At 41.0% G+C, this 288,358-nt stretch overlaps 1 protein-coding gene across 1 annotated transcript; it reads left to right on the top strand.

Annotated features, from left to right (window-relative positions):
- Positions 1–95,423: 95,423 nt before the first annotated feature.
- On the top strand, positions 95,424–258,446 carry LRFN2 (leucine rich repeat and fibronectin type III domain containing 2). The gene is made up of 3 exons (XM_075146823.1): positions 95,424–96,370; positions 213,459–214,851; positions 256,541–258,446. Exons 2-3 carry the CDS (start codon positions 213,479–213,481, stop codon positions 257,457–257,459), a joined length of 2,292 nt encoding a protein of 763 aa, XP_075002924.1. The 5' UTR covers positions 95,424–96,370; positions 213,459–213,478; the 3' UTR covers positions 257,460–258,446.
- The last annotated feature ends 29,912 nt before the right edge of the window (positions 258,447–288,358 follow it).

The following is a 288,358-nucleotide window of genomic DNA, read 5'->3' as shown; positions in this document are numbered from 1 at the left end:
CCACTGTAATGGAATATTAAAACCCAGGGAAAAAGCTGACGACTCCTGGCTTGGAGACTGCATTGTGGACTCTGTTTTGTCCCCTTACGCCTGCTGCTCTGCAGCCTCTGCCAACCTTATGCAGCTCCCTACCATTGCCTGCACCTCCATGGTGAAACACCTCGAGCGCCAAGCGCTCCTCTCCCACGGGCAGCCCTGTCTCCTTCCCCCCACACCCCGTCCCCTGCAAGCCCGTGACCTTCTCAACACAAAACTTGCCTGAGTGCTCCACCTTATTCCTTTTCCTGAGCTTTGCAAAGAGCTTTGAATTTGCACACTGTTGGTTAATAATGTATGAATGTATATATTTACCACTCACAGTGTTTAACTTGGTGTGTTTGTTTTATGTATAATGAGATACAGCTAATGTGTTTACATTCATGGTTCAGCATCTCGAATAGGTCATCAAAATGTCCACCTCTACTGCACTGATTTATTAAATGGCTCATGGAAATGGCCTCTCTTAGTCCATTTTCTCCTGTATGGTAATAAAATCAAAGCATACAAATGTCAAAGTACATACAGGTATACTAAAATCCAAACATAAACCAAAATAAAGTCGTCTTGTGTGTATGCCTGAGCATAAGCACAGAAAACTCAGTAATCCTGCTTAAAATCACCAGTACACTTCAAAAAAATGCCCCAAACGCCTTAAATAATACCTCAGCACATCATTGACCTTGTGCCTTGGTGTATTTGATGTATTTCTTTGAACATTTTCTCCGGCTGTTCAGGAAAAGTCTTTCTCCCTGCCTCTCACCCATACACTGAAGCTGTGTAAAACAATTAGTGATGAGCACCAGGGACAGGTATTTCCCATCAGTGTCCAACTTCAGCAGCTTCCTCCGGTTTTCTCCCTGTAATTTTCTGGGCCATTGTACTCTCACTATGCAGCCACTTCGATATCCTAATATCACACACTTTTCCTACCAGGTGCTGTCAAAATAGTCTGCTAAAAGAGAGAAAGAAACAGGTGAGCTAAGTATTGCAGATGGACTAAAGAAATCGCAATGCCATTTTCATTTATAAAGACCATGAAATTAGATTACCATAGGTGAAAAAGAAGGCAAGGCTGGCATCATTGTAACAGGCTGAAATCCTGATCACTTGGTGAACTTCAGGGTTTTGTGTAGAGGACAAATTACCAGTAATCAAGTCACACTTATGGCCCCATCCAATATACTTGGGAGCTCTAACCGTACTTACCCATAAATAAAATTTTATACATTGTCTGGTCTTTTGGCTCAATAAGACTGCACATTTCTGTAGGCAGCACAGGATTTTTTTTGCAAGTGTTGCCAGCGATTGAATGAACACCACAGAGCTGATTAGCTATAGATAGCAGTGAGCAGATGAGCTTTCAGACTGCAGTAGCTATAGATGTGTCCTTATAGAGGGAAAAGGATTATTATGTAAAGCTTTCACCAGCGCAACTCCAGATGAGGCCTTCTCTTACATCTGGGTAAGAGCCAGAGGACATCTCAATACTCTGCTGTCATTTCTAGTCACACCAGATATGTAGCACAGATTTGGTCCACTGATCAGTGATAGTTGGCTGAGTTTTCCAAAAGCAAGGCTGACTGAATGAACATGCTCTGGAAAAAAAAATACATCTAGGAGAACATCTGTGAGCTTTTAACCTCCTCATCCTCTCCAAATACAAATATTACTCCAGAACTGAAGTCATGGCATGACAATATATGATTGCAATAGTCCAGTCATATATACCTATGAAGAATACAGGGTTCTTTGTCTGTCAGAAAATGCTGCGAAAATTGTTCAGGTTTGCAAAAAGCATCAAAGATGACGGAACAAAAGAAACCCTAACAATACTGTCATGGTTTAACCCCAGCCGGCCACTAAGCCCCACACAGCTACTCGCTTACTCCGGTGGGATGGGGGAGAGAATCAGAAGAGTAAAAGTGAGAAAACTTGTGGGTTGAGATACAGATAGTTTAATAGGCAAAGCAAAAGCCGTGCACAAGCAAAGCAAAACAAGGAATTCATTCACCACTTCCCATCGGCAGGCAGGTGTTCTGCCATCCCCAGGAAAGCAGGGCTCCATCACGTGTAACCGTTACTTGGGAAGATAAAATGCCGTAACTCCGAACGTCCCCCCCTTCCTTCTTCTTCCCCCAGCTTTATATGCTGAGCATGACGTCATATGGTATGGAATATCCCTTTGGTCAGCTGGGGTCAGCTGTCCCAGCTGTGTCCCCTCCCAACTTCTTGTGCACCCCCAGCCCACTCGCTGGTGGGGTGGGGTGAGGAGCAGCAAAGGCCTTGACTCTGTGTCAGCACTGCTCAGCAGGAACGAAAACATCTCTGTGTTATCAACACTGCTTTCAGCACAAATCCAAAACATAGCCCCATACCAGCTACTGTGAAGAAGATTAACTCTATCCCAGCCAAAACCAGCAAAAATACATATTTTTATTTACTTATTGTTTATTTTTATTTATTTTTCAGTGAATTTCTATGTTTTGAGGTTAGTGGCTCAGAACACGCTGCAAGAAAATTCAGCATCTCTTAGGACAAGTTTATGCGATTTAATTCTCAGGATTTCTATTTCAGCCCCTTAGGATGTTGGCCAAGAAAGCAGTTGCTCAGCCATGGGGTTGATAGTCACCAATTTAGATTGTGCCAAATCTGTAGCAAATTTCAAGACTAGGCAAAGGAATGGAGTGTGCCAGTATTTGGCTGTGGATAAGATAAAGATTCATGAGGATCCTCAGCAGTAATGTTGTCCTTTTTGCCTTCTCCTCCTGAGAAATCAGGACTCATCCTCTTTTGTTTTGCTATTTATCATGCGACCTATAACTGAAGTCATTCACTTTCTCTGGAATAGGAAGTCTCTAAGTGAGGCAGAATAATATTTTACTTGCCAGCTATGGCTTTGTTTTATATGTTTGATTGTAAACAAGCAAACATTTACTTTGGAGAAAGACATTGAAGTTCAATGAGTTAGTGAAGGAAAGAAGTTTAGAATGCATTATGCACTGGTCTTGTTTCTTGCCAGGGACACACATACAGAAAATGTGAACTAAGCGGTTCATGGCCAGAAGTGTACCCTTATACCTATTGACGTCTGCAAATTTTTTTCCTCCTTATAAGCTAAAAATTCACTCCAACATAAATATTAGATCCAGGGATTTCAGACTGGTCACAACAAGTCTCAGGTGATGCTGGTGCTGGCTGTTTCCATGTCATAAGCCATGTCGCAGACTGACTGTACCTGAGAGGTCAGCTCTGCTGTGACACTTACACAGATGCAGTTGCCATCGTGTGGGACTCAAAAGGAAGGCAGACTAAGTCAGGTCCCTCAAGGTATTTTGACATCTACCTGACACTGACTCTGAAGCTCTGGGCAGCTGCAATGGGAGCAGAGATGGCCGTACCATTTCCATCAGGAAATCCTACTACACAACCCAGAGGTTTGCAGCTTGTAGCCTCCTTTGCTGCCACTCCCACCCCCGACTGCAATTCATTAAGTCTCCTGATACATCTGAGACATCTATAAATATTTATGGTTGCAGGCTGACACGGCTTTCTCAAAGTCACAGAGGACTTGCATCATGGAGCAGAAAGCTCATTTTGCTTTAATCACAGGGGCATCCTTCCTTGTTAAACAGGGATGCCCGTACCCCGCTCTGCCCAGCAGTGCAGACCCCTGGGGGAGTACGGCTCTGCAGCAGCCCCTCCACAGCCAGCCCTGCCCCTGCTGTGAGGGTACCTGTCCCCACCGCTGAACTGGTGCCCGCCTGCTGCTGCCCCTCAAACCTTGGCTTTGAGAATGGAGGCTGAGCACCGAGCCCCTGCCAGGGCTGCTCTTCAGGCTGCCTAGCTCAGGCAGAGGAGCAATAAAGAATTGCAAATGCTTTTAAGGCACATTGACTTTCAGAACTGGTAGATGCAGTCATTTTTCATTTGTTTATTTATTTGTTGGACATAGCGTCTTGTGTGTATGGAATGTTTTCTCTTCTCCCTTTTCTGGCAAGAGATTGCAGGGTAAATTAGCAATATATTATTAATAGAAGACTTTTTTATAGTTAAATAAAATAAACAAAACAAACCCCCAAAATCAAAAGAGTGCATGAAAGTGAATTAGGAAATATAGAAATTGAAGGGATGATCTTCGTCCTGGCAGAAAATGATAGCTGAAGTGGGAGTGATGACAAAGACATGTCGCTGAGATACCTTGCTTGCGCAGGGGGCTGGAAAATGCCTTCCACAGCACTTCTCATCCTTCCTGTAGAAAGGAGTGATGTGCTCTTACTGTCGGTCTCAATATGGAGGGAAGTTGACTCAGATAAGTTACAGCTGAGCATTCAAGGGGGTGTCTGATTGTTGGTACCTTCTTGCTTATGTAGCTACTCCAAAATAGAAGAGGTCTCCATGCAAACATTTTCTCTACAAGGACTGCCACAGATTTAGACAGGGACAAGGCACAGGATTGAATAAAACTAACTTCAAGGCAAGTTTTGAAAATCCAACATAAAAAAAGAGAGCCTGTCTATTCACCCTATAGTTGAGCAGCCTTTGATAGTCTCTCTTTTTTTTTTTTAAAGTCTTTATTTTAATATCTTTAGAGAAATATCTTCTTTGGCAGTGAAAATTAAAATGAAATTTAAGAAAAAAAAATCTAAGGCTACAGAGCTGAGCATTGTGTGTGGATAGATTAGAGTTAAGGCTCATTTGCAGGAGAAAAGCCAGCACAATATTTGCAGTGAAAAGAATAGAAACGATGTTGCCCCCACTCTTTCATTTAATAGTGGTAGTTTGGGGAAAATTTCTAATGAATCCTATCCAACCATAAAATCATGTAGAAAATGAATCGTATCTGACAATAAAATAAAAGTGAACAAATTACAAGGTTCCTATATTCACAGGACAAATTAATTTCATGTTTGGAATACTAATTGTTCACTGTAGAGTCTGCAACTATTTATTGTCAATGCTTCGTTTGTCTCCAGAATAACTTTCTCACACACAGGATGGTATGATTTTGGCTGTAGCATCAAAGGGAAGGGAACAAAGTCTCTTGGAGCAGAAGGGGGAGCTTCCCATTTGCCACCCCGTCTGCTCCGCAGGACAGTTTGTGGAAAGGCTTTTGAAGGGTGGGTGATTTCTCCTTTGAAGTTGAAGGTAGAAGGAAAGCAAACCTTGATGGGGCTTGTAATTCACCCTCAAGGACACCATCTGACACATGTTCCCCAAACTCCTCACGAAAGGCAGAGGGAGCAGATACGACCAGTGAGCCCTGCGCCTCGGAGGAGCCTGGATGTCTCCCCGCAGATGGCGTACCCTTAAGGTCTAAGAGGCAGCTATCATTCGACACAGCTTCAAGGACCAACTGGTGTTTGGTGCCTGGAGGAAAGAGGTGCCTGCAAAGAGACTCAGGTAGTTCAAAGGAGGCACCATGAGAGAAAAAATGTGTTTGTACCACAGTGAATTATAGTAAAAAAATACAAATAAATAGAACACCTTCCCCAAAACCAAGAATATTTAAAAAAATACACAGTAAAAATTTGTTTAACTATGTGAAGGCTGTGTGTACACGTAGTTAAAAAATGTTTTTGATTAAAAAAAAAATTAAACTTATAAAGCTGCTTACAGAAGTGATAATTCAGTGGGGAAGGTTGAATGCTCAATTCTGTGATGAGTTACATTAATATGACTGTTTCTAGGAGAGACAAATTAGAAGTTATTGCAATAGGGAGCTTAGGGCAATCATTTTTCGTGAAGAGAGTTTATTTTGAAATGTAAGGCTTCTCCTGAGCTGCCAATGACTCCCTCTATCCCCTAAAGTTTCAGGTATGTTACTGACTGACAGGTCTAATGGACTGTTTTTGTGTGACATCAAAGCCACCTGATATTTGAATTTAGTTCAGAGTTGCATCACTATCTCCATCCTGCCTAGGACCTTCTAGCTGTATTCTCCACTCTTGATGAATTTCCCTCTGAGGCAAAGTTAACCAAAAGAAAAGATTGGGCTCCAGTGACCAAGATTATTTTGGGCACCTCTAAAATTTTTGAAGAGCCTGGGCAATGCAGTGCTGAAAATAAAGCAAACTACAGGGGCTCCCCTTTGTCCAGCATCTCTGTCCTAGCACCAACTTCTCCTCCACTGAAGCAAAGGTAAAAATGCTGGGGAATTTCTCAGGTAGGGTCTGAAAGGCCTAAAAGAGCTGAAGCAGAGTGCTGGATCGAGGATCCCTGCAGGATGGGAGATGTGCTTAGCCATTTGCATGCTCTGCAAAAAAAGAGGGGCCAAATATGAGAAGTGATGGTCGTCTGGGGAAGGCTGAGTGCTGCAGCTGTTGTCCATCAGTGTTCTGGTGGGATGATTCAGTGCTCCTGCTTCTGAGGGGGAGAAATGAGATGTTATGGCACCCATAAGGGTGCCTTAAAGACAGAATTATTAGAAAAGACCTGAATTATTCGACAGCAGAAGCTCAATGTTTGCCTCTAAGGCTTCTCCCCCATTGTTGGATAGAGGGGGGGCCTTCGGCAGGCCAGAGGGAATCGTTTGCACTGCACACCCTGTTTCATTTCAGTCCCTTCACACTAGTCTATCTTCTATTTTCCATCTTTTCTTTGCCCTGTTAAATTCACATTTGAGGGGGCTTGGATCAGCTCCAAAGTTGTCTTGCATCAGAGGAACTGTTCTTCCTATTGTCTGAGATGAATTTTGACTAAGAGAGTGCATATGTTTCTCCTGCTTTCCTCCTGCTTGCCTTTTGCTCAAATCCATGGCTTGTTTCATGTGATGTACCAATGTGTTATGCACTTACTTGCTCACCCCCCTGATCCCTTTCTTCTAGGTATTTAAACTGCTGATCTCATTCTATGTAAAACCAATTTTAGACACTTTGACAGGATTTCCCACAACTTACAAGGATTTGTGTTTAAAATACTTGTCTCCCAAGAAAGCTCAGGTTTATTGTGCCAAGGGCTGCAGCCTTACACTCGCCACTTGGTCCTGCTGATTCCGTATTGCCCCCCTCCAAGCATGCAGACCCGCTTGTGTGGTGTGCAAGTGGCTCCCGGGCTCCTCCAGCAGCTGAATCCACCCAGCATGTTCTTTCTTCACTTGGAGTTCAATTCGTCTGGAGGGAGATGGATGGGCTGCCTTGAGACTCCCAAGAGAGAAAAACAAATTAATTGAGTTTTCATAAGAAAGGATTTTAATCAGATGAGAGAGAGCTCCTTCTGAAATGGGAAACAGAAGGCATGCAGAAGTAATGCAAGATCACTGAGGAAAACAACTACTGAAATTTGTGGAAAGTGTTGAATGATTACAGAGAAATCATTTCAGAATGAATGGGATGAGTGGGTCAAACTTAGACTGGAAGGACCAGGGGGATGGGTAGGAGAGAGAAATGTTGCACAGAGCAGTGATGGCTTCTTGCATTTTGTTCCAATGGATTTGACCCTCTCCACCTGAAACACTTAGGCTCTGAAAATTTTCTTAGAGTAAGAAAAAGGAAAATCCACCTTCACCTTCACAGAGCAGGAAAACAAAGTCCTTTCATACCTGCACTGAAGAAGAATACAGTGTTCTTGTTCAATTCTTCTGTCCTTGCAGGACTAGCACACTCTAAGGGGTTTGCCAGGCATGAAAAGAAAGATGTAGAAGTGGAGACAGGACCTTTACAGGAGAACATATTGCTGCAGATCTAGAGAAAAGAGTGGAAGATTTAGAAAGAGAAAAGAAGAGGAAGAGAAGGAGAAAGAGATCAGGACTTTGTCAGAAGAGACTTCACCTAAAATTTCAATAAGAGTGAGGAGGAATCTGTCATCCAAAATATTCAGACATATGTTAGAGAGTTACCTGTGCTCTTACATTACCACTGAAGCCTAATAATTCCTTTTGAACGTTCATTTCTGTTTTTTTTTTCTGAGAGGAGATGCTGTTAGACAGCTCAGCAAAATAACAGCTGATAGCTGAAAATATGATTTTTTTAATAGACAAGTTTACTATCATTATAATTATCAAATAATGTTCTCGATAATAGTGTTCTGCTCTCTTCACCCAGCCACCAGAAATCCAATAAAATGTGAGTAAGATGCTCTGGGAAGTATGAATGTGAGACTCTTCCTACCAAAGACCATCCATAAACACAGACAACTTCTTGTGGATATGGTCAATACTGTGGACTTGCAGCCTGGGATAGTTGGAGCTGTGGGCTACCAAATGAGCAGACCTCCTGCTGTCATCTCCAGAGGCCTGGCATGGCGACTGGTTGAGAGCCTCCACTGGATTCCTGCTGATCCTGCACAACATGCAGGAATGGGAACTATTGCCTCTCTTGGAAACAGAAAAATTTGCCTTTACAACAGACAGACCAGCTGCCCAATCCAGCTGAGCCTAGAACTCAGCAGCAACCAGGATCAAGTACTTCCACACACAGAAAAGATACCTCTAATTAGCAATTTCTTGGCCCTGGGCAAGCCAGCAGTTCATGCCATCAGGCACCCAGCAGCAGCTCCTCCATAGAGGCAATATACCATTGGTTTGTTCATCACTGATCTCTGGTTTCTGCATGAGAGCAAAGTCCAGAACTGTATTGGCAGCCCAAGTCTGAATGTGTTGGTGATGTGAACATCTCCCCTGCACAGCCATGCTGATCAGAGGTGGCAGCTCATTGACTCTCATCTGACCATGGAAGGGGTGCAGCAGCAGTGAAAGCTACACGCTAACCTTTTCACTGTGCTGCAGGGATATTATCATTATTGAGCACCAGGTCATTAAGTCAACAGGAACCAATTTTTCTGTGGCTGTGACATGAGTGCTAAGGGCATGTGTAGTGTGAGTTGGTTTCAGTGGTGTGGACACATGTTTTGGGTGGTGTGAACTGAGACCAAAAAATCATAGCACACCCTCTGGCAGCTTCTTGTGAGTAAAGAGAGGAATAAGCTTTACACCTATAACGGGAAAGGAAAAAGCTGCATGATCTCTTATTCAGCCAGTTTGCCAGTAAACAAATATTTATGGAGCAAGACCCACAAGAAAACATACTGTAAGTATTCAAGAAGATGAACTCAAGACCTTTAGAGAAAATGAAGGAATAGGAAAATTTTCTTTTTGTGACACTCAAAACTCCTTTTTACTGTGATAATAATAATCATCATTAAAAAATATGCCCTGTACGCTTGAGGTTACAAAGCAGGAAAAATATCAGATGTATCATGAAACATTGCATCTTGAAACGCAGTGCAAATAAAAAGGAGTTTTATAACATAATTACATTCCCATTAATATGTTAATCTCTTATATACAGACATAGAGAAGCAAATACATTACTTTAAATAATTAACTCTGTAGTGAGGTTTTATTGCTGTGGGAAAGAAGATTTCTCTATGGAAGGGTATTTAACATTTTAATTAAACTGTTTTTGATAGATGTTTACTGTTGCTTCTATTTCTGCTTAAAACAAAACCATACGATTAGGAGAAAATGTAATTTTGTCATGAGAAAGGAATGATTTCCTTTTGAAGGAAGGACTAAGGTTCCCTCTTATTTGCTGTCTAATCAGTGTACAGCAATGTTATAGTGTGTTTTAAGAGACATGCATTTGTTATGGAAAAGTTCCATTTTGCTTTCTTTTTTCTTTTCAATAATTTCTTTCTTTTTGCGCCACTGAAGATTGCCATCGTATTTGACCTTCCACTAGAAGGTTGCTTATGTTTTGGTGAGAGAAGAGAACTCAAGAAGGATGTGAAAAAAAAATCAGATGCTTCTCAGATAAAAGCTGCTAGAGGGACCAATAGCATGGGAAAAGTATCCTTAAGGAATTGCAGAATCACAGGATCTAGACAGGAGAAATGAAAAAATGGACAAAAAAAGTACAGGGCTGAAAGACATAAAGAAATGAAAGGTCTAGTAAGGATTGCCAGGCAGAGAATCTGGACAAGGTACAGCTGTGAAAAGAAGTCAGCAAACTTAATGCATGAACTGGCACTTGAGCTTGATACATAAACTGATAATTGAAAGGCTTTGCAGATGGACACCTGCTTTCCAGACCTGAAAAGGTGGATGCAGATAAGCTAACCCTGCACTGACTTTCTCTGGTGAACTTGTGCGTGATGCTAGGAAAAAAATATTCTGAGTGAGAAAAAAGCTTATGGTCTCCATGGTTCATAGAGAGTGTCTAAAGCTGCCAGCTGGAAGGGTCAGATCTGACAATGGCTTGTGTCAGCATGGCACTCGGACCCACTAGAAACAGTCATGCAAACCCCCACTTCATTTCATATAGGTTTCTGGATAGCCAAGGTATGGGGGACAGGCTGCTCAAAAACCAGGCAGCATGTGAGACAAACAACAGATCAGCGTTTCTTCTCTGGTTCCCTGAGCAAACCAATAGCACCCTCTCATTTTGGTCCTCTCACCTGAAAAGATTTAGAAGCCATGCCAATGATTTCAGAACAAATCTATAGACATACGTTTTGAAGAAGTGTGAAAAGTCCCACAGATGACAAACATAAGACTCCCTCTCTGTGACCCATCTACACACCACATGCACAAGATCTGTGTTGAATTATTTACATGAGAAAATGCCTTTCAGGCACTTGTAACAGCTCTGGATTCTATTCAGCAACAAGGAGACATGAACACTGAGACTATTTGCCTTAAAAGGAATTAAATAAATACAGTAAAGCTCTGTTACAGTAGCATTTGAAGTGCTTTATTGAAAAAAGTAAATGAAGCCACAAGTCTAGGCCACTCTGCCCACTCACTGATAGTGATTCTAGGTGCTGAAAAATACACAGACACTAAAGCAAACATCCCAGCCTCAGCAGAGTTGTCCTGTGAAAAGCCACAGGGCTCTGGAGCCTGTCTCTGATTCTGAGACCTCTCAGGTTATGGTGTGGGCCAGCTCGTTTAGCTCCAGGAGATAAGCTTTCATTGAACATGTAAACTCTGTGGCATTGGCAAATATGGCAGCTATCACTCATGCACTACAGATCCACCTCCTGGGGGATGGCTGGACAAGCACGAGTGGCATGACTCAAACTGACACAAGAGCAGGGCATTTCTAGATTTACTTCTAATGAACATGCTGATGAGTTGAATGGATGGGGAGAGAGAGGAGGGGAAATTACGGAGGGTACGTTTCTTTATCCTAAAAGAAACAACAAAATGGGCCCACACTGGAGACTGCAGGACAGCACTGCTTAGGAGTCTTCCACACCACCTGCCCGTGAGCATCTTGATGAACTACCCTGCTGAGCTCCACATGCATGTCAGGAGCATTATCCACATTAGCCTAGAGACAGTGAGGAGGATGAGGCCTCATAAAATATTTTTTTGAGTCCACCACTAAGGGAGGAGGAGATGGGAGGAGGTGGTCACTTTGGGCAGGACCGCAGTGGGGAAGGTCATTGCTGATTCAATCTGATGAAGTGGCAAGGTGGAGCAAGGAGTGTAAACAGCATTGTCCTTGCACCTGCATGTCAGGCTGCAGCTTTCAGCTCATCTTTGAAAGAGGCAGCGGGCGGCATGTCTCAGGAGATACAGGCTTCAGGTTTGATTCGTATTCTCCTGAGATACTTATTCCTTTCTGATCTGGAAGTCACACAGAGATTGGTGAGCTCTGTACTACATGCTTGTGTCATCATGTCTCTTCCTGAGGCAGAGCAGACATGATCCCAAGGCTACCAAAACACAGCCACAAGCTAAAGTTAAAATCATGGGAAAATGATAACAAAGAATTCACTGTGTGACCAGGTAGTCCTTTTCTTGACACATCAGACAGGAGCTATATCTGAAAATGGAAGCTTTGACCACCAATACTGACCACTCATAGCAAGACAGTCTAGGCTAAAATCACTTATTGTGACAAGAAGTCCAACGATGCCTTTTCTATCCGTGGGTCCATTTCACAGATACGACCCATTGATCAACTCCAGACGACTCTGTCTCTTGACTCTCTGTACCCTTCCACCACTCATTCAAGGCAGATTTCCCTAGCCTTACTCCTATTGAGTAGTACCTTGCTGCAACTTCAGTGGGATTACTTGTGGATGTAGGATGCTAATCGATATTGTAACCATGCGTTTACCTTCTCTGTTTACTTATTTTCTCTTCTTCAGACATCACCATGAGGAATTCTGATACCTGTGAGTAGTATGAAACTTCAAATCCCTGTCCTAATTTTACAGGGTGGTCTGTATCTTTATATTAGTAAGTGTAACACACAAAACTGCAAACACTTTGTCTGAAGAAAGCTAAGGAAAACAAAGCTGTATTTCACTGCCAGGATGCTTTTAACCAATTCCTGAAGAATTTCCTCTGCCTGTAATAAGATCCTCAATAAGGAAAGAATAAGGTGGTTATTTAAGAATAAGACAGGCTTTTACTTTTGATTTGGAGAGCACAAAAGCCAAGAACAAACAAAAGCTAAGTCACCACAAAAGAGCAACGTGTCTTCTCTGTGAGGTACAGAGGAGGAAATGGCTGCCAGCAGCTACTTCAGTGATCTCAGGGTACAACACAAAGAAAAAAAAACCCGTGAGACAGACATCACAGCAGTTAAACCCATCATTTGTGCCTTCACATCCTCCCCTTGAGGACTGGCTGTTCAGCGGGCACTGCACTAGCCCTCTTGTTTGTAAAGGTCGGTGGCCATGCGTGCTGAGGTGCTACTGCCTCTGCTGCAGATCCCCCTGTGTTCCCCAAAGCTGGCTGTAAGTGGTACCACTGGCAAACTAAGAAAAAGTGTCTTGTGCTGGGCTAGAAGCTAGAAGAGGATGTGACAGTTATGCCCCTGGGGCAGCATGGAGGGAGGACACTAGGCTTGCTTTCCTCATAGCAAGAGCTGTGGTCCTACAGGTCTCCCCCTCCTCTGCCTCTTCCTCTGCCTCTTCCTTTCTGAAGGACAATTAAAGCTCTTGCTCGGGCATTATGTAAATACAACAGCTGCACCCCATGCTGTGAAAATATAATGAAAGAAAGTACAAAAGGCTCTGTGGCCTTGTGAATTGCTGAAGAGAAGGAGACATTTTGGCAGTGTAATATCATCACTCCCCTCCTCAGCTCTGTTTGTGAGGGCAACACTATGTGAGCCCTTTGGCATTACAGAGGAATGCCATAACACTCATTTTAAATAAATTCTAGCATGTCTTTATGATGGGCAAAAGCAGAAATGGAATCCTGCTGGTGTGATGAACTCTAATTTTTCACTGATAACAACAGGCAATTTTCAAGGAAGGCCAAGTGGCTTTATTCTTATTCAATAGATGAAGGGAAATGGGCAAAGAGGTGCAGTTCCCTGACACCACCTGGACAAATATGATAGAAGGAGAATTATTCTGTTCCCTAAAGTGAATAGTCTTATTCACAAGCTGTATTGAAAAAAAAAGTATTCAACCGCAATGAGTCTGAAGAACAATAACCAATTAGCAATATATCCCTGGGTACCTTAGTAGTGCTCCTAGGCTCCTGCAACCTTGGTCACATCACATCCGTTGTGTCACAACTCTCCTACCTCCGAAGTGAGGATGAACTGGTAGCAGCATCACTACCAGACATGAATGACCGTTCTTGAAGCCCTGCAAGAACCTTGGATGCAAGAGTGGACTGAAGTGCAGACTTGCTAATTATTTTAAAGCCCCTTCTTGTTCATAATAATCACAGTGTCAAGCTGATTCTCTCTAATCTAACTAAAGAAGACAGAGCTTTCGCAGTGGGAAATGCTTTAAAGTTCACCATGCTTGCATGGCAAATTTACTGTATGCTTCCTTCTTGCTGGCTCTGTGTGTGCCTGGGTGAATTTCTTTTGCAGTTTCTACTAATTGTCAGAACTACTTCCAGTGGCTTTAAACAAATGTTGACTCAATCCTGCTGTGACATCTCAAAGCTGAACGTTTGATATCACAGTTTGCTAGGAGACACAGATATAGGAATAAATCGCTACTCAAGGTCCTACCTGATTGGTGCAGAGTGGGGCTACGAAGACACAGCCTGACCCAGAAAATGTGTTTAATAGACCAAAAAGGAAGCTTTTAAAAAATGCATAAATACATGTGTAAGTGAATCTAAAATATGCATTTGCAGGAGCCAAAACAAGATATTCCTAGAGAGAATGGGCTATCTCCTGGGAAAACATTGCATGTTTCATAACCTTCCATGGACGGTTTGATTTTGCTTTAGGAACCAGTAATAAATTCAGCACAAAAATAGATAAATCTACATTTAATTTAAACATTGCCAGTGAAACAAAAGATTTGATGCAAACTGACAAAAGCCAGGAGATTCCAAACGCCATGTCCCTACTCTTGCCTCTGAGTTCATGTCTCTAATGACAGTATGCATTTGTGTGGCAGCAGGCAGTATGCGGAGTGTCAGCCGTAACACATTTCCTAGGCATTTTGTCATTTTGATCATGTCTCTCATTGCTGGGAACTGTTTGAACCAAAACAGTAGACCCAGACAGCCAAGCACAGAGCCATTCCCCCTTTCCTCTCTGTCAGTGCATCCTGTCACTGGTTGTGCTGGTTCCCAGAAGGGACCAAGGCTTTGTTGAGCAAGGGGCTGCCCAAAGAAGAAAATGGATGAGGTAATTGCAAAGTATGGGCATCATCGTACTGCAGCAGTGATCGAGATATTAAAAATCAATGGTCATAACTTATTGTTAGCCTCAGTGAGGACAAGACGGGTGGTGGTAAGGGGATTCGTTCTCTCTAACAAGATCCCCATTTATTCTTGTCTGCATGATGAAGAGTATCATGCAGATGATGACCCTTGGTACGCAGGGTAGTAAGAGCTGTACATAATTCCCTTTGCTTACCTGAAGCTATAGCTATTTTCACCAGTACTAGCTGAAGCAACATCCAGTGAGGGGATCTGATTTCTATGTTCTGTGCCAATCTCTAAAACAATGTTTCTATCTTTTTTATTTTTTTTCTCTTGAAGAACCTCAGTCTTGTTTAGGAGAAAAAGCCATAGGCCACCAAACACTGTGGGTGGAAGAGCTGTCATTTGCAATGATAAAATGTTATTAATTTAAAAAACAGCCTGTTGTTTTTATTCACTCCTCACTCCCACTCACTGCCATTTTGGGGGGTGGGATTCTAAAATTATTTGCTTGTTTCTCACAGCCATGTCAAACTTTGACATCCTACTGGTCCATAGGATGAGGTTTTTAAAGCTGGTTAGGGAATATAGCCACAAGCATCCCTATGAAATCCACTGGAGGCTGGATACAGACAAAATTTTATATCAAAATGACTATGGTCTTTGTTTTAAACAAAACAGAGAACAACAGCAAACCCAGGCAAGTGGGTCCACAAAAAAGAAGTTTTGTGAGTGTAAGAATTTTTCTTGTTAGTTGCTTCCCTCCCAGCCCCCCATGCAATCACAACAGCTACGCTTTGCAGTTGTAAAGGGACACTTGGGGGGGCAGGCGGTCAGTCAGTGGTACCTGTCGTTCAGCTCACGGTGCTCTGGAAGCTCCCGACTTTCCAGATTTCACCTGTCGGTGCAGAGCAGGGGGGAGGCTCTGGGAGGAAAGTCCTGCTGGTGGTCATCCAGCTGCAGAGGATGCTTTGCTTTCCAGGATGGCAGGCTCATTGCACTACCACTGATTTAGAGAAAAAGAAGCAACAACAACAACAAAAGATGTGGGGTTTGTTATGAGCCGAGTCCTGTCTCTGATGTAAGACTTCATAAAAAAAAAATGCCAGGCTCCTTAGGTGAAGCTGAGAACTAGCTGACATTCGCTTCTGGCAGTGCACCAGTGACATTTTGGGGATAAAATCAAGACATGGATAACATGAAAGCTTGGCAGTCAGGCCAAGAGAACAAATAAGGCTGAGGAAGTGATTTAAGTTGCCTGAAAAGGGTTTTGAACCTCTTAAGAACCAACAGTAGAAATGAACTGATTTATTTCAGAAAAAGACAATTTGTGGATTTCCATCCAGCAGACAGTGTGTGTTTCTTCATCGCGTGATGGAGCCTGGAGGCTAGCCTGCACCTGCCTCTCTGTAACCTTTGAAGGAGGATGAGAAAGGTGGTACTGCTGCAGGGTGAAGGGTGCTGGTTGTGAGGGGTGCCAGTGAGGGCTGCTAGAGTGAGGAACATGCACCTCATCTGGCTCTGCTGACACCTTTTTTCTAGCAGAGCTCACAGAGATGGGAACTCTTCTTTAAAGAAAAGAAAATAATGTATTCCTGAAAAATAAATGTTTTATTGAATTATTTTTCCTCTCTTCTTTCCACACACACATGTGCACACACACACACACATATCAGAAAGTCAAGCATTTCCTGCTGGAGTTTCTACTGATGGAAGAATGCTGATATTTTGTGAAAGTGTATGAAGTTATGTGATTCAAATAGCTCTGCTCTTTCCATAACTGGGTTTGGCCTGGAAATTTCTTTTACATTCACTTGTTATTCTAGTTATTTTTCTATTTCCATTGTTATTGTTGCAAAGAGAAAATGTGTTCCCTGAGAGAAAAAAAACCCTAACCTATGGCAGAGCTAGGGATGGTGCAGAGAGGTTTAAGGACAGTACTGAAACCAGTCATCTCTGATGACTTCCTGTTCTGTTTCATAGTATGGGTTGTAGGCTGTATTTTTTCCTGTATTTTTGTACTGCTACAAAGCTGGGTAGTTCACCCCAGCTTCTCCCAACCCATTCACTTAGTTCATGGCTAAGTCTGGTCCAGATACCTGTCTCTGGTTCCCCAGCAGTCTCTCTTGTTTATCTCTGCTCTTTGATGGAGTGCCAGTCTACAAAAGGCTGCTGACAAAGTCATATTCATTGGTCTGGGCTTCTCTATGAAATAAATGGAGCACATCCCCATTACTGCAGGTCAAAGGATTACAAATTATAATTTGAGATATGAAAGAAAAAACAACTGCTTTTTTTTTTCTTGTCTAATATTATCCCTGTACTTACCCTGCCCACTGCGATACCTACTTTACCAAGAGCATCTAAACAAAGCCGAAAGTTCAGCTCAGATGTTTGCTATTGGAATCAGTAATCATCAAAAATCTCCACTAAGACATGACTTTTGATCTACAGTTTGAAATAGCCACAGGTTAAACTGAGACCTTGGATCAGATCATGCCTGGGATGCAGGCTTTCCAGAAACTGAATTCAGCCTTACAAGTACAGAATATCACTAATGGATTTCTACAAAGGCAGAAAGAAAAAAAACCCACTAAACTCAGGAGTTAGGACCCAACATGCTGTCCTGGTTTCAGCTGGGATAGAGTTAAATTTCTTCCTAGTGCTGTGTTTTGGATTTAATATGAAAAGAATGTTGATACACATTGACGTTTTTAGTTGTGGTTAAGTACCCTGCTAGGTAAGCACATCTACCTTCCATGCTCTGGAAGAGACTGGGAGGGAGCATAGCCAGGACAGCTGGCCCAGCTGGCCAACGGGGTATTCCATACCATGTGACATCATGCTCAGTATATGAATGATAGGCGTGTTCCAGGAAGCAGCGATCGCTACTTGGTTATGGGTCAGCGGGTGGTGAGCAATTGCATTGTGCATCACTCACTTTGTATAGTCTATTATTATTATTATTATTATTATTATTATTATTATTATTATTATTATTATCAGTATTAGTAGTAGTAGTAGTAGTAGTAGTAGTAGTAGTATTTCTTTTTCTGTTCTATTAAACTGTCTTTATCTCAATCCACGAATTTTACTTTTTTTTTTCCTCTCGATTCTGCCCCCCATCCCACTGTGGGGGGAGGAGTGAGCGAGCGGCTGTGTGGTGTTTGGCTACCTGCCGGGTTAAACCACAACATGTGCTTTCATTTACTAACGAAATGCCAGCCTCTGGATGCTGGGCAGGAGACCAGGGATTAGATCTCTTGTGCAGCTTCCCTGGAGACGAGACGGAGAGGCTGGTTTACACCAGACAGGGCTCTGCTTTTCCGTTTTCATTTCCAGCAACATTTTCCTCTAAAAGTACAAACCTGTTCCTGCCTCCTGGTATAAAACAAAAACACCATTGCGCTTTATAACTCCAGCAAAGAGTAAATATGTGTCTACTCAGTTAATGCTTAGCGTTGAGTGGAGACAATGTATGAGCAGATGCTTCTACTATCTGGATTTATATAGTCTATGGAAATCCGGCAGCACTTTGTAAATACTGTCAAATTAATTGTCCTTCCTTGATACTCATACTAGCGACAATAATCACGGTGAACTCTTTATTGATGTTTGCATGGACGTCGTAGGCAGCCGTGTGGGAAGCCCATCAGGCACTAGTGTTCAAAGCCCAGAGCCATCCACGGACAGTCCAGAGCCACCTCTGGTGCAAATGGTTGCCAATCACACACAGAGCTTAGGTGGCAAGAGTGGATGTGACTGGCTATGACATGCTAAGTTTAGTAAAAGCAACCTGTCTCTGTTGTGTAGGCTTGGGAGGAAGATTCTCACTGCATGACATTCTACAGATTAAGGGAGACACTCTCTTTAAAGGATGTTTATTTTAGTGGGGAAATTCCCCAGACTATCCAATGCTTAATATAGAAATCAATTCAAGGAAATCCTGCTTCGAGGGGATGCATGTGCATGTCTCATCTGAAAGGGCTTTGTAATTTGTAATCATGCCAGATTAAAAATGATAATCAGTATATTCATCATGCTGATCCGAAACCCTGAGGACACTTACCTAGGCCATAAGAGAAACCAAAAGCTTGCTCTGTCTCCTTATTTTGAAAGAGCTAATACCGTGTAAACTGGAGGTGAGATAATGGATAGGTGGACTCAGGAATGTGTTGGGAAAGAATAAACTCAATTTGATATTGCTAGTCAGATATACATGACATCTGCTGATGCTGATCTCTTCATTCACTCTGGGTGAAATTCACACCTCTTTAGACTATCAGCTCAAAGTCTTTGGATTACTTATAGTATCAGAGATAAGGCTTAACTGAGTATTTGAATAATTTGTAAATCTTATGCTTGTGCTGTGCACAACAGTGAATTACCTTTCAAGGGCTAACTTGCCTATCTATGGATGTTCAGTTCTGGCCCCTACTGTAGTAGGAGGCTCTCTTGTCAGCTCTCTTCCCAAAAAGTAGGAAGGCACTACTCCTCACTACGTGCTCTTCATTAGCACATTTTTTCAAGCATCTAATATCAACCCTGTGTGAAAAAATATGGCTAGAGCATGGTTTTAAATTGTCTCTCCCCTGTTTTGCAGAGACTCCTGCGGAGGCTTTTGAAATGGCAGGATGGAGCTTGTTGGAAACTCAAAGCAGCTCATCAGTACAATTCTTCAGAAAGTCACAAACATACCATTCTGCAGTCATAACGGGAAAGGCTTTGTAATCTCAGCTATTATCTTTTTTGTCATAAAGCTGCACAACCTGGTTTACTGTCAATTCCAAAAGAGAATTTAAAAGTGTTTCTTTGGCCTCAAATGAAACATCTGTTCAAATCTCAAGCATTTATAAACACATTTAAATAAAAAATAAGAAAAATATAAACCAGAAAGTTATTTTTAATGAGTAAACCTAAATTTAAACTCTTCAGAAAATGTCAAATTTATAATATTTTTCCCCCTGCATTATTTTCTTCCTCTCCCCATTCGATAAATAAAGAATTTGATATAACAGACTGAATCAAAGATTAATATCAATATCCTCAGATCTTTCCCAAAAAGCACTTATGCTGAAGAGGTTTGGCAAGTTTTGCTGTCATATAAATTTTATGAAAAAAAAAAAACCAAATCCAAACACATGCAGACTGATGGTAGTTAACAGTGATTCACACAAATAATATTATGTGCTTTATTGATGCTAAAGCTATGTGAATAACGTAGTTCCCTTACATGGAGGGTTCTTAGTCCAACCTAGTGTTATCCTTTATACAGAATTTGGTAATTCCCTGTGAGGCTCTTATACACAGAGAGACAGACTAACAACCCAGCCCTTTTTGGGGTGGACAGTAGCTTGCCTTCATGAATAATATACTGTTTAGGTGGGAAGGAAATTTTTTATTGTGGGAGATACCTTCCTGCATTACATGTCTTAAGTTCTTTAATGCTAGTAAATGGAGTTGACATATCTCAATGAATTTATGCGGGTGTTAATTATTAACTAAAACTAATAATCAACAGCAAAATTGGTGCCATTTTTTTTCCTACTTCCTAATCTCAGACCACTTCAAAAATCTTTGGAGTAATAAGTCTCACAATACCTCTAATAGGTATGTTAGGAATTTGTTACTCTCTTTTAATATTAGAAAGGAAAACAATGGCACAAGGGCATTTAATGATTCACCCAAGGTCATAGAACAAGATCTTGTCAGACCTAGATTAGTACCTGTGTCTTTTTAGTCACAGTTTCTGTTCTCACCATTAAACTGGACAGTTTCCCCAAAGCAGCATGCTGTCTGGTAAGGGTACATCAAAACGACAAGGCAAATACAAGCGGTAGAGAGTACAGGAAAGCAACCAGGTGGGAAAGCATTAAATGAGGCTTGCAAGTCCAGAAAGGAATTGACCCGGGGACCTTTTCATCTCAGAGCAGCAGGGCTACCTATCGTGCAAAAGAAGCGGCTCTTTAGGTGAAATCATTAAGAGCAAGCACAGAGAAGCAACAAAATGGAGACTACCAGCTATTCACAGCGGTCACTCATCCAAACCCCTGAGAGGCCTAAATCAGCTTAGCTTCTACACAGAGACGAAATCAGGCACCAGCAGGCTGTTTACTCTCTGTCAGCCAAGTGGGTTTCTGTTTGTCACTCCCGACAAACGCTGGCTGCTCACACATTGGATGTTTGTCACACCGAGGGGCGAATCAATCAGAGCACAAGGCCAGAGAGTTGGTGTCTGTCTCCCCCAGCCAAAGGCCACCTCCACACCTGGCAGAGGATGCTGCAGTCCTGGCTGCAGCCCTAGCTAACACCTAGCTGATGGGGCTTGCTTGTAGTACTGTGGCCCAAAAAAAATAGCAGACTTATCAGGACCCAAGGAGTACTCCTGAGTCCTAGGCTGCTGGGAGACCATGCAGTGTCGGTGTACACACTCTAGCACACTAACAGTAATGGGGACAGGAAAGGACTTGACATCCAACATTTCTTTTCCTACCAGCTTTCCAGGTGTGTATAACTGGATCATCTCTGAACTTTTTCCAGGCTGCCTGGTTAAAGTTTCCTGTGACAATTTCAGCCCAAGCTGGGCAAGGATGATACCTTGTTGAGCTCACATATAAACTGAGTGAAGACAAAAGGTGCAAGATTAATTCTGACTCTTCATGATTTTGAAGTTATTAATTATGCTGTCTTAATATTGCTTAAGAGTGCAATTAAATTCTGTAAGTATTTTATGGCTGTTACTGTGTTAGTACTAATAGACAACATCCCAATAAAAACTTTTTGTTCAGCACCTGTGAACATGTCTTTTCCTAGTCTATATTGTGCAAATAAACAAGGTCCACTTCAAAAAAAAAATCAAAAAAGAAGCTGACTCTTTTAATATGGGGACTTCTCAGCATTAAAGCAAGACTATTGTCCACAGTCTAACAAAAAGATTTGCCTTACACAATATCTTAAGGGGTTACAACCTCATCCTTCTTTTTTTTTTTCCAAAAGGCAGAGCCGTTAGCAGCATGGTGCTGACAATATTGCCCTGAAACAGTGGTTTGGCACTAATTCACAGGGAGGATTGCCACCCACTGAGTCCCCAAAGCTACCACCCCCAGTGTTTTCAGATTTCTCCCAAGTGAGCATCTATCCAGTTCAATTTAAGAGTGCTGACAAAAAATCACAGGCTGAGGTGTGGGGGAACTACAAGAAAACAGCTGCATTTAGCCATAGCTAAATCATCTTCCTGGTTATGTCCTAAATAAATGAACAAATGAATAAATAAATGTAAATAATCCTGTAGGAAGCAGTGCTGTAGAGAGCTACAGAAATAAATAGAAATGAGTTAAAAGTGTCGTCTGAGGAGTAAAATGAAATACCAGAAGTCAAATTGCAGGGCTGATTTAAAGTAATCATACTGGAGTTTTCAAATATATTTGCAGTTGAGAGCTATGGAATGCAAGAGAAAAAATTGGACCACTTAGAAATAATAATAGCAGTGGACTGGGAATTGGATGCGGAAACAGCAGACCTGTGTAAAAAGGTTCTTTCTTCTTTGCTTCTATCTCTGCTCATCATGAGGAGGCATTTAGCCATGACCGGGGTCAGATCCCACTGCCTGATAGAAGACGCTTTAGAAAGTGTGTGGAGAATTAATGCCGAGGGGAAAATGAAGTCTGAGAGTCCTTAGTCTTGCATACCAATGCTTTATGTCAAAATTCACAATGTGAAAATGACAGGATGTGCCTAATGTTGAATCTCTTTGTCATTTAAGATGATAGCATAGCCCTTTCCCGCAGCCCACTTCAGCTGGCTGTGATGAATGCCAAAATCTTCAGAGAATGGACCAAGCCATTTTGAGAGAGGTGGATTCATCCCTCCTTCTTTGTACCTGAACAGAAACAGCAGCACAGGTAACTGACCTAGTGCTTATGTACATGTACATCTATGGGAGCTGCAGAGGACCAGTTGGAAATAACCCTGAGGGAGGCCACACTCGTACTTAGACATGAAAGACTCATGTGTTGCCACATGTATGTCTGGTGCGGAGCTGAACTGGTTGCAGGAAAGACTATGGTTAGCTCGAGTCCTCGAGTTACATGCTCTATCCTCCATTAAGAGCCTCAAAAAACAGTTTATATCCAGATCTAAAGGACAGGTAGACATCCCAGTCATGGGACCCAGTCATCCTGCATCTCATATCCTGGCCTTTGCCTTCCCCTTGCCTCCAGCGCACCAGGAGCAGCCATGCTTGCTGTGCAGAGTCCCAAAGCTGGAGAGGCAGCAGCTCTTTGCTTACGATTGCAGAATGTGCTGCTAGAAGCAATATGGGGATTTTAGTAATTTGGCATCTGTAAGAAAGTTTAAGAATATAAGAGCAGACATAACTGGGACAGGGCAAAAATCAGCCTAACACAGTGTCTGTGCTCCAATGTTGGCCAAAAGCAGAAGCCTGGGGAAAAATAAGAACAGGAATAAGAAAGTATGTAAACCTCTCCCCCTCTCTACTCTCTTACTCTCAAACTTTTTCAGGTCAGGGACTTCCTGACCTAAGACAAATGTGGCTTCTGCATATTTATGAAGCGTCGGTAGGTTTCTTTTCCAAACACTGTCCAGTTTCCCCTTGAGGCCACATGACCATCCTCTGGCAAAAAGTGCCAGAAGTCCGCTATATATTATATGAAACCTTTTGCTCGTTTTGAACCTGACATTAGCACCATTGGGTGCCTCCAGCTTTTGCTTTGGCGGAGACAGCAAACATTCATCTCTTTTTCTGCTCTCTGGGCCACTCCTAATAGATTGCTAGGAATCCCCCTTTCGATATCTCTTTTTCAGAGTAAAAAGTCCCAGCATAGTCAGGTATTCCTCATGAGGTAGCTGTCCAATGCCTTTGATGATATCGCTACAGTGCTCCTATGAGACAAAATAACTTGAATTGCAAATGATACTCAACATGTGGCTAAACCATGGATTCACATTCTGGCAAAACAAGGTTCTCTGTTTTGCTCCCCAATGTTTTCCTAGTATTTTATGTGCTTTTTGACTGCTACAATACCCTGAGCTTGGGTTTTCTTTGAAGTATCTGTTGTAACCCTCAAGTCCTGAGATACAACTATATCAGCATCATGCCCATCATTTTACACGTGAAGTTCAGAGTGTTCTTCCCTGGATGTGGATGATGACATTTGTCTGCACTGAATTTCACGTGTCATTTTATTGCTCAGTCATTCACCCTTGTAAGGTTGCTCAGCAAGACTGAGTGGCTTGCAATATAAAGGTAGATGAAGTTACCAACAAAACAGGAGTGAAAGGCAAGAGAGATTCCCCATATGAGAGAGTGCTTTTGGATTTTTGCTCTGCTAACTCTGCGAGTTAATGCGGGTGGAGTTTGGCCCTCTCTCTCTGGAGTTTAAATATTAAATAGGAGGTTCTAGCTCCGAAGAGTAAACTAGAGTCCTCCTTTCAAGCATCAAATACAGGGAAAGGAAGCAAGGTGAGTGTTTTCTTTCCATCATTTTCTGGTCTCATTTTCTTTCCATCAGTCACAGAAGAAAACTGACACTCCTATGCAGGGTGAGGAGGGTGCCAACACTTAATACTGTGCCCTGTGATGGCCACTGCCATGTGTTTCCATCAGGCCTGTCAAATCCCCTTCTACTGCTCCTATCTCATAGTCCCCTTTCTTACTCCTGACAAGTCCCAGATCAAGGGCAAAGCCTCAGGCAGCTCAGCACCGTGGGGTATGCCTCCTGCCAGGGCCCTGGGGACCCAAATGAGGCCACTGCAAGGCACGCTGTCTCAGCCACAAACCAAGCACAACTCTCCTTATGGTGTGAGGATGGACCCACCGGCATCCTTCATTCATCTGACCTACTTGGTTCAGTGGTAGGGGCCAGCAGCCTGAGCACTGTGGCTGGTGGGGACCTTTGCTGCCTGAAATGAAGACAATTCCTTGCAACCGTGGTGAGCTTTGGCTTTGCACCTTTCCTGGCATGCAGTGTGATAGTTACCACTGAGGGAAAAGCAGTGTTTCATCCTCACAGGAAATCACATTTGTTCAGTGCCAGTGGAGACCTGTTTCTATATCTGAGATTTCATTGGGTGTGCATGGATGGCTTTGCATCTCTGGGCATTGCATCCAGGGCTCATTGATGATAATTCAGCACGCAGGCACTCTACCCCAGCAAGGAGCATAGAAACTACTCTACCTGGTCTCCTGTCTCATAGGAAGAAGATTTCCAGGTGCCCTTCCCCCCCTTCACTTTCAAAGAAGGTAATTAAAAGTATCAAAGGGAAGTATCACTCTCTCATTACATTCCTCATTTATATGAATACAATATGCCAGGAAATTATTTCAAGCGTGAAAGAAATAGGAAAAGCAGCCTAGCAGTGGTCCAGTCCAATGCTGCAATTTTGTAGATAAGAGAATGGAGACCTAACTCTTAATAAATTTTAAAAAATATAACACTTTAACATAAGAAAAGAATTAAAATAATGGATACACTACATATATTTCTATGATTAATTTGGCTGTGCAACTAATTTTTTCAGTAGGTATAAATTAAGGTCCCTAATAGTATAAGCATTTATAACTGTTTATAGTTTGCAGTACCTCAAATCAGAGTCTTGTCCTAATAATTGCTCATTTTTCAGCGTTGAAGTGAAGTAATTTAATAACACTTTTGTCAAATTAGGAGTTTAACGTAGAAAGAGGCTTATTATCAACATGCCAGCACTTGTTTCCCCAAAACGTGTGCTCGTGTACTTTACTGAGGCAACACTAGAAGAGCTAATGGGAAAGAGAAAGAGATGGAATGAAAAAATTGCATGTAATTGGACAGCGTGTCTGGGAGTGAAACTCAGGTCTCCTGCTGGGTTTTTGTAGCTCTGTTGCCAGCTTCCTGTTGGATGCAAGACTTCCCATTTGTAAAATAGGGATATCATTGCTGAAACACTTGCAATGAAAAGGACTGTTTGTAGGACTGGCATGTGCTTAATGCTCGTGATCAGTTCCATTGACATCAGCGTGACACCACAAGTGGTGAGCTAAACATAAGATCATTTCAAGGACTTAAATATATAGATTTTTGTCAGTACTCTTTTAAATATATTAAATGCTTTAAATCTGCATGTTTATTGACAAGAATCAGTTTTCCCATTAAAGTGTAGCAGTGAAATGTTCATACACCTTCACAGAAAAGTGACACAGTGAAGAAAACCAAGGCTAGATATTTAACTAATACACACTGTCCTAAGCAAAGCAACAAAAGCAACAGTTCATTGCAGAAGCCTTATGCTGGGAAGTAGCATGAAATAACAAAAAAATTGTCAATTTTTACAGCCCTCTTCATTCACTTCTGTCAAAGATGGAAAGAAGTCAACAAATTTAAAGAAAACTTTAAGTTTGGCTCTAAAAATATTTTATTATTTTTATTGTAATATCACCTAAAAAACCCAATGAAACAACAGGCCAGCCTGTACCCAGAGTGCTTGCAGTCCAACTAATGTTTTGCCAATATTAATTGCAAAGCTTTCCATGCTCTATTTTGAAGATGCCTTGATAGGATTTAAATGTCACAATCCCAATAAGGCAAAACCATGCTGGAGCAGGAAAAGCAGACAGTCAAGCCTCTTGGCCTTCTTTCATTGCTTGAGAATACAGCTGGAGGAAAAGAGATGACAGAAGAAATGGCAAAAAATAAATTAGACTTTTAAAATCCTATTTCAGGTTTAATGATCGAGGGTGTTAACTCAAGTAAGGATTTATACATGTAATTTTGAAACTGATGTCTGTAATTAACTAATGATTTTGCAGAGCTTATATATTCTCTGAGGAAAGTGTAAACTCTGCAAGTTTCATGGTTGCAAGAAGCTGCACAACAGCAGCTTCCAGGATTTAATTGCAAGGGCAAAGGCAAGACTTGGACTGTCCTTCTCCTGACAAAGCACTGACCGGCACCGCTTGAGCTCAAAGGCAATTATTTATAGCCACTGGCAATAGGGTCTGGGTAACTTTCCTCCAATGGGTAGATTTTTAGGTTGTAGATTAATTATACCACAGATACAAAGATACCTGTGATGGTTATATGCAAAGCCAACTCAACTTGAGTAGGCTTCATGCTCAGGCAGAGCACTACAGGAATAAAGCTGTATTATTTTGGGGTCATCTCATGTCCAAATGCTCTTTCTTTGCATCAATTTGTGCAGGCTCCCCTGCTGGACCCAAGCTGGTCCCTTGCAGAGCCAGCATCTACAGCAAAGCTTGCTAACACCAGTTGATCTCTTGCTTTGGCTTGACATCACACAAACTCCCCAAGGCTTCATCTATGCTAGTAAGCTAAATGGGGAAGGTCATAGGCATATGTATGGTCTCATGATCACTGCTGCTGTACAACCATTGGCATGCTTCTTAATGCACCCAGGCCAATGAAGATTTTCCCGCATAATGCTTATTACAATGTAGCGGTTATTATGGATGAGTAAACAGTTCTAACAGGCATTTTGGAGTTGATCACCCTGTGTTTGGGATGAGGTACGCTCTATGGAGGCCAGTATTACTGTGTCATTTGGCCTCAGTTCCCAAGAACAGCATTACTGTGTAATTTGGCCTCTATATTTCCCAGTATAGATGTTGCATAAATGGTTAGACCCTCCACTCTTCAGAGCTCCTCTGCTTGGAAGGGTGTATCACTCAGGTGCAGTGCTGCGTAAATGCCGAGGAGTGCAGGGTCCATCACTGTGCTTGACACAAGCCCTTCCAGAATGGGGAACATTGGGAGTTGAGATGCAGAAATAGGCCAGCTCCTGGAAAGCTGCTTAAATCTGGAAGGGAAAGCATGAAGACAGAGTTAGAAAGTCCTGCAGGACCGCAGGTAACTGTACACAGGTGTTTTCACATCACGCTGCAGTGGTCCCATAGTATTTCTTGATCTGTCATGACAGAGACAGGTGTGGCAGGACCTTGTTAAGTGAAACCAAATATGGTGGACTTAAGATCTGGGGGATTTGTCCTCCCGGGTCTTGTTTGCTGCTGTTCCCCTTGGCAGATCCAACCAGTAGCACTCCAAAGTGAACTCCAAAAATGAAAAAAGCCACTACACAATACACGCACTGCCAACCACACACACCAATGTAGACAGAGAGTAGATGCCTTTATCAGCACCCACACGAGCATGCACAGCATGCGCAACAACACCAGCAGCACAGGTGCCTGATCCTGCTTCTCGCCAGCTCACCAGGACTGCACTTTCCAAATGGTGTGCAGACACTCCCACCCTCTTCATTTAAAGACACACAAACTCTCGATCAGACATTAAGTCCATCCACAATCCCACTGTTTATCCCAGCTCCAGCCTTGGGTTTTTCAGTTTCTGGTCTCCAACTCACTGGCTAATTCAGCTTGAAGTTTGGTAGCAAATCACATACATACTGCCCTATGCATATCCAGAACAGAGAGCAAAGTCAAGAAAATAGAAATAGGATTTAAGGACATAGCAGGACAGACTGCTGTGATCAGGCAAGTGCACTGACAGGTATCTCAGTTACACATACCTGGTCACTTTTGTCCCCCTTCCTCTCCTTTTTCCCCACACTTGTTCTTTCCCAGCTCATCTTGATGCTTCCCTTTCCAGCATTTGTCTCTCCCCTAAGCATCCCAGACTAAGCTTTGCACAATCCCACTAACCCCTCAAATATCCATAATAATTTTTGTCTTTCCCCTGTGATCCCTGATGATTTTGTTTCCCTTCTTACCAGCTACAAAGTTCTGGTTGACTCTCTCCAAGGTTACACCTGCACAACCACTAACGAGGTATCCTCACAGCCCAGGTGTCCTTGCTGTCCACACACGCTTGCAGACCTCACTTCCCAGGGGTGGAACATGGTCCCAGGACATGAAAGCCCCGTTATACCTGGTAGCTGCAGTGATTTGCATACTGATCATAGAGATCTGCCATTTTGGAGATGAGTTTACTGTGACAAAGACAAAATTCATTAAGAAGCTGCTCAATAGTTTTTGTGTGCCATGGTGTATTACTGAGGAAAAATGGACATGCTATTATATGCAGTTCAGTAGAAATTATTGCTGCCTGAACTAATCTAGAATGGACAGTCCTAGACAATGCTGTGTTAAATAGAGAGATTATTATTTTTTTCTGACATGTATTGCTAAACAGAGCCATTAATTAAAGGAATACAGGGCATGTGTGGAACCATTTGCATATTCTTTTGAAAAGTGAAATAAGTCTACATTGAATTTCCACCATCGGGCAAACCAGAAAACTGTCAATATTAACAGCACTGCCAAGCCACCATGGAAGGAATTACAGAGATAAAGATGATGGAGGCAGCACCATTATCACTTGCTGGGAAGCTTTACTTTTGAGCAGAAAAAAAGGAGATGGTTTGCCCATAGCAGGAACTCGTGTGGCAGGGACTCTAAGACAGCAGTATCAGTCTAAAACAGAAGAGTGATAATTCATTGTCTTGTTGAGACGTATTTGTTGTTCCTTTTGTTGGACACAGAAGACAATATTGCAAAGATGCCCAAAGGAATTCAGAAGAGGTAGAAGATTTTCTGACCTTTCATCAGCTTCATTATAGAGGATCAGGGAACTTTTTGCCATAGGTGCTTCCTCCTCTTCTCTTATCATAAAACACTTCTTGGAACCACACAAGAACATGAATGATCATATTGCAAAAGACATAATACTGCCAATATTTTTATCACTTTACTTGTGTTAGAAGAATATCAGGCATACTAATTAAGACATTCTACAGAGAAGCTATAAAACAACCCAATGCACTTACAGCCTGCAGTTTTACTGCAGTATATAGTGGGTCAACCAGATAATAAACAAGGAAAGATCAATTGTAGCTGTTGGGAGCATTGGATAAGAATTATGTTCAGGCTTGGATAAAGTTCTTGGGCAATGATACTTTTCCAGGAATTTATTAGGCTAAGTTCTATGCCAGAGTGAGTTGAGCAGCTTTACTGCAATCAGCTGAGTTGTATCAGTAGCAGCCAATGGAGAACTGAAGCCAGGGAATATAATGAACCTTCAGCTCAGGTGTGTTTCTAACCACTGGGTCTGGGAGTGCAGCAACTGGATGGTGCCACAGGAAAGCAGGGTGTCAGTAAGTAGTGCTTTTAATAACAATTTTTCTGGGCAATCAGCTGGTCAGAAGGGGTGCAGTGATGTTTCTGTGTTTATGTCTTGTGTTATAGGTATGGCTAAGGACATGTGGCAGGGGGTCATAAAACAGTTGGTATTGTATGCCTATACCTAGGCACTGTGTTTAGCTAGAGAAGTGCTACAGGCTCCCAGCAAGGCAGGAATGCTATTGTGTTCTCTAGGAATTTGTAGAAAAATTATCAGGTAGATTAATCAACTTACTAACAGCAGGTGAAGAATATCACAGTTGAACATGTGATGCTGACTTGTAAATTGCAAGTTTTGCTTTTTTAAGGAAACAAGAATCAATGTACTCCTACTAAATGTGAGCTCAGTTCCCTTATGCGACTTAAATTCACTGTGGAATGGTGAGTCAATGTAGCGGGGAGTAGGTCAAGGCCCTAAAGTGATTTTAACATAAAATAAAAATTTTTTGGAGCTTTCTCAGCTCCAAAAGCCAGGTGGAAGGGACCTCACTGATGCTGCTGTTTCCTGTAGTGTGTCACACCCACAAACACATATACAGAGCGTGGGCAAAACTCCCAACAGAGCTGGCACCAAGCATACCAGAATCCTGCACAGGGCAGCAGTCTGAACAAGCCAAGCCTTTGCCTCGGGCTCCTGGGATGACTTATGTGCCTGTTCAGTGAACAAACAATTGTTGGAAACTGAAATGGAATAACTTTGGGTTTTCTGATGGGGCAGGGTAGGGAGCCATTTTTTGCAGGTCAGCTCATACTGAAACTTTCTATTTTGGCATTTTCTTAGAGCTTTAGTTTTGCCTAATAAAGATGAATGCAGGGAGAAGGGCAGCGGTTAGCTCACTAACCTCTTTCCTTTATCAATCAAACACGCAGTTTTCCCTACTCCTCTTCCCACCCAAAGTAGGCTAGCCAGAGGCCAAATTATTCCTAAAATAGCTACACCTTTGGAAATTGACCCTTTCTCTAAGTTATAAGAGAGGGTGGAGAATTAATGCCTTTGACGAAGAATCATAGAATCATTAAGGTTGGAAAAGACCTCTAAGATCATTGAGTCCAACCATCAACCCAACACCACCATGCCCACTACACCATGTCCCTAAGTGCCTCATCTACACATCTTTTAAATACTTCCAGGGATGGTGACTCAACCACTTCCCTGGGCAGCCTGTTCCAAGGCCTGACCACTCTTTCAGTAAAGAAATTTCTCCTAATGTTCAATCTAAACCTCCCTTGGCGCAACTTGAGGCCATTTCCTCTCATCCTATCGCTAGTTACTTGGGAGAAGAGACCAACACCCACCTCGCTACAACCTCCTTTCAGGTAGTTGTAGAGCGCGATGAGGTCTCCCCTCAGCCTCCTCTTCTCCAGACTAAACAGTCCCAGTTCCCTCAGCCGCTCCTCATAAGACTTGTGCTCCAGGCCCTTCACCAGCTTCGTTGCCCTTCTCTGGACATGCTCCAGCACCTCAATGTCCTTCTTGTAGTGAGGGGCCCAAAACTGAACACAGGATTCGAGGTGCGGCCTCACCAGTGCCGAGTACAGGGGCACGATCACCTCCCTGCTCCTGTGGGCCACACTATTTCTGATACAGGCCAGGATGCCATTGGCCTTCTTCGCTCCCTGGGCACACTGCCGGCTCATGTTCAGCCGGCTGTCAATCAGCACCCCCAGGTCCTTTTCCTCTGGGCAGCTTTCCAGCCACTCTTCCCCAAGCCTGTAACGTTGCATGGGGTTGTGGTGGCCAAAGTGCAGGACCCGGCACTTGGCCTTGTTTGAACCTCATACAGTTGGCCTCAGCCCATTGATCCAGCCTGTCCAGATCCCTCTGCAGAGCCTTCCTACCCTCGAGCAGATCAACACTCCCGCCCAGCTTGGTGTCGTCTGCAATCTTACTGAGGGAGCACTCAATCCCCTCATCCAGATCGTTGATGAAATTATTGAGCAGGACCGGCCCCAGTACTGAGCCCTGGGGAACACCGCTCGTGACCGGCCGCCAACTGGATTTAACTCCGTTCATCACAACTCTCTGGGCCCGGCCGTCCAGCCAGTTTTTACCCAGCGAAGAGTGCACCTGTCTAAGCTATGAGCCGCCAGCTTCTCTAGGAGAATGCTGTGGGAGACAGTGTCAAAAGTAGTAGAGGAGTGGAAAACTCTGCTTTCATCCAGGAGGTTATTTGAGTAATCAATTACTCAATCACTCTGTCCCTCGCTCTCCTACATCCAAGCGCAGTTTCTTTATGCCTTCCCCACCAGGCTGCTAAAGATTTGCAGTAAATCTTCAATGGATAGCTTGCAGTTGTGACCATTTATTATATGAAAATGTTATTTCAAAATGAAATGTGTTTCAAAGTGTTGGGTTACAACATTAGAGTTCTTCAGTCTTTTCTTCCTCCTCCCTGCTCAAACACCTTGTAGAATGTAATTGTAAGCAATTTCAGCTGTATCTTATTCCAGCTACCAGCAAATAATCTGTTCACTCTCTCCACTTGCCCAGTTCTGTTAATATTGTTTCTGGTTACCAGTTTTTCTCCCCCACTATGTTTAAGGAGAGCAGCACCAGTAAAGGAAGAAGAAAGGTGGAAGAAGTATGCTGTATACTTGAAATGAGATGATTTCTGGTTCCAGTCAAGAGGAGACAGAATGATCTGTGCATGTTTAAAGACAAATATTTTAAGAACAATTTTGAACAGGGGTTATTCTTGCAGCAAGTTACAGTAATGGGTGAGGATATCCCCTCTGGGCCGATACTAATCAGGAGGAATGCCAGCCTCTGGCTTTACAGATAAGTGTAACTTGAGGAGGGAAGAGACTTGGGTCTGGAGTTACTCGCTCTGACAGCAGCGGTATGCAGTGTCCTGGGCAGGAGCTGGTACCAAGACCAGCGGCCACAGGGCAAAGGGAAGACTGAAAGCTAAAGAAGTAAATTATGACTCTGCTTTGAAGTATGGTTGTGAAAACCAGCACTTTTTGACCCAACATTTTGCCACTTGTTGATATTTCGCAGAGTGGTTGGGGTTGGAAGGGACCTCTGGAGGTCATCTGGTCCAGCCCCTCCCTGTTCAAGCAGAGCCACCTACAGCAGGCTGCCCAAGACCATGTCCAGATGGCTTTTGAACATCTCCAGGGATGCTAGTACTTGGTCACCATCACAGTGAAAAAGTATTTTCTGATGTTCAGATAGAGCCTCCTGTGTTTCAGTTTGTGCTCATTTCCTCTTGTCCTGTTCCTGGGCACCACTGAAAAGAGCCTGGCTCTTTTATTTAGTCTGCTCTGACTTAAATAGGAAAAATTGAGCAAGATGCCCCAGAAAGTAAATTATCTGAGACATAAGATTATCGAGGAGCTCAGTGGGACTTGTCTTAAAATCCCTTGTCCAAGACAAGACACTTCCTCCACATGGTAAGGAGTCCAGAGGGAAGGCTTCACCGTGTTACTCCAGTACTTTTCACTTATACTAGCAATAAGGCATAGGAGTTATAATCTCTTCAAAAAACCACTATTAAGAAATGCAATATTATTGTCTGGGTTCTTGAAGATGTCTTTCCTAATGAGCTTCTAATTCTCACTCATACTCAAAATGAAAAGCTCAGTAAACAATCTAAACTTACCCAGTGCTGCCTGTCCACAGCAACCACTGGATGTCAAAGCTTTTTTGAAAAGGTTTTTTGCCTGCTCTCACAGTGAGTTTATTACATTGCCTTGCATTCTAAATACGCACCCTGAGGTTTGAAGAACTTCTTGCTTTGCAAGAATTGGCCAGAGACTGGGCCCTGCTTGGCTTTTGCTTCTGCTGTGATATTCAGCCTCAGTTCTGCCCACTCCTTATCCTGAGTGGCTTGGACCTGGCATCTCTCATCACTGGCCTCTGCTTGGTGTTTGTTTCAGGCAAGATCTGTTTTCTAACAAATTCATTGTGCACCATTAGCCATGGTGAAATGCCAAGGTCTAACCTCCTCTTCCCATATATTTCATCTATAATGTAATCCCTCTTTTGAGAAAACCCTATTGCACTGATTAAGGGGTTATACAATGCTCATAAATCTTCACTTCTTAGCTTGCACTTGATAAATTGGGCTTGGCCACAGTTGGAGAGGCAGATGACTGCCAAGTGCAAAATACCCATCCTGAAGGCAGCATCTAGAGCATGGAGTCGAAGGTGGCCAAAATCATAATTCATGCAAAATAATCTTGGATGCCACAGCTCTTGTAGCCAACTCCTACAATACTGCCAGTTTGTTTAACTGTAAGTAGCAATGCAAATCTCACTAAATCAAGCTCCAGACAAGGCAACCTACTGGGGACTGGAGGAAAACTCTAATGTATCTCTTTCTCTGGCAGTCCTGTGAGCAACCCAGCCAGGCTGACAATAGACTTGCTTACTGTTGTATGTGTACACAACAAATAAAATATGTTCTGGTAGTCCTGCAAGAGGACAATCTGGTTTGTATATCCTTCCCCTTTTTGACCCTAGTGAGCATGGCCCCAGGCATAGCAAAAAAAGGTCAATGTTTTTCTCAAAGGCAGCAAATTAGAAGATCACAGTATATTGGTAGTGATATGAAAAGTTTTTTTTTAATGACCCTTTCTCATGAATTACAAGGCTCCTGATTATTTAGCAAGTAAAAGAAATCTAACCTTATTCCTAATCTGCTTCTGGGACTCACTAATTTCTTTAAGTGAAAGTGACTTTTTTCATGAAGCAGTGAAAGAAGATCCTTCCTCTTTCTTTCCTTTTGCAATAGTATATGTGGGAGGCCAGCCCTTCCACAAAATATCTCAGGCCAATGAAATGTTTCTCTTGTATCTAGTGACTAGCCTTCTCCAAGCCTTTGTATGCTGTCTCTAGCACTAGGATTTGGACATAGTGAAAACTTTTTAAAGAGAATTCTCAGTTCTTTTCCCTTGTGTTTTCTGCTAAGCCTCAGTATCATTCCTCTCCGCACACTATGGGCTACAAGGTTAACAGTATCTCATGTTCCCTTTGTCATGGAAACAAATACTCTGGGTTTTTCTGTCAGTTGTGCCTGGTCAGAGTGGTATCAATGGCTATTGCAACAGATGACTTTCTAGCTTCACTTGCATAGTTTCGTGCATGAGGCACCTCTATTGCCTCTTGCAAGCATTCAAATTCTCAGTGTAATATAAAAAGCACAGCAATAGAAAAACAAAGTTACCCTTTCTGGCCAATTTGGATATCTGAACTAGGTTCCAGCGGCTGGGCTGTTTGTTCATGTGCATGTCCATTGTGGGGGGAAAAAACCCAAATTATATGACTCATGGCAGGACAAAGTGATATTAAGAATGCATATCCAGTATGCTCAGTACAGTTGCAGCAAGAATTATCTCTTCAGTAATGTGCTTGGGAGGAGATTTTTGATTTCACAATTCAAACATGAGAATCTGGCTTTTTGAAACAGAATTTCAGACTTCCCTATGAACAGCCATCAGTTGCACCCAGCTCTGCAGTTAGTCCTAGTTTTGCCCAAAACAGCAGTATGTCATACATGTTATTTGGTTCCTTGCTGAACACTTCTGTTTTTTCACATGAAGTTGCTTTCAGCACAATCTCATGTCTTATTTTGGTGCCTATTAAGAGCTGTACTAGTACAGAATCTCCTTGCAATCTCATGGAATCTTTAGGTGAAATCTTGTTCGTGAGAACAGGTTTTAAGTGAAGCTGAAAATTCAGTGGATTGAGTTTGAGTGCAGATTTTAGCATCAAAAGACAGGCTAAATCATTGTTATAGCTTACTACACCTGAATATTTATTAGTAGGTTGCTAGACTATACCACTGTATATGAAGATGGTGTATGGAGACACTGTGTATATTCCAGAAGTGTATATAAACAGGTAATGTCATGATAGTTCACTATTCCAGTCTATGCTAAACCACGTTGTCTTCCTGTTCCTTCTACATAGGCAGTTGATTCAGTATTTCAGCTACAAATGTATACTTCTATCGCAATCTTTCCTCAGCTTACACAGTACTCTAAAGAGGGATATCAATAATCTAAACTTTGCAGATGTCCTTTAGTTTTTATTGGTTTAAGTGGAAAAAATAAGAGGCAGACCTGAGTGATTGTGTGCAGTGTTCCCTCTGGTGGTCCACTTTTATTTCTTTAACCCTGTAAGACCACTGATGTGTTATTCCCCAAAGAGGTAATTTCTAAGAGACTTGCAGAATTTCTGGATTTACTTGTCCAAATTCTTCCCTTGTACAAATCTTAAATTGTCAGTGGGCTGTACCTCATGAGGGATCCTCCTAACAGTTTAGTGGAGCTCTACAGCCCTGTATTCTCACCTCCAGAGTCCTGCTGAGCCCTGCAGGTTGCCATTAACAAAGTCAGAAATGGAAGAGCTGAGTGATACTTGAAAAGCAGAAAATCCTGGAGACACTGACTTGGGTGCTATAATAGCTAAGAGGCGGTCAATGTCTTTAAGCAGTGAAAGGATCATGCACACTTACGTTCTGCTAAGCTCCTTTGATAAACCAAAATGCAGTGTACAAAACTACACCTTGAGGTGAAAGCAGCATCATTCTTCCCAAAGAGAACCTGAGAACAAAGCACAAACCTGTCCCAAGGGAAATACTGTGCTTCTAGCCTTTGTTTAGGCTTGCTTATTGACAGGCGTTTACACTGAAAACATAGGAAGAATCAGTGCATGCAGTTCTGGGTCGGCTTGCTGTGTTAATATCTACAGCAGTGACTAATGTCTGTTGTCGCATATTCCCACAAGGAATAACATCCCAGCCAGTGAACTCTGAGAATATACCAGGAAGCCTTTGGCACTCTTCTTGTCCAAACAGTTTGGCATTTCTGTACTAGCAGTGAATGCAACACCCCTAAATCTCACTTCTCCCCAGTCTGAAAAAAGTGAGATGAGCCCAGAATGGCTGACTGTTTCCAGGCTTGTATTTCTTTGTCCCTAAGTGCTATCAGTCTACTGAGATTTGAATTTCTTTTAACACATCTGTCATCATGTTCAGCTGATATGAATGTTAACTGGATCTATTCAAGGCAGTATTACCGATCTGTTTTATTGCAGAGTACATCCAAACTCCAAAGGTTATATAGAATAACCAACATTTTCCCCTCAGTCCACATAGTCTGCTGTGTAAATTGTCAGGTAGAAAATTTCTACACTTTCCTCCCCAGAAATTTAAACCCCATGTTATACAATTGTCAAATTTTCCCTTCATTAGCATTGGTTATATGTGTCATAGTGTCTTCTAATTCAAGCATGTGGCCTGCCTCCACCCCATGCTTCATTTTTAAAAAGGGTTCAGGAGCCCTTGGTTCCTCCTGTCATTGCTAGCAACTTCACTGTACCAAACGCTGTTGCCTCAGGCTTTGGGCACTGGTCAGATACTGGGGATGCTGAACAGGTGATTGGACTTGTTCTCCCTCATTTTAGCTCTGTGGTTCCTGGTGAAGCTAGCTGAGCCACAGAACAGCACGTGCTCAGAAAGGTGTGCAAGGTGGATTAATTCATGGGGAGGAATATGGATGCCTCAGTGCAAGGCTTTCTCTTCTTTCATTAGAGACCCTTAAAGAGACCTCCTAAGCCTTTGAAACCTACCTATTGTATTAAGTTTAATTTATTATTATTTTAGTAGGCTATTATTCCAGATTATTAAAATACTTTGTTATTTCAGGATACTTTTTTAAAAAGTCAAGGAGGCTTGTTTGTAAGCTCAGCATGAGGGTAGGGCAGTTCCTCGTCTTTGTTTTTGAAACAAAATTACCTTGCAGCACTGTTTTCTGATGCTTACGTCTTACCACGACAAACCTTAAGTGAGCCCATGGTTGTGCTCAGGTCTGCTGTGATGGATACGGAACAGAGGTGGATGATTCTTCTGTCAAAAAGAGTGAAATCATGGTGATCCACTGTTATTGTACTCCTTTGTAGGAATGAGAGTGCTGGGAATAAATTTAGGATATAATATTAGGATATAATTTTAAACAAATTCATCTCATCTTGTTTGCAAGATCATTTTATTAAATTCATCTGGAGGAGAATTTTCCTCTTCTTTCCCCCAAAGGAGTTAGTTCAAAACGTTTATATAGCACTGTAATATTTACACAGTGCTCTATGCTGCTGACATGCTTCTTACCTGGGTGAGCGAAGACAAGAGAAATATATGGATGATGAGCCATTACTGATGAAAAGGAAGGAGAGAAATGAAGCAAAAGGATTAAGGAGGAGCAGAGGAGCACTGGGCTATGAGCAAACTGGGGCTGAACCTGGACTTAAGTTATTGCAGAACATAGGAGAGGAAAGTTAAATTATTTGTGTGTGCCAATACTTTGAGAAAGAATGAGAAAGCAGATCAATAAAACAGTGTAAACAGGGGGAAGAGCAGATGCCCAATTAACCTAATATTTTTTTAGAGCAAAGTCATTCTTAAATGTCCCTGCAGAAGTGTGAGCCATTTGCTAGGAAGCACTGCTAGTTAAATTAATGTAGCAATGACACTATATTTAGAGACAATAGAGGCCCAGTTACCCTCTCACATACACCCACCTAAATCAGCTGAAATCAGAATTACATGCTATGGTAAAAACTATGCAAGGAAGGAAAGCAAGCCCTAGGAATGTGCTGCTTAGGACTTACTTCCACCATGCAAGGATAAAGAGTGTGGCTGTATACAGACCCAGAGCGCAGGAGGAAGATCTCTCTCATCTTGTACCCTATCTGCTGTTACACCTGAAACTACAACAAAAGTATTTTAAGCCTAAACTTGATCAGAACCCCTGTTTTATCGCAAGTGAGGTTATAGCTCATAGAGTAAGGAATTACTACAGAGTGTTTTTTATATATGACTTCACATTTCCAATATATAGTGTAATTTGGAAATTATAATGTAGGTTCTCTGGCCATTTTCATGCAGAAAATTCAAACTAAACCCTAAACGCTCACTTCCATTACAGGCTGCCTAAGTATCAGATAATACTGCCAACTTACACAGGCTGAGGATATAGTAAAATATTTTCTGCTAAAGGTAGATTGCAAAAGATGAGATACTGGTGCCACAGGTCTGTGTGAACAGCATTTAATAAGTTGGTTGCGTGCATGCAGTTGGCTGCCTGCCATTTGTGAATTGGATTTTGTTGGATTGAGTTCCTTGAACATGATTGTTTCTGGCATCAAACCTCTTCAGCTCTATGGACTTCTTTGCCACTGAAGTCAGTGAGGTTAGCAAAGCCTAGGGAATGAGAATGCCTGAAATCTTCATGGTACTCCAGATGGAAATTTAATTTCCCTTTTCCACAGAGAGGCAATCTGTATGTGTTGACACATCAGGATATCTGGAAAGTTGGCCAAAGCATTCAATTTTTGCCCCCTTTAAGGTGGTTGTCTCCAAGGGCTACTTTCTCATGTTTTGAGAGCTTCCAAAAACATTAGAAGTCCTTTGGATTTTTTTCACCTTGGCTCAGACATGCTACTTGGAGAAATTAGAAACAAATTGGTTAAATTATTGAGGTGGATGTGTCTATTGGGTTGAGACTGGGGAAAAATAAACAATTTGTATACATAACTTCAATCATGCCCCCCATAAGAATAGCTATAATATAAAACCAGAAAGCTATTTTTTGAGGACCTGGGACAAATTTACTATTGAAGTCAGTGGAGTAGTCCTAGGTGTATTTAAGATTCCTGATTCTAGTGTAGTAAACACTTGTATTGGAGAACATACCTTTAATAAAACTCTAGTTCCCTAAAGCCCTATAGAGCCAGACTCGAGTTTCAAAGCACCACATTACCTGCATGAAGAGGTCATCTTTCATAACCTGAAGGTGGGATTAAGTATATATTACTGCTTTGTCTTAAAAACACTTAAATTCAAAAATCCATCATTTATTTGAAACGGTTTATTCTTTCCTAGAAAGGATCTTGAAATGTCCAGCATCACAAAGAGGTCATTAAAAGAACAAAATAAACCCCATAACAGTTCTTTCCTTGATCTTTTTCTTCAGCTAGTCAAGAAGGAAAGAAAATAAATCACTAAATGAAGACAAAGTTGCAAGTTACTCAAAACAGTGTATCGAGTGATGCGGATACTTAAAGATTATAGGTTTTTAGATCTTAACAGCATAGCCTTTTCCCCTCATCTTCATTACAGCGAGAATGTTCTAGTTGTACTGAAATCATGGGAAAAAAATTTTACAGATTTGGTCTCTTCTTTGTAGAAGACCAGAATAAGCACACGATGAACTTCCCTATGATGGAATAAATTCTGTCTTTCCTACATGAACAAAACACTTTCACTATTGGATAAAGCACACAACAATACAGTTTGAACAAAAAACCTCAGTTTCTACCTTTCCAATAACTTTAGATGATGAAGGGTTTCCTAGCTATGTCTCTGTAGTCTCACTCTGGATATAAGGTGTTGAAGTTTTTTGTCTTTTTTTCTGTATACAGTTTCATATCTGCTAGCTTTCCTTAACCACATTCACAATATGCCTTTAAGATTTTTGTTCAGGTCAATAATTTAATTTTCTTCTGTAGTTCTCTGGAAGTAATATCTATATCCCAGAGGTCTTTAGAAGAAAAAACAAAAAGTGCTAGCAACCACCATTAGGAAACAGCTAGCTGACAATTTGGAACAATTGTTAATGTAGAATTATTGAAAGCTAAACATGTCTGGGTGGGATATTGGCTGGGTAGGATTGTTTGAGATCAGGGACAGTTGGTAGCACAGGACGGTCAAGAACAAAATTCTCCTTATAAATTTGCTTGAGACAAATCATGGCATGATGTATGTCCATAAAAGTGGCCATTCACGTACATGTATATGTGTACAGGACTTGCATTCCCTGTTTCCCTCCTGCCCTGCCTGAGAAGGTGCAGGCTTATGGGAGTTCCCATGTAGAGTACCTACTGGAGTACTACCCTTGAGAGCTGCCACCCTCCTTCACTTACTGTCATGAGGTTAAGTATATGGTACCAAATAATAACTGAAGAAGATGGACTTCTACATTTGTAAAAGGTAAACCTTGTGTGAAAGGTTTTGCTCTTTCCAACTATGAACAGTGAAGGGGATGGGAAGAAGCCATTTTTCCCTATAGAAGAAGATGGATAACACCACTCAACTCAGTTCATTGCACTTATGCTAAAGCAAGGATAGATATGACTTGGTGTTGTAATTCCTGAAAGCATAAGAGAATCCTTTGCTACCCCAGGCCACTACCACATCTTTCTTGTCCTCGTGTTGTCTGAGTCACATTGAACAAAGTATCAAATAAAATTCATGATCTGACCCAACTGCCTCCCTCTGACTACGGGGTTGCAATGAAAGACCTCCAGATCAGAATCCAAAAAGAGCTAAGGAGGGAGTGAATTTACAGAAAGAATATCTGCCTCATTAGGGATGATTAATGTGAAGGGAGAGCTCATTTATCTGGAAGGCACAGTGCTGGAGCAAACTCTGTGGGCAGGAGGGGGGAAATGTTTGGCTGGAGCAAAAGCTGTCACTGCAGAAGGAAAAAGGAGAGAAACAATTTCTTGCACTTAGCAAAGGATGCAGGAAGACCAGGGACCTTTCTGCCTTCAGCAGGAGAATTGCATTTAAAAAAAAAAAAAAGGAGAGAAAATGTCTTCATTGAAGGTCTTAGAGCCTTGGGGCTCTTCTTGCCTTCATCTCATATGGACCACCTCCCCTCTCTGCCACAGATATTAGATGAAACAGATATTCTGCAGCCGCCGCTTCCTGGTGTTACATTGCCCTCGTTTACACTGTCCAGTTTGCCAATGAGCCTGCATTATGCACGGCTAGCTGGAAGAGTTTGGCAGTCCCCTTGCTATTGAAAACAAAATACAGAAGAGGGAGTGACAGACTTCCCTGTATATCTGGGTTCACCTGATGTCACTGCTGTTTAGAAACCAATACATTTGGTGGATGTAGTTGGAAAAGAATGTTATATCCTGGCAGTTCCTCAGTTACCATTTCTAATAAATATTCTTAGGATTGTCTGGGCTAATGCTCCCCATGTATGCCGGAATATAGCAGCACAGTGGTTATTGTAACCTTTCTTTCTGGGAAGTCTCATAACTATGATGTCTGAATGCTCAGTAGTGAATGAACTATGATGGGGAATCCAAGAGCTATCTACAGGACACTTTATCTCTGGTATCTGTCTTTATATGCTTTGCTGCTGAGTTGTTAGTGGACTTTTAAAAATCAGTGCTGCTGGTGAAAATGAACTAAAGCCACTGGCTTCTTGACCAAAAACATATTAATAATCTTCTTTTATACATGGTGGCTCAAGATTGAATAGTTTAAGCAAAGGAATTGGAGTAATCCAGGGAATTTTCGAAGGAGAAAAGAACTAAACTGTATTAGTGTGACCAAAAAGGTCTTGTGTTGAGTGGTATATTACCAGAATGAGTCAAATGTCAGTGAGTGGTATCTTGGGCATCTGTAAGCCTCATCATACGTTCATTCCTTGGGAAGTTTTGACATAGGCATGGTTTTGATGAAATGCCCAGGGGACAAGCTTCCAGAGGCAATTTAGGCAGATTCAGCATAAGAGGAATCACAGCGAATCTGGTGAGACAGCTCTAGAAATTAATCTGATCTCATTTGTTCAAGCTATTTTTAGGAAAAATTTCGGGGTCATTGTGTGGGAGAAATTTGTGTTGTTGCTGCTGTGCAAATCTTTTGCTAGTATCTGCCATGTGTTACCATCTCTTATCTGGAAGAGGTCAAAAACATTAACTTGAAAAGAAAATTGAGAGAAGCATTTTGGGATGGGAGTAACATGGTTGATGAGGGTTTTTTTTTAAAAATTAGCTAATTTTTCATACATGTATTTTAAAATGAAAAATAAAAAGAAAACATTGCTAATTATTCCATAAAAACTTAAATGCAAATGTGTAAAAACACCATTCAAACACCTAAACCATAACATGTACTACTGGGAAACAAATTGTAAATTAGTCTTGACCTGCTAATTTAGGTCTTAAATGCCTGTCTTGTTCAGTTTGGGATCTCAATAACATTTCAATAAAGGTAGACCAATCCTACAGCCGACAGTGGACTGGTAGAATATAGAGGTGAGTTGAAGAGACTCGAGATTGGCAGGGTAAATGTAAATTCTGCCTGAGCAGCTCAGAGGTAGCTCTCTGGGGCCAAAGCCTTTCATGTAGTTATAAATTTGTGTCTGAATAGGTTGGGTAAATACCAAGTTTAGAGGCACTCTCCTGAACCCCAGTGTGTGACAAGTAATAGAAACAGCACAGTATAGCTACCGCTTTCAGTTTAGTCATTCCTACGCTTGTGACAGTGAGGGCTGGTTTGTGTCATGCTGGATCTTGTTGGCTGCACAATGTGGGGTCTTAGAGCTGGAGCTAGAAGCGCCCCTGCCTCTGGAGTACTTTTGCAGATCTTTGAGGCTAGGAGTATTTTATGTGTTGGGACTTAGAAGCATTCACATGCTGTGAGGAGCCATGTGGCAAGAGATGACATAAATCATATGTCCTGGTTTCGGCTGGGATAGGGTTAAATTTCTTCCTAGTGCTGTGTTTTGGATTTAGTATGAGAAGAATGTTGATAACACACTGATGTTTTCAGTTGTTGCTAAGTGCTCTCCTAGTCCAAGGACAGCTCCCGTGCCTACTGACTGAGCTAGGTACACAAGATGGGAGGGAACATAATCAGGACAGCCAGCCCAGCTGGCCAATGGGGTATTCCATACCATGTGACGTCATGCTCAGTATATGAACGGTAGGCGTGATCCAGGAAGTGCCGATCGCTACTTGGTTATCGGTCAGCGCGGGTGGTGAGCAATTGCATTGTACATCACTCATTTTGTATATTCTATCATTATTTATTATCATTATTCTCCCTTTTCTGTTCTATTAAACTGTCTTTATCTCAACCCACGAGTTTTTCTCACTCTTACCCTTCCGATTCTCTCCCCGTCCCACTGGGGGGGCGGGGGGAGTGAGTGAGCGGCTGCGTGGTATTTGGCTGCCTGCCAGGTTAAACCACGACATCATATGTAAAGGATACCAGCAGAGGGGATACACTGAAGGGCTGGTCTTTCCCTGATATTTGTCTGCCTTATGCTTAGTCTCAGGCAGCTGCTTCTGTAAGGGCATGAGCTCTCATGAGCATCTGTCGCCACTAACTAAATCCTATTCCTAATTCTGGAGAAGATATTGGAGTGAGTGGAGTGATGAGGAGCACTGGTGAATTCAGCAGACCTTTATCCAGCATCCAAGCCTGACAGTCTCCTACTGTGTGTTTTGTCCGCAGCCCCGGAGTAGAATCTTGCTGAGCCACTCTGTCTCCTGCACGCAAGACCTGACAGCTATTTTTTTTCCCCTTTGCATGTAGGCTGCTGCTTGATCTCTCTCCCTGCACTGCCTTTCCTTTGTATAGATGCCAGGGGGTCAGATGGGGAATTACCTATGGGGCAGAGGAAGCAGAGAGGCTGACAGGAAAATGCAGCATAAAGAAAATTAAAATCCTGCCATTTATACTTCAGGACAGACATAGTAGAGGCTGGTGTCTTAGTAATTGTTCAGCAAACACAGTCCCAGACCCACTGCAGGTGGTACAGGGTGGCACATGCATGTGTCTCAGCAGTTCCTAACAGGCTGTAGCTATTGGCTGGGGTCTGGCCCTGCGTGCTCCTCAGAGGATGTCTCCAGTTGTAGAGGGCTTTCCCTTTCAGGCGGATTTGGCAATGTTTGTGCCTTTGGCTGGGGAACCTTGCTGGAAAGGCTCTGCTTCCATTTCACTCACAGTTTCTAATTACTGCCTGTGATGTGACTGTTCAGTCATGGGCAGCTGTGTGCCAGGCTTTCTGGTCACATTAAGCTGCCAAACATTTTCCATGGCTGTATAAACTGTTCTACACAGGCAGCTATCAGCGTAAAGGAAAATAACACTGAGGTGCAAGCAAGTGAGGAAAGACCCTGTAGTTTAATAAAATATTGCTTATACTGCAACACTCAACAAGCTTCTAAACTCATGTTGAAAGACACTTCTTGTTTTCCCTGGCCTTTCTGTTCAGCTGCAGCATTTCAGTAAGTGGAGTGTGGCATCCAGGTGTTCCAGTGTATCCTCTCTGATGCTGGGCAACACTAGGAATTTTGGGAAAGTTTCCAGAAACCATGGAGATGTGACAAATCTTGCACTTCCTATAGTCTCCTGAACTTTCAGAAACCAACTTAAGCCTGAAAGCAACAGATTCTGTCCTTTGCAATTATCTTTCCCTTCTTCCTTCCATGTGCCTCCTTTAAAAAGCAGCTGTTATAATTCTGGATATTTTTGCTATGCATAATTTCCCCCTTTGAATCCAGTCTGAATCTTGGCACGTTGGCAACGAGTTCCCCAGCCTGATTTCACACCACATGAGTGATGTTCCTTTCTCTTTTTCCACCTTTCAGCTTCCTTTGTTCTCACCCTGTGAGACAGGGAGACTGGATGCTCCTAGTCCTTTTTCTTCAGGCTGTGCACCATTCTATAAATTCTCTCCTTTTTTCATCATTTTGTTTCCCAGTCCAGGTCTTTCCTATTTTTTTATTGGATGATAGCTTTTTTGCTAAGCAATTGCTCATTTTTATCGCTATTCTGAGTCTCTTCTAGTTAAGAGATACCTTATTTGGATGGCTTGGACATCACACACAGTACTCTAGGGAAGGCTGTGCTGTCATTTGGTGTTCTAAATTCCTCATCTAATGGAGACTTAATAGCCTATAGAAGATAAACAAAGGAGTTTAGAATTGGATGTGACCCAGAAAGCTGGATCTAAGCACCTTTAGGCTTCAGGGGAACTTGGATCCAGATCAGAGGTTTTTTGGCTTGTATTTGGAGTGTAGTCAGCAATTACTTCCATGACTGCTGAACCCAAGCAAAAATTTAGCAGAGGATTATGTATAGCTCCTTTAATCTGCTTTGGAAAACTGCCCATTCTTGTGCTAGTCAAACACTGAGGAATTGAAAAGGTGACCTAAAGCCATCTCTGTCTCCTTAGCTCTTGCAGGGGAGACAACTTGCTGCACTAGAAGAACCATCCATTTGCTTTTCTTGTGTGTACTTACCCCTTGCACTGCCTACAGTTCCTGTGTTGTGCCAGTCCTCTTGACTTCCAAGTGGTGCTGGAGGGTTAGAGACCTCCTGAGTACCTGTGCCGAGCCTCCTGTGAGGAAATATCCTCTTTCTGAATCTTTCTGTCACCATACATATGTAAGTGAAATGGTCAAGAGAAGATAACGTTCAGATCTGGAGATGCTTTGTTTTCTTCATGAATAAAATTATCTAGAAGGAACACGAAGAAACTCCCAACTGGAACTGCTAAACCTCCAGGAATAGGATATTGTAAAGGAAATGGTAAGGTTGGCTGTGTGAAATATGAGATGTTAGAGATGAAAGCTCAAACATTACTGAACAATATTTTTATTCCTTGCTAAATTTTTCAATTAAAGCCCTCAACTTGGGGATGAGGGGAGGTGGTGAGCTGACCCTGCTGGGATCTAGCAGTAACAGAACACCTACTCTTCATCTCTGACTCTGAAGTATTGACAGGAATTTGCTTTTACCTCCCCTACCCCTTTTTCTTGTCCTCTTTGAAAAACATGTCCCCTGCTGAGGAGCTGTGGTTACTTGCAGGATGTCCATTTTCTTATTGCTGTCACTTTTCATATAAGTAAGGATGTGGTGGTGCATGATACTATTGCTACTGAAACCTTGAGAGTTTTGATGGATGACATCTTGCGACCCTATAAATAGTGGTCCCAAGTGAGACCCTTTGAGCTCTCCTGGACTGCAGCGGGCTGCACCCAGCATCTCCCTCTGAGTGGAACACCACTCAGAGTTTGCAAACTCTCGAGTTTGCGATATTTGGAGGACTGTCGCTGGCTGGCAATAGTTCTCGAGGCTCAACCCTTTGCCTGTTGAGAAATGCCAAGACATTTTACATGACTGTTTCTCTGAACTCGAGGGGGATTTTTAACAGGTATATCTTTATATATTTATCTATATTTGCATCCGTGTGCGAGTGAATTGATGGAAGTACCTGCTAGGAAATATAGTCTGCTAAAATCTTATAATCTATTTTAAGATTGTGAATGAGCCTTAGACTGCTGCTAAACACATATAATCCCTTAGGCATAAACCATTGTCCAAGTCTGAGTCTAAGATTGGATCCAGCTGGATCTTCCTTGAACCTTGTGACTCAATGGGAGGGCCTCCCTTAACCTTCTTGTCCTCAGCCTCTGTATACATCAATCCAACTCAATTCTAACACGATCCCTGGTTTTGGCTGGGATAGAGTTAATTTTCTTGCTAATAGCTGGTATAGTGCTGTGTTTTGGATTTATTATGAGAATAATATTGATAACATGCTGATGTTTTAGTTGTTGCTAAGTAGTGTTTACACTAGCCAAGGACTTCTCAGCTTCCCATGCTCTTTTCCTTTGTATGCTTCATCTGTGTAGTAAATGATAGAGCGAACCTTGCCATCGAGCTCCGTTAAGTCGCGCTTTTGTATTTCTATTAAAATCACTTTCTGCTAATACCTTCGACAGTGATTCTTTGAGCGGCCTCTAAACCACTCATTCATGACAAAGGACAAAACATTGGCCTGATAGTTGAGAGACTAATTTATGCTATAGTTTTCCTCTCTACAACTTCAGTCAGAATACTGTAGTATGCATGGAAGGGCGTGGTAAACAGGCAAGGGCTGTTGGTCATTGAAACTGGAATTTTCAATGTTGCCAGAAAATGTATGTAATCTTAAGCATAGGATTATCTATAAAGGTAATGCTATTTTTCTTGTTCTGAGAAAATGTGGAACTATCATTCCTAAGGATTAAAAGCTGGGATATTAGAATAATGTAAGGAAGACATAAGACAGTAGAAGGCAAAATGTGGTAAAGGCACTACATATACAGTGCTTGGACAGAGGATTCATACTGTAACACTGCTCCACTGGCTGAAGGGTAGTTGCATTTCTGTCAGCTGCTTTAGCAGAACAGTGCTGGGTTTTTTTTCCCCTTTCAGGTTACATGAGCCTTGGAGAGGGAAAGTAGTCTCATGCCACGTTTTCTACTGCATTCTCAACAGCTGCTGCTACCAAAACAGCTTGCAGACTTTCCAGTGGCAATATTTTTCCAAAATCTTTCTGAAAACTGAAATTATTTCTAGGTAAAGCTAGTATACTAATTAATTGTTCATAGAGTATTCAGGCAGATAGAACATGGATGGATCAAGGAATAAAAGAGGTTAAAAGGGAAAGAAATTGCTGCTTCCTTTTTTATGCATTAAACCTCAGACTTAATCGAGGACAAAGTAAAGTAATAGAATTTATTACCCTCCTTAACGTTTCTTGTTCTTAGTGCCAAACTCTCCCCCTCCAACTTATTGCTTGGTAAAGATCCATTTTCCATTCCACAGAAAACACCCTCTCTAGCCATTCTTTTGCATCAGGATGTCCCCTGGACTCCTGTCCTTCACCCCAATCTTCTAAGCACTTTCTACAAGTTTACGTAATCCACAAAAATGATTTGGGCTCAGAAGATTGAATCCCCTCCCAGCTGCCCCTCCCAAGTAAACAGTTTAACTGTGTTCACTTTCTTTTGTTGTTCTTGCTTCCAAGGGATGGAGTTACCCAATCTTTTTGTTGCAAGGGAAATACTTTTTCCATGGCTTTGTTCTCAGTGGAAGCTGAGGTTGTCTGTGTAATTACAGAACTTTGTTGATTCAGCTGAAGAGATCTTTTAAGGCATGGCTAAAGGTAATGTGGAGAAGTGGTAGCACCTGGCAAGTCTATGTCCTTGTAAAATGTGAGCTGTCTCTGGTAGCTCCTGGCTGAAGCTGGACTCCAGAACAGGAAGCTGTAATGAAGGGTGTGGTCTAAACATGCCCACTGTTTCCTCAACACCCCCTACTCCATAGCCAGCAATACCTTATTTTTTCAGGCTGAGATCTTTCTTCCTTTCTACTGAATCATTGTGTAACTTAGAACCTTTTGGACTAGTTGCACTGCATTTTTTGTTGTACAAATTTGCAGTGGAACCTTTTCTACTGGAGGATCTCAAAGTCGTTTTCAAGCATCACTAAATTTATCTTTTTTTTTTTCCCTCTCTCATTGTACTCATTTTAAGGAGGAGATATAAAGTTTGCAAAGGTTAGGGAAATTGCACCAGGTCATGGAGAAAAATACAAATAGTCAGGAAGAGAACCTGGAAATCCTGCTTCCTGGTCCCTTACAGCCTTCACAGTAAGACCTTAAAATGTAATCCTGAGGGTAAATCACAGTCATGAGAAGTTTGACACTAGACACAGAATTACAATGTAATCCTTAAAGAATAGCATTTCATACATGTTAAATATAAACTTTTTCAAGTAGGTCAAAAACATAGATAAACTGTTGCGTTATCAATATGGGAAAATGTGTTTACTGTCACCTTTGGAATGGATGACCATAGGAAATTGAAGAAAAAAGGCTTAGGAGGATTAAATGGGGAGACAGGATTAGTCATTTAGTACATCTACCATTGCCCTATGGAGCACAAGTCACCAAACTATTAGTTTTAAATCATATTTGCCATAGGTGAATTCCTGTTTTTACTTAGTCAAAGTTACCAATCTGCCACTGGTTCTATGTCAATATATTGACAGATAACCTACGTGTAGATGTTTATCTGTAGAAGTCTTTGGGTGAATATTTTTGGACTCGCTTTGCCTGTTAGATATTTCACTTCACTTCTTGGATATTTGGTAGCTCTGTTGCCTGAGTGATTAACAGGAGATTGAAGTGAAAAGTAAACTGTGAATTGCAGGTAGGAATTTGAAGATGAACCAAGGGATGAGTTGAGAATTCATGAGGCAAGGGAATGAACAATTTTTTTCATAGGTATTGAAATACTTATAAATTGGTACCTTATTTATAGGATCCCATGCAATACAAAATTGTGTATTCACTGTATCCTCAACTTCATTGTGCTTAGTATTAACTATGGCAGCTAATTAAAAAAAAAAATCTTGTCTGTCATGTTTGAAGGCTCGTATTTCTTACTGTTTAAACTGAAGACTGTTTCCCATCTCTTCCCTTCTGCTCTTTACTGGTGCTTCTTCAAGAAGCATTGCACCAATGGGTTCCTTGTGAATAAATTCACCGCTGCTCTCCAGATTTAGGCATCCATGTGGCCAACATAAGCATCTGCTAGCCATGGAAGTGTAAATTAAGAGGTTTGTCTTTATTACACTTAGCATCAACCTGAAACCATGCAACTTAGTAATTAGGAACTGCTATTTGTAGATGACCTATTGTCACTTTGCTGCCTCATGTCTTTGACCTAAAGCAGATGGGCGACTGGTGCCTCCAGAACAGATGCATGGTTTTTGACAGTAATTCAGATGTGGGAGTGTTTCTTCACCTCTGGGCAAACTTCCTGAGCCCTACCGCACCTCTCCTTTGCCATTCCCCTGCGTAAAATCAATGGCTGCACACATCTTGGATTCTGCAAATGTGTTTGCATTTTCAATATTATCACTGTCTATTACAGACAACCTATAAGATATGGTTACCATACCAGGAAGAAGACCCAGGAGTGGGATGTTTATGTAACTTGGTGGCTCTTTTCACTAATCAGAGATAACTCTTTTGTAATTTATTGATGTTTAAAAGTGACAAAATGCATTAGAAATAATTTAGTTCTCCATCTCTGAATCACCCCAAAAATGGGTAGTGGTGTTTGGAGGGAAATATATGTATATCAGTAAAAACTTTTGGAGGAATACTCTCTTTCTCTGTGGGAACAGGTCCAAAAGCAGAGATGATCTACAGTCTCATTGCGGTTACGAATGTGTCCCAAAGTGTGAAATGCAGAAATGAGTGTTTCTGTTTCAGGTACCTCATTGTGGTAATAACTAAGCACATCTCAGACTTGAGATATTTCTGTTTATAATCCTGCAAGGTATGTATTATTATGCTATTTTTCTTAAGGATGGGGGACCTAAGACACCAACTATCATGACAAGAGTTGATAATGGCTTTTTTTTTTAAACAGCATTGTCAGGGTATAAACATAAGCCTCTCTCTGTTCTGAAAATATTTTCTCCAGTTCATTGTAGGGGCATGTCAAATAAATGCAGTTTTGGAGAAACTACCTCTCCTGGTGTGATACTTTTCAGTGGATAAACAGGTTTTTATTCTCCAGAGCTGAGCACTTTATGCCAAACCTATATTCTCATAGGAATTCATATTTAAATAATCTTTTTATTCTTCACTTCGTGCAGGGGAGATTGACTTCCTTGATTGTCACGTTTGTATGAATGAATTTGTTCTGAGTTAAGTTTCTTAAACTGGCCATGAATGCTATCAAGCTGGGTCCATTAACGACAAATTACACATTACTGGTATCTATGCATTTTGTCGGTTGCCACTGACACATCAGTCTCTGCCAGGTATTATGAATACTATGTAATTTACTGTTTTAGGGTTTGACTAAGTGTATTGGGATGAGGGCTGCATTGGCAGCTGAAGGGCAAAAGTAGTTGTGTGTGAACAGTAGTATAGCAGGTACTGGTGCCTCCAGCAACTAATCTTTTGTGCATGTTTTGCATATTGAGAGAGGCCATTGTTATGCAAAATGACATTACAAAATTGTTCTTTTTCAAATGAACAAACTAACTAATTTAAAAAGAGATTTGAAAGGATTCTACTTATATTTTCTTGGAGGAAGAAGGGGGAAGGAACTCGAAACTAAGTACTGACAAACACTGTAGTGTGGTTTTGGTGGTAAGGGAAGCTGGGGATGGGATAGTTAGGGCAAAAGAAGTCCGTGATTTCTGTACAGGACTGGTAGAGTACAGGCAAAAACAGCTGATGCTGCTTTAGTGTGCCTGTGTAGGAGAAGGTGTGCCAAATAAATGTAATGCTTTCACTCATCAATATTCAACAGCGTATTTTTAACCTTTCTTCTGTGAACACATACCAGTTACAGATGGACTACTTGATGCTTGGCATTTGGTTCTGAGTAAACACCTCTGCCTGTCTAAATATTTGTTCCTAGGACTTGAAAATCGCTCTGTGTACATGTTTAGTGCCTGTACTATGTGTTTTTGTAACTTAAATGGGACCAAAGATGATTGAAATGAACTCTGTTAAAAATATGTGGCTAGTTGCAATATCTCTTAGAGGAAACACAAAACTTATGAGTGTCTACCACTTTATACTCTCTGAATTGATTTTTTTCTTCCTCTGTCTAGTGGCAGTCTAAAACAAAAAACTGCTTCTACTAAACATTATGAAATGGATCAGAAAGATTATAAAAACATTACCCGTTTTTGTTTTATTCCATAGGGGCTTTCCACAGGACTTGTTCAGAACTGATTCTCAGTTATTTGGAAGACCCTCCCTTAAACAGACTTCTGGGGATTTTGTATCTTCACGGCCCATGCACCTTTGCCTTACCAGTATGATGATAAATGAGGGGTCAGATAAAGATGGAAGTTGTTATTCACTGTTACAGTTGACTTGTTTTATAACATTCTTTTCTTTAAATGTTAAGTTTTTATTCTTCGAAAATAATGGTGTGATCTCACATTTCTATATCAGGAAGTTTAGTTAAATCTTGAGGACTTTTCAATAGCTCTGATCAAAAACATATCTTTTTACTCAATGGGAAATAGCTTTATAACTAAGTGAAGAACTTGTGTAGAACTTATTTAAAAGAGAAATTCAGACTTCTCCACTCCCCTGCCCTCACATACCTAAAATTTAGATACCTTTTCGTTTTGGAGTTCTTTCAGTTATTGAGTGAAAACTCAACATACTAAAAATACTTCTTAATGCATTTTACTGGGAGGGGGGAAAAAGAAAAGCTGAGGCAGTTAGAAAATATCCTTTCCCCTAAATGAGTGGTTAGCTGATTTCCTGAGGGATGAAGCCTTCTAATCTTCCAGAATTCATGTTAACAAATATATATGTAAAAACATTTATGGATGTTATGGATCTATATATCCTAACATCCTAATATCATAACTCTATATAGACATGTGGAATTCTATATCTTAATGGAACTCTGCGGAGTTCCTTGTACATGGGACTCTACTCCTTCCCAGAAACTTGCAAGTGCAAGGCCTTCATGACATCTTGAGGTAGAGAATTTCACCTTCTAAATACATAGTGTAGCAAAAAGCATTGCTTTAGGTCTGAGTATTCCACTTTCTGGTATGACTCAGTGTCCTTTTCCTCCTGTACTGTAACAGGGTGTTATCCATTTTTCCTGCTGTGTTGACTTTCCACAAGTTATCCTGATATTTTACATTTCTCTTCAGATTAATAGGGCCTTTGCCAATATCATTCTGTTTTTGAACTTCAGATTCCCTGTCTTTGCACCCCTCTTCCCTCATACCCCCTCCCATGGGAAAAAAAAGCTGTTCAGATCTGGTTTTTTTCCCAGTGATCTAAATAAAACCTTACTGTAACCTTTCTTTTTTTCATCTCCCCTGCATCAGCTTACCCAAGTCTCTCATTTTCTCAGCCAGAACACAATAATCCAGCTCACTGGATTCTCTTCCACCTGCTCCTATGTTTCTAACTGATGTCCCATTGACTTTAATGCATTTTCTTCTGGGTAAAGTGCATCAGTCTATTTGGTCCTGGGGGCATAATAACACGCTTGTCTCTGGAGAGCAGAACTATCTGCTAGGAGCAATCAAAGACCACAGCACACGTTTTCATTCCCTCCAGCCTGACCTTCCAGTTTTATTCATTGATCATCTTTATTCCACACATCAGATGTCCATCAGACCATTCACAAAACGGTTCCCTTCAATGGTGTGGTGCTTCACCAAAGAGTTGCCTTGCCATGGGATAGACTTCAGAGCCACATCTATTGCAAGTGGGGAAAAAAGCTGTTTAGGTTATGCTGGCCAATACATGCCTTGACAAGAACATCTTTCCTGCAGGCTTAGGCATTGAATTAGGAATGAGTGAGAGAGGAAATCTCAAAGAGTTTACTGGCTGAAGGCATACAGTCCTTTTCAGTAGGAATGATGAATTTGGTCTGAGGAGAGCTCCAAGCCTCTCCTAGGGGGTTCACTTTGGGAAATGATGGCTTGTGTTAAGTTTAATACTACAGAGCATGGTATGTATTCACTATAAAATAAGTGTGACTATATTACCTGCTAAGTGGAGTTTAAATAGCTTTCCTGCAGAGCAGTCAAGGAAGATAGCAAGATGGAGCTGAGCAAGAGCACAGGGCTTATCCTTTGCAAACCAATAGCTTTTTATCTTGATGATCCCTTTAACACACTTCTACTCTCAGGCAGCTCTTGGTTCCCAAAAGCACTTTGCAGACCATGTTTGGCAAGCAGATTAAGTGAAGCTATTGGAAGCCCTGTAAGGAGCTCCCAGGAAGGTCTTGGGAGCCTTGCAGGTTTTCATACCACTACAAACAGTGCCTGGCAGCTGAGTGCCCACCAGCCAGTGCTAAGCCCTGTGGGGGTAGGGAGACGGTGAGACTGTCAGGTGCTCTGTGCCACTTCTGTCAGTGGATCAGGCAGTGTGTGAGAAGACAGATGTGACAGAACACTCACAGGTAGGAGTGTGAGGAGAGATGTGTGTAGTGGCTGCAATTAGCAAGCCCTCTCTGAGTGTCGCCAGCACCCAGGAGGGAGGCACAGAGTGTGAACTTCCCTTAGTCCCCATGGGGGTGTGGTTATGCTTAGGAAAGCTGGGTGATGGGGGAAGCTATAGGGTTCGACATTACTGGCAAATGCACAGGTCGAGTAGCTCTTTAAAAAGAAGGAAGGGAGGCTGAGGAGCACCGGAGGCAAACAGACCTGTGACCTCTTGTCAAAATGTCTAGAATTAGAAAACTCTAATTCTGCTGAGGAGGAATTAATAAAAAATGGAGCTGAAATCCTTGGGAAAGCAGATTTTACAGGAGAAGTAATGGGATTGTTGGGGGGGGGGGCGGGGTGTGGGGAAGCCAAACTCAGATTTCAAAAGAACTTATTTTTTTAAACCAGCACGGTTGGAAAAGGGCACTGGCCAGGAAGCAGCTCAGTGGAAAGGAGGGATCTGGGCTCTGCTGTAGATCATAAGCCAGACACAACTGGGCTTTGTCATGCTGTTGTGGTAAAGCAGGTATAAGGGATAAACAATATGTTGACTGAAAGACATGAGGAATAAAGTGATCAGTGCTAGCAGGCTTTCACCAGGAAGCACAGTATGTTTTAGAGGTGCCTAAGCAGGTAGTATCCTGTGTGATAAATATCCATGACAAAAGTTAAAAGCTCATGTCTCCATCTTTGTTTCTTTATGCAATTACTTTCCACTGGGCTGGAGGAAACTGCAGTTTCTATTTTCAGTATCTTCTCAGAATGCACAGTTATATATGTTGAAATTCTCCATTTTTTTGTACTTGATGTACAGGGAGAACGAGCTTAAAAAAATGTGTATGTGCACAGGTAAGAAAAGGGAATGGGCTGAAAATGGTGAGAATAGTAGAACAGGGTGGCCTTGGTATAGATTATAAAGTGATTTACTTAAGTTATCTTTCAAAATTGCTTTGTCACTGGGAAAAATAAAATTGGAGAATAATTAAAATTGCTATGAAAGTAATCCTTATTTTCTTTATGGGTATTTGTGGCTTTCTGGTAGAAGTATTCAGAATATGATAGGGTTATTTCACAGAAATGTTAATTATAAAGTTTCCAATAATAGTTCCTGTAAAAATCTTAACTATTCAATAATTTTATGATAAATTGTTCTTTCAAAAAAAGATTTTATAGGAAAAGTTACTTCTTGCCAAAAAATAACAATTAAAAATAGATAAATGATTTGTTTAAGGTGAGGAGTCATTTTACTAGAAATAAATCTAAGTCCTAAAGGAGTAAAAATACCAGGGGAATTTTGACTCTCTCCATTACCCAAACAGTACTTGCTTCTGTGCATTACTGCTGAGTAGTGGAGCATGGAGAAAAGCTGACAGTTGGAGGCGAGTGACCTTCTCTTTGAATGATGGCTAGCTGGAGCTTACCACGGTTGGTCCAGGACTTCTAGTGGTCTTGTGCTGACAAGCTCTGGAGAGAAACAGGGGCTGAATGAGCCATGTATGAACCTGGTCTGACTGGAGGTGAGTCCCCTCTGCCAGGAGGGACTACAGCACTCTGCCACTGCCCCAGCTGCACAGCACTTGTCAGGCAGGTAACTAGGCAGCTTTGGTGTCCAGCAGTGTATATCACTTGCTGCTTGGCTGAATTCAGTTAAAATTCATGCAAAAAAAATTAAACTGGGAGGGTATGGGGAGGTTGGAGTATCTGGAAAGACCAGGACAAGCAGGGGTTGGCCAGGGTCACAAGTTACACTCAACAGAACAATTTCCCGTAGAGATTGTGTAGCAGTGAAGGAAGCAACATGAAGTAGTCCGGCAAGTTAGATTAGGATCTGCCTCAAGAGGAAAACAATAACAGTAAAGGTAAGAAACAGAGTGCAGAGCCGGGATAACATCACATCTGAAGTGTGATGATGAATACCTGACCCATTCTTCCAAAAGCATTTGGGTGTGAAAGGGCATAGATGGATGGGCTGGTTAAAAGGTGTTCTACCTAAAGAATGGCTTTTGTCTCAGAAAGGTGGTTTATTTTTATTAAACCAGAAGCCCTAGCTAGGAAAAAAATCAAGACAAAAAAACTGATTACAAACCTCACCTTTTATACCATCAGAACTACAAAACCACTACTGTTAAGTGCCCATTTCTTTGTCAGCAGACAAACCCTAGGAAACACTGCTACATGAGCAGTGCAATGACCGTTGGTGGGTACATCTGTTGTATATTTACACTTCTTTCAGCAATAACTGCTTGAATGGTCCCGGTTCATGCTGTCAGACAAACGCTGCAGTAGCTTCAGAGAACTGTCTCTTAAAGAGGAAATAAATGTACATTCCAGTAGCTCTAAAATCAGTTCTGTTCCCAGCTACATTGTCATTAATAATCTGAATTATTGCATTTGTTTGTCTGAATTGCTTTATTTCAAGCTATGCCATCAGACTGACCTGATGCTTTATCCAGCAATTTATCTCCTGCTCAAGTCTGACTCGGGATGTACCAGTAGGTGCATTACCTGATTTTTTTTAAGAGGATCAGACCAGGTTTCCAGGGTTTTACATTAAAATTCTCCAATTGTTTTGTTTTTGTCCTATAGCAGGAAATTTCGCAGGTCCTTTTGAGATGCCATTCTGGCCATTTTTTTATTTTAGAAGTCCTAAGCGTTGGATCGAATGAGCCCTTCTGGGAACTCGTGTGCTGATCAGACACACTAGGTATCTTGACTGCCAATTGATGATGCGTCCTGAGCCCACAGGGGCAATAGGACCTTCTTGCCATTACTTTCTGAAAAGCTACTGTAGTTCTAGTTCCTTAGGGACTGGATGCCTGGAGTGGCATGTACGTGACTGACAACTGTGTATTAAATAAACAACCTTTCACAGAGCTGTGTTTTATTAAGTTACTGTTATCTCCCCTAGCTTTCAACAACATTGAAGGAAGCCTTTATGTGCTGAGTTAGATGCTGCATAATGAGTCATGACAGTTGGCATTCTGTAATCCTTCTTCATGTAGCACCAGAGTAATAAATTGTACAGGGTGCCTGTCGATCAGCTCAAGAGTTGGCAGATTATGGTCTTGCCAGGTTGGAAGTAACAGTCAAATTGCCTTTTCTTGTAGTAACTTGATGATTCCCATTCTGGAGAGGACTAGAGCACATGAAGGAACTAAACGAAACAGAAAAACACAATAAAGAGAAATGGTTCTTGAGCTCCTACATTTGGGTGCATGGCTGTGTCTGCCTGGCAGTTCTGTGCCTCCTGATCCCCTTGCAAACCTCACTAGAAGCCTGTGTAGCAACTGGGGCAACATGGTTACTTTTGCTTCTCCAGCGCTAATAACTTGCCTTCATAAGTGTGTTTGAAATGAGCTTAGTAGCTACTTTCAACACAGAAAAAAACCTAATGTTGAGACCTTGGGGATCATCTGTTTTGTCCGCTCCCTACAAGCTATCCCATTCCTTCCTCTGGCTACAGCAACCTGGACCCAGAGGCCACAAGGTATCCTCAGCCATTCCTGAAATCTAAAGGCTGTATTGTTTAGGGGTCTTGAACTTGGAACTAGTCAAGAAATCTTGTATTCTAGGCCTGGCTGTTCAAGCAAATTTCTTTCCTGTTTTCTGGCTTCAGTGCCTCAAACCATGTTTTAAAATTAAGTAATGTCCATATTGGAGACTATTCAAAGTATCATTATACTTTAAGTTGCATTTTGGTTACATATGCCTCTTTAACTGCTTATATGTGTCTGTATTTTGCCTTAGCCCATGTCACCATTTACAAGTTATGTCTGATTGAAACAATAACAAGTGATGGGGATTGAGCTGATCAGTTTCAGTTATGACCTGCTCATTCCTTTTCTGATTCTTTTTTCCTCTCTATCTGTACTATTTTAGTGGGATCCTACAGATGATATACAATTAGTCCCTTAATAGCTGTCTAACAGCTGGACCTTCTGCCACTCCAACTTCTGTATTGTAGCTTAAAATTGAAATCTGTATCCTTTTTCAGATGAGTAAGTAAAAATAACTTCTCTAGATGAAACTACAGGAGGAACTTGAGATGGTGAGCATAAACCTAAGGTGACTTTCAATATGACATGTCAGTACAAAACGTCATTGTGCTTACTGATAAGTATCAGCAGTGTAGGCTTGAACTGTCTCTTCTAAGATGGTGCAGATACACATGTGGATCATTTTGAATACTTCGCATTATGAACACACTATTTTTTCTTTCATGTTTCATCCTTACCTTTTATTATCTTCTTTACTGCAGAAAATGTCTTGCCAGTTGTGTTTGCTTGAGTGCTGCAGAACTTTGGGATTGAACTGAGAGAGGCTCTTGCATCGAGGCCAGAGAAAGTTGCTTCTACTGCAGTGATGTTTCTCAAAACAGAAGGGATCCACCATGCTAGGCTAGGCTTTGCTTGAAAAGAGTTGTAACCTCACAACAATTGCTAAAGGCAGAAGTCAGCATTTCATAATGGATTTCTGTCTCTTCTGTTCAGGAAATGTATTGCTTCTGCCTCTGAGTGGTTAATAGCAGCATTAGAGCCAGATATCATGTGGACAGGTGTCATGAAGGTTTTGTTAATTAACCTCAGTCCTAAGATGTAGCTAATAGTAATCCATCAACATCTGCTGTTTTGCACAGCAGATCTGAGCAGCAGTCCCCTTTGGATCCACTGTAAATTGTCAACACAGTGGTGTGAGCCCTCAGCAACATTTGCAATGTTGATCTTTTGGTCCCCAACTGATCTGCTGATGCAACCTGCAAAATCCCCTCTGCTCCTGCTGTCTCCCCTAACTGTCACACAGCTCTAGCAGATCAGCCCTGACTTGATGGCTCTCCTGTCATCATAAAGATCTAACAGACATGTCTCAAACTACTTTAAAAAAAAAAAAAATCCTGCTCATTTCACTGCCACCAGTGAACTGCTCAGTTGGGTCTCATATTGAATCCTCTTTGGATTTTCAACCTTAGCTGCAGAAATCACAATTCTCAAGGGATCTCTGCAGTAGCTAATTGTTTTTACCATACTTAGAACTTGGTTTCTTAAAACATCCCATGTTCAAATCCTGGGGCGTGCAGCTTTTGTGGACACAGGAGATTTTTCCTGGCAAAGTAAATCAGGGTGTCACTTCCTTGACTGTCTTGAGTGGCCTACAAGACTGTGGAGATCATATTTTGTTTTCTTTTTGACTATATCCTTGTACAAACAGCAATAAATCAAGAAATCATAGCCTTATAGTAAGGATGTTATCTGTAGGAGGGCTATTTATCTATCATGAGTTCACAGGTATATGATGCTTAGCATGGACATGTTTGACCAAACTCAGGTATTACCTAATCTCCTTGGCAAAAGGCAAATTCCTTTTACTCCATTCTCTATCAGATAGCTGCATTTCAATAAAAGACTGAAAAATTATCCCACTCTGGAAGTTACAATAGAGAAGATGCTGCTCAAATTTTTACAAGCCAACATGGCGCTCACAAAAAAATAGATTTGTCTGCCCCATCACCAACAATTCCTTATTTTGTTTCCACAGGGACAGATTCACACTTAAGCTGTTTGTTTATATATAGATTTCATAGGAGAAAGTGCTGATTTTGAATGCCACAAAAAAACCCCAAACTGGTCAGCCAGAATTTCAGAAATATAAAGAGGACCCCAGTTGAAGAACTTTTGATCTTGTAGCTGTTGCAGACGCATTTGGAAATTGTCTGCCCTTCTCAGGAGCATTGTGTCCTTTGGCAAAAAAATGCTGACTTCATTGCACAGGAGTAATGTCATACCTGGCTACTGTATCATGAAATTAATGCAACTGAAAGTAGAATCAAGATGCTGATTTTAAAGGTCAACACTCAAGGATTTAGAGGTCAGACAAAAATTAATGACTATGTCATGGGAGCATGCAGTATTTCTATTCAAGGTGTTAATGCTGTCAATGCAAAGAAAAATTCAAGAGGCCCAGGAGGTTCTTCTGAAAAGAAAGACTTTGATTACACACAAATTTCTACTGTTAACATAAAGTGTAGTGTTTACTGGCAGGGGTTGAATGCCAGCAAGCTGATAAATAAAAGAATATAAGATAAATATAGCTGTTTTCCTTTTAGCAAAATCCTGGTTTCCCTGTGGATTTTGTAAAATGTAACTTCATGCACGTACCTCTCAGTATCTGTTGTGTGAGTAGGGGCTGAGTATATGACAAAATTACCTTACTGCATGGCCACATGGTGGGCTGCTAAAGGCATATTGTACTAGACAGTTTCCATGCTTTCTGCATACACATCTGTCATAGTGGGCAAATGACTCTGGAGGATGACTGTAGAAAGGTATCAATATTGGGATGAGAGCTATTGATTACTTTCACTAGTTTCTTATACTTTACTCTTATCTACCCTTCACTGCACACCTGCCTCTACACCTCTCTCTTCCTTAGCTTGATTCATAAGTTGCAGCTAAACACACACTGATGCAGAACTCGCCAAACAGATCAGCGGTAGTTATAACTTGCTATCTCTGGAGGATCAACAGCAGCTAAACAGCAATGCTTGATGCAGAAGGAGAAAGACTATTTTAAAAAGTAATTGACTGACATCCAAGACGTTCTCCACCCCCTCTGCCCTGTGAGTGAATTGCTAGCATTACAATGCATGGGAATTTTGATCAGTTTTGATGGGGTCAAATTTCACTCCAATGAAGATTGAAATGGTTTAGGAAACACCATTGAAGGGATTCTGAATGTCCTTTCAAACTTCAGAAGGGTAAGCAAATGAGACGTTAACACAGCTGGATGAACAGAATCATAACGGAGCAGAAAGTTTTGTTTTGCTGCTTTGTTCCTTTCCTTGTTCACTGGGAACGGTTAGGTTGTTTCAAATCTTGGAACACAGGTTATTACACCAAGGAATCACTTAGTGATTTTTATCATACAGCCTATACTTGTATTGGTGGTAGACTATTGACTGATACAGTTAATTACACCTATAATATATATTTAAAAAGTTAATTATTCACTTGATAAATCATGGAAGGAAATGTCCTTGTCAAGCAGGTAATTAAAACTCCTAACTGTAAATATTGTAAAGATATTGACATTCTCAGCATCTAGTCTGTACTATAAGTTACTAGAAAATCCGGCTGGTTAAAATCATTTTGTGAGATGGTAAATAGTGAACTTTTTCGTTATTGCTTCTGCGCAGTTTCTGGTATAAATGGCTTAACTCTGGAAAGGCAAACCTATAGGGGGTGAGAAAAATGTAACATGGTGAAAAAGGGGATGGACATACAATGGCAATGAAAAGGAGCTATAGTTTAGCATGTAAAGATAATACTGATCATTAAGATGTGTTAGTGAAGACATCAAAGTAATTCTTGTCATACAAGAGACCACAAAATAGCAGAGCTTTTCTTGTCGGTGTTAGGCTTGGGTGGCTTTTTTCTCCACATGGCTCCATGGTTACTGGGAAGTTATAGAGAAAACAGCGCTTTGTTTATTTTTTTAAAAAGACAGGTTTCTATATAAGCTAATGCTACAGTAAAGAACTAATCATCATTTCAGGCTCTGTTACCTGCTTTGCAAACTAGAGCTTGGAAACGGTACTTGTTTTCTTCTGCAGGCTGTTTGTGTGGTTCAGTATAAAATGGCAAATACTCCTTTGTGTCAAATGGGATTTTACGACTTCTAAGAAAGTATCTCTGTCAAAGCAACGCTTCAGAGTCTGGTGCTTGTAGTTTGAAAATATGAGGATTAGATCACTAACACAGCTAGAACAGTCAATGAATACACAGATATAGAGATGGGGAAGCTGGTCAGTGCATGGAAAAAGTACGCGGGCACAAAACTTACGAGGGTTTTTTGACTGCATATAGAGACCTCCTATTTCCTGACTCCACTGCCCTTTCTCCTGAATTAATGATGCAGACAATTCAAGGAAAGATACTTCCTTATTGTTATTAAGAAAGTTGGAAAGAACTGTGGCTGAATCATATAATACAAGCAAGTATACAATACAATAAATAGACTATATGCTGGCAAGGCATTGATTTTCATAAAGCTGATGAGATTTCTGAGTCTTCTCCTGAGTCTCACATTTTTGATGTGAGTCTTTTGCACAAAGACATTTTATTTCCTTGAATTTCAGCCCTGTGAAAGAGGTAAATCAAGGTCTTAGCTGATTTATCTCTTTTTATGGACAGAAATTCAATGTGATATTTTAAAAGTGCACAGGGAAATAGAGTATCAAATCTCATTCACTTTCTATGGGAAAGAGTTGCCTAATCATCATTTATACCTTTAAAGTATATCTTTGAATGTGGGAAACATTTGGTGGTGCCCAGTGACTTCTCTGAAGCAAAGCAAGTGCCATGAGAAATTGTGGAGGCAGGGATAAGAGATCTTCATAAATTCTTCTCTTAATTGTTGGGTACTGTAAATTTACCTCTGTGGTATTGCTCTCTACCCAGGAACAGTTTCAGTAATAAACAAATTATTTTCTTTCCATATGTAAATGGAAAGACCGGACCCTGCATGAGCTTCAGTTGACACTCTTCTTCAGCAGCTCTGGTTGCTAACAGGTACAGCCAATTCACATTACTGAATAAATTAGACTCCCACCTCATCAGGTGGTAATAGACACTAGTGTCCTCACTCATGCTGTTCTCCATCCTTCACAAAACAGATATTGACAGGGATGGGGAATCAAGGTGGCTATCTTGCGATCTTCCTTTTGCTCATGCACCTCCTGGTGCTTCATGCAATCAGACCCCCTTGCTGAGATAGCACCCAAACTCATGCTCACTGTTGTTTTCGCTTCCAGTTGCTGGAATGAGTGGCTTTATTTTCCACAGAAAGAGTTTTGCAAGGCACAAAAGTTTAACTAGGGAAATGCTAAGCCTGTCTCATATAACAAAGATGTAATTTACTACCTAATCAATCTGCCAGGGCTGATGAGACCTGCAATAAGGTTGAGGTCTGATAAAAACAAGCTGACAACTCCAACCCCCCATTAAATTTCCAATTTTCATTTTGGGTCTTTTCAGATTCTTTGAATCTCTCTTCTTGCCAGTATGAGCAAGCAAGTACTGTTGACTTTGAGCATCGAACGGAAACCTCCAGTTTGATATCTTTTTCTAAAATGAAAGTCCAGGTAATAAATAGGGTTAAAGACAGAGCTCAGAAAATCACAGGAAAGTGCTTGGAGCTCCTGCTATTAAAGAGTCAAGAGCTTAAATATGGCTGGTATTGGATAGACATGAACCCTATTAAAGACAAGGTTTTGATTCTCTCGGGGTAAAGAATGCTTTATTCCATGAGTAATTTAATGGAAGTAAATGGCAGGTATGGTCAATGTAAGACTATCACAAAAAAGGTTATTAAATTTTAAGAAATGGAAACATACATTCTCAGTACAGCAGTTGTACTTAAGACTGTTCTGCATTTCTTCTGTACAGAATTTGGGCGCTATTTAGGACAGACTTTTCCTTTGGACTAGACACTCTATAATAACAACAGGCTTTCAGTTGAACCTTTTGGAGGATACCATGGGACAAAGAAATAGTGGGAGATTACTACACAACTGACAGTGATATGCACTGGAAATTGATATGCAGACACTTGGCATGCCTCATGGCATTTATTTCACTGCCCATCCTTTATTTTTTTTTACTTTCTAGTTATAACATGCTTACATAACAATACCTTGAGGAAGGTATCTCATAGAAATTGCCTGTGTGTTGTTCTTTGTCTCTTCTGTTATTTTTCTTTCCAGTGTAGTAAGTACTTCTACACTGTCAGGGAGCTGATCTCATCTGGACATTCTTCAGTTTTTAGACAAAGACTCTTTATCTGAGGTGCAATAGTCTTATATTCCCTGTCAGGCCTGAATTCATCCAGATTTTGTGCCTAATAGAGGCAGAGAAAAGCTGCAGCTCATTTCCTTATGTACATAGTTTTCTGTTTCAACGCTTCTTTGGGAGCTGTTAGATGGAAAGGCAATTTGGTCTCTTTCTTCCTTGTCTCTGTGTCTGAGGCCGAAGGGAAAACCTATTCAGGCAGAACAGCCATCAGCAGAACAATGGCTGAGTTTTTAAGAGCACATTCCAAACCCCCAAAAGTTCAACAATTTTGTATTTCATTAGTACTTTTCATCAAAATGAGCTTAAAACTTTTAGTTTGAAAGGAGCAGTACAGATTTACACCTACTGAGATTCTGCTCCTGTGGCTCTTATCTCTCCCCAAATATTCCCCCCTTTTATGCTTAACTTTGTCAGCAGGTAAGAATAGGCAGCGTGGAAGAGATGCACACTGCAGCTATTCATATGGTAGCTCCTACAGATAATTAAAAGTTTCTACTTCTTTAATTTGGTACTTTTCAGCTACACTGGATTTACCTGAAGAAAAGTTTCAACCAGCAGGACAAAACAGATGAATGTGTGGTAGCTCACATACAATCTTGTTTGGCTCCTGTGTCATAAGTACATTTATAGACCCCATAACTGTGAAGATCTGTGGTTTTATTTTTCCTTTGTTCCCTGTCCTATTTCTTGCTTTTTTGCTGCAAGTGCACAGAAGGCCCAAAGCAAAAAAACATCCTGACCAGTCTGAGCACAAAATACACTGTAAGGCCACAGTAAAAACAGAAAAATCTTTTAGATCATAAAGCATTACTAGAATATCACAGGTCAAAAGATGATTCAGCTCAACTCTTCTGCCATGTGGACCTCAATGCTAATAAACTCTTTCACTTTTACGTGGCTATTATTGTACCTCTGTAACATTCAGTCTGCAGCAATATTGGAGTGAATAGTGTCCATACTTTCCCAGGTGAGCACGAACAGGTTTTCTTTGAGGGTCCTTGCACCATGAAGGCAATGAATTCTCATCATCAATAAGGTCCTGCAGCCTGGGAGATGGGTTTTGCCAGGGAGCTGTAAGCGGAACCAGTGACAAGACTTCCGTGCCTAAAAACTGAACTCTGCAATGAATAACGATATGTGTCCTGTAGGAGACCTAGTTGCTGTGGAAGGAGAGGGGTTGAGTGAGATCTGGAAAGGCCCATTGCATGGAAGAAGGTCCTGGGTGGGGGCTAGTCAGCTCTGATGAGGAGAGAGGTCCTCTTGCTCTCCCTTGCTGCTCTGGAGGTAAGGCGCTTCTGTTCATTTGAATGTCTCCAATGTGAAAAGCCTGGAAAAGTTATTTTGGAGCATTACACTGTCCCTATCCTTCTTAAAAACACAAACACCAGACGAGGGGCCAGTGTTATCACTCACTGTTGAGGCTTTTTGCCCAGGAAGCAGGAGAGTCTGGCTCAAACTTTTGTTTGGCTTGAGACAGTTCTAACACACACTTCCTACCTCCCCTATGTCTACTAACAACTACCCTTATTCTTCAGAGACTCACTCCACTCCTCCTTGCTCATTATGCTTCATTGACTATGACAGGGCATGACGTCTAATAACTGTAGACTAGTGGGCAGTAGGGGAAGTTCAAGTTGTGGTCCAGTCCCCACTCCCAGAACTGCTTAGTTATTTTATGCTGACTTTTTGTGAGATAAAATCTAGAAACTATTCTGCACACAGGGCTCAGAACAGAGACCGTAATTGCAGCTGAATCATTTTCATAGATACTACTTTAAGAAAAGGAAAATGATCACCTACTGAAGTTGCCATCATTAACCTTTTCTGCTTTTGGGGATTGAGAGGGGAAGAAAGAATAGCTGAATCACAGTAAAGAACAGTTTCTGAAGTGGTACTTCCACAGCCAAGTAAAATTACTTTCAGATATTGTTACGGATTGGATAAAAACCCTCTGAAACTTATTATATGTTCTAGTAAATCAGTAGACCCCTTCATGAAACTGAAAATCAGAAGGAGTATTGCTCTACATAGCTAACAAAAGCAGATTTACCTTGTGGTATATAATCTTAGGTAGCCGTATTCAAAATACTGAACAACTACATTACCGAGTTTCACATTTGCAAGTGGTGGCATGATGGAAACAAGCCATCAGTTACTATTTATCATCTACTTTGTGCTATTTCTCTGGAAACTGCGTGCTCCTGTCCCATGGAGTTTGATCTGGAAGTATTCATTGGTCCTGTGGAAGTTTACTAGTGGTCGTATCAAAGGATTTTTCATTTACATTTGCATGAAGAGTGCTAATCATTGATTGAGTTGTGGGGGTTATCTGCTCAAAGGTTGTTAAATTATGTTAATTTTTTCAGAACCTGATTTTCTCTCACAAACAAATTCCTTCAGAAGTCTTGTCCAAAGCCTGAGTAGAAAGAGGGATTTTGTGTTATATACCCTAAATTTTAAGTATCCAAAAATAGACACATCATTATGAAAATGAGTTCACCTTTGGCAAGAAGAAAAAAAAAAGTAAAGGATCCAACCTTGCATTTCTTGTGACCATTGATTAAAATCTGTTACATGGCCATGGGCCTGCATGACTTATGACTGTATACCAATATGATGTTTATCAGTTTTTCTATCTGGTAAATAGACTATAATTTTGTTCCCCTCACCTCTTGCAGGTACAAGTTCAAAAGCAACAGTTTTACTCCTGGTTTATATTGCAGGCCTTGGGAATAACCAAAATCTCTCTCTGCCTTCATTCTTAAGCTTGTGTTTGTATGTCCTAGTTTTTCTTCTTGGTGTAGCTATTTCGATTGCACCCTTTTGAAACAGCAATGCTGTCATATGAGTTTCATTGCCTGGAATAGTGTGGTCAGCATAACTAGATCCTTTAATTATTCATGGAATTAAATATTGTTGTAGTCAGTTAAATATAAAATATATTTCCAATATTGGTATATATTTCATTACACAGAAATTAAAAGATATGTAGGATAGGAGCCATATTTTGCACATTCTGTTCCAACCAAAATACAGCTAATGGCTTAGTGACTGGATTTCCCTTCTGAAAACATGTATTTATCCTCAGAAATCAGGTAGCATGAGTAAAGCTGCACATGTATTTGACCTTAATTGTAAGAGGTAAGACTTCTCCATGTTGACATGTATAAGAACCTGAACCTGTCACTACTTTGAAACAAAATTTTTCTATTCTTTGAACTGTTCTTTTGACAAAAGCTCCAGCCCATTCTTCCTCATTAATATGAATTGCACATGAAAAAGTCACGTCATAGCCCTAGTGACAGTATTTGCTTTCTAAGTCACCTGGCATGCCTTGCCAAATGCTGTTCTTGGTAGAACTTTTTAACTACTTTGTTGTCAATGGTCTGAATTAGAGATGTGTTCATCCAGAACCGTACATCGCTGTGCTTAATGTGTCATTACATAAAAAGCAGTCAACAAATCACTTGGGTTCTACATTAAATAGAGAAATGTCTCAGCTTTTTGGTTTTGTTTAGCTTGGTATTGACCTGTATAGCAATTTGCTACCTTAGGAAAGCATCAGCAGTGTTCCTGAAGTGCAGTGCTGTTAGCGGGGGACTAAATACAAGAGCTCTTCTGTCATCACCTCTGCTGTACGCACCCTCCATCAGCCCCAGGGTCAGTACCTGGCAATCTAGGGGCTCAGCATGAGCGGAGCAGCAGTGCTTGGATGGGAGCCACTCTGGGTGAGTTCAGGTTTTGCTCTGGGCTCTGTCCTTGAGCTCATCCACTGGAGAGGAAACAAGTCCTGTTCTTCCCATCTTCTTTTAACACTGGACTTGAAGGAGATTTCTAAAACACAGAGAAGCCCCTATGGCAACCTGTATATCAGATCCATTTGGTGCAGTCCCTGTTTTCCACACAACATTATATTTTAATTCTGTGCCTGAAACTTTTTGACATCTTGTTATGGTAGGCTACAGTTTTTGTGGGTTACTGGTTTTACAGAGAAGATTTTCATATACATGATCATTACAAAAATGACCTATATGTTCAGTGCTCTAAATTCTGTGTTTATTTTCATGCTGGATTGAAACAGTGCCTACAGTTTCCATATTTAGTTCTCTCTATAAATATGAGTTATATCTTATACACTGTAGCTAAGTGAAGAAAATGCAGATTTTTGATATCTAGGGTTGAATGCAGAGAACAGGGCTCCAGGGTGGAGCTTGGCATTTTGAGATTATAGGGTAAAATTATCTCTCTTGATGTTTAAGTGTTCCTTCAGATCAGGAGCAATAAGTTTCATTGTCAGAAGACCATTGTAACAAACAGCTCTTAAGGGACTGAGCTATTCTGTTATTCTCAGTCATGTGTTTGGTCAGGCTGATGATACCAGGCTAATTGCAGTTAGTTCATGGGTTTAGGATGCTTGTCTTTAAACAAATAAACAAACAAATGTTATTTGAATAGTAAATGCTTTTTAATAAAATCTTAAATTATGAAAGCATGATAACCAGGGGAAGGATTACTCGGTGAATACAGTGCTTCCAGAATGCATGCTCACACTTCCAAGTTTGTATTCTTTTTTCCACCTAAAGCCAGCATAGCCATTATTGCATAATCATTAGGTACCATTATTTCCACTTACAGAAGAGATTTTAAATAAGAGATTTAATTATTTAAGACAGGCAATTTGGCTTATCTTTTCAAAATGTCCCTGAACTGCAGGTATATTGGTAAGATCTAAACAAGGCTTTCAAAGAAAGAATTTACTGTATGAACATAAGTATGCAATTCATAAAGGAAATTGTGCTTACCCTATGGCTAAACATTACAAATTATATCATAACAGTAATGTGAGTAGTTTGAGATCTATGGTTATAGGAAAAGTTGTTACTGGAGAGACAGAGAAGGTAATAAACATAATAATACAACGTTATTGCAGAGACAGTCGTCTTGTTTTTTTAAATTAAACATTTTGGAGCCCAAGGATCTAAACGTCTCTGGTTCCTTCATTTTCTGTAACAATACTGATGTTTTAATCTCTGTTTTTTAATTGAGTGCTCTGAACACCAGGGTGTTTCCATGTCTTTTGTATAGCCATAATGGGCACATGCAAAAATCTACTGCAGAGGAGACTTGTAGTGGCAAGTAAGTGGTGCATTTCAGTTTAATTAGCATTTGACTGTGTCTTTGAAACTACAGATTTCTCTAGGCAAAGGCTTGTCAGTGGTCCATAATATACTACGTAAACACATGATAAAATGTTACTTGAAATCTGTATTTGAAGCAAGGACCTTGATCCAACACTTTGTGGGTGTGCTGCAGTACCTTGGTGAACGAGCCTGTGCCTCTGCTCCTGTCTGCAGGGAAGCAGAGCCACAGCAAAAACCTCATTCTTAGGAAAAGCTGTTTATGGGGAAATATTAAATCGACCGCTGCAGCACTTGTTATGCTGACAATCAGTGAAGCATTTCTGTAAACAAATGTTCCAATCTGAGCATTTGCATAGGGAAGAACTTTTTAAAGACCTTGACCTGCATACAGTTCCTCTTCCATTTAAATCAATTATAAAATCATGCTTTCAATGAAAGCAAACTCAAATCATTACTAAGCCTTTTTGAAAATACCACCTCACATTCTCCCTGTAATTTCCATGTGCGTTATTGTCTGTTGTCTGTCTCAGAAGGTAAGACCATGCAACTGAGATCTCTTCCTAAGCAGCAAGCGAGCTGATCCTTTGTGTGCATGCAGGACAAACCAGAGTTCCTTTCTCAGGCAAAGCTGTCAGTGTGACCATAGCAAGAATTTTGGCCCGGGGACTATGGATTTGTCTCTTTGATGATATGGTTGTGAGCTTTATTTCCATTTTTTGCCCAGTTTGCAACAGAAACTTTATTAGTTTGAAAAACAAGATGAGGAAATTAAAGCTGTCATTTGGATTTTTAGGAAAAGAAACTTTAAAGTTGGCTAATGTAGGTTTCTGAAATGACATGTCCTAAGGATAGGTCTTACTGTGCATTAAATCTTTTAACCCGGAAACAGTAAAGTAGATGACAGCATTACAGGGTGAGGAAAGTTTATTTCAGTTTCTAATCTCCTTCACCCTGCTGAGTGCCACTACTGTAATTTCACTGACTTCAGGAAACCTTCCAGGTTTATATCAATGTCATGATAAGAGGAGAAGCAGACTCCTATGATATTGGATACTACCCGTGAACGATTTTGCTTGGCTGGAGTTTACCTGACTGCGATCTTTGAGGCTGGGACTGTGGAGTCTGTTAGATGGATCCAGGCCACAGATCTGTAGCAGGTGTGCAAATAGATGGACGACTGTGTAGACCAGATGTCCTGGCAAACACGGAAATGCTGGAAATGTCGAATGGGTTTGGGGGACTTGAGCCATCTTTCTTTACATCTGGAGCAAAAATAAAAAGAAGAAAATAATATGAGAGGTATCATGATGGCAACAGGTTTGATCCTGACCCCACGAGTACCAAGGGGAGTGCTACTGCTGGCTTTCTTTTTGAAGAAGCAAGTGGGTACTGAGGATTGTAACCATCCTAATTGAGGATGTCTGTCCTCCATAGGGATGTTGCAGTAAATTATTATTCACCAGCAGATCATGCAGCAGCAAATCCTAGGAAAATTTTGCTTCATATCTTTGGGGTTTTTTGGGGGTGTTTTTTTTTCTTGTTTTGTTTTGGTGTTTTGGTTTTTTTTTTAATGTTAACATTGCCATGGATCCTGACTTTGTTCTTGCAGTCTCTGTGTCGCATTAATACCAGATTCCTGTAGCATACTTGAAAAGAAGAGATATCCTTCAGGTGCGTTGTAAAGACTGTATGTTTGCCTAGGCATTTGAAAGGCTGAGGAATGGGGAGGAATGTGAGAGGTCACAATAATAGTTGTACAAGTACATTTTTCAAAATAATATTTTTTTCAAAGCAATTTTCGTGACTTCAGAACATCCATCCTAATGTGCTCCACAACACAAGTGCCTAAATACCTCTGAAAACAGCATTGACTCAGATTAAGAAAAAAACCATAGGCTTCTAAAATCAGCAGTGTGACCTAGAAAACTCCTCTTTAATGTCTAGCTGTCTGTAGGACTAAGGGTTCTAAAATGAAAAGCACTCTGTTCTTTTGCATGTTCAGATCTGCATCCGTTTTGACAGAGCTGAATCTTTCAGCATGTGTCTCCTGTTGAAGCCATTTGAGATCTTGAAACTTAAATGCTCCTCTGACCGTGTCCCTGAAAGGCCTGGTCTGCTGTACCTAAAGCACCTTCACCACACTGAACACTGCACAAATCACAGTAGTCACAACTGCTTCCACTCATTGAGCAAGGATATGAAGGTCTGAGCTGATGAAGAATATAGGATTTATGGCAAAAATGGGAATGTGAATGGGGACTGTGGAGATAAAAGAAGATTTCCTGAGGCAGGGAAGTCCTGAACTGTGGTCCCCATCCCCATATTGTGCTGAACAATGGCTAAAAATGCAAAAATAGTTCAGGGAACAGGGCTGTTACCCAGACAACTGTCTCCAAAATGAATACCGTCCTCACTGAGCACAGCACTCGTACTCTCTGTTGCTTTCTTCTAATCGCACAGCTACAACAAGAGGGATGGAGAAAGTATTGTCATAGGATTCATTAGCAAGCAAATGCGTTTAATGAACAGATTCTGACTCAAAGCGCTTGATCAATACTGGGCTGTATGTTTATCATTTTATGGCTCTTTTAGCTCGGGAACCTCTGTGCTGCTCTCTGGTCTGTTGCCTCTGACGGCTGCACCACCACAAAGGTTTATGAATGTTCAGACAGAGCAGAATTGTCTTTACCACTGACATTTTCAGAGTTTAGATCTCTATCCAACAGGCACCCTCACAGTTATCACTGTGAATTCACTGCTGAGGGAACCATTTTCTGCGTACTTGGTCTGCAGTACGTATGAACATTGCATCTTAGGAAGACAGGTAGGTCCCTACCCTGAGCAGGTCCCAGTTTGCAGAATGAGCAGCTGAATAGACAAATTGTAAGAGATGGAAAGACAGAAGGGACAGGAAAGGGGGCACGTCAGATGCAGGGCAATGGAAATGGGAGACTGTGGTAGGGGTATGTTTGTGTCAGACTGATCTGGATGCTTCATTGCTTCTGGATGGCATTAGAGTTTTTTGGGGGGAAGGATGATGAGCTCACAGGAGCTTTGATAGCTAAATAATTAAAGAAAATAAGTTACTAAAGAAACTAGTTACTAAAGAAACTACAAACTGAGTGAAGGTTTGACAGAGGGCAAGGAAATGGAGTTTACCTTATTTTCAGTTCATCAGTTCAGTCTCATGCTGGATAGTGATGGCTTTGTAGTCATTTCTGTAAATGAAACAGGCAGGTCTTTCCCACAGCTGGCTCCTAACTCTTCCTCCTCCCTGAGCACATTGGCATCTCTGTCCTCCTTCCCTGTGCAAGCTGCTGAATTCTAATTTCCTGGTTAAAACAAGTGTTCAAGGAGTGCTGGGACCTTGCCGCTTCCCAAACAGTGCTGTCGTTCAAACACCTTTCACAATCAATTGAATCAGAAAACTTCAAGAAGGCAGGCATGAGCTGAAAGTTAAATGAATTTTTGCTTTAGGCCCAAAGGACCAAATCTGAAAGTCTTTTGGACATATCTCCTTGTTCTCTACACATAGGATAAGGTTAATTCCCTGCAGATAAAGTCAAACCCTGTGTACTCACTCTTCAGACAAAGACAGTAAAAAGTTCACTGTCACTTTAAAGGGGGTTGAATCCACCTTCTCCTTTGACACCAGAAGTAATGTAGCAGAGTCATTTTCATATCTCATTCAGAAAGCAGATGAGATGTGAATCAACTTGTTTGACAGATGAACACCCTAGAGATAATTTCAGTTTGTCACAGTATGTGTGGCTTCTTTACAATTGCCGCTGAGCTACAAAAGTGCAAAAGACTGGCCCATAAATGCCAGCCATTCTGCTTTCTTTAATTGCCAGAATATAAAGCACTCTGTTTCCTAATTTTAAACATAAAAAACATAATTAGAAATTAGATCCTTCACTGGGAAAACAGACCCTCTTTCTGATGTTACTTTACAGTCAGACAGGAAAAACAGGAAAAAGAAATCACAAAATGGAAAGGAGATGAGGACTGTGGGTTTTGGTGGGTTTTTTTTTTCCTTCTTCTTTCCTCAAACTCTGAACGAGATGAGCTTGAAGGAGAGATCCCATGTGCCTGCTCCCTCCCTGTTTCAAAAGGGGATGGTTCAGTGCACTGAGCAACTCTGTACCAATGCTCTCCTTAAACAACAGGCAGGGGGGTGACTTAGGGTGTCAGAGGCACCAGATGTGTGAAATAGTGAAATACACGAGAGATGTGGCTCCTCATGTGGCATGTGTGCCCCTGTCTTCCTGCTGCAGCTCTTGAAGTGCCTGACATCTCTCTTAGTTTAACACTGGATGCAGGTTTGGCAGTAAAATTGTTGGAGGGGAACCTCCTGATTTCCTGGGCAATCAAAACAATTTTGTGCAGCAATCACAACATTTCAACTCTTTGAGAAACCTACTGGGCTCCATCTTAAAGTGCGATAGATTCTTACTCTTGTTATTTTTCCTGGAAGGCTGCCCCAGATCATCACATCTTCATTGCTTACAAAACTTCTAAATTTCTTTTGAAATAAACCTATGGCTGGCTTATGATATTCATTTGTTCTTGAACCAGCATGGTCTTTTAACTTCTAGTGTCCTTCTGTGTGTTTTCCCTCAGCCCTGTTTTTTTCTTCTCAGAGCTTTAATAGGCTTACAAAACAAAACTGCTTGTTTTCTGTCATTTAGTCCTTACAACTGCTTGTTCTTTACCTTCATTGTAAAATACAGGAGGCAAAATAAATACTGGGCAGCTTTTATGTGGAAGTCAAGATAGGGAGAATGACGGGTCATGTCTTTACACATCTACATCCTGAACATTTTATCATCCCGTTTCTTCCTTCCATACAACTAAAGATCCTCCCCGCACATTCAGTAATTTTCATGCCTGATATTATCCTCCAAACAAAGTAGAGCTAGACTAAATTTCTTTTGCCTTCAACTTCCTCTTTTCCTCCTGTCGCTGAGGAATCCTACAGGTTTTACCTAGAAATCTGGCTTTATCCAACCTCTCAGTCTCTCTCAGTGTGGTTTTGCTTTTCTGCTGTCTGTCCACCACAGACCTGGCATCAATACATTCAGTGCTGCTCTGTGTACTGTTTGTTGAAACTGCTGTGGTTGCTTTATAAACGCAGCACCCTTATTTTTTTCCTTTTTGAGGGTGACCGCTTTCCAAGTTTTAAATTGCTCGTTCTGAAGAGGCATACACGTGGGAGCTGTTGGTTGATGTTGATGTCTGTATAAACCTCCCCAACTTGTTTGTCCTACTCTTGTAGGAGTTAGTACCTTGGTGTCATAGCTCTGGTTGCTGCAAGGCTGAGGAGGGAGCGGGGTGCCAATGGGGAGCAAACCATGGCCTCAACTCTTGACATGATTTAGCCCTGATATACCTGAAGCAACTATTAGGTTACTCTAAACTGTGCCTTTGAGACTTCAGTGAATTGCCCACCAGCAGAGAACTGGCATCTGCCCTGCCTCTTTCACCTTGCAAACATCTGCTGGACCCTCCGTTCACCCTGTTCTGGGAGGTAAAGCGGTGGTGGTTCACACCACCACGTTTACAGCTACAACAGCACAGTTCCTCCTTAATGTATAGTGTTCTTGGGAATTCAATCTTAAATGCCAATGATTTTAAGTTGGATGTTTGCCTAAATATACTTTCACAGGTATCTAGTGTTTGTAAAAGGCTGCGTCTTTCTCATATTCCATCAACGTTCTTGTGTCAGCTTAGGTCTCTTTATTCTTGCCTGCCCTGAATAACTTGATAGATGTCACACACAGCAAAACCCACTGTGGCTTTTCTTCTTCAACTGACCCTGCATACGTTCAGTTTGCCACGCTGGCTTCCTGCACATCTGCAGGACCAGACCTTACAGGGAAGAGAACGTTCTTTCTGAACGTAATGGTGAACTAATAAAGATTATTCCAATACTGCCTACACCTCTAAGGTCTTCTTTTGTGTTTTATTCAAGACGCTTATTAGATAACATACATATGCAGTCTCTACAGCACAGACAGAATCCCAGGACTCCCCAGGAACTGGGTTAACTGGTAGTTCTATTCTGCCACTCTTTATTTCAGTGCACTCAATTTTCTAATGCAAAGTAGAATCATTTAATAAGAAGGGCTCAATGTCCCTACCAGATTAGCCCATAATGGAGTGCTTAGGCCACTGTCATCTCCCTGTTGCTCTGGAGAAATTTCTAATACACGCAGTATAGTCTAACAAGGGTATTCAATACAAAAGAGTACTGCTCCCTTCTCTTGAGAAGATGCTTTAAAATTAATGTAGTGCTTTAAAAAAGTGTTGGGACCCATGCCCTCTTTCTGAAAGAGATTACTTGGGAACCTAGCTTAGTAAGTAAGGCTTCAAAGTTGAATTTCTCACCGGATTTAGAAACATCCCCGTGCTTAGCCATTAGGCAACTACCTCCCATGTTTTGCCAGGGCCTCACTCACAACAGGGTTTCTATTGGTGTACTGACTCCCTTTCTGTGGAGCCTAATTTAGGATTTCAGGCTATAATTTGGCAGGTGAATGGAAGGAATGAGAGACGTGTAGGAGTTAGTCACTATAATGCCGAACACTAGGAGACCTAATTGTCCCTGTGGATGTATCCACTGCTGTGTAGTTGGAAGAAGTTCACACACAGTGAACACAGGGTTATAGCTATGTTAGCCAGTCCTAGTTTTAGAGGCTTAGTAGGCACAGAGAAATAGATGTGTCTCATCATATGTAGAATTTATTCCCGCTTTATCACTTCTTTTTGCAATATGTGTAGTAAATTCCATTGGATGGTTGATGTCACACTATCTAACCATCAGGTGTCTTCCCAGTGAGCAGAGAGAATTTTTTTGCTCTCTTCTCATAGCTTTCTAAACGTCCTGCAGGATTTGAGCATCTTCTCCTCCTCCCATCTGTTCCCTGTACTTCCCAGCAGATCTATCCCCCCACTGTCTGTGTGTCCAGATTCCCACGACATCTCGTCTCACTGGAGGACACTCTTCTCTCTCCTGCCTGCCCTCCTGCAACCATCTCTCCCCTTTGTTGAGTGATTTCCTGGATCCCTGGGCACGTTCCTTGTTCTCTGCTGTCTGCCTTCAACGTGATCCTGGAAGAAACCAGGAAAGGAAGGAGTGAGTGGAGAATGGAAATTTCAGCAGAATATTAAACATGCTGGCATTCAAACGTATCCCCAGGCTCAGGTTGTCTTGCAGTTTGTCCATCCATATTCAGCCATAGTACAGTCAATTCCAAATAAAGATAGGGTTAAACTATGAAGAAATTAAAAAAAAAATTTAAACAGTCTCAATGTTGAAGACGTTTGCATTAAAACCAGTACTGATGTAAACATGTAATTTCTGTCTTTTTAGTGCTCATTTCTTGGTGTAGTCTCATATCAGACAGACCAGAGAAATACAAATTTTACTCACGCTCCAGATACTATTTTTAGAAACCTTCTTTATAAAAAGAAAGACTGGTTAAGTAGAATAGATGCAGGTGTAGCAAAGAACCAGAAGAGTAAACATTATTTTTTCAATTGCCTTAATTCTAGCTTGAGCTGATAGAGGATACCTAGTGCTTTCTCAACTAAATCCATGTGTATCCTTGTTGTACGTTTTGTTTATTGAAGCAAACCTGTGCAATGTTGAACACTTTTGCTCATCGATTCAGAGGAGGCTGTCTGATAGTAGTGGTGAAATGTAAAAATTATTCTAGCGAAAGAGGAGAAACTTTATAGAGATCATTCTGGATGACAGTACCAGTTTTTATGATTTCCTTTAGCCTTCCAAATAATTCTGTTGTGAATTATACTTTAGAAAGAACTTGAAGAGAACTGAAACTCTCCAGTATCAAAGGAATTGAAAACAATTATTCATTTTACTTTTACTTAGAAATGTTTTGCATGGAACAAAAAAAAAAAGTTATTTAGGAAACTTTATAGCTATACTCTGTTCAATTAATGTTTAAAAACTATTGTCAAATGTGCTTGTTAGAATTGAGAACACAGACAACATTAGCCTATTACTTGTGACAATTCCATATTTTTTTAATGGGTGCCTTCGCGAAGCACTGAGTTATGCCACAGAAAGTAAGTCAGGGCTGTACAGCTTTGTAACAAAGATTGATGTGCAAAAGTTACAGGCTGGAAGAGTTTGAGTTTTGTACAGTAGATGCATATTGAATGGTATGCCCTGAATGCAAAACCTTCTTTTCCTTTATAAATCCCACCATAGTCAGTTCATTTTGAAATCCAAAGTGTTCTGCGAGTGGATTGATTTTCTTTCCAGTTTCATCTCTTGACATATTGTTTTTCTTCTTAGTGGACATTTATGTCCTATTTTCCCATTCCAAGCTTCTTGAGTCCTTTTTCCTATATTTCTCAGGTGTCGAAGCTTTTGCCACCTCACGTCATTTTCAGAATTCCGTTTTCTCTGGGTTCACCTAACTTTCATCTGAGCTTCCCCCAAAATAGCCCTGTAGTACGTATCTCACACACTCTGGTTAATTACACCAAACCTTTTCCTTACCCAGCACTATTTCCTTAGTGAGGAAGATTATTTCAAAACTTTTAAAAAGTTCATCTTTCTCACTTCAGGCCACCCTGAAGGTTTTGAATATCCATTATGAGATTTTGTGTTTGGAGAAGTTATTTAAAACAGCTGGAACCGAATGACAACAGATTTTTTTTTTTTAATAAAATTGCATATTAGTGATCTTAACCATTCTTTTTAAAGAAATCCTTTCAAAGATTTCTCACTATTTAGTGAACTTATTGGACTGGCCACTGATCTGAACAGTGGGGAAACCTTTCTTCCAGTGCTTTGCAGTTTCTGCATCATCAGTGTGAGAAAAACTCCTGCCCTTCCCCTAAAAAAAAGACTCAGAAAAACTGAAATAGCTACCCATCTCCTTGAATGGATAATGCTCCCACGTGAAGACCCACATAGGAAAGGACTTGTAAACGTGGTAGAAATGCACTAGAATAAGGTGGTTAACCAGATGTTAATGACCTAACTTTCCATTATCCTAAGACAATGAAACTCCAGTGAATTCAGGGGAAGTGTATTCATTCATGTTACCACCTGACCTACTACCTGCCAGCTGGGCAGCTGCAAGACCCTCACTGAGACCTCCTTATTTTCAGGTACCTGCTCATTTTTTCCTCTTGGTGTTCATGAAAGAATTCTGTCTCACTTTTATTTTCATGTTTATGTTTTAAAGTCTTGCTATTTTATGTTTTAATATTTTGCTTGATTTAATGTTCCTCTAAATTAACTGCTGCACAGGTGGCATAAAAGCCGACTTTGTTATGAATAAAATAAGGGAAGGTCAGATACTAACATGAAGAGGGCAGAATGAGATCAGATATTGACTGTAACTGCAAGAAATTAATGACTGTTGACAGAAAAACATAAATTGCGACTAAAGCCACTGCATAAAAGCTAAAGAGAAAAGAGTTTTTACACAGAAATCTTCTCAATTGTAGGCTAAACAGTAAAATTTGCTTAACAGAGTGCAGGTTACTTGCCAAAAATAAGAATGAGATTTATATATCAGACTCTGCAGCACAAATTAAGTGTACAAGGTAAAGTTTCTTTGCACGTGGCAGCAAGAAAGGACTGGAAATAGGGCCCTTACCAGCCTCTGTAAATAGCTCCCCTACCCACAGATAGATCCTCCAACACACATATATGTGAAGACAAGTAATCAAAATAAGGTGTTGCTCTTTTCCTGTCTTCATCAATCATTTTTCTTAATTATCTTGTTCAAGCCTCATGACTTGCATAATTTACTGCTTATGAGAGTTTGCTGCTGAACTGAGCAATGCTGTGCTGCTGAAGTGCCCTGTGGATGTGGTAGTACCAGACCCTCCACAGTCTCGCTTTGTGTCTATGGGACCTGATTCCCTGTTAGACTGTCATTCCATGAAGCATCATCAGATCTTGTGGCTGAAGAGCTTTAGTAAATCCTGGGCTCGTGGGGAGAAGACCATTGCCACATGCAAGAACAGCAAATAGCCTACAATATTGTCCCAATTCACAAAGAAGATTTATGTCAACATATATTAATTCATGTCTTGGGCCACAACTATAATTTTCTTTGATGAAGGAAGAATAATTCTTTCTAGTTTGTCCTTGACAGACTTTGAAGTGTAGGGTCCATTGCTGATGGGTTGGTTTCTTCTGTAGTATGCAGGCTGCTTTAAAGGGCAATCACTCATCTAAGTGCCCTGCGGAAGAGAGGGATAGGGGATGGCAGAGCTCAACTTCCATGATGACCTTTTGAATACTAAAGCCCATTAACGTCATGTTCAACTTCTAAGGCTATGATTCTTCTTAAAAACTTGCACATAGTAGACAAAGTCTACTCTTGATGCTGAAATCTAGACAGGCTGGCAGTTCTCATGTATGCTTCATAAATAACAGGAAAGCAAGACGAGGGACACCCTGTGATTCGGTATCACACTGGTGTCTGCCGTGACTTCTGTGAAGTGGTACCAGCTCTGCTCCTCCAAGGAAAATCCCACTCTTCCTGCAGATGGGGCACAGACACCTTGCTTCATCTGTCTCTCTCAGAATACTGAAATGTTTTTGAGGTGAGAGTAGCTGCTCAGATGACAGAAGCAAAGGACAATATTTAGGCAAACGTGACATTTGAGAAGAAACAGAGAAATATTTATTTTCAGAATGTCAGTCCTCATGGTGTACACTGTTTTTCTCAGAACTTTCAACTAGCACTCATTCTAGTTAAATGTTTAAAGAAAACATGGATCTGTTAGTTAAAAATGCATTACAAATTCATCATTGTTTAATTTCTGCAGCACTTCCTTGCTAGGGTTATCAAATCATGTTTTATACACTATTCACTTTAATCTCTCAGCAGTCCCATGGCTCATGTACAAGAAGTTTCACCTGATTTGCTATCACGCAAACTGAAGCAGAGTTGTGGTGATTCAGGTCAAATATTTAATTCTGGCTAGGGTCCTGCATCTTGAACAGATGGGTTTTGTCCGCTTATCCATTCATCTTTGCAATACATAGAGTTATTTTTCCTGCTGAGGTGCTTTTCATAATACACAGGCATATTCCAAAAAGCAGAAAAAAATAGCTTGCACACCAAATCCTTGTATGTGGCGGTGCCACGTGTGGGGAATGGTTGACTCGAGTGCCCAGAGAGGAGCAACTTCCAGTTAATGTCTTTGCTGTGATGAGGCATTTATAAAGTTTGCACTTAGTGAAGTAGCACTGCAGAAATTGCTCTCATCAAGGACAAAAATAACGGCTCCTCCTCCCAGCTGCTGCTTTTTGTGGTATTTGTAGTTCTTTGTACTTCTAAGGCCTTTGTCTGCCTGTTGGATTTAATTGACCAATTGCCTAAGTTATCTGGGGGAGAACAGGGAGCGGGAAAAGGTAGGATGGAAAGATGAGAGTATTATCTGTAAAGCTCCCTTTCCCTAAGATATTTCTTTCCCTCCATCCTTAAGATATTTTTCCTTACCCTTGAGATTTTTTTTTCAGGTTCCATGTTTCTTTCCTCTTTTGATTTTCTGCTCTACCAATATAGAACTTCTATAATTTGACGAAATATCAGCAGAGCACATGAGGTCACTGTGTTGTATTGCCAATTTTCTCTGTAAGGGATTGGGTTACTGTTTTTGATTTTCCCCTTCTTTTTGAAACATCAAGCTGCATACTGCAAACCCCAGCCTTTTCAAGCTAGAAGGAATACAGTGCAGGGCAGAGCACCTCTGGCACTGCTCGTCACTTTATAGTGGAAAGTCAATTTCTGGAGGCAGGGGTTTGGCTGCTCTTGGAAGCAAGCTTGAACTTGATCTTAATTAAACTCAGGACTTTTTTAGTGGCGGTCACAGTCCTAAACAGCTATTTAAAGCTACCCAGATGCCTTGAGCCAAACACTTGCACAACTTAATTTTACAAAGCTTTTGATCTCTCATCCTGGGCAGCCTTGTCACTGTTAAAATGAATTAAAATGGAAATTGTCAGGCACTTGACTTGATACTTTAGGTGGACTATCATGCACGATATTGCTTGTTTGGTATCAGCACATTTTGGAGAAGGATGCTGTCTCCTCTCTTCCCCTCCCATGGAAAGCCAAGTCCTGAATTGTCTCTCTCACAGAGAGGGGTTTAATCCACCATGAATCCTCCCAGCTCTAGGTAAAGCCAGGCCTGGGGAAGGAAGGGGAAGGTATGGGTGTCACTTTTGTTCTCATCACTGATCTTTGCTCCAGTGTGGCTTAGACAGGCTCCCTCATGGAGGCATATGCTCTTGGGATCATCCTGGTGCCTTGTACCCTGGGCACGGACACCCTTTGGCAGAGGGCTCCCAGCTCTGTCCTGGCTGGCGCTACGAGATGGGATGCAGGCAACATTCAGTTAATTAAGGCTTAAGCTGTGGTTTATTATAGCACATCTGTTCTTCAAGGGAGGGAAAAGGTGGGCTGAAGACTTGCTGTGAATTTTTTTTTTCTTGCTCTGACCTGAAGTTAGGCTGGCGGTAGCAGCAACATTTCTGTTTAGCACTCTTAGCTACTTCTACATATAGAACAGGCATTTAATCTACTGCGCAATGCTTGGCAATAGAGAAAGAGAGGACATATTTTTCTATCAATGTAATAGAGGTATATTGGGAATGACAACAAAAATTGAATATAGGTCTTACAAAATTCCCTAGATCCTACTAAACTCTACGGGCTCAGAAAATGTCATGAAAACAGGCTTTAACTATGGCATTCTTTGCTGCTTAAACAATATGAGAAGAGGAGGAGTAAAATGTTTGGGTTTTTTTTTTTCCTGAGGGAAAATACTTTTCAGATAAATTGTAGACCTTCCACATATAGAACATGTAAAAATAATTGTAATTCACTTTTTAAAATTGGCCAGAGCTGTTCAAGAGACAATTGCACGTTGGTAAATTCCCTGTGAGATGTACCTTTCAAGCGTGATGTGCATCCCTTTGCAAACAGCTAGCATGGGGTCACTGATTCGCTAAGCCATCAAGAATAGCCATAAGTAAGACAGAGTCAGTGTGCTGATTCTCTGTACAGAGGTGAATTGGATCTTTAGGGAATGGATGGCTATTCTTTTCATAACCCTGATGTGAGATACAGCTGCAGCTCTCTCCAGATATAGATGGGCAGACCTGTGAACAAAATCCAGATTTATCAGCCTCCTCATAATCACCTCCACAGGCAGAGGATGTACATTTGACCTGGCCTCCCCTATCCTTCCCCACCCAAGTATGTGTGCAGTTTATTTCACAAAATGAACAGGAGCAAGGAGAAGTCACTCACCACACAGTGAACACTTGCAAAGTTGTCTCACAGAACCTTCACTACCGTGGTGGCTTTACTGGGGTCTGTAGCTCACTTCTTGATAAAGGCAAGAAACCATATGATGGAGACCATGAAACCTTTACTACAACTTGTTGCATCTTTTTTAGGGCTGTTTGAGACATTTATGTAGGTGCTCTCAGGTTGGTTCATGCTCCCTAAACTAGTCTCTGCATAGGGATTGAATAGTAGAATTGTAACAGTTCTGCTGTGTCTGGTGCTTTACCACAGTTTAAGGGTACAAACTTTAGCCATTTTGAACTTACTCTTTCTTATTTGGCTGTACCTAGAAGCTGGCGGTGGAGAGAGCCTGCCTGCTCATCATATTCGATGCAGGGTTTCTCTATGGGGTATTTATCAGAGCATCATCTAGGGGAGCGCCAAATGACTACAGTGACAGAGCTGAAATTGTTTCCCTTCAGAAGTCTGCATAGAGGGCACGGCACATAGGCTGCATGCATACTCTGCATGTATTTACCCTGGCAGGTTTTACACATCTACTGCATCGAAGTGCAGCCGCTAGGTAACTGAAGTGATAAGCAACAGCAGCTTTCAAAGGGGGAGCGTGAGCTGAACAATGTCGCCTTTCTTGCCTTTGATAAAGACTTTACGTCAGGTTCTTTAGGAAATTTTGACTTGCAGCAGCCTCCTGAACCTGACAACTTGACTCTGCAATCTGGACATCCAACCTTCAGCTGAATATATCTTCCCTTTGGGACCATCTTCCCTAATATAAACAGTAAATTCAGACTCAATCTTATATGCTTTCAAATTGCATGCTTTTCTTTAAGATACCTTTGACAACGGTTTTATGAAATAGTGCCATTAGTGCAGAAGTTGTGTGACATGCATAGAGCTGGTCAAGAATAACATAGGGGAGGATTGCTAAAGGTTTTTAAAGGTTGCATGTGTATTATACCTTTTTTTCTATAAAAATGAAGCCTTCTCAAACCTACTCCTGTCACAGATCTTCGCTGAAACCTCAGTCAGAGTCTAGAGAGCACAAAAAAGGTGGCAAGATTTATATACATTCATAGCCTTGCATTGGTGATGTTACTGCTGATCAGGAACTCAGGCTGTAGCTGGAGTTAACAGCAGAAGGGATGAGCTTGAATCTTAATCATTATGCAGTTATTGGTCTTTCTGAAGTTTTTTCACCCCATTTGCTTGACAATGCATAAAAAAATGTTTCTACAGGTTGTCTTTGACTTCAATGACAATTTAATTACTTCCCGCCAAAGAAACTTCCCTCATTCATGCTCTGAACCTGGTTAATAAACACATGCACTTCTGGTTTTCTTAAATAATTTGCACAATTAAGTTTGTTTGCTGTCATCAGATAGCAGTTAGTGTGTTTGCAAAGGGCAATAGGAAACATGGCACAGCTGCCATGTATTTGAGATGAACTTCAGTACACTTGGGATCTTGACTTTGTTTTCAGTGCTATTTTGAGACTTGATTTAGCCTTTTAGATACAGCATTGAACTAGAATTGGGAATTGCACAGTTCAATGGAATTTAATTTAGCCAATTTAATTCTCACAGTTTTTCTTCTATACACCTTGTGACTTAATCCATCTTGAGAAAACAGTAGTATGGCTGGAAACATATACCAAACTGATAACTTTCATATGAAAATCAGTAGAAGCAATAATTTTAAAGGAGGTCTATTTTTAATATGAAACTCTCTCTAGGAGAAAAATAAGGCTATTTTGAATTTTCAGTGAAATTTCAGGTGCAGACAGCCTAAGTACACTTGAGAAGACCCCTGAAGTATTTTTACCCCTGATCGGCTTCTCCTCTCTGGGTGGACATAAAGAGAACTACTCTCTGAGGGACTCTGCATGTTAAGTTCATTCCTACTTGCCTCAGAGCTTGGTCTTCCTTCCATAGTTTTAAAAACCTAATCTTGACAAAACGACTGATTTCACATCAGGGTTAAAAAAAGGTGAATGAGTTAAGGCTTAGGCTTGAATTTTAGATTAGGACTATCTCTCTTTTAGGCTAGAAACCAGAAGGAAAAAGATACCAACTCATTTTAAATAAATAACTTGGGGAGAGGTAAAGAGCACAGCTGTTTCTTTTTCTAGAAAGCTTCTTACGTCTCTAGCTGGGTTAGCTTGTAGTTAACTGTCTCAGCCCTTGTACTGTACCTGAGGAAGTCTATACTCTGCGTGAGGGTAGATAAATGAGAGTCACAGCAAATGGGTTGGTTCCCTGAACTGCATCCTAGGAGTGCTGTCCTGCTGCGTAAAAAGAACATACTTAGCAGTGCATGTCCCTATTTGGCTATGTTACTAAAATGCACACTTCAAAGAGAAGGAAATTTATCAAAGAACAAAGTATATGGTCAACTTTATGTGTTCAGTAAGGTCTGATCCAAAATCCACTGAGGAAGGTGCAGTACATTTCGGTGTGATTTGAAGGGCTTTGGCCCATGTAATGTCAATGGCTTGACAACTCAGATCAAATTTCTATGGACATTTGCATGCCTGATGATGCAGATGAGTGCTTAATGGGCTCTTTTGCCTAGTCTTAGCAGGTTTGACATCTAGCTGTTACTGGCAGCAGTGGAAGTTCATCATCTTTGCATGGGTGTCCCCTTTTTGCAGGAAGAAAGGTGTTCAGTTTTCTGTCAACTAATTTTGCTCTTGGCCTGTCTCAGCAAGACTCCAAATGTGGTGTAGATTCATAAGGGTAAACACAAACACCAACAACTGAATTTCCAATTATGAGTAACTGGATAGTCCAAGAATTGAGTGGAAGTCTTAGTTAATCATGTAAAACTGAGAGACTTTCGTGTTCTGTGACCATATTTTGTGCCAAGTCATGGTGTAGCGCATACTGTTTGTTCTCTGGCCGATCTCTTTTTGGATGCCATGTGTGGCTGAGCCACAGTCCTTGTGTAAGTGAGCAGACCTTGTTCCCAGCCAGAGAGGTTACCTGAAAGTGACACAGTTGCTTTTTGGTGTCTGCCTGGGTGTCGTACTGTTGTGCAGTCAGTGACAGGACCTGGTCCTGGAGCCACCACTGAGACCCCACACAAACGCTGGAGCGGGGAGGGGAGAGCTGCACCCTCAATCCCAGCACTGGGCGCTGCCTCTCTGCTATTTTACATCTGCCTCTATTTTCGCTCTTCTGTGCTCTCTCTAAGGCAATGGCATGCTTGAGCAAAAGGAATGTGCTGCCAAAATTTAAACATACCTATATATATATATACATAAAAGCCCCTCTCTTCTGCCTGCATACATAAGAGAAAAGCACTTACACATATCACGTGAAAAGAGAAATAATTTGGTGTTTGATTGCACATCAGGCTTCCCAAAATGTATTCTCATCAGACATTCAGGAAACATTATGGTTTTATTACCAAGGGAAGGCTTTTGCTTTTATTATTTTTGTAGAGGAAATTGTTCTGGATTCTATAAAATGCGTTCTTCTAACTAAAGAGACTGTTTGTTTTGAAACCTTTGGCACGAAAGAAATTAACATTTCAGTTTCACAGCTTTTACAATTGCAGAGATTATCTCTAGTTAGCTGCTGTGAAGCAGGGAGTTCTTATTATGTTTATTTGTTTAGAAGCACCCACCTAAGGTTCAAGGCACTCATGTTAATACAAGATGATGGAAAAGCATTCAAAAATATTTGCACACTTCACTGATGCCCCACAAAATGGTTTGTCCTGCCTGGTGATGCTAATGCCGTCAGCCCATATTTAAGTTGCTGCGCAGAACAGAAAGGGAGATGATCATAAATGCCTTCAGCCCCTTTTGGCTCCCTCACCAATTCCATTTGGAGTTCCCACATCTTCTTTTCTTACCTTTATTTTTTCCTCTGCTCTAGATTCCCCTTTCTTCATTCAAATTCGCTGCTCTTATACACATGTAAGTCTCAAAATCCTTTGTGATGTTCCCGTTCATGCTCCACTTTCCTGTTTCACCCACACACCTTTGGTCCTTGTTCTTTTTCCCCATTTGGTTAGTTTGGCTCTCCCACTCCCCCTTTTATTTTTTTTAGTGTTTATTCTGCCATGACAGACAAATTCCCTATCTTTTCCTAGGAACCCCAGGAGACGTGACAGTACCTCTGTTTCCCCCTTTTCCTCCATTGCAAACCAGGAATGAAACCCTTACGGTGAGTTGCAAAGCAGTTCTGCAACATGGAAGGAGTAAACATATTAGGGCATTTGTACCCTCGCCTTCCTGCAATGCCCTTTCCTCCTACACTGCTGTTAGCATGGGAGCAGATGTGAGATCTAGAGATGGGGATGCTTTGGAGTGCATTCAGCCCTCATCTTCCTTCCTTTGTAAAGCAGGATGGTGTCAGCTTGACAGCATCTGTTTGCAGCAGGTGTAAGTGCTTCCGTAGCCAGCTCTTAGGCAGAAAAGCAACTACCATTTAGGTTAAAGCAGTACAAAGTGTAGTGACAGAGATGTAGTTTAAAGATATGCTTTGTGTGAAGTGCTCTTAACTAGAAGCCTGATCCAGCATCCGTTAATTTGATGGGCAGTCCAGGGATGGCCGGAGTAGGCCCCCTGTGGGGTTTTGGGTCAGCAGCCATCCCACAGCTCTGCAGGCTCTCTGCTGCCAGGGAGACCACTTGGACCAAAGCAATGATCAAAGGGCCCAATTCTCTTCATCAGCACACACTAGTTCATCTGTCCGACATCCTATCTATTTAATAAGCCCTCTAGATGTGGAAGGCTCTCTTTTGAATGTAGTTGGAGTATTGAGGCCTTTGAAGGACCCCAAAGTCTCTGAGGCAGCTCTCCAGCTATCACAGACTTGGTCTGCATTTCTAGGTGTGTATGTACACATCGTATCATTTCACCTTTTCTTACACTTATCAAGGCTTTTTTGCTTGACTAAATTTCATTCTATAATGCCCAGCTGTACCTGCTGTCCCAGTATCCTTTATCTTTTAAATTTTCAGCTGCCTGATTCTTGTGGAAACAATTATTGTCTCCAGTTTTTCATTCAGCTGTACAGTAATTGTCAATAGGTTCTAAATATCCTATTTTGTGCCCAATTACGGAGACAATGATTTCCAGGTACAAGAGAAATGTGGAAATATTTCAAGCTTCTGCTCTGGTGGCCTCATATTCAATCCTATGTACAAAAAAAGGGGCAGCTGTCAAAAAGAAAGCACGAATTGCTCGTTCTAGTTTGTACATTTATGTGCCTAGTTTCTTAGAGATTTCTGTACTTCTTTCAGAATAATTCCCTTTTAACATCTAGAGTGTATTTATTTGCTCTGTAGTGCACCAACTTCCAAGCCTTATTGTATGTCTGTCTTATGCCTGTAACCACAAAGGCATTTTCCATCTTGCCTATAATACAACTGTGATAAAGACACAGCGGTTGATCAGTAATCAAGTCCTACTGAAAATTGTATTTTTCCTTTATTCTGATCTGAAACTGAGCTTGCGTTGAACAACATTAATTAAAGGTTAAGTCTCCGGAGGTAGATCATATAGTAGCAGGACAGGTATCATCTGAGGAGGACCCAATGAGCTGAAAAGAATAGCAGCACAAGAAACTAATTTAATTTGACATAGCTATGAATATTTAACTTTTTATAAGGAAATACAGAAATGAAATCAGCCTTACTCACTCTGGTGCTCTAGGAAGTACAGACTGTCTTCCATGTGTTGACTCTGTGAACATGAAAGATTGAGAAGGCTGGGGAAGAGAAGCAGCAACTCATGCAAAGATTGTCTAACCTCTATAGAGCAAGCCTACTGTAAAAATTGAATTCCCAAAGTTTTTATGTTGAGTACTACAATATTGGGCTGGATCACACATGCCTTGCAATAGATGCTCAAGTTTTTAATATACGAGAAAAGTTTTCCACCATGTATGCTTATCGCTTACATGCTTTGTCTTCTCCAGTGTCTCTGAGCAGAACAGGAGTAGAGCTAAGACATGCTGAGATGCCTTGGACACCCCAGGTCCCACTGAAGAACCACAGGTCCCACTTCCCTTTGGAAGCTGAGAGCACAGACAACAGTAAAAACCATCTAAAAATATTCTGTATTGGGGTCATACGTAAAACACTAATCTATCTTCATACTACGCTTAGATAACCCAAAACTTCAGAAATTACTCTGTATCCCCTGTTGCTCCTCATAGCCAAGTAGTTCTTGCTGTGCCTCTTTCTGATCACAGCTTAAATTTAGGTACTTTGACTTAGGTCTTGCATTCACTGATGTTTTTAAAACAGCTGCCATTTTCTCTTTGATTTCTCTTAACATCAAGAAGTAAGAAAGAAAGAAGATATGGAGTAAGTAAGAAGTAGGAAGATATGGACTCATTTTCTCCTTCCTTCTTTTCCCTTGATGGAACCAAATAGGAACAGAGGCTGAGAGAGGAATCCAAATCACTTGTTATCCAAACAGTGCTACTCTGACAGTGCTACTCTGTGCAGCACCTCAACATTTCCTACTCCTCCTTTCTTTGGGTGTGGCCACCTGGGATATGAATGGGAACAGGAACCTCACTCTTGCACACCCTGCAGAGGCCACCAGGGTCTCAGGTGAGAGCCACGAAGGAACTGTTGAGCCCTCCTTCTTGCGTGCACCCACTTTATTGCTGTGAGGCTGAGGAAGAGGGAGCAGGAAGGAGCCCATCTTCACCCTGAGCTGGGACCCAGCATAGCAGGCAGAGGTCATACACTGCCTTCTAGGGGGTGACATTGCCTCTGAGGCTTTCACACCCCTTTCCATTTCCCATTCCTCTCTGCATCAGACTTTCTCATATCCCTCAGGTTCCAGGTCAGACCCCAAGTTCATGCTGCCTAGTCTGTGGGTTTTCTTCACAGATTATTGCTGCTTTTCTTCTTTTCCACCCAAGTCCTGTAAAATTTGTTTTAGGAAGACAGAAACCACTTTTTGCATCATGCTTGAGCTTCACTAAGGAAAATATCACCTTGTATTTTTTCTTTTGCCTGGTGAACTGCAAACCCTGTTATAAGATTTTAGCTCCTTTCAGAGGTCTGAGATTCTTCCTATTAAGTGCCTGCCCCCATCTTTGGCAAGCCTAATAGCCTGCAGATAATTGTGACCACAGAAGCTTTCTACGTGCTTTGTGACTGGGCAGAATGGTCCTTTCTTCCCGCAATTTACAATGCAGATTATTGAGATTATTGATGGGTTCATTTGTTTGCCACCTTCACACTATAATGTGACATCTGTTAGCAAATACTGACTTTATTTATGGTGATGGCTGTAGTTTTGATACAAAACAAGGGTCTGGCCAAACGATTCTTGCCTCCCCCCGTGTTTATTCATTTAGATACAAAATTGAACCATTCCTTTCCATGGCTGAGACACACAAACTTGAAAGCATCAGTATGGTTCGTAAACACCTTAAGCAGCCGACCTTGTCCTAGATATGGGTTCTTGTCCATTGTATGCTAGAGTACCTGTCTTCTCACATGATTAGCATAAGACTGGCTTCACAACATTATCCCTGGTTGACAAATCCTATTTAAGGGTTACCTGTCCCCAATCTTTCATGATTCCCATCTCCTTAGAGGTTAAAAAACCTCAAACAGCATTCTCTCCCTCCAAACAGTTTTTGAAGTGACAATTAGAAAGCAAACCAAGATCTATATCATATAACAGACCCATTTCAGTGCATCCAGACAAATAGGTCAGCTGGTGCAAATGTGGGATTGGTAGGGGAGTCGCTACAGCAAGCCCCAGCCAGGGCGGTGGAGAGCCTGACCTCCATTACATTGCTCCTGTTGCCTGTGGAATTGCAACAGAGGATCGCAGCCTAACAGCATCCTCTCCAAACAGGGACCCCCTGCTGCATGACAAGTCTACAAATCCTCTTTCAATAGTGAAAAACGTTAGTATCCCTTATTCTATGTGGCAAGGGTCAAAATATAAAATGAAGACTCTTATCCACACTCCTCTTCTGCCATGTCTTTATTGCACTGACTGCAGGCGGAGCATCTGCTGCCCCCCTGGATTTCGGTGGTGGCTGGCAGTGTTCTGCACACAGAAAGAATCAAAGCCAGAGGTTGCAGACCGACCAGGATGAGGTCCTGCTTCCATATGGGCAGGCAGCAGAGTACTGCTGCCTCCAGATGTACTGTGGAAGCTAATGCTGTACTTTCCATCAAATTACAAGAATTGGGAAAGCATTGCCAAAGTAGTCTCCTTATTCTGATGAACACTGTGTTGAAACAGATGGCCATTAAACAAGAAGTTTGTTTGTTTGTTTGTTGAGTAAATAGATTGCACTGGTCTCAAATAGCACTCTTTAGCCCCCAGTGGAACAAATCTACTTATCTGAGAGAAACTTCTGCTATTCCTCATTTTGAGTTTTCTGATCAGGAGATACCCAGCTATAATTCATAATTATCACTTCGGGCTTTTGATAACATACCAGAATCTCCTGACTAACAAAACAAGGTGCGGACTTTTTTTCACAATGACAGCAATTAAAGATGGGAGAGATTTATAAAGAGAGTGGGAAATGAACGCTCCATCACTTGAAATCTTTAAATCAAGAGACTGTTTTTATAAAAGATATTTTCCATATCAGCCAATAATATGAAGATAGATGCAGAAACCACAGAGAGGAATTCTATAACTGAGGTTATACGGAAGGTCAAATGAAATGGCCTTAATGATCCCTTCTGGTCTTAACCTATCAATCAAAGGGCATTAAATTTCACTCACTGAGCTGGACATGTGATTATGCAAAACAGAAGTACAAGGATTTCCCTGCTTGTAAAGGGAGAACCTGGAAAGAATAATAACCCTGGGATAAAAATATTATGCTGATCTTCTTTCTGAGCATCTACAAAGTTACAATGGATCTTCTTAAGGTTAGCATAAGTATCCTGGTTATTCCAGCTGAGATGAATGCTTAGAACGGAGAGAATGGATTATGAATGTGTAATTGATTCTATGACCTGAAACAACTGCTTCCTGGTGTTTGGAAACCCTTCTGCATTCAGCTACAAGATGGACAATAAAAGATTGTTGTGGAGTTGTTGAAGTATTTTAAAGAAGTTCATCTTCATGTTTCCTATGCGATACTGGTCTATGCTTTTTATAACAGTGCATTGCGAAAGGGAGCTTCTGTACTGCCTTTGTATCACCAATAGCCTCAAGAATCCTTTTTCTTCCATTGCACCGTGAAACAACACCTGCTCTCTGTTGGATCTCTGGGTCTAGAAATTCGACAATAGAATTTCCCCATAATAAGATGCAGGAAACGGAAAGAAAGCATATTCAGTTTGTTTGTTGGCTGGAGCTGCTTTTAAAAGCAGAGGGATGTGTGGGTGGAGGATGTGAGAAGGATATTTTGTACTGGCATATACATGTGTAAACAGCCATTCAATGATTTTTAAAGAGCTGAGCTGAACAGCACCCAAGAAATACACAATTTTCCCCCAAATCTCCAATGTTTGAAAGCTGGTGGGTTCAGCGCCTGATAACTGTTTTCATCAGTAGGGCCATAGACCAAATGTTTTTTAAACTGTCCTTCAATCAGTGTAATTGATTGGCAGCAATTGATTAAACAGTCATGTGGACCAGTGCTGACTACTTCAGTTTAGAAGGGGGTGGGCAGGAAATGGGAATTGTCAGTGTCTACATGTACATGCTAAATTGTATTGTCAATCAGATGGCCAAAGGCTTCAGTATGTTGTCTGCTAGACTTGGAAAGGAGAATTATGTTTGGGGCAGGTAAAGTTGTCCTGGAGGTTGCAAAAGCATCTCAATTTCTTTTTGTCTTGCTCTGCTACCTTACTTCAAAATTTCTTGGGTTTGGGTATCATACCTGGCGCTGTATGTCAAAGGAGAGCATCCCCATTACAAAATTTCTGTGCCAAGCTAAGTCCTTTGGGTGGTTGCCACTGTATAAGGGAACGTGTATGAATATGGTTGTAAAGCTTTATGAGATCTCTTCATATAGAAATTATGCACTCTGTTGAGGCACAGGAATTTGTGCATCACTGAAAGATTCAGCTGCTCAGCCATGCAGCAGTTTTAAAGGTTCAGTGAACATGGAGTTAGTCATCTGTAGACATGGTCTCTCATCTATTTTCTAGATCTAAGTCAGGAACAGGACATTGAACCATAACAGTTCTTTCTGGGGGAAGGTGTTGTGGGCCCATGAGATGATCACTACCTAGGCAGGACAAGATTTCTCCTGTGGTTCTTTGGGTGGCGATGGGATTTCCTTTGAGGTGGAAATGAGAGCAGATTTAGCTAAAGCAGTTGTGTTGGCTGATTATGAACTAAGGCAGGATTGGAGAGAGGGGAGGCCTGACCAAAGAGAGGAATGGAAGTGGTACCTCTCTTCCTGCCAGAATGACCAAGGAAGAAAGAGGTTGATTGACTGAGAAGCTCCTTACTTGGGAGAGAAGCAATATATATCAGGAATGGTTAGTAGAGAGAAGAAGCTATGAGGCAAACCCCAGAGAATTCTGATTTAAGTCTAAAGGGTGTCAAGGAAAGCTAGAAAGCACACTGGCCCAGCACAGTGGGAACCCACCACAACACAGCCTCATGAAAATCCTTTTTGGGTGACTTTTTGCTAGGGTTGTATCATCTTTGATTTTTCCTTGGGAATTGGCACTGTCACAACTGTAGTTGGTGAAAGACTTTTGGAAGATTTTTTGAGTGCATTGATGGATTTCATTGATTTCTGCCATTGCAAGCCATACTTTGCTTTCAAATCAGACTCTGAAACACTAGTCCCAGAGTCTATTATTAATTCCTGATGTCATTAAGAGATGTTTTCTCTGTCTGCGATGCACTGACATGATTAGAGCTTCGATTTGATTTTCTAGCCAGCATGCTTGGCCCAGGATTCCCAGGAGATATGTTTAAAGTTAGCTTCCTAAATTCATGTTTTAGTCATCTAGTAAATGAAGTATTTTTTTAAGATTCTTAATGCCTAGTTTGGCAGTTACCAGCTTCTCAACTCTTTCTTTGACCAGGCCATTTATTTCAGTGCTCAGTAAGGTTACCAACTGTTGTAACTCCTGGCCTTCCTCCCAAGAGGAGCCCTTCAGCACTGTTCCACATAAAGCCGAGGAAAGCTGGATATGCTGCAGAATAGGCAATTGCTCTATCCACAGTCCTTCCTCCTCTGTTTTACCACAGTGTAACTCCCTTATGTGCGACATCTGCAGTCTTCACCTTAGGAATATAGACAGTCACTCAGGAATGCAGCAGGCATAGATCAAAGGAGCAAGACTGGTAACAGTAAGGGATCTGAAGTTTGTAGCAGAATCTTTTTCACGACCCCCTCCAAAAAAAGCATGTGTTGCTCTATGCAGTCATGCTCAAAAATATCTTCAAAGTTTTCAGTTCAGTCTGGTTTTACTCTCTAGAGGCCAAATTTGATACCTACATATTAACCAAAAGACTTGCTTTTCCTACCTGCATTTGATGGCCTCTTGAAATATGTCTGATGTTTCCATCAGGAGTAAGGAGTAAATGAGGAGAATAACTAGGCTAGATGAGGCTATAAAAATATACTTCTCAGTCTCCAGACTGAAATACTACAGCTCTTTCTGAACTCCTGCCCTTTTTTCACACTGGGATGTTTACAAAGCATAAGAATATTTTACTCTTTAGATCTAGGGTGCCTAAAAAGAGGTGTACTTTATGCCAACTACAAAGGGCCTCAGAATCAGACCTTACATGTTTAATCTGGACGTGCAGAGGCAGACTGTACCCCTGCTCAAGCTTCAGTGCATTAACTAATCTTTAAAGAACAGGGATTAAGGAGAAGCTTTGTCCATGAACAGGTTAGCCCTGACTCTCCAGCCCTGGCTGCACAAATTCATTCAGATTCCTCAGAGGTGTGTAGTACTGATCACTGTCCAGAGGCAGGATACTGGACTAGATGGACCATAGGTGTGAGCCAGGGCCACAATTTCCAGGTAAATTCTCACTGCAAAATTATACTTCTTTCTTGTTTTTTTTATTCCCTCCATGTGCATTATAACATGTTCTATCTATTGGTGTATTGATACTGGTGTGTGGTAATTTGAATGAGTTGGGGTTTTGCCTACTCTTATTTAGTCAGTGTTCATCTTTTCCCTGGTTCTGTTTAGGAGCCTCTTCAACCAAGGGAGGCAGAAGAAAATGTGTGTGGAGGGCTGGAGAGAGGAACCCGCCAGTAAGGATGAGGAAAGGCTGATCAATCCTCCTGCGTTCTTTTATCTTAAATCAGGTTTTATTTAGACCTTCCAATACTGTTCAGTACAAAGGGAGAACTACTTCTCGCCACCAGCATTAGAAATAATAATATTTAACATAGGAAACCTTTGTACATTCTCTTCTCTTTGTCATTTAAGTTACTAAAACATAGCAAGGGAAAATTCTTCTAGTATTGAATAGCATGAATGGAGCTGACTGTTATTGTGTTTATCTATCTCTCCATATACAAATACAGATATATATGACTTCCACTATAACATTTCAGGCATCGGCACCACCTGAGAGCTCTTTGCAGCTGCAGCTGGTGCATTTTGCAGTAAAATTTCTCTCCCCTTCCCTTTTCCCTCAGCTTCCCCCGCCCCCAGGGAACAGACACGCTTTCCACTGACAAATGTTGAGTGTAGCTCCTGAGGATTTAGCATGTCAGGCTGTGTCTACACAGCTTAGGTTTCTATTATTACGCAATGGATTAGAAGGCAGTGCTTTGCCACATAATTACAGAGCCAATCTGTATTAGGACCAGGAGTTTGGATGCCTCTTTCCGTACCAACTATTCACCTCCCACCCACTCAAGCCTCCTCCCCAACTCTCTTACTTGTTTAATAGCTTCTTTTCGTACTCTTCTTTTCTCTGGTTTCTGATTTTCTTCCCTTTCCTGTGCTACATATTTGTTTACTTCAGAAGTGAGGGGTCTGACTGGGTCGTGCCTGCACGGATTCCTATGCAGCACAAAGCACTTGCTGTATGTTGCATCGTCAGAAGAGGTAAGAAGAAATTCCTGAAGCTGCCTGTAGTTCTCTTGGGTTTTTCTCTCTCTCTTTCCTTTTTTTCTTTCTTTTTTTTTTTTTTTTTGGTGTGTGCACATTGCTTGTCTTACAAGCTGTGCAAGCTCTGCCATCTAGAGCACTTTGTGAGATCACTCCAGTTTTTCCTTTTTCCATCTCTGCATGAGAGTGTGTGTGTGTGTGTATATCTCCCTGTCTCTCTTCTCCCTGCCACGATACAACTCGACCCCCCTCCCCAACACACACGCACATACACAGAAGCTGGGCTTGCTGGTATGAACCTGAAGACTTGCAGTACCAAAATGCATGTGTTACTTTGGGATGCACTAGGATCAGAATGCTTGAAAAGCCTGCAGGCTGCTTAGTCCTCCAAGACTGGGTTTTTTAAACCAAACAAGAAAAGAACAAGTTATTCACTTTTTTCCTTCTTTCTTTTTTTTTTTTTCCTTTCCCTTTTTTGTGCTCTGGATATTACTGAAAAAGGAGTCTCAGGGATTCACACACTTGGACTTTACTGAATCAGGCTATGTCTGACAGACAATCTAGTCTGCATTTTGGTTTGCTAGAGATCAACCAGGATTTTTCTGATTATATCTTCTTTTGAAAAAAGGATGCATGGCATAGGAAGAAGGTCTAAGTGCCTGTCTGAGACTATTTTACCGAACCTGGGATAAATGTTACTTCTCAAAGGTAAGTGCTAGGTTTTTTTCATCTGTATATAGAAACTATACAGCTATAATATAAACTATATATAGATATGTACACAAATCATTTATATACAGTTACCTCTGATGGCAAAAAAATCTGTTGTGCATTTTAAAAGCATTGGAGGAATGTATAACTTTATCTTCCTTTTCATGTTAGCCTAGACAAGATTGTTCATGTAGGGAAATTAATCTCAGTTTGGTTTCTGCTTCTCTCGGCATGAAAAGGCAGTTCAAAAAGAATATTTATTTTTTTAAGTGTCAATAGGGATTTTTTTCATGGCAGTTTTGAAACAGTGATGGAAAGATGTTTGAAGGAAAGGATAATACTTTTGTTTCTAATACAGGAAAACCTGAGCAATAGAGTAAGGTTGTGGAAGTGATTTCAGCTTTCTGGAGGAATTAGTAAATCCTGCAAAGCTAAGGAAGAACTTTGCTGGACAGACCAACTCTGCTGTATATAAAAACAGAGAGTAAAAGAGTGGGGACCTTGGCAAATGTCATGTGAAGAAATGGAAGGCATAGGAACAGCTAGAGAAGGGAAGGGAGTGAGGGGTGTGGAGGGGCAGTGGGCACCCACTTCAGTGTCTGCTGTCACAGAGGTTGGTGTTCTTGGTAAGGTGATGCCACTGATGATGGACATCCAGAATTGGCAAGGTGGGCATGCGGGGAATGGGGTACACAAGCATGTATATGCTATGTCATGTCTGTCTGATGTCATCAGCCATATATGCTCTCTACCAGACTAAGTGCACTGAGAATTTGGGTGGGGGGAAGCATCTAAATGGCAGCATCTAAATGACAGGACAAGATGTAGCAAAATGGAAACTGAGTCTCTCCCTGATTTGTATGGACACATGCACACTTTTGCATCACAAAACAAGTGCCAGACTGAATAAAACAAGAAAGAAACTAAAAGGGAGAGCAAAAATCAGTGATTAAGTCAACAAGTCCCAGTATGATGGGTTAGTAAACTGGAAACGTAAAGTGGTCAGTTGTGGTAATATGTGTAAGGAAGGGTTCTTGCACACAAGGGTAACTCCTTCCTACCCAAAGGATACAAATAACATTAATTTAAAACAAGAATCATTTTTTGCCAGCGCTGATCCAGTCTTTCTGGGGCAGTGCCATGGAGGTATTAAGAAGAGCAAGGTTTATTTTACCTACCCCATCTTTGGGATTAATAGGACAGAATAACTCTTCTGACGAGAAGAGACAGTCTTTGAAAGGCAAACAGTAAGCATCACTTAAGTTTATAAAGTCACAGTTAATTAAATTGACACTTCTTAACTTTATTTTACAATGCTCACTGGGGATAAGTCTAGCAGATGCCACACAATTGTCACTGGTATTTTCTGTTCCTCAGAAAAGAGGAAACATTGGCATGCAGGGTATTAATTTTCTATTGGACCTTGCTGTGTACAGAGGCTGTACTAAGGCAAATTTGAGCTTGTGGTGAGAAGGAAGAGAGACAGATAATTACTTTTACTCCTGCCGTGTTTCAGGCTGGTTACCGTTTCCTTGTTTACAGCTTGCCCTGGGTTGGTGGTTAGTTTGCATTGCCTACAGATCACCACTTGAGCACAACAGAGTGCTTTTTGTGTGTGCTCTGCTCATAGCCGTCTTGTCGCAGCAGTGCAAAGCAGAGCTTCAGACCTTCCCTGAAACTGCTACGAATCCTCAGGGAGAGAGGAGATGCAATAAAAAATAAACAGCAATGCTAGGAGGCAGGAGGAAAAAAGTAATTATGCTCAACCAAGCCATTTTAACCTATGAACCCCAGCAAAGATCTGTATCACCTCTCGGATCAGAGACACTGTCTGTCCTGCTCTCCCCAGCACAACTCTGTTTTCTTTAGGGTGATTCTGGGCCCAGTGTCCCCCAGTATCTGGCTGTGCAGGGCGCTGGCAGGCAGGCAAGCAGGCAGCCCCGGGTGCACCGTGCAGGGTGAGAAATGTGAGCCATCCTCAGAGCCTCCATTTCTCCTGCCCTCTCTGCCCCACGCCGCTCTTCACACCATTAGCGCTTCTCGTTTAAATTTACATTTGGAACATAACTGATCATTTTTCCCAACGGGAAGTACAAATGGCACATGTAGCCTTGCCCCACAGCCTCTGTTCTGCCTGCTGCTCAGGTGGATCTGAGCTGATAACTCCCTGGCAATCCCTGTCAAAGTGTTCCTGCTCCCTCTCATTGCAGAGTACTCTGGCCACTGACTGAGCCTTGCAATGTAATGTTGTTAGACCCAGCTGATCCCCTTTTTTTATTATTCTTTTTTGTCATTGTGGGCAAAAAACCAAAATGGGAAACTGATTCAAAATTATCCAGGTTTAACTGGTAGTAGGCGGGAATATACTTCAGGTGACTTAGAGTGAATCTAACTCCCTGGCAAGGGGTTGCAGACTGATAACCCTCGAGCCTGCATTTGCTATCCACCCACACAGAGGGGAGGGAGGGGGTGATGACAGTGCCTGTTCACCCCCAAACCCCTTTTTGCATTGCTAATGCATTTCAGCCTCGACCTACAGAGATCACCTGTGGGAGAAAAAGGGTAGTTTGTTCCAAGTGTGTACTCAGTCTTCTTTCTGACCTGAGTGCTCAGCCTTACTTTCTTTGGGTTTGTCGTAGTGTGTTCTCATGTGTTTGTTTCTGTGGAGAGAGTAACTGTCCTCTAGGAGCTGGACCGAAAAGCAGTAACACTACTTATGAAAGGCAGAAGGAAGACATCCATGGCTCCTTCAAGCCAGTCCTGATGACTGTGGAATCCATTGCCCAACACCAAATGGGCCATTGCTGTATCCATTATGTTTCCCCTTTGCCTTAACCACGTAGGCTTCAATTATTGTGACTAAGGAGCTCATCAAGGTGCTGGGATTCACTCTATCAGTGTCCAGAGGCCGCGTGTGCTCTCAGAGCCTGAACAGCTTCCAGTCATCAACTGAAACTTGTAGCAAAAGACAAGGTTTCATCCAAGTGCGCTGGAATAATAACAAAATCCACTAATCACCCAGTGTGATGCAGCACTTCAGTCAAGGGCCAGCTGTCACTCTCTGCCCAGCCCACCTCCACCCAGGATGCACAGGAGGGAGGGAAGCTCGTAAGCGGTACTTCTGCTTCTAGGAACTCAAATTACCTTCTGCGTGGGCGACTGCCAAACCTTGGCATGAAATTAACAGATGTAAACATGTCATTAAAAGGCCCGCAGTGATGCTGCATGGGAAAAGGGCATGTCATTTTAGAAGTATTTCTGCTTCCCAAGGAGCAGCGGTTGTCTCCATACTTCAGAATATTTGCATGACAGTGTTTCCAATTTTTCTCTCTTCCTGTCATTTGCTCTGTCCAGCTCATGATCTGGGTCTCTGATGACATCCTCATCTTCATAGGAAAACATTTGTGACAAATCCAGGATGCCAAATTCAGCATATGAAATGAGCAGTGGCAGCAAAAGTCAGAAAACATCTTTTCAGTAAAAAAAATGCTGATTTGAAAACATGGGAGAAAAGGAAGAGATGTGCTGTCAGGGTCTGGTCCTATGCAGAATCCTTATTGACCTACATAGAAGGCAAGCTGAGCAATAAATATGCTTGTTTTTCTCAGGAAAATATAGATTTATCAGAACTAAACATGATTGGGAAATGGTCAGTTTTATGAGTTTCCTGACTGACAAAACTGTAGGGAGAAAATTGCCAGAACACCCCATCTTACTTTTTTCTAGAAGATAAATTTTATTATTTCTTTTCAGTTCGTGCATTTTGTATGAAAACTGAAAATAATTCGTATGCAACTTGATCATAAAAGGGGCCATGCTCAAATCCCATTTTGCTAAATGACAAGCAAATCTCTCAGTCGAACTGGAACTAAACTTTTCTAGCTCATTAGAAGGCTTGCATACTTTCTATCTCAGTTTGGGCCAAGGAAATTGTAAGCCCTTTCATTTCAATTCATGGGACCAGAAAACTTTTGTCTGCCACGCCCTACCTGGAAGTCAATTTACTTGGCCAAGTGGGATTATTCCAGGAGCATCTTGCCAACAAGTGCTGTGAGATATCAAGGCCTCTGAGTGTCTGCTCTTGAAATCATTCTTCCAGCTATGGAAAACTTATGTGCTGAGAGGATATGCCAGCTAAATAAGAGTAGACATGAGAGGATGGCTGCAGCCATAGTACGAGCGGTACAATGGAGCATTCAGGAGGCTTCTGCTAATTGCTCTTCAGGAAGGAACTGTTCTCTAGTCCTCTGGCAGATCTGCTGTCACTGTGGTGTTATGGAAAGAGGAGAGACAAGGAGAAGGTCCTGGGAATAGCAGTAAATCCAGGGTCCCAGACCCTGGTTGGTCAGAAGATGGATGAACCAGACCCTGGTGATAGGTAGGGCTGGTGCATCCCAGTGCATACCAACATAGGTTCTGAGCAGAACAGAAAGCTGGATTAAGGATAAAATCAATAGAAAGCACATGATGGCTGAAAGCACCTTGTCTATTTGAATAGAGCTAATGTTGCACTGAAAATCCCCGGAAAACACGTGTGTGGCACTGGTGCAGAAAATTATCAGTGTGACTCCCTGAAGCCAGAGGAGGTAGGTCAGGGCTGAGCATAAATCTTTATGTGCAGCACTGAGACAAATTGCTGCAACTGTCCAGTTAAGACTATAGAGTTTGAGTTGATTTAGTTGGGAGAAGGACAGACTTTGGAAGACCTCAATATGGTCAAGCCACATGGATTGTGGGGATCAGACACGTATTTCCTCACATGCACATTGGTGAGGAAGTAAGGAATTTTTCCTCTCCTACCTTTAGAGTTGCAATTTGCTTTGGTAGGCTGAGGAGCAAGGGAGCTCAAAACGGCACCAGGTGCTGAGTCCTTAGCCATTCTCTCATCATGTCTAAGCTCCTCAGAAAAGCTTCAGTATACATGTCAGTCAGAATGAGTAATCCTTTTGTTACAGCCTAAAGATAAAAATTAAGAACAGGAAAGGATAAGAAACATACTGCATCCTCTGTTGCACCGGCAGGATGGGTGGGTTGTGATATCAGTGAAAGGGCAGCACCTGTGTGCTAGAAAGGAAAAACTGACTACACCAGAATTTATATCAGATCCCTCTGTTAACAGCCTTAAAAAAAATGTATCTGCCCTTTCAGCACAGAATGAAAACAATGAGCAGTCAATGGCAAAAGGAAAAGTCGAGAGGAAAAAAAATGCCTGTCATGGCTTGCTCAGCAGTCCCTGTCTGGTTTGAAAGCAGCCAACAACAAATGTCTGTCTCCTCAGAGATAAAAATCAAAACCTTCCCAATCATTTCAGTAGTCATTTGATCTCCTTCCCTTTGTGAATATTCCTGTGGCTAGGTAAATACATGTGATATTGAGAAAGCTCTGCATGGTTTTTATGTGAAACAAGTGTACTAAACTAAAAAAGGCCAAACTGTATTGATAGAACATAACTTATCTGGACTGAGACCATTTTGTTGGTTTCCTAAACTTATGGCTAGTTGGCATTTTGTATGAGTTATCTCCAGTGTAAGTGAACGTTGTCACTGCTGCTGGCAGATATTTACTGTATATTGGTTTTTAAATAAGGGTACAACATTGATTCCTTGCTCTCCAAATTATTGACTGCACTTTCTCCCTGTAGTCAGGTCAGATAACTTATCTCCTCTGGAAATGTTCACTAGAAAAATGTGTTAGGTCCCAGAAACTCTCATGGGGGAGAGGATCAAGGGTTTTTTTGCAGGCTGCCTATTATCAAAATATCTTGCAGTTATCCCTGAAAAATCTCAATTTGCTTGACAAACACCACTGTGAGGTATGCAAGTATTTTCTAATCCTGTTTCACATGACCAAGAAGCAAACCAAGCCATGAATGCTTCAGCTGACACCCACTTTGCAAGAACAGTGTGACCTTTCCCTATCACCACAGCTACATCTTCTGTTCACAGCTCCCCAGATGCATTTTGACGGTGATACCTTCTTGAGGTGAGGGGGAAGGTTATTGAGAGGCTTCACAACTACACAGTGTGCCCAGGAGTCTCACAGAGAGTGAGCTTTCCTCTGTCCATGGTCTTTCAGCACTCTACCCTGACTGGACCTGATGGTCCTCCAGCTGGTGGGAGGACAAGTTTCAGGTGCCTCAGTAAATGACATTTTCTTTCAGATCCAGGGGTGGGTGACAGCAGTTTCATGTGAACTGGAGAGAACTGGCCTTACCGGCAGAGGGTCAGAGCAGAGGAGTTGAAGAGCAGCTTGATGGATATTTATGAGAGCAAATGCACTGAGGGCAAAGAGGGTCACGTTTGGAGAAAGACTGGGGAAATTTTGGTAGAATGAGGGGGACGAGAGAAAGAAGAATCAGCAGTGGTACAGCTAAGAAGATGTCTCTGTCTCTTTAGATATTTGTACAACGCTTCTTGCTGCTGAGCTGGAGTGCCAGGCTAAGCTAAAGAAGGGCTTATACATGTCTTTAGTCACACTGTACATAGCTGATCTCTCCTTGAGCCACTGTGGAGTGCTTTATTTGTCACATCTAACCTGTTTTAGCCTTTTGGTGAACATGGAAAAAATTATTCTAAGCCCTTTGTGCATTTGTTTCTGTTTTCTCCATCTTTCTTTCACCTCCCTGAATCAGTGAGTGGAATGAGGATGCTATTTATTTATTTCTCCTTAGCACTGAACACAAAGAGTTTTTTATCATCAGTGAGCAGATCACTCATTAATAATTATAACACCTCCCCTCAACTCTTAGTAGAACATAGCAACAAGTTTTCAAATTAATGTGAGAGACCCTCTAAAATGTGACAGGTCCATCTTCATATGGTATCTTTTCCAGAGAGAGAGCAATTGATGGGCTGACATCTGTCTCTTCTGTGCTGGACTTGAAATGGCTGCATTTCATGCCTATCTTAGTGTTTTGTTTTCCTCTTTGACAAATTTTTCACCTAATTCCGTGAACATCATAACAAAAGTCTGTGAAGACCCTGCGGGTTTGTGGCTCAGGAAACTTCCCTGCATTTGAGATTGTCCCAAGAAAAGGAAGAAATCCATCCTCCTGCAAGAAGGCTGAGATAAGACATGGTGAATTTCTGTGCATTGGTGACTTCTACCCTACATCAGTGTCCTACCACAGAATGGAAAAATCAAAGTTACGCTACATCCTATCTCAACTATAGATTTACATTTAAAAAATAAATAATGCCCTCAGGCCAAGGAACAGCTGCTGCAGTTCCTTCCAGCACGGCTCACTGACCTTGTCCTCTCATTTGACACATCCTACTACTCCTATGTTGTTGTAGTTAGTGTTAAATCACAGACAGATTACGTAGTGACCTAACTGAAACTGAGACCTAGTTGGGGTAGACTTTACACACACATGCTATCGTATATATGGACCCTTACACCACCTTGCCAGACACTGGAAAAACACCTGAGAATTAGGTCTTTGTTAGGCTGCGCTATCTCTTTCTATTACTTACAGAGGTTTTTAAAGTTATTTTATGTTTGTCTAATCATGTTCATTTTAGGGAATTCATTTCAACTCTTTTTGTGATAGCATGTGTTGTCTTATGATGAAACTATGATGAGTTTAATGCATACATTAAAAGTACAGTTTTCCACAAAAGTCCTTCTATTATGGAAATCAAGCATCTTTTATGAAAACCTAAATAAAAAGCCTCCCAAGTTTAGTGTGTGATATAGTTGCACTCACACACTCTCACAATCATTCCCTCTTTTTTCTTTATGTTGACAAGTACATAAAGAACAAAAATGAACTCTGCAGCCAGCTGTTCTTCCTAAATATGTCTTATCTAGATGGCTTAGGTAAAAGGCAAATTGCAGCTTGCGACTCTATTTGTGCAGCCAATCTTAGTCCCCAGCAAATCAGGCCTGTTTTCAGAAGTCTATTTCTTCAGTCACAGTATTTCAAGATGGGAAACCAGGCTGTGTTCATGCCCCAAGTTGATTACGCCATGTTTGCAGAGTCTTTAGTCATAGGTGGCAAAGATATTTAAGAATGAAACAATACAGTTTTGAACCTTTGTTTCCATTCCTTCCATTCCTGATTGAATTTTCAGAGCCTTTCTGACATTTAAACAAAGCATTATTTGAGAGCGGTTTGGAGGGAATTAATATGGGATCTCAGATTGTCATTCTCAGAATAAATTCTACTTTGCTTCAAAACAATCTCTCCTCTAGCTATAAATTTATGTTATAACATGCCTTGGGGTCCTTTTATTGTTGAATTCTTTTTAAAATTTTTTTGTTTATTTCTGTAGTCTTACCAGGAACAAGATAAAACCATTTACCTTGCCAACACACAGTTCTTTTTGATCATCTTGTAATAGAGTAATAAATATTGCTAAATCTTTATAGGGCACCAGGTAGTAAAATCATGCTGATCTCGGATAAGAAAAGGACATATGAGCTTACCAGTAGGCATTTGGAAATTGATATCCAGGAGGAAGATGGCTTCTTATAATTCTGTTGATAGATGCTAAGCTTTGGGTGACATTAAGTGATTTTGGATTCTAGTGACTCCCATTAATTTTACTGAGATTTGTTTGACTAATGTGATTTTCAAATGTTCATGTTTTCAAGTGTTTTAGTCATTCAGAGAAGCAGCAGCACCTGTATCACACGTGATTAGGATGACCAACAATCTGAACACAACACGAACAGTGATTAAGCAAGTTATGAATATTAGTAGCTGGCAAATCACAGATGGCTAGAATATGAGGCATTTGTTTGCCAAATATATATGAAATAATTGGGATGAAATAAAAACAAAAAAAGTAAGGATTAAATCATAACAAATATTTTTTTAAATCTATAGTTCTAACCACCATTAAAAATTAATAAAAATAAAATGTAGACTCTATAGCAGTAAGTGTATTTTAATATTGATATCCAGTAAATCCTGACATCTCACAAGGGAAAGGAATGGCAGTACCAGCCCCTGTGACATCTATATGTATAAATATATATTCATTTATTGTAGGACAAAACCAGAAAAAAACTCAGGGAGGAAGAATAACCTTGTAATGAAGGCTTTGGTCTTAAAGTCAAAGTAGGCCTAGAAGAAATAGTCTATGCAGGACTTAGTAAAACTTGCCAAAACCACACACTTGATTGCAAATTAAAAGGGATTACAATTTGCTTAATTTTGGAAATGTTTCCTCCTTTTGTATGTTATACGTTAGGCCACTTCTGAAATGGAAATGGTAATTTGAAATGAAATGCTCTGATAATTCACAATTATGTTTCCACTTCAGAATCAATAAATATTTTCGGAAAGGTTAAATGAGTCCAACTTAAACAAAGTATCTTCCTCCTGTTTGAATAAAACATTGCAAGTCAGCTCAAAAAAAAATTTTTAATTCCTTTCTATGCCATTTAATTCCTTTTTTTCAAATCTTTATACATGTATGTTTATATACACATGCTGCATATATATGCACATATGGTTAGATCCATTCTTGGCCACAGGCATAAAATTTGCTTTTCACTTCTGCTTTTGTAGTAGGAGATAATACTAACATATGTCGGAAACCTGTCTTAAGACTAAGTGTACTGATGTTTATGAAGTGTTTATAAACTGGTAAAGATGAAGGATACACTCAGGGAAGTAACTCTGTGTTGGCAAAAGGAGAGACACAACTTAATGAGAACTGATGAAGAATTTCCAATCAATTTTTTTCATTAGGGAATAGGTTGTGTCCAAATTAGTTTACTGGATATGTGTTAGGGATTATCCTTAACAGGTGATTTATCTCTTCCATCATGGGAGAGGGGAATGAGGAGTTCCTGATGATTTAAGTCAAAATCTTCCTAGAGTGCAGAGCTTTTGGGGACTGTGTAATTAGTATGCTGACACTGCAGTAACAGCTCGGTGTACTTTTAGTGCATCTTCCACTCAGGACTCTGAGTAAATATGAATAAATTGGCCCTTGGCGCTTTCCATGTATATTGGGTTACTATTCTATAAGTAAGAAAAATAGGGCATGGATTTTGGCTTAAACTAGTCTATGATCACAAGCAATGTCTACAGCAGAGCTGTTGATCAGGTTGCCCATTAAACTGGGTGTCTATGTGATGAGGTTTAGGCAATGGTGAGGTAGTGCTAAACTGGTGGAATGGAAACCAGATCAAATCCCAGAGTTGTGCAGCAACAACAGAGTCAGCTATGCCTACACAAGTAAGCCCACTGGAGAGCTTCATTTAGGTTTTTCATTTCAGCAGCTTATGAAAACAGTACTCAAATAGCAAGCATTAGCTAAAGTAAAAGCCACCAAACCCCTTTGTACAATTGTTAACGTGCTTTAACAGAGTTGAAGAAAATAGCCATCACATGCATTATGTTGTTTATTTTTGCTGCGTTTAATAGTTATTTGGGAAGGATATGGATATACTGGCATCTGGAATTATCAAAAAAATGCAGAAATAGCTATACTTACCTTCCTATCTTTCTTGGGATGCTAGAAATCTTCCAAGTATATGTCCAGGCAAACCCAATCTTCACATATTTTCCACTTATTATTGTGAATTGTCATGCTGAATTACTGATGAAATTCATACTAGGAGAAATTCTACTGATATCATTATTTTACTCCAGTAAGACTGCTCATAAATGGTTCATATGGGAAAAACAAATGGAATTCATCCTCTACAAGATTTGTAATTACTCGCGTAAACCCAGCAAAAAAATTCTTAAGTCCCTTGATCACAGTTTTTCCTTATTGTTTTTACAGGACTGCCTTTCAGTCTGAACTGACAAACAAAAAATGCCATCAAACCCAAGAAGGTTCTGCACTGCAGCTGTCAACCACCCATTTCACATTCGGTGTCATCTGGCTGAATTGCAACTAGTCCCTCATTCTATAGACTACAGCACAGTCTCAGCTGTCCAGACCTCAGTTACCCAAAACAGGGTGATGGTCCTCCATGTCTGTTAGTTGCACTGATAATTCCCGTAATTACTCAGACATGCTCTGTCTCCCATGACATTCAGTTAAATGAAGATGCATGGCCTGTGAAAAACTGTTACTTTTAAGGTCCCACTCTAACTCCCCTCATCATGCAGTCAGCAGCAGCATGTTAACTTGTTTTTCTTGATGAGAAAGCTTCTAATATGTGACGACAGCAGAGATGAAAAGTGACAATAAATCTTCACAGTCACTGTGATTAGCACACGTAGTCCGTAAGAGGAGTAAGAACAGTAGTAGGCATTAAATATAGATGGTTTACTCACTGTTGTCATCAATAAGCTTGTGATTTGTGAATTCTTGAGATTTTTCAGGTGATGATTCATTCATTATTTTATTTACTTTTCTGTAAAATGAAATAGAATGGCAGAAAGAAGAGATTTTGGCTGAGGCCACAAACACCTCTTTATTTGCCAAAATATCTTCCTCTACTCCCTACCTCAGGATAGTCCTTGTAAAACTAGTGGACATCCCTGGAAAGTGCTGTGTGAGCTTTTCTGGTTGGGTACAAAGCGGTACTGCTTTGTGGGTAAAGTAGATGATTATCCAGTAGCAGTTAATGGGTCATTGCCTTTAGTGCTAAGCGTGAACTAAAGGGGGTCACCCAGTACAATTTCCTGTTTGTCTACAACGGCCCCATTAGGTCCAACTTGAGCTGCTAAGTGACTTCAGTGCTCTTATCAATGATGTTACACAGTCCTGGTCTTGGAAGAAGAACTGGAAAAAATGCAGAGAAGGGCAGCCTGAATGTTTGTATGGAGAAGTTTTTGCACAAAGAATGATTGAATAGCCTTTTTACTCCTCAGCTTGGAAGCGATTTATTCTGGCTTGGTATGATAGAGATATCTAAAACTATGAAAGACACTTTTGTTCCTTGTCTCTTCTAATACAAGTCTTAGAGGACAACAGATTAAACTGGCAAGTGACAGGTCCAGAACAAACAAAATAAAGCATTTCTTCACTTAGGATTGTGAAAAGCTGTGAAACCCTTTCCTGAAGGATGCAGGGGTTGCTAAGTGTTTGCATTGATTTATAGACCACTTGGAGAACTAAACAAAAGAAAGACACAGGTTTTTTATGTGCAAAGACAGTATCTTCAGCTGACAATGTTAGCTAGACCACAAGGAGCTAACAGGCCGAGAGAGAGAGTATTCTGGGAAATTATCACTATAGGCTTCCATTGCTTTTAAGTTTTTTGATTGGTTTCCCTTGTTGACTACTAGCAGAGACAAGATACTGGGCTGGATATACCATAGGCATGACACAGTTCAGATTTGTTCAGGCTGATTTGACTCAGGATACTCTGATTCCTACAGTCCTCATGGCACAGCCTCATGCAGTGTTTGGCTGAGCCCACAGCTGTATTTCAGCAGGGTGCAACGAGGTGTTAATTACTTAGTGCTTACAAGTGTGGGCAGAAACAGTGATCTTCTATGAGGATATTGAGACAGAGCTTCACTGCTGAATTTACTAAGTTATTAGCACTCGTGATTCGGAAACCATGCTGATATAATCACAGTCTCTGGCTGGAGTAATTCAGATAGCTTTTATAGTGTTTCACTCCTTGTTAGGTGAAAATTGTTCTATCTGTGCCTTGGGCTTCTCTGCAGTTGTAGTGGTTGGCGGTGTCCGAGAGAGCACCAGGAGGTTTGCTGCTGAGCTCTGGTGGCTGGAGCAGGTAGGCCTTCACCTACTTCTTGGGAACAAAAGGTTAAGTTCTATTACAGGCCTCTTTAAGCTGAAAAGAGGAGAAAGAGCATTCTGCTTTCTCTCTTGAGAAACTGTTGATCTGAAAGTCTAATAATGATAACTTCTGGATGCATAGAAGAGAGGCCTCCTGGAAGGCTGTGGCTCCTGATGGTGCAGGAGTCTGAGCTCCTGCATATAAATATAAGGCTCAATCCCTGTAACAAGTTAGAAGGTATGGCAGATAGGGAAAACTCTTTCAAGCAGACATCTGACCAATGAATGGATATGGTTTCTACAGCCTGTGCTGCTTTAATTTGGGATTTTTGGTGTGCATTTAGTCTCTGACTGACCTGAGTTTTATATGGGCTGAATAATTCACTGGCACCTGCCTTGCATCTCAAGGGGAGTTTTTGCTCATGCTGGTGGGGGATCCTTCTAGGGAGAGACTTTTCAGACAGAAAAGAATAGAGGGAAGGCTTTACACCAAGAAAAAAAAGGATAGGGAAGATAACTGCTGTCAGGACCTGGAGTTCCCTTCTTTATTGATCCTGACACATCTTGTTTTGTTAAATTTCTTTAGTGATGAGCCATAAACAGACTTCTCAAGACTCATAAGAACATCAAAGACTGGCATATGTATATAAAAGAAACGTACTAAATGTTGTAGAAGTAATATACTAAAATATGTCTTTATTTCCAGTAATTTCATGGAGGAATTTTCCACTCCATGAGTTTATAGCACTGTTTTTCAGATGTTGTTGAGCTACTCTGAAAACCTAAGGAAATCCTGAGTTATTTCATGAAATAGCTGGGTCCCAGGAGGGGATTCTTTAGCAAAAGTTCTCCAGCTTCTTCTCTGTGTTTTGAATACTGGTTAAATAAATGAATTTAAGTTAGGAGGCTGTCTGCTTGCATAGACATTGACCATCGTGTTTTGACCTGGAATATAGGAAAGACTGACTGCATTGCCTTTCTTCCTGGGATCACCACATTCATGTCTACACTACTGATCTCTTTTTTTTTTTTTTTTTTTTTTATGACCAGAATCTTTAGATTTGTGTAATGTGGTAGGATAAAGTGAAACCTGCCCCCAAGAGAAACTTGCACTGATTCTTCTTCTAATACAACCATTTATAGAAGTGTTAATGTGTCCTAGGAAATATGAAGGCTCAGTTTTGTTTTTACAAATTGTTCTACAGAGTTAACAGATAGGACTTTTTTCGTCTTGTTTTTTGCCTGCTCAATTTTTCAAGAACTAGCTTTAGGCTGAACATAAAGAAAAGATTTCCTGACAGCAAGATTCATTAGGCTGTGGAATAGTCTCCTAAGGGAGCTGACAAAAACTTTGTCACTTGGGATTTTAAAAGTAGCTTTGGGGGCGGGGGGGGAAACCAACCCAAACCTTTCAAATGTACCACATGAGGAAAAAATATGTCAGCAGAGAGAGGATGGACTAACTGGCTTGATAAGGCTATCTTTTTACGACTAGTTTCTATAGATATTTGCACAGAAACACGAGCATTGCTAATTAACTCTCATCTGCTTCATGTGCTTATGGCTTACCAGCTATAGTCAAATCCCATCTGTCACTTGAGGACAATTAAGTGGGCTGAGAAGCATCATTTTATGACTGCACCTGGTCAGGAGGAGGTATTCCAGATGGACAGCATGGGAAGCGGGAGACACCTAGAAGAGGAAGGGGGAAGGCTGCCTCTTTAGTAGGCAATTGCAAGTTGTTGTAAACGCATTCATATAAAGCAAAAAAAATTGTTCTGTTGTGGTACTGGTAGAAGCATATAAAACTCATACACGTGCTTCCAGTATCAATACAAGAGCCGTGCAGTTTTCTTCAGACTGCTAAGGTTTTTGTCTTCAGTTTTGTACGAGTTTTGTCACTGTCACTGGAGACAGGCAAAGATGTTTGGAAATTGCAAGAGCTGATCAAAAGCAAATAAATGGCACGAAGGATGTTAAAGACAAGGAAAAGATAATATGCATCCATATTATCAAGGGAGGCCCAAAGCTAGGAATTGGGTAGTGGCGCTGCAGCGTAGGTATATGGATACTGCATCTTGGGTCTGTGTGGGACGCAGTCCTGGGGGCTGCCCGACTGCATTATAAAATAATCAGGCCCACTTTTCTATGGTGCTGTCATAGCTCTCACTTTGTGCATTCTCGTTCAGGCTGCTTTCGCTGTCTGCTGCCTGTGGCTTACGATGCAAAGGCCCTTTCATTTGAGTCAGAAAATATGTGATGAATAATTAAATTTGTCCCTAAACACAAAACTCTTCAAGCGGTGTCAGTGGCTCTTTAGAGGCCATTTTCAAAGCTTACAGCAGTATCCTCTGGTAATGAGGTAATGATATTGCCTCAATTATGTGCTGCAAGGGAAGATGAAGACTTAAACTGCCATTCAGCTTTAGAATTACTGCTGTAATTTTAAAAGTATCTGCCTTCCCTTTCTCTTTAAGCAAAATCATCCCACCCCATTTGTCAAGATAATGCCATCCATGGCCAAGAAGGGCCTCTCCTTGCAATGATAGCTTCCTTCAGAGGGATGACATTAACATCCTTGTTTTGTTAGACCTGAATCCAGATAGTTTAATTCATCTGAATTCTACTTTTTGGCTGTTACTCGACATATCTGTCCATTATGCATGACCAGGAGACTGAAAAAAGAGCCATCAACCTTTGTGCTGATACTTCTCTGCAAAGATTTTATATATGTGTGTATATATATATATGCATTTTATTTATAAATAGGTGTATGTGGAAGAGAGACTTGCTTCTTAGTAGGCCAAAAAAAAAGGACTGCAACTCTTCCTGGAAGCAGATATTACAAATCCTGGCATGGTGACAAATTGCTGTGGGTCTGGGATGCCCCCCTGCAGGGCTGCACTGTCTGCAGCCCCTGGCTGGTGCTCAGGACAGGACACCAGTACTGCTCTGTGGCGCGGGTACCCTGCTTCCCCTTTATTTGTGGGAGGACAGACAAACGTCTGGCTTCTCTGCTCCTCCTTGCACATTCTCCCATGGGGAAAGGTTTCAAGTAAATCCACCTCTGTTTTGTAGAGCGGGGGGGGCTGTGAGATGGTTGTGAAGAAACAGTAGGAAATACTAAGTCTTGCTAACCATAAGCATTCAGAAATCATCACTCAAACCTCTGGACATCAAATGAGATAAGTTTATGTGGCATAATCTACCTTTTGTAGAGCTGTATATTTTTAGGCTCCCTTCTCCTCCAGTTTCTGAACTATTGTGGACCATCTTTTTAAAAAATAAAAAAAAGAGTCTTCCCTAACCACATGACTCCAGGAGCTGGCAAAGTGAAACCAAAACCCCCTCTTCTGAATCTGGCAGCAAATGCAGAAGTTAGCAACCCTGAGTCCTTACTGTCCACATTCCCTGTGTAGCTGTAATAGGGGCCATTTGATATTATTTTCTCTTTGTGCATTTCAAGACAATTTCTTAACATAGTGCTACACAGGATTTTGTGAGTTTTCTTGTTTGGTTTTTTTTAAGCTTTTGTTAAATACAGATTACATAATACAACAGCATGAGAGGTTGTTTGTCAGGGTTTTCTTTTTCTCCATAGTGTTTCAAATACAATTTTTTTTTTTTTTTAATTCCTGTTTACATATTCTGAGAGCCAGAAACTTGAACATTAGTGTACCTGTTGGTTCAGGAAAGCCAGGAAATGAAATGGGTTCTTGAAGAGAGAGGAACTGATTTGTCTAACCCTGCTGACCAAAACAAGAAAAATGAAATAAAAGCCAGCAACATAACAGGTAGAAAAAGAATTTTGAATGCTTTCATTCTTGCTTTTACAAAAGGATTAGTGTGAGGAACATAGGAGAAAATTTTAGATAGAGGTTTATTTAATTTGGGCTCTTCTCAATTTAAAAGACCTATCTGAACAGATTTTCTCAACTACAGATGTCAGATGTAAAATAAATACATAGAAATTTAGGCATGCTCCTTCTAACCTGTACATCACCTCTTTTTTAGAATTAATATCAATACCAGCTCTTGGATTTTGTAAAGGTTCAAAAGCTGTAAAAGCTCCTGAGAGTTGCTATTAAAACACTTCGGTGTTCTAACTCTCATCACTTATCTTCTCATAAGTTGCTGATGCCTCATGAAGAATTTGGTTAGAGAAGCCAGGTTTCCAAATTAAAACATTCTTTTTTTTTTTTTTTTTGTTCTTCCTTCCTTCCCCCCAGATTTGAATCAAGCTCCAAAGTCTTTCATAGTTCTGAATGAGGGACGATGAGTCATATGTTTTTTAACAATTTTTTTTTTTAATTCTGTTTTCTCCCTAATACAGAGATTCTATCAAGACAAAAATCGCACTTTGATGTCTGTATCTGGCATATGCATAGCCAACAGCCTGAGATAAAGTAGCGAATAACAGGGAAGAATATTCAGGCGTATTTTGGCAAACTAGATACCCAGTTTCAAATGACTGTGATTACACTTTTCTTCCCCCTTCCTTTTCTCACTAACATGACAGCAAGCACATTTCCTTCAAAAAACACATTTTGAGCCTGTCAGAGATAATTATTTAAGGTCAGATTTTTCAAATGTGCTCAGCATATTGAATGCAGATGGGGTGCTAAGTGCTTCAGTTTTTTGTAGGTTGTTTTTTGTGGTGTGGTGGTTTTTTGGTTTTGTTTTTTTTTTTTGAATCATCCTACAGTAGGATTTCTGGGTACAGAATAACTTTGAAAATTCAGCTTCTATGTAAATGCCTCAGGTTTGCTATATCTGGTTCTTAATAACCTTCTCTTATTCTGGAAAAAGCACCTTGGTTGTTGGATTTTCAGGCATTCTCCCAATTGGCCAAATTCTGCTCTCAGAAAATCTGAAATCGGTGAAAATACTTTTAGCTTAAATTTATGCTATCTGTTATGGATATTTTGTTCTGCTTGCCATCTTTACTGTTTATCCACAGGTATATGTTTAGGAATAAATTTCATCAGAGCTCACAGAGGACCAAACCTATGCCTCAGCACAGATCCAAGCTCTTTGCTCCTGTACTGTGGGTGGACCAGGCACATGTGGTACCAAGGGACTTATATCTTAGCCTGCCAACAGGTGTACTGACTGTGGCTTTTCCCTATACCTACAGCAGGCATTTGGGGTTTAGATGCCTGTATAGAGGTATTCTACATGCAATCCTTTAGGATTGGTGAGGAGAAATAAATTTTCATGGTGCGGTTCTGCTCGGCTATAGTAGATGAAGTGCTTACTAAGGTAGATATCTATAGTAAGCCTGATGAATCATGAGCTAGAACTGCCTAGGTCTTTTTATTCATCCACAAAGGTCACCAGATGGCTAGCTAATATCTGAATGTCTATATTATGGGCCTCAAAGCTGAAATCAAAGCCACTGCTGGACATGGTTGTCATCGTGGATGGAAAACACAATAGTCATTCAGTGTGCAAAAGCTCTTTATCTTAACTTTGCATACTCACCTTACTTTTGCCCCACTGGTTTCACTTGGGAAAAGCAATTCAATGTTAATTGCTTCTGAAATCTTTACCTACAGCTCAGATGCTGTGTAGCTGTACGCTCCACTATGGCCATTTCCTTTAAAATTGCTTGCTTTTTTCATTGTGAGACAATTTGTCCCAGGGACTGTTTTAGTACCACAGACACAGAAATGGAGCAGTGACTAACTGATTCACTCTCTAAGACATCATGTATTTCATATTGTATCCATCTGTGGTATGATGATACACTTCTTTATTTGATTATGTTCCTTGAACTCTCTAGATGTTAATTTAGGAAATCCTTTGCTTAGATTTTTTGTAAGTTTTTGTGCTGTTGGTATCACTATTATTCGTTGAGACAATGAGCAGAAGGAGGTATTTGGTCTGTTTGCTTAGTTGTTCTTTTTTTCCTATGAAACGATTTTTATTTGTAACAGATGAACCTAAAATCCTAACATATAAGTGCTTTCTGGTTCTGTTACTGTAAGTGGAATACATTTTTCCTTGACTTATCACAAACCAATATAAATCTGTATGTTTTTTCCCCTAGCGCTTCTGCCTCCTATTTTCTTAGAACATATGCTGAGGATGCCACCCATAGCAGAGGATCAGTGTAAAGCATCTGTTGCAAATTATCCAACTGAGATTGATTTGATTGATTGATTTTTCATTTTATGCATTAAACTCTCTTGGTTTGGATTTCAACTTAGACCTCAAATGAATTTCAATAATGATACATGCCAGGACTTACCTGTTACAGAGCTCCTGAAACTCAATAAATCCAACCTTGGTAATTAATTGATATTTAGCCACAGTTGACCTTACAGCTTCCTAATAAACCTCCAGGATGATAATAGGTTAACACACAAAGAACCCTTCTGACATGTCCCTTGTGGATTAGGCTTCCAGGGGTGGCTGGCGCTGAAGCTTGCAGCCTTCCTGCACTTGAAGGTGGCTTGTTCTGGAACTCCTTGTGTTTCTTAGGTTTACAGCAATCCTTAAATAGGATTTACAACCAAGCAGTAAACCAAACTAGCAGTAAAAATACTCAAATTATGGTGCTAGGCTATCTTCTAAGCTGTACTGCAAATGTAATCGCTTTCACTTATAAGTCCTGATTTATTGTTTCTGAAAGAAGCCCTGTACTCTGGTGGTATTTTAGTCAACTTATTTTGTTGTGGCAATAACTGTGATGTACCTAGTTTTCTTCCTCTATATCTCTCAGTATTTACTGCTATTAGAAGTGAATCTCATTCAGCTCAACAAAGTTAGAGAGATAAAAGTGAATAGGAAATCCACCTGCGACCATACCATTTGGAGGAAGGGATAAAGGTTGTCTGTAAGCCAAGCAGTGAAATGGATGGAGTTTTCCTCAGCTCAGTTGGAATGTGGAATACTTGACCAGCAAGATATTTTAAGAATTCAAAATCTGTTTCTGTTCCCATTGGAAATGTGAAAAAGTCATTTCTCACCACTTCTGTCAAATGTTTGTAGATGGACCAGAAAGGGAAACACTGACGTGGATAGCAAGAGGTTCTTCTTCTAGCTATACAAGGCAATCTCAGAAAGTAAAAGGTATCAGAACTCTTGGGGTTTTTTGTTTGTTGTTGTTGGTTTGGTTTTTTTTCCTATTAAAAGTTAGGAATGTGAAACTTTCTTTCTCAGCCTTTTGACTCTGTGTCTGTTTTTTTTCTCTTTCCAAAAGGGACAAGGTGACCTGAGTCTAGTGTTTTTAATGCTGTGTTATAATACTGCAAAGCCTGATGAATAGGCAGCTGCAGTTTGCTTACAGAGTCTTGGCAGAGAAAGTCACTAGGACTTTGAAACTCAGCTGAGACCCATAAATTGAATAGCAGATCTGCATAAGTACTTGTAGCATTGTTGCAAACTATAGTGTAAGGAACCAAAAGTCACATTTTCCTGAGATTATGGGTACTTCTTATATTTCTGGTTTTCTGTTAAACAAGAAACCTGCAGTTCACAGTGAAAAGAAAAACTTATTCCTTGTGAGACAGTTGAATTTAGGGAAAGTACGTGGGTTCAAACAATGTTGCAGGCAAATACACAATCTCAGTTACCTGCTGCAGAGCCAGGGCAGCAGGGGCTCTCCCAAAGCACAAAGTCAGCAAAATAAGAGCTCTCACACTGCAGGAGGTCTCAGTCTCCACCACCGTAGGAGAGAAGTGAAGGAGGTAGGCACACAGCCAGGCTTTCTCCTTCACTCTGCTCCTCAACAGGAACATGAACACAGATGGCCATCATCACCGCTGACTCACAGGGAAGGAAAGGCTTGGGGAGATGCAGTCACTAATGCAATATGCTGCTGCCTTTTGCTTCTGACCTGCCCTGCAATGGGTGCCTTGCTCTTTTTCTGGTCTTCAGTTTGTTGGTAGCTGAGCCTTCCTTGCTGCATTGCATTCCAGCAGGTGGGTTTGTTTTCTGTAACAGATATCCTCTTTTACATTGTCTTATGCTGCCCTGCCTATACCAAGGTAAAGGAAGAGTAAATCCGTTATAAGTGACTACATGACAAGCACAAGACAGACAGAAGAGACATTGCCCCTTCTATTCTTGTGACTGAGGTGGAATTTGAGTTCTGTACAATGTAACACAAAAGACTTCATACAGTGTTTGGAGTTTCATTATTTGTAGCCAAAAATGACTGTGACAGAGACAGTTAAATTCTGCCTCTGCTTTTGTCACCTGGATTCATATTTTGTGACGAGGACCAGGAAAAAAGTCAGTCTTGTTTCAATAGTGCTATATGTCAACTTTTTACAGAGACCTTCATTTGAATTGGGAAATGGTGGCAAAACAGCAAGGAAGAGATTTTCACTGAAGGGCATCTATGATTTTTTCTTTGAGAAATGAAGGAGTGCAGTGGAGGCGTTTTAGGTTAGAATTATGTCTACATCTAAAATCTTTAATCAGTAATAATTTTTTTTCTAAAACTACTTAATGTGAAGAGAGACGCATAATTCACAGCCATGACCATTTAAAATAATAAACACTTTCTAGGATAGAATGGTCCTTCTCAATGCATTACACAGTTTCCCATTAGCACCAGTATTGAAGAGGTATTACTGTAAGTACAGCAAACCTTTGCTTAACATGCATGTAGCACTGTTCCGGGAGGTTTAACACTGGAGATCCAGAAATACATTGTTCCACCAGTTTCTGCTTTAAGAACGTAATTCATTGTCTCTTAATTTGCTAATGATACATTGTTGTTTTAGCTTGGTAAGTCATGCAACAGATTGGTTTTGTCTCACAAATGAACAGGAAAAGGAGTACAGGCTCAGAGGACAGGCAAAATGTCCTGACTCTCCTCTTAAACCTTATTTGAGTAAGCCTAAACCTTCAATTATGGCTCAACAATGGTTGAATGAGTATTTCCTTTCCCGGAGTCCCAGCAGGTGTCCTGCTTGCCGACAGCAATTCCTGAATCTCACTAGAGCAGATAATTTGAGCTAAAGCATACGTTGTCCCCTCACCTCGCGTTCTGAAGGTAAGGAGGTGATAAGGATTTTCTGAAGTGTTTCTGCTATATGAGTTTCCCTGAGGCTGTGAACATTGATTACAGAAGTGAGTCAGAGTCCAGGGAAAAGAACATTTCTGCTAGATAAACCCCCACAGTGTGGTTTCACTGCAGGTCAAAGATTGCCTTCTGTCAGAAAGAAGAAACTGTATTAACTTTAAAGGAGGCCCGTGGAGTTAAGGGCCAGGGCAAAAGGGAGCAGTTTTAGTAGAGGGCTAGAAACAGTTTTACCCTGCAGAGCAAGCAACATCTTCCTGTTGCTTCCACACGGAAAGGCGGGATAACCAGCCTCGGGTGTTCATTTAGGATGTGACAGCTCACATTCAAGTCCCTGTTCCTCTCGATGTAGCCCAGGAACATGGGCTCCTATTTCCCACCTTCTGGCTAGACTCTGTAAGTTCCTGGTTGCTCTGAAGTTTGCTCTTGGTTGCTTCTGCTGCACATGAACCATTAAAAAAGGGCAGATGTCCAGGCAGGTGAAATCAAGTGAGTGAACATGACTGGCAGTGGGGGCATCCGAGATACAAGAGGTACTTTTCTGGAACAACCTCTGAGTCAGGAAGAGCAGAGACCAGGTCTCCTGCCTTAGATAAATGACAGTCTGAACTAGCAGGTAACAAAAGGGCTCCGGTTTCCTGCCCTCTCTGTGGTTTTGAGCAGAATAAGTGTCTATATCTGCTGCTCTGTTTTATGACTAGCCTCTCCCAAAGAAACAAACAACCTTTCCAGCTGGTCCCTCGTCAGGCCCAGCTATTGAGAGGGAATTTAGCTCAATCTGGATGGTATAGGCAGCTGAAAGCTGCCTATGTCCCTATGAGATGTTAGAGAAAACAGTTTCAGTGCCTGCTGTTTGAAGTGGCACCTGACGCTTAAAAAAAAGACATGTTTGCAGAGACATTTAAATGAACCCAGAAATTATGGAAAAAAAAAAAAAAAATCACATCAGGTTTAATGAAATATTCAGGGCTACCTCATCCATCTTCTTTTTCTTTTTTTCTTTTTTTTTTTTTTTCTTTTTGTTGGAATCTCTCCATCCCAAAAACTTTCAGCTTGAAAATCTCATTCCAAACCAGAAATATTTTTGGGGAAAACATAACTGAGGGGAAATTAAAATATCAAAACCAGGAACCCATTGTCTATTAAGCTGTAGCTATGCAGTCATACTGTAGATGTTTGAGTGTCATTTCCATGACCCTATAGCAAGACTCAATTTTTTCTTCTTTCCATAATTTAAAATTAAACTAATGCTATCAGAAGTTCCAGATTTCATAAATCTGGAGTTTAAAGTTCTCTTGCAGAAGAGTACTGTAGATAAGATGTAAACCGATATGTCCTTACATAAGAGAAACTTTTATCTTGGGAGTCATAACCATATCAATTTGGCTTCCTGCTGCGGTGCAGTACTACTTGCAACAAACAAGAATTTTTATGGCATGAACTTCTGTTCACCGTGAACAGTAAGGATTCATTCTGAAACCTTCTTCTTGGGTTCTGTTTCTTTAATACCTAAAACATTTTCCAGGCTTCTCTGGGTTTAGTTAGCCCACTAATAGACATTATGGAATCCTTGGCTCACCTCTCCTCCCTGATGAGCAGAGGTAAATGGATGGAGAAATGGGTTGGAATATTTTTTTTCCAAGTGCTACAAAGCACACAATGTACCCTAATTAGCTGGAAGATGTTTGTTTGCAGAAATGAAGGTGTCATATTGGGGGTAATTAATTTTGGCTGCCTAGAGCCTCCCTGGGGGGAAATGAAAGGGAAAAGGGAAAAAAAAAAAAAACCTACCCCACTTTAAAACTATAAATGTATCTTGCTCTGCTCTTGTCTTGGAAAACCATTTTGCTATTAACTAAAGCAAATGCTGCACAAACTTCCAGCGACTGGGGCTTTTATTGTTGTTCTACAGATGGATATGCTTGTTTTTAATGGTCCTGTTTTGCCTTTATTTGCCTGCGTCGTGTCATTTCTGGCTGAGCACAATGAAGCTAGTGCGTATGTTGGTACATTTCAATGTGGACTACCTGTCGGTAGGAATAAGCTTACAAACAATAACGTTACAGCTGGAGTTAGCATATTTTTTTTTTTAATGGCTCAACTGAAGCATAGCATTGCTTTCTGGGCCCTGTCAACTTACTAGTTTCTACAGTCAGCATCCTAGCAAGACAGGAGCTCCTTGCTCCTAGTGTCACACAAGTAGTGTGAGGTCTTACAATGGTTGAGTGCCAGCCTCCTGTCATTAATGGGTCCCTCCTACTTGTCACTGCCACCTGCTTAGCAAGAAGTGCTTTTTTCTTTTTTTTTTTTTTTTGCAAAGAACTGAGACCAGCCCCAGGTTTCTGGACACAGTTCCTTTGCTTAGAAATGTGGCACCTGTTTCCTGTTTATACCCACGTGCTATATTTTGTGCTGTGTTTTTTGCTGTGTTAGCCAGCAAAATTCTCAGGGCTGGCTTTAGGCACAGGCAAAGTGGGTACTTGCCAGCAAAACAGACAACTGGGGGGCAACAAAGCAGCTTGTGATTCTCCATCCTGTTTTGCCTGTGTTTAGGAACCCAGAACGCTGAGCCTGAGAGAGGGCTTGCAGATAAAAGGCAGTAGTTGCTGCTGCAGAAACATAACTACCATCCTTCTCTCTGGCAAACAGCAAATTTGACCCTTTAGATCTCTCCTCTATTTCTGTCCCTTATCTTTATCTTGTTTCTTTCCATAGCTGGAGTTATGTATCCCTGTTAGAGGCTTAACTTTTCATCCTCGGGGAAGTGAAATTTTCCCTGCATTCCTCAAAGCCTTGAGGTGGCCTCATCCGTCACTGTACATCTGGATTCCCCTACCGTACTTACATAGCTATGCAGTTCCTGAGAGTTATGGGTGCACTGGAGCAAATAATTTGCTTTCCCACATCCACTTACAGAAGAGTGAGTGCTTTTTTTCCCCTCATGCAGCACCGAGCCCCTGTGAAAGCATCCATATTTCTATGTTCCCATAACATCCAGGGACTGATGGTGCCTTTACCCTGCTCTAACTCACCTTTCTTCTCTCTGTGCTGTCTCTGAATGGCAGTACAGAAAAAGCTCTACAGCATATGGGGGAGATGTGGGCTTTGCACATACTTCACAAACACTGCCCATTGCATGCACAGTGGAGCTTTTCCATCCAAAGAAAATGAGGGAGGACTTAATGCTGTGTTAAATGTGAGTGCAGAAATAGGCACAGGTGATTCCGTGATACAATTCCCCCGCTGCAGGAGCGCAGCACGCCTGAGCAGCGTGAAGGGAGTGATGACAGCAGGCAGGACCCAAAGCACTTTTGGAGCAGTGCGGGAGCCCCTCCAGCCTGGAGCAGAGCAGCTGTTCCAGTGTGTCCAAGCAGCACTGGACCGATCAGAGGAAGGGCTGGTCTCATGGGAAACTCGAGAAAAGTTTGGCCAGCTTTCAGCATTTAACGCTGTGGCGCTCAGCAGAGAGCTGTAATTGACACACGTGACCATGTTGTCAGTTCTCTGACTGCTACCAAAGACAGTGGTGTGGATCCTCAGCAGCCCCTTTCATCGTGTTAGTGCACAGGCGATGAGAGGCCACAGCTGCTGAGCTAACCAGCCGTCAGGCCAGCCTGGCTGCTTACCACGCACGTGCAGGCTGAGCCCTGGGTGCTAGGGCTGGATTTCAGTGGGTGGTTTCCCTTCTCATCTGGGGGTATGTTAAAGTTGCATCCTGCCATACCTCTGACTGGTAGCTCTGCTGCGGTGTTTTTGTGGGGAATCTCCTCAAAACACCTCCATGTGGATGTCTCTGGGCAAATAGTCCTTCAAATGCCATTAGTGTATCTGAAAGGAGCTGTACAGTGTGTGATTATTACCATTTGTTAAAGGAGTGAGCAGTGCTAAGTCCCAGATGAGCAGGTGTCTACTTCGTGCAGTCTTTCACCACACCCAGTAGACTGGCATTTCTCCAGACAGCTCAGCATGAGGGTCAGAGATCAAATGGCTCTCCTTAGGCAGTCTCTGAAGCTAACCCTGTGGCATCCAGCATTAATTGCGTCTCTTTATGGTATTCCTTTGATGGGAATTCCAGTGCCCAACCTTCGTGTATTTGTCTTATCTTCTGTTTTTTAAAGCTCCTGTGATTGGTATTGGTGGACTATTGTTTCTTTTTCCATTGCTGGCAAGAAAAACTGAGTAAATTCCAAAGGATCGAGTCCCAAGAGCACAATATTATGCTTCACTTTCGCAGTTTCTGCTGTCGTGTGTATATACATAGACGTACAGGCAGCTGCTCTATCTAATGTAGTAGCGATCACATACATTACCAGAGCTATCAGCTGCTAGAACCCTCCTGACTTTGAGAACACATGAAAATGTAAAGGGGTAGAGAATAAGATCCCGTATCTCTGTTTAGTATGATCTCAACATGAGTTATGCTTCTAATTTGTTATTAATTAAACAGCAAGCTGATGGTATCCACTTCTGGCTACTTCTACAGTAATGCCAGGCTCTTTTCAGTGGTGCCTAGGGACAGGACAAGGGACAATGGACATAAACTGAAACACAGGAGGTTCCATCTGAACATCAGGAAACACTTTTTCACTGTGAGGGTAACCAAGCACTTGGAACAGTTTTCCCAGAGAGGTTGTGGTGTCTCCATCTTTGGATGGTTCAAAAGCCATCTGGACACAGTCATGGGCAATCGACTCTAGGTGACCATGCTTGAGCAGAGAGGTTGGACAAGATGACCTCCAGAGGTCCCTTCCAACTTCAACCATTCTATGATTCTGTGATCTCAGCTCTTATCCCTCTTCCCCTTTACATATTGAGTGATTTCTTCCAGGGCAGAGAAAATGATGGGAAGTAAAGAGAGGAATAACAAAGAATGGTAAAGGAAGCATTTAGGAACCTTGGCATGAGATAAGGAGACATGATGAAGCCCTGAAATGTTCAGGAACAAGAGGTGGTCACAAAAGAAACCTGGAAATGCAGAGCAGAGGAATGCCAAGGACTGGCCACAAATGCAGCAAGTTCAGTCCAGAGAAGCCAGCAAGCACAGAGTACTCTGTGAACATTATTTACTTGCATACAGACATAGTACTGGAAAGAACCTCTTGAGTGTTGAGTCCTGTTCCTTTTTATGACACATAGGTCTTGTATGGAGCAGTGCTGTAACACTTACAACCAAGTACCTAAGCTCCCTGACAGTTCTTGCCATTGAAGTGACTTTTTTCCCAGGTCCAGGAATGGGTCATTTGGCAGTGTGGTGGCTTGCTGCTCCAGGGAGCCTATACCATCGTGATCTTGGGGGCTACACAGAGAGTATCAGCCTCCTACATTGTCAGTCCATACACACAATGAACGCAAACAGAGGAAGAAGCTACTATTTCTTTATACCCTATAAGTATCAAAAGAAGCTGGAAGAGCACAGGAAGCATCAACTTGACATAACTAGGAAGACTGCCTTTTTTTCTTTGTTTTTCTTTTCCTCCCCTCCCCCCCCCCCCCCCCGCTAATGTCATTATATGTTTGCTTTGTGGGACTTGGGGAGAGTCACTGATGCCCTCGTTATGGGAAAAGTCCCTCCATACTGCAGAACAGATTGAGGTTGTGCCTTTTCCATTTTTTTTTTTTTTAATTGAGGAGTTCTGTTTGTTCAGTCATCCTGCCCAGTGATAAGTGACAGATGCCACTCCTCTGAAGAGGGATTATATTGAAGTGTGAGCACAAAAGTCTTTTTAGCAGGATTTTATATTAACAATAGCTAGCTGCATTAAGGCTTAATTCTCCATATTTTTTTTTTAAATCTCCATTGAATAAAAATATAAAACAGTGATATTGCTGTGGCCACTTGGAGTTTAATCAGAACATTTATTGTGTTATTTATCTGTCCTTACTAGCAGTAACTTTCTTAGTTTCCAGGCTATTTTCTGGAGACGATTTTCTTTCAAAGAAGCAATGGTGTTTATTATTGTGAATAGAGTTAGTTTTATTTTTAGTGTAAGGTTTCATTTTGGTTTAAACCTATTGCTAATTAATAGATTTTTGGTGCAAATTAGCTTCATTAGAGGAGCTCTTACCACTCAAGGTAAAAGAAGATCCTTGAGAGCCTGCTGATGTGTGTATGGGGCAGCTGGTGTTAAGGGCTGGCATAGCCTGGGCACTGCTGTGGGAAGGGGCTGTTGGAGATGTGTTCCTATGTGTGTCTCTGGGATCATCTTCATGACCATATCTCAGTGGTTCTGAGATACTGAAGCCCTCCAAAGAGTCCTCTGGAGTGGGAGCTGCAGCACTCCTGTGGGTGGGGAGTGGTGGTAGTCTGGGGACCAGAAGCTGAGGAATCTTCAAGGGTTAAATTGTGTATGGAGGCTTTTGGGGAAACTATTGTTAATTGAGCTCTGTTGATTTTTCTTGTCACATCACAGCAACCCCTCTGACAGGCACAGCAGTTTACTTATAGCAATAGGAGAAGATAGAAGCAGCTTTCACCAAGCTCTGTGCAGAATTTCAGATCATCTTCAAAAAGTCTCTCCAGAGCTGCCTACTGGGAGGGAGTGTTTCAGAGGTTCCCACATCAAACTATCATTGCCGTCAGTGGGGAGATGAGCAGGCTTAACGTATAGATTGAGAAGGATTTTCTTTGGTTTGGTTTCTCCTGTCAAAGAGCTTTCCAACATATGAACGTCTGGTGGAAAAACCACTAAGATGCCTAACGTGAATGAGTGAGTGGATTGGGTGTGCAAAGAGCTCTGACAGGAACCCCTGTCCTCTTTCATTGTGGTCTTTCTAGTGCCTCTTTTGGTCTGTGGATGACAGCTGTACCTGAATATGGGCCTAATGTACCCCAATCCTGACTGCAATCCCAACAGCTGTCTTCTCCCCATCCTGCCAGCATTTGTAATGCGTATCTTGCCTACACTGCAACAGAAACACTTTGATCTTCCCTGTTTTGGTAGCCACCTTTGTGGTCTCCGTCAGGTCACAAATTCTTGAAATTAAATCTTCTTCCCTAACTGATTCTCTGTGTCTCCTTTTCACTGCGTTTCTAATTTTAAACTTTGTCAGTACCCCTTAGTCTGAACCTGAAGTATCCCATGAGATCTACCTTCTGTTTCCTGGGAAAGTGTCCTCTGAAGTAGCCTCAGAGTGTCCACTGAAGTTTCTAAGGTAAAAGAAGTTTGTCAGGGCTCTGGAATATTCAGAGAAACTTGGTGTTTTTCCCAGAGATGCTCAAATGTTCTACACGGTATTTCCCAAACGCTGTATTGTGTTTTCCCTGTAGCATTCATATAATCTTGTTTCAGTAATTGAAAGTTACAGAAATTGGAGCTTTATCATTTAATAACCTTCCTACCTGCTGTTTGCTCAGATGACTATGATCTGGTTAAAAACATTTTGTAAATAACTTTATAAACAAAAAGTAGTCAGTCTGTCGGGAGAGGAAGGTCAGAGTGGGAATATACTCAAAATAAGAGAGAAAAATTATATTGAGAGACTTGAATTCATAAAATTCTGATCATTCCCAATTCTATGCAAAAACAGTGCATGTGCTGACTTAACAACTATAAAATTATTGCTTTCTTGTAAAGTGTTAACCCAGAGTATTTTGGTTGACATCAAATGAGAGAGGCTTAATATCTGACTAATCTCTTATTAGGGCACTTTATTCTCGCTTGTCAGAAAGATGGTCTCTTCCGTCTTTTATGTCTGTGATCTAAGATCCAGCCCTCCACTACAGATTATGGTTGGGTTTTTGAAGTGGTGAAATATAAGTCAGCAGCAGAAATGGAATAAAAGCAAATCTCGGGCTATTTCAGGGAGGAGGAGGGCAAGGGCACCTGTTTGCATCTCAGTTTGAGCATTCAGCCACTGCATATTTTGTGAGGATATAAAGTTGTACATTACTAGCAGAAGTCTCTTAGCATGAATGTTAGAGTACTTGATAAAGACCTGGTGGTTTGATCATTCTGTAAGAGAGATCAACTTTTTTTTAACTCTACTTTCATGAAGAGGAAACATAAGGCATAATTTCACCTGTTTTAGGGTAATTAGAGCTGCTATCAGTGGAAATGGGAGGTGTTGGTGGCTGGGGAAATTCAGTACCTGGAAAGAAAGTCTTAGAGGTTTCAGTCCAACATAACCCCTGAATTTTTTTGATAGAGGAACGTGATAGTAGATCAACTAACCCTGCATAAAGAAGCATATACTCTTGACCTCTGTTGACAAAGAAGGACTCCAGTTGTTTAGGAGAGGACCCAAACACACTGCTCTAAATTGCAATGCAGCAGGTGCACAAACATCCTAGCAAAACAGTTAGGGATGATTGTATTTCTCTCCCCTCCTCAGGTGATTAATTGAATGCTGGTCAGTGACCCACGAAGTCTGTATTTGCACAGGGCTGTTCCCTTGTAGCTGTTTTTCAAAAGATCCATAAATCCACGGACTTTCCCTTCCAACGCTCAGATCTAGCTGACTGTCCTGCCTTTATAGATCCCTCGAGCTTTACCTAGCTCCTGCTCAGACAATTCTCTAAATCAACAGGCAGACTTTAAAAAGGGAGAACATGATTTCTGTTCCCAGCCATCTCCTCTGTCCCAGGGCACTTGGTACAAATTTTATTGAAAATTGCTCCTGGCAGTATGTGCCACTTATTTTCCTTTAATCCTGTTTTCATCTCACCTCATAATGATTTCAGGAATGTTTTTAGTTTCCAAAGCCAAGGAAGCAGTTTCTTCTAGGCGGCAATTGCATTTGCTGTTAAATAAAAAGAAATGCGCTCTTCTGGCTAAGATCTATAAAGATGATCGTACAATCTGTACTGTACGCTTGGAAACTGCTGCGACAAGACATGTACCATATGGTGCATGTGGCATCCCCTTACCTCCACTGTTTCCTTAGTCAGGCTGTCATGGTTGGTAATGAGCTCATTTATGAAGAAGGACAAATATGGGTGATTTTTTTTTTGGGGGGGGAACGGGGGTGTCTGTATGTGCAAGAAGAATAGGGTGAAGAAATGTTATTTTTCCTCGCCTCGGCTAGTTCTCTCATCAGCTTTAAGCATATAAAAATCAGGAACTTCATTAGGAGAAAAACAGAGTCTGTTGAGCAGCAGGTTAAGTTTAAAGTGATGCCATGGCAGGAAAATAGAATTTAAGTAGGAATGGTTTTAGGTTCTCTTTCCCTCTGGCAAAAGCATAGCCCATAAATATGTTGGAAATAGGCATAATAGGGAGGAAAAATACAATGATCAGCTGGCTTTTACCAGGTGAGAAGAGAATGGGAGACCTAGTATCCTTGGGAAACACCTCTGCATATTGTATTCTTTTTGGAAGCCACATCAGAATAAAACCCTAGGAATGTGATACAGAGAAGTCAAAATTAAAATTTCCTGTACCTGTGTGCTCCTGAAAAAGAGAGGCAGACAGGGAAATCCATTTAGACCATCACTGCTCTTAGGCAAAGTGGTTTTAGCATGTCACCGTTCTTGCCTGATCTGTTCTAAATAGAAATAGTCAGCTCAGGGAAATTGCTAATCTGTATGGTCAAGCTGACGCAAAATGCCGTTCTAGGCTCCCTACTACCAGAGGTACTGGTCGTGGTGTGTACCCTGATAAAGGATGCGCTCTCTGAAATAAGCAAGGAGTAGACCAGCTGAGCCTACAAAAGCTTGAGATGGCTTTTTTTCTCTGTCTTTCACTGAGAAGTCTTATTATACATTTATTAAAGACAAATTCCATCAAAAAGACATGCTGCTGCCACTTAAGAGTGTGGAAAAAAAATCAACAAGAATCTTGTGCACTGCATTCGTAATAATGAATGATGTTGGCCATCCCTCTAAAATAAGAGGTAAACAAGCAGCTTGATATTGCTCTAGATTTTCTTCTCATAATGAGAATAACATTATATTCTATGCCTGTAGCAATATAGTAGCTTCATAGGCAGCTCTGAGTCCCTTTGGGCTATACTATCCTTTCCCATTTTCCTGATGAGCAAGCATTTTTTCCAGTCCTTTTGCAATCAGATTCTTGAAGACAAGCAAAAAGAAAACCAGGAACAAACAGAGTCTTATGCCCAAATCTTTGTCACCTTTTCCCCCTATTTATTATTGCAGTTGTCAGGTATGTAGACTGAGGCATATGCCAGCCAAGAATATTGTTCTACTACTTCTTCTTCTCAAAATGACACTTGTTTGCTATTGCCAAGTTCATTGTAAAAGTTAATATAAGGAGCCTGAATCTCCTCAAAGTGTCTGTTTTGGCTTTGGTTCTGGAAACAGATACGGGATTTATGTACTGGTAGTTGGTTTGCTAAAATATGTTGTTGGTAGAGACTCAGTTTGGAGAATCTCCAAAGGCTTGTAGATTTAATTTGGAGAAGCATCTGTTGACTTGGGTTTTTAAGGCCTGTGGTCGACAGCCACCTCAATCAGAGCACAGTCAGGCATATTAGGAATGAATGCCCATGATGCGTTGTCTCAGGCAGAACTCTAGAACCTGGGTAGAAGGTTCTTGAGCTTACATTTTCATAGTAGTCTGTTCTGATGTCCTAATACAGGATGAATCATGAGACCAAAAGGAGTATGTTGATCCTAAATAAAGGGAACATCCTTTGTCAAGAGCCAAAATATGATCTCTTCCTACAGGTTGTAAGTGCTACAAATCCTGTGTAGAATTTTCCATCAAGGACCATGACACTAACCTGAGAAGGTGGGTGGATTGTGGAAAACAAGGTATACTGGGGGCTGAAACTGCAACTGCATACAGAGTGAGCTGCACGAAAAGGGGAAACAGCAGCACCCACTTTTTCATGTAGTGAACAAAACTAGCCTGGAGTCCCCTTGTAGCTACACCATGAATATTGTCAGTGCTGTCTTCTCAAGAGCTGGCTACTGAAGGGACTCCTAGTAGAACTGCTCCTGCCACAAGAGTTGTGATGAGGTGCCTTGGAAAGCAAATAGAGCAAGGGACTTCCCTGCTGATGATTCTTGCTGCAAGGTGATTCAAAGCCCCAAGCTCCTTCCTCGAAGGAAAATGGTCCTATTACTCCCTGAACTTTAGGGATATCCTTTATGTCAAATCTTGGATTCTCACTTTTATTACTTGGGGACAAAGTATGCACAGAAAACGGAAAAAAAGACTGCATCCTTCTTGTGATCCCCTCCTATTGTTTTAGCTAAAGATGCCTCAATGAGGATTCATGCCAAAATAAATATGTATTGTATAAAAGGGCAAAGAACATAACTGCTAATTTTGAGTTTGAAGGTAGGCAATCAAGAACAGAGCATTTGACGATTAGACAAACAAAAGCTGAATTTTCTAAGCTTAAATTGAAGTTATTTTTTATGAGAAATAGATTTATATTGCAATGGCTGTTAAGAAATAGACAATTATTTGTGAGGTATCACTAACGTTATTAAAATGCAGGCAAACGTAAATTCTTTAAATTGTCTTTATCTGAAGTCTCCAAAAGTTCATGACGGTTTCTCACTACATGTTTTTTGTGGTAGACTGTGGAAGGAGAACATGCCTGAATCTATGAAATATCTTTGCGTATCATAATAGCAGAAAAAAAATAGTAATTGCATACACCTGTGTATATATATGCATGCCCAGGTTAGAAGTCAATAAACACTTGCCCATTTCTCTGTACAGAATCAGGCTTCAATTCTCCACTATTTTACTTTATCATTTATCAATCTGCAAAGCAGAATTTAAAATGCTATCATGTTGATTTGGCAACAGCCCTTTTGCATTAATTTGCACTAGTGGTGTTAAGCAAAGGAGAATCAGAATCTGAAACTTCAGTGTGTGTCAGTTCAGAAAATTGTCAGACAGGAATGTGTGTCCTTCTGCTCCCATGTGGGAGTGGATTTGAATTACAAATCCCAAATTGTATTTACACTGTGGATCACTGTCTTACTTCCTGGGATGCACAAACCCAGTTCAAGGTCAAGGATCATTTCACACTCTGAGGTGTGAATGAAAGCAATTTCACCAATAGTAAAATAGCTAGTCAGGGTCAGAGAGAGAGAGAGAGAGAGAGAGAGAGAGAGAGAGAGAGGATTCAAACCCATGTTTCCTTAAGAATACTCAGTCATGCTTTGCAGGACAGATACAAAAGACAATAATAAACCTTGGGGCGTTATGCCATGGTTTCCTTGTCCAAGAGTTTCAGAATATATTATTTTCCTGGTATATAGTATGTATTGCAACTCGTGGAGAAAGGGCTTTCAAATGGAGTATAAAATATTGGAACTAAGAGACTGATCCTAAAGACTTTTCACTATATACTGGCTTCCAGTAGGACCCTCAATGTAAATAAGACATTGATCTCATTTGAAAGCCAATACCCCATGAAACTAGATTGATGCTTTTCCTTGTAAATTTCAAGAGAGGGACAATATTCAGTTTCCACAGAGATTTTCCTTTTGGGTTTCAAACCACAGTAGCTTTGAGGGGTTTTTGTTATGAAAAATATTCAGCTGTAAGGATGGATAAAGGGGCGAAGAAAAGTGTTTGCTTTTGTACCTTTTCCCAAAATCAATTTGACTACAAGATTTGCCAAGATATATGCTTACCCGCAGTTCAATGCAGAAAGCTTTAAAGACACTTTACTACCTTGTAATTGGTCTTACACATGTAAGTCTAAATCTTCCTTGGGGTTCTGAGCTGTGGTGAGTGGAAATCTTCCCTGATACGTAGACATAGGTTTAGCTGAAAAATCATCGGATTTACTAGGAAATCTGTTTAAGATGCTGTGTTTCTCTGGACAGCCTCTTGACCTGAGCATACCCACTACTTCTCATGTTGTGTTACGTCAGGAAAGGATGAGCTTGAGAACAGTGTCTTAGTTGCTGCTTCCAAAACTGTGATTATCAGCTTATTTTTGTCACCTTGTTGCTGTTTCATCCCTCTAACACACGCTACTTGGTACACATATATTGTATTCGTTATAAATGTTTACTCTAGCGGAAAAAGCAGGTAGGTTGAAACCCACCGTAATCTGCACCTTTTAATTTTTAGTGTTGCCTGGTCAACCTGTTTGCTGACATGCTTACATCCAAAGGCTGAACTCTTTCTGGACTGTATTCCACTGTTACAAATATATATCAAACTATTTACTCTTCTCCCAGCCCCAGAAGATAATAGACTATACTCGAATCTCATTTGTCTTAAAAAAAAAAAAAGACTTTTTAATCTTTATAGTTGTGAGTGGAAGCTTAGGGATTTCATCCCTTTCCCCACAGCTCAAAAATCAGAAAGCAAATAATACAGCATCTTGGCATGATACTGGTTTTGCATTTTCTGTCTTTCTGTGGCTCAATTTATAAATTTTTTTTTCTTCTATATTTTTGGGTTGACATTCAGACCCCTGAATTACAAAGATCATATTTTAGACTTCCTGAAATAAAATTCCATAATAGCTTGTGGAGGTTTTTGTTTGAGTAAGAATTCAGGGGTCCCTTCATTAAAATTGTAGCCCCAGCATTGCATCACCACTTGGAGCAGAGATTAACTTAAGTGCTCCAAAACTAAATGTGATAACAGTTCTGTGTCTGAGTGAGGACATCAGGATCTGAGTGGAGGAAGGAATAGGGACCCACAGTATAATTCTCTTCTGGCCTCTAAGGATCAACTTACTTTATCCTGCAACCACTCAAATCCTTGTTGAAGCCAGGAAACACTGATATATTAGTGATGATCAGGAGCAGAACAAGCATAAGGATCCAAGCTGTGATAACCTAAAATCAGGTGAAAACTGAACACTATTTTTGGTTTCTCCAGCGTTCCCAGGAACTCCTATTTCTCCTTCTTGCCTGATCCCTCTTCGACCAAAAACCTCCACCACAGGTAGCTCGCCCAGTGTCTGGAGGGGGGGAATGGAGGAGGCATGCTCATCATCAACCAGGGCCTCATCCCTGGCTGCAAGCCCCAGGTGCCAACTTCACACAAATAATAGTAACAGCCACAAGACACATGTTTCCTGGGCAGAGTGGAGTCTTAACACCATATGGTTGTCAGTGTTTACAAATGAGGTGTTAATAAACTGTCAGTTACTTAAAGAAATGAAGGGGAATGGACTGGATGAGGAGGGAGGAGTGACCTTGAGTTAATGGAGAGTATTGTGACACACTATGCAATGAATAATCCCACAGTTAATAACTGGCTTGTTCTTATCCATATCCTTTTCCATATGCACCTTCTTTTATTACATCAATGATCAACTAGTCAATGCATATGGCTGGAGGCAAGGAATTAAAAGGTATAAATAACACACACTTTAATTGAAATCCAACTGTGAATGCCTGGCCTCTGTGATTAAACCTTTTATCACATGGATTGTCCCATCAAGGTGCATTCATACTACTGAGAAAACTACTTAGCTTTAAAAATAAAAAAAAACACATCTTTTTTTCAGATGTTCAGATTGAATTATCTGAGAATTTCTTTGACAGCAACAGGGCAAGTACTATGGATTTAACAAACACTGTCTTGCATGTATGCAAAATCCTCCTCTAGTCTCTTCTGCTCAGACGCTGGTGGCAAGCACCCTGAATGCACCAACAGTGCAAAGATAGAGTGAACATGAGAGCTGGCATTAACTAAGGGTCAGCTGCCTTAGGGTTTTCCATCCCTATTACAGCTCATTAATATGGTTCCTAGGATTTCTAAAAGTAAAAAAATAAAAAAAGTAAAAATCTATTGGATTGGGCTAGAGCTGACTTAGATCATAGAATCATAGAGTGGTTTGGGTTGGAAGGGACCTTAAAGATCATCTAGTTCCAGCCCCCCTGCCATGGGCAGGGACAGCTTCCACTAGACCAGGTTGCTCAAACCTCCACCCAACCTGGCCTTGAACACTTCCAGGGATGGGGCATCCACAACTTTTCTGGGCAACCTGTTCCAGTGCCTCACCACCCTCATAGTGAAGTATTTCTTCCTTATATCTAATCTAAATCTACTCTCAGTTTAAAGCCATTACCCCTTGTCCTGTCACTACATGCCCTAGTAAAAAAGTTCTCCAGCTTTCTTGTAGGCCCCCTTCAGGTACTGGAAGGCTGCTATAAGGTCTCCCCAGAGCCTTCTCTTCTCCAGGCTGAACAGCCCCAACTCTCTCAGCTTGTCTTCATAGGAGAGGTGCTCCAGCCCTCTGATCATCTTCGTGGTCCTCCTCTGGACTCGCTCCAACAGGTCCATGTCCTTCTTACATTGGGGACCCCAGAGCTGAACGCAGTACTCCACGTGGGGTCTCATGAGAGAGGAGTAGAGGGGGAGAATCACCTCCTTTGACCTGCTGGTGCCACTTCTTTTAAGGCAGCCCACGATCCGGTTGGCTTTCTGGGCTGCAAGCACACATTGCTGGGTCGTGCTGAGCTTTTCAACAAGATCACCTTGTGTCCTGCCTGCCTAGGGTTGCCTAAGTACACAGGCATGATGCTGGATTTCTCCGGGCTCTCTGCCTCCAGCAAACTTCAGTGCAGAGGCTTGATGAGCAGGCTGCTCGGCTGCAGTGTGACTCCTAGGGGGATTTAGCTGTGAGAGTAGATCAACATTTGCCTGACAATAAGGGCACTGCTGGTGTCATTCTTTACACGATGTATAGCAGAGTGGGACCTTGATTACTGTGAAACAGGAATGATAGTGGTGATGTTTATTATAGATCACTTGATGGGTAGACTGCCCACAATGACAATGAATGAATGTTTTCCAGGGCTAGGGGGGAAGACTGGTTGTTGGTAAGCCTCAAATTTAGGAGTTTCTTTTGTTTATAACTCCATCTGGAAAGGGTTTTTCAAAGCATTATCCAAGATTTACACCTCTGTGATGCGATAACCAGACTGAAAAAGCACTGTTCTTGACAACAGTATGGAAGTATTTTTCCAGTTCAGGTGGCTCACATCTGCAATGTGATGGACTTCTCTTAAAAAGTGAGCGCTGCGCTGATATGAACTAGATGCTTGGTATTCCCCAAAGAAAATTATGTGGAGGAAAATCTCTGTGTCCAAGCTACACAAAAAGCTGACTGCTGCAGAGAATGCAGGAAAACAACCTTAAACCAATCTCACAGTCCGCTGTTAGCAGTGAATAACCCTGATAATGTATTTTAAATTACTTGGTGAAAGATATTTGGCTATCTCAAGGAGATTTATCAGCTAAGACAAGCCTTTGTGGAATGTTTTTGAACCTAAACTACATAACAGAGGCCAGTAACTATCAACCCACCAAAAGGAGAGAAGGGCCCTGGGAACCATTAGAAATATAAATTATGTGGTTTTACTGCAGCATTCAGCTGGAAGGCTCTTCCTTGATTTGAACAAATGCTTTGTTTTCGCCCTTGTTGTCCACCATTTTTACACTTGTCCTGCCAAATGTCTGAAGGCAGTTAAGCAAGGTAAATCAACCGATTGGTTTGTGCTGCTCTTAACCAACCTGGTCATATTTCTAGCACTGCAGTGAATGTGCCAAATGAATATGGCACCGTGTAGAATTCTGGAGTAGAAATCTAGCTGTGACATCTTACTTGAGGACAACAAATGCTGGTAAAGGGAAAAGCTTGAAACTAGTAGTACTGGTTCTTCATGTCCAGGAGCTAACAAGCACCACAAAAGGTGTTTTATCCTCCATGCAGCACCTTGAGGTTTTGAGCCTAAACTGTTTGAGCTTTCTTAAGTCTTATAATTTTTTTACTATATTTAAGTTGACAAAAGGAGTATGTGTTCCATGAAGAATGTCCTTGGCATTTGAAAGTAGAGAATTCAATAGGCTAAATTTATAGAAAGAAATAGGTTAGGTTTTTACACCACATACTTCTTGCAGAAATGATCCCCCAAAGCCCTTTTCAGACCAACAGGTTCCATCCTAGGGGGGGACAGGATGAGGGCTCACCTCGTTGCAGCTTACACCAGGATTTTCTCTGATGTATCTCTATCAGCTTCCCTGAGACTGCTTTTACTTTGAAGCAGGGTAGGAGAAAGCAGAATCCTGCAGGGACTGTGCAGGCAAAACCAACTGCTCCGATGTACTCTACAGTGGTTCATACGCAGCTGAGGATGTATAAAAGCTATTTTATTGGCAAGGGGGATGTTGGCCAAGGGACCATGGTTATACAGTAGTGTCATGGGACCATTAGGTTCCAGAAGACCAGACACTGTGCATTTTGAATTACTGTTGCCTCTAAAGCATAACGCTGCCAGTGATGCTGTACCTCCACACAGTGGTTGTCATTCAGCACTCAGACTTTGCCAGCCATTACAAGTGTCTGATGCAGCCAAGTAAATACAGATACATCTTACAGCTATTCTGAAGTTCCACTGCAAATCACTGTCTCCTCTGTATTTCATGACATCAAATCCTAATGGTTCAATGTCATTCTGATACAAATGAGAGAAAGACTGTCTTATAAAAAGCTTGGTACATGAGAACATATACCTTGTCGGGAATGATCCTATGTTGCTGAACCTTGGACTGCTCAGGAGACTACATATGTTTGTTCTGTTTTGGGCCCCTTTCAATAACTCTGAAATAATTCAGCTTGCCTGGAACTTTCTATCTTTGTGCCCATCAGTACATACAGGGTTAAAGATAAAGCAAGGAAAAGCTATGGTACATGTTATACAGAAAAGGAAATGTTTCCATCTCATTAGACTTGTGGACACCTTATCAAATTTACTGAAGAAGGTAAAAAAAGATAAAACCCAAACCAAACAAACCCCCAAAAACCAATGCTGGGTGGTTTTATCAAACATGATATCCTACAGGCAAGAGGCTGTAGAACATCTTCAGTCTGAATGAAGATTTACTAGAAGATTTGTCATCTGTTTACATCAGTGTAAGAATAAATCAGGACAATGTACAAAGATGGGTTATGGCCCAAAGAAGTCATTGTACACTGCAGTCTTCTTGAGTCTTGCTAACCTACAGGACTTCAGTCTGTTCAGGCCCATCTGCTGTATGAGTCCAAGCTGTCTTGTCACAGGTCCTCCTGCCCTTGATTAGAAGCATAATATGCATGGGTCCTCAAAACATCCTGGAAACTCCTCATTCTCAAATGCAGTAACAAGCTGTGATGTATTAGATATTGTAAAAAAGATTCACATGAGTCTCCTGACACATGGGAAATTGTATCTTCGTAAAGGAGTGTTGTTAACAGAAAAAATGTTTTCTGCTTTGAAGATGATCCAGCTTGTTGCCTCTCCTTGTGTAGAGGTGACCAGCGTCTGGTGGCACTGTACAACTCCATTGTCATGATACTACCTCAAAATTAATTTTACATGTGTGTATAAATTGGTGCCAAACTATCTCAATTTTAGAGTCACAGTCATGTTAAGAAACAAAAGGACCAATAGAATGGGATTTCAAGCACATTTCAACAGCAGGCATTGATTATTATCATTTACTTCCTTCAAAACTGCACCCAAATTCTAGGTGAATTTTGTAATGTTAGATTTAACTTCAGTATTGTCAGTAAAAATTTGGTGCAACCTTACTTGAACTTGTTGTCTAGGGGTGAGGTCAATGGGGGAAATGGAAGAGAAAGAGTAAGTGGACTACCCATATAAATTACTGGTTTTTTTTCAGCAAAATAAATTACCTTTTTTTTTTCCTCCTCCCAGTTTCTGTTGAAAATATGGCTACCTTATGTATGTGGATTAGGTCTTGTCAACACCAGAAGATTTGCTTTTTAACTGTGCTGACATTATTAAACTGGCAAGCAACTGTACTGTGAATATAGTTATTACCAATGTAAAAGTGCTTATGTAGGTATATCTTATTCCAGTTCAGCAGGAGAAAGAAGTTACACCCCCATGAATCAGCTTATGTTATTCAGACTATAGCTGCACTAGGTCTTTTATTGCAGCACTTCACTGGCAGTCAGGCTCACGAGCTCCCTTTCTACCCTGACACTGAATCAGGATGTGGCAGTAGGCACAGCATTACACTTGCCTGTGTTTCAGTTTTCTCTGAGCAAGCAAAAGGTAATTATGAGATCTTGTCAGAAAAAAGTACGAGTTTTCTCTTCTTGGAAAATACAAAATCCTTTCGACCTCAAAAAGTAAACATGCAAAATTTCAGCTAAAAAACTTTGTGTGAAACCCAAGCATTTAAATTCAGAATTCTTCCTCTGTGCTTCTTCGGAGACATGTAAATTGTCCATGTTGCCAACCTCCTCTGCGCTCTTAACACCCTCTATGAGACTCACCTTCCAACTACCAGTCCTTCATCTCGTAGACATGTGTTAGCTCGTCACTGATGTCCTTGTCAGAGGGCAGAGGAGCCAGGTGGTGAATGCAGCTTGTAAGGGAGGATTTTTACTGCCTGAAAAGCCATGGAGGTACTTACATGTGAAAAATGGGAGAGGAGAGGTGTATGCTATTTTTAACGTTTTTACAAAACCATTGGATTCTTGTTCTTAAGAAAAGAATACTTTGGAGGAAAGAAAAAAAGAAAAAAGAAAGGGAAAAAAAAAAAAGACTTCACAATCCCCAACCACATGCATTGCTTGGTTGAAGACCTTATTTCCCTTTCTTCTTCAAAAGAAACAGATTATAGGAGAAAAAGCATCGATGAACCCGATTTCCTTCTTTTGTCAAGAAGGGTGGAACTACAAAATGAAAATCACTATTTAGGAGTTAAGTAGTGTGTCACGAGCAGTGACCGAGACCATTCCCCTCTTACAGCTGAGTATCTATGCACTTTCTTTACAGTGCTTTTTACCACAACAGCTAAGATGAACACATAAAGACCGAGCTTCAAGAATTCATTACAAGAGGTTGCTGAAGCATTTGTTTTAAAAGCAAAGCACGTTAAACATTACTTGAAATTAACACACGGCTACAAAGTATAAATCCAGATGACTGTTTGACCCATCAGATTTCCATTTCCCTTGATTCTGAGTTTTTACATGTTCAATGACAAAAACAATTGTGCTGCAAGGTGCTGACAGAAGACATAGCAGAGAGAAGGCTGTATTTCTCTGGCCACTGGTAGAAGTTCCGATTTCATGCCACACCAGAGTGTTTTTAGACTCTTTACAATGTTGTTGTTAGTATTCGGGAATCAGTGTACAGAGCCTTCTCTCTTCTGCCTTGAAATATGTTTACAGTAGTATTTTGAATGTTAAAAGGTAGTGTTCGAAGCATCCAAAACATATTGTGCACTAGATTCATTGCAATTAAAGTTCCCCAAGTCAGATTACTGCCAAGCAGTTCCTCTGAAATGTAGAAATGAGTATAAACTAGGGACCCAGACTGAAACCTTTACTGACTTTCAGAGAATTTAAATCCAGACTCAGGCATTTTATTGATGTGTTTATTTGATGTGATTTAGGAAAAAAAAAAAGAAAACAAAACAACCTATCTGTCCTTTTAGTTGTGTGTGTGGATTCTGATGCACTATTAGGAGAAAAGAAAGTATCTGTAACTTTCAAAGGGTAGAAGCAGGAAAGATTTAAAAATATTAAGAAGCCTTTTCTGGATTTGTAGGATTCTTATTTGCATTTTGTATTCCCAAGATTTTGGGACAAAAATCTGAGGTTTGCATCCTTGCATGAACAGAGCACCCACGCCTTTCGAAGTGAAGACATTCCTAGTCACAATCTCATCAAATTACAGATGGGCTGAATGCTGATTATCCAAACCTTGGTTTTTTATTTGCGTGATGGAGTGTTACCATGGTATTACCAGGCTCAATAGTTTGGAAAGTCAGGATTTGATTGCCTTCATTTTCATACAGCTCTGCTTTGGCAATCAAGCATTCACGAATGGTTTGACTGCAATCAGTCTTCTGGGAGGCTGTGCTCCCAGTTACTCCAGGTAGCAGGGCTGGCCTCTGAGCCTGAGCAGTAGGGAGCGGAATGCCACACGATGTCTTTTGTTGTACAGCCTGTGACCCTGATCTCATTTGCTACTTTCTAGCCCTGATTCGTTCTCCTGAGTGCTTCATCCTTGCCCACTTTTCATAGCATAGTCATATGTATGCCTGCCCAGTGCCAGTTCATAATGTTCCCCCTGTCCTGCTCCACCTTATTCCTAGTCCTTATCTCCAAATCTCTGCACAGCTTTGTACTTCTGAGATCATGCACTGGCCTTGCTCCAGCCCTGCAAGTTTCTTTCCCTCACTTTTACAGGGATTCCCAGGCTTCTTGTTTTTTGACCCTGTTTCCATCTTAATCTTCAAACTGTAATTTCCTTAGTTTCTTCTGCTTCCTGACCTAGAATAAATCCTGGCCACTAACCATGCTTTATGCCAAGCATGGCAGTTTGCTATGGCTTTTGGCTTCTTTATGTTCCTGGTTTGTCCTTGGTTCAACTTTAGTACATGCGTCTGCCTTGTTTTTACCCTAAGTGGTCCTGACTGAAGATTACCTTTTTCCACATCCTTTTCAAGACTAAGTCTACTGTACCAAAATAAAAGTGTTCACCTCCATTACCCTTGATCATTTGGGCCACAAGGAGCTAGCTTGCCATTTTCTCACTGCTGACCCCCATGGTCAGACTAAAGGATTTGCTCTTCCTTCTTTGGTTCAGCTACTGGCCATTCTGTTGCCCAACCCTGTACTTCACTTTTATGTTCCTATATGTCATGTAGAATGATCCTGCAGGCAGGCAATTTATGATAAAGGATCTTGCAGTGCATTTCAAATTGTTACTGTCCCCAAGATACATTTTCCAGACAGCTGGTTCAGCATGCAGAGGCTCGTAACTCAGTATGTTCCATCAATGTCTTATGCACATTAGGATTGTCAAGGGGATTTCATGAGGACCATCTGCAGAAGGAGTGGGCTAATAGAGAAATATTCGACTCAGTTTGCAAAGAATTTGCCAGGCAATGCCTATTAATAATAATGGTGATGGTGATTGTTATTGTGGGTTTCACTGGGATGCATGTCATTCAGATGTAGATTTTGGTCTGTTGTGACAGCTTTATTCGTGATCTGATTTTCCCAGGGGTGGGAATGGATTGCTGTTTATACAATGCAGCTGTGTTTTGGGTAGACTGGTACATAAGCTCTGGACATGATTCTTCTCCGAGAGGCTCTGTTTTTTTTTCACTGTGACAACACTAATAAGTGGCTTTTACAATTGGTATGAATGGTGGATTTTCTGCAAATTCATGAGAAGATTGAGAAACACAGAATTTTTAAGTGATTATAACTAGTAACAATTATGAAGCTACTGTAATTATAAAGTTACACAAAATAAAGAAATAAAAACTCAGTAAAAAATCAGGCACAAATAAAGATTTGTATCCAGATTAGTACTTCAGAACTGGGCCTTATCCTTCAAAACAGATCACTAAGTTAAATAATACAGGACAACTGGCTGCATATATGGCATTAAACTCTACACAGAGAATTCTTTGGAATACTGCCATTAGGATAAAAACAGAAAAGAAAAATGAAAAAACCTAGTAAGATGAGGTAGGTATATTTTTAAAACCGTGTAATATGTTAGATCAGGTCAAAAAGTACTCCCATCAAAGTTAGTATCACGCCTCTAGCAGCAGCTAAGATCTCCAGCTGGAAATGAGAATGAAATCCACCCTGAATATATTTAGGCAGTGGTGGCTCTCTGTTATCAGAGCACAGGGACTGAAAGATAATGTTCCTCCCTGTGTTCATTGAGGTGAGTTGATGGGATTGGACATAAAAGTTGATACTATCCCTGGAAAAACTACGGCTGTAAGCTTTCACAACTCTCTGTAATGATAGAAGGATCCACCTAGGGGACGCTGGTACTTACATCAGCTCCTCGAAGGGGAAATAGTTTAAAATCATTATCTAATGCTAATATATCCCTTAAGGGAGGATGAGGGAGAAACATTTGGGTGTGCAAGATGACAAACCAGTCAAGGATGTTGTCAGAGAGAATGCCATCTGAAAAAGAAGTAGACACCAGTTCTTCCTGCTCTTTGGTTTATGAGAGGCCAATGTATACAGAACCAGCCTCACAGTGCTTGCAGGGCATCTATAGTTGGGGCTTTTTGGAATTAAAAAAAAAAAAAAATCCACAACAAACACCTTTACCCTCTCACTCCAGCCTCCTTCCCCCCTCCCCCAAGCGCCATATTATATGCTAATTTCTGGGGCTGACAAGTATTGACCAAATTTAGATTGGCCTGTGGTCCAAGAATCTTGGACCTGATCGGGAGTCTGGATGCCTTTGCTTTGGGAACCCTCACGTTCTTTTGAGAGACCGGGTTTTAATTTCTCATCATGTATGTTTAGATACAAGTCACAAATATGCCTTAAGCTACCAGTCACTATTAAAATCCCCTGGCCTTCTGTTAGGATATTCACTCCAACCTCTGCATACACTGGAATGCATGCATCAGTTTTCCTCACACTTGTGAGCAAATACGACAACTGCTTCTGTTCTAGCTATGCACAACAGATAGGAGCCAAAACCAAAAACATTCACATAATGCCCTCAGATAGTTGTTTCTTTTGTTTGTTTCGTTGTATCTCTGAAGGTACATCGGAGGAGCTGAAGAAAAAGGGGAGGAGGGGAAAGAATCGAAGATTTGAAACAAGTCGAAGAAACAAGAAAGTAAGCATGGGAAATGGCTTGTGACTGATGTTATAGCACTGAGAGGAGTGCCATCAGGAGGTAGAATGCTGCATGGTTGCAGAGCTCTAACTCTTATCAGAATAATGGGGTCTCACCTTAAGGTAGCTATTAGTGTGCTGTCAAAACACAGATGCGTTGCCTTTTCATTTCTATTTCATTTTCTTTCTGGTTCCATTCTTTTTTCAAGGGTCCTTCACATCCCCGCACTATACAGCATTACAGCAGGGCTCTGTGTGTGCTTTCATGTGCTTGTGTTTTCAGACACACATACAATAGATGGTGTGATGCAAGAAGGATGCCTGAACTGAAATACATAAATTCAGACCTATAGAGTCATGAAGTCAGTGGAGACTCTTCCTCTAAGTAGAGAATATCTTTTTCTTATAGGAACTCAATTTATAAAGCAGATCAGACTAGATTGCCATAATCCTATAAACCTATGCGCTGACTTTGTGGATCAGGGCCTTCTCTAAGCTACAGATAGGACAGTAAGGATAGTGGGCTTGGAACGGATTGTATTACAGGTAAATCAACTGAGTTGTGGGAGTCTCTAAGAATGGCAAAAGGGACTCAGCAACAGATGTCATTTAGTCTCTAAGCAGCCATTCAGCCTAAAAATCCATAGTTGCATTCATGTTCAGGAGTGGGGAAAGGATTCTGTCAGGCCAGCCAATGTAGCAATGGCACCTTTCCATATGTACCACGTATAAAGTTACACCACTGATAAAGTTTGGATGGGATCACCCACTAGATGTTTTTTTTCCTGAGTTACAAGTTGTGATTTTTTAAAATGCCTTATTGTTGCTAGTTTTACTGCTGTACTGCACACAAGACATATTTTCATCCAGCCAGTTCCCTCACCTGGGCAGCATCTGTTGTGTCACCTACCCTGGCATTTGGCTGCGGGGGAAGCAGAGTTCTGCAGGAGGCATGGGGCTCTAGGCGCACCTTTTCTGTTGCACGTCCCTTTGCACTATCCTACCAGGCCTAATCTACAGTTGCAGACATATGAGCTTTATCCTCTGCTGCGCTGTGCTCAGCAGTTCATCTCAGACTAATCCAGTGTCAGCATAAAACCAGCTTGCTCACTTTGTAGAGGGGTTTTCAGCAGTTTCTTACTGGATCCAGACAGCAGGGACTGCGAAGAAGCAAGGCTGTGCATGGACCCTTGACTCTTGGGAAAGCAAGCAAATCAGTGATAAAGTCTTGTATGGCCTCTAGTACCTTCTATCTGTGCACTGTTTCTGGCATATGAATCAGCTCAGCCACACCATGTTGTGAGGTGAGGAAGGAAGACTTTACTGATTTTTGCTCAGGAGGCAAATAAGGCTGTGAGCCCATAAAGGCATAAGTGTGTGTGTGTATATATATATACACATATATAGATATATTAAAAAAAAAAAAAATATATAAAAAAAATTTGAAGGAATTTCAGTAACTTTATTTCTGGGCAGTTCAGGTGAGATAGAAAAGATCTATATTTTTGAGTTAAAAGTGTTCTGAGCCATCACTGATTTCAGTGAAAGCTGAAAAACCTCAGCATCTTTGAGAACTTCAACACTCCAGTATGGGTCAAGGTCAACGTTTAAACCCAGCCAAAAATCTGGGGGAAAAGTGATGCCTGTGATTTGTAGATCACGTGGCCCTCAATCCATTGAAAGAAACCAGGAATCCTGACTCCAGCTCCTAAAAAGCCATTTCAGCCAGTTTCCACTCGTATATATCGCAATGGAAAAGAGATCTCTGTGGCCAAACCACAGAAGAGGAATTGCTGAACTCATAGGACCATTGTGGTGTGTCTGTGGGCTCTCTGCTTCTGGGTCACAGGCTGCTTCATGTGGTTAACAGCCTGGCAGAGGAGTAATTGAGTAGGATGAGCAGCTCATGAATCTCAGAACGTTTTGAGTTTTCAATTTAGATAAATATCAGAAAGGTCAGATGCTTCTAAGGATCTTCTCCAGTCCTCTAACTGGAGAAATCAAATTGACAGGTGTGTCACCTGGAGAACTATACTGCAAACTGTATCAGAAGTGCCAGGAGGTGCCAACTTTTTGTATAAAATACTCTGATTATTTGAAGCTGTGACACATTTTTCTGATTTGTTGGGAGAGCTGGCAAAGCTTTGAGGGGAAAAGAAACCTAACTCTTACACCTTAAGTTACTTGGAAACGTAATAGCCCTAAACTTTGCCAGAAGTTTCCTAAATTCCTCAAATAACTGCAGAAACTGTAATAACTGCCATTTTCATAGATACACGCAACTGACACCCTAGGTCTTCCTGAAATGAAAAGACTGGTAAAGATGAAAGGTTTGTGTCCAATACCATGAAGATAAGCTTGGTGGAAAACCATGAGACTGAATTATTTTATCTTGCCCAGCCCCACCTTGTAATCCAGGGGTATCTTGTGCAGTCAAGAGCCAATGCAGCTGTTTGTGCTGCATTTCCTATGTTTTGCTCAGTCTATTACCACATACTTCAAATGACAGGTCTTACACCAAGAAGGTGCTCCACCGTCTGGTCCATCACCAGGAGACTCCTGCTCCCCCACATCCTTCTACCTAGCCATGACTGCAGTTTACATACTCCTTTGTTTTGTCTCATTAAGTAATTCTTTTGGATATTACTGTATAATTAATAATTCAGAGTAATAACCTTTGAATGAGATACTAATTGTACCTTAGCAGTTGTATCATTGCAACTGACCCTTGTTAAACTTTCCTATAAACTTATCCATTTTGGGGTTATGAAAGTTTCTGAAAAATAAATGACTCAGAGCAAAGTCATGTTAGGTACCAAAACTTTAATAACAGGAATCTCCCTGACCAGGTAAATAACATTGTTAGTGGTATTGGCTTTTAAAAGGCTTGTGAAAGGTTTTTATCTGTGTCAAAAACTCTGATACTGTAATGTGATGGTATCATGTTCTCTGGTTGCCTCATGGTCTGAAGTGTTTCTGGCTTGACCCTCCTAAAGGTCCTTCCTTCCCAAAAAAGCAGATGCTGAAATTAATCTATAACTTGACTGTTTCAGTAAAAGAGTATTTTTTTAATCTCTGCCCATCATCTTTCTTAGTTTTTAACAGTGATGGTAAATGGGGATGTCAAAAGACTACTCCAATGCCTATATACATATGAATTGCCCAACTACTTAAGTCATAGAATCGTAGAATCATTAAGGTTGGAAAAGACCTCTAAGATCATCGAGTCCAACCATCAAGTCCAAGGGGGGAAGGCAGTTCAGATAAAATTATGATAGCCAAGTTTATTTCAGCTGTTCGCAGCATCAAAGGTGTCCTGACATTGATAATCAGAGCAACTGCACCCAGCAGTTAGGAGAAGCAGATAGAATATTAGTGTGGGACAAAATAGGTAGAAATGCTGCCAAATGGTTTGTTTGTTTATTTCTTTTCAATAAGTGGTTTCAGGATGTCTCTCACATTTGATTATTGGGCTTTTGATTAAATCCAGAAGCACCTGGAAATTGATGAATTTGAGTATTTTGAGGAGAATTCATCAGGAAAGCCAGCAGAGGTGAAGATGTCCACCTGAGCAGCAGCTGTCTCTTGATCTCAGGCATTTCTCAGTATTGCTCTGTGATGTTCTTACAGTCAAGATTGCTGAAGCAACAGGCAGCACTGAGGAAAGTTTCACACCCCTGGGAAGTGATCAGAGAGGAAGCAGAAACGGACTTTGCTCCACCGGCAAGGTGACCTTTCCTCTCTGGCAGTACCTTCGAAGGGGATCTAGGGGTGAAAGGATTACTCTTTACCCTCAGTCCTGTCTGTGTGAATAAAGCCCCTCCTGTTTTTCTTCACTTCTTTGAAATGAAGTTATTGTCTAATGATAATCTCTTGTAGTTGAACACCTATTTTGCTAGTAGGAAAATAAGACCCTTATGCAAATTTACTGGAAATATGTATTCATTTCCAGAAGTGCTTAAATGGGTTTAATTGGCACCACTGTAATGAAGTTAGTAATGCAGTGGACTTCTGCTGAACTGTGAGTGTGGTTGTAGAAACAGAGAGGCAGAGGAAATGGGAATGAAAGTATTTAACAGGGTGGACTTTTTTTTTTTTTTTTTTTTGGTGAATTTGTGCTGTCTTCTGCCAAAAGACAGGAAGGAAGGAGAAGCAGTAGAAAGACTTACACTTATTCACTTTGTTCTCTATTTAGACTAAGTAACTGAATTTCATTTCTCCAGATATTCATGATGTTAGGTTGTTTTTTCAGCATTTGCTGATGATGGCTGAAAATCCCATGGGTTGATATGGAGCGGTACCGAAAACTTGTGAATGAACTGAGGTGGAGATTATTCTTTTATTTTGGGCTGTATAGCATGACATCAGAATGGTGATAGAGCCCTGGCACTGCGTGCAGGGCTTTGTGTCAGGCTGTGGGCAAGGTGGACCAAGACCTATGTTCTCTTTTTACAGATTTCGGTCTGCTGGCTCTGACATTCACGTGGTTATCAGCAGGCTGCCAAAAAAAAAAAAAGTGCAAATAGAGGAAACTTAAAAGACTGTGAATCATGTCGCAGGAGCTGCTAATGATCGCCCTTCAGCTGCTAGCACAATGCCTGTAAATGCCTATTTAGAAAAAGAGCGACATGAATTCTAATGCCAGTGATCAGCACTCTTATGGTTAGTAGTTACACGTGTGGTGTCATTTTGTGAGGTTAAATCATATCTCTTCTTTCCCAACCAAGCGTTCAGAATGATTTTGTCTTTTTTCATTGCTCATTAAAGAAATCAGAAGTGGGAAATCACTGTGGTTGATGTGTTGCCACCATCTGATGCTAGGAAAGATAGACTAGACTAGAATAGAATAGACTATTTCAGTTGGAAGGGACCTACAATGATCATCTAGTCCAACTGCCTGACCAATTCAGGGCTGACCAAAAGTTAAAAAATGTTGTTAAAGGCATTGTCCAAATGCCTCTTAAATGCTGACAGGCTTGGGGCATCGACCACCTCTCTAGGAAGCCTGCTTCAGTGTTTGACCACTCTCTTGGTAAAGAAATGCTTCCTAATGTCCAGTGTAAACCTCCCCTGATGCAGCTTTGAACCATTCCCACATGTCCTATGACTGGATACCAGGAAGAAGAGATGAGCACCTCCCTCTCCAATTCCCTTCTCAGGAGCTGTAGAGAGCAATGAGGTCACCCCTTTCTCCAAACTAGACAAGCCCTAAGTCCTTAGCTGCTCCTCATAGTACATTTCTTCCAGCCCTTTCACCAGTTTTGTTTCCTTCCTCTGGACACATTCGAGGACCTTAAAACCCTTCTTAAATAATGGGGCCTAGAACTGCAATGATGGGACCCTATTCAAGGTGAGGCTGCACCAACACTGACGTGCTTTTCCTGGGAGGAATGTTCTCTTTTGCACAGAAAGCTACAGGACTGAGAGCTGAAACACAGGATAGGGTTTACTCCAGCCTCTGTTCTGCATGGGTACATAGTCATAATAATTTCTTATGGTCCTATCTGTCAGTCCAGTAATTGTCTTCTCCAGCTCTCTACATACAGTGCAGTGTCAAATGAGTCAAGTCAAAATGGTTGCCATCATCCTTTTCTGAGATACTGCTCTGCCGTCTCTTATTCCTCAATGTCATGATACATTTTCTTCTGTTAATTATAGATTTAACTGCATTTGAATTCATACCAACCCCATAACATCACCCCTTTTTCCCACAAAATTACTTTTGCTGATGTGTTTTAAACTTTTAATCTACCTATAGGCATATTTTATGCTCTCTGTCTTATTTTCCCCTATTTCCTTTGTACAGTGGAATTCTGCAGAGAGTCCAGCCATAAGGCCTAGGCAGTCCATAAATCCCACTTAATCTCTGAAATGAAATATAATGAGAGTTGTTCTCTGGTGTTGCTCCTATGACTTGGCACTAACTGGAGAGCCTCATCCAGTCTCTAGACAATGAAATTAAATGCAGTTTTTGTGGGGGCCTTTCCTCAGAAATCAGTTTCCTTATAGTGCTTTTTCATACCTCTGTGTATTTTTAACCAAATTCATTCATGATTTTTATGAATATCAAATTAAAAAAAAAAACCACAAGACAACAAAACGCTACAAACCAGTCAGGACTTATTAAATTTAAATTAACTTGTTTCCTACTCATTCAGAATAGGAAATTCCAATCATTGTTGTTTTTCAAAGACTGAATAAGACTATTTTTTCTCCTGGGCTCAGACCTTTACATGCCAAATTTCAGCCTGGAGCACAGTTTCTCAAACCACGTATGGTATTGTTGAGTTGAGTTGATCTGTTTCAGTATGTCGGCAAGAATTAGACCTCTGGGCTCATGTTCAACCTCATCATTACTGTTTGAAAGGCTTGGTGTTTCCCCTGAAACTGGCTAGGATAGAAGACTCAAAATTGCCTGGGACACTTACATTTTTCTAATGACACAACACTGAGGGAGGAAACCTCTGTCCCTACACTCAGACCCAATAATGAGTCACTAAGAGGTCAAGGGAGATCTGAGGGGGGCAGTTTAGACTTTCTGTTGCATGATTCTTGAATGCTCTGGTAGCATAGGGCTAAAGATGCCAGGTTTCAGATGTTTATCAATTCATTGTTTGTGATTTACATTTTAAAAAATAAAAGACAAATAAGGAGTTGTTCCAGGGGCAGCAGCAAGAAAAGTATTGCTGGATGGAGTTTACAGCTGGAAATAATTCAGGAAAGGTTATGCTTCATTTTACCTGGAACTAAAGCCATATGCAGTCATTAGGTCTTCCCCTTCACCAGCTCTGCTCCTCAGTGGAGTCCCTGTCTCTCTGACTGCAATTAAATTCTCCAGAAGTGTGCTCCTAAAACTGGGCATACCCCAGTCTGTTTTCTTCTCTACTAATGTTTCTCTGGGACATTCCACTTTCACAGTGGGTGTCCCAGCAAGGTGGATCACAGGTGTGTAGTCAGAGGGAGAACTTCGCTAACCAAGTGTGTTGTTTGGAGAAAGCATATCTCCAGCAATACTGTTAGCTCACCTAGCATGTTCAATTGACAGATGTCCCATCATTATAACACACTCTTTTGCCTTAGTTTATCCCCAGTCACACTACAACTTCATTCTGCAATAAGCCCCTTAACCAGAAAAGGAACTGGAAGATAGACATACTTGCAGGTTAAATGCCATGTGCCCCAATGCCAAATATATCAAAACCAATCCAAACTACTTGCTTCTGAGTTTGTCTGACTTCCATTTCAACTGAGGAGAAGATTTCTGGGTCTGCCAGTTGTCACTGTACCAGGCAGTCAGGCAGCAAGCTCTGCAGCGTGCCACCAAATCACCTGCCTTAGGAGGTGGAATAGCAGGCAGGCAGGCAATGGGGCAACGTTGCCTTGACAATAATGTTCCAGCAGATTTCAGATACATTAAGCTGGTGTTTTTTCAGCATAAAATAATTCCGTGGACACTTCCGTGCAGCTGCTGTTCTGACAACAGTGATTGACAGAAACTGGCTGGGAAATGTGCTCGGAACTCAAAAGAAAGGCTGAGGAAGGCAAAGAGAGTGCAAGACGGAGTGGGGGGAGGAACTACGAAGAGCAGGAATCTGTGAGGAGGCTTTTCTCTATTCCTAACATTTTGCATCATGAAGAAAAACCCATTTCCAAAGCACCCTTGACCCTTATTGCTCTTGTTCCTCAGCAGAGAACACAACACTCACATATGCAACAACTACTGAATGGGACTGTATCTACTGTGCTTTTCACTATGCCAAGCGTCACTTTTTTCTTATTAATGAATTCCATTAATTTCTTCTCCTGCCCCTCCCCATTTGTTCATATTGTGTTCTCTTGATGGAATAAGCACTTTCTATTCTGAGCTCTAAAAGGCTGTGATATCTCGCTGTCAAACAGATAGGTATGGATTTTAAAAGCACATCACATATAATTTTTGTCTCAGTAGTGATATTGTCACATATAAAGAGCTATCTGTGAACATGATTGTGGACAGATAAGTGTGTACATTGTGTTTATACTTAAGGAGCTTCTTTGTAGTGCCAAGAAATCAGTGAAGGTATCTATCTGACTGTTAAGAGATGTGGTACCAAACTAACAGAGAAGTCAATGAGCATGTTAATTTTGCTCTGAACACTACTTCGACATTATTAGTTTCCTTATTAGAAAATACAAATATCCCAGCAGTATTTTGATAAGTTAGATATTTTGATGAGTCTTTTCTAAAGCCTGCTGAAGCAAATGAGAGTTTTTTTTATTGACTTGTAAAAATTGCAAAGCAGGTTGTCTGTGTTTTATGGATGGAATCCAGGATGGGTGTATATACTCATTTTCAAATTTATGTTATTTTCTCACAAAGTAAAAAAACATTATGTTTTCAAAAACTACATTCCCCAGCTTTGAGGTGGTCTCTTTCATATTCTTAACTTTTCCCTTCACAAAAGTTCTGGGTGTCCACTGACTGTGGCACATTTGCTATCTGCTGTTTGCAGAATACAGCATTGCACAGTAAGGTTCCTTGTTTTTAATGCATTATTTCCACAGCCTTATTTGGGAAGTCAGGGGCCTAGACTGGTCTCCAGTTGTGAGGGCTTCTGCCATTTGCTCACTGTGTGTCCCTTTGCATTACAGTAGGCTGAGATAAGCTAAGTACAAACTCCTTTTCCTAGGGTTTGGCCACACCCCAGTCAGGAGCCCAGGGTATGATATCAAAGGGGAGCTTTATTGGCTCTTAATATAAATAGCTTATGTAGAGCACAGCATCCTACTCTGCTGTATAGGATTGTGACAGAGCAGTATAGCTCTGGAATTTTAATGCTAGAACACAGAACTGTACAGAAGAGAGAAGTGCAAAGCTAGACTATTAGAGGTCATTCATAATCTCTTATTAAGATATGGAAAGTTTCCTCTAAACAATATAATCATCAACCATTTTATTCACATTTATATTCTGAGCCATATTTGCTTCAAATTTAGGCTTTTTCAAATTAATTTAGGTAACATTTAGCCCTATGAAGTGGGTGGTATAAGGACTGCAGAATTTTGTGGTTTAATATGGCATAGACAGTGCCTCTTTCTTGGTCCTTATTCACAGCCTAAACTTCATCACTGTCATGTTCATGACAAAATCCTGACAATTTTTTAAGATGCTGGCTCCCCAGAAGTGTTCCTTGAAAAAAAAGTCAAGGAACAACTTTCAGCTTCTGTTTTATCTGAGGCCTCTTCAGGTATTTGCAATGCTTTGTTTGTGCAAATGGTCACCAGATTTCCTCTTTTAATCAATTGAAACAGGCATATAATGACAGGTAAGCCTTAACAAATACTTAACTTCTGGTAACATTGAGGAAACTTTCATTAGGAGTGGAAAAACTGTGGACAATGAACAAGTTGCTGCAAATAACAGCTAACTTGCAGTATTTGTGAATGAGTCACAGATCTGGGGTGGGCTTGCTTGTTGCTTTTTGGTTTATTCTATTCCCAATGGAAATTATGCTTTATGGATGGTTAGACTATTGACAAGATTATTACATAACAACATAGCGGTTAGATTTTTTGGTCCAGAAAAAAAAAAAAATATTCCTTGGCATATTCAACAGCATAAACATTTTGGAGATGTATTCTGTTTATCTATATACATCTCTAAATGAGAGGGAGCCCGAGAAAGATAAAATTTCAGACAATGTGTTGAATTTTAGGAAAAAAAATCCTTCCCATCAGAAGAAAAGAAATCAACCCTCCAAAACATAAAGCGTTGCTTTTGTGGCTTATATGCCTGTGCCTCCACTGAGGAAACATCTTCTGTCTTCCCCAGTCCTGCTTCACAGTTATCCAAGGTAGGCAATCTGAACAAAGTGGGGTTCCCTTCCTGCACATTTACTCAGAATTCCTTCCAAAGGATGATGTGCACAGCTAGGGACCAGGTGCCTTGTAAATACCCTTGACATCTGTTTAGATAAAGCTTACATTTAACAGTAATCTGTGCCAAGACTCTCTCTTCCTAGTAACTGTCTGCCATAACAATTACTAGAGACTGTGTTTAAATGAATGGTGGCAGAATGGTTCACTTAGCTCCAGCTTTTTGGCTTTGTTGCTGAAGACCCAGGGTTGCATCTGTGGTACAATTTACAGCAGAATAAGGGGTTTCATTCATTTATCCCCAGGAGGCTGAGAGAGTTTACAAGCTTTATGCATTTGATAAGATCAAAGGGCTTGAGAATGAAAGAAGCTGTTCAGATTTATTAGCATTATTATTAACTCAAATGACAGTTCATGGTAAGCGGTGTTTTCCTCGATGAATGGCAGGGTGTTTCAAATACATTCACAAATGCTTCTACAAATATCTGTGGTACAGGTGATTGACAGCTCTCTGAAGGTTTTAAAAGTAAATGAGAGTCTATTACACAAGATGACCATACACCTTGACTGAAATTTGCCACCTTTTTTTCTTTTTCTCCCACGTTCCCACTTACATCCTAAAACATTTTCTTACCTGATGGTCTATCTCATCTTTTTCAACTAGAGTCAGAGCAATAATGGAGAGTTGCCTTAATTTTTAGCTCAAACGATAACCTGTCTTAGAACCTCAGTTAATGTGCTGCAAATCTCAAATTGCTCCGCTGACGGCTGGGAGTTTGGTCTGGACTGATATCTTAATATAAATTATTGCTAACCTGTTTCTGAAATTCACAGAGAATTAAAGCCTACAAAATCAACCAGTGTTTCACACCAGTATGATTTAATTATGATGAAAATTTCAAGCATGTTAACTAGCATTTTAACATCAAAGCTTTGGACTCTAATTTAGGCAAGTACTGCTATAATTATTAGTATGTACCCTAACATTCCTGAAAAACTCGCAAAGCTCTATAAGTCTCGTATGCACATGGATAACTAAGGAGGCAATACGGTTGAGAGGTCTAAAACCCACTCAGAATTAGGATATGTGTATTCAATATGCAGCAAAATTATCTTCTTGGTATGTATTATACACATGGTTTTCTTTTAAAAAAAAAATAAATCAGGAAGTGGCATAATTTCAACAATAACAAACTCAACTAAATTTGCAAAGAAAATAGGTGCATTCCTGTAGTGTTTCTTGAATCCAGTATCATAATCCTTAAGAAGTCAGACAGCACAAAAAAAGAAAAACAGTGCAGCTACAAAAGAAAATTGCTGTGATATTTGTGAATTAGAAAAGCTTTGTGCTTCACATAGTCCAAAGAATTGGAATGAGAAGTATTCAGTTTAGAGATGATTTCCTGTTTTCACAGTTTTTGCTTCTGCTATTGTTTCAACACAAACCATATTTTCTCTGTTCTGTTCTTTCTTGGATGCGAAACAATAACATTAGGTCATAAAAAATGCTTTTATTTATTGCTGCTTGACTTACTAAATCTCTCCAGACACTTTTGTTAATGGATTTATTATTAACCTTTCTCAGATAAAATCTAACAACAAATAAGCCCAAAATCTTTGGTCACTTGAACACAAAATTGAAATAACCTTGACTTATGGTATATTGTTTTCAGTTTACCGTGAGTTACCTCCTAAACACAACTTTCCCTATACAGTTAATATATTTGTGCTTAGCAGTCTTCTACAGAACTGCCATTTGACTTTATGTCAGGGTTTGTTGTAGTTATTCGTTCTCGTCTTTCTCTAACCTCAGGGAAGCACTTTTTCCTTTCTATTCCTTCCTTTTCTCAGCAATTTGAGACATTCCCATCAATTTTTACTAGGCAGCAAAGGTGAAAGCATCTCTGTAATGAAAACCTGTGTGAGGAGAGCAGAGCAATTTGCAGTGTCACAACATTATGACACTGGCATCACAACACAACGTGTGAACGTTGTGCTCCCAAGCAAGGAGCACACTACACAGCCGCTCCTGGTAGGGTGTCAGAACTGCTCCCGACTTCTCTCGACCCTGCTGCAAAAGATATAAAAACCTTCAATCCTTATAACACTGTTGGAATACAGGGCAGCAAAAGGCAAGGGGGAAGTGGTAAGATTGTCTTGATGCGTTTCAGGAAAATTAGCTGTGTCACTGAGGGTTTTCTACTTTTAGTCAAGAGCACCAAAGTAGTGCTCTTTCCGGGGCTTAACATTCATGATGGACAGTTTACTTTTCTGGATAGCAGCTCTTGAGTATTGATGATAGGGTCAAATCTGCTTTCAGCATCTCACGATCCAAATTTGGCCCAGTGAACTGGGCATGATAGCCGTGTAACAGACGGCTGCAGGGAGGACAACCCTATGAGCTGCTGAGAAACAGGCACTGAGCCCCAGGGTTTATGATGACTGCCATGTTGTGATTCATGGGTTAACCACAGAGTTTCATTCAGCCACGCATCGCTTGCTCTACTTCGACAAGCTAAGGGAGCTGCTAGCTTCAAAAGTCATTAAGTGTTGTCGGGTAAAGAATGGATGTGAGCACCTTTCCTGTCCCCAAGCTCCGCCTTTGCTTTTCTTAACAACCATGGCTGATCATACAGCCTGTTATCTTGCTAGGACAGCCCCATTCTCCTGCTAACATCAGTAAAGTGTGTGAGGAGAGTTTACCAGGGTAGCACTGCAAAACAGGCTCATCTAAGGTAGGAGCGACAGCCATGGGCCACAGAGGAGACGTCTGTAAATTATCTGATGATCATCAAGAAAAACTTCACCCTAGTCAAAGTCAGACACCTGCTGAATGACTATGGAGCCAAAAGTGTTTGAAAACAGTGCTTTGCACTTCTTATCCAAAGGACTCAGGAGGGGTTGTAGTGCACACAAGAAAGGGATCCATCCCTCAAAGAGTTGGCATGGAAAGGCTAAATGCAGGTATGTAAGCTCGGTGGAGATCAGGTCTAAGCCTGACAAGTTAGATCTTGCACTGAGGGTTGTGGAGAGCAGATGGAGTATTTTACTGGTGGATGATTAGCATTTTGTAGCAGTAGAAGTTATTTGGCATGCAAAACCTCTTTTTTGGTACCGATGTTTTTGCTTAAGCACTCAAAGCAGGAGTTGCTCACATTAGCTCCTTACCCTGTGGCTGCAGCACTATCCATGCTCTGTCAAAGAGGTGACTACCAGTGGCTGTCCAGCACAGCCGCTCCCACGCTTCCACCCTCCATGTCCCCACGCTTCAAACTTGCCACCGTGGGGAGCAGGGAAGGAGTGAAGACAGAGAAAATGGAGATGGTGTAAATCTGGCAGTGCTATAAATCAGTCCCTGTACACTGAACTCTGTGGGGCTGACTGGGGCAACTGGTGTGTGTACAGCACGGAGGAGTCCCTTCCACAAGAAGCAGTGTCAAGCAAAGAAATGCTCAGGAGTAACGATGTGAGGGGGAAGCCTTAGTTCTTGTCACTGGAAATTTTCTAGTGCTTTATAAAGTGTGGCTAGAGTGGTACTGCTTATTTAGGTGCATGTGAAGTAGAAAGAGACAATAAGGGACTTGCTTGTTTTGATCAGTGGAAAAAAGACAGAAAAAAATCCCTTCTAGTATAAACATTTTGAATCCCTGCAGCCATCATGTAAAAGATATCTGTAGAAACCGGATTCTTGTTAATCCCAGTTGCTTCCTAGTTGTTGATTGGCAAACTAATCCAGGGCTATTGAAACTCTTGCAATTAAATGACTCCACAGAAACCAAGGAGCACCCTACCTTGTTCAGCTAACAAAGGACCAGCTTGAATACCTAGGGTCCATCATCTTCTTCTCCAAAGGTGGGTCCATCAACTTCTCCGTCATTAGAGAGAGGATGGTGTTAATAGTTGAGCTTAGCTGGCCAGTTGTGGGTGTCAGGTACAATGTGTTGTTCAGAGCCAGATCTCCATAGTGTTTACTCTGCAGGGTACATTATGAATACCTACAGAGCTCCATAACCTGTTGATCTGTACAGCTGCTTACCTTCTCCAAAACAGGTAAGGGCTAAGTGCTGTGATCAAGCCCTCTGTCAGAAATAGAGACTCATTAGCAGGAGAAAGGAAAACACACTTCTGAACAGTTTGCAGTACTGTGTGTTTGTGCAGGAAATGAAAAAGCCTGTCTGCTGTTTGGAAAACTGAGGGCATAGTTCCTTTCACAGTCATTAAACCTCAGCAAGGATATTTTAAAAATAATCAATTGTTCTAGTCTGAGTGAAATAAAATGTCTTGTTGACTCTATATTGTAAGAGATTCATTTGAGATTCACCTTCTTATAGATATTTGGGCTGATTTGATTTAACAGGACATCTTTAATGTCTAGCTATGAGAAGAGAGAGAAGTGGTATGTGGCTGAGTCACACCATGTGCCAGGATGCTGAGGCTCAGCAGAGATAAGATAACCTCACAAATAAACAACAGATGGCCGATGGCCTAATGCTTTGCTTTGGGTGAACATGACAGGGATTTATTCTTTCAACCTGGAGAAGGAGCCTCGGAAAGGCTGAAACTGCAGAAATGCATTACATGTGGGCAGACACAGTTTGTTATGGGGATTCGGTCTGAGCAGATGGCATTAGAATACAGATCTATTATTAGACATCTGCTTCCCATCTCAGTTATACAATGTGTAAGATTTAGATTAAATTCCCCAAGGAATGCCTTGGGGATCACTTACTAATTTGTATGTGCACATCTCTACGTGTCTTTCTTTGAATTCAGATGATGGGCTACATCTTGAGCTATGTTACAGAGACATACATTTGTGAAGTGACAGCAATGTAACTGGAGGCAGCATCTGATCCGTGTTCTCACTGCATAGAGAACTCCTTAGTGATAAACTATTAGTTAAGGATAAATACCCAAAACAGACAGAAACCTTTGTGTGGTCTGAATAAACGTGCATGGATTCACCCACTGAGAAGGCAACAACATGTGAATGTTCTGTAAGACCTGCAATTAGGTAGAAACAACATGGATCAGGATTTCTTTCTCCTTATCTCTGTTTTACCTAGTTTTTGGGTATATCACAGGATCAGTGTTATGGATGCCTTCATGTGAGCCTCTGCTGGACTTAAGGCAGGAGCAATCCCAGGCCCTGAGCAGGGTAGGAAGGAGCGATAGCCCTCAGCACCTCCCCAGGGCAGTAACCTGCCTTGTACCAGAGAGCTGGAGCTGCTGACAGCTGCCTTGCTAAGAACAGCCCAAGTTGGGTCAAGGATCTGACTGTGTTTTACCAGCATCCCCCCACTCCCTTCCCTCACCTCTCCACTCCCTTCCCTCACCTCTCCACTCCCACTAAACTACGTTTGGGGGGAGGACTGTGAGGTGTGAATTTCCCTTAATTAACACTCCCACTCTGAAGCCTCGGTGCACGAGAGAGAAGCATTCATAACGTTGCACAGCTGTACCCCTGGCAGCTGTGTGCAAGCCCTCCCAAAGGCAAGAGGACCACAATTTCAGCTGCTTGACCTCTCTAAGGGATAGGTTGTGCGGAGACTGAGGGAAACTAGCCCACTTAATTAGAGAAAACACTCCCAACCCAGCATCTCCGTCCCTTCTCTTCTAATATTTAGTAACTGGTATGTTTTAATGGAGGAAAGATGCTGCCCTAGATATATCTCTGGGGTAGCTGAGGCTGTTGTGGTATCTACTGGTTTGCAGTGGAAGAGAGAGAAGGATACTGAACTTTAGCACTATAAAACTGACTCTGATAAATATGTATAGCAAAATTCTGATCACATCAAAGAAAATAATGTATCTGTTAAGTTGTACTTCTCTGAAGCGATTTCAGGCTAGCATAAGTTGCTCTATTAATAAATAAATATACAGATTTAACAAGCAGTTCTCTCTCCTTACACAGAGAATCTAAGGAATGAAATGTAACCACTGAGGTCATTCTTTTGCCTTTGAATTCCCACCATCTTCTGCAAAGCAAAAAAGTACATTAATTTGCTGTTCTCGTCAAGTTCTTTGCCATGTCATTTATGGTCCAAACCACCTTGTTTAGGAATGGGTGTGTGTTACAAAAGTTAGTAGCACTTAAGTGCAAATGAGCTCTTACATCTGATCCCAGATAGAGTGGGAGAAAAGGTGCCGAAATTCCAAAGTTTGCCCAAAAGTTGTGTTCTTATTCCCCTGAATGATGAGGATGAGCCTGCATCCTAGGGCTGCTAATGTAGGCGAGAGGCCTATGCTTTGTGGCTGAAGACAATGTCCAATTCATTAGTAATTCAGTTCTTCGAAGTGTACCAGGATGAGGTTACTCTACCATTGAAACCATCAAAGTATGGGACTCCTGGTAGAGTTTAGGGGTTGCATGTCTTTCATGCTGACTTTTACTGATCAACCTGAGTATGCAGTCGCTGTTGGTCCAGGATTTCCAGGTGTTCATCAGCTTTGTCAGACCTACAGTTACATAAAAGCCCATGTGCTTCTTTTTCCACTCAGACAAGTACCCCAGCTACTCCAGACAGTGCTCATGGAGTGGAAAGGAAAATTGGACACCTTTTTCCTTTTTTCTCCTGTAACTATAAATCAGTCTGGCTCAATTAAACCCAGCTCATATCATTGCATGAGAACAGCCATATCTCTTCCAGCTATAGTGTGGCTACAACCTCATTTAATTGCATTGTACTTCATTTTTGCTGACTACTGAGCCGATCTCTTGAAAGTTTAGAAGACAGATGAGGCATGATAGTAACATAGTAAGTCCTCAGAGGAAAGTTTTCTCTCTAAGGACAGAATGGAAAGGGTGGAGATCTGAGATCCCAGTAAGCCTTTGCAGGTGGGGAGGGAAGTTAATAGCTAGGGGACTAGTCAAACTATTTCAGTCCTGAAAAAATCAGTGTCAAAGGCCATTGCACTGATACAAAAAATGCTGTGGATTATTAAGTTTTGCATTTTCAGTTTCAGTACTAAAAATCATTCTAAGTGGAGAGAAAAAAATACGAAAATGGGAATGGAGAACAAAGCCCTTTTCATGAAAAGAGATGTAATGAGCAGAGAAAATTGCCTCTCTTCATTACAGCCTTAAGCTTGACCTCATGCTCTGTCTCACAAGCTGTATTTTTCATTATTATCCTCAGAAATATCTTATATTCCATGTGCTTTTTCTTCCTATTGAAGAAATTCAGACAATGACAGCGATGATGGTGATGAAGAACGCTGTTTTATGGGAGCTAACCTGTGGCTGTTGTTCATCCACTCAAGGCTTCTAAAGAACCTGAAAGTGTTTCTCTCCCAGCATTTGTAGCCAATTAACACTTTTCACAGTAAGCTGATGATATTTCAGATTGAGTAAACTTTATCTATCATTGCTAAAGAGGAGCTGTCAGATACATGAACCCCAGATTTCTTTGATTTAAAAAAAGGGAAGGGGATAAGCTTTATGGATAGATAAAGCAAGTAGGAGTCTACCCTAGCATAGTTTGCAGATGGTATAAAAATAAAATGTCAATCTTTTATTAATCACTAGCAACAATTGTTTCTTGTTAACCTTTAAGCTTGGCAAGAGCATTATATCTAATTCTCTCAGTATTTTACTGAAGAGGTAGAGGAGGTAGAAGCTGACGGGAAAGAGTGGCAAATGCATTTATACCTCCTTTAGAAAGTAAAATAAAACCAATCCTGAATACAGCATTAGACTTCACTAGAAACAGGGGCATTTTGAAGAATGAAACTCATTGATGTAGCTAAAATCTTAAATTAATGACATAATGCCATATCTAGCTAAGAAGATATAGAATGTGGAAGTGTCCAGAAATATGCAATGAAATGAGCCTGAACAAGGAGAAATGCATTTGATTTTTTAAAGTTTCGTTATTCCATCATTTTCCTTTAACAACAGGGGATCAAACCACACTACCCATTACAAGCCACTGTTTTCCAGAATATGTTTCTTTGTTTATTTGTTTGTTTGGTTTTTTTTCCCCTGTATGTATGGCCTGAGCATACTGCTGTGCATTTGGATGTGTTAAAAGAGATTCTAAAAAAAAAATTAAGATTTTATATGGCATCATATTACTGGTTCACCTCATCATCATTCATAGGCTTTCTTCAACATTTTTTCTTCATCCTTTCCTTTCATTCTCTCCTCACATGATAGAGTTTCCAGGATCTTGATGACTCAGCTTGGTTTTATGTGAAATTTTACTTAGTCTTACTTTTTCCTTTTATTGTGGAGATCTGTGTTCATAATATTTCATTATTCCAGATTAAAATAAAGTGGCTATAATCATTTGAATGAAAAACAACTTTGTCATTGGGTTGAAACTGTATTAAAAGCATTCACTGTCTTTTAAATTGTTTCAATTATCTTTCTTTTTTGTCAGAAAAGGCAGATTCAAAATACAGCCTTTTTGGACAATAAAATGATTTCTTTTCGATCCAATTTTTTGCTGAAAAAATATTAATTATTGATTAAAAAAAAAGGAAGAAAAAAAAATTTTTAGGTTTAATTTTTCTTCCCAAAAGCTGAATGTTGCAGTCATTTAATATGTAACCAGTATTTAATATGTAACTCCACAGTAATTCTGCTAGTTTGTACCATTTGGGAATCTGAAGCAATATGTCAGAGGTTAAACTTTTTTGATGCTGATCTGGTTCAGCTGTGCATTGCTCGAGTATGAACTCTCAAATCTTTTCTAAGATGAATAGATCACTTATCTGAAATTGAATACTTTAAGAATTTAAGGTGCTCCTAAGAAACACGGTTTAGAAGAGCTGACACCTCTTGGTCTTGGTTGACACCCCGCATCTTTAGCAGAAGTTGACAAGACAGAGCTCCTGCTATTCCAGGTCTCTTTATGTGGTCTCGAAAAAGCAAAATCACCTTCCCTACTCCTGCATCTGTCAGGATCAAATATTCATCATTAGACAAGATACCATATCCATTATTCTAGAGCAAAAAAAAAAGGTGGCAATAAATCCCATAAGAGATTAACACATCCAAAGAGCATAGCAAGGTTAATTCTCTGCCTGTGCGCTACCACCTCCCAATGAAAGCTTTGCAATTGAAGAGGAAAGACCTTCTCTAACAAGTGTTTTCCTTATTGACATGATCTTTTATTGTTTATTCATGCTCACTATAGCAGGGAAGACCTATTTTCCTCCAAAAAGACTATTTATACTGCTTTCTAATTTTCCATTTCAATGGCTTTATGACTTGTCCTTCAGCTTTGCAGAATTTTCTCTGCTAGAGGAGTCTTCCTCCTTGCAAGCTGAGAGGCACAACTTGAGAAAGAGTATGATGTAGATCTTTTTTCCAGTTAAATCTGGTAAAAAAACCATGAGGTGTGAACGTGCCTGCTGCATTTCCTGAAGATGTCCTGTTGGCTAGCCAACTGATTTAAGCCTCAATTTAAAAAGTTTAAATGAAGTAAGAAGGAGTAGGAATGCAAAGCCATCTTTAGAGCACAATGAATTAAATGGTTTTTGCAGCTGTTTTGCAGGTACAAGAGAGGTATGTCTGTGCTTATTTGGACTTGGCAAGAGTGAAAGACCCCAGGGACTCAGGCTCAGTGACACCATGGTTGAATAATCCAGCTCCATATCAACTGCTGACATAGCTTGTTTCACTTTTTCAGCCAAGTGGTTCCTGTAATTTGCCATGAAAGCCAAGTGATTCACAAAAGAAAAAATAGATTATTTCCTTCCCTTCAGGAACAACAGTGAGTTAGAAACACCTGAAGGAAATCTTGGGTGATTTCTGGAGCACATAATATCTGAGTAGGTCCAAAAGGATTCTGGCTGTTCAGAGTTTTGTTTTTTTGTTTTTTTTTTTTTGTTTGTTTTTTTTTTTGGATATACTACAAGGTAGGGCATTGTTCCATACAGGGAAAGTAAAGTTCTTTTCTTGAAAGCACTTTGTAAAGGTGATTAAGCTGTCTCAGAGAACACAGATATCCCCACTGCTAGCTTTCTTTGTGGAAAGTTAAGGCCAGATCCCTCTGGTACAAACTGTGCTGTCTGCAGCTTGAAGCACCAAGGACAAAAGTCACAGTCACTACCTTCATCATCACACCAGCCTTTTGTCTCTCATGTGCTGCAAAGATTTCTCAAGCTAGTTTTCATTACTCTGGCTGTTCAAAGTTTCAGGCTGCTTAAGGAGCTAGACACTTCAAAACGTAACATTGAATTTCTACTTTCCCCTGTCCTTGTTGCACGCATCACACAGAGGACTGAGAAGGGCTGGTTACTGGCTTCTCTGGTAGATCTGTATTTACTCCACATGAAACTTCAATAAGGACCACAGGTTTCTACTCTCTGAATGCCTTGTTAGGGGATGGGAACTGGTCCATAATCAATGTCTTTATCTTACAATCATAGAATAATATAGTTTGGAAGGGAACTCAGGAGGTCTCTAGACTGACCTCCTGCTCAAAATGGGGCCAGCTGTGAGGTCAGACCAGCTTGTTTGGAGCTTTATCCAGTCAGGCTTGAAAACTTTCAAGGATGGAGACCATTCCAATGCTTGTCTGTCCTCATGGTGAAAAAGTTTCCTCTTGTATATGGCCTGAACCTCTCCTGATTCAATTTATGATCATCTTTTTTTTGTTGTTCCATCCTGCTCCTCAGTAAAGAGCCTGGCGCTGTCTTCTCAATTACTTTCTTGTAGGTATTGGAAGGTTAGGTCCCCCCTAAGCTTTTACTTCTCCACCCTGAAGTTGTGTGTAGGCAATTTTCCTTCTTTAGTCAGTGGTGCAACTGTCTACTAATACCGAAGTTTTGGTTATTGTTGTTGTGTCTGTTTATTTCATAATTAGATATGTATTATAAGTAAAATAAATTCCTCTCTCATCTGTCTCATGATGATAAGCACCAGTAGAGTGACCTACAAGTCTATAGGCACTCATCAGTCTAGCCCCATTCCCCTGTTTAGTCAGACAGAATTTTTCTGTGATTCAGCCTTATCTTTTTAATATGCAAACTTTGTCTACTGAAGCTTTGGTGGCAGTGTTCCTGTGGCTCAGCAATGCACTGCAGGGCCCATTGTTTCTTTGAAAATGTGGTGGGAGCTGACACAGAATTACACATTCACTCATGGGACACATCTGTGAGGGGCTGAAGGCAATTTTCCTAGCAGGACTATATTTTTGAAGATTTTTTTTTTTTATAATTGTTTCAGGAATAATGTCATGGCTCGCTAGCTAAGAAATCTGTGTATGAATTAGATGTGGTTTCAATTCCCTATTCCACTATGTTTTTCTGTTTAGACTGCATGGGTCTAAATGACAGGGCAATTATCTAAGCTTTCTTTATAGCCAAAGAAGGAAAGCAAGCACTTCCAGCGAATGATCGATTCCCTTCTAAACCAGACACTTAGGTGCCCTAAAAGCACCTCTTCTTGTTTAATGACCCTTAAGGAAAAGCTTAGTTTCCTAGCTTAGGTGCAGACACCTACTTTTCAAACTTCTAAAGTTAGGTGAGATGGGTCCTAATCTCAGTTTCTCTGAGCCTCAGTTCTTGCCTTTAAAATTGTCAGCTGTGTCTTAGGAGGGATTAATTGGAAGAATAAGGACCTTAAGGATTTTGAGGCATCCAGGTGCTATGTAATAGAGGGAGCTAGGGACTGTGGTTTAGCAACATATATGCATCCAGTAAGATATGGATAATGTAGCTGGTTTGGGTGAAAGCAGTACAAAGAGTATGATGGAAGATCTGTAGCTGAGGTCCTCTCAGAAATAGACACAACACACCTCCCAGCTTCTTCCTCCAGATCAGGGCACGGAGAAGGTGGTACTGCTTCTCTGTGCAGGTGAATCTGCCTTTCATCAGCAGCACTGTGCTAAAAGGAGGAACCAAATTAATGAAACTCAGAAATTCACCTCAGCTTCCTCAGTTGCAAATCGTGCTTTAAATTTTTATGTGGAATGGCGTGATGGGTATAATGTACGATTCCATTTCAGGTAATTACATTCTGCCTGCTTAAAATTCTCCCTGTAGTTTCCACTGGGAAAACGATTCTTCATTTCTCCCTCCTGCACCCTGCTGGGTAGTCACTATTGTTGTCAGAGTGGCTGCTGTGTGCCACCCCCATGCTCTCCACGTACATACATACACAAATTGTGGTGATGTTAGATTGAGCCCTGCATATGCAAATTTTTCTCTTGCCTGCGACGGAAATTGGTTGGAATTGCCTGGGCGTAGTTGAGAGCAATATTTGACCTGCAGTTTTCTAACCACAGGGGATGAAAGAGGCTGTGAAAATTCAGTGTTATAGTCAGTTTTGTATCTAGAGAACAACTTTTTATCAGGGATCCAGAATCATATAACTCTTCCTCATCCCCCAGTGAAGTAGATGAATATCATCTAATGGATTATGAGACCAGGTAATCTGAAGCAGGGAGAGTTGAAGCAACTTGCTGGCTACTAGGCAATGTGAATGGGGTCAGTTGAATGCTTGCCATCTGGTCTGAGCTGCTCAAGAAGGTAACAGCCTCCCAGATGGATTACATGGTTCTACAAAAGGTGATTTAATTGGTCTGTTTTAATGGGCAAACAGCCTAGGAGCACTCATATGGTCACTGCCTGTTGAAAGAGGTAGTAACCAGAAACAGAGAGGGGATAGCTTGTCTTAAAGCTCCAACCCCAAGTGCCAGCACTTTTTAACTAGGCACTGAGTCAATGGGAAGACATGGCTAAAAGGCAAGTGGATACCAGCTTTTCCTTCTTCTGCCAAACCCATGCACAGAGCAAACCTGTGGCCCTCAAGGCTAGTCGCACAATTCATTTGGGTTTAAAGCTCCCTAGGCACACATGGGTCTTTTGTTGTTGGTTTTGGGTTTTTTTTTGAGCTGCTGTGTCTATATTCCCAGGCAGTTGCAGCACTGTGATGTGTGATAGCAGTCCTGGAGCCTGCTTCCCATGGCATGAAATGAGGCAAGAAGACCCAGGTGTTCACTCTGCAGACTGTACTGCTTCATTCTTCTCCTACATTCCTACAATTGATCAGTTTTCCCTTTTTTCCCTCTTTTTTTCTTTCTTTCTTTTTTTTTTTTTTTCAATTCCCTTGCAAATGTTTCCTTCTCAAGATATATTTACATTTTATTCATGACTCTGTCAGGATTAATTTCAGTGCTTCACGCTGCCTGTAACTCCTCATGTATAATGAATGAAGCAACAGCTGCTGCAGCTGACAGCCTGGGCACTCCAAGGGCATATACACACCAGCATCATTGGCAACTTCTTACCGGAAAGGATTTTAATACTCCTGCTGTCTGAACCACACTTCTGGCCAGGGCATGCTTTAGGAAAGAATTGGGGCAGCCCTAAGCAGAAGGTACTTTTCAAATTACTTTCTTGCTCTTTAAATACATGCATTGATAATAGCAAAGACTTTGGGTTCATCAGTGTCTAAAGACTGTAAGATGCTGAGTGCCTGGACTTGATTACCTTAGTGAAATCCTGTGGAATTACTTACCCATCTCATTACTATAGGAAACTAATCCTGGATCTGGAGTAGCACACAGACACAGCCTCCATGTTTCCTTTTTCATCACACAGAATAACTTATTTATAACATAACTCCCCAGAGGCCAAGGATGCTTTTGCACCCAATATGTTCTCAGGGAGTCAGAATGATCCCTGGCTCTGCCACTGAGTTCTTGGGTAGCCATTGGTGTGTCACTTCCTCTTGGTGTCACATGCTCTTCTCATTCAAAATGGGGGGCTAATAATATTTCTTTTTTCCTACCAGCATTTTGCCTATTTACATTAGAAGCTTCTTTAGAGGAGTGTATTAAATATGGACCCTAACACTCTGGCATCTTGATCTTCCTGGAGATTTTTAGTCCAAACCCTAATAAGAGTAATTACAGTAATAAAAAATGGTTTGGGGATCCCTAATTGAATTGTTAATCCAGCCATGTACAGCACCCATTTGCAGTCAAGCAGAAAAAGAACTGTAGAAGTTATCCTGAAAGATAGTGTTTTGTCTCCTTTTTAAATGATGGAAAAATCAATTTTGAGGTAATTTGGAAAAAGGTATTTTAGATTAACCTTTAAAGATATCAAAATATCAACATTTCTAGATGATCAAGTTTGCTTAAATAGAAAAGGTCATCATTTTAAGTTTCAATATTTCTAATTATTATGGACTTCTTTAATTTTCACTCCATAAACATTTTTAACATTTTGGCTTCTTTGCCATTTTTGGCTTGTAAAGCAACTTCCAGCATACCAGATTTTCATCTCAGACTTGAACTCTATTTTCAAACCATGTGAGTCAAAACCTCAGATGACAGAACTCTTTTCCATCTTCATGTCCTCTTGTGAATACAGCCCGCAAGGTAGGGATATAGAATCTCCTCTAGTGCCCTTGTTAACTATCATGTTTCTTCTGGTTCATAAAAGTCATGCTTCCTTAAAAACAAAACAAAACAAAAAGTCAATGTTGAGTCTTACAAGGTGGTGTTATTAAAACTTCTTCCAAAATACTGTGTAAGGATTCCAGTCTTAGAGAATAATTAAATGCCCAATTCCAGAGAAATTGGACAGATTAGCTAGGTGAAAATCTATTCATCCAGGGAGTAAGGTTTTGTGCTCTGACTCTTGCTGACTAATTTTAACACTGTCAATTTGACAAATGAAAGAGTTAGTTAATTTTTCACAGGTGGGAAAAGTGAGGCCTGTGTTGTGCAGATGGTTTGTCATAGACTCAGTCACTGGAAAAATCAGGATCATCACTCGGAGGGATTCTTAGCCTGCAGCACTGCGTACAGTCCAACACACTCAGTTGGCATCAGCAACCTGAAATAAATAGTGAGGCACCATCCAGAATAGAGCACATATCTTAATAATGGATTTTGCAGGGGAAATGGCTCTGGCCCTTCACTCTGCCCACTCCTGTAGCGGAACGGATGACCACTATTCCTTACAGTGTTGAAACAAGGGATTTTTTCCAGCTCATTTGTCCAGTACTTTGTTAAAGCAGTTACACCCAATTACTGTGACTTCCACTAATTCTCCCTTCCCACAGTTATTCTGTACTTGCATTTGCTTTTTTTTTTCTTGTGCTAGTTGAAGACAATGCAAGGTAAATTTTCCCTTTCACAAACCAGACATCTCTCCAGTCAAGTGGTTCAGATTCATTCAGATAAGCTGTCACTTAAGTAATTCTTCTTTACTCATCTGTTGCACCCTTGCAAATTTTGTAACCAAAACAGGTCTAAGAGGATTTATTAAACAGGAGAATCCAGATGCTGGCAAGTCAGAAGATGCCACTTTCCTCTTTGCAAGTGCTAATTTTTTTGATCCAGAATGGTTGGGCACTAACTGGATCTGATTCCCTGCGCACAAGCCATTCATCCTGGCGATTATCAACTGCAGGGTAACTCCTCTTTTGTGAGACTTAACATCCTGGCCGTGGTCCAGACTGTACTGTTAATACATTCAACATACACGTTCTAAAATGTACCCTGCATTTTCATCTGAGTACTGTATTCTTTATCGGCTCCCATAATGGTACGTGTTGTTGCTATGCACAGTTAAACATTGAGGGACTGCTCTGCATTCATGTGGATATCTCTATTTTCTGTACTGCATTTTCTGCTATAGAAACCTCTAGATTAGTGATTCCCAGACTTGTGAAAGCCAAGACTTTATTTCCTCTTATGGCAATAAAGCCCGTCATAAATATCCTGACTCCCACAAGATGCTGAAAAAAGACCTATTTGTGCATAATCTGCTTCTTGGACCTTCACATCCCCCAGCTCAACATACCTTTGATTTTATTGTATCTGGTATCTGTCAATAACCTGCCTTTATAGAAAGCCATGAGATCCCCAGCAGAGGTTGTAAAAATATTCTTAGAAGCTGAGAGGGCATGAGTGTAACGTAATTCTTCTAACTTTCATACTCTTACATGGAAAGGTTGTTCTAGTGCTGAGTGCCTCTGAGAAGAGGACGTTCTTTGTATTGAATGCCTCCCTTATCTTTCTTTAATTTATTCAGATGTATTTATATCATAATGCCACATGCTGTTTGATCCCAGAAGCAAGGAAATTAAATTGTTCATTTTTCTGTCATGGAAAAATAATGAAAAATCCTGGGGATTGTCATTATAATCATTAAACAAAACAACTTGTCAAGAACACAGTGGATGTCTGTGTCTGGACTCTGCTCTCAGCACCTGAACTGGGGGAGATGCGTGGCTCAACTTCTCACGGCTTGCTTCAACAGGCCCATCTGAAACACTTTCAGGACTAAGTCAAACTCAGGAGTTTGACAGAGTCCAAAAGTAGATGATATTGAGTGGATTTTAAAAGGGGTGACTATGTGTGCAGTAGGTACACTGATCTTGGACATCTTCTACTGCTGTTGGATTTGACTTCAAATGCCCCTGGGCTGGTATACGCTGTTAAGCATTGCTCTGAGTAAGGAGAAGGCAGGCAGGCATATCTACTGGTCTCAGTTCTGACTCTGCTCCCATTTGCTCAGTTTATCGAAGTGCTTAATGAAGGGCAGCTTATTGTTTTCTACCTCCGACACTGCAACTACAGAAACTTGCTCACCAGTGGCAAGACAGTCATTGTCTCAAAACTGAGCTAGAGGGACTGAGCAAGCCTTGCTTGTTGCTGGCAGGGAATCAGCTAGACTAATTTTGTATAGTTTCATAGGTTAAAAAGTTGTATATCGTGCTCCAGTTAGCAGCAGGGACATGCTCAGTGGTTTTTGAATCTAAAACCTTGGATACAAACAACTTGAAGTGCCCCCTGAGATACGGATTGATGGCTTTTTCTCAGTCTAAGTCACTGAAGAATTCACAGAAAAATACCTCGTTATTCAGTTAAATGGCCTGGTTTCATGCAGAGAAGAGTCAGAACCAGGAATCCTGGAAAAAACCAAAACTCTTCTGGTCCAAAGCCTGGTTAGGAGAAGAACCAGGCAATAGGAATGCTTCTGGATACTTTTTCTGAACTATGCAAATTGCCTCATACTGTACCAAAAAAACAATGTGATATTTGCTTTTGGCATGAATGATATCTTCATTTCAAGGTTTATCTTGTAATTTGTAAATATGAAAAACACTGTAGCAAGGACTGTTAAGCCCCCCCCCCCCAAGATAGTTCCAAGCTAGAAATGAGTTTTCAGGGACACTTTGGGAACTGTTTGCCTTGCCATCTGAGTGAGTTTGTTCTTCTCCCTCTTTCACATTAAGGAAAGAGGTAATGACTTTTTCACTGATGAAAGAAAGCATATCTTGTAGTGGTACTTGTAAGTCCATAGAAGAACAATTCCCCAGGAAGTAATCAAATTCGAGCTGGGAATTGGATGTGTGTATATGGCTATATACATATATATATTTTAAAAGTGACCTTTATTTTCAGTTTGCTAGCAATCCTTAGTCCAAAACATTATAGCTTAAGCAAATTTGGTACAGCAATGCTGAGCTTATTATAGTTCAGGATTTTAAGAAGTGCCAGAAAAGGTTCCTGGGCACCTGAATCTAATTGCTCATACTGTTACTTTGCTAGAATGGTCCCCAGAGGGAATTTGGTCCATGCAATCTCCCAGACAATCACTCAGGAGTTAGCAGGAGCCACAAGCCTCTCTCAATAGGCAGCCTGGATGCAACTACCCTGTTGGAAGGACGAGGGAATTCAGTGGTACAAATGTATGCCAGTCTGTAGCTGTTCTCCTTGGTGTTAAAGAGAGTATGGCATAATTAATTTATGAGCATGAGAGGCAAAATCAGAGCATTTCTATATCTACACAAGGAGCTTTTTTTTGCCCTTTTTTTTTTTTTCTTTTTTTCTCAGGATATATAAGGTTATTGCTGCATATATGTTTCATTTGCACTTACATACAAGAATCTAAATTCAGAATAACAAGACAGAAATCAGTGCAAGTAATCCTGATGGGCCAGTAGCAAAAGAGATCAGAGACATAAAAGAAATTTTGTTTCACTTTTCTTAACCTAGGGTCTAAACCCATAATTATTAAGGATCATCTTACATATGAAACATCTAAACATGGGACAAATCCCCTCAAATTACCCAACTTCTGTACAGTGTTTTTCTATCCAGACCTTTAGATTCAGGTACAGTCCTTACTCAATAAAAGGAGACTGCAGGCAATGTTTCTGTAGGCAGTATCTGGAGTGCACTTGATTGCATTAATACTTGTATACATGTTACATAAGCAGAAAATGATTAAGACACATTTGTTGAACTGTAACAACCGTTGTTCTTACCAATAATAACAGCCACCATTATGCATGCGAAATGCAATCAGATGCTGTGCTTTAGGATGTCAGCTGATTGCTTCTGTTGCTGAAGGTATGCAAAGGAGGGTCAGAAAGAAATTTCTTGTCCTTATATATTGCCATAATTTAAGGGTTGAAGGAAGGTGGACATGATGAACTGCTGGCCTTATAAAGAACAGCACATATTACTAAGACCCAGGTTAGGTTTGCCTTGGTCCATTTTCTGGGTGACTAGCACCTAATAAGGACTCTCTTTTCTCTTTGTTTTTGCTGTGCCATGAAGGATCTTTCAGAAAACTGGGCTTGCCTCCAAAAGGCAGCCAGACCTTTTGCGTACTACCCTGCAAAAGTCACTGGATGAGTAAGAAAGGGTAACTCTGTTTTTGGAGCAGAGTAATGGAAGAAATTGTAGCGAGATGAATGTCACTATGGCCTTCAGTAAGTAGTTTCTTTTTCCTGAGCTGTCAGAATAGTAAATGTGTCTCTGATTAATCATGCCTTCCCAGAACACCTACTGGGAATATCTTAGCTGTGTACTCTCTCTTCCTATAAGGAAAACCCTTGTAGCAACATGCAGGTCCACGTGCCCACCCTGCTACCCAGGTGAGCTGCTTCTCCAGGACTTGTCCAAGCCAGCTGCTAAGGCAGGTCGATCAGCATCTTCATTTCATTTCATTTCAAAGAAAGGCACAGAACCTACTTTCACATACACCAGCATCAAGCAAGCTTCTGCGGCCTAACTCTAGCTTTGCACCAGAAAAAGAGGGATCAGATTCAGGCCAAGCAACTGTCTGTGAGTGATTAGAGGCAAATGGGATTTGGCAAATGTCGAGTTGGCAGGAGGCATTAGAGAGAAGCTCTTCATCAGTGGGTTCCCCATGGTGCTTTGAAGGGTCATTGTGTGTACTGGCAGGATTCTCATGTTTTCTTGCTTCCTCCTTCCCAGAGGCATTTTGAGGAGGAAGATCATTCTCTGCCATATAATAATTTCCTTCCTCCCACTCCCCATAGTGCACCCTTCCTTCACATGCTTGTTTATTGTGCTGAGCTGTGATGTGGATTTTGCTCTTGTGTTTCTCCTCTGCCACCCTTTCTCTCCTTACATAAATTTTTGTTGCAGAAGCAGAGTCTCAAGAGTTTTTTGATCAGTGAAATAGCAAGGAATTGAGTGAATGCTAATAGAGCACTGGAGGAGGAGGTCCTGCTTCAGGTTTACCCTCACAGGCTTTTCAGGCAGGGACAGGAAAAGTTTTTAATTCACTACTGTGACAGAGACATCTTCCTTCCATCTTACTGAAAAAAAGGGATAGATGGTCAGGAAACTATGGAGTCTGGGGTGGTTCAGCCTTTCCTGGCCATTTTATTCACACTGTAACTGATCTAAGCAAATTTATCTTGCTGTCTAGGAAAGGAATTTTTCATATTGGGGCTGTATGGTGCATCTGGAGACTATCAGATCAGACAGGAACCAGAGATTTTAACTCCCCCTAAATTGCTGTATTCCATGTGTCTTAGGGGTTAGAAATGTCTGAAGATATAAACTCAGTCAGAGAAAAATACTAGTATGGGGACTTGGGTGAAATTTGGGTTATTTGTTTCTGGGCTTTGTTGAATTATTGATGGTTGTGGCTGTTCTGTAACATTAGCAGAGATAAGGTTTGCTGTGGAGAGTGAAATAAGGGTCAAAGAGAGGAATTATGTGTATTGGGGGGGAGAGGAACTAAAAACAACTAACAACATTCAGGCTGCAGGATGGATATTCATCAGGCTAGAGTGGAAGGGAAGAATGGGACAGCATAACATGAAGTTTGATTTCAAAAGGCTGAGAGAGCTTCAAGAAGGCAACAGGTTTTTGCTGCAATGTGGGATATAGTTCCTCCAGACAGAAAGACAGGCCACCATAGAGCTATGGGTTGAGTATTTCAGTGTCTGCAGGTCCACCACAGGGATGTGGTGCAGTCCCCATACCAATCAACAGAAAGATTTCCATGGCTGTGATGGAGCTCCCCAGATTCCTTCTCAACCCTCTGAAGCCTGGCTTTGCTGGTTGATGCTGTCCTGGGTCGGGATCTTGGAGGTGGAGTTGTGCATACCTGCCCCAGCTGCTAAATGCAATTGTATTACAGTGCCTCTGTGCTGGAAGTGGATAAGTTATCCATGGGTGTGGCTATGAATATGCACTTATCTCTGCTAACAAAATCCCAGGGTTTGTCAATCAATGTTTGAGGAGTTTATCCTGTTCATACATTAAACTGTCCGGTGATGTATCTGAGTCCGGTTTTGCATGTTTCGGCTGCAGACGGCAAACATATTGAGCAACTTCCTAATGAACTGATTACTCAGCTTAGCATTTAAACTGCCACATTTAACATCCTTCAACCCTCACAAACATATTGAACTATTAAAGGGATTATGGCTGCCAGATTTGCTGTGTCATTCCTAAAAATTAACCTAGGGATGTAATCAAAGGTATAATCAGAAACAAGAATAACAGAAGGAGGTGCTGAGATGATAAGAAGTATTTAACTCAAAGAAAAACATATTTGTACTGAGAGCTCATTTTCAAGAAGGTTTGCTGAAAGCAAGTGTAAAGGACACAGGTGCAATATTTCCCCTACATACATGTACAAAGTTATATACTGTGTTTGGCCATTTTTAGCAAACATTTTAACATTCTCAGGTGGGTTTTTTCAAATTTTCAAACACCTTCTTCCAAAGTCAGGAGTGAAGGGAAAACTGCTGGGCTCTTTGAAATCAACAGTAAAATTTGCATGGGCTCTGGGTATTTCAAACCTTAGTGATGACATTTACATGTATAGAAAAAAGACTTATCCATTTCCATCCATTGAAATCTTCAGACAATGTCTCCTGCACAAAACCAAAACTTACCTACGGCTATAGAGGCAACACTTTCCATGAGTGGCTAGGTTTTCAAAGGAATTGAGGACACACAGTCGTCCCTTTTTGATCATGAGATTTTTCCCTTCTTGAGACAGGGCATTCCTGCTTTTAAGTGTTTCCAGGATTTGACAGGACTCAGCCCTGTACAGCAAATCAGCACAAACTCTGTTTGCTGGAAGCAAGGCCCAAAATGATTAATCTGTGTTATATACAAAGATAGCTGCATAGGTGGGGCACATTTCTACTTCACAGAGTGCTGAGGACCACAAGCTAGGTCACAAGGACCAAAGAATAGCCACTGGGAGATGCAGAAAATCAGAAAAGAAAAATAATCCAAGAAGGCTACTTAGAAGATGAATTGGTTTGCTGATTTATAAAAATTGGTGCATCTCATCAAATTTACAGATGTTTCTTGGTGTCTGGGGAGGGGAAAAAGTCTCTTCATTGGGGAGGAAGACACAATTATCAGTGGAGATACATTAATCCAAATCATCTGAAAGAAGGGATGGTCCTATGAAAATGCCTTTATTTGTCAATTGTTAGGGAAGATACACTGCAGCAACTGCATATAACGCTCACTAGATAACAAGCCTTCAGCAGTGCTAGCACCTGATTCAGAGACAGCTGTAGAAAGATTTCTGTAGACCCTAGTGAACTTCAGTGAAGACTGCTGTTGTCTATTTTATGACCTCTTGACACCATGAGACCGCATTGGGAAAATTGTTGGCACAGGCATAGCTTGGACAAGGTGTCCAGAACAGTATTTAACTCTTCAAAATCAGGCAACCACCCACAATCCTTCTGAAGCTTATGCTCTTTCACAGAAGGTTAATGGGAAAGATAAGTAATTCATAATGCAGTTGTCCATCTAATCAGTAGCAATTCTGTAAGAAGATTGCATCATGGCAAATCCCACTGATAAAGTTGTTTTCCCATTAGCAAAAGGTATAATGTAGTGTTTGGTTTTTTTACATTTAGTAGCTTCTTCATTGCCTTTGCTGTCATATCTCCCTTTTTAATGTCCCTGTCTCCATGTTGTCTGTATATATCTGTGAGCAAAGGGCAAGATGCTCTTTGGAGATTAAAACTCTAGAAAGCAGCCACATAGTCCACAAGAGCTAGTGAACCGAATCTTAGCCTAGGCAACAAAGTTTCTCTCTGAAAGGTTTTATCTGTGAAAGAGTTAATTTTATAGATGAATTATATATTAATTTCTCTGTTTGTGTCAGTTAGCACTGATCTGAATGTTAATGAACATTAGAGATTTAACAGATGTTTCGTTGATATTTATTGTACCTGTTCCTTTCAATTGCTAATGTATAAATTGTAGAAAACAAATGGAAATGAATCAAAGTAGAAATGTGGCTCTGCAAAAGAAGTTGTGTTGCTTGGTAACAAGGACCCTGTGCCTGCCAGACATTGATCATGATCCCCCTGTTTTGTGCAGCATTTGAGTCAGAAGATAGCTATTATCATGGGACTGCATGAAGTTTATCATGCAGTTGCATAAACTGGCTAAATGACTAGCTACAGATGTTACTGGCTCCTACATCCACCTCTCTCGAGCCATTTCCTCTGGAAAGCTCCTTTCTGCAGAATATGATAATTTCTTATTTCTAATGTGTTACACACACCATTAATCTTCCTTCTCTTCCTAGTTTTTGCTGTCACCTCCTTTTGTAGCCGGAAGGGACTTAGCACTGCCAGAAAAAAAACCTCCTGTCCTGTAATCTGGCGACAGCACAGCATATCTGTTCCTAGCAGGGCAGCTTCAGGAGCTGTGGTCCCTCATGAACATCAACTGAGGAAGAAGATTAAGAGTAAAAAATTCCCTTCTAACTCATCAGATAAGAAGGTGCAGAAGAAACAAAAAGAATTACACAGATGGAAGTAGCTACTGTCTGTAGCTCCTTGCATGTTGAGTTGCCTAGTGCATTTTTAGCCTTGCCTCAAGGATTCAGAGATTTAGAAGTGCCTAAGGGATGTCAAGAATAGATCTAAAAGTTGTGAGAGCCTGGGGTAGGTGACAGAAGGTGGGAACTTTCACCCAACCTCCAACTATACTTTTACTTTCTCCAAATACTCCCAACAGAGAGAGAAGATTCATGAATATGCCATGAGTGAAAAGCAATAATCAACTGGGATACAGGAATAGTAATATTATGCTGTATGGCATAAAAGAACAGCTAAAAGTAGGTACTGGAGAGACCAAGGTAAAGTACTCTAAGGCTGGGCAGGAAAGAGAGCTGTTGAAGGAAGCAGAAAATGAGACACATCTTGTTTCATACAACTCAGAAAAGTGTACAGGGGTGAACACAGTCACAGCAAGCCCCTTCAAAGGGAAGCTGTCAATGTGATCTGGAGCAAAAAGTAGCATTTCAGTGTATTTAAACTGAAAGAGAATTTCTCTACTCTTGGCATACTCAGGGCATTATTTCTCTGACCAATGCCCTGTATATGTGTGTATTGATCCAACTTCTGAAATGTGCATCAGCTTCCAGGGGTTTACGTGCATCCGTAGTTACTGATAGTAGCTGCTACTGACTGATTTAGGCAGGCCTGAGTAGGTGCAATGCATCCAAGAGATTCCCAGGGTTTCAGTAGAGAAGGCACAGGAGCAAAATCAACATTTTGGTAGCTGTTATGTTGATCTATGTTTTCTTGAAGCAACACAATTTAAGCTTGCTGGCTGCTTGCTTATTGCTGACAAAATGCAACATCACAGCAACAATAACCCTGTGGTTAATTTTAGATAACATATCTGTAATTATTTTTAAAACGTTTTTCATCTCTTCCTCTATTTTTCTGGGTTTCTGTGTATGCATCATCTCTCTCCCATCCGAGAGCATAGCTAATGACAGCTCAGTGATACCTTACCGCTGTACTAGGAAGTGTCACTGTTGTCAAGGCAGAATGTATTTTTCCATGTGCTTGGTTGAAGAACACTCTGTACTGTATACATTTCCTATGCTTAATACACCTGCCTCTTGTCAAAAGCTAGCAAAAGGTAGAAATGTGCTTGCTCTCTACAAAATAGGATGTTTTGCTTGGATGAATGCTAATCAAATTATTACATTCAAGCCAGGTTTCTCTTCAGTGCTTCAGTAGAGTGTTATGGCCCAGCTACAGGAGATTACTAATCAACAGGTTTGGGATGAAAATCAGGTAGTTCAAGACCTCTTTTGACTAATGATTGTTAGGCATTATATTGCTAATTATAACCCATGGGACTGTATACTTAGAAATCCTTTCCATACTGAAGCATGCCACATAACATTATTTTGGCATTGCAATGCAGACAGGCAAACTGAGGCCTTAAAAACCTCCATGTGCTCCAGAAAAACAAGTTTTACTTTTAATCTAGATGAGAGCTTAGTTAGGCAGTGGTACATAAATCGACACACCAAAGGCCTCAGGATGGTCTTGTTGTTCCAAGAAATGCCCTACATAGATGGTCAGACTAACTCTGACCACAGGTTGGGAACAGTCCCACTGGGCTAGCACAGTGTTTTGTTTGGCCAAATACTCTTTTAAACCCAGGTGCATTAGCCTATGCAAAACACTATGTTACCTTTGTTCTTGAGCCTGAGCTTGGCTGTTTCTGAATGGCATTGCAGTGTCACGGTTGTGACACAAGCATAGCTGAAGGGCTCAAAAGACCCTGTAGGGCCAACAGACACCCTTTTTTGAAAGCCAGTTATTGAAACTAAGTTGCCTACCTTCATCTTAAGAAAATTTAAAGATCTAAAAAAATCTGATGAAAATGGCAAATGGGTCATGTATGCTCTTACTGGAGCAGAAAGATCATACATTTTTTTAAGAGTTCTCTACAGAAATGCTTGCACTTTGGGGCTTGTCAACAGGACACAGAACACTATATCTGTAGATCACTGTTTCAAATTTTGTTTCACTGAAAGTCAGCGGTACCAAGTCAGTCTGTGCCTGATAAATTGTTGGGATCACACATTTCTAGTGAATTGCTGTCCACACTGACATTGACACCAGAAAGAAGCTATGGTGGCAGAGTCAGAGAAGACAAAAAGTCAAACAGGCAGAGATACTGAATTCTTCTTATGCTACTGTAGATATCAAAGAGTTATTTGCTTTAAAAACACTGTCTATGTCAACCAATCCAAGTAGTGACATTCCCAAGCAAGGCATATGAGACAAGGCCTGTGATATTTTCCTGAATCTCTGAGGAACAGAGCCCCTTCTTTCACAGGACTGTCAGCAGTCTCTCCCAACACTAGCAGCAGCCAGAATGGACCAAACTTGCTTTTGGTGTCTATTCTTTGCATTTAACCTTGGGTGACAGAAGCCTAGAAAATGAGGAGTTTCACAGAGAGTGTGAATGGGAAATTATTCATGTTTCTTCCTATACAAGTATTATGAGGCATCAACTGCCACTTGTTTGTTTTGTGTTCAGAATAAACTACTGGAGGTCCTTCTTCAGCTTTCAGGTAAGCTGTGGCACTCCTTGCCATTGGGCTATTAAATACAAACCACATCTTTTGTCTCAGAAAGTCCCTCATCTGCAAATTTTTGGGGCTTCTGACAATATTCTAGAGAATAGAATAAATGCTTGCTCAGCTCTTCCCTAAACATTTCGTTTTGGCCACTGTCAGAGACAGAAAATGGGTCAGATGGCTCTTTCACCTGGACCTTTCATCTGAGCCAGGTCTAACTCTCATATGTCCATTAGCTCCAAAGGTATTCAGTTTGCCATTTGACTGTTCAGAGAAAATCTTTGGCTGCTCAGAACAGTCAGTCATTAAAATAATCTCTTATCATTATTGCTTTCTTATACAGGTGATGTAAACTATGCTGCTTGTGTTTTGACAAAGCTTTTAAACCATGTTCTTATATCTAGGGTAAAATAGTAGTTAGAGCATTAGACTAGGAGGTGGAAAGCTAGGTATTAGTTTCAGATATGTTACTGGTGTCTAATACAGCCCCAAGCAAAATACTTCTCTCTGCTTTTTCATCTGTAAAATGATGATGATAATGACAGAGCTCTGTGAAACCATTTGGCCATATTAAAAAGGAAAGTGCTGTTTGATAGCTTAGAGCTTATTATTATCACCATGTATAATGCAGGCCCTGCAAAATCAGAGCATCATGAAATGCCTGCTGTCCTCACTGATATAACTTACCCCATGAACTCCAGAGCATTTCCATCTGAGGATGCACATCAGATGGAAAAAAATTATGGAAAATGAACCTTCTGTATCTTTTTGGGGTTCTGGATCAAACCACCAACCGGTACAGAAAGTATAGCAAGGCTTGTTGATCTTGGTCCTGTGGGATACTAGCATAATCCAGCCAGTGTCACCCAGGGATCTGTAAGCCAATGTACCTGACCAGCCAAAAGGGGAAAGCTGATCTTCACCCCAGTCACTCCCTGGCAGCCCGACTTCCTCTGCCCAAGCGGGCAGCACTGCTGCTGCAAGTCCCCAAAGCTTTCCTTCCTCTCACTCACTGCAGCGACTGAGTTGTCTCTATTGTATTTTCTGTAACTTCCAGGCATCTCTGCTCCATTCTTTTCATAGCATCATTTCTATTTGTAGAGTGATGTTGCTATTGGGCCAATGAGGCTATTTAATGAGCAGATAATCTTGTTCCTTCATAAGGAAAAATTACTCAGCATTACAGTTTATCCACAGAGCAAACAGATTGTCAAATAAAATAGCATATTATGCCCTAAATAATTAAATAACTACAGAGATATTTGTCATTCTGCTATTCAGCACACTGGTGTCGGCTGAGAAAGCAGATATCTTATTCCAAATGGTGTTGGCTTCTCTTTTAAAGTGCAGTTACAGAAGGAAAGCAATTGTCAAAACGGCAGTGTGGGGTTCCATATTTTTTCTCTCTGTGACTTCCTGAGCAAATTTGTTCCATTTATAAGTCACACAATGATTTTTCTAACTGCCAGCGTTGCAACCTCAGACTTAGAAAATTGCACCAGGATTCCTCTGTTTCTCTTGTGCCACTACCAGAGGAGATACCACAATCACCATTTAGCTGACAAGTTTGTTTATGAACAAAGCAAAATAAGATTTTGCTCACTTCTCATAACAATAGCATAGTGATTTTTTGTTGTTGTTGTTTGTTTGTTTGTTTTGGTCATCTGTGTGTCAGCAGCGGTGGAAGATATGAGTGGTAGAAGGAATGTAGTACTTTTTCCCAATGATGCACAGTATTGCCTTACTGAATAAAAAGCAAGTTTTCAGCTGGTATGGCAGAGATATTTATTTGGCTCATTGTACAGGAAACAGATAAACTGGACAACAGTGCATGTTTTGAATTTAATGCAAGAAGATGCTGTTCCAAATATGCAGTAGTGTATCTATATATTAAAAATGCTTAGAAAGTATCTGTGGTCATAACGTAGATTTCAAAAGATCCCAAAACTATATATGTGTGTGTTTATGTTCTTCCCTACTCCTGGCGGTTTTTCCTTCCCAATCTTTCAAATCTTTCATTTACAGTAACAAGCTTCAATTCAACCCCAGGCTGTTTAGATTTGTTGCCTTGCAAGTCACCAGAGCCAGAAACACCTGCTGTGTCCCCTTGGAAGGAAGGACTGTGAGGCTGTGATATACCCAGCATGTTTTTTTTTTTAATTCATGTCAAGTTGTGAGCTATATGACCTTAAAAACCGCACTCCCCCTGATTTGTAGACACTCCAGCTTGAGTAATATTTAGAGGTATACAAAATGCATAAGTACTGACTTTCTATCACTTCCAGAACTGTGGACATAACTAAATCAACTGGCTTCACAGGCATAAGAGATACAAAAAATTGTAGCAATAAAGATTTTATTACTCTAAAGTATTTCTAAAATAACCTTTTCCCCTCTCTCTTAAATGGGGAGTAAATGGAATACATGATAGTGTGGCAAGAGTGTTTTATTGGCATGCTTGAGTAAGGCAGCCATTTCAAACTCATGCCAATAAAAGGCCAGCTACTGCTGCCATTACTCATTTGTACAGTCCTAATGACTTCGATACGATGATATGCTTGAGCAATTTAAGCAGGATTCAGTACAAAATATTCATTTCAGACTGTTTATTGGAAATTAGAAATTTTTATCTATGCTATAAATAATATTTTGGACTATGAAAAATCAATTGACATTTTAACATCTAATTCACATTGCTAAAATAATGGCAACCTTTCAGGCTACTTGTTTACTTTTGCCCTTCTGTCTGCTGGGCCTGAAAGTGGACTGCTCTGCTTCACTTAGGATTTTCAATCAATCTTTCTTTCCTGTTCTCAGTTCAATGATGGGTGCATCAAAGCCAGAGCAGTTACTTTCATCAACTTCTCTTCATGTCTTTGCTCTTCATCTTGAAACTGAACCAATTCCCAATAAACCCCAGCCATGGGACATCTGTTTCAAACAAACCTTTCACTTGGGGCCTTATCTGTTGGAGTCCTTTCTAAAAGCCTGCTGTTGGCCCCTGATTCATCTCTCTGATACCATCACCAGCAGTGTAAGGACTAGGAGGGAGCACATTGTGCGTCTCCAACTCTGAGGCTGCTGAGAGTTGATTTGGTCCCCACAGGGCATAAGCCGTCCCTGGGATCCCAGAAATACAAACCCATGGGATCACCCAGCCACCTGCGTTCTTCTCACTGGCGTGCCTCGGAGCATCTCCTGCTTAGTGCCTAGTTGTAGAGGCTCAAACAGAGCCAGCAGAGCTAGCACGGGGCATTCCAAATAACACCTCTGCTGTGTACGGGCCTCCCTGAGAATAACTGCACAGCTGCATTACTGTGGTGAAAAGGTGATTTCAGGCAGCTGAGGAACAGGCTCATTGGGCTGCTTCTCTTGTGCTTCATTCACCCAGTGAGAAGCTGGCTTGTGATTAAGGCTCAGAACAGCTACAGTGGTGCAAATGCTGATAGTAATAACAGTTGGTGCTCAGCAATTCCTGTATCCAAGCCCTTCCGACAGCTGTAAGGCTGACATTTCTCAATCGGTATGCACACACCTTTAAATGAAGAATCACATCATTGGTTTTCCTGTCTCATTCTTCTTAATCCATCAAACTCCCGCCATGCCGCCATTTCCTGTTATCAAACACTTGTCAGTCATAAGCAATCAGTTAGCTACTTGACAATTAGCAGGGAGAAAAGATACAATTTCTTTGTGTTGGTCCCAGATGTTTAAAGCCAGGAGCAGGATAAGCCAGAAAAGTGTTCCGCCCTCAGAGTGCTGCAAGTCAGTCTCCTGTAGCACGGCTTGTTTTCTTGGCTATGCCTTGTAATTTTTAGTAATAACACAAGAAGAGGATGTCCTTGATATATTTCCTTTGATGGAGTGAGGTTTAGGTACTACTGTCATTGGCTGCCTTTGCATAAACCTTGGATTATTCTGTGTATTCAGTATGCTTACAAGGATTTGGTACTGAGATGCTTCAAAAAAGCTTGTTAGAAAAACAAGAAAATAATGTGAGAAGGATTTTCTTTCACAAGGAAAAAAACACTAGTGCAAGGAAGAAAAGTTAGGCCCAGAGCTACCTGCACTGGCAACTAACCCCCTCCAAAGCAATTGTTGGACAGAGCATTTGCTGTACTTTGTCAGGCTGACACCAGGGGTTTTCTTTTGAGTAATTTTGCATCTGCACAGGTCGGTAACTGAGATTAGAATAAGTGTCTGGTCTATGTAATCGAAGCTGTACTACTTATCAGCAGTACTGAGAGCTTCCAATCGCAGCTGAAGGTCTGTTGCCTGTGTTCTGGTTCGCATGCAGAAAGAGAGCCAGCGCTGCAGAGTTTTCAGTCTAGTTACCCAAGGCAAAATAGGGCTGGGAGGAGAGAGAATGGTCCAGAGCAACCAGCTGGGCAGATGAATAGCAAAGAGGAGAAGAAACCCAAGTCTCATAAGAGTTATGATGACCTCATATTAGAGCATGTCATATTTTGTTGCTTGGTGGCATCCACCGCTGTGTCATATTTTCCACGATGAAACTCCAAACCATTGAGAACTTGGGAGCATGCATCAATTTAGCCAGATGAAGTACACTGGGAGAAATTCTGTGGAAGAGCAGAATATTAGCTTCTCCTCTTATGGCTTTCTAGGATAACATGCAGCACATTTCCAAATGTCTGGAACTGCTGCATCTTAATTCGAGAAAACCGAATGTTTCTTGAATCTCAACCAAATGCTAACCCTGCCTGGTTTAGATAGTCTCCATTGCCCTGATCATCTGATCCTTTTTTTTTTTTAAATTATGGCAATGTGGAAAGAGTGAATGGGTTAAAAATATTCACAGTTTGTTGCAGAAACTGTACATACTGGACAGTAGTAAATAACATCTTGTGCTTTGTGTGATAAATTAAACATAATTGTTTTTCTCAGGGTTGAGATGAATAATTTCTGTCCCCCCAGATGTGAAACACTTTGCCTTGATATTTAACTTTTTTCATTTTACCCCAACCTCTTTTGTAAACTTTTTCTTTTTTAAGTAATCTAGAATTCTTAAAGAGGAAAGAGAAGAAAATCTTGCCATGCTTGTGTTGGCAGGTTGCTCGTTGCTCATTTGAATGCATGCAATCAAGAGCGCAAAACTGTCTCTCAGAGCCTGGGTGAGGGAGCATCATTGTCTGAGATGAAACCTGAAGTGAAAACAGTTCCCCTGCAAGGGAACATGTACTGTAGCGTATCCCAAAGCATACATCAAACTCTAGACATATTAAGAAATGCTAGAACCAGATTAAATAAAGATGGGGAAACTCTTTGTGTTCTTTTCCCTTCAAGGAATGTTGCAAAACTTTTAGCATCTTCACATCCTGAACCTGGGTCTGATCTAAATTCCTTTGGAAGAACAATGCCACGGGTTCTTGCTAAGTGGTGTGGGTGATATGTTATTTAGTCTCCTCTGGAGCCAAAGCTGAACTTTTAGAGGGGGCCAGTGGGCTCCAGGGAATTCTTCTCTGAGAAATTAAGTTTAACATGTCAGCTATCAACTGTTGGGTAAGGTGTGTGCATACCATCACACAGCTACCTTATGCTAGTATTGGGGAAAAAAAAATGGGCAGAGAACATGGTAGAGGGGTCCTTTGCAGCTCTACCGTCTACTTATGGAAACCATGCCCAGGGGTACTTGAATGCAGGGAGATACTCACTTCTCGTTACTTCTCTGGAACAGCCAGCATATAGCATGCTGCTGTACTGCACATCTGCTGACAGCTAAGTAAAACCAACGTGAGCCCTGTTTGCTGAAGCACCCTTAGAGGCGCTACCGATATCAAGATCCACTCTCAGTTTTGATTAGCAGCCTGGGGAACCAAGCAGTGCTGTGGGAATGCCATCTCCAAAGCACAAGACAGGAGGAAGAGGTCAGAGGAAACTTGGGGAATATTAACAGCTTTAGAAAGGGCTTCTACCTGAAGTCGCACTTTTTATGGAATGGGATCTTGCTAATCTGACTCATTGGAGCTGTAACACTATTTATAGCAGTAAAAAATCATGCTGCCAAAGACCGCCGAGAATTTCTCACTAATAGACATTTTCACGCAAGGTAATAAAACATAATAATTGTACTCAACTTAAAAATTCCTGCACTGACAATGAAGGTGATAGGTTAGTGTCTTGCACAGAGTCATTCATATTCACTCATTCTGAAACAGAGGATCTCCATTTCTGCATGTGTGTTGTTTTGGTAAATGCTGCTGGTTTGATGGTTCAGCAAGAGACCTGGCTATGAGTATTTTGGAAAAGCATAGGTTTTCATCTTTACTGGGAGGAATACGCAATAAGCAAGATACAACACAATGGTGGAAACTTATCATATAATATCATATATGACTATCTTAAGCATCTGCTCGTGAACAGCACTGCAGAGGGGATGCACTATATGGACATCAGGTGTGAAGCAGTGTAGCTGTTCTTATGCTCCTAGTGGCCATAGTAGAAAGAAGCAGCTCCCCCTGCCCAGAGCACCTTTTAGTTGTAACACTCAAATTAATTTTGAAAAACTATTTTTACCATTCAGCACAAAATATGGCTATTACTGACCTATTATCTTTTGTTGTCTCTGCACACTGCAACAGTGTGTATCTGAAACCAGTGTACAAGACTATGCTCTTGGGCACTGCTGAGAGTAAGAGGCACTTAGAAATCCTGTGAAAATACTGTTCACAGGAGATGTTGAGTTTATTTTTAAAGAGCTTAGCTGTGAAAACGCAATGCAAATGATTCAGATAGATAGTGGTAAATGTTGACAAGAAAATATTTGTTTGTGTAAAGCCAGGAACTTTCCACTGAGGGAAAGATACTATGACTTTGGCATTTTTTTTCTGTCTCTCTTGGCACACTATCAGGGGTTGGCATTTTTCTTTACAGGCTTCTATTCTCTTGGTAAACATCGGTCAGCTAAAAATTATGTTGTCGCTTAAAGCTAGGTACGACAGACAGTCATCGCTTTTTTATTTTTAGAGAAAAACCAATGCAGGGGGAATTAAATTATTTCCCTAAGGTCAGAGGAAAAGGCAGGAGAGAATGGAAGAATCCCAACTAGAATTTAATTCTGGAAGAGCTTCTAGTGTTTTGAAATGAGTTTTCTCATACCCAAGCTCAAACGGTACAGGAGGTCAGGAGGTCTGTGGAGTGGGATCTTCTTCCGGAAGGCCAGTCTGTTTTTTTCCTTTTCTTTCCTCACAAGTGACCAGTGATTCCTGGAACCTCAGAAATCTGCCTGCCAACCTTTTCCCAGCGTTTCTACCAGGGATTTCAGCTGTGACGAACCAGCATGTTCTGTTGATGAGACATTTTGTCAAAACACCTCCGAAAGCCTTTAGGCCAGTCTATTTGCACTGTGCTGTAGTCATGAGGCTCAGTCATCACACTCAGAGTGAATCAAGAACTCTCTTGAAGAGTTGAGAATGCATCTTCTCCACCTCCTATTAGAAACATGTTAACAAGGCTTGACAATATCCATATAGATCAAACTCAGGGTCGGTAACAACAAGTGGGTGGTTCCTGTGGGCTGTCTTAAAGAACAGTAAAGAAGCTTTTTCCCAGATGGCATGCTGAGGAAACTGCCTCTTACAGCTTTATGGCTGGTGATATCGGCATTTTATGTCATATTGAAGTTTATGGCTCTGGACAGGAAACAGGCAGCAGCATGAATGGGCAGCCAAGTGATGCTGGTGTGCCTCAGGGGAGGAGTAACAGTGCTGCAGGTCAGATTTTCAGCATTTATGATTAATGTCATAACATTAAAGAAAGATAATTGCACTGTGAAGCTAGAAATCATCAGCTCTTTCGCTTCTTGAAGAGAATCTTAGTGCTGCTGAAAAGTAGCAGATTGTCAGCCCTTGAGTCTGGAGTCCTTTTGTTTATCAAAAAGCAGGTACTGTATGAACAGCAACAATTTGCTCTCCCTGAAAACTTCCAGGGTGATGAGAGTTCTTACTTACAATCTTTTTCATTTTCTTTATTTGCTATTGAGACTGCCTTCAGAGTAGTCAATTTTATTGGTGATCTTTGTGTGTGCACTGAGTACATAAGTTGAATTCAGGCCTGCTCCAAAACCCACTGGGATGGATGGACAACTCTTCATTGGTATAAAAGAGATTTGTCTGGAGCTCTATGAATGATGATGAGAATCCTTCAACTTATGGCCCGTAAGCTGTGAAACATCCATTTGACAGCATCATCACCTGAAAGACCCATAGCCTAAGCATCCTGATGGCCTGCTATCAGGTTCACCAGAATGATTCCCTCTTTAAATTGCAAATGATCACATCATATGCCTTCTGATCTCCCTCAAACAATTGCAACTCATAACATGTCTATACACTACTAAGTACCATGAGCAGACTCTACTAAACCAGTAATGCTAACAAATAAAAAGCTCATTCCTGAAAGTCTTGACCTTTCTGGAATTGCAGGTAATAGCTGCCAGCTTCCAAGTGCCTTGAGCATGTTCTTTGCCTTCATTTATTTCCCTGTATGTATGTAAGACACCCAGGGGATAAGGGTGTAGCTATCAAACCCAGAAATGTCCTCTTTTTCAAGTGAAATAACAAATTAATAAAAGCCATAGGTATGTATGACTTTACTAGACACTGATTTTTTTTGTTTGTTTGTTTGTTTTTTTTTTACCAGGTGGTTCGCATAAAAAGGTGAGAGGTGTATTCAAAATAACTTGCATTCTGCCTTTCCAGACTAAATAATTATTTGCTATTTATTTTGATGTTTTTCTTAACCTAGATCTTTGGTGTTTGTTACTTCATTGGCTGCTTTTGTCTTGGAAGTTATACTTAGGTGAATGAAGGCAGTGTCTCAGAGAAAAACCACGCGTTCCAGCCAGCTTTTATTGTGCCTGGATATCAACATGTTAAACATCTGCTGTAAGCTGATTGTTGCAGTTTCCTCCATACTGCAAGACAGGCACCACAAAGCCTCATCCATTCTGTCTTTTTTCCTCTAACATGAGCTGAATTATCTATTGGAAATGGCTGTTTGCTCTTTGCCTATAAAAATAGCTTAGACAATCAGCTTTAAACCAGAGGTTTTACTTTTAGGCAATTAAAATTAGACGGCATCATTCCTACCCCCAGTGTGCAATATAATCATTAATATTTGTAATAATGACATTTAGAAGCAATATTCACGTTCCTTGGCCAAAGCTGATGTAGGTTGGACAAAAGATTTGTTTTGTCTGAGGTATTCCTGCTCAAGTGACAGAAGGAGACTTCTGCTTCACAGGGGTAAATCTCACGTCTTAGTCGGGGAACAGAAAAAATTTACATAGAAAACCTAAACTGAATGAGTTGATTGATATGGATCACTTAACTTATTGCAATACATTCCTTTCTCAGCTGTTTCTTTTCACCTGCCATGAAAAAAAGTCTTGTTCTTGTCTTTGGTTAGTTTGGTGGATTTTTTACTTTAAAAAAACTTTTAACTTTATACGAAGTGCACAATTCAAAGTTTGTATTAAAATTTAAAGGGTTGTTTTGCTGCATCAGAACTATGCAGCTAATGTTCCCTTGTTTTTGGTCCCTCCTGTTTGAGTTAGAAAGCTTAGATCTTCTATACCCTGCTGAGAGTGAATGTTTAGGTATTCAGAGAAATCAAAGTTTAAAGGAGTCCCAGGGATTTCAAGAATGGACATCTCCTAAAATAAAGTCCTGAAACCATTGGTCAGAATTATGAGCTAAAAAACAAAGGAACGCTGAGCATGAAATGAAAAAGCAAAAATGAAGAATCAAAGCTTATGCACTTCTGAAAAAGCCTTTTAGTGTTAGAGGTCACAACTCATCAGTTTCTCCCATCAGCTTAGTCTTAATAATAGAAATAACTTAAAAAAGAAATCATAGCAGAAATCTTGCTACACTGATTTATAGAGTTAAGAAAGGTTTTACTCCTTAATCCACTTGGTTGTGCATGTGTACGAGCGTAACACACGCTTTGTGGGATCTCTGATGTTCAAAATCTAATCCAAGAGGTGGGAAGTGGAACCACAGAAGCAGAAGCTGAAAAATGTGTTACCTGTAAGCCATCTTCTCCACCTCTTGTTAGAGCAGAACCATTTCTGACTAGTCAGTGAAAACCTATTTTTCCTTGTTATGTATGACAGACCTCTTTCCTTTTCCTGTGAAGATTTCCATAATTTATAATTTCATTTTAGAATTTTAATGAAGTTTCTTATTCATCTCATTCTCTTCACTTCTTTGTTGGACCTCTTATTACAAGTTCTCTTACCCTTACTCTTTAAGTCCATGTAGACAGCTGTCATATTTCTTTTCACATTGATGGATTTACAAAAGACATTAAGTCTTTTTTTTGTTTGTTTTACTTAGTAGGATGACTTGTAAGGTGCCTATGGGCTAACTCTAGAAAATACAAATTGAAACAGGTTACCCAGAGATGGTAGATGCCCTGTCCCTGGAAACATTCAAGGTCAGGTGGGATGGGGCTCTGAGCTACCTGATCTAGTTGAATGTCCCTGTTCATTGCAGGGGGCTTAGACTAGGTCACCTTTAATAATCCCTTGCTACCCAAACCATTCTGTGATTCTATGATTCTATGATTCTAAGTCTTATCTTGGCTTATAGATAATAATATGAAATATGGATGTGTGGGGAGGGCAGCATGAGTTTTTTTCACATCCTAATCCCTATAGTACATTTTCTCAGCCTCCAAATTGTATTACATTTTGATGCTGCACAATGAAAAGTATGTGGAGGGAATCCGTGGTAGGAGATGACGTCCCAAATGCAATGCACAGAGCTCTGTTTAAATGCAGAGGACCCAAATACGGGTGGATACAGTGGGTTACAGCAGTAACGCAGCTTGCCTGGGGTGACAGGAGGGAGGGTGAAGGAGAGGAGCCAGCATTACAGTACCAGTAATGCTGCACATTAGATATGGTATGTTTGCAGAAAGGCAGAGGGTACTTCAGTCTCAAGCATATACTGCAACTTTAAGCGGTGACATATTGGCTGAGACAACTAGAAAAAGCTGTAACACAACAGGCTTGTTTTAACAGGATTTTTATCAGTTGTTTTGGTTTTCTACCAGGCAACTGGCTCATCACATGCTAAGGCACCAAATTCATTGGGGAAATTTTATCATGTAAACATTGCAGCACTTGCTCTTTTCCCTCATGCTTAGAAACAACAGTTGGACTTAACTTAGCTTCAGAGAAAAATAACATACCAATTTACAGCTTGATGAACAGCCCTCTTTTTCCACCTGATTGCCACAGGTGCAGCTCCACTATGATGGCAGGAAACAAAGTGAAGAAGGGTGGAAAAATGAATATATATATTTTCCTCTTTGCTTTTTCCTTAAGTACTTTAAAGCAGGATTTAATGCCAAGTTCTGATATAAAGGTCTCATAGAAAGAGCACTGGCTGTCAGCCACTCTGAAATAAATCCACCTGTTCAGCCATCATTTCAAGAAAGTGTTGACAGCACTACAGTGAATTTAAGTAACAAACGACGGTTCTGTTCACCTGACTTACTTAATTTTTAGGACTGTCCCTAAAGAGGTCCTACAGATCTTAAACTCACTGAGGAGCAACACGTTGAGCTCCTATCTACCAGGTCTTAATGCTTGAATTGAGCTCTGGGTGGCAATGCTTGTACACGAGACAATCTGTTGTTCGTTATCAGGCAGAGTGACAGATCTGAATGCAAAATAAATAATAGGGGGGTTGTCTGTTTTTTGGCGCTTTTTGGCTAACATAAAGCACTGATTCTGGTTCCCTCTAAAATTCTGCCTGGATTTTAAAAAGCTTTGGCTTAAAGTTACGGTGGAAATCAGCCTTGCACGTGTCATTATTTCAGTGTGCTGCATACAACTCTGTTTCTACAGTGCTGTTGGAGAGGAGCACAGTCATCTTGTGAAATGTAGTGTCAGGAGGGAAAAAAATGAAAATGAAATCTCTTTCGCTCTTTGTTGAGTGTTATCATTAGAGCTCTCCTGGCCTCTTTTGTTGTCTGAGTAACTATGAACAAATATAGTAATCCTTTGCATGTCTAGATTTCAACCAAAAGAGTCACAGAATTTACCTGCAATCTCTACTCCTGTATGTGTAACTCAGAACTGTGCAGTGTGACCAGAAGTGAAGAATACCCAAAATGACCAGGAAATGTATTCAGTCAACAATTCGCAAAGTTTTTATGAAATACTGTTCAGATTGTCAAGCTTTCACTAGCAAAATATTCACTACAGAAAACTTGATGTGCTTCTTGCCAGTAATATCCCTGGAACTAAGTCCCTTCATAGGCATATTACTTCCTGCAGATCAGTGGAATAGGTAATTTGAGACCTCCAGAGCTACTTGAATGAATCTAGCCCAAAGATTAAAACCTCGCTGCTGGAGCAAATTCTGTGCTTCATCCCATACTGACCTAAGCGATAATGTACTAACATTTATTTTAATGGATAAAGATCGTACTTCAGGGCAGCTGGCTGACACTTGCTCATCCTTTTGGGGAGAGTAGAGTCATTTATGAAGGATTTGGCCTTTTTCTACTTGTTTTATCTCCCAGTAGGGGAATAGAGGATCCCTTTGCATCTGAAGGGGACAGTACTGTTGACTAACATTATAGAGGAGCCACAGTTCTTTTCCCTAGTAACTTCAGAGACTTAAATGTAAAGGTCAGAGCTTTCCTTTTATGTTGAATTTCTGTTGCTTTTCAGTGGACTCTTGAAGGATTCACTGGCCAGTTCCTATCTGTTAATACTTAAGTCAAATATACACACCTCCTGCTTCTTTTCTCAAGATCAGGCAGTTATATTCAGGGAGCTACACAAGGAAGTTCTACAAAGCCCATTTTTATATTAGAAGACTGTCCTGCAGCTGCTCTCTCTGTTCACTAAGCTCCCTGAAGTAGAAAGCCACTCCTAGTAAAGTTGTGGGCAATGGCATAAACCCATCAAATTAAAATTAATTTCAACTTCTGCAGTTAAAACTGACATATGGACCTGCAACTTTTTAAGATGGAAGGTGAGGAAGTTAGAAAGCCAATATTAGTGTTGCTGCTGTAAGAATAAAATAAAAAATGTATATCCTGGGGAAATGCCTGTTTAGCTTTTTCTTCCCTTTACTAGGACAAAACAGTCAGGTCTGGATTCATCCTGTCTAACTTCTGGCAGCCGAGAGCATAGTAGTCACTTGAGCCTACGTCTGTTGTCAAAGGATGGAGATAAACACCTCCAGATGATAATTCAGTTTTGATGTGTGATGAAAAGCACGTCTCATTCCACTGACCACTGAGACTGATTTACTGTACGCTCAACCTGACTTCCTCAAAAAAGTCCCAAGAGTTAGATGGAGTTATATAGATTAAAGCCAACCGAAGTTTCACCTTGTGATAAGTATAAAACAAATTGGTTTTTTTCTAGATATGCAATTGCTTTGAGTAAATGAGCTGGGGGAAACATGAGGGAATGTTTTAGTTCTGAACATGAATCCCGGTCTTCCGTCTGCATTAGAGATGCTCAGCATTATCTGCACTTGAAAAACAGGATGGGTGGCGAGAAAAAGAGAAAGAGAAACCAAACATTTAAACAAAAACACACAGGAAGTTGGATTTGGAAATGTAATGGAAAAAAATGTAATGGAAAACCATTGTGAACTTTCACTGAACTACTGAAAACTGATAAACAAACCATTATTTTTATTAAAAGTATCAAGGTTCTTCCCCTCAGACAGCTATTTTCTAATTAAAACTACAGGAACAGAGCTGACCAATCTTTAAAAAAGGTGAGAACTCATAAAGTAAATAACTAATAATAATAAAGGTCTGGTGTTCAGTAATCTGAAACCACAACACAAATATTAATTTTTGAGAAGTCGCAATACATCAGTCAGAACCAATACTGGTGGCATATGAAGACAAAAGGAAATGTAGCTGCAGGTCCATCACAGGAGGAATGAAGACATGGTTTGCAGAAGTGGGAAACTGAGGAGGTGATGTGTTTTAGGCAGGTATCTGATGTGCTGGAGATTAGCACTACAGAGAGATGTCAGCTACTGTGAGACCCTGCCGGCGGACCGGTGTCTGCCCCTTCTGTCAGATTCAGCGATAACATGGAGCAATGTTGGTTCTAGTGTACCGATACGCGGTGACAACGTCCAGTCTGTCTGGGGAGAGGACAAGGTGTTTTCCTGTTCCCTTGCCCCCACCATGACCACTAGAAATGTGGCACTGTCCACATCAGAGACTGCTTCCAGACCCTGAAATAAGCCAGCAAAGCTCTCGCAGTGACTGCAGGCTCAAGAGGACGGTTACAGCTCACACCTCTGTTTTTACCATGTCCTCCTTTCTTTTAAAAGCTATAAAGTCACATCTGTGATGATGTACTTTCATGCTAGGTGGCTTATGGACGTGAAAGCCCTATCAAATAGAATTGATCAAAGTAACTGGAGAAACCAGCCCTGGCAGCGGCTTGTCTCTTGGGTGCATTTTGTCATCCAGAGCTCACAGAGAGTTACAGACTTAGCTGGCCCCACCTAAGAGAGAGGCTTTGCAAGGTATTCTGCTGTGCAGCGATAGAGACGGTGGTAAATAGCATTAATGGTGAGTGACAGTCATGCCCTATTTTCTCCACTTCACCCAGCTATGAGTCGGTTGCCTTCATTAGGTGAAAGTTTCCTTGGACTTTGCATAAGGCTGAATTTTGGACTGAACTATGCGGTGCATAGTCAGTGAGCAGGGATCTATACCTGTTGAGACAAATGGACTGGAAATTTCGGGTTATGCACATACACAGAAAAGAACAGAAAGAAAAGGAATGAGCATCTGTGAAATCTGGCACAGACAGGATTCATAAAACTAGACATAATTCATAGAACAACTGTGAGGAGAAGGGTATACTTCAGTAAATAAGCTACTTTATTAAAAATGTAAATGGCACTAGAGCTATAGGATGAGTGCCAGCATTCCAGCTTACTTGGGAAGATGACAGGAAAGTATGATTGACAATTATTTTTTTCTGCAGTTTAAATTCTCCTTTTTTCAATATCCAAAATATAAAGCTATGGGCTATAGAAAGTGTTTATTAAACCTAAAAATGAGCAATTCAAACATTTGCATGAGCCATAGTACAGTGATAAATGAGGACGAATTGAAATAAAAGCAGTACCAGTGGTGGTAGTATTATTTTCAGAAAGGCTGAACAAGGGCATTGCTTCTATGATCTTCAATATAGGTATTGTTATGATAGATAAACACTTGAAAAGTCATAGCGTGAAAGTCTAGGTGGTAGAGCTGACAGGATTAAATCTGTATTTGATCCTGGACCTATGAGATATACAATAGAAAGTCTAAATAACTGATGTGATTCTTCTATGTGTGTACATAACTGTGGGTGCAATTCCCTGTGCAAATAGCTTACAAATGCTTTGAGATATTCCATGATTACTGCCACTAAATAATGTGAGCTGTGATGGTTATTAATCCTTATTTTATTACTGTTGTAGTAAAGCTCTAGAAGTAGGCGCATCAGATGTAAATCAGCACTGCTCTGTTGACTTTTAATTTGGTCATGCCAATGTGCATCACCAAGGAGTATTTCAGTATCTGGACATAGATATAAGGGCAGCTTCCTACACATAGAGAAAATGTGTTTATCTTTTACCTGGGATACACTAGTATATCACCTTTTCCCTCATCATTTTTAAAATGTGTACAATGAAACAGATGTTTACCTGTGAAATACCAAGCATTAAGTTGATATATATTAAAAAATTAGCAGGCGGTAAAAATGAATTCAGAGTAATCCTGGTGTTTTATTATTAGATTTCATCGTATCAGCTTTTCCTGCCTGACGAGCTGGTGCTCTGTAAAGCTAAGATAATGGAAGCATGAGATTAATCTTTGTTACATGAAAAAGCAGGTTTGATTTTCCATGTGAATGATGTGGCTTGTGCTGTGGTTTTGAGACCATTGATCTGACCTGGTCAGAGAGTTGCTCCTCCTCATATGGGAAACCTTGCAGGGGGAGGGATGCTGCGCCAGGAGGGGCACTGCCAGGATAGCAGGTGGGAGCCCCCATATGCACCAGGGCTGAGCCAGAGCCCCCGAAAGGCTCCAGCACCTCCTGCAGCAGCATGGCTGTTTCTCTGGTGAGCCCAAGACACCTTCTGAAAGGATAGGGCTCACAGCTTCCATCTTCTTGCGAATCACAGCTCATCTGTTTGCTTTTTGCTCTACTGAAATTCTCCATGCAGTTTCCATAACACAGGGTGCTCCCCCAGCTCTAAAGATATGGGGCTGTTTTGGGGTTTGAGCCCCCACAGGAACAGCCACATGTCAGTAAGGGGGCTCAAAGTTATTATTCCTGTATACATGGTATCTGCACTGCCTGGGGATCCAGTTCTTCTGGATGGAGAGCGCTATAAATGTAAGGTATTATTAGCACATGGCTTTGTAGTGAGCCACCCTCAGGCCACATTAAGTTTTTTGATGTTTCTCAGTTGCCGCCTCTAAAGGGATCTTAACATGTTTTCAGAAAAGGAAAGAAGAAAAATAAAGAACCTTCGGTCTCTTTTTAAATTTTAAATAAAAATGAAAATGATGCTTGTATTTTGATTTTGATTTCTGTTTGGAGCTGATGTTTTGTTAAGATGCAGGCTGAACATCTTGATTATTCTCTTTTAAAAGTGACCTTGATCTTTTAAAAATGTAAATTAAAATAAAAGCTCTGGTGACCTTTTTATTGAGGTTTCCAAAGAGCTGAGAGGAGCCATCCCTGTCTCCTAGTGTTGCAGGAATACCTCCTGCTAAGGAACACAATATCAGACTGCGTTAAAAATGCCCCTAGGGCCATATTGATGAGGGGAAACTCACTCTCCACGGCCTTTTTAACATTCAGCAACAGCGTAACTTGTTTGTTTCCTCTGTGTTGGAAATGTCAACAAATGTCACCCAAGTTCTTTGCTTTCCTTTCTTATCTTTTGACATATTATTTGAGATGTGTGTGAGAGTGTAGAGTATATTAATAAAGGAGTTTTATTCTCCAGTGAATTAACAGAGTGAGTGTAAGGCTGTACTGAAGAAAGGTTTCCTCTATTAGTTTTGTCATTAGCAAAAAAATAATGGTCTACAAAAGACTGACTGAAGAGAGAGATCAAAAGAAGACTGTTAGCTCATAGTGGTCTATCCTTCTTCTAGCATGGGGTCTCTGTTCATTACTCTAGGATTTTCCTTGTGACAAATTTTGAGTGCTTTTTAGCAATGTGACTCCCATTGTTTTCCTGGGAGACTATTTCACAGTCAAGACTTTTGGGACCAAAATTTCAGAAGCCCTTATTTGTCTTTCATACACAAATAAAAATTTCATAAATTACTTTGTTCCCTAAAAGTGAGATTCCCAGAGGTTCTCAATGATACCGAGAGCCTGTAGGTGCCTTAGTCACTTTTGGAAATATGTCTGCAGTTCCTAAACCACTAAGATTCTTTGAAATTGTAGCTTTTGCCTTTAATGAGGCTGCTGATATTCAGATTAAATTATCCTTTGAAAACAATAATTCATTATACATTATAGCGCTAGGTACATAATATAATTAGAATAGGTAGAATATGACATTTAACATTTATAAGGCACTTTTTGTACTAGTATAATTATTTAATTAGGGCAGTGCTGAGAGGCCCCCAAAGCAGTTGGGTTTATAATTTGCACATACTATGTGAATGCATAGAAAGAAACAATTTCAGCCCAAACTGCTTTCAGGGTTTGGGAAAAACAATGAGGGGTGAAAGTCTTTGCTTTCATTGTAAGGACAGAGAACTCGCATAGAAGAATACTAAGAGATTTTCCAAAGGACGAATACCAGTTGTCTGTGACAAAGCAGTGAAATTAAGTCCCTGTGCATGACAAGATCATCTTTCCTTTTCATCTTCAGCTGTTTTATACACACTAAATTCTGATGATTTATATACCTCTTCAATGTGTTAAACAATTCTTTTTCATCTTTAACAGTCAGATGTTTCAACTATTTGTAGACAGTTAGTCATTGCTATATATATTTCATTTTTGTTTTGTTTTTTATTCCAATCTGTCCTCCTAAAAAAAAAAAATAGTTCTGTTAAAACATCCCTGGCTCCATCTGTGAAATTACACCCTGTAAAACATTTAAAGACTATATACCAGTGATGTGCTGTCTCCTTAGCGAAATGTGCTCTGACTGCAGTTTTCAGCTGCCAGGGTGGGACATGGTGGCAAGGTGAAGCTCCAGGCATGCAGCCATGCCACTGGCAGCAGTCCCCAGTCTCCCGCCTTTCTTCCAATTTCCAGCCATGGAAATTTCCATGAAAATCCCACAAAAGCAAGGCTATGAAAGGTTGAATACATACCTCATCACTTCAGGATTCCTAATATCAGCTATCAGGAACCTCCTGAAATAAATTCTTGAAGTAGCATAATTTTAAACAATTGCTATTATGAGAGGGTGAAAAACCTCACAGGAAAAATAACAAGTCTTGTATAATTCTTCTATGTTCTACTAATTTATGACCATTTTAAACCACCTTCTTAAAGCCCCGTAGTTAACTTTCACCTTCCTTTTTCACTACAGGAAGGAAAAACTGTTTAGAACTTTATATCTGATTGGGAGACTCAGAAGGGGAATCTCATCTGACCTTAATTCCGATGACCAAACTTTGTTAAACTGGCGGAACCACTACACATTATTTTTTACTGATTATTTTAAATGTAGAATGATGAACAAGGGGTTAAATGCTGAAGACTTTAACTGATCCCAGTCAGCACACCTACAACTGAGGTGTAACTACAGCCAAGGAGTCCCCAGTTCTTTGCATTTTTTTCTCCATGTTTGCTCTGTCAAACCTCTCATTCAGCTCATTTCTGTACAAAGAGAGTGGAGGGCAGCTTGGTATTAAAGAAGGTCAGCCCTGTCATTAAAGAATGTTCTCCCCATGCCAGAAATCTCTTGCAGAAATGATGACTTCTTACAAGGAACCAATACAAACATAGTGGCCTGGAAATGCTGGAAAACAGTGAATTAGGCACCTGAAATGAAATGGGACTTTTACATTTTATCCCAGCTCTTTGTGCTTTGATTGATCATTTGCTTGCATTTTGATAAGCAGCTGCACTGTGTGAGTGTATCCTGTATTATTTCAGTATATTGCATCATATGGGAAGCAGTTGCCAGATGCTTCCTCACTCATATTGGCAAAGAAGTAACTCACACTTTTACTGGATTTTAAGGATGGTAAATTCCTAGAAACTGAAGGCTCCTAAGCAGTAGACACTTTATTAAAAGAAGTTAGATTTCTTTCATGTTTCAACAAAACAGCTGTGGTTGTCAGGTTATGAACAGTTTGACAGAGGAGTTACTGTGGCTGTAAGATGGCTTTGACACAGAGATGTAAGCTTTCTGTATTTGAGATGAAATATGCTGTAAATACTTTGGGCTTGTATGTCACTGCAGCGATGATGTACCCAGTTCCAGAGGTAACAACAAAACTTGTTTTTTTTTCAGGGCCTCATGTACTGGAGAGCAGTAAAGCAATTCACAAGTATTCCTACAAGCTCCATCGCTGATTTAGGGTGTGCCTTTCTGTTTGCAGGTTTCCCCTGTGGCTCTCCTCTATCATTTTTCATTGGAGTGTCTGACTGTGTTCTTCAGCATGAGCTGTGGTCAAATGGAAGATATGATACCTGAGAGAAATATTTCCGTATATCTGATTAGGTTCAGTCTGTTTTCAGAACATGTTTGTGTCATCCCTCTATTCTGTGCCCCTTTACATTGTGCCAGACACGCACCTCTATCTCTGGAGATGGAGCTTTTCTTTAAATGTTGGAATTCCTTAGATTGTCTTCACAGGCATTTCATATTCAGCATTTTTTCTGGAAAGACATTAATTCCAGATGATCTTTACTCTTCGCCTTTCGCCAGAGAAAATTTGCATGTTCAGGCAAGGGGCATTGCTGCAATGAACCACATCAGGCCAGGAAAGATGGGAAGTCAGGACAAGCCAGAGATATTGAACTGCCTACCTTTCATTCGTCTCTGTGCTATAACAAAGCCTATTTTATCACTGTTCTCACAGTGATGAACACAAGTGTCCTTTCCTCCTCCTCTCCACCCATTGCACTCCCACTCCTATGATAGGCTTAGGAAAAAGTGAGATGATGACTTCATTGGCTGCCACAATTTACCTAAACTGGAAAAAAAAGAAAGAAAGAAAAAAAAAATTTAAAATTGTGCAATTTAAGTTGATTTCCAAAGTGGGCAATAATCTCGAAAGAGGGAGTCTAGGACCCTTGCTTCCCTGACCATCATTTGGCTGCAATCATTCTCAGTCATTTTAACGCAGGATTGATTTCTAACAACGGCTTTACCATAATTTATCAACCAGTGCAATCTGACCCCCCTTTTCTGTCTGGAATATTGATCCATGAAAGTTGACTCTTCTTGACTCTGTTTGGTACCTGAGCCAGGACTACAAAGTGTGATGGATGGGGGAAATTGTCATGTTCTGGAGAGAGGTATTTGCTATAATAAGAGCCAGTTTGACAGAATCATCTTCACTAGAAATTAATTTCCTTATGAATAGAGTTCATTATTGTAGAATCCACTATTCTAGTTACTCATCTCCCTCACCTTCAAAGTTGTGTATGAGAGACGTAATGTTGCAGACAGCACAAGTTCTGACTCTGCACTCAGATCAGGAATACCCTTTAGATAAGTAGCATAAAAATATGCAACCAGTTTACACCACAGAATCACAGAATAGTTGAGTTTGGAAGGCACCTCTGGAGATTGTTTAGTCCACCCGCCTGCTCGAAGCAGGGTCAAGTAGGACAGATTAGCCAGGACTGTGTCCAGTCAGGTTTTGAACATATCCTAGGATGGAGACTTCTCAACTTCTCTGGACAACCCATTCTGGTGTTCAACTGTCCTCACAATAAAAATTTTTTTTCTTACGTTTAAAAGAAATTTCCTTTATTTCAGTTTGTGCCCATTTCCTCCTATCCTGTCACTGGATATCACTGACAAGACTCTGGGTCCATCTTCTTTATTTGCCCCCCATCAGGTATTTCTACATATTGATAAGATCCCTCCGAGCCTTATCTTCTCCAGACTTAACAGTCCCAGCTTTCTCACCCTTTCCTCATAGAAGAGGTGCTCCAGTCCTTTAATCATCTTCATGGCCCTTCTCTGAACTCGCTCCATTATGTCCATGTGTCTTTTGCCCTGGAGAGCCCAGGCTTCGACCCAGCACTCCAAAAGTGTCTTACCTGTGCTGAGTAGAGGGGAAAGAACACCTCCCTTGACCTGGGAGGTAACATTTTGCCTACTGCAGCCCAGGAGTCTGTTGGTGTTCTTTGCCACAAAGGCACATTTCAGACTCATGTTCAACTTGGTGTCCACCAAGACTTCCAGGTCCTTTTCTGCAAAGTTGTTTTCCAGATGGTTGGCTCTCCGTTGGTGCAGCTGGGGATTCAGGCTTTTGTACCTGCAGAGTCTTGGAGAAGATCCAGTTGACCTCTTTCTCACAATTTCTGATGCTGTGCAGTCTGCTGACCTACTCCCACAGCTCCGTTACTTGGTGATGCAGACCCTTCGCCAGCATACACGTGTGGGCAAAGAACCTGTCTCCCTCAGCCCCAGTCCCACCATGAGGTCCCACGCATCCCTGCAGTTCCAGACGTGCAGAGCTGCATCCTTCCTCGAGAGCTCAGCCTGAGGTGAAGTCTCTGATGTACCAGGGGTAGTTGCTCCAGTGGGTGCTGGGGACTGTGCCCTGCCATGTGTCACCACTATTCAAGAGCCCTCAGCAGAGGTTCTGGTCTCGCTTTGTGCACAAACTGCTGTGTCTATCGGCTGTTTCTGTTCACTGTGCTTGTGGTGCACACCAACAAAAATATGGTTTGCAGTTGGATAACCATGTGAACGCTGACATGTATTTAACACTTCTTAGTGTGCTGGTTTTTTTCTAGGTCCCAATATGTCATCACCAAAGTGTTATTAATCCCTTACATTGAACATTATTTTTTGAATCTCAGTGCTGTACACTGGGCTACATAATTTGCCCCTTCAGTTGTTGGGGAAAATAAAGCATGGAGGGGGATAGCAGCCAAACAGAGGTGACAGACTAAATTATCAGCAAAGGAGATCAAGCATCCTAACCCTTAGCTCAGTGTCTGCATTTCACTTTTTTTTGCTCCAGTTTAGCTTGCTGTTACCAAGGAAATGAGAAACTCCCTGGCATCTAGCACACCCACAGTGTGTCCTTACTATCGATGAATAGGAAAGGGAGCATGAGTATACTCCAGTGCATGTCAGAGATCCAAGAAGCAGCAAGCTAGTGAAAAGAGAGAAAGTAAACAAGATTATCTGAATGAAATCAAGAAATATCTTCAGAGGAGTTTCACCGTTGTGATCATTTAGAGCTCTCCAGCCAACTCAGAGGTTTATAATGATTCTTTGGGCAAATAAGTGTCAAATACTCACTGATGTCCTGGCAATGACACCCTGCAGAGGGCCTGCCACAGATGCTGTATTCACCATCCCTATTATTATTGTCAGCAGGCACCACTGAGTCCTGTACTGGGAGAACTGAGACATCCTTGTGACACAGCTCCCAGTTAAGATGATGGTGTACATTGGACAGGTTTTTTGCCATTTTTGGTGCTTTTTTCAAGGATTCTGTGGCTCAGAGGTCCATGTCTTGAAATCCTTACTCACATTTTACTTGGGTAAACCTCCCACTGATTTTGAGAATTGAGACTCCAGAACTTAGTCCAGAAAAAGGAGGGGACAGATCAACCTCCAGAATTCAGATGGATAGAACATCCTCCATGAGCCAACAGGCATGAGGCAGCGTGAGTGGGGAAATATCAAGCAGGAACTGATCCCTGCAGGATGGACACTTCCCTCTCCCTTCCCATTTTGAGTAGTTGTTACAAGGATGCACGTGTGTTTGCGGACCTTGCTGTGAGTGAACTCAGAAGCTGGAGAATGAGTTGAGTGTGTGTTGGGCAGTTAAGTTTCATCAGGAGGCCGGGTTGGGCTGGGGTGTTATAAAATATTTCTGAGACTGAAAGGTGTTGCGCTGTGTGTTGCTTGGCTGAGGTGAGAGATGTGCTTCTTGGGTCATTTAAACATATGTGGGAAAATCAGTTGGAACTGTGAGATAGTAGGACAGATAATCTGAGAGTTATTTTTTATTTATTTCTGAATTATGATTATCTGATTGTTTTAATCTCTTCTTTTATATGAACATCCATCTCCTGGTGAGAATTTCTGTGATTTCTCACACCATGTGTTTATAAGTATACAGATAGCAAAAGGGAGGTAAGAGTACTTTTCTCCTATATTAAAATCAAAAACTCAACCCAGGCAAAAAATCTTCCATCAACATGAAAGGCAACATATTGTGGTGGTCATGGTGAGGAAGGAGGGACTGTCAAGATCCCTCTGGATTTCAGCACCTCTCACATTAAAGTCCAGCACCTCTTCTCTCCCAGAAGCAGATATGCCATCCCAGTTTTAGCCTTCTGCTTTGGGGAATGGACGCTGTGGTCCTGAAGCAGCTCTGGTTTTATCCAGAGGCTCAGTTTCCATGACACTTTTCAGTCAGGATCAAGTGTAAGCGTTGTGCTGATCTTATTCAGGCTGTTAGCTTTTGGCAGCAGGCAAGGATAGCGTGTTCGTGCTGGTCTAGATTTGACATCATCCTTGGGTAGAACTGGACAAAGTGGATTGAGGCATCTGTAGATCCTGTCAAGCACAGAGCTGTATTTAATTAGCTCAGTCTAATTCAGAGAGACCTTTGCCACACCTTGTGCTCGCTGAACACGCGCGGCTCAGTGGCACAGCGCCATTACTCTGCAGTTGTCACTGAGCTCTGCGTCCTTCTGGATCTCCACTAACTGCAGACCCTATGGAAGCAATGAATAGCGGCAAACACCCTGGACTTTTTTTCCCCTTTTCTTGGCTGGAATATTGCAAGTTTCCCTCCCTGGGATAAAAAAATTGTATCTCAGTTTTCCATAACTTTTTCTGCTGCGGAAAAACTTTTTTACTGCTCTACTGAAGAGAACTGTTTGTTTGCTTATACACGGGAGTTTTTCATGTATATCAGGCTGGTATTTTATAAACAGAGCTAGCTTCTACCCACTCTGAGTGACAGTAAAACAGCATGTTTTACTTTGTAAATGTTCTACAGGACTCTTGTTCTTTCTTGAGACCACACATTTGCCTTTGCACCTCAAAGCTTGAAACATCTTTCTGATTATTTCCTGAATGGTGGATGACAGGAGAAGAATTTAAGAAGGGAAAGTCCAAAAGTGTTGAATGTTGTTTTCATAATAGCCCCACAGAAATTGAATATGCAGACCTTTGGGATGTGTGGCAATTTACTGAAAAATGCAATCTATTCTTTGAGGATGCTTATGAATAGTGAAACTATTGTGCCTCTATTCTAGTATGGGAATACCTCTAATTGTTTCCCCTTGATTTTGTGTTAATGCATCTAGACCTAAGGGCAGGGAAGAGTGTATTGTATCCACTGCAAATAAATCAGTGCAATTACCTGCTGATATATGCAAACTGACCTTGAGAACTAATACATGGCTGCTTCTAATATCAGGAATCTAGTTTAGAACAGGCAGTACAGGGATCTGGCCTGGATCAATGAAGGAAATGCCTTGAACAAATTGGGGCCACAGAGGTCAGTCTTCTGAAAAACATAATTAAATTGGGCCTGAACTGGAAGACTTACACATCAAAGAACTGCAGTGATCAAATGATTAGGGGATGAAGGAAGTGTGTGTGGGGGACAGCAGAAAGGGAGAAAGGAACAGCAAAGAGTGTATGAGACAGCAGCTTTAGAGATGGTGTTTGAGAAGCAGAGAATGTTTAGAGGCATAAAAAAGGAAATCTAGTCAAAGGCAGATTAAGTAAAAAAACCAAAATGTTTGAAACAAATACCAGGATGTGTTGGCACACACTAGAAAGCAAAGAGCATGTAAGGAAATGAGGAACAATAAAGCATGCAGAAAGACAATATTAGGAATGCAATGAGAAAATCCTTCGGTAATGGAGCCTGTTGTTTGCAATATAAATTTAAATGCAGCGTATAGCAGCTGGCCGCTCTTATCTGATATGACTGTCATTCTGTGAGTAGTTGGTGAGCAGAAACTGCAAAGTGAAGCAGAATATATATTTGAAATATTTGGGGGTTATATGTTTTATTTTATTGCATGTTTTCCCTTCATTTTAATTTTAAGAGACTTGTTCTTTTTTGCTGACTTAGTGCCAGTGAAAGGTGCTATATGGAGAGCTCTGGGGATTCAGACCTTTTTTTTTCTTCATAAATAAACATAGCGAGTGTAGCAGAAAAGCAGCTATCCTCATCTTGCTTTCGACTCACCTTCCTCTAGCCTCACCTGGAAGACTTTCCATCTTTCCTGGGACAAGGTCACTGCAGACCAGTCAGTGTTTGACAGGAAAATAACAATACCTTGTATGGTTTCACATTCAAAACCTTCAGCTCCATCAGCATGACTGAAACGTCATGATACGCTTGTACTGTTGTTATTTATAAAGTAATAGACTAGGGGTGTTTTTTGTTTACCTTTCATTTGCTTTCACGGGGATGTTTCCCTGTGTATTCATTTGCACTAGTCAAGTTTTCTCCACAGCCAGGAGAGTTAGAAATGTACTCCACTATATATGAACTTACTACTGGTGAAAGTTGAGACTCTGAGCTATGGTTAAGTCATTGAAGGAGAAGAATGTGGGATGTCAGGAAAGCGAGCAAGGCTTCTTTCAGGGGCTTCTGTGCTGCAGGTACTTGGGGCACCTGGGACTAGAGTCACTTCAGCTGTGCATAGACATCCACCGCCTCTGACTTCTGTTGATTGCCAGCCTTGGGATGATAATGAACCAGTGGCTGATCTAGAGAAAGGGCTGTTAAAGCTGTCTCTTATCTGCAGTCTCCCTTTCTGTGTCATGACAACAGACTTCCCCTAAACTGTCTTTACACACACGCACAGTCACCAGGTACCTTGCAAACAACTGATTAGTAAAGGTCAATAGGTATATTTATCTTTATCTTACAGGGGAGAAAGAAAAGTTAAGAGAAACTCATCCAAGGCTGTGTATCAAGACAGTGGTAAAGTAATTCAGGAATTAGCAATAAGGCCAGATTTCTTCCCCAGAGATGCAGGGGAAGTCTCTCCTTTCAATGTCATTACGCAAACACTATCCACGACACTAGATTTGTATTAACAAATTGTACAGTGACATGTCTTATGTGTGGAAACATCACTGTGCAAAGAGAAGGTATGAGAATCAAGAGAGCTGGGTTTTCCAAGAGGGACTTGGCGAGTAACCTTGGGCAAGGTATTTGAGCCAGATTGTGCCTCTTCTTACTCACCTGTAAAAACAAGGTAATAGTAGTAGTTTCTTCTGTAAAGTGCATTAAGAACCTGATATGAAAGAACAGGTATTACTACCAAAAGTCCACACGTCCTTTCTCTTTTCTGTCCAGTGACACAACAGTTTGGAAATATAAAACTGTATAACCAGATGTGACATGGTCTACAACTTTAAAAAACCAATATTCACACAGTAGAAATAATGGGAGTGTTAAGTCCTCCAGAGAAACAGTGAATTATCCTCCTGCATGAGAATCAGAAATTGAGAGTGACTAGAAAAAGAAGATTTAACTGACAAATCTATTTCTGTCCAAACTAAGTGAAAAACAAGAAATTACGGTAAAAAGTCTACCAGGCTGAAGAAAGAGCTCGGAGGCTGTGGAGACCATGTGTTGTGTCATCCAATGGCGTAGCAGGGGCCACATGATTCCTTCTCAGACCTCTGCTGATTTCTTACCAAACCATAAGCCAACCACAATGACAAACCATTGGGGTTGTATTCCCTTTAACAGGGGACCTCTGCTATCGAATGCCCATACTAACATGCTTAGGAATCCTAATCTGGGACATTCAGCAAATTTTTTTTTTTTTAATGTGGACTTCAGTTTACCTTGCCCGTTTCACAGCATCTCCAAATCTTTGCATGTGACTTTCTGTGCCCAATTAAATTTATGAGAAACATCAGAAAAAGATCTTTTTGTAGGTATGCCTTGTTTTTCCTACCAGTGCTTCTTTGAGTGTAGGTTGTACATGAAAGGAAAACTGCAGTCCATATTACAAGTAAAGAATATTTACTAAGGGATATTAGACAGAGTTTGTCTCTAGGGCTAAATGAAGGGTCAATTAAAAAAAAAAAAAAAGTAACAAGCCCAGATAAGGAAGAGAATCCTAGTTTTAAATATCCCCCTCTTCCTTTGATGTGGAAGGAAATAAGAATGTATAAAGGTTTATATAAGAATTAGGGTAAGCTAGGGATAAAGAGCTACCTGAGGAAGTTGCTGTTATGGCTCAAGAGGAATTTGGATTCAGATGGTGAGAACAGGCCTTCAATTTTATTTGCAGAAAGCAATAGGATCTGTTGATAGACATTTGTGTTTTACACCATAGGCAATATCTCTGAGAGAGCTGCTCCTTAGTACCCGTGCAGCTTCCCTATGTGCTCAAAATGAGTAAGAGAATACCAGAATAACTGGTAACTTCTTTATTGTGCTGATAAAGCAAAATGCATGACTGCTGTAAAGAACCAGATAAATAAATGAACTGGATGGCTAAAAATAGCAAAGGGGTTCAGCTTAGCTGACTCATGAGTTTGTAGACGAAATCTCATGGAGACTGGCACACAGTATTAAAATAAGAGGCAAAGGTAAATGTTGGGGGGCATTAAATGAACAAACAAAAATGAATGGACCTGCAGATGGTCTGGGGGAAAAAAACCAAACCAACGCAAGCCATTTCTAATTAGAGCTGTTGAAAATGTAGTTCTGCATTTCCTGTGTCCCTCTCAGTGGGAAATCACCATCCTCCACAGATGTGGCTGCACTGGAAAGCTCTAAGAAAAAGGTCAAATAAATCTGTTGTTGATGTAACACATCCCCATGCCTGGGGAACAGTTTATTTCTTCCCCTGAGCAGAAGCCATCAGGTAACTGCTCAGCTGCTTCGGGGCTTCTCTTACCCCCCACCTGCAGCTTCTCATCAGTTGGCTTAGGCAATTCAGGGACAGTGTCTTGCCCCTGAAGAAAAGTGGCATTGCATGCAGATGAAGTAAATACAGATGCACGTGCACTTATCAAGTAGCGTTACCTAAGTCTGTTTACCAAACATTTACGCTTGGATTTTCCAAATGGCCTCTTTCTCTTCAGTTTGTTTTTGTATGCTTACAAATAACTGTCTGCATGTTTAAATTTTGTGCATATTCAAAAACCACGCAGGTAGCTAAGCAGTTTTTTGTCCCAACAAATCAGGCAGTTAAAGCCTGTGCTTTCCAGTCAGTGAAGGTAGAATAATGAAAGTGCAGCTATTTTCACACTTGTCCATAAAATCTGACTATGATTATTAAGGTTATAATGTGCCATTCACAAGTCCTGGCTAGAGCTAGATTTTTTTTTTCTATTTGGCCAGAAGTTTTACCCACTGATATGTATCTGTCCATGTTGACAAAACCTATTTGTGAGATCGTTCAGGTTTCATGAGGTCACTTTTGGAAAGGTGTTAAACGAAGCATTGAAAATATTTGTTTCTAGTGTTTCTGAGATGTAATGTTTTCATTTTGAAACAATGTGTTTTGTGTAGGTATTTGCCTGAAGTAACATGATTTTTAATGAATGAATAAATCAAACATGCCTATCGGATTCACGCTACAGGGCTGAATTAATTTAGTTACCACAATCAGCATTCAGGAATTAAAAATTGAACCATAAGCTTCAGGACAGATACAAATGAAACTGACCTTGGCATTGAAGGTAAACATCATTCTAGAGTAAAAATTTCCATCTTCTGCAACACAAGAGATATAGGCTAATTGCTAAGTGGAATGTTAAGCCCATGTTTCTTTTGCTCTGTTCTCTGTGTGTGCATGAAGGCTTTTCAGTCCAAGCTTCAAGCGGCATGATGCCAGATCAGACAAGGACTAGAGATTAGTTATAATGAAGTAGTGGCACCTTTGGGTGGAAACTCTCTTATTTTGTTAACCAGATCACTAAATAATACTCAAATTTGCATGGTGTGTTTGCAGAAACAGCAGCCCCCACTATAACAGCAGTGTAGCTATTTTCACAGAACGGTGTTACTATCTAGTGCCAGTTCTTTAAAAAACGTCTCAGGAACATGGACGTTCAAGGCCCATTGAAGTGAATCGGAATGGGGCATCCAGGTTCCCCTGAATAGTTTTCCAGGTCTGCATCCTCATCAGCATTTATATCCCTGAGCTGTCTGGAATGCACTTTTCTGTGGAAACCAGTAGAAAGTCTGGCTTCCAAAGGATGTGTGTCCCTGACTGACCTACTCCTGAATTATATTAGGACTGCAGAGTGAGCTTACTGCTTATTAGACACTGGAGAACCTGTACAGCTCAGACCACCTCAGCAGCAGAGTGGACCGCCTCGTGTCTAAAAAGGCTGAACTCGGGTTAAAGCCTTTTCAGCAGCCAGGATATTAATAATGTCTCTCTTCCATATGGATTCTCTGATGCCCAACAAGAGGTGGACTCACGGTGCATTATTTCCTTTGCAGAAGTCTAATAAAGCTAATGAAGTCTCTCTCGTCTGCTTTCATGAATCTTACTCTATATTCTTGAAATGTGTGAGTAGTAAATATTTCTGAGGCTTCTGCACCTCAGATTTTATCTGAAGTGATGAAAATGTCCCAAATGTATTGTGGGGAAGTGCCAGACAGGCAGATGCTCAGAAGTACACAGAATGTGTTCACTAAGTTTTATTTTCTCACAAAATGAATCTCAAAAGCTTGACTAATTTTGCATTTTTCTTAAATGGCTTATAATGATGTCTTTTATTTCAGCTAGTAAAAGTGAGGCGGGATCTAACAGACTTACACCTGGTTTCCTCTTGACTTAAGATCTCTTGCTGCATTTCCTAGGAACTAGGATGTAAGCACATCCTAGGATGTAAGTGCTCTAGGGTCACTAAGGCTATTAGACATACACACTGTCCAGCAGCCAGGGGTCCATATCTTTGGCAGAGAATCTACAAATATATTATGTTTCTCCTGGATCAAAACCACTGTGAAAAATGAAAATCCTCATGTACACACATATGTGAGCAGATACACTTTTCCATTAGTGCTCAAAATGCCCTTTCCAGGTGTTGCTTATATATGGCAAGAAAGTGACTCTAGGAAGAGAATTTGTACCCTGTGTTTCAAGAGCTCACCTAAACAGCACTTGCTAGTAATTTAACTATGTCAAACTGAAACAAGGTGCTGATATTTCTGACTGACTCTGAAATTTGGCTTTACTACTGTCTTTCAAGTATTACAGATGTTAAACCTTCATAGAAGTGTCCAAGGTTCTTTTTTTTGGCCTAAGTAACCTGAAATGTGAAGAGGTGACTAATTGCAGGCGTTAACTGTGCTGGAACATTAGCACATGGATTTGTTCTTTTAGGGTGCATGGAAAGTACTGCTTTTAATGGAAGAAATTAGATGCCTTAGTAAACTAGGAGACATGAAAGGATGCAAACATTTGTCTGCATTAAAGCTGTGTTGTAGCCTGTACTTCAGCAGAAAAGCTGCTGTGAGGTCAGAGTTTCCCCTACCAAAATCCTGCAGTGAACAGAGGTTTGCGGTGTGTAAAGTAATGTATGTTCTACCACACTCATAGCCTGGTGATGCAAGGATGCTGAGATTGTAAGTGAATTACACCTGACTTAACTCTGCACCTCATTAGCAACATTGATAATTTGGGCTTTTGAGAAATGCATTGCTTGAGTCCTGGGAATGGTAAAGAAATTGGGTGAAGCTAGTACTTAAAAAAAGAAATAACATGACTAGTGTCACGGAAAGATCAGGAAAGAATTATCAAAAATAAAGAAAAGCTTCCCAAGAATACACACAAATAGACACAAGTTTTGCCAATGAAAGACTGAAAGAGACCGATATCTTCCTGTCTGAGATAGCCCTGCCCAAATATTGGGTTATTTCTTTGGGGATCTGTTGGATGGATTAAATCAGCCTCCACAGAGTGACCCCTCTTGAAAATCGCCTTTTATGGATTACCCTTACCTCTGTTCTGGATCCAGTTACCACTAGTTCTTTAAAGACTGCAACTATAACAGAAATGTTCTTACATTTAAGACCATCCTATGAGTCAATTTCTTTTGGAGGCATACACCTCCTTAGCATAGATCTTCCTAAATGCTACCAAACTAGGACTGCTTCCAGGGCTGGGGAGCCTAAAGCAGTAGGACAGACCCCAACTGCTTGGGAAGGTGAAAATAAGTGAACAGCACTCAAATGAAGCAAACCGCATAAATGAACCTCATGATGGCACTGGAGTAGTAAAATATTTTTGGTTGCAACCTTGTTATGGCTGCAGTATTCAAGAAGAAGTTATACAAAGGACAAATTTGTTACAATTCACCCAGAGTTCCTTTTTTTCTGTTACCGTGGAAGCAATATCAGTCAAATTAATATGAGTGAGGTTTAGTAAAGACAGCCACAAATACCTGAAGAAGCGTATGCTTGTAAATATTCACCCTCTGGATTTATAAAATGTAAGGTGCTGGAGAAAGCAAGCACTTCACACATTAGGGCTATTAATTCTTTTCAATAAAACTAGCTCCTAAAAAGGCCTAGCCAAAATCTAAGTTGTACTGTACATATGCACACCTGATGATAAGCCGCTTAACCCCCGAGGAGTGCAGCAACCTAGGCAAATGCAAAAGACAAAAGCTAAACAAACGTAGTGTTAGTTATCTTGAGTTTGAGCCTGTAAGCACATAGGTACGTACCTGACTTTAAACACCTGAATGGTCTCGCAGATGCTCACAAAGTTAGCAGTGGCTTAACAGCCAACCCATGTTTCAGTGTATGTAGTACTGAGGACAGATTCAGATGCAGAGACATTTACGTTCCTTACTGCCATAGTCATCCCTTGGCGAGAAAGGCATAAACTATCTGCATGGATCAGGGAGTACATGAGACCTATCTTTCCCACACAGTTTTTGGCAATGCAAGGGATTAAGGAGTAATTTTTGTCCTGACAGGCTCCCATTCCCTTTTGCATATTGTAGATTAAACTGCTTCAGAGAATATGCATGAAACTTCACCCATCGCTGCAGTTCTTCAAGCTTTGTATCTGGGGGGTAGATTTCCTAGTCACGGAGGTTCACTGAAAACAGAGATAAGAGAAGGTTAAGAAAAAGGAAAAGGGCAGCTCCCAGAAAAGAAAATCCAATTCCTCCACAGCACCTGCAAAGCTGAAGAAAAGTATATGAACTCACCCATGTAGTCCCTGGAAGTTGGGTCCCAGGGCATTTGGAAACAATAGAATCAGAGCCACTATCTATCCACCTCTCCTTTTTTTTGTCTGTCTTTTTTTTTCCAGCCTGTATGCTGCAGCTATAGCTAATTTGTCTGACAGTTACCTTGTACTTGGTGCTGTGGTACGCAAAGGTTATTGGAATTTATATGCAAAGCTCAATGGATATAGAATTAAAAAATACCCTAGAGACATTCCTGAAATGAGATGCCAAATCTCAGAAGTTGTATCTTTATGAGGAAAATTTGAATAGAAAACACCGAGTTTTATGACTCTTGCACATATTAATTCATACCAATCCATGTTATAAGAGGACTATAGGGGCTATTTTTCACTTGGGCTGAGACAGGAACTCTGCCAGATTTACTGACTTGCTGTGAGAAATCTACTTTATCTGGCTGATAGATACCTTTAAAATGTAAATCAGAATGGTGAGCTTATCACAAGGCTACCACTAGGAGCCCATAAAATGCTTGGTGTTGCAGGTCACAAGAGATTTTGGGAACAAGGTGAGCAAACTGGTCAGCAAAACAGATCCTAAACTTGACACTTTGTTTTCTGTCTTATATGAAAGTTACCGGAACTGAAATCAAAACAATTTTTTATTGTACATCCATCCTCTTTGCAATTAGTGATTTCCATGACTTTGTGGGAGAGTCTAGGTTTTAGAAGATACGATTATAATTGCGCAGACTCACAGATTCTTTCCTCATCTGTGGCCCCGGTGCTTTGTCTGTCTGGAGAGAAAAAGGCAAACCAGCTGCCCTATGAAAACCCCAGATGTTCTCCTTAAGGAGCCCTGCCCACCTCTGTTCTCTTCAATGTCCTATAGGTAGCCCTTTGGGTTTGTATCATATTTGCTGTGTCGTGAACTGGTCACTTCAGGACTACCTTGTAGAGAAAACCACGGCTCAGAATCTTGAAATACCGATGCTGGCAACAGATCACAAAGGCTAGAAATTTCCTCTGCAAACAACCAATATTTATATTAATACTTTCAAATGCATTCAGTAAGGGGAATGACAGCAGCCATGATATTTCCATCCTAGAACGGTTGTTACTGACTTGTCCTCCTGCTGGTAAAAGCACGTATTGTGCTTGCTGTGTCTTTTTCATGCACACATGCAAGCACACACAGGCAGATGATGCGCTTTCAAACCATCCACAGATGGTTTCCCCATCAGGGTTTACTTTGCCATTTAGATCTCCTGCTTCACAGCCTCCTCTCAGTGTTGCAGTCCCTATTTTCTGTAATTAACTTCTGTTCCTCCCCCCATTTTTTTTTACAAACACTTTTCACTCTGATGCTTAGAGTCAACCATCTCCCCAAAGCACTGTGATATTTAACAGCATCTGGAAAAAATGTGGTTAGAGAATTGGGACACTTAAAGGAGACACTGCTCTTGTAAGTGTGCATTCACATTTTTGAATAGATATTCAGTGGGTGCGAATATAGATGAGGGAGAAGATATGAAAGGGCTTATTACTAATTAACTGTATCTATTTCTCCCCCTTTTAAACTGCTTTTTGTTTATCATTTCAGCTGGTAGGGTAATACACTAAATTAAAGCTGCAGAACACAATTATAATTAAGATTCAAAAAGCCAATTGCCTGTTAGTAAACTACCAATTGATAATAATGTAAGGGATATTTATAGCTCTTTGCTAAGTATGCAGCAGATTTGCATCAATAACATACTTGCTAATCTCCAAACATTTTATTCAGTAGCCTTTTATTTACTATTGAAGGTAAGATTACTCTTCTCGAGCCATCCTTTCTAAAAGTACCTCGCTTTCATCTTGTTTGCAGAGTTCAGCAAATACAGATGCTTCAATCCTTTCCTCTCCTATGAAATAGTAATAACGGTATATAATTACTAACATCATACCATGCAGAAAACCTTGCCATAAAGAACATGCTATACATAGTTCAGCTCTCATAACATCTTGCATTCCTACAGCTCCTTCTTTCTGAGTCATCTCACATATTCTATAGAGGGGAAACCAAACCACCTTACACAGGAGAGGAATCGGCCACCTTTGGGCAGAGCCCCAAACATAGGGCCCTTGTTTTCTTTCCTTTCACAGGGAGGTAGAACAAGACCTGTTTAAACAGTTTAAAAAAATTTACTGAAGTGATAGGTTTTGGTTTGTGTTTGGTGTGTGTTACTGTGGGATTAATAACTAACCTCTATGATTTCTTTTAATTATTATAAAACATCTACATAACTGTCATTTCAGCTATGTGGTGAACTGTAAATAATTGCGATGTGACTTTTTTGTGAAATATGTTTCTTGTGTCATATGTTTGCTAAAGTTTGCGTGGCGTTGTAGTACTAATTACTGGAGTCATTTTGAGACATTGTGTATTATCCCATCATGTGTACAGCATTAAGAAAACCAGCTTAGACACAGGTGACTGCCATCCACTGCGTAGGCACTGGAGGGGCTATTGATGAAGCATGAGGGTGCCTCATCTCTTATTGTGCCATGACTGCTCTTGAAACACACGTTCCAAAAGCTGCTAAGTGTGTGGGAACCTGCGTGATTGAGAAGGGTTATGGTGTATACCAAGGACCGAGGACAGTGATGCGAAGTTACATGGTGGGGTGATGTAGGTTAAATTGAGGCAAAACGGCCACATTGGAAATTGTAACCTGAGTTGTGCCTGCAGTTACTGCCACAAGTGCGGGGTTTGGAGACTAGGGCACACTGTCTTGGCAAAAAAGCCTGGGAGATCCCTCACAAAAATATAGCTCTTTGTCAACCTGCCCCTTTCCTCAAAGGGAGAATGAGGCTTAGAAATGAATGATCTGCCGATTCCTCGGCCCTCCTTGATAGCAGGGTCTGGGCAAGGGAGAAACGGAAAGAAAACAATTTTACCTATATCTTGCACATGTGGGAAGAAGGTCAGTGAACCTATGTAAAAAGATACTCCCAAAGCTGAAACAGGGCTACAACTTCTCCCAGCCACAATTGGCCCTCCAAGTCAGCCTGTAAATACATTTTGTTTATTCTTCAAAGACATATACCTTACAGGTCAAGCTGGAAAAACATGTGAGAGTTGGGAAAAAAAGGGGAGATAATGGTGCGAAGAGAAATAGGCAGGATGCAAGGGAGAACCGTGGACGCAGGCGAGAACCCCACTGTCACTACAACTGAAAGGATTGCAGTGTGTGAGCATCAGAAAGTTCGCCAGGAGCGTAAGGTAGCACAGATTTTCCCTGCATCTCTTCTCTTTGGAGCTAGACAATGTCATCCCTCCCATAGGTTGGCTGAGCGCAGGGTGAATCCAGGTGATGATTATGCATGCAATTTCTGCTTCCTATGCTACCTATCATGAATTTTATTATGGGTGGGCAAGTGAACAGATTTGCCCCAGGACTGGCCAGATAATTACACGGTCGTTACTAACCGCATTACTGAAGGGTAAATATGCCGTTATTTTTATCCATAAAATCAGCTCTTTCAACCCTAAGACTAATTCCACATTATTATGCAGCAATATGTAATTACTATAAGACAGCTTCTACCCTCAAAGAAGCAGGCACTATTCCAAATGAAATCTTTCAGGGTTTTAAGTAAGCCATGCAATCTGACAGCAGGATTTGTCCTCTACCAGCTACCCAATAAAAAATGTAAAACTGTAATGAGAAAATAGGTAGTCACAAGACCCTATTACCAAGTGTAAGCATTAACAATTGCTATCCCATTCAGATTTTGAATGAAAACCACTTATTTTTTAGAAAGAAATACATTATGTGGGGAAACATGTTGCTCTAACACTTAAAGTTCCCATCCCAGAATGCTGATCACTTTAGGTGTGACTCCTGAGAGGAGGCACTGCGAAGTCTCTCTGGAAGTAGATGTTAGGTAAAACATAAGAGGAAAGGTAGCTATAGCATAACTCCTGATGTTCCTTGTAACTCTTTTCATGTCTTGCAGGTACTGTTGCGTGATTTACCATGGAAAAATTGCTCTGCAGCATCCTGGTGTTTGGAATGGCTGTCATGGTCAACGCTTGTCCAAAATACTGTGTCTGTCAGAACCTGTCTGAATCACTGGGGACTTTGTGCCCCTCCAAGGGTCTCCTTTTTGTACCGCTAGACATAGATCGAAGGACTGTTGAACTCCGGCTTGGGGGCAACTTTATTATTAATATCAGCCGTCAGGATTTTGCCAATATGTCTGGACTAGTTGACCTTACTTTGTCCAGAAACACCATCAGTTACATACAGCCCTACTCTTTCACTGACTTGGAGAGCCTTCGGTCTTTACATCTGGACAGCAACAGGCTGCCTGACATTGGAGAGGATATTTTGAGAGGCTTAATTAACCTTCAGCATTTGATTTTAAACAACAACCAGCTAAGCAGCATCTCTGATGAAGCCTTTGAGGATTTTTTGCTGACATTGGAAGACTTAGACCTTTCCTACAATAACCTCCGAAGCATTCCATGGGAATCTATAAGGAAGATGATAAACTTGCACCAGCTCAGTTTGGATCATAACCTGATAGATTATATTACAGAGGGGACATTTGCAGATCTTCAGAAATTGGCCAGATTGGATCTAACATCCAACAGACTTCAGAAGCTCCCCCCTGACCCTATATTTGCCAGATCTCAAGTAATTCCATTAGCCGTTACCCCATTTTCTCCACCTTTGTCTCTCAGCTTTGGGGGCAACCCGCTGCATTGCAACTGCGAGCTACTGTGGTTAAGGCGACTTGACAGAGATGATGATATGGAAACTTGTGCTTCTCCTCCAGGTCTAAAGGGAAGGTACTTCTGGTATGTACAGGAGGAAGAATTTATTTGTGAGCCTCCCCTTATTACACAACATACTCACAAGTTGTTGGTTTTAGAAGGGCAAACTGCCACACTGAAATGCAAAGCCATTGGGGATCCCACCCCCATCATTCACTGGGTGGCCCCCGATGACCATCTCATTGGGAACTCTTCGAGGACAGCTGTGTATGAAAATGGCACCTTAGATATCCTTATCACCACCTCCAAGGATTACGGGACTTTCACATGCATAGCAGCCAATGCTGCTGGAGAGTCCACCGCAACAATTGAGCTCTCAATTGTTCAGCTCCCCCATCTCAGTAATGGCACAGGCCGAGCAGCCCCACCGAAATCCAGGCTCTCAGACATCACCAGTTCCAGCAAATCTAATCGAGGGGAAACAAAAGGCCCGCCAGAAAGGGCTGTCCTGGTGTCAGATGTGACCACTACCTCAGCTTTGGTCAAGTGGACAGTGAGCAAGTCGGCCCCTCGGGTAAAAATGTATCAGCTGCAGTATAATTGCTCGGATGATGAAGTCCTGATCTACAGGTAAATGCAATTGCTGTTTTGTTCTCTGATGGTGGCAAGGGTAGGAAAGCAGGATATGAAGGCTTTTACTCTTAGGTCACTGGTTTGACTTTGAACTGAGGTAGCACTGCCACTGCCATCTGTAGCATTAGCAGTGTCTAATAAATTTGCATGGTGTCTGTCAGTTTATCTGTTGGTCTGTTCATCACTTTTCTAAGTCATACATTACAAATCTCTGTAGTATTCATTCTCTAACAACAGCTATTTTCAGTAAAATTTCCAATTTAGGAAAAAATAGTACCACATTTGGTAAACTCCTTACTAGGCTTAACAAAGAAAGAAGAACTTGACAGGCTAGAAGTCAGAAGTTTCCGTTTCCACCTCCAGTAGGTGGGACTGAAACATACTGGTGAGAGAGGAAGCAACGTGGGAGGAAGTTTGTGCTGTCTACCCGTAATGCAAGCTCTAATTATTCTGTGATTCAATATTTGGAGTTGTTAGCAAGAGACTTTTCACCTATATGAAAGAGCTTGTTTCTTACTTCACTAACATCTGTTTTACATAACAGTAATGGCTGTCAACTGTGGAGCATTTAATGTTTTATGCCATATTAAATGCAAGAAGAGATAGAGATAATTTCAAAAGCAAGCCCTGAATGTTCATTACGCTCCTCCAGTTCCACAACTCCTCCAAATTTTAATGATGTAAAAAAAGCGTCACTCTTGCAGTGATCCTAACTATGAAAAAGAAAGAAGCAATAAATTTTAGGAATCAAAAATGGCTAGGAAACTATGTAACAGAACAGGAAAACAGTGTTACTGTTTTTTCCCTCTGTCTTGGAAGAATGATTGTTGTGTTGTGTTCATGTTAATGATGAATCCCTAGAAACCACCCTTTCCTGCCTTTTTATTGCAGAAGCAGCAGTATCAGATACATTGAGCTGAAGTGTGTCTTTGGGTATATATGAGCTACCAGCAGAAGTTAGAATCTCAGGGCAAAGTAGAACCAAACACATAAACTTCTATAGCTTTACAAGTGTCCTGAAGCCAGTGAAGAAAGTGGTAGAGGAATAATGGGATTTGGGTTTTGATTACAATTTGAGAGCAATCTCTGGCCAAAACATAGCCAAAGTCATTGATTTCCTTGGTAGGCTTGGAGATACTATCTGCTGGCCTGCAAACTACTCTGTCCTTCTCCTACTGCCTGCAGTGAGAGCTGAGGCACCAGTCAAGTCATGATACTCAGCCTCTAGATCCCAGAACAGACCTTGCCATTTTCTTCTTTACCGTAGCGTAGTTTTCTTTAACCTGAGAAAGTCAAAATGAAAGGTAGTAAATGCTTATGTGATGTTTTTTGCTCACCCTCCTACAATGAAATCTAATTTTAAAGTTGTTTTCAGAACTGAATGTTTAGTTGACATGGACAAAATTTTGTGCCAGAAGTACTTTTATCTTAATCAGTTGTAGAACAGAAATAATAAAGTGATACATTTATCTGCTCCAAACTTATCCACTCTTTGCCAAAAGAAGAAATATTGACAAGCAAGTCCAAAGAACATCTTCTTAAAAAGGTATTTATTCAAATACTGAAAAAATCTGAGGAAATTCAGTTCTGTTCACTTTCGTTCCTCAATTATAAAAATATGTTGAAATAATCAAATCAATTAACAGGTGCAAATCATTTGCCTTGCTCTGGCTAATGTACTGTGGAACTGGTGTGTTAGCTTTGGGACTTGCGACTATGTGGAGTTAGGTAGAATGACAGGATAAAATAAAAGTAGGTAATGATAGAGTAATAGGAATAGAATGAAAGGAAATATACTAGTGTCAGTTTTTCCTGAGGCAAAGCTTTTAGCAAAAAACTCAACAGTATTTAAGACCTTGAGCCCGGTGGAAGTCTGAAAAAATCTGAAGGATGTGTCTAGTCATATGAGCAATGAAAAAAAGAAAGAGATGTTAACCAGAAAAAGACATTAGTGGAGGTTGTCAGGTGTTGGAAATGATTGGATGTGTCGATTTGCTGAGGAGGAGGATGTACAGTGTAAATAAAACGAACAATGCAGGAGCGAAGACATGCAATCTAGTAGCTGGAGGGGTGAGAATCGGGTGGCATGGGCAGAAATGAGAGAAAGAACCCATCTTGCCAGCCTGGTCTGGAGGAACAAGGTGTCAGGCAACCCTAAATTCTTATCCTGTCCCCACTGCTGCCTCTCAGTGAGGTTTTGGCCCTTTCTTGCTTTACTTGGTTGTGGTTCAGTTTTCCAGAAGCACAGTGAGGACACTGCTATTTCCATAAATCTCCCATCGGGCCTTTTTGAGGGTTCATTGATGATGCATAGCTCTTTTCATTCACAGCTTTCAAAAGCACTTCACCAAAGAAAACAAATTTTATTTCTTTACATTTTGCACTGGGGAAAAATGAAGCATGGGAAGATGAAGTGAATTGTCCAGCATCTGAGAGTTAACCAGTGGCACTCATAATATCAAAACCAGCTCTTACGACTTTCAGCCGGGGAACCACTCAGTCCCTTAGAGTTAATTAACTAAAGCTGTTTTGCTTTAATTGGTTAGATGCATGTCACTGCAATGAGCATGTAGAAAAACCTAAGGGAAAAGGGTTTCTACAGCACTCTGCTCTATAAAATGCTGTGTATGTGCTAAATGGGATGTGATACTGCTTAGCTACTAAAATGATGGGCACTTAATATATGTTAAGATACATTGGTATGCCAGGACTGAGGCACACTGACTGTGCTCAGCTTGAAGGAGTCCTGCCATTTCAGAAAGAAATGTTGTATGCACCAAAGACAAAAGTTTGCTGCATTCTCTGCTAAGAATTTTTCATGAATATTGTACTCACAGTGGAAGAGTGAAAACAGAAGTTCTTCCTTCCCCATTGATATTAACATCTCTCCTGACCATTACCCAGGACACCAGTCCCATTCTCGCTTCCATCCCAGCCTTGGTCTTCCACTTACAGGAGGTGCAAAGGGGACCGCGATGGGGTGCAATGGCCCCATGAAAATTCAAAGGTGTGGGAGATAGTGGCAAGTGTTGTCTGTTGGGTCTCCTGATTTCACTGAGCTGAAATGGTATCAGAATCTGAAGTTTGGCTATGGATACACCAGTGCCATCATAATGAGGATTAGCAGGAGGAGCACTGTTTTTCTGCTTCCCCCATCTGACCTTCCCTTGTATTTACTGTCTCAGGGACATTGCTGAAGCTAGCAGCAGTTTTTATCTCTTTCAATGGATTCAGGATGCATGTTTCTGATACTGATCTAATGAGCACGGTCCTGGATCAGCACTCTGTTCCACATGGCTTCCCAGAGTGAGAAGGAGAAGCTGGAGAGAAGGGAGTGACAGCTTGTGCGAACGTCTCAAAGAGGCAGCTTGGCCAATGTCAACTTGCAAAGACAACAACTGCCCCTAACATTGGCACCAAATCAATAACCTGAGGCTGCTCAGAGGTGACATGTTGTATTATTTTTGTCACATCATTGGCAGAAGGGAGTGTTGCCTCTTTAATGGAGCATGCACTTAACTCTTAGTGGTATTTCAGAGCTTCCTTTTTGTGCCTTGATATGTGCTCATATCGAAAAAGATCCTACAACAGGGGCCTGTGCTGGAGTCGTGTATCACACACAGGCAAACACCATTGCTTTACTGATCTATGTGTGCTCCCAATGAGCTCTTTCTCTCTCTCTGACTTGTCCTTGCACTGTTTTTAGTAATCCTGATGTCAAGATAATGATATTATTTCACCTGGAACAGAACCAGGATTCATCTCTTTCTAGGCAGAGTGAGAGGAAAGCTTGTTTTGCTTTTTTTTTTTTTTTTTAATTTATTTATTTGTTTTTCTTGTTTTTTTCTTGTTTTGTTTTTTTTCCCTTTTCTGATTTAAGTTGCTTATTCATTCTAACTTTTCTTTCCTCATCACTCTCCTTAACTGTCCTATTCATAATAGATTGCTATCTATATCTTCTGTTTATACATACACGTTTTGAGAGTGGGGCCTTTTAAAGTGGAAATTAAAATTTCTCTGAGAACTGCAATTAATTTTTTTAAACTACTGTCACATAATAAGGTCCCTTGGCTGGCTACATGTATCCATGGTTCATGCTGCTTCGATCCAGCAAACTGGATATACCTGGGCACTGATGGGATGCATCCATGAGTGCTGAGGGATCTGGCTTGATGTCAGTGTGAGGCCATTAACTTTGAACAATTATGGTACTTGGGAAATATACCTGAGGACTGGAGGAAACCAAATATCACTCCTAACTTCAAAACAGGCAAGAAGGAGGACCAAGGGAATTACAGGCCAGTCAGCTTCACCTCAATCCCTGGGAAGGTGACAGAGCAATTAATCCTGGGAACCATTTCCAGGAACGTGATGGAAAAGAAGGTGATTGGGAGTCATCAGCACGGATTCATAAAGTCATGCTTGACAAACCTGACAACCTTTCACGATGAAATAACTAGGTTAGTAGGCAAGGCGAGAGCAGTAGATATCTACCTGAACTTCACTAAGGCTTTTGACACTGTCTCATAAGATCCTGGTAGAGAAACTGATGAATTATGGGCTGTATGAGCAGTGAGGTGGATTTAAAACTAGCCAAATGGCTGAGCCAGGAGGGTTGTGATTAGTGGCATGAAGTCTAGTTGGAGACCAGTAACTAGTAGTATACCCCAAGAGTCAATACTAGTCCACAACCTATTTAACATCTGATCCTATTTCATATCTTCATTAATGATCTGTATGATGGTGCAGAGTGTACCCTCAGCAATTTTCCTGATGACACAAAACTGTGAGGAGTGGCTGATAGACCAGTGTCATGCTGTCATCCAGAGGGACCTTGACAGGCTGGAGAAACAGGCTGAGAGGAACCCCATGATATTCAACAAAAGGAAATCCCAAGTCCTGCCCCTAAGGAGGAATAGCCCCATGCACCAGATACGCTAGGGCCACTTGGCTAGAAAGCAGCTTTGCAGAAATGGACCTGGGGTTCCTGGTGGACACAGGATTGAACATGAGCCAGAAATGTGCCCTTGCCATAGAGAAGGCTAATGGTATCCTCGGCTGCTTTAGGAAGAGTGTTGCCAGAAGTTTGAGGAAGGTGATCCTTCCCCTCTATGCAGCACTGGTGAGGCTACACCTGGAGTACTCTGTCCAGTTGTGGCTCCTCAGAACAAGAGAGACATGGGCATACCAGACAAAGTCCAGCAAAGAGCAACCAAGATGATTAAGGAACTGGAGCACCTCACATATGAGGAAAGGCTGAGAGACCTGTGACTGTTCAGCATGGAGACGAGAAAGCTCAGGGGGGAACCCATCAATGTGTACAAATATCTGAAGGGAGTGTGTAAGAAGACAGAGTCAGGCTTTCTTGAGGGGTGCCCAGTGCGAGGACAAGAGGCACTATCTGAAGGTGCACAGGAGGTTCCATCTGAACATCAGGAAATACTTTTTTACTGTGATGGTGACTGAGCACTGGCACAGGTGGCCCAGGGAGGTAGTGGAGTCTCCATTCTTGGAGATATTCAAAAGCCATCTGGACATGGTCCTGGGCAACTGGGTCTAGGTGGCCCTGCTTGAGCAGGGGGGTTGCACAAGAGGTCCTCCAGAGGTTCCTTATAACCTCAACCATTCTGTGATTCTGTAATCCTGAGTGCCACTCAGGTGGGCACTTCCTTTGACGCTGTGAGCTAATCACCAAAGAAAAGATATTTATAACTGTCCCTCTAGAAAAGTACAATACAATTTGCAAAGGTCAGAGCCAAGTGAACTTGGGTATGCTTAGACAGTTATGTGGGTTTTAATGCAGCAGCTTTTCCATTCTTTCATCCTCTTCTGTAATATAAATTACCCTTAAACACACACCAATGACAGTAAATGTGTATTGTACCCATCACTTTTAGCCAAGATGAGAAGTTTGTTAGAAAATGCATAACTGCAAATCACTTCTTATTTGAAGGAAAAACATGCAGGAAGAGTAACCGATGTCCAACAGAGGAAGGGATGGAAGAAGGCCAGAGGTCTACAAAGCAATGTCTGTCCTTAGACTCAGGCTTAAAGGAGCAAACACTAGGAGACCTGCTCTATCATAGAAATCCTATCTGCTCCTCAGAAAGTTAAGAGTACATTTTTCTCAGTCTAGACTCTCCTTTCAAAGGAGTGTTAGACGTTTAAGAGCATCAGACTTATGATCGGTGCAACTTAGGCACTGGCATACTTAATTCATTTTGAATAAGGTTGAACTGAAATATAAAAATCTGGAAAACAGTATCTTTGTGCCTCAGTTTCCCATCTGTAACCTAGGGTGACAGCACTGCCTTGCCTTATAGGGATAAAGACATTAAAAAATATTGTGGAACCAGGAGCCCACATAAATGAATAGGGAGATTGTTGCTTTGAAGTCATTGTGTGGTCTGCAGCAACAGGGATAGTCATGAAGATTAAGACGGAACGTTACATTGGAGCACTGCAACACTTGAATTCAAGTAAGGCGTCTGGGGACAGCGATTGTGTCTTTTTTATGTGTAGAGCACCCTACATGGTGTGGGACCAAATCTCAGTTTTGGCCATCGGGCATTGGTGTAATATATAAATTCAGCACTATTTCAAAAGATGAATAAATCTGCAAGTGTTTTGTAGAACTTCCCAGGTCATACTGAGCCTGCTGGCTGTGTTTTGAATTAAAGAAATGATGCAGCCACTTAAAAATGTGCATCTGAAGTGCAACACTGCTATTAGATTTATGAGAGATTTAGGTCTGGTTTATTTTGTGGCATTTTGTACTAAGAGTGATAAAAACAACTGCACAAATTAAGAATTACTGTAGCACTATAGTGTCCCTAGCTTATACATTCAGCACTGGAAAAAAAGGTATTTTATATATCTCTGAAAGTTTATTTTTTCCATATATATTTTATGTAGCAGGCAGTCTAAGCATTAAAATATTAATAAATGGCTCCACATCTCCAGTCTATTTAAACAATGGTGCAATTGATTTGATTACTTAAACAATATAATAATGATTTACATTTACACAGCTCCTTTTACTGCAAGTGCTTTACAGACTGGCTGAACAGAGATCACTCCACCAACCACTGCTATCCTGTCACCTCTCAGTTAAATATCAGCTGCAGTTTGGCAGTCAGATGATAATGCAACTCCATTTTATGAGCAAAAAATAACTTCAGCATTTGTACTTATGGATATTTTAACCTAGGTAGGAAGTAATTAACTGAGTTTGAATTTCCCACAGCATGGTGGAATAAATATCCCCATGCATTCTTCTAGTCAATTGCATGTCAATAAGAAAATGCTTTATGACTAAGGTGCTGCAAACTTCAGAAATATCTAAGTTGTGTAAGGATGTTATCTCAAACAGCAATGCCACACTGAACATCAGGTCATGCATGAGAGGGGGTGCCGCTGTCTAGATTGCTGATGCTTCTTGCAACGAAAGCCTATTGTGTGGAGGTCTACCAGCTAAAGACTGAAAACAGAGGAAGCCCTGCCCTGTTGCTGTTAGGGCAAATAATTTGAACATCCTGATGCTTAGTAAAGCGGGATTACGTTATTTTCTCTCTGAGGAAAGTTAGAAATACATAGTTCTGGTAATTTTAGAAAAGGCAGAGGATTAATTTGTTCTGAAAGGCCCTGACATCTACCCTTACTCATGATTTAGCCTGGAGAAGAGGAAGCTGAGGGGAGACCTCATCGCGCTCTACAACTACCTGAAAGGAGGTTGTAGTGAGGTGGGTGTTGGTCTTTTCTCCCAAGTAACTAGAGATAGGACGAGAGGAAATGGCCTCAAGTTGCACCAAGAGAGGTTTAGATTGGACATTAGGAGAAATTTCTTTACTGAAAGAGTGGTCAAGCCTTGGAACAGGCTGCCCAAGGAAGTGGTTGAGTCGCCATCCCTGGAAGTATTTAAAAGTCATGTAGATGAGGCGCTTAGGGACATGGTTTAGTGGGCATGGTGGTGTTGAGTTGATCTTAGAGGTCTTTTCCAACCTTAATGATTCTATGATTCTATGATTCTATGATTCTATGATTTGGACAGTGAGTTCATACAGGTGAAGATATGGGTAAATGCCTGCCACTCTTCCACCCCTTTTTCAGTTCCACCCTTGTCTCCAACCTGGCTAGGCACTGACCTTCCTCCATGGCTCACAGATGGTGCAAAAATCCCTCCTCACCCTCAACACGTAAGTTGAGCTATTCCAATTGCATTGTATCCAGGATACAAACCTTTATTTGGTCATTTATATATTTAAACACTGAATAAAACAACCATTGAGAGGAAGGACATCACATGAAGACATTAATCACATGTATTAATCATTTGTATTTGACAGGTTCAGACAGCAACTGAATAAAAATTAAAATGTGAAGTCACAGTCCCAGAGTGAAGCAAAATTTATATAAGCAGAGCAGGCGAAAGTTTAACACGAACATTTGGTACTTCAGGTCATTTGAGAGTGGTTTGCAACAGTAGCGTGCATTGACTTCTCGAGGACCCTCATCAAGCGCAGGCTTGCTGAAAGGCATCAGACATAATGAAGAAGATGCTTCACAGAAGCATGTATTCTGGGACATTTATTTGCTTCTGCTGGAAAAATTTTCATCTAGCCTTTTCTTTTTATTTTGTCTCTTTTAATGGGAGAAGTACAGGGACAAAGGGTATTTTAGGGTTGTTTTTTGTTTATTTGTTTGCATGTGTTTGTTTTTTTCTTCTTTCTTTTTCCCTTGGCAATATGAGAAATCTTTGAAAAATAAGAAAGAAAATGCAGTGAAAATGACAAAAATTACATGTATTGCCAGATAACGAAGTGGAAAATAGAAATATAAATTATTAAATAAATATAAATATAATAAAAATATAAAAATAATCAAGAATTAAAGAAAAGTAGATGTACATCTTAGTAGTGTCACTAAAGTTGTCCTTGATTGTTGTGACAAACTGTCATCCACCTGATACTTGTATAGAAACTGATGAGAAATCCATTGGTCAGAGCCAGTCCATCATGAGCAGAGGCAGACCATGCGAACACGACCCAGACCAATATTTTCTTGCTTGATAATCACCACAGAAAGGCAAAATATTGAACAGCCTCTTATCACTAAAGGACATATGTCCCTTTATGTGAGTACGTGAGGAGTATGTGAGGGCATGTGAGAGGACACTTGCATTACTGCTGCCCAAGCCGCAGTGCCCCAGCAGGGCAGAGAAGGGCAAGCAGAGAAGGGCAGGACAGCACCTTTTGCAGGCTTGGAGGCATTCCCATTTCCTTCAAAGTTTAACAACTGTCAAATAACATTTAGTGAGGTATGTGGAGAGGTTGTATGCTACAGCTCTACCCCCGAGCTCTGCCTCAGGAGCTAAGTACAAAGGCAAAGAACCTAATTCTCGTCTCAGACCCTGTTGTGCTGCTGGGAAGTAATCCCACCGCAGCCAATGGTGTTGCACAGGGTAGAAAGGAAATCAGAATCAGTTTTCAGCATGAGACAGCAGTACTCCCATTTTATCTCTGCTGCTAATTATTTATTTAGCTCATCAAAGGCTCAGCATTTTCACTTGAGGGGAATTCGGGATGAGCTAATGCTTGCCCATAACATCTGCCACATCCTCTCTCAGCATCTCTGAACCCAAATGCCAGGAGCTGTCCCCACCCGTCATTGCATTAACGAGCTACACATCTGATGCCAAAATGAACTATTGAAATAAGATTTTGATTAAGCTTCAGGTGAGTCAATAATCTGATGTCTAAATGAAAAGTTTTAACATATTCAGATTCATACCATTCCTGAATATTAAGAAGCCAGCACACAGCTGCACAGTTACAACTATCTTTCCTATTTCAAATTTAGGGCAGATTTATAGCAGTTCATGTGATGCTCTGTGCAAAAAAACCTGTTGCCACTTGCTGATTGCTTAACAGTAACAACCTCCCATGTCATTCATAGTCATGCAAAGTAATAATAGTTAGCACTGACAGTTACAAATGTTAACTGATCAAATGCTTGACTGAAGGCTTGGCTCAAAGCCCTCAGAAATGAGAAGCCACCATTGACTCTGATGGGCTTTGGTTCAGCCTGAAAATCTTGCATTTTAGGGATTACCATTATTTTCTAGAGAGGCAGGTGGAGGAAGAAAGAGGTTAAATAGTTTGCCCAGGGTAATTTGGTAAGCCAGTGGAAGAAACAACACGCCTACAGAATCACAGCTGGGAGTAGTTCTGATTTAGCTTTCAATGTGTTCCTAATAAAGTCCTTCCTCACATTTCAAATCTGATAATTTCCCCTCATAATGTCATGATTTGGGGAGAAAATATAGGTGTTGTTATTGTTATTAAATGCAGGTTATAAATCTATTTGACCTGGGAAAGTCGTCTTCAATAGTATCAAACTCAGATCAGGGCTTCACTGTAAGCATGTACCTATACAACAGGTGTGTCATCTCCTTAAAGGTATAGTGAAAACAATGAGGCTTGATTTCCTCCATAGTTTGTATGCGTAATGCACATTTAAGCACCCAAGATGCTCCACTCGATGTCTGAGTTTTCACTTCTTCAGGTGGCGCCTGCAGCAGGTTCCCAATACTCCTTGTCTCTCCAGTGCTGATCTGTTGAGTTCCAGGTGGTGTCAGAGACCTACTCTAATCCCTTCCTCGTTCCGGGTCACAGCTACTGACATCTGGGTACTTTTAGGAGACATGGAAAAAGTGTCAGTGACCACAGAGCATGACAACTACTCCTAGCCTTTCTCTCTGTATCTGAGAACTTCCTCCCTCTCCTCACTTCATCCTTCATTTTAACTGGGACACCAGCAATCCAGGTAATCTCCAGACTACTGAGAAATCTCCTTCAAGAGTGATGACCCTATAGTAAAAGTAGTGGCTGAAAACTAGCTGCTTGAAGGAAAGGATGATGTATTTTTATCCACAGATGTTTTGCAAGAGAGTTATAAATGAAAAAGAAAAGCTTACAAACATATTGTATCCCTAAAACATACTGAGTTCCTAATTTGCCTCAAATTCCTCAAATTTGCCTTGCCAGTTTGAGATCATTCTGCTGAACTTAGCTCCCACTTGCTCACGCGCAGGCTCTAGGCTGTGGGTAGGTGAAACAGGGTGCCTTGACAGCTCCTGCCTCCCCAGCCATCTGACACCCCACCCGGTATAGCCCCCTCTGAAGCCTTTTTACCCATTTCAAAGTTATCTTTGTTTTAGATTTCTGGTAGGAGGTACTTGGAGGAGGGCATCTGCTCCTCCTGCAGCAGGTTCCTAATGCTCCTTGTCTCAGACCAGTTGAGTTCTGATGCGGGAATTGTTTTGGGGTTCGTGCAAGAAATTATGTTTAGTTTTTTATGTAGGACTACTTTATCTATCAAATATATGAGACAGGACAAGGAGGATAGCAGGGGGAGAATAACTCAAAGTTACAAACACAGCCAAAATCTAGTGCCTCATTTCACTGCCATATCTGCAGAATCACCTATCTAATTGCTTTCTGAATTTCCTATTATACCGTCTCTCTTTCATAGGCTTTTTGCTTGTATGCTCAGGTTGTTTTCAGAAAAACTGTATTTTTTTGTACAAAGATTGCACTAGTTAACCCTAACATATGATAGCAATGATACAGCTTGTTTCCTTAGAGAAATGACTTAAGACTCATCATTTGAAAAATACAGAACTGAAAAAGGCACAGCACTGGAAAAATAAAAAAGAAAAATACACTGGACTAAATAAATTATATTATAAAGTCTTCATTAGCTTTAGCTCTTACAAGCCTGGTTATTTTTGGATTTGCCAATAATAGGCAGATTTTCTGAGCAAAATATATGCACTCAGAGTGAGCAAAAATCATTCTTTTCAGGTGATCCAGTACAAGGTGAGTGCAATATTTGTGTCTCATTTAAACCTATTTTGAGGCTTTAATTGAGATGTTGATGGTGAGTAGTTTTTGTGTGAATGCTGTGGTCAGGGAAGGATGAAAGAGGAGGATTTCAGACAATCTGAGGAACTTAAAACTTGAGGCAGAAATAAGATTCATACTCCATGTAATTTTTTGAGTGTTGTACTTGTAGGTTTTCAATGAAGACTTGTACTATAAGGAAGTAATTTATCCTTTCTTTGTTCTTAAAAGGGCACAGGAGAAATGTAGCTCAAATTTTCAATGGTAAAGAAAGAAAATGTGAGGTAATGGATGTCTTTGAAAACATTATATAGGTTATTTCATTATCATATTACCCTTTTCCCCCAAACATGTCTTGTTTTACAGTCTAACATGAGAGTAGTAGAGACATGTACCCTGTAATCCGTAATAATCTATAATAAGGCCGAGTACAAAGGTAATCCAGTCCTATCTGAGGATAACAGGCTAATACTGTAATCTAAAGAAACCTTGAAACTATAATGCTATTGAGAAATCTCTATATTTAAAATGAAATGTTCTGATTTTCATAACAGAGAAAAAGCAGCCAGCCAGCAGACTGATCTGCCCTATTGCCACAGCCATGCTGATGTCTCAGAGTCATAGCGTGATCACATTAGGTCCTAGTGCATTTGACAAGAATCCCACAAGTGACGCTGCCCAGAAAGGAAACGGGAATTGGCTTCAGCCTTTGGTGGAGGGCACTGTAGAGTGGAAGCAAAATCACCTGTGTGCCACAACAACAGAGTGGGATGCACTGGTGCTAGGCAAGAAAGAGAGATACCTGGCCTGGCATCCTCAGATGGGAAAGAGCTCATTCACTAGAGGCTACAGCCGTGCTTTAGGGTGGCTGAAAAATCCCTGTAGACAGCAAGGTAAGGCTGTACCGTAACCCCCTTCTGTTCAGCTGCTCCTGGTTTACAGATTAGTTTATCTGCAGAGATGAACAGTTTGAGACAGCCAGCACTAGGTGTGAATTTGTGCTGAATTTGCCCATTTGTCCTCCCTCCCCTTCCCCTTGCATCACTTTGAATTTGCCTAGGTTTAAATTTTGTAATATATTTATTACCTCATAATTTACTTCATTTTGATGAGAAAACAAATAAAAGAGCTGTTTGCTCAACCCAAAACTTTTTTTTTCTTTTTTTAATTATCTATTTGTTTATTTAATTGGCTTGGATTGTGGAATTGGTTCTTATGTAGATATCCCAAACCGTGCTCTGAATTTTTCTCAGAGTGGGGACTGCACAGGCAGTAGCTGCCCGATAGACATATGGGCAGCTGACAGCATAAAGGCACCCCACCAGCAGCTCTGTCGTCTGGCAGATTGCCTCAGAGAGTCAGGCTTGATGAATCAGTCCTTCTGCCAGTGCTGGGAGGATGGGGGATGCCTGCGCCTCTTCTCCAGAAGGCTGCTGCAGAATAAGAAAGACACACAGCACTGATTGCTGAGCCTTCCCGCGTGGTGTGCTGCAGAGTTGGGATGGCAGCATCCAAGTGAACTTGAATCTTGTTAATTTGAGTACGTAGAGGCAGAATTTCAGCTTGATTACTCTGGGGCAAGGATGGGTCACTAGCCTGGTGCCCACTCTTCTCTCTGCTGTGTGCAGAGGTTCATGGGAGTGCCACAGGGCAGAATTTGACAGTGCTGCCAATATTGGGCAATGGGAGAGGGGAGGAGAAATGAAGGTAATTGGCTTGAAACCATCCTGTCTCTCTGTGCCTCTTCCCTTTCATCCCTAAATGGGAGCCAGATGTTCACGTAAGCTGAGCAGGCAATAGAACCAAGAGGACCCCAGCTTCTCTCCTCCACCCCTTGATTCTTGCAGCCTCCTCTGGTTGCTGTTTCAGTCAATGATGTGACAGTGCCTTGCTCTCTGAGCAGGCAGAAGGAGGAACAGCCACCATGGAAGGAGTCACCATCAGAGCCTGGCTCCTCCTGTCCAGGGCCTCGTAGTGCCCAGGGTGGCTGCTGCCACAGGCTGCTGCCTGGGCAGAGGGCAGTGACAGCCCCATCTTCTCTGGGTAGTGTCAGACAAACCTCCTGCACCTTCAGTGGCACGAGCGATGCCGCAATCTCTCTGCTTGAAAAACAGTGCAGAAATACCTCTGGTAAATGCTTGGCTCTTGTATGATTTGCTTAGGGACGTGAGCCACATCGAGGACACAAGGCTATATATATGGCTAGTAGTTTAAATTCTATTTTCTTTCTCTGGGGACACTAATGCCTTTTATGAGGTGAAGGACTGTTTGCAAGGGGAAGGATGAAATAAACACTGGGAACAGGATTCATGTCTGTGAAGAGTGCTAACCAAAGCCTGAGGGACTGCAACAGTCCCATTTCAGGGGTCACTACTGCACCTTTGTACGACACCAGGTTGGAGCAGGATGAAAAGGTGGCGACACCTTGTGCTATACAAACTCTGCTTAATGGAAGCATATGAGGTTTTAGCTGTTTGTTTTTTTTTTCTCCACTAAAACGTAATATTGTTTTTTGTTTCACCTTTTCTCTTTGTTTTCCCCATCCAGGCTTTCTCATGGTAGATAATTATATTGGCTGTGGTTTAATTAGCTAATTATGCCAGAGCTAGAGTCTTTTTCAGAGTAAATCCTTTTATTTAGTTGTTCTTAAACAGCTTTCATTTGGGTTTTTTCCTAGAATTTTCTTTGTATTTCATTGTGTGGTAGCACAGGTGTTTATAACTGGTTTCATGGGGGTTTATGAATATGCTGGTTATCCAAGTGGAGTGAAAGGAGTAGCATTTTGAGGGCAGAGGTGGCATACTCCCGGGAGTAGCACACTGACATAAAACTTCCTGCAAAATTTAGTTGATATTTTGGCTTTAGAGTAGAAAATAATAATAATGATATAGCTTTACTCCAGAAAAAGTGATTTTAACCTTCATATTAACACCTTCAAAGGACACATTTTATCTAGCAAGTATAAGGCTTTTTGAATTTGGCCTTTGCATCTCCAAACAAAAACAAAAAATTCCCTTTTCCTTAGCAGGCTTACTTTGTCAGTATATAAATCTTGCTCCTGTTGCTAGCTGTACTGTAGGCAAAGATTTAGGTGCTCACTGTGGTGCTGAACTAGAGGTTACAGGTGAATGGAATCAAAGCTGTCTGGTCTTTCTTAAAAAACCCAAAGACGACAAGGAGTAGCAGGCAAGGAGAGCTGCTCCTTGGCCTGATTAGCACACATAGTGATAAGGTTTTATGTTGCTGCAACGTGGAATTGCAACGTGTGTTTTTTCTAGTGGTGTCTAACTTTGGCAAAGTCCTACAACTCCCTGTCCAAATGTGTATAACCTCGTAGTGGCAATGGCTGATCACACTTCTCCATTCCTTGCTATTTCATAGCTGTCCATTTAGAGGCACTAAGATGTTGTTCAACTATTGAAGGAGGTATTGAGCAAAGTTTTACTGACTTTTTGCCGTCTCACTGCTTTCACTGTGTGTATGTGGGATTGTGCTGTAGACAATTTTCTTCTTTCTTGGTACCCCTTGGATGTGGCACAGTTACAAGGCCAGGGCTTTGATGAAACATTTGGGGACCTGCATTTACTATAAGCTTAGTCAGGATCACACTGTAGCTCAATGTGGCGAAGCTGTGACCTTACAGCTGCATGGTGCTGAGAAGTTTCCAGCTTTGCTAATCATGGGGACCCACCTCCTGACAGTTTGCTAGCCCCCGTACCTCCCCAGTTAAGATTGGATTAACCCACTTGCTGAGCTTTATGTCCCTCAGTTAGTGAAACTGTGTATGTCTGCACTAGGTTAAAACCTGTTTTCTACCCCTCTTTAAGTGATTTCAGTCCAGAAACCTTCCATGTTTTTAGAGTAGCAAAGGGAGTCCAGGAAAAGCCATAGAAGCAGACTCTTTCTTCCTACTTAGAGAAAGTCCCTGAGGACATGATCTGCAAGTGTTTTCCTGGCTTCTGCCATTTTCCTCTCTTCTGCTTAACCCTGGTTAAGCTTGTTGATGACAAGGAGGCATATACTCAAAAGAGCTACAGGCTGCTTTTCAGATCAGGTCACATTTACTAGTTCCCAAACAAGCGATGCTATCTTGGGGAAATTTTGAAGCTAGTGCCTCAGTTTACCCAAAGCAAAACTTAATCTATTGTATAATGGGACAGAACCATAAAGTAATTTATTGCTCCTCACATTGAACAAGGAGCAGATTTAAAAACTAATAAAAAAAAAAAGATCCACACTAGTTAGTCTCACAGTCATTGCAGCAGCGTGCAACATCTGTCTAGCACATCCTCCAACCACCTGCCTCTGCAATGGCTATGAAGAAGCAAACCATATATCAACTCAGTTTTATTTTCTAGCCCTGTTTAAAATGGAAGAAACCCTGGAATATCTGTCCCATGGGAAATTCCAATATTGCAACATCTGTTTCTGTCAAGAATCAGGCTGAAAATTCTCCATAACTGTTGCTTTGTTTGCTTATGGAAAGAAAACTTTAGAAGTATTTCATTTGAAAATGTGGAAATGTCGCTATCAATCTCTTTGTGGATGTTACAGCTTTGGGAGTGACAGCCCCATCCCCACCGTACATCATGCCTCTTGGGGAGTTATTCTCCTCCTGGAAGCAAAGCTCTCTAAATTCATCACATTCACTTTGCTCTCTCTCCCCTTACCACAGAGGTCTTCCTTCCCTGCATATTGTCCTTGCTTTCAGCCCCTGCAGTGGCGAATGGATGGTCGGAGTGTACAAGGAGAAGGGGTGGCTGTCTGTGGGGGACTGGGAAAGGAGCAGAGGACGTGGTGAAGGAGCAGAGGACTGGAAGCAGAGGGAGAGGAAGAACACTGTGACTCCCCACAGCTATAGCTTTCATTTCAATTTTCCTGACAAGAGACAAGAAAAAACTGGATCTAACAGAAAACCCTATTTTAACACTAAAAATGTGTTTCATTTGAGGTATCAGAATATCAAGGTTTTGCTAGATGCATCTAGTGTTAGTGCCTGTATAAGCTTTGAACACGTGGTCTGAGAGACATCCAACTAATGCAAAATACTCGTGCACTTTACACAAGCTCCCTCAGGGAGGGGATGATTTGGCATAAGTAATGAATCCCTCTGCCAGACAGAAATGGAACAGCTCTGCCTGACGCAGCCGCAGCTGCAGGAGCTGAAAACCTCCGGCTGAAGTTCGTGTCCTGGGAGCCATCACATTTTTCAGTTGTTCTCTGACACTAGCAATAGATACCACACTTGTCCCATCCCAGCTGCGCCCTCCCCACCAAGGTTTGCACTTACGTGAAACAATAAGCCCCTTTTACATTTTCAGATGTTTTGCTCAATTTTGAGTGCATGATGTTTTGTCTTTTTCCTTGCAGTGACAGCACAACTTACCAGGTGACATGTGTTGCTGTTTATCTGCCATGCTGTCTCTTACATGTTGTTTTAATGACAGTTCAAAAAGGCAGAGAGCTGCATATTTAGCTAAAGGCAGAGGAATGAAGATGGAAGATACAATATGAAAAGGGTGACATATGTGAACACATAAAAAGGTACATGAAGGCAGAGGGATCAATTTGGGGGAAAAAAATTCTTTATCTTTCCTCCCTCTTTCCATCCCCAGATATGAATTACATGTAACTTTGCTTAATGCAATCCTTATTTCTTTTCATTTTGTTCCCCTATGGATTTTTCTACAAATCAAGAACTGAGTAGAGCTAAGTCACAACAGACCACTTGTCAGGACTGGATTCTCTTTTTCCACTTGTGATTTAATCCATGACCAGACTGAGATTTCCTCAGCTTTATTTTCTATTCAGAATTATCAAGCTAGAGGTTTTGTGAGACTTTTTGCTAACTACTGTAATTATAAGAGCTATGACTTTTGACTTTTCTGTGCAGAGATTTTTTTGTTTAAATGTTTCTGCTGGATAAATAATTTGGGACTGTGTTTTATGATTTGACTGGCTGTTTATCCTTATGGTCTCTCTTCTCACCCCACTATTTTGAGATACCTTTAATGTTAACTATTATTTTACCGAGCACAGGTAGATGAATATATACTTAGGACACAGTTTCGTCAGTCAACATAGGATGTTCCTGATACACGTATCTATCATATACATAATGGCAACTACACTTGAGATAATCACAGGTGGAAGCAACCTGCCATGAGGACTCAGAAATAAGAAATGTAATATTGCTTCCAAGGATGGGTTAACACACACAGTTCTCTAAAAATTCAGTATTTTCTCTACTCCAGCGCAGGGGTAACATGAGGTGCTTTCTTTTGCTGTAAAGCAGGCCAGGAATGGAAGCAGAACAGCATTTTCTGTGGGTTCCAGTCCTATTTTGCATCCTCAGAAGCTATGGAAATTTCACTGCTGTTCAGTCAGATTTGGATAAGCACCAAAACTTTGCAGAGACTGACTATTCAAAGAAATATTCAAGATTTTCTTAATTAGGCCATTGCTAGTTCTAAATATCTATAGGTAGAACAACTCAGGAAATTGTAGATCCTTTTCCCCCAAAATGAAAAGTGAAATTACATAACATGTAAGAAAAATATGTAGGAACTAATATTCTATTCCATTAAAATTTTAAAGGTTTTCACTGAAAAACAAGCAGTAAAAAGAGCTTCCTAAGTTCTGCTTTTCAAAATGGATAGCTGAAAAGGCTAAATTTTTTTTTCTTGAACCTGTGAACACTCTTATTAAAAATAAAAGAAGCAAATAAAACTGCTTCATTTTTTTTTTCAAATAAACCATAGCTTCTGAGAACTACGTAAGACTTTTCTGTTAGGAGTCCAGAAAAGCTCTGTTAAACTTCAAAGCAGAACTTTACAGTGTGTAGCTGAGAGTTCCTACTGTTAGCATTTTGGCAATCTCACATGCCTTCTGTTTTGTTTACAAAAAAGTTGAGTGTAGTTGACAACCTACACAAACAGACTGCCTGGCTCCCCAGGAGAGGTTTCCGTACCACCTGGCTCCAGCATCTAGTTTAGACAGTGATTGCAGAGGCAGCTCAAGGAGGGTTACCCTTCCTCCTCTTGCCAGCTCCAGCATGCAGCGAGTGGAGGGAAGGCCGCTCTCCCTTTCCCTGCGGTCACATCTCAGATGGACTCTCCACAGCCCCAGGCAACAGGGCTGGCCCCCCATGTTGCCAGGACGGGGGCAATACTCTGTCTCTCTGTAGTGATAGGTTTTGAGCTCTGGCCAGCCTGGAAGGTGGAACTTTTAGTGGCTGAGCCATTTGCAGACGGTGCACTAGCCTAAACATAGTCCAGCTCTTTCTGATACATGAATTTGTTCTACAGAGCTGTCAGAAATAAAACCTTTTGGTGGCTAAAATCAGCAGATATATCTCCGAATGACGTGACTGATACACTACTCCCACAGGCAGTCCTTGTAAAGGCTGGTTCGTGATGTTATTATACTGCTGCTTTTGGGATAAGTCGTATGCTTCAGATGCGTTTCCCAGCACAACTGCAAATGAAATGTCTGCTGCAGATGCAGATACTGTGGACAATAAGTGATGTCTGCCTGTCTGACATTTTTTTCCTGCAGAGTGAACAACAGTGAACAGAGTATAGAAAGTGACAATAACCAGCCTTAAATTACTTCTCTGATTTCTCCTATCAGTGATCTGGTTTCCCCCCTCTTATGTTACATGCACGTATTAATCTGAAAACTATAGCCTGACTTGTGAAGAAACTCCTAGAGAGCAGGTATTTTTTTGTTGGCTTGGAAGGATTTATGGATTTATCTGTTCCAGGGATGCTCCATCATTCTCAAATGCTGAAGCTTTGAGTGAGTTATGGCCCTGAGGAGAGTGAAATGCAACTATTAATCATTAACAGCAATGGGATATCCTCCATGGGCATCATGTGCCATTGTCAGTAGATCACAGAACTGCTGTTGACCTTGAATGGAGAAAAGTAAAGGGTCTTTATTTCATCTACACAAGAAAAGTTTTGAAAATGGCTAGTCATGAAAGCATTAAAGATCTGCTGCACAAAACCCTTGGGCTGAATGATACTGGCTTCCCCCACAGACTTTCTGATGATCAAAGTGATAGTAGAGGCACCTTAAAACTAAGTATTACTGTAGAAACTTCAACCAACACGCTAAGCTGAAAAGATAATGGTTTTACGTTCTTCTGTGTTCATGTGGTCCTGTGACCTTCAGAAAAAGCTTCTAAATGTTTGGGGGTTTTCTCTATGTCTCTTTTAATAGTGATAATACACAGAAGTACCTCACACTCACAGGAACGTTTCAAATGGAAGTGGCTCGATACAAAACAAATGACCTATCTCTGGGCACTCCAGAGCTGGCTTTAAATACCTGGGACAACCTTCTTTTTCCTTTTACACATGAAATGTCATAGTCTTCGTTTTTCCATGGTGTCTTTGCTTCCCCTTCAATTTCAATCAGTTGTCTTAGTTCTTTTCCCATAAATAAATTCCGGACACTTGTCTTCATGTTTATCATGGCCTTGGGCAGATTGCCTGTGGCCACCTGGGCTTTCTCAAGCCTATCTCTCAACCATTTTATGAGGAGCCATTGACTATTTAGCCAGTCATCTTGGCCAATAACAGACGATCCATCCCCTATGACATTATTCTTTATATTCCAAATCTCTGCAACCCCTGCCCTCCTCCCCCGAGTATAGAAGCTCATACCATCCTCTAACTCTTCCAAAAGAAAAATTCACAACTTCAGTAATTCACAACAGCTTTAAATAGGCTGACTTTTTCTCCGTCCTGCCTCAAAGTCTGTTATTTGCTTATTGGTTTGTCTTCGTATGCACATGTGTAAACCATTCTTTGTATTTCTCAGGCTGAAGTGAAGACCTATACATTCAAATTGGAAATGAGCTCTTGTGGTATGAACCAATAGGAGGAGGTGAAGTCACCAATTCCTCATCCCCTAAGAAATGCTTAAGACCATATGTCCAGTAAACCGCTGTGCTGGGAAGCTCTGTGGAAGAATCGCTGGATAAACTCCTCAGCGTATGCTGGACTCTGCTGTCCAGAAAGTCAGACTAGATGATCATGACTACCCATACTGCTCTTAACATTTGGGAACCAGCCCCCTACAAAGGCAAGAATGTAAAAACAGTCAAACTGTCAATCAAAGTCTTCTAGTAAAGTCAGCAGGTTCAATAAAACCGAACATCTCTGTGTACACTAATGCTATAATTGTATGCATTAAGATTTCAATTGCCTTAACTTTTGTGAGTGTGAATACTCATTACTTTAACTGGCAGTCATGTCACAGCAGTTGTATGCTGAATGGAACTTCTTATGCTGTATCAAAAATAAGTTTACATGGCCTCGTATTCCTTGAGAACTAAGAAGAACTTTTTTAACTGACATGGCAGAAGGCTGTCAAGCTTGTCTCCAAGTACCAGCTCTCCCCTTACAATCCTGAAAGTAAGGCTGATGGAAACAACAGGTACTGATCATTTCAAAAACCCCTGGACTCGAACTCTGGTAGGAACAAACCTTAAGCAATGTCCACAAGTGCAGAAAGCACATGGTAGGATCAAAGCCTCTCTCTATCATTGTTTATTCCCTGGGTAAGCTATTAAGCTATGATCCATTAAGTCTCTCCTATCCTATTCCTCTGGAATCTTTTAAATGGATTTTATCTCAGCAAGATCCAGCTTGCAAGAAACATTTGTACTTGTGAGTAAACTGAGAAGAGGTTATTATGATACTTTGCACTGGGCTGCACCTGAGAGGGAAAAATATGAAAATGTATACTTCTTTCTTGCTTGACTGTAGGGATGCTCTTTGCTAGCCAGTCCCTTGGACAGTTGCGTCCAAGGATATTTTGAGCACTGTAGACACACCTCTCTGCCTTTCAGCCTGCCTTCTGTGTTGTTAGTCATTGTGGAAGACGTTTGGTCTAGATCTGTCTTTTTGGGTGTATTGCTGTCTGGGATGGTTAGTGGTCACTGGAGTCATTCATCAGTGTCTTCCTCTTTGCTGCTTCTGCTGGTGTTATTGATATGCCTGTGTCAAGGTCTCAAGTACCGCAATACCAGCAGGGCTGCAGTTGAGAGATTGTAGTATCAGGTTTCTCTTAAGAAATAATCACAGACTCAGTCCAGTGGTACAAGTTTGGTCAGATTTAGTGGGCACAAGCACAGCCTTAAAACACTTCTGCCGATACTGAAGGAAGAGTTAAGGCTTAGTGTGCTGGTGGCTGGGTGAACAGTCTCAGTAACAAAAGGCTCCCTAGGACCACTGTGCTCATCCCCATGACTCTACTCAGATTTAAACCAAAATGAAACCAGCTGATGCAATTGCATTTTTGCTGTGTCATCTTTTATGACCAAACTGTTCCATATACTTCCAATTCGCCTTTATCTGAGTCATCCTGCACCCGTGGTAAACTTTTCTTCCTCCCATCCTTAAAAGTGTGCACTCCTGACACCAGCCATCACCAAACTTACAATTTCTGCTTAGATAAGGGATTTGTGTTTTAGGTTTCCTAGCTAGATTTGCTTTTGTCATGCCTTAGTAAACTTTTGTGTGGGCAACTGCGGTAACCATTTCTCTACCAAGCCTTAAATCTATTTTAGCCAATGCACAGAAACATCAGAGGAGCCAACTCCAGTTGCATAGGATTGTCTTATAGCCAAGAATAGAGCCAGGTGTTCCTTCAACTCAGAGTAGCTGTCTCTTGAATTTTATAAAGGGTTTCCTTTAGAGACTATTCCAGTTAGATAATTTTGGATATTGGTTAAAGCATTCTGAAGTCCTCAAAGTACTTGCCTAAAACTAGTGAATTCCTGTGAAATAATGACCCTTTGCTTTCATCACATGGGTCTCTCTAAAGATGTTTGTAGGTTTTTGAGGGAGACAAACCTTGTAATCTGAGAAGATTGCTTTGGGATAAAATGTCCTGCTAACATCTTCTCTCTCAAACTGAGAGCAGCATAAAAATTTATAACTTTGAAAATCTGTCTTTTCACGTGATTACAGTTTGCTCTCTACAGAGACAAAAAATTGTGACATAGTGTCACCAAATACTCCAGAACCTGCATTTCATTCTTATGGGGAAAGAATCTAGGCAAATCTAGCATGATGAACACAGAAAGGAGGCTAACTTTTATATATTTGTTTTGTGTCTTATGCAACTAATCTCTGGCAGTAGAGTGAATCCAAGTTTGCTGAGCAATACGTAAAAGGCCAGTTGTAATGGGAGTGGGCTGTTCTCTCTTGAGGAATCATTAGTATGTTGGAAAGCAGTAGACAGAAAAATGCTGAACATGAGCAGTTTGAGAAAGAAAAAGAGATGCTATCTCCTAAATCCTTCATCAGGGAATGTGTGATAAGTGATCTATACAGATACACTCCTACAAGATAACCCTTTTTTTAGGCTGTACCATATGTTCAGGAGCAGCAATCACATTTGTTTTTGTGCTGGAGGGAGGAGTGATTCATTCCAGAGCAAGGTAAAAAAAAAAAATTCACAGAGCAGTGGATTCAGAAATATGTCTATGAATGTTCTGGGACACTTCAGGGAATAAAGAGACCAGTATCTACAGACAAACCCAGAGTGCACATGAGAAAACAAGACGTAGGTGAAACCTGTGGCAGGCCACTCTGTATTTATACTATGGAGTGAGAAATTACACTGGTGGTTACAAAAACATTCACCTTTTTTATGGCACTGCAAAAAATTGCCAGCATGGTCATTAAAAAGCAACAAATTTTCTGAAACATAGTTATTAAGTTTAGTCATGACAGAATAAATTCTTTTCTACTGCTGAGGTTTTAAAACCAATTAAGCATTCTTCAATATTTCATTGAAATTTAATCAATGTGAGTCAGTTATACCTTCATTAGGTGCGTAGCCACATGAATTTAGGACAAGATTATCTTTGAGTTGTGGCTTATGGTCAGGCTAATGTGGAAGAGAGAAACACATGTATTGTGGGGAATCATTTGGCTCTGTCTGTAGTTTCTGTTGGCTGGGATAAGTTAATTTTAATCCACCCACGAGGCACATTAGATAGTAACTTCTCCAAGTTATGTAAAAGGCAGCAGCTCGTAGAAGTTTTCTGCAGTGCCACAGCTATCTCCACTTCATGCCTGAATGTAGCACTTTTCAATCACCAAATAATGATTTGTGGCACCATCACAGTAGGGCCAATATTTCCCAAGTCAGGTCTAGGAAAAAGATTCGCACTGGACGTGGGGCGATAGGACAAATACACACCTGCAAAGACAGTGAGCACATGGGCAGGAAAGGACTACACCCTAAATGTCTCTTCTGAAAGCAATCCTGAATCTTAAAGTGGATAAAAAGCCCTTGAGGTGCTTGGACGCAGGATTTTTCTTACCTTTATGATCTGCTGGGAAAGGCATAAGGAACGAAACAGAGGTGTGTTCTGCTTGAGATGTCTCCAGGGACTGTGGAAAAAAAGGCAGCTCCAAAGCAGACTTTAATGACAAAAGACAGCTCTTGTTAGACCATTCCTATTTAGCTTCTTTTGCTACATCTTTTGGGAGAAATGTGGGCATTCCTCTTACAGACACCTGGGTACAGGCCACATCCTCCCCTCGTTTAGTCAGAGTTGCTGTTTAGCAGGTTTGCAGCTTCATTTCTTCTGTTGGTGACTCTGCCTCCTTCTGTCATTTTGGTGAGGCAGAGAAATAAGGACAGAAATTAAACTTTAAAAAAATATATAAATCCCTTTCTCTCCAAAGCTGGTTGAATTCCCCAGCAAGAAAATAGGAAAGGTCATCTCATCAGTCAAGATGCTCAAGTCTAGCCCTCATTCTCTCCTCAAGCAAAAAGACAGACGCTGTGCCTTGCTGAAGTCCTGCCACAGACTGATGGTAGTGCCTACCCAAATTCCACACGTCATGTGGACAGCACTGACAGCAACCTAGAAAGGGACTCAATCATCATTTAAAGAAAGGAACGGGGACCCTAGCAGCTGTGTATCAAGTGGTGCAAAGGCAAGTTTAGGACTCCTCCAGCCCACTGCAGAGAAGCCAAAATCAGCAGTTCTGCTAGTGGAGCACAGCTTTGCAGGACTTCATAAGGGAATAAAGCTCTTGTCTACTTTATTCCCTTGCTCATACACTCTGAGCTGCACTCCAATACTTCTGGGGTGATCATTTATTGAGAAAAGAAGCGAAAATGCTTTACCGAGGGCAACAGCTGTTGTTCTTTCTTGATGATGTAAGGAACTCTCCCAGCCCATATAGTGGTTAAGAAGGGACATGTTTAAGTTTCCTCTGAAGGATTACATTGGCTATTAGAAATGTTGAGTTGAATGCCCTTATTGATAATACTCATGATAAAAATATTTATGGGAAAACAGAGTCATAGAACCAATGTACCTTAGAATGCAGTGCTGGCTGTGCTCTCCAAGAAGCCTGGAATCTTATATTTCTATGTAATGATTTTTTTTTAGATTATTTATTTTACCCTCCTTTCTAAGAATGATAGAGTCTGGCTTTTTACTCCTTAGTCTTTTCGGAGCGGTCACACTGAGATTTTGATGCTGCTTGATGTTACGAATCAATGTTCAGCTCATCTTTTTTGCTCCTAAATATCAATGAACATTTGGCAAATTTCTTCTACTTTTCATTTTAACAGGATGACGACAGCATTCCCTTGTCTGATAGTAGAGGTGACAAATTATTCTGTATTCTCCAAGCAGGCAAAAATTGTGGTTTTAGTATCATTGTGTATTTGATTTGCATTTTATTCCACAATCTTCTTTTTTTAGCTCTCAGGGTCATTTTTGCCTGTCCTACTTACTTATGCTATCTGGAGTTACAGCAGGAAAGCTCAGAGAATATTTTACAGAGTGAAGAAGAGAGAGTTTTGCAGGCTTTACGCTTGAAACTCTGCAGAGCAATTTACCAGTCTCTTCATTCATTACTCACTGCTTTGAAAGTTTTTCAAGTAAAGATAAAGAAAAATCCATTCTTTCATTTCATTTTCAACAGTACAGGGCACTCTTACACATATGATTCCACAGTACTTATAGAATTTTTCAATGAAATTATTCACAAGCTGTTTTCTGTTATCTGTATTGACCGCATATGGATGCCTATAACATGTAGAAGCTTCATTTGTTGTAGCTGGTTTTCATGTGAAAGCTTATTAACTTGCTGATCAGCTGCTCATTGTCTGATCTATTTGATCCTAAAACTATACTTAGCAAAATTGTGTAACTTAAGCTGTAAGTGGGTAAATCTCAGCAGCCAGGTAAAACTTTAATCAATCGGAGAAGCTGAAACATGAGAAGAAATTCTAGTCTCTTTTTAATGTTACCCCATCAAACCTAAACAGATCAGCTGTGGTTCTCTGAAATAAAAGGGAGACACCAAATTTGAGCAGTCTTAAAAGTAGAATTTAATTCCTTTCCAAGTACTCCCAAACCTTCTGCATACTTTCCGTGAGTGAGAGTAACATGAGGATGGCCAAATATGTATTTGCAAAGTATATGGCTGGTACCTGGAAAAAGAAAATCCAATAAACACTGCTCATGCTTTCCTCTTTGCAATGGGTTCACTACTGGGATGCGCAGCCTGGGATTCTGAACTGCTTACATTCAGTTTTTGGGTCATGCCATTAGCCTATCAGATGACTCATGTCAGCTTCCTTCAGTTTTCTGGGTCTCATTTGTAACATGTAAGGAACTAGTAGACTACTTTTTAATAGACTTTTTTCATGTACTAGAAATCTGTGGTACTTGCGTAAGATCCTTTAACAGAGAAACTTATTTCTAGGTGATAATATCATGTTACTATTGGAATCTATCACTGACTTCTCATTTTCTCCCTCCTGGGGTCATTATAAATTAAAATTTGTTTTCTTACTGGATGGATTTCACTTTCCTTTTCAGTAACGTATTTGTCACTCTTCACACAGTATGGTTTTGGTCCAGGCTCAGCTTTGAAAGACACAGGGTGTCTCTGGTAGCTGAAAAATGCTTTTATCTAATTTTAGTATCACAAACTAAAAGGATGTAACTGTGTTCTGGCCTTTTGTAGAGCATTCTGAAATTCAGCATCTCCATGTCTTCTAGCCTATCTAGTCCTTCTGGCCTTCTTTTTCCTTTGTTTTATAGGCAATACCCAGAAAGTGGCAAAATGTCAAACCTCTGCTTTAGTAAATGCTTTTATCACATATCTATGCCGCTTTTTTTTTCCCTGCCTTTTTTTTCCCCCTAGAAGACAGTGCTTTTGACCATTAGTGATTTTTTGCACCCCGTGTTCTCATTCTGCAGTTGAAAAAACCATTTTTTCCCCAATGTTATTGCAAAAGTCACCCTGAATCATCCTGGTTCTCTTTACCTTACGCATTGTTGTGCATGTTTCACAGAGATTTTTGTTGCAAAAGATTTTCTCCCTCTTTTAACTCAGAAACTAAAAGCTTGATGGTTGATACTAAAAGTTTGTTATTCAAACTTTCCCTTTTTTTTTTTCAATAAGTTTTCTTAATTTACAAGAAGCAAGCAATTCTACTGTATCCATTTTAGATAGTAAAAGGTATTTCCAATGTTTGCTGAGAGGCTAGAGGCTTGGGTCTTCAATCTTACAGTTTTCCTGCTTACTTTTCAACCTGCCTGTGATGGTAAAAATCTCTCCAAATAAACACCTTTTCATGTTTCTAAATTGTGGTTCTGTTCTTCTCTGAATATAGATATACTCCGGCTGTATATTTGGTGAGTTGATATTTCTTTAGCTCATTTTTGGAGAATTGGCAAATGCACTTCTCCCTTCCTCTCAATTGGGAATTAAACTCATTTTTTCAACTTCATGATGAGATGGTCAAGATTCTGGGAGATAACCATTCTCGATCTCTTGAGACTATCCACAAGTTCAATCACTGAGGTGGGGGAACACTTACATGATAAGGGATTAAACTTTTTAATAATGCATAAATTGTATCTTAAACTGATGTTGGAACACTTTTTTATACAGACTGATATATCAATGGATACACAGTTTCTATGGGTAGTGAGACTTCTGATTCACTCAATAAGATTCTTTCTTTTGGTTGGAATAGTTAGAATAGTCCTGTCAGCTGTTAGCTCACACCACACTTCTCCCACCAGTGCACAAAGATTTTGTGACAGAAGAGCCTGAAACAGCATGCTGGAGTTTGCTTTGACCGGTCAATTACAAAACACGGGCGAACATAACTTCAAGCAGTGTTTGGAGTTTTTGTCATTCCAACACAACCTTCCGGAGATAAAAATAGCCTGTGTGATAGGACACAGAGTTTCTGCAGGACATATAAGTTGCAACCTAGCATAAGTGCCCTGTATAGTAAGCATGAATGAAATTGCTAGTAAGTCACTGAAGATCCTCCTCCTCACCTAGGCTCACATGAGCCCTTACAGAAAAAAAGGGATGGGCAGCTGTTAAGCACTATAGGATGCCAGTCAGCTCTCTTTGATCGTGTCGTAATTTGCACAGATTTCACTGCCTGGAAATAAGTGGAAAGCCCTACTTGTAACTCTCAAGAAAGGACAGCATATAGCTGAATCTCACAGCCATGTTCTGCCAGGAAAATGGCAGAATCCTTTTTGCAAATTAATTTCCTCTGAGCTCCTAAATGTGCTCATTACCTCTAATGCTGCTTCTCTTCTGGGAACCTGTGTTGGTATGGTAGGACAACCTTTTCTGGTGTAACTGTCCAACTCTGCATAAAAGAGTTCAAAATAACTTGAGTCAGAGAGAATAAGAGTGATACTTCAGCCGAATGAATGGGCCGTTTGTCTATAAAAACCTGGGAAAAGTGTGTCCGAGGTCCCACAAGCTGCTTGATGATTTGAACACACCTTTCATGGATAACTTTTATCTCTTCCCATCTTTAGAAAAGGGGCAGTTGTAACGTGTTGTTGCGACTATCAGTAGAATAACTTACTGACTTTAGATACTTTTTGATTAATCTCATATTTACTGTCCTGCTTTTTGAAACATTGCTGTGAATTATGATAGCTTTCTAACCTACATTAGCATGACACAGAGTGAATTTACTAGTGTGGCTATGCATTTTTTCCATAAATACTTCAGCTTCGCATTTACTAACAGAAATATTGTGTGGGCTTTCAATTACTCTGCTAATGAGCTTAAATATGTTTCAGTTGGATTTGAATTAGTGTGAGGATTTTTTTCTTCTGAGGCAGTTAGTATCTCAGATATATTGAGGTGAAAGGTGTTCTGTGTGTAGTTGAATAGCTTGGGTGTGACTGGATTTATCTTTTGTGCTGTCAAATGTCCCTAGGGTACATCTGCATTCCCTTTAAAGACAAAATTTAATGATCAAGGCACTAAATGCCTGCTGCTGTCATGTTCATGTGAAAGAAATGATAGCATAGATCAGCGAGCTTGAAAGTCTAATTTTGTGTTGTCACACCAACATTCACCAAAATGAGGTTGCCCCAGTGCAGTAGCTTGCACCTGGACAGCTGAACTAGCACCTTCATTGATTCAGGACATTACGGGATGTTTCTGGTGGTCTTCATTCATGCAGAAGTGCCTCACCAGTTCTGCCTGCCTGTGGCTCCCTATTGTTTTCAAGAACCTGGATGGGAATAATAGAGTGAGGAACATTTCCTCTTAGAGCAACGGCTAATGGAGGAGAGCAGAATACCTTGTATCACAGTTCCCCTCTCTTAGCCTTGTGCAGTAATGTGCCCTAGAAGCCTACGCTTTGTTCTGTCACCTGTTGAATGACTTCAGTGCATCCCCAGGGGACGCTGTTCAGCAGCCTATCAGATATCACCAGAAATTTATATTCTCTGAGCTAGTAGTTTAATGTTTTGTTGTGGTCCCCCTTCCCCCCCCCCCCCCCCCCCCCGTAGCAGAAGGTATATATTCATTATCAGTATCTCCCTGGCTCACCATCTTGTGACAGACAAATCAATTGCTTTTGCCTCTGTCTTCTCTTCCCCACCTCCCACCCCACTTTTCCAAATGAGCAGAACAGAGCATAAGCAAATTAGGAAATAATAATGAAACAATGTGTACTGTATGTTTTATTTGACAAGACAGATTCTCTGAAGGGCAGCTGGATGCATGAGTGATGAGGAGACAAGATTCAGAAAAACAGGAAGGGATTTGTGTTTAATAATATATGTTCCATCTGAAGGCAAAATTATGATTGTATGTCATAAAACCCCAAAAAACTAATAAAATAAAAAATGTAGGAAATTATTCATGCTGGGTTGAGTTAGTGTTTACTGAACAAGTCTAGCTACCTCCTGGTATTATCTGACATTTCCTTATGTTGACATGGCTGACAGAGGAATTACACCCTGTTGCTAATACTAACAACTATCTTTTTTCCCAGGACACCAGAAATACAACTGTCATTTTTTTGAGATGCAGGTCACAGTAGGCCTCTGTCTTTCTCAGGTTCTTAGATTAAAAAATCTTGAATCAGGCGCCAAAAGACTGTGAGATTTCACACAGTAATATACTTGGTACTTTGTATTGTTTTTCAATTCCTGAGGCTTTAGGATGATCTGAAGATATATATTCAAGGGCTTTTTTGGCAATTTTAAGGATCAAAAATTAATCTTCATTGTTAGCTTACTTAATTTTTAATAACATTTTCGATTCTTCTTTCATTCCATGACTCCAGAAACTGGGCTTTCCAGGATAAAAACACAGCAAAAATGACAATGGTATACACCATAAAACTTTCAAGAAAATTACAAAAGTTGACAGCAGAGAAGAATGCTAACTGTGCAATCCAAATTTGTCAATTACTTGCTCTTGCTCCCAGGCAATACATCACATGTGGCATTTTCACTGCAATTTAGATCTTCCTCTGATCTTTTTTTGCCCTTTTCTCCAGTCTTCTTAATATCTGTCTACCATCTGAACTCTTCCCACTGCCCTGTTTCACTTCATTATCTTTTTAATTGAGTTGTCTTTGCTGAAAGATCTTCACCTATGTTTGATTGCACTCAACACATATCGAGCTGTTTTTGTGATCTTGGTCCCCATTCAGTGGCCACCTGGACTTCTTCCATCATTTTGATGGTAGCCGTGTGCCTGATAGAGCCCTGCCAATGGCTTCTTTGAACCTGTTTGTCTTTCTATCATTTTCTGTTGTTCTGAGCAACAATGAGGTCAGAACAATGAGGTCTCTGCCAGAGCCACCAATGTTCACTATCCTCTTTTCTTCTTGCATTCTCTCTCACTTCAACCTTCTCTTTCATCTTCTTTTGTTACCTGTCCTCAATGAAATAACACCTCATGACTATCTCTGTCTGGTAAGAAGCAAGATCTGTGCGCCATTGAGCTACACCCACTAAGCTTTAAAAGATACTTTATGTGGTCCCTCTTCAGGCAATGAACTCCATCCTCTGATTACCCACTTCTTTTACGTGCTCTTTAGCCAGTCTTTCTCCAGTATGTCACCATTGATACTTTCCCTCTCCCCTTTCTCTACCATCCTACTTTAATCCCACTGGGACTGAAGGTAGACACTCCACCTGAAAAGTAGGACACCATCAGATCCTTCTACAATACTTTAAAGGAAGATTAGCTGGAAACATCATTTTTTCAAAATTACCTGTGAAACTGGAATGAAGAAAAATACCCAAAGATTTTAAAATAGGGGACAAACTTATTGATTAAATAAATGAACATTTTTGGCTTGACATTTTCACTGAAAAATGAAAAATGCTCAGATTCCAGTGTTAATATTTTCTGCATCAATTTCTAGTTCTGAGAGCAATCAGGGTAATACTTTGCACTTACGTGAACTCAACTTTGTGGAAGAGGAAGTTTAAGAATAGAAATGTACAGTGAGATTGATATTTTCACACTAAGGCATTACTATACAGAAAAGTTAGCGTGTTAACTAACTGGAACATGATTTTACGGCACACTACGTATTTCACCCTGGCACCCTTCTTCATCTTCCTTTTTCCCTCGTCATTACAAACTATAGTACATAGTGACAATATTTAGTGCTACTGTTTAGCAGTTGCTTCATAATTAGTGTATAGGCTACAGCTGGTAAATTAATGAGGGCCCAGAAACATTCCCATGCACCAGAACTCCATCATCTATACTGCTAATGTCTTGGTACAGTTCCTTGCATGCTTTTTCCAGCATGGTTCAGAAGTTAATATGCCAAGGGCTATTTTTGATATGCAGCTTTCTGAAGTCATCTGGAAGAAAAGAGAATTTACCAGCAGAGACATGGACCATTTCTTGTGAGGTGTCTGCCCTGGGATACGGCATGTAGACATAGAATCTTACAGGAAGAGTTTGAGTTGAGCAGCTTAGGCACAGAAAATTCACACCCAAGCAATTAACCTTTTTTTTTAAACTCCTAGCATTCACTTCAAAAGGAGAAATTGTGTTGCAATATAGATAGTATATAGCCCTAGATTATACAAAAAAAAGTACCATGAGAAAAGCAACATAGTCTAGCAGGTCAGTATAAAACTGAGTCTTGGGAGTTGCAAGTGTCTTCCCAAAGGAACTGCCTTGGCAGTTCCCTGCAAGTTCTGTCATTAAAGCAAAATTCAGGCTAAAACTAGATGGTATCATACCCCTCTTGCGATGGAGAAAGGAACAGAATTGCCTAGCCAATTAACCTAATCTGTCTTTTCTCCAATTTGTCTGTTTTGCATAACCACAGTATTAACCAGCAGTTCACTCCTGCTAATGCCCAGTGCTACAAAGAAGAAAAGAACCCATTTGTATATTACAGTGTAATCATAATATCTACTAATTTCCTTCCATACACTACAGGCCTTTTTTGAAAGGAGATTGCTGGCATTATCCCCATTGTATAAATGAGGAGACTTACAGTACAACAAAATTATTTCTCAGGAACTGAGAGTTACTGATAAAGTAGAGCCTGATATCAGTGTAACTGATAAAGTAGAGAATAAAACTCAGGTCTCCTAAATTCTCAGCACAATTCACTCCCTGCAAGCTTCAGTACTCACTTGTATCTGGGATTACGAGTGAAGTCTACGGCAACCCTTTTTCTCCTGCATTTATAAGTAATTTATTTGCTAATTTTCTTAATATCACCACACACTGAATTGAGTAATTACCAAATTTCTTGCTTTCCGTATGTTGTGTCTACGAGGACATAACAAGGACTTTTTAGTGGTGGTGGTAGAAAATAAGGTTGACCTCAAAGAAGGGTGTTAGCCCTATCCTTCCTTTTTTAAAGAAGTGTCTCGTAGTCTCATTTTCGTGCTTTCACAAAATTAAACATAAATCTCCATAGATTGAAGAGAATGTATTGTTTGCAAAAGCCCTGCAAACTTTCATCTCAGCTTCATAGCTCTTCATCACACTCTCACAGGAGCCTCGGTCTACTGTTGTTCTATTTCAGATGCTTATGTCATGCCCCAATCCTGGCCATAGATCTCCCCCTCTTCCAATAAGTGATGCTATTGTGCCAAAGAGTGAAAGAAGAGGGCTTTTTGTAAATTAAGGTCAGTTGTAAGACATCTATGCTCATTTCATTTCTTAGAGGCAAGATTTTCAGAGAGGTCAGAACCATGTTCTTATATGTTTTGCTTGGGGTATTTTGATCTTCAGATAGGATTCAGAAACTAGCTTAAGAATCAGGTAACAAAATCCTGGCACCAATGTGGAGGAGATTTGCCTGCTCTTCCTAGCCCAAGGAAAATAAACCAGAGGAGAAAGACAGAAATTACTGTGTCTTATGTGTCTGGACAGTGAAATTTCCGTAAAGAGATTTTCAAATTTCTTGTTGTCTTAGCTAGGACTACATTTATACTTACACTGTTAACATATTTGAGCATTCGTTTGCTTTCCCAGTCCTCACTGTTCCTGGGGTCCTTAAACTGTACACATTAAGATCTATCATAACCTATCATTAGTTTAAAAATGAAGAAGTGTTTTCCTAGTTGATCTCCTCTTGCAGTTAATCAAATGTTACTCTTTTTTTCCCTAAAGAAAGGCTAGTATCAAATTTAGAGCTCTAGTCCTCTTCTGTGATAAGTATCTCTGCAAGATCACACTGCCCTGAAGAGCAGGTGGACAATATCAGGCTCCTTGCCTCAAGGCACTGCTGCAATTAAATATGTTTGCTATCTGAGGGCTAACAAGTGAGCACTAGGATCTTCTGAGTTTCAAAAGCTAACAGCTTTCAAAAGCTGGTTTTGATCTCCAATGAACCAGGCTATAAATTCTTGCTACCTGGAACCAACTTTCTGTGTTTAGCTGATGAGTTGACTGAACAAAACCTTGCAGGATCTCTGCCTAGACACAGTTTTAATGACCCCTTTGAATTTTGTGGCAGCTCCTAGCTATTGAGTCTCAATGGCAGGGCACGGTGGTCCATGATTAATGGTGCTAGACATACAGAACGGCCATGAAAAGACTCCCCCTGTTAGGCAGCAAAGCAAAGATTGAAGTGGCATCTTGCAGCTACCTGTGTTGGGGACAATCAAAGAGTCATCAATATCCCAGAGTGAAAATGTGTCTGCATCGATTTTAGGTGTGGGGAATGTTAAGAAATGTCATCCATCATAGTTGACTGGCAGTATGTTTGGGGAGGGTGGGCTAAAGCATGGAGAAATGCCAAAATCCTCTTACAATTTGGTAACTTCATGAAAACAAGATCGTCCTCGCTGCAAGCTAGAAATCTGAGTCTGAGATTAATTACTTAACTCCTAGTACTCTTGAACTTGGTGCTTATTCCTATGCTGAGCTGTTCTTTTACAATAACATTAATTTGAATATTTTACAAGAACATTTGAAGTTTATTTACGGAAACATCCAAAATTCTTCATTTTAGATGTATATGGAGAGTTGATTGCTTTTTCCATAATTGGCATTGCAACTGTGAGCTTTTATAAAGCTATTATTAGTCCCAATATTACCACAGCTGTAACTTCCAGGACTGATTGAGTTTAGGAATGACTCAGTTTCTTTTAAAGGCTAAGATGAGCTTTTATGGCAAGTTTCAATACAGTTAACCTGGCCAAGCTTTAGGACTTGTTGTGGCCTCACTGCTGTACATTTAAAAATGGACTGGCTTTACATTTTATGCCACTATCACTACCTGCCAGTCCTTGAAATATTCCAGGCAGTTACGTTTCCTTGGAAGCTTGTGTGTAATCATATTCGAAGAAAACAAGTTGTAAATGATTGAAGTTATCAGCGTTCACTCTATATAAATTGACATAGTGTATTAGGCTGAAAGACTGTATTTCTATATGCGTAAGTTATGTGCAAGTATGTTATATGCAAGGCTATATACTATGTAAACCCAGTTGTTTGCTATTCGCTTGGAGAGAATATAGAGGTCTCTCTGTGTTTCATCAGTGCAAAGCAAAAGGAACTACTCTAGCAGATGGTGCTATAACTCTGTTTTTCCAGAGTTATGACCCAAGTCCAAGACCCAGTTTATAGGGCTGACTATTCTTTCTGCTAACAGTGCCACTTGTTTGTAATGAGGTTTCACAGTGAAATAATTTCTGAAGGACTTACACACTGCAGAAATTTTTAAGCACATGGCTGGGAGTGATGGTGGAGAGCGGAGTACAGCACTAGGTGTTACAGAAGGAGATATGAAGCAATTGGTGAAACTGCTAAAGACTTTGAAGATCATATGTTTGAAGATCAATAGTATTCTGTTATTCCATATATCATCCTTGGTGTGTGCATATGAAATTCCTTGCACAATTCAACAGAGTGCAGGCATTGCCCTAGCTGCTGTGGCCAGTGGTATGTTGTTCTCAGAGCCACGGGGAGAGAAGAACAATTAGAAGTAACTTGAGACCAACCATTTTGACTATTAGAAACCATTTTAGCAACTGTATCTGTAGTTTTCCAGGATGGCTGCTTTATGACCTCTTGGCTCATTCTGAATAGCTCATCTATGTCTGTGCAGAACATCTCCATCAGGATGATAAATGTGCCAAGAATCTCAAATATAACATTGAATAAACCTGCCAGGTGATGTTTATATTCCAGGTGTCATAGAATCATAGAATCATAGAATCATAGAATCATAGAATCATTAAGGTTGGAAAAGACCTCTAAGATCATCGAGTCCAACCGTCAACCCAACACCACCATGCCCACTACACCATGTCCCTAAGCGCCTCATCTACACTACAGTCTTCTAAATACTTCCAGGGATGGTGACTCAACCACTTCCCTGGGCAGCCTGTTCCAAGGCCTGACCACTCTTTCAGTAAAGAAATTTCTCCTAATGTCCAATCTAAACCTCCCTTGGCGCAACTTGAGGCCATTTCCTCTCGTCCTATCACTAGTTACTTGGGAGAAGAGACCAACACCCACCTCGCTACAACCTCCTTTCAGGTAGTTGTAGAGCGTGATGAGGTCTCCCCTCAGCCTCCTCTTCTCCAGACTAAACAACCCCAGTTCCCTCAGCCGCTCCTCATAAGACTTGTTCTCCAGGCCTTTCACCAGCTTCGTTGCTCTTCTCTGGACATGCTCCAGCACCTCCATGTCCTTCTTGTAGTGAGGGGCCCAAAACTGAACACAGTATTCGAGGTGCGGCCTCACCAGTGCCGAGTACAGGGGCATGATCACTTCCCTGCTCCTGCTGGCCACACTATTTCTAATACAGGCCAGGATGCCGTTGGCCTTCTTCGCTCCCTGGGCACACTGCCGGCTCATGTTCAGCCGGCTGTCAATCAGCACCCCCAGGTCCTTTTCCTCTGGGCAGCTTTCCAGCCACTCTTCCCCAAGCCTGTAGCGTTGCCTGGGGTTGTTGTGGCCCAGTGCAGGACCCGGCACTTGGCCTTGTTAAACCTCACACAGTTGGCCTCAGCCCATCGATCCACCCTCTGTCCAGGTCCCTCTGCAGAGCCTTCCCACTCTCGAGCAGATCAACACTCCCACCCAGCTTGGTGTCGTCTGCAAATTTACTGAGGGAGCACTCGATCCCCTCATCCAGATCGTCGATAGATATATTGAACAGGACTAGCCCCAATACTGAGCCTGGGGGAACACCACTCATGACCGGCCGCCAACTGGATTTAACTCCGTTGACCACAACTCTCTGGGCTCGGCCATCCAGCCAGTTTTTTACCAGCGAAGAGTGCACCTGTCTAAGTCGTGAGCCGCCAGCTTCTCTAGGAGAATGCTGTGGGAGACAGTGTTAAAGGCTTTACTGAAGTCCAGGTAGACCACATCCACTGCCTTTCCCTCATCCACTAGGTGGGTCACCTAGTCATAGAAGGAGATCAGGTTGGTCAAACAGGACCTGCCTTCCATGAACCCGTGCTGGCTGGGCCTGATCCCCTGGTTGTCCTGCACATGGCTCGTGAGCGCCCTCAAAACGAACCGCTCCATAATGTTCCCCGGCACCGAGGTCAGGCTGACCGGCCTGTAGTTCTCCGGATCCTCCTTCTGGCCCTTCTTATAGATGGGTGTCACATTGGCAAGCCTCCAGTTGTCCGGGACTTCCCCCGTTAACCAGAACTGCTGGTAAATGATGGAAAGCGGCTTGGCAAGCTCCTCCGCCAGCTCCCTCAGTACCCTCGGGTGGATCCCATCCGGCCCCATAGTCTTGTGAGCATCCAGGTGGCGTAGCAGGTCGTTAACTGCTTCCTCTTGGATTATGGGGGGTTTATCCTGCTCGCAGTCCCTGTCTTCCAGCTCAGGGGGCTGAGTACCCTGAGGATAACTGCTCTGACTATTAAAGACTGAGGCAAAGAAGGCGTTAAGTACCTCAGCCTTACCCTCGTCCTTGGTGGCAATGTTCCCCTCGCCCCGCATCCAATAGAGGATGGAGATTCTCCTTGGCTCTCCTTTTGTCATTAATATACTTGTAAAAGCATTTTTTGTTGTCTCTCACGACAGTGGCCAGGTTGAGTTCTAGCTGGGCTTTTGCCTTTCTAATTTCCACTCCACACGACCTAACGAGATCCCTGTACTCTTCTTGAGTTGCCTGCCCCTTCTTCCAAAGGTGATAAACTCTCCTTTTTTTCCTGAGTCCCAGCCAGAGCTCCCCGTTCAGCCAGGCCAGTTGTCTGCCCCGCCCGTTCTTCTTACAGCACATGGGGACAGCCCGCTCCTGCGCCTTTAAGACTTCCTTCTTGAAGAACATCCAGCCTTCCTGGACCCCTTTGCCCTTCAGGACTGTCTCCCAGTGTCCTGAGCAGGCCAAAGTCCGCCCTCCGGAAGTCCATGGTAGCGGTTTTGCTGGCTCCCCTCCTTACTTCACCAAGTATTGAGAATTCTATCATTTCATGGTCACTAAGCCCAAGCCGGCCTCTGACCACCACATCTCCCACCAGTCCTTCTCTGTTTGTGAACAGCAGGTCAAGCGAGGCACCTCCCCTAGTAGGTTCGCTTACCAGCTACATCAGAAAGTTATCTTCCACACTCTCCAGGAACGTCCTCAACTGTTTCCTCTCTGCCATGTGGTATTTCCAGCAGACGTCGGAAAGTTGAAGTCCCCCACGAGAACAAGGGCTAGTGACTGTGAAACTTCTGTGAGCCTCTTGTAGAATATTTCGTCTTCCTCCACATCCTGGCTAGGTGGTCTATAACAGACTCCCAGCAGGATACCTGCCTTGTTGGCCTTCCCCCTCGTCCTTATCCACAAGCACTCGACCTCATCATCGCTACCATTGAGCTCTAGCCAGGCAAAGCACTCCCTAACATACAGGGCTACCCCACCACCTCTCCTTCCTCGCCTGTCCCTTCTGAAGAGCTTATAGCCATCCATTGCAGCACTCCAATCGTGCGACTCATCCCACCATGTTTCCGTGATGGCGACTAAGTCATAGCTACCCCGCTGCACAATGGCTTCCAGCTCCTCCTGTTTGCCGCCCATGCTGTGTGCATTGGTGTAGATGCACTTGAGCTGGGCTGCCGATTTCTCCCCTGACATTGACATGCCGCCCCTAGGCTCTTCTCTAGTGAGCCTGGTTTTATCCCCTTCCCCCTTCGAACCTAGTTTAAAGCCCTCTCGATGAGCCCCGCCAACTCATACGCGAGAATCCTTTTCCCCCTGCGAGACAGCTGAACTCCGTCCGTCGCCAGCAGGCCTGGTGCCGTGTAAACCTCCCCGTGATCAAAGAAAGCCAAAATTCTGCCGATGGCACCAGCCCCTAAGCCACGTATTGATCCGATGAGTTTTCCTGTTCCCTTCAGTATTCCTCCTCGCCACTAAAGGGATTGAGGAAAACACTACCTGTGCTCCCGATCCTTCCGCCAGTCGCCCCAGTGCCCTGAAGTCCCTTTTTGATCCCTTCGGAACTTCTCTCTGCAACCTCCTCACTGCCAGCCTGTATAACCAGTAGCGGGCAGTAATCAGAGGCCTGTACCAGACCAGGGAGTTTCCTAGTAATGTCCTTAACCCGGGCCCCAGGGAGGCAGCAGACTTCCCTGTGGGATGGGTCTGGCCGGCAAATTAGGCCCTCCGTCCCCCTCAGAAGGGAATCACCAATGACAATTACCCTCCTTTTTTTCTTAGCGGAGGCAGTCGTAATGTGTGGGGCTGACTGCCTCGCCTCGGGCAACCCCCTGGATGGGCCTTCATCTGCGTCCTCGTTTGCCTGGCCCTCAAGTTCCAGAGCCCCGTATCTGTTGTGTAGGGGCAACTGGGAAGGTTGAGGCGAGGGAGGCCGGGCGGGGGTTCGTCTGGCGCCCCGAGCAGGGACCTGTGTCCATTCCCCTCTGCCACCTGCGTCCCCTCCTTCTGCCTGGCGGCAAGAGGGCAGGGGATCCTCCGCTTCTTGTGGAGCCTCCATGTGCTGCCTTGGCCTCAGGGATGGTAGGGTGCAGCTCCACCAATCTATCTCCCTTTCACACTCCCTGATGCTCCTTAGCCTCTCCACCTCCTCCTTCAGCTCTGCCACCAGGCTGAGCAGATCATCCACCTGGTCACAGCACACACAGGTGTCGTCTCTGCTGCCCTCCTGCACAAGGGACAGGCTCAGGCACTCCCTGCAGCCGGAGACATGGACAGATGGATGTTTGCGTAGGAGCTCAGTCTGGGTCGCCACATTCCTTCTGGCAATGGCTTTCGGCCAAGTGGATACCACGGCTAGGTTCTCTTCTGGGAGGGCGATGACCACGAGTTGAGCTAGCCTCTGGAGCCTGGAGGGGGGGGCTGCGCCCTGCCCGCTCGCCTTCCCCGCACGCCCTGCTGGCGCGAACTGCCGCGTCACGCCCTTCTGATGCGCCACGCCCTGTTTGCCCGCCCTGTTCGCCACGCTCCGGGTCACTCGCGCTCCCTGGGGGCTGAAATATAACATTGAGTAAACCTGCCAGGTGCTGTTTAAATTCCAGGTGTCTCTCACCGATATTTCATTTCCTTACAGAAGTTTTTTGTGTGTTTGTTTACTTTTTAAAAAGGAGCCACATCCTCACCTGTGGCCAGACTGAAGGCTTGTGTAAGTGGCGCGAACGCATAAATGCAAAGATGATCAGAAGCTCATCTTTGCAGTGCCTTGACGTTGCTGCTTCCCTGTGCAGGGGGAATTTATGCTAGCTGTGATGACGATTTGAGGCTAAGAAAGCCTGGCACTCCCACAAGGAGTATGCCTTTTTGCTCCGGCCAGGCCTAACCGTCCCAGTTACAGTCACACCAGCTTGCTGTGTGGTGTAAGTGCTTGTAGGGCTCCCTTGTTGCTGGTGCTGAAGATCTGCAGCTCTAAGTCAGAATGGGCTGTTTTTAATTTCAGCTTTTTTCTCTTACTCAAGCCTGTTATGTGGAAGTAAAGAGAAACATGCATGGGTATCTCTTTGGTTTTACCCTTGGCTACCCACCAGGCACCGAATCTGGGATTCTCCACTGTATTCCGCTAACATGCTGCAATTTTCACCATTTTGAAGTGGGGGTAGACCATGTTCATTCCCATCTGCTAATTTTGAATGCTAGTGATGCTCTAATATTGCATGAGTTCAAATGACTGCTTAAGTTTTGTGGCAGCAAAGAATAATATCCATAAATGACCAAACTTGGAGCATAGCTTGGGCCTAGCTATATGGTTTTTGAAAATGGATTTGTATTTGTGTAGAACTTTTTATTTTAAAGAAACCTTCTTGTTTCCATCCCTGCATCTTCCTACCTCTCCTCACACTTCCACAGCCCATACCGCCAATGCCAGTATTTCTTTTTCACTCACACAGAGGAAGGCGGTTGCAGGAAGAAATTTCTGGCAAAGAAGATGATAGCTGCATTTCTATGAGATATTTTCCACAGTGGGGAGTAGGAGTATGGGGAAAGTAGGTGGGGGAGTGGAGAAAGAGACAGAAGTGGCTTCCTGCCTTGCATTCTCAGGGAATGAGAAAACTGAATGCAGCCCCTTGTCTTCACAAGGTAAGCAACCTGCTGATGTTACACAGTAAATGTTCAGGCACCCGTGAAGCAATGTGACAACTGTCAGGTTCAGAGTCAGCAAGTGCAAGGGTCATTTGCACACTCAGAAAGAACTGCTCTTTGTAGGCACATATTTTTATTCTGAGTTATTTGTTCAGGTTTGAATATATTTAAGATTAGGACAGACACAAGTGAAGAGAAAAAAAACCCCAGACTAGTTTGGTCTGGTTTTTTTTATTCCCTTTATTGCACATTTGAGAGATGGCCCTCAAAACCTGTGCATTACTGCATGCTGGGATGTTGGACCCACAGGATCTGGGAAGCTTGAATGCTTGTTTAAATTTTATGGCTCTGACTCGTCTCTGACAGTACCAAGCACAGTAAACACCACACTGTTCTTATGTCTGTTCTCCTCTCTTTTCCCTTAGTGTCAAGAGTAACCAATTTTTTTTTCTATTTTTTTTTTCTTTTTTTAAAAGGATGATTCCAGCTACAAACAAAGCCTTTGTTGTAAACAACCTTGTTTCTGGAACAGGCTATGACCTCTGTGTCTTGGCAATGTGGGATGACACGGCCACGACCCTTACTGCCACCAATATTGTGGGATGCGCCCAGTTCTTCACCAAAGAAGACTACCCTCAGTGCCAGTCGATGCACAGCCAGTTCCTGGGTGGGACCATGATTCTGATCATTGGAGGCATCATTGTGGCAACTCTGTTGGTATTCATTGTAATACTCATGGTCCGCTATAAGGTCTGCAACAATTCCCAGGGGAAGATGTCTAACGTCAGCAATGTCTATTCACAGACGAACGGAGCACAACCAATTCAGAATGGAGTCTTGCCCCAAGTCAACCCCAAAGTGGTGGTGAGAAACGAACTTATGGAGTTTAACTGTCATTCTGCACGGAGCAGCATCTCCTCTTCCTCCAGCTCTGCAAATAGCCGCGACTGCGATGACTATAGCCTCCAAAGTGAACAGGGCACATTGTCCAGTAAGTGGAGGCCTCCTTCCAGGTCAAAACACAATATTGACCGGCTAATGGGAGCTTTTGCCTCCCTGGAACTGAAATGTCAGAAAAAGGAGGAAATGACAGACTCCAGAACTTCTACGGTGGCCCGCCACTCGGACAAAGAGCCACTGCTGGGCCAACCGGAGTCCAAATTTCGCAGCCTACTCATGTTGCCTCTGGAGGGCAAAACTAAACGTAGCCATTCTTTTGACATGGGGGACTTCGCCACATCTCAGTGTTGCACCTACCCAAAAAAGATAACAAACATTTGGACAAAGAGGAGCCTCTCGGTGAATGGCATGCTTTTGCAGTATGATGACAATGACTTAACAGGGGCAAAAGGGACTTTCGGAAGCTCAGAGTGGGTAATGGAAAGCACAGTGTAAATATCAGTGTCTCTCCCCTCCTTTTCTCCCCTCATGCTTTATAAAGCGTGGTTTGCTGCAGGACCATGCATTTGGAAAGAGAGGGGAGGAAATGTTTTCAATTGTACTGGCCAAAAAAATAGGTAAACACATAAGTAACAGGGATACTAAAAGAGAAAGAAGGTCATGAAATGTGAATAGGCACGTATGGCACCATTCTTGTCTGGACCCAACTAAACCATGCGTGAACGTTTCAAGGAATTTGCTAGTTGTATTTAGCATTGCTTTCCAAAAGTTACTCAGACTCTCGGTGAACTGTTACTCAAGATTAAACAAGGAGGATGAAAAGGGGTTTAACAGCACAAATTTAATTTTACAGGGTTTCTTTTTTTTTTTTTTTTTGAAGGCACCTCTTTCTTTTCTTTTAACCACAGTAATACACTTCTGTGGATATAAGACTGGTGCTAGGATATATCTGGTTGTCATTGCAAGTGACTTTCTCAAAAGTGCAGGCAGGGCATCCACAGGGACAGATCAGAGCAAATTGTTCAGCATAATCTCATGGTGTTAACTGTGACATCTGGGAAAATAATACTTGTTGTTGAGTGGGCTTTTTGTTGGGATTTAATGTTTTCTGTTCTGTTTTGCCTTGTTACTGCTTTTGAGTTGTTTTTTCCCCACAGCAGAAAGTATGTTTCCATGCATTTTGTTTTTGTTTTCAGTCTCATCAAATCCCCCAGACGAAAAGGAGGATATGTACAAAGGTCAAATTTCTGATGTACTGTATAACCCACCTCCAATACCACCCCTTTATCTCCTAGGAAAAATTAAATTTAGGGGCTAATAAATTTTAAAAACATCATCCTTTTTCTTCCATCTTCTTCATAGTCTCTGCTTGTCAATATTCAAGGCAGATTGCAGCAGCTATTGATATCTGTAGGGGTGTTGCTACCAAAGATGGGAAAAATAGTAATCAAGATTTCTTATTAAAGGATAAAGAAAAGGAAAATAAAAGTAGCCCCCATGAACTCTCTACATTATGACTATCAATGACATCTGGCAAAGGTCATACTGTCACTCCGTTCAACTGACAAAGAAAACATAGACTTTCACCCTATTGTGACAAAAACTCTTTGTCTTTACAGTTGCCATGACACGGCTTGACTGTATCAGTAGCATCACAGGAAATGTAAGTTTTTGTGTATTTCAGGGGATTGGGTATGTTCCCAATTAGCCACGAAAACCGAGTTAAATTTGGGTGTCTCAGAGCAGAGGGTCTCCCATGTGTCCCCTGCATTACAGATAGCCCTTCCCCAGTCTTTGGTGTACTCCTGCACCCCTGTCTGTCACCCTCACTAAGGTACTTGCTAACTAAGAACTGGAGCTCTTTAGGACTGGCAAACTGTGTAAAGTGGTTCTCAAATTTGTTTTTGGGGAGCATTGCTGTGGTTATGGAAATGCACATGGCCCACCCAGCTGACTTCATTGTCCTTAACGACTTTACTGTGATTTCCAGCATTCTGGTGGCTACTGCAACTGTCCTCTCATTCGTTTATTTATTTGTTGGTTCCCAATGATCAGCTGCTGGGAACCATTCTGAAATTGCACATTGTTACTATGATTTTGTAAAAGACATGTGGAGAAAGGGTGCAAGGCACAGAGAAAATAATACATGAAAAAACTCTATGTATATTTTTTTTAAAGGTGCAGAGATATATTGTGACATGGCTGTGTACTTGATCTTGTATTCGTCACGTTTCCTACTTGGAGTTTTAGAAAATGACATCCCTGTGATCAGAATATTTTTTCCTTTACTTTCTTTTTTTTGCTACAAAATGTACAGTAAAAAACATTCTTGGGGAAAAGAAAAGTACCTGCTTTTCATTTATTTGCTGTTCTGTGGTCTGGTTTGAAACCTAAGTAAGGAGCAGTAAGTATTTTTTAAATTATCTTGAAAATGTAGATGTTTGCTTTCTCTTTCTCTCAAACTATCTTTGACTTCAGGATTTTAGGTATAAAGTAGGAATCAAGAAATATAGACCTTCCTGGAATACGTGAGAAAAGATCTTGTAAAAAGACACGTCACCTCTTGTTCAGTGGTTACATTTATACAGATCTGTATCACTAATGTATTTTAAATCCTGATTCAAAATCCACAGAAATAAGAGGAAGCCTTTTTAGGCTTAGGACCTGGCTTTGTAGGTTTTTGCTCAGATTATTGCTCACAGCCAATTAATATGTTCAAAAGAGATTCAGTCAAACTTCGTTTGCAACATCTTTCAAAGTCTCTGGTTTTCTCATGGTTTCCAAGAGGAATGATACCTCTAGTGCCAGAATCCACATCATCCAACTGTCCAGATGACACCTTCATATTAACCATTAATGACATTTACATTTATGTTGTATTCATGACTCTTAAAGACATTCATGTAATAATTTTCTTTTCCTTGCTACACTGTGGTGCGGTTGGACTTTTTTATTATGTTGCTGCTTCACTTTGAACATGACATCTGGGCTGTTTTTGATTTAGCCATTGAGTTCATCATCAATATTAGTAGCATATGCAGCTGTGAATTTTCAAAAGCAATATCCTATAATATTTTCTTTATTAAAAAGGAAAACATCTCTTTCACTTTCTCATACAAGAAAGTAAGCCAACAGATGTTGTTTTAAAATAAAGGATAGTTGCCAAAGAACTATCCAGGTAATAACATTCACAATCTAACAGCTGCATTAATTACTGTTAACCATGATTTTAATTCATTTAGCTTTAACGAATGAGGCTTGAGTATTTGCAAATTTGCAAATGCAAAATGAAACGAGCGCCCAACAATTTTCTTTTGTGCACTCAACATTTGGGAGGAAGAGAACTCAGGGACTCATAGGTGAGGCAGGGAGCCCCACGGCAAGTCAGCAAGTGGTCAACCCTGAAAGAGGAATGGAGCCAGCCCGGCATGGTGGTGCCAATGCCTGGGCACCTGCTGGGTTGTGATCATCCTTCAGGTGCCACCAACCACTGCCCTGCTTACACAGCTGGCCAAGCAGACCTTTGAAATTATCGTGTGGCTTCCCCTTTACCGCTTTGAGATCTGCTGAAGACAGCTCTGTCTTTTGGGTTACATCCTGAATCCATGCCCTAATTGCTAATGCACAAGTATGACCCCAGGGTCCTCAACACATTCTGACCAATCTCTACCTTGCTTTTGTTTTGCCTCCATTTTCATGTGTGCACGTCCCTCAGCATCTCTGGATTTGATTATTTTTCTGTAGTGCTGCTACGTAGCAGGGATTCTTCCTTGCTCCACTTCTGAGCACAACTGCACATCAGTGGCTGGTGAAATGATGTATAGATGTCCACTTACCTCGGTGTAATAAATATTTTCACACATCATTGAGGAGCTGAGCTAGCTCCAATGGCCTAGTCCCCTGGTCTCACAACCCTACGCTGAGAAATTTATACAGGCCTCAAGTAACAGTGCTCTCTCATAAATTAACATGTAGTAGTGTGACATGCAGCTGCACCAACTATGCTTTAGATGCAAGTGTCAGGTAGAGCAGATAGTAGGGAGGACAACAGAGATCAACAAGACCCTTCTGAAAAAGAAGCCTGTGGAATTAAAGGTGCCACAAAATTTAAAATGAAGCTTGTGGGAATAATTGAAGACAACTGCATATGAGTATGTAACCCCTGAAAGTGAATTTTTTTTACATCTTTTATAACAGTGGAATAAGCTTTTTTCCTAAATATATGATATGCCATTTACCTGAAGAACAGGATATGATTCCACTGTGAAATTCTGCACACAGTTAGTCCTGCTAAAAAAATCAACTCAAATCCCCAAAATATCATCCTGGTGACTATTAAACAAGATGATGAAATGGAAATTTCTGAAATTAGTGATGATGTGGATTTCATTTGACGTCTGCTGGAACCAAATGGTTGTATGAAATGAAAATGAAAGTGTGTGTGTGTGCGCGCGTGTGTATGTCTGCGTATGTACATACGCGTAGCAAAGCAGACATACTATTTGCTTACAATTTATATCCTCCTTACAGATTTCATGAATTGGAATATATTTCTGGTTTCAAATGTCTTTTCTGAGTTTACCAGCTCTAGAGAACAGCAACGGATTTGCTTTCCTCTTACCCTTAGAGGAAGACAACTTTTTATATATCTTCAAATTACACCCAGTACTTGGTTACAATTTGGATTAATTTACTCATAAAGCAATGCATAACAACAAAGCAATGAAAGATTCCTCCTCTGCACGATGTAAGACTGAAAAGGTGGTAGCTTTTCCTTTGCTAAACTTGTTTCTATCCCATACCATGGGACTGATTCGCTCTGGAAACAGAAGAAAATAGTATTCCAAAAGACTCCGCTTGTTTCTTTCTCACTCTTCACCCAGCAAAGGGTTGCAAAGATGGATGACCAAAAAGAGCCCTTGGAGGTGTCTGAGCGAGCACAATAAATGCAGCAATGATTTAAGCACTTTCTAACCTGGAGGCCAATGAATAATTCCACCTGATAACCAAGAAAACATTTTAGTCTTTGAATAGCTTGAATATCACGTGTGTTTGCAATGCTTTGTACCCATTAACCCGTGGGTAACACACAGCACACCATCATGCAGCACCCCCTTCTACTCCTTGCAGCCTATTTCTCTGGAACCTTTTCTCAGTGACTCTCCCTTCTGTGTTCAGTGTTTGTAATTCAATACCAGGACAATTCTGGATGTGTAATAATATTCTGGATGTGGAACTAACAAATGACATTATTACATCTTACATGTTTCACCTTTAAATTCCCCTAAACATGACGAGAGGATCCCTCCAAAAACATTAAATTGGGTTTGGTTTTAGGCTGTAGGCCAGATGAGAACTAAATCAAAGAGTACCTTGAAGCTCTTGCTTTCAGTATAGGAATTTTATGTTCTGCAGTATGTTTTCCTTGTCCTAATTAATTACTCCTTCACCCCCAAAGGTACAGCATTCCTTAGCATCAGCTGTCAAAAGGCCTTACTATACTAAACTGTGCCAGATGCTTATTCCCGGTATTACACTCCCAACAGATGGCAAATGCCAGAGATATAAATATATATATATCTGGCATAAAATATATCCAGATATAGATATATCATCAAGTGCGTGCGTTTGTATTCATGCATACATGTTCATATGAACACATGCACACATGTACATGTTGTGGTCTTTAACTGTATGGTTTGTGATGTACAGATTTCCTAGTTTGGTAATAAAGGAACATCTACATTTTTTATGAAATACTAATGGGAGAAAGAGAGAGAGAACAGAAACCTCCTCTTTTTAGGAAGCAGATTAGTTGATAATCTGTATCTCATCCCAGCTGGGAGAGTTCAGTGCTTCAAATGAGCTTGACTGGAGGTGAAAGGATTCATTGATTTCATATGACCACAGTAAAGGCTCAACTCCTACGTTAAGGCATTTATTCACTTGATTCTCCCATCACATGCTGCAGATAAGTCTCCTGACAATGAGGGCTCATGTTTTGCAGGGAGGCAAGCAGCCTTAGGGAGCTACTGTTCTGCATTCACTGCCCCTGTTTGTGCTCTTAAATGTGCTGACAATGTTGTGCTTTAGTTTGTTAGCTGGTTTGTTTTTTTGGAGAGGGCAGCATCACGTGTTATGCTTAGTCATATGAGGAGCCTGGACACAAGGCTAGAGAAACAGGTGGGAAAGAGAAACATTGAAAATCAATGGCCTGTACTAGGAGAAAGTAAATCCTGACTTTAAAATCCATAAATCTTAGTTTGGAAATAGGAGAAGAGAATGCTCCATTAGTTACCTCTACAGTTACAGAGGTGGGCATCAACTTATTGTTAAAGTTGCTCAGCCGTGTTTGCCCATAATATTTTTCATGCATTGAAAAATTGAATGGATGTCTTTTGTGACACTTTTCAAGTTCCTTCTGTGGGTCTAGCTTATTTTAAAAGTATTAATATTCCTATCCTCTTCCCTGCAATGAACAATGCAGGAATATTTTAATACTGAGCAGTTAATTACCACCTGTACCATTTATGAGTCAAATCACAAGATGGGTGTCTGCACAGGAAAAAAGAGACTCTGTTCCTTCAGGCAAGTTGGTCCTCTTTGCCAATGTTATTGGTACATTGGTATGAAATGTAGGATCTGAGAAGGCATAGGCAGGGCTGCATGCGGTAAAATGTCTTTTTACCCTGTGGTAATGAGGCTTAAATAGAAATCCAGAGAGGGGATGTGTTAATCTTCCTTCCTTTGAACATGACTCAGAGATGTAAAACTTCAAATAATTAGGCTCATAAATCTGATGTACCATAGACAGAAAAATGGCACTCATTGAACTGATGTGATCCAAGTGTTATCACAGCAGAGAGCTGCGTGTTGATCACCAGTGGAACCGGTGCCCAAGAGGTGTCCCAGGAGGGGATCGCTGCACAGGTCACAAGCACAGACAGGAGGCATGGTGATGTATGAACATGTTAGACCTGGCTAGTCCAATAAATTGTTCCTATCCTAGTATCGTGATAGTGTTCAACACTAGTTACTTCAGAGAAAGTACCTTCAGGAAAACTTCGGAGAACTCTGTCCCAAAGCCTGATGGGCTGGGAGTCTTTTTATCCTATTCTCCATAAGGTAAGCAAAGAATTTCTTCCAAAATTCACACCCCGACAATTAAAGCACAACTTAGAACTAAAACTGGGACAAGAATGAGCTCTGAATGACTCCTCCTCTTTTGGAGTTTCTGCCTCTGAGCTTGTCATCTGAGACTGGCTTGCCCGAGGAGCTTGGAAATGGACAGGTGAGTATTTACAGAGATGATGAGAACATTCCTCATTTGCAGGAAGGCCAGAGTGCACCTCCTGTGTATCTCTCTGTTGCTAAACACAGACCAATGTGTACAGCAACAGCAACAACATTAAAACCAGTAGCAACTTTATCAAATATGAAACTCTATGCGATAATGCAAAAAAACCCCAGCATCACCTCAAAAAGTGCCTTTCTCACATGGTTTTGAGAAACAAAAGACCAGATATTCTCTCTTCCATTCAAATACCCCTCTGGATATGTATATGACACAAAATTTGTATAGAAAAAAGATCCCATCTTCCAAGAGATGTGGAATGCACTTCCATTGCACAGTACCAAGTTGTGTAGTAATATTTGGAGATGAGACAGGGAACACTTGGTATAGCACAAATTTGATCCGAAGAAACTGATGTCCCTAGATTTAAGGTCAGTAGAAGGTGTTATCTTATCTGTCTTCCTGTTTAATACAAGCCATAAGACAATGGCTTTCTATTGAAGAAACTCCAGTGGGGTTGTGGATCTTTAAAGTTGCGTTGTGAGGCCAGTGCAAAGCGCAGTAGGTGCGTGAAAATGCAAACAGTTCTGGGGTCATTAGTACAAATGCTTTTAACAGCTGCCAGAGAGCCTCAGCTTGCTATGCAGTTGGGCTGCTACCCAAACACATCCAAAACGACTACACAGACTCAAATGATTGAAATGTAACTGCCCACAATATGCTGAGTGTTGGCTAATGGTTAGCATTGGTTAGAAGTCATGAATACAGATGAAAGCAATACAGTTTTGGCTGCAACTTCTGGGCTACAGTTATCTGCACACTGCTGGGTGCCCAAATCACTGCACTGCTGCTGGCCTTGGACACCGAGAGTCTAAGGGTCAGAGCCACCTGGGTTGGACTTCCACCACAAAGACCACCAAATATGATCTTGAATGAAGTTGAAGAACTTGTCCCTCCTTGGGGAATGTAGGTTACAGATCCCTCCAGGACCTCAGTCCAGAAGGAGGCCCCCTGCTTCTGCCATCTAGATCAGCCTGTGACAGCTTGGGTTTATTTGAGAGGGAAGGACCATATACCTCTAGCCTGGCCTTCTGGGACTCACCATTTTCACCCCCGCTCTTCCCTCCCCCCCAAATTTCATACCGCCTCCATTCCCTTTCTTCACTGATTTACTATTTGATTTCAGTCAGGAGGCTATTTTTTATCTACCATACATCTCAGCCCAGCTGGTACTGGGTGCTGAAGTAATCGCACACCACAGGAGAATGGGCAGGCTGAATATGGCTGATGTGCTTTCTGGCCATACTCCTTTCTCAGTTACCCTGCTGCAACTTTGCTGTTGACTACAGTGACTGATGATTACAATTACAGTTGCTTGAATTATTCAGTGTAACAAGATGATCAGCTGAATTGAGCTCCTTCATCACTCACAAACTGAGGATCCGAATTTCCTGAGAGGTATCTGTCCTTCAGTGTTCTCCCAAGAGGTGGCATGAACACAGTTCAATATTGGGGGCCTTGCTACCTTTTCACTCCTGATCAGTAGTTCGGGGATGGCCGTTTCATGATGATTTCTTCAAAACAACAACAAAACAAACAAACTAATTGACCATGAATACACCAACTAAACAGACCCATTGGTTTGTCATTGTTCCAGCAGGAGACAAAGTATAGCCCTTAGGAATACCAAACTGGTGACCCAACTAAAAGGTGTTACTATGTCAGGTATGTTAGATTTGCTGTTAATGCCACTATGTTTAAATTGCGTCTGGCATTAATATGGATTACACCTGGTGAAGGACTTCAGAATTAATCTCTAGGACAGGTGACCTGGATCTCATTTTAGTGAGGAGAGTATCTCATACCCTTCAGAGGCCTCATCCTCTCCTGGTTATTTTTGAGAATCTGCTCTACCTGTTTAATGAGCTAATTACTGTATATGTTTATTTTATATATTTGTATAACTTCATCCCTATAAATATAAAGAGTGCAGTGTGGCATGTTCACATTATCCATACTACTTGTGGTGGGTGTAGATGAGCCATACTACTGTTCAGAATGAAATCCTGTATATTAGACCAAATATCCTCCAAAATCCACCGGGGTAAATCTCCAGTTTTTCAAGAATGGATTTATTTTTGATTTATAGCCCAAGCACAAACTGGACTGGGACAATTAGAGCTAAATATGAAATAACTCTTGACAGAAATATTCACATATGCTTTCTGCACAACCCTAAATGTGCTGAACAGAGGTGGATCTGCATTCTTCTGGTTTTAACCTGCCTCATAAGTCCCAGTATAACCTAGCCAGTGCTAGAGACCTGTATAAATTATAGTGGTTCTACAGGTCTAAATTTTTGTCTCCTTTTCTGTCATCCTCAGCACACCCAGCAGGATTTGTTTAGCACCCCTTCCCAAAACAACTGGGGGATAGCCTTTTCCTGCACTGGTACGAGTCTCCCTTGGCTGTTTTGTTCCCTGTTGTTTTTTACCTGGTACAAAGCAGCTGATGAGAGAATGAGGCTCTCTTTACCACCTGTGTTTGTGAAAACCCAGCCAGACTCAAAATGTGTTTCGCTCCAGTGTGGTTTGTCTATCCCGTGTTATCTTCAACTCATAAATATTTATGTCAGTTATTTCTCATTCATATGACTGCATGGGGAATGGTCCTTCTACCACTGCCTGTATTAGCATACAGTACTCCCACATGAGTACAAGTATTCTCCGTTCATTATTTGCCATTCATCATGTCTTCTTCATTACTTGGCCATAGAAAAAGTTTTTCTTGTCCAGCAAGGGATTAGAAGTAATAACATTTGATCTACCACAAATAGCTGTACAGGGAATGTAACAGCTGAAATTAGCAATATAATCACAAATCCTAGAATAAAATGTCTTTCACCAAAATTATGTGCAAATGAGACTAAGATTTGCTAACATCAGGGTAGGTCAGAAGCAATTCATGAGTGAAAACACAACAAGAACAAGACCAATCAAATTCATTGGATAATTTATTTGGAAAATGTAACTCTAAGAGCTTTAGTAGTGAGTTAAAATGGAAATCAGGATGTTTCCCAAACTGCACAGCATCTACTCCATATACATTCAGAATAAGAAAATCAGCTGTGAGGCTAACATACAGTTATAGCATGCAGTTTGCAGTCCAACACTGTATAATTTCTAAAAGGGTTGTGAAATTCCTGAAGGAGGAATGCAATTACCATAACTGGGATTAACTAATAATAATTAATCAAACTTGATTGCTGGTTAGAAAGGTATTTTCCTTAATGTCCCTTATGGAAGGGGAAAGGAAGGTACTGTACTTAAATGAGTTTTGAAATAAATAATTTAAAAAAAAAAAAAAAGGCTGAGAGTGGATTTGCAATCCAGGCCTAATGCTCAGTTTGCTCCTAGTCTCCAGATTGTAGGAGATTATCACCACTCAAACCTCTTTAACAGAAAAGAACCTTTTAAATCCACCTCAGCATTGCCCTTATTAGGAACGAAGGAGAGAAGCTCCTTCCACTGGGAGGAAAGAAGCCCTTAATTCATGGCTTGTCAGAAGAAAGGCGCTTGCTTCAGCACCGAACCAGGTTAGTTATGGCCCTAATTTACACAGCAGCGTGTCGCCCTGGTGGAAGGGACGACACCTTTAAGTAATAATGAACAAGCGTACGTTGACAGAATAATAATCACGGATTGAAAAGGTTATAGCAGAGAAGGTGGTAAAGCTAAGTGCCTGCTTTAATTCTGCTGGGTGCCATAATATCAGGAGTCGGGAGCTGCACTTACAATATAAAATAACATTAGTGTGGCAATTAGGACTTAATGGTTTGTGGAGAGAAGTCTACAAGACTTTATAAAAACATCCAAATTTGTCTGTATTCAAGTTTTACTTCACTCTCACTTTTTTCTGGCTGTATTTTCATCTCCCTTAGAGGCAGAGTTCTCTTAAAACATAGTGAAGAAATGCTAGAGGCATCAGGGCAGCTTCTCAGTTTGTATATATCAGTATAATCTGAAGGACACTTCTGCCAATTTATCCCAACTGAAGAATCTGGCCTAGAGTGCCTATGAATAAAATTGCTGACTGTCGTGGTTTAACCCTAGCCAGCAACTAAACACCACACAGCCGCTCACTCACTTCCCCAACTCTGGTGGGATGGGGGAGAGAATTGGGAGAGTAAAATTAAGAAAACCCTGCGTTGAGATAAGAACAGTTTAATAATTGAAGTAAAGTAAAATAGTAGTAGTAATAATAATGATAATAGAATATACAAAGCAAGTGATGCACAATGCAACTGCTCACCACCTGCCAACCGATGCCCAGCCAGTCCCCGAGTAGCGATCGCTGCCTCCCAGCCAACTCCCTCCAGCTTATATACTGAGCATGAGGTCATATGCTATGGAATACCCCTTTGGCCACTAGGTATATATTAGCCTGGTCTCTTATTCACAACGTTTTGACCTTTCTTAAGCTGCATGAGATGTCTAGTCCCAGTGTTTAAAAATCACTACAGACAGCCTACAACACTTAGAAAAGCATGACTCAAATGGGAGCCTTTTGAGTGAATTCAAACCGCACAGATTTTGTTAGGACCTTCCCCTGGCCCCAAAAGTAGGAGATCACTCAGATTTCTGGGAGATAATCTGCACTTTTTACAGTTCTCCCGGTTTCTTGAGGGTCCCTGCCACAATGATAGCAGGGGTGCCAATGGCCTGGCAACACTGGGCTTGGCAGGAAAATCTGGAGTGAGAACACATAGAGATTTCTCGATGTGTGGGGAATAGGAGGCAGGCAAAAAGGAGGTTTGTTTTTTGCAGTCAACTGCATGGCATAAGATTTTTAACTTCTGTGAAAATAGGTTTCTTCTATAGTCTTCATATATGATATGCATTCAGCACATCAAACAAACAGTGCCCTACAGAGTGTATAAATCTCAGGCACCAAAGCAAAAGTAAAACAGCACTGCCTCCATTCCTGTCTGACAATTGCACAGTTCTGCTGTTGTTTGAAGACTGGATTTACACATAGTCCTCAGATCACTGGTAGAAAGACTCCAGCTGATTTACTTGGGCATTTCCTTAAACTTACAGTAAGAACTGACAGAAATTAACTGCAGCATCATTTCTTCATTGATCTCTCTTCCCTTTTCTTTCACACACATACAAATGTTCTGTTTCAATTTATGATGATTCTTACGTCTGGTAGATATATTTATAAGACTTCATATTCTCTGTCTAAGACTGAAAGCTCAGACACCAGACAGGCCTGTATTGATCCACATACTGACAGTGCAACTGTTATATTAGTTCCAAGGGAGATTTCAAACCACTTCTTTCCTTTTAGGATACCCTTTATGTAGGTTTGCTGCGAAACAAAAAACTATACATATGTGCAGGTTTTTGTTTGCTTTCTTTCACTATGCCTATGAAAATATACAGGTGATTTGGAAATGTCTGGAATAAAACCAACCTTGATAAATAAAACTATGTGCATTCATATGTACATATATACATACATACATACACACACACACACACACATATATATAATAATAATTGTCAGTCTCCATTGCCAGTCTGTTAAAGTATTTCCATGGCATTTTCATTTTTCTGCACCAAAGAAAAGTAAAATGGCCAAGGTCACAGAAGGTGACAGTGTCAGAGGCAAGAGATTGAATGCAGACACACTGCACTAACAGCTCTCTCCAGTGCTGATTGTGCTGATCCTTCCTTACCGAATATCAGGGACTGTATTCACCTCTGCTTCCTTCCCACCAAATGCATTCCTCTTTTAGAAGAGACAAGAACTTCAGACGCTGCCCCTAACAGCACTTTAGATATCTTTTCCTTCTTCATTTCAGTGGTGACTGGGTACCTAAAAAGCTTCAGGGATCCGGATCCTAGTTTTGCTGCAAGACTGGCATGAGTTAGGTCAGTATGAGATGGAAAAACAAGAAAAGAGCAAGGTGGGGCAGGAGAGGTGAGCGTATCGACTTGTGGGTACAGCAGTGACGCTTTGCATAGGTCTCCTCACCTTCACATCTCATACATCCCTGTTACCACATGTCATCACACACCTGCAGTTGGCAGCGCTTCTTGCAGGCTCCTCGCTGCAGCTCCCTCCCTTTCTCAGATACACCTTTTAACATGGTATTCTGCTCTTCATTCCATCTGCTATGTGGGAAATGTATTCTCTTAAATTGATATCTACTTATACATATATATGGCTGATGTATTCTTTTAAATGGATGCCTCAGAAGCGGGAGGGATTTATGTGTTAAATACCAAAGAACCGTACTCCCAACTCTGATCTCTGAATCAAGGGAAACAAAGTAGGTTTGTCCAACACAACCACTTGCAAATTACCTCACAGGGGAGCAGTTGGGGTTGACTTCTAGAGTAAAGAAAGGTGGATTTGCTGAGTCTCCAGGAATTTGAATGTGTTTTCTTATTAACTCCTTAGGCACAAACGCCCTTTGTCATTGCTGGGACAGAAGTTGAACACAGTGATATTTGGGTAACACATAGGGAGGGGAACCTGATAGAGGGGACAGAAGATGCAGTTAGTTTCCCTGCTTCAGTCCATAACATCATGAGAGTGGTTAGCTGAGGAAAGACAACAAATACAGTCTGACGGCCCATGCCCAGCCCTGCAGCATGCTAGTGACAAAGGATATACATTTACAGTTTGTATTTAATGCAGCAGTAGCCATTCACGCAGAAATATCAAGATTTCTTTACCAGAGTATCACAAAACACTCATTACCTAGAGAACTGTCCCCATCCTTTCGGTTAATGACCATGTTATCATGTCATATTTGTGGGCTCATAGTATTGAATTCAGTATATTTAGACCTATCTGAAAAGCTGGACCAAGCAGCCCACTATCCGAACAGGAGGGACTCTCTAATCAAACCTGATTCACGTTTTTTCAACTTTGCATTATGTTCACATTCTTGTTAGACAGAGAGGGCCTTTACAAAGGTATCTAGGCCACCTAATTGTGAAGACAAATAAAGAGTAAGATTTACAAAAGCATCTAGATTATTGAGTCTGATTGCTTTTCAAATCTCTAAATCCAGGAGGTAACTCACGAAGTATTTATTTGACCCACAAACTATTTATTTAACACTTTGGACATCTCACTGTTCGTGTGTATTTGTCTGCTGGTCTCATTTTTCATGTCCTCAATGCTGTAGGAATAGGAGACTTAAAAAAAACTGTCTTGCCTCCCTAGTCTTTGGCCACAGTTAGCATTCCTATTCTGTTGGAACAAGAGATTTTTTTTCCCTCCAAGACAGGGATCATAAACACACTTAAATTTTGTGGAATAGTTGACCTTACTCTGAACCGTTAATGACCAAAATCACAAATTAGCCTGATTTTAGGTTCAAATCTGATCTCTTTGATACCATGATCTTCTAGCATTGACAGACCACACGCAAAACCAAGTGTAAAAAAAAAAGAGTAATCAGTTCTTCATGGAAAAGAGACACTACTTAATTACTGCCAACAGGCAGTGACCTTTAAATTCTTAGTATATTTTAATTTTATGAGCTGTTCAGATACCAGATTGATGGGGACAGAATAAGTACCTGGGCTGAATCCACTAAATTATTAGGGCTGATTTCTAGCTGAAAATGTTTCAGTAAAAGGATTATACATTTCATTTAGGTAAATAATGATAGGATCTGCAGCTACTATTGCTGGCATAAAAATTCTAAGGGCTGTCACTCTGCATGCTTCAGGGCAAAAAATGGATCCAGTGTCAGTGATTTTTATCATGACGCTGCTATATTTGGTGTTTTTCATAAAGGTCCTACAGTTACATTATTCTGACAGATTGTCAGCTTCCATTAAAAGAAAAAAGTTTTTACCCCTCCTGACTGAGGCAAAAAAACTCTTGACTAAATTTGAAAACCAGAAGGTAATTCAAATGCCAAAGTTATCATTTTAGCACTATAATACCTCATGATTGGTTTGGAGTAAGTCTTGCTCATGATTTTTGAAAACTTGAGGCCATCCATCCTGTGTGCCAGACTGGATTGGATGGAAACCACATCCTTTCTCCCTTCAGAGAAAAGCCCAGTTTAGGTGCAGCCTGTTGACTTTGTCTTTTATAGCAGCTGGCAGAGTTGACAGACAGCTGTCAGTTGATATAGGACACTGAAACTAGAGATTTCAAGAGGCAGTAGGGCAGTCAGTCCTTCTCAGGGCCTGCTAGGGAAACCCATCACCAGGTATTTTCCAAGGGTGTCTTTGATTCTGAAAGAGGAAAACAGCGAGTTAACCCATTACTTCTCATTGTCGATTTGATGTCACCTCTCAGCTGAGCGTTGCATGCTGCACCTGCAGCTCCTTGCCTCGCTGAGGGCTCTGGCATCTGTGCACCCTAAGCCACTAACTGGATAGCATCCCTCCTCCACGATGAGGTCATGGGATTTTAAGGGACAGAAGAAGGTTTAAGGTTAACTAACCTCTTCCAGAAGATTACAAATAATAAGATGAGGCAGGCATGTGAAAAGATGCACTGGACTCCTGCAAGTGGGGGACAGAGCAGGGGAGCCTCCTGTCTCTCTGGTTGCACGAGCAGCTGGGGACTGCCTTGCTGATGGTGAGCAGGTGCTGGCATGGGGAGGGTAGGGCTTGTACTGCAGGTGCCCCCACGCACGGCTCTCAGAGCCATCTGCTCTGAATTAGACTGGATTAAAGACACAGCATAGGCAAATCCCTTCTTGTTGTTTGTGTGACATAGATTTATCCCATGTGAAATATGGCTTAGAGGCAAAGGCTTACTTTCTCACATACTAGGGAAAAGCAGTTAACAAGAAGAGCTTCTAAAGCCAGGTAAAAGAAACAGCCCCCCTAAATGAGAGATGACACTTTAGCAGTCTTTAGTTTGATAGCCCCAGCACAAAGCAAAAAATCAGGGCAAGTACCAAAAGCTCCATGCAGGCAGACAAAGTAGTCGGTATGAATGGCACTGGATTCATAATCGCTTTACAGAGAGGAAGGATACGTAAGGGGAACGGGCAAATCTGAAGCAATATGTCCTTAAGCACCATTCCCATCACATCTCTAAAGAAGACAAATACCTGTTTCCTTCTTGATTTTCCTAGGTGGTTGCCTTGGCATGGCAGCAACAACAACAACAACAAAGCTGTAGAGCAATCCTGTTGTTAGGAAGGTTTCAGGAGCCTGTACTTTTTGTCCAGTTCATCACTATTTTGATTTATTTCTGCATGCATATTGCTTCCTGAGAGGCTGCCCTGAACCCTGTTGTCATTACCCACCACGGCTGCCCAGCACACAAGTTTGTGAGGCAGTACATGTGCTAACTTACATCTGTATAATGCCTCTTTGGTGGAGGTAATCTTTCTAAACAGCTGCTGGCTCTGCCTTAAAGGTGCCTACTTTTCCTTGTGAATGGAGCACACTGGAAAACATAAGGGAACAATCAAGCAAAGCACATCTAACAAACATGTTGGTCCCCATGTTTAGTTTAGAGAAAATAAAAAAATACAGTTCTAAGTGAAGTCAAGCCTGTACTTGCCTCCTCAAATAATATACAGAGGAGAGCATGCTTTTCCATGTTACTTGCACCCACAGTTCAATTCTTTTAAAATGAACACTCTCCTTGCCTTTCTAATGTCTAGGAGCAAAGGAGGGGGAACGGCGAACCCGGTGCCATTCAAGAGAATGGAGCAAGTTTGGAACAAACGAAAATAAAAAGGGAGAACAAAACACTAGAGACAAAGGCAGAGAATAAAGATTCAGAAAATGTCATAAAAAGGAGGAAAAATGCCTTTTCTTTCCAGATTATGGGCAAAAATAGACCTTTATCAGAGAAGATACATAAGTGTTATATCAGGAAGGTTAAATGATTTACACAGTTTCAAGGAAATTTTGAGAGACATGATACTGAGCTCTTTTACAATAGTGAAAATTACAAGCAACTAAAGACAGTGAAATTATCTCAGACTTATATACATTATATTGATGAGAACTGAAAGGATTTTTTTGACATTTCTTGTAAGAAATTACTGATTAATAAAATAAAAAATAATTTGTGTGAGTAGGCCATTCCTCCTGAGTTTTTTTACACATTTTTTCAGGAGAATATTGCAGAACTGTCAAAACAGAACATTTCAGCTCCTTTTCAGAAATCAAAGGCATAGTTTTCCATTTAAAAAGTTTTTTTTCTGTTATGAAATGAAACAGAATACAATTCAACAATAAAATTAAGGAATGTTTTTTATTTGTATTCCAGTTGGAAAGGAATGGGGTTTTTTTCAGTATTAAATTTTCATAGAACAAAAAATCCACTTCCTATGAAGTATTAATAAAGACATCTACATGGCTAATCAATCTTATTTGTTTCAATCCCTTCATCTTTGGCATAAAAAATGCCATACTTCCAAAAGCTCTAATTTTATATGTCTCTTAAGACTATTTCAGTCACATGACAGCTTTTGGCAGACAGTGTGCTGTGCTATGGACTTTGTTTATGCTGCAAAGCTTAATAGAAACTATATATTTAGCATATGTTTTGGCTGGTCCACACGTTGTTTGAACAGCTCTGTATATAATATAATTAAACTAGTAAAAAGTTATGCAGGCAAATCCTTTAAGTACGATACTCAGATTTTATGATCCTTGTGACAGGCATTGTCTTCTGGTTTACTTCTGTATGGACTCTAGTAGTGGTACTACACATGTTTTCCTGCACATTACTGCAATATAATTAACTGTATTACTTTACAAAATTTGGAGAAAATGCTGTTGTCACATTTCAGCCAAATTCTCAGAATAATCCTGGAAATGATAATCAAAATATTCCTGGATTCTGTTTACACTTGGCATCTCTACTAGTAAAAAAACAACCAAGTTTTTGAGAAAATTTCCCCTATTTTATGGAAAGAAGTGAACAATTTGCCCTTGTGATTTTTTAACTGCCTACATGGCACCAAGATCATATGTAAGTGATACAAGTAAGGTCAAATGAGATTATTTACAAAGTACGGCAGACATCAGAATGGATCAGAGCAATGTCAGTCTAGCCTTGCTATATCATCTCTGACAATTTTAACAGCGATTTCACAGTAGCTCTGTCATTGTAAGCTAAATATAGCCCCCTCCTTTGGTTTCACAATAAACTCTTTCCAGCAGGTCTTACAGGCCTGGCTGAAGTCACCAGTAAACAGCTCACTGAAGTTTATTTACAGTGGAAAAAAAAAACAACACATGCAAGTCTTTCTGGCTGATATATAGGAGGAAAATAAAGGGAAGATCAGTTTGTCTCTTCCATTGAGCTCTGTTTACAGCCAATATTGGAAGTTTCTGTAATCTGCTGCTAATTCTATAAACTGGCACTTCATAATTATATGCTCAATCATCTGTTACTTAAGACAGATGATTGTCCTCAACAGCTCTTAATAAAATTAAGACACGCCTTTCTGGAGGTCTTACTTAATTACTAATCTCATGGTATCTCTGCAATCTTTTTGATTCACCTCCTCCTGTATGTTTCTCTGATCTGGCTGTTCCTGCTTATGCTGACTGCTATGTGGCAAAATGATTCCATTGTCACTACCAATTACCCTGGCAGGGAGTTCAGCTGAAGGCTGTCATGGACCTAATGAGGTGTACCCAATCAGGAGAAAAATGCGGGTCCATTTCCATCCCCTGGATGGTAACTACTTTGTAAGAGTGATCAATTCTTGGTTAGGTCAAGAAGTGGAAATAAACAAACATGCATAATTACCCTGTGTGATCTGCACAGCCAGGGTGGGGAGGGAATTGGGCAGCCAAGAGAAGCACGGGGAGATCCACAGGCTGGGTCCTTTAACATGCCCTGTTGCTGGGATAGCAGCATCTGTCTTTTTTATTTAATACTTGCATTTGTACCAAACAAGAAGGGCATTAGGCTTGACTCTGCAGTTATGAAAAGCAATCAAAAACTCCCACTGACTTCAGGGAGAGCAGAAGCAAGTGCTTTGCCAGGACACAGTGCTGCTACATGCTCTTTAGACAAGGCTAGAGCAGGAGCACTGTTAGGAAAAGCACACGATAAAGAGGAGCAGAGTACTTAGGCTGGGATTCATCTTACCTACTTTTAGCCATCTAAAACTTAAGTGCTTAGCATGTATTAGTCATTTAGGCTCCCCCTGCAGCCATTGTACAGAGAAAGAGATGCACTTCAGGAGACTGATCAATCCTTTCCACTCCACCAGCAGTATATAACGGTGTCTTTCACAGAATTAGGGTGATGTAGTCTCCCATAAACAGGTCATGTAAACTCTCTGGGTAGCCACCAGCAATAAAGATAGTGAAATCCTTTTGGGCATGACCCGAAATCTGACTCTAGTCAACAACCACCATACTCTTTCCATTGCCTTTAACTGATTATATATTAGTCCATATTAGCCAAGGAATATATTAACACTGTCAGAGGACCTGGATGGACTACTTTACTTTATGCAAAAGATGTTTAAACCTGAAGGTCCTACAGAAATGTATGGGGGCAAGCAAGCAGTGATGAGAGGAGAGTAAGAAATAGCTTGATTTTTTGGCTCTCCATTTCAGCTTTGATCTTTCCTGCAATCTACCTATTGACACTTGATGCTGTGAGTGTGCAGGTGTTCCCAATCCTGCTCTCAAGCTGAAATTCACTCTGTGTAGAGAGAAAAATACAGGAATGCATGACACACAATCACATAAGGACACAAATAAATTCTTGGGGGCCTATAATATCCTGCGATAAGAAAACTCTTTTTTTTGGTCAAGTCAGGAAGAGTTGACAGAGATGTGTTTGTCTTAAAGTAAGCGGGCCTTGCTATAAATCACATTTACCAACAATCAACCTTTACTGAGTAGTACAGTTGTTCAAAAAGTGTTGCATGAAGGGTACTGAGACCGGCTTAATGCACAAAGCTTTATTAGTGGGGTGTGGAGGTGAAGGCATACACACCAACTTCAAAGCTACCAAAGGTATTAAAAATGATGGGAAAAGAAAGAGAGAGAGAAATGGAAAGGAAAGGAAAGCCTCTCCCTGTGACCAGCTGGGAGTCATTGCCAGATGAGCATGCCCCTCTGTGGTCTCTCCAGCACAGCAGGTTATGACAGTGATGGTAGCCATTGCCATCCTTGTCCCCTAGCAGTTAGTTAGTACTTTCAGTCAGGACTTGCTCCAGATCCTATTTGCTGTTCCCATTCATGACGCTCTTCATGCTGACTGTAGCATGCTAAGTTGTGCACATGTATTGCACACGGATTAGCACTAAGCTTTTGTGCATGTGTTTCATTGGATAATCCTGTCCAGGTATCTAGATGACCACTGTCTACTTTGCCATGCTCTAAGTTTTGGGTTTCCCTAATATAAAAGCCATGAGATGAGCTATAAGAAAGGGGCAGGAAGGGCGATTCTCCATGCCAACGGCAATTGCATCCTGTAAGAACCATCTATACAATCGGTATGTGGGCTTGCGGGTACAAGGCCATGAGGGAAACCATGTGAGATGAACAGAATGAAACAACAAGGGAAAAAATACTGCCCTGGCAGCTCAGGAAAGCCCTGCCACAAGAGCCCAGGTGAACAGTTAGAGGGAGTTGTGGGCAAAGGCAGGTTGCAGAACAGCAGATGAAAAGCACTCAGTTTCACAGTGATTGAGGCACCTAAGGCACTGTGCAAGAACAGAATGTCTTTTGGCTGGAGACTTCTATATTCCAGAATTACTTTTCCTTCAAGTTGGAGCAAAAAAACCCCCACTGTACCAAACACACTGTGTTTTACAATTCTGAAAAATGCTGCAATCTGGCTTCCAAAGTTTCCAAACAACAAATGTTTTATCTTTTCAATTAAATTAAATTGACAAAAGTGTCATATTTCTTTCCCTCAAAATTAAATTTTAAGTGTATTTTTACAACACTTTCTATTTGTTTAGAGTAAAATGAAAACTGGAAAAAATATTTGTCATTTTCATTTCCGCACTTAAAAATCAAATAATTGAGCTGAAATCAGCTTTAATGAAACAACATTTTCCATAGAGACGGTTGTTATAATGTGAAAATATTGAAACATCTCTTTGAAACTTATTCTGCATAACCTTTTGTCTTTCCCACTTGAACATTTTTAACTTCATGCTTCCCGGCATTAGACCTTCAGATACGAACTTGCACCTTCACATATACACATCCTGTTTTTTACTGTGTTATTCTTTTTCTTCTGATAATGTCCTGTTTCCTTCATTCCCTACCTTCTTGTCAAGTTCCTCTCCCCTTCTTTATTGCGCTTTCACCCTCTTCTTCTCTTTTTCAACATGTCCAAGGCAAAACACTTGGAATACATAATTCAGAAAAGGCTATCTACATGTGTCATGGAGATTGGGATCTATCAGGACGTCCTAATTTCCATGAGAAAACTGAGCAGGTTGGCTACTCCCCTTGCGGAATATGCTGCTCAATGCAATCCTTTGGCTCATAGGAATAAAATTCTTCCTTCTCACCCAGTACAGAGCTAAGGTCACCGGACCTACTGTCTTCCTTCAGAAGCTAAGTGGCAAAGGTGTGTTATTCTTCCCCTGAACATTTCAAATTTTCTCCCTAGAATATCCCTAGACAGAGGAGGGAGAGGTGGCCATTGGTTAGTAGGTCAGGAAATCATAACTGAATCAAATTATTTTGACATTGAATGAATAATTATGTTCTTGGACACTTCACAAAATGAGAAATTCCAATTTGTCCAGTGAGGGAACCCAAATTCAATGGCACAGGTGAGTCCTCTGATGATTGAGTAGATTGCATGACATGTACTCTTTGCTAGTTAAACCCTGTTCACAGAGATTTGAAAACCAACTCATGACTGAGACCCAAGATCACACATTTCCAAAACAGCTTTTCTTCTATGTTACTTCACAAACGTTCTGGCTCTTCAACCATGTTTTCCCAAATTCTTTTGTTGGGCTCTGGGTGTGAGGACATGGCATTAACTGTGTTTCTACTCCTACAAAAACCACCCAGTTATTATCAGTCATGACTCAGCTTAACTGGCCATAATCCATTGTGAAGGCACAATGCAAATAAAACCTGCCTCTAGGTTTATACAAAAAAGAATGCTTGCTTTTTAGTAATAAATTTAAAAAAAAAAAAAAAAAAGAGACCTGGAGATTTCCAATTAACAGATGCTGTATCCCTCTGTGCTCAATGTTTAAAATAAGTTTGTTGGGATTATAAACTATGCACACAGTAATAACATTGCTGATGCCGACCTTGCAAAGCACAGCTATGTGCTTTATGAATCAATCATCGCTGCCTGGAGCAAGAGGGAAAATAAACCTGCGGAGAAACCATTGAAAGAGCAGGTGAATGAGAAGTGCCTGCAAGTATATGAGGACAATGGTACCAAATTAAGCAGAATTTGTCTCTACAGCTACAGTAGGGCAACGGAGAAGCCTGATTCATCTGTAACGTTACTGTCTCCTTCTGATAGTACATAGCTGTATTACATCTTAGAAAATGCAGTGCAAACTGGTGCCTCTTAGTGGATGTTTTGCATGTTGCAGGGTCAGGTACCACCATTTAGGTCATGCCTGTACTGAGGGCTCAGTATCAGTTTGTATGCTGAGTCTCTGCCCCATGGTGGCAGCTTGCTTAGTCGTTCTCCTCACTCACAGGTATACTAGATGAACAGAGGGATTATCACCAGATATGTTGGCTCACTTACTCCTGTAAGGCAAAACCATGAAGATCAGCAAAGGCCAGCCATAGAAATAGTCACTTTGACTAGAAGATGTTAGAAATTAGCACCCAGTAACTCATCAGACAGCTGCAAGGGTTCAAGGGAGAAGGAAAGGTTTTAATGTCAGGGAAGGATGTCTCCAGGTGATCTGGTCCAGCAAAAGGATCACCTATGATCTTGCCCTCAATTTCACCTCTGAGCAGCAAGAGGATCCCATGAGCCCCTTGCTCAGCCATTGTCACAGTGCTACACATGCATGTAACCCTTCTGCTGGAGATGCTTACTTTATAATTCCAAATGGCTAGCATAGGAAACGCTTCTGTGTTTTTATGCTTGCAAATTTTCCTATTCTACTGGGTGTTCAGACAGGCTCACAAAAGCAGCCTTAAATGAATTAGCAGGCAAATTGTTCTGCACACTGGAAGATCAGAAAGAAAATGCAAAAGAGAAAGATACACATTAATGCTGTGTTTGCCATAAACAAAAATTGTCTTTTTCTTTTCATATCCTGAATGACTTTTATGGGGTAAGGCAAAAAGAAAAAAAAAATAGGTGACAAGAAAACAAATCTCTTATGAAAAGGCACAGCATGTGCCTTTCCTCTGTAACACGCTATGTCTAAAATAAACACAAAATGTCATCTCCTCCAATAGATAGCAAGATCCTAGAAATGCAAAGGTGCAAATCACAGAAAAGTGGTGACATGTATGACATCACAATACCTGGGATTTATTTACGTCACAACAGTTGAGGAACTACTGGTATTCATAAAACATGCACAGACCTGCACCTCTATATTCAGGAAGTTTAGAGACAGCAAAACTAGAAAACACACACATAAATAATGATTATAATAATACAAAGCTTTGCAATGTGAAGTGTTCTTATTGAGAAATTTCAGAAAGCTTTTGAAAGATTAATAAATGCTTAATTTTCCCAATATACTTGTGAGATACTTAAAGACTAGTTAGCCTTATTTTTCAGGTAGAGGAAACAGGTGTAACTGATTTGCTGAGTACTGCTAAGAATGAAACCTTCTCAGTCCATACTTCATTTACAAGGTAATCTTTCGGTTCTTTCCTTTTGTCAGCCTTCTGAACAGTCAATCTTTCTGATGAAGGGTTTAATCTATGAACATAAGAAGACAATAATAGAAAACGGTAGAATACATGCTTACTCCTTCATTTTTTATAAAACAAAAAAACACAGCAACATAAATTCAATCAGATTTCATTTAAAAATCAATTATTTTAATGGTCCAGTGTTCATTTCTGCGGAAAAGTGATAGACAAAATATCCTTGGTATCTGCCCAAGGGGAATATTTAGATTACCTAAACTCTTACATTAACAAGGGTTCTATCAGACAGCCAAATAAGTGGTTTATATTCATTGTGCTTCATACATATTGTCTTGCATGATGATGATAAGGTTCTAATTTTTCACGTAGTCGCTATTCCATAAGCACAAATGTTACTATACAGTCACAACATTTGACAGCACCTCACTTTTCACCTGCAAGCATCAAATACCTCAGAAGCTGTGCAAGTATTACTTTCACTTCACAGATGGGAAAACAGAGTGCCCAGAGACACACAACAATACAGACAAGAAAAGAACACAGCCCCGATAACTTCCCACAGTGGCACAAGTCTGGACTTGTCCCAGTTAATTTTCAGATTTAACTAAGAAAGCTAAGTGAAAACTCTTAACAGGGGCGGGGAGGAGAGGGGGGAGAGAGAGAGACATCTGGAACACAACTGAGGCCAGCTCCTCTAAGATTAGATATATCTCACTGATGATATGCATAAAATGGGATGCTCTGAATACCAGCCAATTTTTTGCTTTTGTCCACACTCTTGTCTAGACCAGTGACTAATATTTTTAGCACATTAAGAACTCATGTGGTCACATCAGTGTATTTTAATGTAGTCACACTGGATAGCTCTCTCCTAGATAGCTAAAATCTACCTCCTTCATTTTAACTAATCCTGGTCACAGGTCCTGGACTGAGGACTCAAGTAATCTTTCCCTTACTAGTCCTCTTCAATGCACATCTCAATACCTCTTAAAAACAGGCCAGGGTTTGCCGTGGGCAATGCACCATTTCAAGTGCATTGACATCACTTCTGTGAGGTTTGCAAGCCACACAACACTTCAGTTTGTTTCATTCAAATATTAATATCTGGTTTATTTTAACATCCATTTACTGAGTTTTACATTCTGAGAAAGCATTGAAGTGTCAATCACAGGTCCCCACAAACCATGGAGTAAAGATCTGCAACATCCAAGAGACATCTGTAAATTGGAGCATCCAATCACATACTCTGTTACTCTGACAGGGATTCTTCTCCTTGATTTGTTACTAATGAATATCATTAGGGTTTTGAAGGAGCTGGCAGTGCAAGGTCACTCTCTATCATCTTTGAAAAGTTGTGGCAGTTGAGGGAGGTGTCTAATTACTGGAAGAAAGGCAAATATTACAGATATCTTCCAAAAAGACAGGAAGGAAAAAGTAGAGAAGTTTTTAGGGACAAAAGGAAATATCAGCGTTTATCTACTCTGGTCTGCTAAAAAAACCCCACAACACCACAAAACAAAACAAAGCAAAAAAAAAAACCCTAAAACACACACAAATACATATACACAAACACTCAAGCCTGTCATAGGTTTCAATTCAGTGGTTCCCACATCTAGCCTTGCTGTTAGAGAAACAAATCTGGTTAAACAGATGGAACCCCAGCCTCACAACATGATTTAGCATGCTAATGCCTTTTGGACTAAACTGATAAAAATGTTATATTCCGTGCATTGAAAAGCCATAATAGAAATATTTCCTCCAAACAACAAGTTTGACAGAAGCTTTGTAGACTTCTTTGCACTTATCTTGGTCCACATCAGAGGCACTTTAGTCACAACTAGAGGCTACTGTCCACAAGTATTTCTGAAAAATGGAACTAATCTTTGTCCTTGGTTGTATCACTGTAGACTTCAAGTGTGTTGATACTCTCAGAGCTATGTCAAAGTAAATACCTGAGAAACTGAAAATAAGAGGTCTTTATATGACCAACGTGTCTTAGTTTTTAAGTATAGGACTATGTCTTTTGAAGTTATAAAAGTAAAAATTAGATTTTATTAGAGACAGTAATAGCAGTAGTAAATCATCATACACTTTACTAACACAAATTTCCTATTGGACATTTGCATTGTTTGTTTGTTTTCAATCTTATCACTTTTAATTCAAGGATAATCCTATATATCAGGCATTTCAATAAGATACTGACTAATGCTTTACATTCAGGAACAGAATAACTCTCTTGATTCATGTGTGGGCCAGTATTGTTTGGTTTACATAGTCAGTATCACACCTTTTCATTAAAATCAATAATGAAGTCATACTACGACAATTTATTGCCCTGGCCATTAGCTATTGGTGGCTCAAAACTCAACTATTGCAGTGATAACTGCAATATAATTTCACAGAGAGACCAAAATATATGCACTTCAGAAAATTATGTACCATTTGGGAAAGCACTCCAGCCATCTCAGAGAACCTAATGTGAAACTCTGAGATCAGATGAAGACCTTGAAAATCATCTGAATACAACCTGTCTTGTCAAAGTCCTTGAACTTTTGACATAGTTCCCATCCAGGAGTGTCTAGAAATGGAAAGTGAAAAGAACAATTCTGAACATGTCAAAACCATGAAGAAATAAAGAGCTTGATGCTAAAAAGAATCCCTTCTCTCAGGGACAGTACACTCTGCAGGATCTAGAAATCTGGTCTGAGTTTTAGAGACAGATGCCCTTAAGATGATGTTTTGTCTTGCAAACCCTTGTCTTCTGACTTGTGAATGTATGTTGTTTGTGGAGTCTAAGGAAATTAAAGTTCCTTTATCTCACATGCTAAGAAAGGAATGTCAACAGTCAACAAATACAAATCAAAGTGGGCTGTAACCCATTACATCATCATTAGTATATATGCAACCATTACTATATAGCTCTAACCTTTTCTCTTTATACACAAAATATATAAGTGCATTAATTATAGATACACACTGTACATATAAACCCACAATATGTACACTACAGGTACATACTGTATATTTATATTCACTATATAACTCAATAATATTTCAACAAACATGAAACTTGGAATCACATAGTTAAAAAACTAGAAGTCAGATGTTGTAGAGCTAATGTTGAAGCAGATATCTGGCTTTCCCCCAAATATGGCAATGATGCTGCCTATGTGGTAGACGGAGAGAATCAGGTGTCTCAGGGATTAAGAATCTCTCTGTAGCCAATAGCTGAGAAGCTCTAAGAAAAGATTTACATTCCAGTCTTCTCCTGACCTTCAGCACCTGACGCAAGCCTTTTGGAAAGTAACTCTCCACTTTTAGGCAATTAGTTATTCTGAAATGGCAAGTCTCATGCATATCACCTCCCCTTCCCTGCTCTGCCCTTGTTAAAGGTTTGTCATTTATTCGCTATTCATGGGGTCAGAAAGAAAATTAGTAATTCAGGGAGCATTGTTAGAGTTGGTATCTTAGAAATGTTTTTTTCTTTCCTTTCTTGTGCAGCAATAGTATTTCCCAAAGTGTGGAGTTCAGACAACAGAGATGTCTAACTGTTTTGAATGCCCAGCTGCAAATGAAGTATTTGTATGGGGCTGGCAGACAGGATGTGAGACCTATGGGATGCCATGCCTTTCTGGACTGGCAACTGGAAGACAAAAATAAGTCCATTTTACCTCCCATGTCCTTCAGTTGTGCAGTTGTTTTTGGATACAGCTGGATAAAACAGTAACAGACATCTCTATTTAGGTAGCTAAATCCCACTCATGGTGATGGGGTCTTAAATGCCCATCTCAGTTGACAGGGCATTGAATGGGCTCATTTGGCTTTGTGACAAGGCTTAGCATTCACAGATTTGATGGGTCAGTTTACTTTGAACATTCTTAGTTTAAAAGATACTTTATTTTCCTGGATCATCAGTGCATTAGTTGCATCAAACAAGGCTCATGTATTTATTAGCTTATGGCTCAGTACAAATGGGCGTGTAAAGGATAATTGCTGAGTAAGAGAGACTGGCTTAACAGACGATATCTCTGAATCTGGGATGGAGTTATGCTCGGAAACCTGCATATCCCTCATTTGCCACAGGGTGGAAACAATCTCAGGAACTCATCTCAATAACATAGTTGTAACAGTTCAAATGTAATAGTTAAATACTATATGCTGTACATATGAATGCAGATGCAGCTGACAGCTTGGAACAGCTCTGAACTGAGCACATGATATGGTTTTAAGTAGCTGCCTGAATGCCTCTTTACACCCAAGAGAACAGCATGGCTTCTCAGGTGCTGTTACAATCTAGTATTTAAACAATATACCAGTTTTATAAAATTCCATGTAAGGCCTGTTTTTCTTAATAAACTAGATAACTATAAAGAGTCAGTGTACTAATAAAAGGAAGAAGAGCTTAGATCCACAAATGAGTTTGGGTACCTAATGCCTCTAGGCATTTGTCTCCCAATAGATTTTGAAAGGGCAAATTAGGACATAAAATGCACTTCTGGGTTCAGGCCAGAGGTTTTCTCTCCTAAATCACTAGTTTGGGAAGATTTTCCGATGATCAGACATCTGTGTCTCTAAAGACAGTCTTTTAACAGTAGAAAGAGGAGACAGCATAACACACGTCCTTTTTTGCCTCTACTGACTTGAATAACCGATTTGAAGAGAAGAACCTACCAAATGCTCTTGTTCCTCCCAAAGTAGAGACTAGCTAAGCTTATTTGACTCGAGGCAGTGGTGTATGTTTCAGTGCTGAAGTCTGCTGCTGGTGAGCTAAACAAGCGACCTCTACAGTCTCCTTTTTCCCACTTCCTGGAAAAATAAAAGATTTCTGTTCCCTAAAGATGCTAATCTAGCAATTTTACAATCTCTTAATATTCTGATTGGAATGAGAGAATGTTTAGGTTTTGACAGAAATTGATCAAAAGCCATGAAATTTTGTCTGTTAAACCTCCCACCCCAACTCAGTCTATTTGCCTTTTTATCTGCAGCTGCCTGTAGGTGCTTACTTCTCTTCCTTTTACATGACATAGGAGTAAAGGACTTTTAATCTGAGAATCATGTTCAGTTTGTATTTTAAAGCAGCTGACATTTCCAGTAAAACAAGCAGTGGGGTTTAATCTAGATGGGAACTTTCTGTGAAGAAACAGCAGATTAGTAACGAATGAGCTAATTTGGAGCCTTTACAAGAAAACCTGTAGCTTCAGAAACCTCCGTTTTTAGGCCTTGTCTGCTTCAGCACCACCTTGCAGTATTTCTGCCCCAGCGCTAACGCCAGTACAAGCCCTGCAGCGTTTGCAGTACGGGGAGACCTTCAAGCCACTGTGCTGCCGCTGGCATTTTGAGGGCTGCACAGAAGAAGCCTGGTAAATAATTAACAAGAGATACATATGTTGGCAAACTCTTTTCTGCCACTTTGCCATTGCCCTCCAGATATGTCACATTTCTTACTCGGTGGATTTCCACATGCATCACAGTGTAAATGCACTCTGCGCGGTTTCCATTTAAGGCACTGCGGTTAATCAATGCCGTTTCGGCTCCTGGAAGCCAGGAAAGGCTGCCGGGCCCTTCTGCACAAACCCAAGTAGCTGTTTGCTTTCCCCCTTCCCATAAAGCAAGGGAGAAAAATGGTGACAAATCATTAACAAGATCTTCTGTGTTTCGTTTTATGAGTGCCAGCTGTTCCCCAGCAACCACTCATATAAAACCAGCACTAAAACCTAACTGTCGTGGGATGTGAGTGAGGACCACGCAAGCAGTGAACAGCTTTTCAATTAAGGCCAGAGTGGACAGTGCCATGGCGCTGTGCAGGCCAGCAGCTCCCCAGGACCGGAGGTGCCAGGAGCTGCGGGAGATCCCCAGGCTGGCAGGGAGGGAGCAGGGCAGCCTGAGGGACACCAGGGCAGCCCCAGCCCCGGACATCAGGAACCTCCCTGGGGATGGGGCAGGCCAAAGCCAGGCCGGGACACGAGTCTGTTGGTGGGCCTGGCTTGGGGTCGCCCATGCCTGGGCAGAGCAGGGCTGCGGGGAGCTGGAGCCCGGCCCTAATGGGAGTTGCTGGGGCAGGGGCTGACTGCCCCGGGGGGCTGACATGGGGTCCTGAGCTGTGAACAGGGTGGGGGGAGCCCGGAAGGATTGGGCAAGGGCAGGCAGGGCGGATGGTACCCCCAGGGGCCTGTCAGCTAGAGGGGACTACTCTGGAAACTGTGGAGGACTTTTGCAATGAGGGAGGCCCTGACTTTAAAAACAAATTTTCCAGCCACAGCTCAGCTAGGTAAAAATCTGAGTGCTGCTGCAAAACTGTTGCAAAGCCATGACACCTTGTAGTGGCTAGGCCAAAATCTGTGTTTCCTTGATAATAAAAATTAATGAAACTATCCTGAGTTCAGCCAAGAGGGGCCAGTCGAATAACAGCTACAATGTTAATAATCATAGAGTCAAAGTTGGCTCCATTCATTTATTTGGGGACTCTCCCCTGAAATCCAGTGCTGATACCAGACCAAACCCCTGCAAACCCCTTCTGCTAGTGCTTAGAAGAATGCTTGGAAGATTGAGCATCAGACAAACAGCATTCAACACGTTGTTTGGAGAGTTACCTAAAATAACCAATAAGACATATCATGGACAGGGAAGCAATTTACATCATAATTTTCTGAGTTCACATCTCCAGACTGGGAAGGAGCTTTACAGTTTGGTACTGATTGCTATGAATCTAGCCGGTTTCAAGCCAGAAACCTAGCTTGGGAGTCTCCATAGACATTCCCATTACATACACAAAGATCAATTCATGCTTCATTCTGTCAGTAATTTAATTTGGATGAAGGGAAAGCCAAACAAAAAGGAAGAACAAAAGCCCCCATGGTGGAGAGCAGAGGATCTTCTGCAACATATGCTATCTGAAATGAACAGAAAATGGCAGCAGCCTCCAGCAAATACTTGGAAGTTTAAAGATGCAACACACAGAAAATGAAGCCATAGTTGTTCCCAACAGTAGCAACATAAGCCACAGCTAGCAATCACCTGAACCACCTGCTCCCCCAAAGAGCAGCTCTTAACACAGGCATGAATTGAAAGATCCTCTCACTTCAGGCATATACTCAATTCACATTGGAAAATGGCAATAAAAATCAAGTGTTTTCCTCTGCACTTCAACATGCAGGAGACGCAACAGCAGGATTATCCACAGAAAATACAAAGATAGAAATTGTATCAGTCATGAAAGTCTGCAGCACAAGCCCAGTCCTGTTTCACATAAATGCTGACAAAACTGATAAGTACATTTT

The sequence above is a fragment of the Calonectris borealis genome, chromosome 3, assembly GCF_964195595.1.
Source record: "Calonectris borealis chromosome 3, bCalBor7.hap1.2, whole genome shotgun sequence".
Lineage (NCBI taxonomy): Eukaryota > Metazoa > Chordata > Aves > Procellariiformes > Procellariidae > Calonectris > Calonectris borealis.
The sequence above is the reverse complement of the archived record's forward strand: the minus strand, read 5'-3'. Positions and strand labels throughout refer to the sequence as shown.

Excerpts from the sequence above, each read along its gene's own strand:
- LRFN2 (XM_075146823.1), top strand. The coding sequence starts at position 213,479 with ATGGAAAAATTGCTCTGCAGCATCCTGGTGTTTGGAATGGCTGTCATG. Across the intron at positions 214,852-256,540 it reads GATGAAGTCCTGATCTACAG|GATGATTCCAGCTACAAACA; the intron begins GTAAATGCAATT and ends TTTTTTTAAAAG.